Source organism: Sceloporus occidentalis, unplaced genomic scaffold, assembly GCF_023333645.1.
Source record: "Sceloporus occidentalis isolate IW3139 unplaced genomic scaffold, rSceOcc1.0.p SCAF_10, whole genome shotgun sequence".
Lineage (NCBI taxonomy): Eukaryota > Metazoa > Chordata > Lepidosauria > Squamata > Phrynosomatidae > Sceloporus > Sceloporus occidentalis.
The window spans coordinates 23,869,329-24,157,686 of NW_028316990.1; the positions used below are offsets into that span (position 1 = coordinate 23,869,329).

Below are 288,358 nucleotides of genomic sequence, written 5' to 3' on the forward strand. Positions count from 1 at the left end.
AAACCCTTCCTGTTCCACTGAATTTAGGAAACGGAAGAAATTTCCCTGGAAGTAAGCAGGCCTTGGATGGACATCTGTGTCGGTGCCGCCTGAAGCCTTTTATACGGATACAAAAAAGCTTCTGTAGAAAGCGCAAAGAGATGCTCCAGGATGATCTCCAATTAACTTCCCTGTCAGAAGACACAACCAAATATTTGGCACAGGACAAATTAGCTGTGTCCCGGCCCTCCCTGCAGACTGGTTGCCCTGCATTCCTCCTTTGGATGTTTGCGACGATCCAGAGATTGGGAGGTGGATGGAGCACCTGGCAAACCTGGGGCTGATTAAATTGCTCCATCTCTCCTCCCTCCTTGCAGAGCTTTTCTTCCTGCCCTTTCAGCTGGGATCAACCTTCTGTCCATACCTGGACTCCAAAAGGAAAACCTCCTAGGAAAAGAACATGCTCCTTGCTGACCTCTGGGATATCATAGGATCCAACCGGATGATGGAGTGAGCCAAGGAAAGAATGACCAGTTGCATCTGATCCTGGCCCATAGAGGTATGGTTGATATGAAGCTTCCTATTTATGGAAACAAAGGCAAGGAGGTTTCAAAAAGGTATCCGCATCAGTCCGTCAAAGTGGAAAAAGAATAAAAAGGAAGGAGGAAAAAGAATCTGGCAGCACCTTTAAGGCCAACTGATTTGAAGTTGAAGGTTTTCATGCCCAGCATCCATAGGTTTTTTTGTGGGTTTTTCAGGCTATGTGGCCATGTTCTTGAAGGGTTTGCTCCTGAGGTTTCAGGAACCGATTTATTTTAGCATGGGGAGCAATCCCTGTCTTCAGATGCGCTGGGAGTTGAAGTCCAAAACTATCCATAGGAGCAAAGTTTGGGAACCGCCACATCTTTAAAGTGGTTGGGGTAGAAAAAAGATATCTACAGCGCAGTGTAAATCTACAGTGCTATATAAATAAAATATAATATATTTATAGAGAATAATAATAATAATAATATGCAAAGGGTCTGCTGACATGTTTTTATTTAAAATAAAATATGCAAGATATATTAACACATTTTAGCTGTTTCGACTAGACCGGTGGGAGAATGCTTTTTGTATAACTTTTGGCGTTCGGCATGTGGCTCAATGCTTTTTGTATGCTTTGTATGTTAGCATCAGTGATGCTAACAAGGACTCTAAAACCCATTTTCCTGGCAGTAGAGGCTCAGCTCTCTACAAGGGACTTAAGGAATGGGATGAGAGTCTGGGTTGCCAGAGATGCTGACATCGCTCAGGATGTTTTCTGCGTTCAAGTTTCATAACAATTATTATCCATTATTATTATTATTATTATTATTATTATTAGTGATGTGGCTTGATATGGTCTTCTTTCTTATCTCAGTAGTTCTCACCTAGTGCAGATGTGAGAACTTCATATGGCCCTCCCGATCTCCAAAATAAGCCCCTTGCTTCCCTTCTCCAAGCCTCCAGTTCCAGAAAGACAAAAGCCCAGCCTATATAAAGATGTTCATCATGTCTCCAGATGCCTCCAGGGATTCTGGGCATCGTAGTCCTTTCCTTCCAACCCCCCACTATGCTTTGGATAACATGCTGGAAAGTCAAGAGCTGCATGAAATGTTTTAGTGTGCAATATAGAAGTAAGGTCCAGCAAAACTCATTCGTGCCAAATCCCACTCGCTAGCCTTGAAGGTCCCAGAGGTGTCCTTAGAAAGCGAAGAGGAATGGTTTGCATCTGCTGACTGATGCATGTCTTTCTCGGCCAGCGCACATAGAATGACTTCCAGAGGCTCATGAGAGAAGATTTAAGGCTTTTGCATTTGGAACATGGATTGGATCATGAGCAGGTAATACTTTGTCTAGCTGAATTTACAATGCCCATTTGGATCAGAACGGCTTAGTATCAGGATGGTGAAAATCAATCCACGGACCTTATTGGGCTCATGGGACCATATCTGGTGGCCGCCAAAGCTCCTCGCTGGGACCTTTGAAGCATCCATACATCCCAAAATGCAATCCATGGACCTCATGGGACCATATTTGATGGCCTCCAAAGCTCCCCAGTGCCCACCTGAGCCCCTTGAAGCTTCCATATATCCCAAAATTGAGGAAAATTGGCTGATAATTTCCCCTGAATTGTTCCCAAACCACATTCAAATGTGTTTTGAGGTCCCTTATCCCAAACTGCTCCCTAACATGCCCACAAAAACTTTTCAGGATAGTCATGTCTGGGCAAAATCCAGGAACCTGGCACACCAAGAGGGACGGGAAATGGCCACCAACGCTTCCACAACCATCCAGTTCTGATCTCTATGATCAGCAGCTATTGATCCAGATGAGTTATCAATATCTTTTGAGTGACTCTACTCTGACGAGATGCTCTCATTGAATTGCTTTCCTTGCTCATCTCAGTCCAAGATCTAGTGATGTTCTCTGCCCTTCTGCCAACCACTGTGAACCTCTGTGCTTTTCTTTTTCACGAAAGCACTACAGAAAGACATATTGGGGGCAAAATAGGAAGCAATGTCCTACTTTCTCCCTACTCCTGAGCAAATCCCTTTGTTACCTATTGAAAAAGGGCTGGCTTGCTTCTAGAAAGCAATGCCCACAGCTGTAGGAAACCCTTGGCCTGGATTCATCCATTATGAAGGCTGCATCTACACTGCAGCAATAATCCAAACTTTGCTCTGGTGCCACGACAAACTACAGTTCCCAAAATACCATCCCATCAAGCAGCAGCAGTTAAAGTGGCACCAAACCAGATTATTGCTGCAGTGCGGATGCAACCTATGATGTGGTTGGGATTTTCTAGGACATAGTCTGGCTTCCATGCGAGTGTCCGAGACTTAAGCCAAAACCTTGTTTGGAGAGACCATGCAACCTGGGTGATCCCAACATAGGTTAGGAAGCATGTTTCAGTCTAACGGTGCCCTCCTAAAATTCTTTGTTTATTTGCAAGGATTGAGGAGGTGGACATGCGTGGTTTCCATGCTCAGGCTCAGGAAGCCCCACTGTTAAGATACGCACCAACCATGCATTGCTCTAAACCATTTGCCTCCTATTTCCCTAACAAAGGAGTCACTCAAAAGCATGGCTTAGGCAGCATTGATACCCATATGATCTTTGTTGTATCTCACACCCATCTGAAAGGATTAAGTCTTCAGTTCTTGAGGACACTCCCTTGGCTTTCTTTGGAGTGTGCGCCACCATCCAAAACAACGATATACTAATATTCTTTTGCAGTGCTGCAAGGATCTAGTTTGGGTTGAGTTTCCCGTATCCGGAATTCCAAAATCCAAAATTGTCTGAGATCGTGACACCTTTGCATTCTGTTTCATGCACAGAATGAGTACAAATATTGCATATAAAGATCACCTTTGGGTTATGTGCATACAAAATCTACAAAACAACAGTACCTTTATGGGGCCAACCAAAAGGCACACATACATAATGCAAGCTTTCGAAGCTCCACTGCCTTCTTCATCATGGGTTAAAATTCAAATAGGAGAATGAAAGAAGTCCCAGGCCTCCATTTTGTCAAGATGTTGTTTCTAGACATTTGTAGGTCCTCCAGCGCAAACCTATGGTCAACTTCCAGCAGATGATGACCATAGAATTGCGCTGGAGGACTTAGAGATTGCTAGAGAGGTCTTCTCTCAGGTAAAAAAATTAAATAGTGGGGTTTTATTTGCATTTTCCCCACTTTCACGGGAACCATGCAGCCTTAACCCCAGCGAATCTGGGGGTCCCACTTTACTTTGAATGTTATTCCAAACTTTAAAGGAAGTATCCAAGGTCTTGGATACTGCCTCCATAAGTTCAGCAATAGTTACATAGTTATTTAAAAGTTTAGACTAAAATACATCAACGCGGAAACAGGGTGACCAGAGGTCCTCCTTTTCCAGGACCTGTCCTACATTTCAACCTTCTGCCCAAAAGGAATTCCGAAAGGTCCTCCATTTTGAGCCCGACTAAGATGCACACTTGATCTTAGCTCAAAGGCCGAGAAGCGATATGCATGTATATCTCTATGAATGTTCTTAGCTTTTATTTGGTCTTGCCCTCCATTCTTTCCTTGAATGCCCTCCATTTTATGGTGCCTTGTTCTCCTTTGCAGTTTGTGGTCAAACCTGCGTGAAAACTACCCCTAATGTAGCCCATCTTGGAGGGTGCACTGTATGTACTTATATGTATGGCTCAAATTTTGGGACCCAAACCCTGCTCCTAAGATCTTAGAGCATTTGTCTCAGGAACCTGTAGAACAAACGTCTCATTTAGGAAAAATCGGGACGTTTTGGCAGCCGAGCGAGTGATCCACACCCATCCACCCACCCGCCTCCGAATCTTTTCCGCCAAACGAAGAGTGAATAAACAAGGACGTTTTGTACATGGAGTAGTTGGACTCCGATGGAAATCAGGGCGGGTGAGCAAGTGCACAGAAAGGCTGTCGCAAAGCTCAGTCAAGGCCAATAATTAGGGAAAGGTTTCCATCTCATTAATTTGCATGGATTAATTCTGATATCAGCGGCACGTGGGAACCATTAAGTCACAGTAAGCAATTAAACTTGGGTAAGACACTCCAGCTCATGGCAGACTCACCAACTGACACCATGTTTGCCTTCTTAGGGAGCGATCATAGAACGGAGCACGCCAAATGCAAGATACGGAGCTTAGGAAAAGCACACACATATGATTTTCATGTTTCTTTTAAATAGCAGTAAGGATATTGGCTCGTTTGACCCATTGGCTCATTGACCAATGATGTTGCAATTTGAACTATCATGCCATTAAGGCAGTAAAAGAGTTTATTATTTATGTATTACGAACAGTTTCTCAGTCTATCAGACAGGACCAAATGGAGTCGTGGACTGTCAGAAATTTGAATTGTGTCCAAAAATCTGGGCATCGGGCATCACTGGACAATGTGGCATCTTCCAAGCAGTGTCACTTTTTGCAATCGTGTGTTTGGGGACCTGTGTATGGCAATTTCATTCAGATATTTTGCCCCTCGATTTGGAATTGGAAACCCTCTGGTTGTTTTCCTTCCCCAGAAAGTCTAAATCTCCATTTGGAGGTCTCAATAGTCTGTATTGATTGCTGCATCTATCATTCAAACTTCAACAACTTTTTCAAGCTTATGTTGTTGTTGTGCGCCTTCAAGTCATTTCTGACTTATGGCAACCACAAGGCGAACCTCTCGTCTCATGGTTTTGTTTGGTAAGATTTACCATTGTCTTCCCAAGGCTGAGAGAGTGTGAGTTTCCATGGCCAGGCAGGGATTTGAACCCTGGTCTCTAGGAGTCCTAATCCGATACTCAAGCACTGTACCACATTGGTTCATTTTAGCTTTATAACTAGTCCAGCATACAAAAAGCAAACGAATGGGGTTTATAGTCTCTGTTTTGTTCATGCAGCAAAAAGACTTGTTCATGGCTGCTTCCTTACCTTTGCTGTGTATATCATTTTGCAGACTGACCGGAAAGATGGAACAACAGTCAAGGAAAGAGGTTTCCATCCCGATGACCACCCTTGATCCCCGTCCAGCGCCTTACGCACCTAGTTATCCATCATCCTACCCACCGCAATCCTACGGCCCAGAAAAATATACACCGGATTCCTACTTACCGCAACCTTGTTCAGGAGAGCCTTACACTCCAACAGGTACGCAGCTGTGTGAATGTCTCCCAATGGCAAAATGTGGGGACACACATACAGGCTTGGATCACTTAGAGCCACAGCTGGGTTAATCTGGATTGCATTACTTAAAGTGGATCCTGTTGCACTTTGCAGACGAAGAAAATTTAAGCTAGAAACTTCTTTCTCTCACTTAGTTTCAAAGATGCTACAAGGTCCCTTTGCAAACCTGGATTATGTTACTGTAAGTCAGTGGTTTGCAAACTTTGGTCCTCCAGGTATTTTGGGCTTTAGCTTCCAGAATGCCTGACTTTTGGCCCAGCTGGCTGGCATTTCTGGGAGTTGAAGTCCAAAACACCTGGAGAACAAAGCTTGTGTTTGCTCTAGATTAACCAGGAATGCTATATTACTATAGAAATAATGCAGTTTGACACCACTTTAATTGCCATTAAAAATCCAGGGATCTGTCTTTTTGTGAGGCTCCAGCAAAGGCTAAAGACCCTGCAAAAGTACAAATCCCAGGATTGCATAGGATGGAGCTACAGCATTTAAAGTGGTGTCAAACTGCATTATTTCTGCCCTTTAGAAGCATGGTCATACACATATTAGGTCCATCATTCATCACATCAATAGGCACAGAAAGTTTGGGAGGAAAGATATGAGCTTCCATAAGTGACTCCTAATGTAATTAATACTTGGAATTGCATGGTGCAAGTTTTGGAGGTTCATTTGTATTGCGCAGGGCTGTAGTGGCTTCCATGCTCTTATAAGAAGCACCGATAGTCCAAAACATACACTATTTAGGTTTACTCTTCTGCAATAACTTGTCTTCCGCATATCAAGCACCTGTAAGATGTCATTTTGGGGGTTAAAAATAAACTAGAAAAACAGTTTGCCTCGGCTAAAACTGCAACCCTATCATTATTTTTTCCTCTATCCTCCCTGTTTTTCTTCTCTCTTGGTTCAGATGGCTGTTGTGGGGAGTGTCCTTCTCCCCCGCCATATTCCTGTGAAGATGTTCCCTGCGACCGAGTGGGACCAGGTATGCGCCAGAGACTTTCGTATCTGTGACCTCAGAGCCAATCCGTGTATTGCACAGATGCAGTTATATATTATCTTTTATCAGGAAGTCTTTATCTTGCAGACTCATGCTCCTTCTAACCTAGCGCTGGGTATTTTGCAGCAGTTTCGTGGAAGCAGGTGGGGGAAGTGCAGTTCATGGGATGCATGTGGTCTCCAGGGCTGAATCTGTGGCCTCCCAATGCCTCCTAAGAGATGTGTTGGGCAGCTTTAGGTCACTACTTGTGGGGAAAAAAGACCTGTCCTGGGCCTAAAATGCACCAGAGAGGGTCGAAAAGGTGGCAAAACTGTCCACCAACATCCCATAGGATGTGTTTGGGGTATATGGGGTCAAAGAAATACATTTGAGCCCTTGGGGATGGAGGAGCTATTCCTTAAAGTTACCCTGGAGCTGGGCCAAAGCAACCCCAACCATCCTCCCTGTTCTATAGCAATTTCCCCAATAGAGACTATTGTGTTGATTTAAAATAATGTCCAGATGTTTTCACCCAAGAATGGGACTTTTGCAAAGGTAATAGGTCTTGCCTACGAATCTTAGCAAGACGACGCCACGTTAGGTTCATTTTAGGGTTGGCATAAGTCATGAATGACCAAAAGGCACACAACAACAACAACAGTATGTAGAGAGATCTTGTAGCGCCTTTGATACTAACTGAAAGAAAGAAGTTGGCTCAACGGTGGTACAAGATCTCTCTACATACTGATCCTACAGACAAACACAGCTTTGAATTTAACCGTAACAACAACAGGTGAGGATGAAGGGTTGCGGGAGAGAACCTCACCCCCATTTCTAATTCCTTAGTTTGCATGACTAACAACCCGCCGGTTGTGGTTGCCGGGATCTTCTCAAGCAAACCGGCGTCTACCATTTGCCCCTGCTGCCGCCAGATCATCACTACGGAGGTGGTCTACCGGGTGGGATCCCTGACGTACGCCGTCTGCACCGGGATGTGCATGATGGGGTGAGTACTCTTTCCTGTGCCATCGTCTCCCCAGTCGACCCACGATATCATGGCGTCCTCTAGAGGACAGGCTGCTTTCCAAGAACCACGTCGGGTGGCTCCTTCCTACCTGCCAGGAGTGTTAGCAAATCTAAAATACACTTAAGTATATTTTGCAAATTGCTGCTGTTTGTTTTGCAAATTTGCATTTCCGCTTAACGGTCATCACTTTCCTGTTCAAATCTGCACCTATCCGTCCTCCTTTTGCTGAAAACGCACAGCCATGTGAATCCATGCAAAGCTCAATAATATGCGAATCCACACAAAGTTCAATAACATGCATTCTTGCAGATATTCCAGTAAAAACTGCACATCCCTTTTCGGCTGCATTTTTAGCACACATTCAGCAAAAAGCCCAAATTCCTCTAAATCACAAGTGGCTGGATTGCAGGGTATTCGATTCGAAAGAGGACTATTTTAATCATGTAGACAACAAGCCCATTGAGAGCAGCGGTGGAAGTGGAGGCTGGACAGGTCCAGGCCTACAAAAATTACTTTTAAAAATGCTTATATTAGTACCCCAACAATTATGTTGTTGTTTTTTAAAGTAATGCTATTTCCAAATGTGAATCAAAGCCACTAAACCCATCCTTTTGGTCAGAACTGGGAGACCTGGGGCCATCTGATGCTGTGTCCAGACCATAAGTTAGCAGAGAGAAGTGGTATTTTTCATTCTTGAATGATTTAAGGCTGAGGATTGCATGCTAAGGACCCACTTGTGAATCCATTTTCCACCTGGACACTATAGAATTGTCATCTTTTGGGCAGCCACCCTTGCAGCCCTTTTCCTACAATGAAGGGTGGACTATTCCTTCCTTCCCATTAATGCATGCACTCCTTGCCAACATCCCTGGTGCCAAGTCTGCCGTGTTGGCATTGGGCTGGCACTGCAACATTAAGCAGAAAGGAGATCCTATTCAAGTCTTTCCTTTTCCTACAGCTGCTGCCTTGGCTGTTGCCTCCTGCCCTTCATGACCAATTGCTTCAAAGATGTTGACCATTATTGTCCTCACTGCCGGTACCACATCTACCGATACAAGAGGCTCTAGGCCCCAGGAGGAAAAGCATCTCCAAGCAACTCAGAAGGGGAAAAACCAACTGGGAGTAAACCAAATGTCCTTTCTTCCATGGATTCCTCCATCCTATTCCAGCCAAATCTTTATTTCTCTGTAGTCCCCACTTTGTGGCCTTCAGCTGTGGTCCCTTGGCCACCTAAACCACCAGAAAAACGCAAGGACAGAATGGACTGCATCTACTCGGACCTTCTTGGTTGGACCTTTCTTGGTGTTCAAGTCAAGCAGCTTGAGGGTTTAATGTCTCGTCCTTGTATTTCTCTTCAATGCCTTGCATCCCTGTCATGTCCAAGCCGGTGTGGTTTCTTGGTTTGGATCCTTCCCCAATTTTGAACTAACAATGTCACTAGTGTAGAGCCAATGTGGACTTCCATGTTGGACCAAGGCTGCTGCCACACTGCAGAATGAATGCAGTTTCACACCACTTTAACTGCCTTGGCTCCATCCCAGGGAATCTTAGGATTTGTAGTTTGTTGTGCCACAAAAGCTCTCGGATAGGCACGCGACAAAAAATAGGGAGGGGTAGAAGGAGAGATGGGAAGGTGGCCATCCTGGTTGCGGCAGCAAGTGTAAGACTGCTTCTGCCCAAGGATGCTGGCTGTTTCAAGTAGCGAGGGTCTTTCAGCATTTTGGGGGGTTTCAGAAGCTTGGAGAGGAACATTTTGGGATCTGGTGGGTTGCATGCAGCCCATTCCTTCTGAATCAGGTAGTTCAGGAGATATGTCTGCAAAGAATAGAACCCAAGGGCTGAAAAGGGGCTTCTTACTCTAGTCAAGACTAACAATAAGGTTAACATCTAGGGGTAGCCATGTTGGCCATATGGCAAATCCAATAACATCCAAACAATGATACCTTAACTGGACCAACCAAAGTGCACAATTACATGTTGCAAGCATAAGATGAATAGGTTGTTTTCCTTTTTCCTCCCAAGGTGGGGGTACATGGTTCAAATCCTCCACTTTTATCCTCATGAAAATCCTTAGAGATAGGCCAGGCTGAGCCAAGTCAAGCAAGACTCAGAAAGAACTTGATCTCCCAAGTTCCAGTCCAATGCTCTAGCCCTCGCCCCACGCTTCCATCCATCTCCCATGTTTAAAAGAACTCTGAATATGTTCACTGTGTGCAAATGTTGACCAGGGAGAAAAACATAGTCCAAATGCCTGAATAGGCTGATGTGTTTATACCAGCCAGCAATCCTTCTCAAATCTGCCAGTCTGGAGCATTTCCGAAACATACATCTCTACCACAAATGCTCCCATCAGCTGAAATTATCATTACACTACCATCTAGTGGTGACCTCCAAAGCTTTTGATTTCGGAAGCCCATCTGAGATCCTCAGCACATACGTAACACACTTTTACATCAGCTGAACTCGTGAAATAAATATTTCATGAATTATCAACATTATTGTGGTTCAGTCCCAAATACAGTAGACCCACTGAACACATGGAAGAAAATCTTCTAGAACATGGCCACATAGCCCGAAAAACCCACAAAAAACATGGGGTTTAGATAGGATGTTGACTCAACACTCAACAAATGATGCAATGCATCTGCAATAGATGTGGCTAACCAAACAGATCCCAAGTCTGTACCTTTTAGCAATTTCCAAATAACTATTCTGTCTATCATGCCCAAATATCCAAGGATCCATTTGGGAGGAGAGAGGTAGGTTGGAAGATGCCATCTTGTTTAGGACTGTCTACGTGACCCACAGTGGCTCTCCAAGGCTACAGAAAAGGGTCGTCTTCTTTTTCTTTATTATTCTATTATTATTATTATTATTATTATTATTAGTCCCACTTGGGAATGCAAGAGACTAAACCATAATTTGAATATATTTGAGAATTACAGTACTGTATTTCTTTCTAGCCTGATGTTCAAGTTTTGACACTGGTTTGATGCTGGTTTTGCCAGCAGAGTTAATAAATGCAAGTTGGGCTACTGTTGCATTAAACTTCCACTGCTTTAGAGGAAAATTCTATCTGCAAAGACTAAACCGATCAGAAAATGTTTGAATGCACTGTCACTGAATGCACACACTCACACAACATCTGGGGGAGTAAAAGCTAGGTGTTGCCAGAATGGTGTTTGTTTGGAAAGAAGTGTTTTCAAGCGACTCGACTCCCACTCGCAGCAGGAGAGGAGGAAATTCATTAAAATGGGAACACTAAGCAGGTTGCCATAAATTATGCATGATGCTGAGATGCTCTTCTATGACAGTGAGCAAAAATGGCCAACGTTTCTGGAAAGGTTATTGAAAGATACACCCCGCTCTTACTCCTAGAGTAGCAGCCACAAATGCATATTCACCAATGCTGAAATATCGGCACTGTTTTGGCATCTGGGAAGTCCAGTTCTGGTTTTGAAAATGGTCATTTTCCTGCATTAAAACAGCACTGGAAGCTTGATAACCTGTTGTTGTCGTCATTTTAACCTGGACGTTTCCAGAAGCAATTCATTTTATTTTGGCTGGCAAAAAAAAGGACATTCTAGGGAGACCTTTCAAGGGCTAGAAAAGCCTCAGATCTGCACCTTGTCCTCCCCAATTTTAGAAGCTTGCACATTTCGAGTCTACTTGTTATGAAAAACTTAATTTGAATCCATGCCTTTGGGGGTCACTAAGCTATCTCAGGAGACTAAATTCTAAACCAATACACGCTCCCCTTCTGCTTGCATGAGCATGTTACCAATTGCGCATACACTGCAGAAAACGGCATTGTTGGTTGCAGATTATGCCAAGGACTTGGCTAAGGAGAGCCCAGGATGCCACTCCAAACCCTTCAATCTGCAAAGGTGGGCAATGCTTGGCTCTCAAGGGCTGTTTTTAGCCCCCCAGGGGTCAATTCTTTTACCCTAAATGCCCCTGGAGGGGAGAAGGGGGGCATTGTTGTCTTGCCATTTTAGGTCCAGGTTAGGTCTTTTTAAAATGGGATGTAACCTGGAAGTGACATTAGGCCACTTTCTGCTTTGAAAAAAGCCTCTCTACTGGGCATCCAATAGTCTAGGGGTTCCTTAAATACAAAGAAAAAAGTCCCTTCTTTATTAGGGAGCAATTTGTGTGTGTGTGTATGTGGTGGGATGTGTAGCACTCCTTGTGCCTCCCAGTTGCCCATCCTGAAGGGTTGAAATACATTTGTCGTGACTGAACAGCTTGTCACAAATCTATGATTTTCAAACAATGCATCCCCTATTTGTATTTCTAAGACAACGCCGAGTTAGTCTGGAAAATCAGCATGCAAAGGGATCTTGCAGCACTTTTACAAAGAACCTGGTGGCCTGAGCTTTCGTAGACTTGAGCCAATGTCTTCAGATGCATGTCTCTTTGTAGATGGTTCCCTTCCCAATGGTTTTGTTGCTAACTGGACCTCAGTTGAAGGATTCTCAATGCTAGAGGTGTGAATTTGCATCAACCGAAGCATTGAGTTGCTTCAGAGTGGTTTGATTTCCTATCCAAGTGAACCAAGGCATCCATCAAAATGCTCACACTTACATCTGCTTCGGGGAGACTGCGGACTCATGGCTTGACAGCCACAGACGATTAAAACTGACTCTTGTTTCTCCGGCCAAGTTCCCCATCAAACGAAAAAGCAGGCTGTCATCTTGTAACTTCCCACAAGGGAATAACTTTCTTAGGGAAATCCTTTTATTTCCAATCGCAGAGCTTTTGGGAAAAGGCTGAGGAAGGAACAATGTGCTCATAAGTGCCAACAGTGCAGAAAACAGTACAAAAAGGTTCGGTTCGTCGTGCGTCACAGCTTCAAGCGATCCTTTTCAGATTTTATAGGAAAACTAACCAGAGACGCCTTGAAGAAATATGATTTTCACCCCAACAGCAACAGAACAATTGGGATGGGGAGAACAAAAGGAATTTTTATCAAGACTCAACTTGTCCAGAAAGATGCAACTTCTCCATTTGAAATGCTGCGGATTGCTTATCTGGGGCACTCCTGAAATATATGAAAGGCCTGCAAAACAGGAATGAATAAATTCCTCTTCCTACCAAGATGCTCTTGCACACCCACCAGGACACCTGTCTGAATGAAGCTGGTAAATACCCGCCTGAGAAAACGGTGACTCTGCTTGCAAACCAGAGGTGCAACATTTTTCCGTGGAAAATTATCCGTGCCACGGAGTTTCCAGGCTTGCAATCTTATTTTTGTGATCAAATGTAGATAGTACAAGAAGTCATCTGCATACGTGGGCAAAATAGCCATGGACCTGAGCGCACACTTCAAGAACCATAAGTCTGCAATCCTAACCAAGAAGCCGGAACAACCATTTCAACTCAGAACATCGCAGCCTCATTTCGGAGGTGCCTTCTCCTTCAGGCATTTTGGACAAAAGGGAGGTTTTTTGGATCTATTGACTCAAGGCCTCAAGCTTATAGCAGAAGAATGCTAGAAACAGAGCGCTTTAAAAGGCCACCTTGCATAAACCTGACAGATTATAACTTCAGAACCTATTCTAGCATAGAACTTCCATCAAAATCAGGGTTTAGGGAGTAGCACCTAACTGGAACCAGATATATTTGGAGAGATGGGATACAACCCAATATAAATTTTAATCTTTCTTCACACTGGAACAATGCAAAAAAGTAACAGCAAAGGGGGAAAAACAGCAGAAAGTGTACATCACGATTCTGTGTTCTATGTGAAACCAGTTAAAGGGATTTTACGGTTTTCCATAACAGTATCTGTTTCATGCTGCAGACACAGTTCTGCATATCATTCTTATTTTAGTCTATCCAGATACAGCAACATCTATAGCAGATGACACTTACCCTTGTCCCTAAATCAAAACCCAATTTCAAAAACTGAATGGTGGCCACTTTGTTTTTTAAAAACCCACCTCTTCCTCAATTCCAACTTCAGAAAACTGCGCTTGCGAGGCAAGTCGAAGCCCTCCTCAGCGTCCAGGCCATCACTCACCGAGGTTAAAATTTTATAGAAAACTTTTATTCAACATACAACATTTTTTTTCCAGCAAAAAAAGGCAATATACAGGAAGAATCATTGCACAGGGAGCTACAGAAACAAAATAAAGGACTGAGGGGGGGAAGAGGAGGAAGAGAAGAAGATGAAGAATGTGAACGCTCTCTTTTTTGGAAATAAAATAAAAAGAAGAAGAAACGAAGAAGGGGAGTGTAAACTGCAGAGTCTATAGTTTTTTTTACCGCACCCAAAGAAAATAAAAACTTATATAGACACATGGGCTGTTGTTCGCTCCAAACTAAAAACAAAAAAAGCCGCCTGGGGACCGAAATAAAAACTACACACAATGAATATGAATATTGACATCTGTGAAATTCACTCGCAGACCTGCCCTCCCGCCCCGATCCCCCCCAAAAAGTCACTTCCGAGTGTCCAATTGTACACATCCTTTGTTAAATATACAATTTCAATCTCTGCGCCCTCCCAAGCCCCCTGGCTCCATTTTATTTCATTTTTGTACAAAGTCAACAGCTTACTAAACACTAGTGAACATGCCTTCAGTGCTAAAAGGCCTATTTTGTATTTTCCTTTCCTTCAGGTTAGCTAATCTCAGTATGAAGCAAATCCTCTGTATTTACCCTCATTCGTCTTTATTATAACCAAGGGCTTTTAGGCTCAGCCAGAAAAGGAAAATTCGAAGACGCTGGATCTTCCGCTTTGCGGCTTCTGGCTCCCCTTCTTGGCGAAAGGTGAGTTTTATTTTAAAATAATAATAATACTATTATAATAATAATATTTTTGTTTGTTTGTTTAAAAAAAGGAGAAATCCTAGGCTGGTTGGAAGAGACCCAAACGAAACAAAATGTCCCGAATAAGTGCCAACAGTGTACACAATGAAGTAGATTGCTATTTATTGATGACGTGAGTTTCTCTTTGCATTTACAAATGCACAAAAAAATGGTCATATTTAAAGTAGATAACTGAAGGAAACAAATGGGACGTGAGCCTAACCCTAGTGCCAGCGAGCTGCAGTGATGGCAGGTGCCAGGCATTTGGGGGGTTTGGGGAAAGGGACGGAGGGGGCAAGGAAGGGCCGGAGGCAGCTCAAGCTGTCCCCATTCAATGTACTACAGACAAATATTTTTGCCAATGTCAAGTGTTCTACTCAATCCTTCCCTTGTTAGGCTGACAACCTTGCCTTGTTTTAAAGTTCCCATAAAAACTCTCATTGGCACCCAAAGCTTTTTTTATATAAAACACCTTCATTTTTTGCTCAAAAAAAAAAAGGGCAGTCAATAATAGATACAGAGAAGCCAAACTGAACAGCCTCGAAATAAAATTAATAAATCAGCAGCAAATCCTCTTGCTGGAGACGTCTGATCGAGTGCACGTGTACCAAAAGTCCTACGGTTGTTAAAAAGGTGCGCGCGCACACACACACACACAAACACACACACTCTTATTGTTGCCCCTTTTTTTCGTCTCGAACAAACTGGAGAGGGTAAGTCAGTTATGGATTTTAATAGCTTTTTCAAGGTACGTGTAGCGACTTCTCTTTGGGGCTTTGTTGAAATGGTCAAGCCCTAGCCATGGCCTTGGATGAGACATGTTGCCTAGAAAGGAATGAGAGAGAGAGAGAGAGAGAGAGGGAAAAAAGAATGAACATACACGTTTGCTTAAGATGTAAGATGTGAGGAACTACTCTATGTTCAGAGAATTCCTAAGGGTTGGACCTAAACCCAGCCCAAATTCATCGAAAGCAAGGAGGGGAATCATGCGGCCTCTTCAAGGGTCCTTTACAAGCTTTGGAAACCCTCCCTCCCAAAAGAGTAACTGCTCCACCAGAAAACTGAGCCTGAAATACAACCAGAAATGGTATGCCGCTATCTATGGTTGTCGAAATGGGAGCCATGAGGATGCAGCGCACTCCTCTGGACATCTGGAGGAACCCAATGGACTCCTGAGTGTGCTCCCCCTTGAACTAAGCACTGGGTAGCATCATAAACCCACAGTTCTTCCTATAACAAGTTTTGGCCATGCAAAACAAGGCCCCCCACCTTGGAAACCAATCCCTCTGATTTTGAAAGAACAAAACCAAGAGTAAAAAAATGGACACTCACCGGGTTGGGGCTCAAAATCTTTCAAGTTCACTTCATATTCATCTTCATTTAGATACTGGTGTCGACCCATCATTACAATGGCAAATTTAAACTTCAAGGAGAAGAAATATATATACACATTTTAAAAAAAGAACCAGAGCTCAAATGTGCATTATCAAGGAATTAAGTACCACTAGCAAAATTATTACTGAGGGCTTCAAAAACCCTCCAGAACTAGCGTTCCCTTGCTTTTTCTCTTTCATCCCACAGCCTGGGAAATGGCCTCTTGCTGCTATTAGGTGTATTATCTGTTGTCACTATTGCTGGCATAGTGAGCTTTCCTCTCCTCTTGCAATATGACCTGGGTCCCCTTCTGATGTTCTTGCATTTAACAAAAGCAAGGCAAGCCAGTTGCATTTCAGGTAATGAGCTGACTTGGTCTGCGCTGATCTAGGACAGGCCAGTGCCCAAGGGGCAAATATAACTTTGAACACTTGAATACATCCTTGTTAAATAAGTCTACAGACCATTTCAAGTAAAATAAAAACACACAAAATAAAAAAATGAAAAACATACATAGTTAAAACTTACATTAAAAAACATCTCTATAAAATTTAAAATATTTGGATCTGATTACATCCCTCTTGTAATTTGCACAACAGTCTATCTAAGGCCCTTTTTCTACCTCGCTTCTGTAAAATAGCTGCTTTTACTGCAAACAAGACAACCCTAAGAGTTATAAAAGGCTCTATTCCTTGCAATGGCAGAGACAGCTTGCTTTCATCATCCCTTTCCCAGAAATTTCTGAGGATGGGAGCTAGATATTGCTCTCTAATACCATTAACAAATATAACCATCAATGCAGGGAGAAAAAACTGGGCACATTGTTTCCTATTCTCTCCAAAGAATAAGAAACTTGTGGAGAGTTACAGCTTCCTCGTCCTTAGCTTCAATTCTACCATGCATTTAAAGGGTCCCAGGTGGCTGCTTCATTTGAGGCTACAAAGAGCTTGCTTAGTGGCAATCTGGGTAGTGGTGCGGGGACATGGCACACAGGCACATAAGGTGTCCATGCCAGGGGCCAGCAGTGGCTACCTGTGCCAACTGGATGAGGACTGGTGTGTGCTGCAACAAACCAAAGCTCTGGGAAATCCCATCTCCGAGTCACAGAATATTGGAATACAAGTGAGTGGGGCTGCTTCCAGTGGAAGACAGGGGATGGAGGCAGAAAAAGCAGGTTTTGTAGTACCACAGGAAACACACTCATTGGGAGTGGCAACCTGAAGGCAAAACAAACATATCATTCCCCCACCACCATCACTAGGCCACTCTTGTGCCTTCTCAAAAGAAGGCAATTCCAAAACTATGTTCTGCTGCATGTGACAGGTATTCTTGCTTCAGATCCTCACCTTTTCAAATTCCTTCTCCTGGATGTCCAGCACTGCCTGAATCCTCTTCATTACCTCTCTAAAATGTTCGCCCTAGAAAAAGGAGAGAACATCAGTCGTGCTGGAAATTATCGTCCAGACAGCCGTGAACATACAAAGTCAAAGGCTGACAGTGAGCCCTTGTTCTACTGATTTATGCTGTTCACTGAAATCATGGGGATATAAGGAGGAGACGCGTGTGACAAATGGCACTATCCTTTTCATGTAATCCAAGATTACAACAACAATACCAGCAACATCAGCAGTATTATTTACTATGGTCACATCCTAAGAAATATACTACAAAAGTTCAAAAGGAACAAACAGCAAGAATAATTAACAATTACATGCTTAACAATCCAAGATTACAGGTCTCAATGCAACATAGTTCCCCTTGCAATAATATATACAGAATGCAACAATAACAACAACAACAATTCTGGGGTGCACCAAGACTCACCTGGTGTATCCTTAGCAAGAAAGGAGTGCCAAATGTCCCAAAAACCTCTTTCTGAAAGTGAGCCACTGTAATAAGCATTTCGTTTTCCTTATCTAGGTCTACCTGGTCCAGAGGGATTTCCTGCAACCAAAGACAGCAACGCAGATATATGAGCAACATTAAGAGGCAGAAAGACATGGACAGAAATGGTGTGTTGGAAAACAAACTTATAATATATGAAAGCGTATATGGCAAACTTATAATAATATATTACGTATATTTTGAATTATCACATTTCATGGGGTTGCCCAGTAACTTCACCAGGATCCATGAAACGACTGTTCAAAATACTGATGCAATCCACTTACCTCTATTCGAAACGTCCGACTTGTTGCTGGCGATAAACACTCTAACAATTCATCTTCCTGATGGACACCGATTATTTTGTAACTTACAATTTCTAGCAGCCTTAACAAGAGAAGAGAAAGAGACAGTGTAAAAATATTTAGCTTTACAAAAGCTAACTATTCACTCTCTCAGCACAAGCAAGAGTAGGAGATGGTCCTGACAAATAGTTAACTTCACTCATGTGTAACTTCCTTTTGTTTGAGTGTGGCTTATCCTATGAAAGCCAGCGTGGTGTAAAGGTTTGAGTGTTGTATAAGGGTTCTGGGAGTCCAGGCAACATCACACTCTTTCAGCGTCAGAGGAAAGCCATGGAAAACCTCTTCAGAATAATAAATCTCCCTCACACAAATAAAACCACTAGGAGAGGGTTGCCATAATTCTGAGTAGACTTGAAGGCACATGACAACAAATGCTGGCAAAGTTCCTGTCTTAAAATACTTTCTTAGTCCACCTTTTTCCCCCTAATGAATTGCACAGAAGTTCATAAATGCAATGAAATATTTCTAGTCAGCAACTTACTGAATAATCTGGAATTACACCTCTTTTTAGTGGACCTCAGAAATGCTATACATCTAAATAAGCAATAAATAAATAATCACACACACTTACCTTAATTTCCCTGAACCTCTCTCAGCAAGTTCTACAGCTTTTTTACATTCATCTAATAAATCCCGTACGCATCCATGCTTGTCTGGATATAGTGTTATTTCCTGAGCCAGGGGAAAGGGGAAGACAGTCAAAACAAGGAAAACGCAATGGAGCATTGGCACAAGCCAATGGAGCATAGAATGCACAGATTCTTGTTACACTCATAGCCTGGAATGTGCCATGTATACCCTTGCCCTCCCATGTGCAAGCACCACCAAAGTGGGTACACTGGGCATGAGAAAAAAACCCCTGTAACTTAATAATGTAGTAACAAGAAATGTCATTAATTAATAAAAAAAGATTCATAACTGTCTCACTTATCTCAGCATTTGAATATTTTGCCTGAGCAACGGGAGGGATACTGACCTGTGAAAATCTGATTTAAAGGCAACTTACCTCTTCCCTAAATTGGCTGTTTAACCATATGCACTTAAAACTTCTCCTGTTTTCGAAGTCTGTGATTTTCATTTTAAGCTACAGAGATGATGGGGGGAGGAGAGAAAGAGAGATTCCATTTAGTCACTCTGCAAACAAACCAAAGGCGCTTCCTCTCTCTTCATAGATAAGGAAGTCACTTACCTGCTGATAGTAAAGTTTCTTAGGTTGCCTAGGCTTGAAGAACTGCAGGAGATCTCTTAAAGTTCCATCGTAATTATGTCTAAGAGGGTTGCCTGGGCCATCTCTGTAACTGAACAAGAAAAAACGTAAGGAAGAAATCTCATTCTAAAATCTGGTCTACACACCTTTCTTTAAAATACCACGTTAGCTCTGTGATCACAATCTGCAAGGTTTGAACTAAGCGGGGAATCTCCGCTGTTCAATACTGATTACAATAATTCTGCATCAGGAATAATCAGTGCAGATCCCCATTTTCCAAAAATGAATGGTAAAACAGCTTGCCATCCTTGATTCAGCAGCGAGAGCAGTAAAGATCAGTGTTCTCAGGTGAATACACATCAACCGTCAGGGGACTCACTCACCTTCTGGGTGTTAGCAACCAACCTGTCTTGACTTGCTAACGCTGTATTAACATCACCTAAGGAGATGCTAAAGGTTTTATTTTGACGAATGTCTCTTACCCTTGTGACTTGAAAAACTGTAGTAGCATAGGATCTGTATTAAGCCTTTGGGCAACTGTCTTTGCAACCTAGGAAATAAAAATGGGGGGGAAAACCAACGCTAGAAAATCAGAAAAGAAAGCAGCTCACATTTTTGCAAAGAATTAGTTTGTATGTCAACCTCGTAACTCCATGCTTAAAATGGAGCAGCTTAAAATGGTCCAAACGTTCCATTTTTATTCATTTGTTTTAGAGGAAAACTACTTTCCCACTTATAGAAAAGTGAATCCTCTCCCCTTAATTACATATACACAGGGTTTGGGAAAGTTATTTTTTTGAAATGATAGCAAACAAATGAGACAGAAACGGCATGCAGGGATACTTCAACTAAGTGCTAGATGAAAATTCCTAATTGTTAAGCAGAGGATGAACAGTCCTGATGTCCTCCACATTTGTTTTCAAGAGAGAGGACATACCTGAAAATAATTCATTCTGTTGGATAACGTGACAACAAAACCAGGGTCATTTGGGATTGTTTTGTCACAGAAGATGACATCAACTCGGTGATATAGGTCTCTGAAGTACTCTTTTGCTGTCGGTAGTTCACTGTTATCATTCTCAGGGTCATCCCTGTTAAAAGAAAATAACACAGAGATGTTAGGTGGCTACAAAGGAGCTGTTAAAAAGGTGAAAAAGATGACAGGGAGTCTTTAAAATCTTTGGGCTGCTTTTGGAAATAACCCAAGCTGCACAGGTAAGTATGACCTGGAAAGGAGATACCAAACAACAATACACATCTTACACATTAGAATAAGTTCTGTATCAGTGTGTGAGAGAGTAAGAAAGAGATGGAGGAAAGAGAAAGATGAAGAGAAGAAAGGAAAAATACGCTTTTAGTATGCAAGAGCATCCTAAATCAATAGTTTATGATGGAAATTAGCCAGCCTTATGTGACAGATGAATAAACAGCAACAATTAGAGTTTAAATCCAGGAGATGAGGAAGTTGTGACCCTCCAGATGCTGTAGGACTCAACAATCATCAGCCCCAGCCAACATACACAAAGGTGGTATCACATGGAGAGCCACAGATTCCTCGCCCCCAGCTGCAGCTATCAAACAGCCCAAGGATTTTGGCAAGGCCTAGATAAATTGCTTACTTTTGAAACACAATGATGTCCCCATCCATGAGTTCATCCAGAGCTTTGTCGAGGGAAACGTCATAGTCTTGAATTCGCTCTGTTAAATTCGGTTTAACTTCCTGAATCCAAAAGGAAAAGGAGGGGAGTGGAGATCAGAAGGAACATACCATTTAACAGGAATAGTTTGTTTTCAATCTAATATATAAATAGTTATGTAGTTATCATTTAGACAGGTATTTACAGGGCCATAGTGGGATTTGGACTAGCACTCCATGTGGGGTTTGAATCCCCACTTGGCCATGGAAACCCACTGAGTAACCTTGGCCAAATCACACTCTTTCAGCAGCTAGAAGGAAGGAAATCCCTGCCTTGAAGAAATCTGGCCAAGAAAATCCCATGAGAGTTTCACCTGACGGTCACTCTAAGCAGGAAATGACATGAAGAAACACAACAGAGTTGTGTCTGACTATCCTACTTCGTATCCCAGCAAACATCCCCAAAGACTATGGCTATGGTCATTACAAAGACTATCAAATGCACTGCAACAGAAGCTTTCATGGGCAAAACCAACTTGCATTTCATGAACATTACAAATTCATTTATTAGCTTTTAAGGTGCCACAGAATCAGAATGTGTGACCGACAGATAGATCCAGGTCTCAGTTTAGGACTGCCTACTGAATAACTGTCTTTTCTGAACTTTAGGCTTGTACTCCCCTGCCTTCAAAATACACATCTTTTTTTGTATGGGATGGGAAAAAATATTTTGAAGGTTCTCCAAATTACTGAAGTCCCATACAATGCATGAAGTCAGCAGTTTACAGAGGCAGAAAAATCCCTGTGGCCCACATGCAACGCATGAGCAATAGGACGAAGCTGTCCTTGACTGAGGTTGCTGATTCTGAACATGATTCCACAAGCCAGAATGAATGGAACTTTCTATGCCTTCCCCATGCAAATCTCATAGTGCACAGCACAGCAAAGCAGCAGGACTCCACGGTTTAACAATCCATGAATTCCACTTAGACTTCATCTTTTTTTTACTTCTATTAAGATGCTATTAAAGTACTGGTAATTGAGTCCAACAAGTCCAGACTATAAGCACACAAATTTTCATTTCCAGACTTAAGGCTTCTTCTCACAGCCCCTTCAATCTGTTATGGATTCAGTTCCATGAATGTTTTTGTTTCTCTCCTTCTAAAAAACATTTCTTTCATCAAATATTTCTCTCCCTATCGAACCTCAAAGGCATGCAAAACAATTTATTTCAAAAAGAAAAGGCCTGCATCCATTCAAATTCATGGTGTCGCAGAAGAAATTATGCCTACGGTACGTTTAATTTGGGACTGCCTTGGGCATATCTTGCAGTAAAGATTTTCTAGTGTATTTGACATCACTTAAGCAATTTTCTTCCAGGACACTTTGCTAAATGAATGCCTGAAACAGAGAGATCTAGCTTTTTTCTTCTATTTCTAACTTTGTCTTTATTTCCATTACATATATTCCTTAATTTATAGATACCTTATAACACTCAGTTTCCTCTCTCTTTTCTTTCCTCCCTCCAATCTTAATTAATAAGTCAAATATATAGCACTATACATCTAACATATCTTCATAAGAATAACAATTGGGTTATGTATAACTAATAATATGTAAAATACATTTTTCCAAATAAAGTATGATCAGATGGTAAATTAATCCAGAGTTTGCAAGAGGAACCTAATAGAGAGAGATCTGCCTTAAAGAACAAAAAGTAATTCATACCTCATAGAGGATAAGATTAGATTCTTGGGGAAATCCTGCTCTTTCACACATAACTGGCAGCAAGTCACCTTTGAAGAAAGAACAGAGACACATATTATAGTAAGATACATATTACTTGTTTTGACCCCAGACCACTGTTTCTAGACTTAAGATTCCTATAAATCTTTCCAAACATTAGATCCTGATATAAATTGCAAAATTAAATAATCAAACTGTCCAATTATCAGAATTTTGGGTGGCAGGAAGGGAAGAAGTACTAGACTAATGCACATGTAAAACAGTGTACTCTTTTCCTAATGTACTTGCTCTTATCCCTTTCACAAATACTATAATGCACAAATCCTGCCTCTTCCAAAATCCAGATTCAGCACCGCATGCCACCCCAACCGATCTGGGTTAAAATGAGTCCAGGAAGATTTCTAAAACACACGTTTGAGAGCTACAAAACTATCTGCGACAAACTCTGTAATGACGCTGATCTTATGAACTTACGTATTTTACAGGATATAGGTGTGTAGATATGTCCACAGTAATTCAAACTCCGTGTCTTTGGATCATACATCTTCAAGAACAGCATTACATCATCTAAAATAGTTCAGAAACAAGGTATTTTTACTACAGCAGAAGGAACACTACATTTGTGTTCAAGTGACTTTCTTGCAGGTGAAATAGGTCTTGTTTTATATAACAAGTAAGTGATCAGGGATGGACAGCTGTCAGTCACACTGGTAACCCAAGGGATGCTAGAGGGATGTACTCCCCTGGCGGGGCAAATCTTTCTGGGGGCTACATATAGCCTTCAGGCTGCATTCCTGCCCCCCACTCCACCCCAGACCTTCAGAGTCCAGGTTACATTTGGAGTAGGATAAACCTCCATGGAACATTTGCCTTTTTATTTGAATATGAGTCCCAATATCACATTGAGCAGAGCTTGTGAATCCTCCTATCCTTTTCAAAACAGGTTTGCCAAATAGTACACAAAGCTGTGTGACTTGAGGGAAGCCAATCCCTAAATTTCTTGCCTGTAAAGAGCTAGTCGCCAAGTTCTGTGGACCCACTTCTCTTTCAGTGCACACTTACGGTCTTTGTCGAACTTGGGTAACGTTGCTCCTGTAGCAGCCATTTCTGGGTCCACTGTTTCCAGGAATATTGTCCATGGATTTTCATTGTCACTGAGTTCAATCATCTGTATGGCAAAGAAGGAGACCCACATAATACAGCTAATTCCAAACAGGTTCACACTAACTGATTAGTTAATATCCCACTTTCTCTTAGCATGGGATTCAAGGATGCTCACAACCATTTAAAACAAAGCACAATGAAAAACACATTTCAAGCACAATAATATAGAAAGACAACACCTCCCATTAAAAGCTCTGTTTGATACAACAAATAAAAAACCAAATGGCTGCCTAAATAAAAAGGCCCTTTGCTTGCCAGTATGAAGTTATCAGGGAGTGGGTCAATGGGACCTCTGCTGGAAGGCAGTTCCATAAATTGGGATCAGCCACCCAGAAGGCCTTACTCCCTGATAATATATATTATATATGAATATATATTACCTGATATATATATTTTGGGTGAATGAAATGTCACTGTGGAGTACATGGGGGGGGGGGGTGTGTGTGAAATTAATGATAAAAACTAGGCTCTTGCTATCCCCACAAGTAGCCACCACTAGCTTGAGAACACTGATCACTTTGGGATAGTTGGCCAAGCTACTCTGAAATGTACTGTAAGGAATTCTCTGCAACTTGTAGTGGAAAAAGAGGAATCCAAAAGACTGGCAGCAGAGACCACGGCAACAGAGCATCTGTAGACCAAGGACTGGTTGCCATGAGCTGTTTTGCAATCGCTTGTTCGAGGCAGCGTCAAAAATTACATATTGCAAGCCTGAGTCATGCAGAAAAAAAAACCCAGTTCATTCTCACCTTCATCTATCAGCTCTCAAGTGGAAAGAAATGAAATAAATTACTTAAAAAGGTGGCAAAAGAAAAGAAAGGGTAGAGGTTGGTTACCCTTTCCTCCAATATGTTCTTGTGGGGATGTGTTACTTTAAGTGCTTATATTTAGGTGTTACTTTATGTTGTTATTGCTAGTTTTGTGACTTCGAGTAGTATTCAGTTTATATTCCACCTCCTCTCTCATGTTCACAAGTCTACCAGGTGTTACTGACTGGTGTTTACCACTACTACTAACAACAAACTGCTTTTCTCCCAGCCCTGGGATGAAGGACTTTGTACGTTTTGTGTGTCTGAATTGTAAGAAACCTTGTAATAGATTCTTATTCTGAACCTACTACTACTAGATTAACCATGTTGCCTGTCTTCAATGGGAGTTTTCCACTTCCCACGTGCTAAAATGGGTGTGTGTGTGGGAGGACAGTGGTCCCAGACCTGCAAAAGTTGCCCCGATGCACAATCAGACATTTTCAAGAAATTTCTGTTTCTGGCAGGAGAACAGCAATCTCACCCACCTCTCTATATAAGACAACCCGTAACACTGCACTCCTTTCTACCGAATTCTTAGGAAGGCTGCCCTCTTTCTGACAGGATACAAGAGGATTAATCACATTTTGGGGTGGAGGAAAGGGAGGAGAATCCAAATTACAATACAATTATTATTACTATTATTATTATTTTGTTAAATATCTTTATTAAATATTTCATCAATATCTATATCAATACAAACCAAAAAAAAAGCCAAACATAGAATTGAATGCAAACTAGAAGCATGACGACGCAATACCAGAATAGAACAAGAAGAGGCTCAACTGAAATGAGGCAAGCAGATATCGGTGCTATAATTTTACAAGAACTGAGGGAATTTAAAAAGAATGTTAAGAAAGAGATACGAGAGGAGCTGAAGGATAATAGGAATGAGATAAGGGAAGATATGCAGAAAGAGATAGATGTCCTAGCAAAAAAATTTGATAATATAACTAAAGAGATTTCAGGAGTTAAAGTGGAGGTAGAAGAAGTGGTAGAGAGAACGGAAAGTTTAGGGAAAAAACCTGAAGTACTGGAAAAGGCACAAAAGAGAGAGCAACAGAGTAATCTTTTGCAAGAGGCGAGGTATAGGGAGAGGGCAATTAAAATAAGGGGAATTAGAGAAGAACAAGATGAACAAATATATGATAAGATTCTCCCAATGCTGGCCAAATATATAGGAATTGATGATGACTTGATGGAAGCTCAGATTGATAAAATTTTTAGAGTTAGCTCCAAGATAGCCAAGGAAAAGAAACTGGATAGAGACATGACTGTCTGTTTTACAAGTTCTAGGATGAGAGAAAGGATTTTGTAGAACTATGAAGAAAATTTAATTGTTGATGACAGTGATTGAGATTTATAAAGACTTACCACTACAAATAATCAGGAAGAGACAAGAATGTAAGTTTTTGATGACACTACTACAAAGAAATGAAATATTATACAGATTGGATAAGATAGAAGGAGTAGTGTTTAATTATAACCAAAAGGGGTACAAAATAAATTCCATAGAACAAGCAAGATTATTTTATGAAAGGCTAAATAGAAAAAACAGAGAACAAGAGGAAAGAAATAGAGAGAGGGATAGCAGAGACAACAGAAGTCCGTCTAGGCAAAGGGAAGAAGGCTTCCAGAGAAAAGAACAGGGGGAGAACGTCAAGGAGATGGAGAAAGGGGCTAGCAGTTCAGGGACCAGCAAAACAGGAGAAGAAACCCTGGATGAGGACAAAGGAGACCCTCTAAAAGGAATTTAAAGATAGAAAGGACTCCAGGGGAAGATTCAACCATGGGGCTCAAAACAGCCTTGTGGAATGTAAAAGGGATAAATCTAGAGAGAAAGAGAAAGCAGATGATGCAATATTGGGGGAAAAATAATTTCGATTTGGTGTGTTTACAGGAAATAAAAATAAGAGATGGAGACAAATTACAATACAATTAAACTGAAAGTCTGTTTCAACATTTTATGCAAGCACAACCTCATTGAAATCTACAGTGAGAAATGTCACTTAAGCAGGCCCAAAATGGGGACCCTAAATTGAGCCATTAAAATCGAAAATGGAAAGACATTATTTCACAGGCACATTTTTACTGCTGAGTGCATAAGTACTGCATTAAAGTTTTAGAGTTAATACTCCCCCTAAAGCATACTCACAGTTTTATTGCCATCGGCTTCATTGTCTAACATGGCCGGCCGCTTTGTCCCATTACTTCGCGCCTGCATGGGCCACAACCGTATCTGGTCTTGTGGAAAGCCCTACAAAAAGAGAAAACACAATATACTAGGAAAAAGCCCAGCCATTACAGTGTTCACTGAATGCACCTAAAGGACAGGAAAGAAACTGCCCCATGTAAAGGGCACACAACATAAAGGTGGGACCACACAGAAAGCATACCATTGTTTGAGAAAGGTTCTGAACAAATTCTGCAAGCGTTGAATTTTTCAAGACTTTGAACACAGTGTATTTTACTTTTTCTTCATCGTACATGTCGTTGCCTTGATGGCCACAGAACTGGTCCTCTGTTACTATCTGAAAGAAGATGTTCATTTTGTTAATGGGATGGCTAGAGAATGAACATTTGTTCACAACTGGAGTTATAGCCCATCTTTCTCAAGATACTCTATCTTACAGAGAGATACTCTGCTACCTAGTTTTTAAAATCTGTCACAGGGATTAAAGCCAGTGCTAAGCGCCAGTACCTAGTCAGGGCAGTCAGCATGGTGTATAGCTTGAATACTGAACTAGGATGCCAAGGGACCAGGGTTCAAATCCCCACTCAGCTCTAGAAACCCATACCTATGTAACATGAGCTATCCTATACTTTGTAGAGAAAGGATAGGATAACCTTTAAAGCCGCCACCAAGGGCCCAGAGGAAGCGACACGTATTTGGAAAACAGAAAATCCCTGAGCTGCTCTTTGCCAAAACTGACCTGCACTTGCATATAGAGATGAGCTTCTTGCCGCTCCTTTCTCTTTTGAGCCTCTATTCTCTTCTCTTCCTGAAGCCGTTCCACTAGTTGCTGAGGGATATCATGGTCCGTGACTGCTTGCAAAACCTCACCTAGAAGGTACAAACAGTATTTTTATGTCATTGTTATTAAAAATGGTGTCTGAAACTCTTTTAAACTACTACAATTCTCATAAAAACACATATATGACCCAAAACAGGTCATGCCCAAAAGAGTTTGAAACTTTAGGTTAGCATTGCTTCAGTTTCAGCTTTCATTGGTAAGGCAGCTGCGATGTATCAGTTTTAACCATCTTTATGATCGAAGAATTTGAACGTGTGCAGAACATGCTAGACTTACTGGTTACAAAATGAAAATTTCTTCACAGCAGTCAGTATAATTCATACCCACACCCTTGTTTTACCCCCATTTTAACATTAGAGTTTTCCATGTAAACACTGGTTAACAGAAAGTATGATGCATCTACTAAACAAGCATACAGTATAACTGCTCAAACCACTTTTGCTGACACAGGGAACCTCCACTAGGATGGAGGCTTTACATTTTGAATGACAAGCTGTCTTGTTACAACAAGTATATACGTACTTAATTTTGACTCCCTGATATAAACCAACATATACGCATTAGTACAGTGCCGTACAGATAAGTCATCATCATGGCCTCCGTAGTTATGTTCAATTGCTTCTTCTTTTGTACATCGAGATACAACGTCATCATCAAATTTACACCACTGTGGGGGAAAAAAAATTCACAACATTTGTGAATGTTGGCAAGATTTGTTCAGAGGTTTCCCATTGCCGTAACTTCCTAGAAATACAACAGTCAGGAGCTATACTTGTTCTCCTCTCCACCAACACTCTTAAATGCTGCCAGCACATAGCCCTAGCATCTAGAGGTTCAGTTCAAATTTATTTTCACACCAGCCACAGTTTATAATAGAATGCAAAATACAGTATGGAATTATTGAAGAGGCATGGAACTAATTCACATTTATACATTTAATAATAATCACGGCTTTCTCTCTCTCAAGGAACTACCTTTCTCCACAAAAGAAGACATGTGGGTCTCTAGAAATACGTTCTATGAAATGAGAGGTGCTACCACCAGAAACAAAAAAGCCAGCCATCTTTCTTGTGCCCATTGTTCCTGTGTGCGTGGATAGAGAACATAGTTGACTCTCCTACGCAACAGAAACCTAAAGCTTAGGTTGCACAGTTGGCTCCATTCAAGGATGTTCAGCAGGCATTTAAAAGGATCCCAACAACACAGGTCCGTAAGTAGCTGCAAGGTCAACTCTTTTTCCATTACTTACTTTTCCATCCCCTTTAGGGTTCAAGTAAACGACATAATGTCCACCGTGGTTATCTCCACTGTGTACTAGCACTGCATGAAGAATGTAGTTTGCAGCATCTTTAGGATCTGTTTTTTGCAAGAACTCATCAAGAGGCAACTGATCTGGAAATTCAAACCTAAAAGGAAAAAAATAAAGGAAGTAAAATGAAAGAAAAGGCTTACATGAGGTAAGAGAGAATTGGTTACATCGGGTTAAACTTCTCATTTCTTCAGAAGAAAACGTGAAATGACCTCAGCTAGAATTGTGGCCATAAGTTAGCATTTTGAAATATCTCAGCTTTGGCTTCAACACCACACAGTATTTATTTACCTGTCATTTATCTTGATGTTCTGGTCAGTCTGGGGGTCGTACATGAACCGCATGAGTTGTAGATGCAGCACTGGCGGCAATGTTATGAACTTCACACCTTTCTCAGCTTCCTGAATGTTACAGAAACAAAACCCAGACAAGCATCGACAGCTGGACTTCCATTACCAACCAAAACAAAGTATTTCACCCTCAAAGCAGGGATGAGCAATGTGCCATTTAGCAAGATCTAGGCTGGGAGTTTCTCCTGTCACATAGAGTTGGAATGAGGCCATGCATACCTGCAAACCATGTTCTCCTGCGTCATATTTATTATCCCCATCCAGCTGTTCCACTGCAACGTAATCAATGAAAGACTCAAATACTGAAAAAGAAAGAGAAAAAAGAGGTTTACACACAGACTCCACCACAGAAAGTGTCTACAGAATAACCACCGAAGATGGGAGATCTAAAGAGACTAGGGAGGAGAATCAGGTGATCCTTAGCAATGGCTATTCTGAGCCTTAATTTTGGGAGTGTGGATGGACTGGGGAGTTAATGCTAGTGGGGAAAAGATACATCGCTGCTACAGGGCTGTAGGAAAGGCTGAGAATTTTCTGATTAGATTATGCTATACTTACTATTTTTCTTTCCCTTTATACTTAGTTGGATGTCATAATAATCTTCTATTCGTTCAGACCGATAGTCTACATGTTTGCACTGGATATAAGACTGCAAATAAAAACAGGACACTGAGGCATCATTCTATACCAACAGAAGCCCCTCAACACCCACAAAACAGCTTAGAAAGAAAATACATACCACCATTTTCCCCCTGAATAATTTTGGAATCGTGCCTTCTACACAGGTGCCTTTCATTTTATTTTCAACATTATCCAACAACTGAAAGAGAAGAAAAAACTTACATTAGTTAGGCAGATTTACGTTATGCATCTATCCTGCTGTTTCCCCTAGAAAGCTCAGAGCATGGAGAATCCAGTAAGCTCCCATTAAGAGAAAGTTATTTTAAGAGATCATCATGGGGCTGCATGACTCCCAAAGAGGTCATGGGTAAAGCAGCCAGGTAGGTAGGTAGGTAGGCAGGCAGACACTGTAGAATTAAAGTGTTTGTAGCTAGGAGGTTTTGCCTGCCTTCCCTTGCCACTGCTGTGTGACTCTGAAGAACATGCACAACTCACATACTACACCAACAGCATCCCAGCTCATGTCCTCAGGCTGTGAAGCCCAGCTCAGGATCCCAAAATGAGGAACAATTGAACTATGCCTCCCCAGAACTAGTGGAACAACACTTTTTTGAGCATGCAGAGAAACTCGTGACTACATACATCCCAGAGCTAAGACTAACAATCAGCACAAACTCTAAAGCTGAACACTGGGTCAAACTGAACCTGGAGTATCTGTAACAATGAGCCAGGGCACAAGGCAGCTGGAAGCAACTCTGCACAACCCCATGGAATTGAACAGGAGCTCCTTCTGTCATTTCAATGCTTTACAGAAGGGATCTTCCTCTGGATTAATCTATTACTGAAAGTAAATGCAGAACTGCAGTCATATCTGGACATAAATCCCAAAGAGAACAAGTGGAAATAATACATACCACTCGACAAAGTTCTTGAACGTCATGTTGCATGAAGCTGTCTAGTGTCTCCCACCTGTTATTAAAAAGTGGGGGAGAGGGGAAATGCCACATCTGTAATTGACTAATCAGTTCGATTCAAGAGTTTTAAGCAACTTTTAATCAGTGAGGAAAGTTAATGTAAGTGCTTACACAAATATTGCAGGAGAAAGGCACAATCTTAAAACTGGAATTCCTCCTCTTTCACACAGGGGAGGAATTGCTTCTATGTACCTGGTATGGTATATGCTGGCCTTTTAAACTGTTTAATTTATTTTTAGCGATGATTTTAATGGTTCTATTATTCAATTTCTTTTTAGTGTTGGTGATAGCTGCCTTGAGTCTTATTCCTGCAGTGCTAATGTTTTTTTAATGGAAAGGCAGGATAAGATGAAATAGGATAAATCCACAAACAAAATGTATATAATTTACTCAGAAATGGGTTGTGCCTATACAAACGTTTAATTGACTAACACGCACAGAATAGTCATTAAGAAGTGGTTGCAGCACTTATTCATGGTGAAATGTGAAGTATATACACAACAGACTTCATCTTTAAATGTACAGTGGACCCTTGTTATATGCTGGGGTTTGGTTCCAAGATCCCCCGTGCATAACAAAATCCGTGTATGCTCAAGTCCCATTAAATATAATGACACAGTAAAATGGTGTCCCTTATAAATAATGGAAAATCCAGGTTTGATATTTGAAATTTATACTTTTTTGGAACATGTTCAAACCGTGGATGCTTGAATCTGTGTATAAGAAGGGCCGACTGTATTAGACACAAAAGCCAGTTTTAAGAAGTCACACAATCTTAAGGTTAAACAGCTGCTCAGCCAGGAAGAACTATCCACTATCTTGCCAGCACTTACCCAAAAGACTTGGTTAGTTTCTTGGTTCCTACTGGCTTGTCGCTGTGCTGAAGTTCATAGAACACCCTTTGCAATGCTAAAGGAACACTTTTTGATGAATCATCACCTTCTGTGGGCATCATATACACAGCCTTAAAAAACAATTAGTTTAATTAGGATGGAAAAGCATTCTATATCTTAATTCATTCCACCTTGGATCAAAGTAATTGCTACACAGACCAACATCAGTTAAACACTTGGGAATAATCTACCAAAGATTCTTTTGGAGTTGGATGGAAACACCTTGAAAAAAATATTAATTACAACGAAGAGTTGCGTATATACAGTACTGAGATTATTTTTAATATTTAGGGTGACAAAGCATGAGATAGTGGTTGGAGCAATGGACTACAACTCTGGATACCAGGGCTCAAATCCCCACTCGGGCATTAAAAAAACCCCACACTCACATGCCAATATATACAGTACACCTGTGTCATACGCGGCTTCCAGCATATGCTGGAAGCCGTGCCAGAAAAAAGCCTTGCGCACCCCAGAAAAAGTAATGGGGCGTGCACCCAGTGGGCACGAGCCTCATTACTTCTAATGGGGCTTGAGTTTATGCATTTTTTCTTTTATGCAGGGGGGGGAATGGATCCCCTGTATAAGAGAAGGCTGCACTGTACATATATATTGGTGTAAACATGGCTGCATATAGCAGTCTTCTGCAAACTGCTGTTCAACTATAATGATAATGAGTGAGAGATGATGGGAGATGCATTCTAGCTAGTCTGGTTGGGGAAGGCTAGATTATTTAAGTACTAAGGATGAGATTCTATGAAGGAAGAATTTGGTGAGATATTAAGTCATTAAACCATCCTGTAGCCAAATGTTGGGAATGGTTAAGAAAACGCTGGCTGCCCTGAGAGGCTGGGTTACAAGATAAACCAGACGTGGGGGCAAGTAGAGTTTCTCAGGGATTCCGCATTGAGCAGGAGGTTGGACTCAATGGCCCATGGGGACACTTTCGCCTTTATGATTCTAACTGTTCGCTCAGAAGTGTCTTCTCTCACATGCATAAAGCTAGAGGCGACTGTCACCAGCGAACCATTAAAGTGAAAAACCACATCTCTCTCATTCATTCACTTGCTTGGCATCTCCATCATCTCCTCTACTGTCAACACCTGTCTCCCAGCACCTGAACAGCCCTGCATGGGATCTTCCCCATGCATGTGCTTTTAGCGCAGGTCCACAGCAGCTATACACAACCATGCTCACAGCCAAAGGGAAGCACAGAGTGACAGCAGCTAAAACAGAAAGCATCATTTTGACAATAGGTCATAGTGGAAGAAAGAGGACAAGCAAACTTGCAGAAGAATTTGCAAACTTGCATTGCTGATCAAGATATCACCTCCTTACACAGGTATCACCTATACACTTTTGCACAAGGCCAGCCCCAAAAAATGAAGGTAAAGAATTGCTGAAACGGTTCAAGAGTATACTGATAATGACAAGGAAGCCATAAAACCCTTTTGTTTACCTTCCGTAGCTGGTTTGTGAAAAACAGAGTCTGTAATAAACTGTTCATATAGCAAGTTGCTCCCTGGTTCTTGAGCCCCACATATCCTGTATGTTTCTTGGAGTCCCACCTATAACAACCATGGAATCAGGTTACAATAACTGCAGTTACACAAATTCAAACATACTTCCAGTTTCCAACAACGGAATTCACCCACAAGCCTCCAAGCAGAGTCTAGGGGTGGGAGGTGGAGCTGAACCTAAAAGCCGCTGGCTGTCTTTGTATACCAGGGTCAAAAGTGTTGTGCAAACAGGTACATAGTTGCCAGCCACAGATAATGGTAAAACGTCAGCAATAAACTCTTCTGTAACATGGCCACATAGCCTGAAAAACTCACCCAAAAATTATGAATGCCGGCCGTGAAAGCCTTCGACTTTATAAATAGGTACATGATACCTCCCTGTGCAATGTCTTTAAAAGCACTTGCACTGGAATAACTGGGGTTATGGCCAGCACAGGCCACAAACAGGATTCTGCCCAAAGCATCCGTCACAGAACAGCTACATTATCATTACACATATTTATAATAGCACTTACGCAGTTTTGAGAGTTCTGTCAGAAATTTTCTGGAAAGTAAAGTCGAAGGCTTTCATGGCCGGCATCCATAGTTGTTTGTGGGTTTTACAGGCTATGTGGCAAACTTCTCTGGAACATGGCCACATAGCCTGAAAAACCCACAATTTCTGGAAAGTGTTAGTGAGACAGACAGACTGACTTCCAAATGAAAATTCAGGTAAATGGTTCAACTATCCATAAAGTGATTTGCACAGCAATGAATTGCATTCTTAAAACAGCAAATCATGTTGGGTTTGTAGTGGTCATCCTAAATTGTAACGAAAGCTGATTACTGCCCCATAGACTAACCAGTTGAATTTAAATAAATAAATAAATAAATAAATAAATAAATAAATAAATAGGACCAAGATACAGGCTACACAAAAATGAGAGCAGGGTCTTCCAAGCTACAGTGGCAACAGTCACCTTATCTGTTTTGGACCTACAATTCCAACTCCCTTCTCATGCCATCACTGCTGCTTTCTGCGTTCTTTGGACAAAGACCTATGAGTGCGGCCAAAGCGTTCTGGTGATGGTTCAAGCGAGTGGAGTCTTGGCCATGGCCAGCTATTCCTTAGATGGGGCAGCATTTATGGGGAAAATGTCATTACCCAGTTAGCTAGCTTCGGTCTCCAAGAACTGTTGAAATGGAATAACTCTCCCCCTCCCAATCTTCTGAAGAATCAAGGGGAAGAGTTGGGCTGGCTTCATCAGTTTGTGAACTGTGTCACTGCCAAGCAGGAAGATAAATTCCAACAGAACTAAAAGGTGTCATACAAGACAATTGGGAGGGTATTTTCTCCTTTGCTGCTCTTCCATGATTGTAGGCAAAGGTACCAGCCATTCGGAGATAGTACATAATTTTTTTAACAAAACAAAAAGAGTCATTTCAACTAAAACTTAACACTGAAGTCATACAGGAAAGAAGGTATATAGAAAGCAGATTTATTTTTATAAAAGCATATGCTACTTACGCCACGCCATGTGGAGCGTCAGCTTGAACATACACTTCAAAAGTTACTTTATCATCTTCTATGTAGCCTTTATCAGGATCAGTAACCTCCTACAAAAGAAAAGAGAAAGGTTGGCCACCAAGAGTGTTCCAATCAAATGCAAGACAATCATTTGGATTCTGTTTGCAAATTAAGGCCAACCAGAATGGAAAGACTTTTTTTGAAGGCCCTCTTCTAAGCCTCAAGAAAGAAATTTAAAAACTGTCTTAAGTTGTCACCAGAGGATCATTGGAAACTATTTCTCCTTCACCACTATCTGAGCATAACACTGTTTAAACATAAGGAGGAGGGGAGAGAGACATAAATCTGCTTTCCCTGATAATCATCATATTGGAATAACTTCCCTTTTTCTCACGCTAATAATATAACTGTGAAACTGATATAATAGTGGGCATGCACACATGCAAAGGCCGTATTCTCCCATATAACCTTGCTTAAGGGGTTAAAATACATGTGCTGGACATCTTCATATCTTGCTGCTTTTTAAACACCAATGTGATGTTTTTCAGTCATTTAAACTGGAGTTCTAATAGTATAATTAATTTAATTTATATCAAAACATTTAAAATTATGCCAGAGGCTGCTTTGCATCCCAACTCTGTGAGACCAGAGGGATATAATTCAAATAAATAAATTATTCATTGCTACTAGCAGTAGAACCAGCCGGCATCTGACAGCTTAACAGGAGTCTCATAATATACCATATTTATTTATGTATTTTATCTTGAACTCCCCCCAATGAACGCAGAGTAGTGCCCTGTTTTTCACACCCATTTTATCTTCACAACAACCCTGCAAGGTAGGTTAGGCTGAAGAATGGGGAGCTTCATGTCTGACTGAGGCCTGAACCCGTCCTTTTCCCTTTTAAAAAGGTTTCCTCCATCTGCTATGCCACACAGGCCCTCATGCTGCCCAACGCTGTTACTTACACTCCACGACATGAAGTTGGAAAAGCCCCAGTCATTTTCCTTATGAAAGAACAAGTGGCTGATGCGGCGACTGAAAGATTTCTCATCGTCCTTGTAATTTATTATCTTGAGCACTGCTTGCGCATGACAAGACCATGACCTGCAACAATTAGAGAGATAACACTTGACATGTGGAGTGGCAGAGGATACCCTCATAAACTGTGCTTTGCCCAACGTGCCTCCTTTACTTCTTGTCAGCCCTTGGATTTAAAACTCTGCCTCAGCACTCCCGGGGGCATCAGTAATTATTAATATGGCTGAAGCCATTTGTGAAGAGGCTCTGCCTCTCACTGAGCTGTTCTTATGTATTGCTTCCCACAGAAATTTTCCGCTCCACTGGATTGTTTCCTCCTAGAGAGGCCAGAGAAGATTGCGGCTCCTCTAAAGCAGCCCTAAAGCACTGTGAATACTCTGAGCAAAGCTTAGGATCTATGTGTGTGAGCCTTTTTAAAGAGTTAAAATCTGCTTAAAGTTTGTTTGTTCACACAAACCAAAAGGCTGCAAAACTTCTTCCGTTATCAAGGCTCCTGGCAACAAATGAAAAGCATGAAAAGTGCACTCTAATGTTACGCCAGCTCAGGCCCCATCCTCCAGTGCCCAGCAAAAGAGAAACAAATGGGAAGCATGACTGGAACCTTTTGCCAGAATGTCCCTGCCTCTCTAAAACCATATCTGGCCTAGTATCTCTGCAAGCTTTATTACGTTCAAACTCATAAATCAATCACAAATAAGGCTTTAAAAAAATAAACACATCCCTGCATGTATTTCCTTCACTAGCGCCAAAGGACACTTCATTCTGAGGTTTTGATATTACAATATAGTCTAAATTTGCCAACGGATCAAAGAAAAAGCAGATGGTTAAACCAGTTCTTTAAATCAATTGACAGCTCCTGCTTTGAACCCATGAGAGGCCTTTCTACATTTAATCGTTGTTTTGGCCAAAATATAACAGCAGCCAGACAAGCCAACATGCTTAGATCATTTTGCACAAAAGCACAAGTGTGTTCACACAACCCCACTACATGGGGACTCCTAGGTCGGTACACCAGAAACCTGGCTAAACTGTACAAAAATCAGACTACTAGCTATTTTCATGTCATGGTTCTGATAACAGAAGGATAGGTTTGTCAGAAGCGTTGTCATTATTCAAAGTGAGGCCACATAAATGTATATATTTACACATTGCTAAATATTGGAATTCCAAAACGGGAAGCTATCTGCGGTCCACTTGGCAGAGGACCACAGATACCCGCTGGCAATGGCTCTCCAGAGTATGAGTCAGGATGTTTTTCAACTTGACTTGCAGCTGCCAGTGGCTGGACCTGGGCAAAGCACATTCGCTGCCACTCAGCCGCAGCCACTCTGTGTGGTGCTGATACACAAAAATGGGAGCCTGGATTGTTCCCACTCTCTGCATTCTCATGTGAGCCATGTCTCTGGTGATCAATAGGCTAAATGATTTCTATGTAGCTGACAATTAGCTACCAATCCTTTCTTCCTCATTAAAAGCGCTGACAGCTTCAAGACATGGTATTTCTGCACCAGTCTGGAATAATAACATTAATGTTTTGAATGTTATTCTCCAGGACTGCAACAATTCTCTACATCCAATTTACAACTGTCAGCAAGTAAACAGACTACGTCAAGCCTGCCAGGTCTTTCCATAGGTCCTCACAACTCTACTTCTATCCCCATCTTCAATATCTGCACACATTCCATGGCCCCCATACCATTTCTGCCTGAAGACACTCCAGTCCATGGTGGTATGCATAAATCTTAAGAAAATGCAGAACAGAGGTGCTATAAATATATTTTTTAAAAGTCACAAATTGATCTGAAGGGTCTTACGTGGAATCAGACTCAGCATTGCACTGAAGAAAGAATCCTACACTTTTTTGATGCGGCCTGTCTGGATAAAGCCGTGGCATCACCATGATCTTCCATGGCAGGTTTCGGACAAAGCAAGGAGGGCTCAGGACTGATTCACTCAGCCGGTTGAAACGTTCAACTGTGAACTGAAACGTCGCTTCTGACCGCCAGCTTGTGTCTGTTAAAATGTAAGAAGAATAATTAAGCAGCCTGATCTGCTATAAGCACAAACCCCTTGCCCCAACGTGGTGTTGCCCCATACATTAAAACAACCCAAAGATGTATGGTAGGCGTCAGGTGTCAAAACAGCAAGAGAGTGTCAGAGCATAGCTCTGAGAAGCCAGACCTGGAAGTAGGCATCCAATCCATCCTAGATGTTACCCTACTCTAGTACATGTACCCAACCTATGGCAAAATCATGGCTTGCTTTTTGGATTTTTAAAAAAATATTTTCAAGCCATGGATGGTGGAATCCATGGAATCAAATCCATGGATACAGAGGGCTGACTACATTATTTCGAGAGTGTGAAGCTCTTTCACGTTTTTATGTGAGGCTGCCTTTCAAGAGTTTTTGAAGAACTGCAATGCCAGCGTGTCAGGCAACCTTAAGGGACCCGTTCTTCAGTTCACATTACTTCAATTATGCCCACATTATATCAATCTGGCTCAATCTGCATCCTCTTCTCATCCAAAATCCAGAGTCCTAGTTATCATCTTTAAAGCTCTACTCCAGGAGAGGGAATCCTTTTTGTTGGGAATCTGTGGAAGAATGTTGGGTCTGCATGCCAACAATGGGCAGGTCCTCCCACATTGCTGGTGCACAAGCCACAACAGAGGTACACTTCCCATTCTGTCTGTCTACTTCTGTTTCTTTGTCACATGTACCCCATTCATATGTATTTGCACCTATCAACTATACAGCACTTGTCACTGCTGTACAGGGCATCCTTCTGCATTTCTCTCTCTCTCACCATACTGGGGAAGGCAGAAAAAGCACCAGCCTCTTTTGTTAGCATAATCCTATCAAATTTTGTTTGAAGTAGTTTTGAGTATGCTGACAGCTGCTTCCTGAGCTTTCCCTGACCCCCAAAATGGAACTGACATTTTATTGTAAGTTAGGCAAGTACCTGCATTTGGGCCAGGACCAACAATTTGGGTAACGCAACTCTAAATATTATGCCAGCCGAGCCAGATTCCCAAGGAAGGGTCTCCCCTCCATGTTCTATACTAAGAAGGCCATCTTCTTAATATGGAACCCACATTTTTAAACTCCCTGCCCCAGGACATTGACCAACAGCCCACGCCATTGCCAGGCCAGTCCTAATGGTGAAAATTATTTTCTTCCTATCATTTTATAGTCCTTGTTGGATTGTAGGACTATGTTTTACTTCTCCAAAATACTCTCCTCTCCACTTTTAAAATATTTTTCTTTTCTTTTTTAATAATGGAAAGTTGGGCTATACATGCTTTTAATGAAATACACATACAGTCCTATTTTACAGTTTGTAACAGATTAACAAAACCATTATAGAGCAGAACAATGTAAAAAATGGCAGCTAATATCTATAACTAGTAAGTATATAATTTTGGCTGCAAAGCAGCATAAATATTTAGGAAGCATAAGGCTTCCATTGCTTTGTAGCCAGACCTGTTAGTTGCTCTTGGGCAGAAAGATAATTATTTTAAATGTTTTAAAATAAATCCACCATAACTATTGCTAGATAAGTATGGCAGAGTTAGGGATGCTTTGTGACATAATACTGCCAAATGTATTCTTCTTAGAGGTAAAGCCTCCCCAAAAGCTGCGAGGGAGAAGGTGGCAATCTACAGTCAGCTTCACATCTAAAGTATCAAAAAGTCTCAGATCCCTTGAAAATAAGATTAAGACAGTTATCCTTTTAATGCAAACACTGATCCATTCTTAACAGTGAGTTGACTTTAGAGGTGAACTCAATGGCATTTCACTTTTAGGCTTTATTTTTATTTCAAGAAGGAGAAAATGCAATGAGCAACTACCAAGCAAAATCAATGTACATTTATGCATCTTCAACAGATAATGTGGCATATTGCTGTGATGTTTTGCTACAGGAAAGTAGAACAGTCCAAGAGGAAAAGATTTTCAAATGACCAGTTTTTGATTACAGAACAATTCTTTCACTCTTTCTCTGTCTTTTCCCCCACACTCACATATACAGAACCTCAAAAGAGTTTCCATTACGAGAGATTCAGTTATTTCTCCTGAATGGATCCCTATCTGTGAAATCAAAATCATCATGCAAAGAGCAAGCAGTCCTAAACATCTTCTGCAAGCAATCCTACCCTCAAGGATATCAAAATCATATGTCACATCTGTGATGTCTCTCCTGAGGAAAGACAACCTCTTAAAGTCTGTTTAATGTGCTATTGGCACCAAGTACTTGCTTCCAATATCCTGTTTTTTAAATGAAAACTTCTTGATGTTTACTGTACAATTTCTAAGCCATTAACATTTTTCCACAGTGCATTCACGCTAGCTTATAACATATTAAAACAAATAGTGACAACAAAAACATTCATTTAAAACCCTTGATAAGATGATGTTAAGCCTTTCCTCCCACCCATGTTATGCAGAAACATATAAGCAGCTTTTGAGATTTGTCACGCAAATTCATTAAACATTATGTAAAAACGAAAATAAAAAAGTAATAATTGGTGAAGAGCCTGAAATTCACAACATAGAAACAGCAGCAAAAGAGGAAACAAGTCAGATTGCCTTCTGATACCAGTCTATAGATCACAAGTCCATAGCATATGGACACCCTGAAGACTGTCTCTTGGTTATGTGTCACATAAGTCCATTGGATGTAGCCTCTTCCTAACTGCTGTCTGGTATTTATTTAATTATATTAAAAACATATATAAACTGCTTGTCTGCTCACCATGGCTCTTAAACCAATGTGTAAAATTGCAGTATAGAAACAAAAGGGCCTGTACAGACAGGCCAAAATAAAGCTGCTTCAGGCCACTTTGGAGGTATGCTGTTTACATGATGCATGCGTCCTAAGAGTCCAAAAGCTATGCCAAAGCCATGCTCCAGGCCTAAGGACTGGAGTGCAGCTTTGGCACAGCTTCTGGCCCCTTAAGATGTGTGTATTGTTTAAACAGCATATCTCCAAAGTGACCCGAAGCAGCTTTATTTTGGCCTGTCTGTATGGGCCCAAAAGATTCTTTTAAACAGATTAACAACCCCAGCCCCAGAAAAACCTGACAATAAATCCATGCTTTCGTTGTCATCTTTAAAAGCATCATGTTCGACCAATGACCTTCCAAAAAACGCACAATGACGGTGCCAGGACCAGAAAGCCCTTCCCTCTCATTTCTACAAATATATATCTGGTTCCTTTATGGAGGCACCACGAATTTCATAGAATCATAGTTGGAAGAGACCGCACGGGCCATCCAGTCCAACCCCCTGCCATGCAGGAAATCCAAATCAAAGCATCCCCAACAGATGGCCATCCAGCCTCTGCTTAAAGACCTCCAAGGAAGGAGACTCCACCACACTCCGAGGAAGGAGTGTGTTCCACTGTCGAACAGCCCTTACTGGCAGGAAGTTCTTCCTAATGTTGAGCTGGAATCTCATTTCCTGTAGCTTGCATCCATTGTTCCGGGTCCTGTTCTCTGGAGCAGCAGAAAACAAGCTTGTTCCCTCCTCAATATGACATCCTTTCAAATATTTAAACAGGGCTATCATATCACCTCTTAACCTTCTCTTCTCCAGGCTAAACATCCCCAGCTCCCTGAGTCGTTCCTCATAGGGCAAGGTTTCCAGACCTTTCACCATTTTAGTCGCCCTCCTCTGGACACATGGCTCCAGTTTCTCAATGTCCGTTTTGAATTGTGGTGCCCAGAACTGGACACAATATTCCAGGTGGGGCCTGACCAGAGCAGAATATAGTGGCACTATTACTTCTCTTGATTTAGACACTATACTTTTATTGATGCAGCCTAAAATTGCATTGGCCTTTTTAGCTGCCGCATCGCACTGTTGACTCATGTTCAACTTATCGTCTACTTGGACTCCTAGATCCCTTTCACATTTACTTTCATTCAGCCATGTGTCTCCCATCCTATATCTGTGCATTTCATTTTTCCGCCCTAAGTGCAGTATCTTACATTTCTCTGTGTTGAATTTCATTTTGTTAGCTTTGGCCCAGCTTTCTAGTCTATTCAGATCATTTTGAATGTTGATCCTGTCCTCTGGAGTATTAGCTATTCCTCCTAATTTGGTGTCATCTGCAAATTTGATAAGTATGCTCCCAATTCTGTCATCCAGGTCATTGATAAAGATGTTGAATAACACTGGGCACAGGACATAGCCCTGTGGGACCCCACTGGTCACTTCTCTCCAGGCTGAAAAAGAGCCATTGTTGAGCACCCTTTGAAATTTGAAAGGTTTATCTTAGGTAACAATCCTCAGAGGCGTTTTTGCCAGTTCCTTCCTCGGAAATATAGTCAACAACACTTGAAGTTAATATACTTTTTCTTCTGCCATGATTTTGCCTTAGCCCTTGTAATCTTATCTACACTGGAAGCCATTGCCACATCCTATGAAGCAGATTTCCAACCAATTAAGTATGGTTTGCATGAAGAAGTCCTTTCCACTGTCCTGAATCAACTGACAATGTTACCAGATGAACCAGTGTTATGAAAGAGGAGTATAAACAGCCTCTATCCCTTTCCTCCACATTGTTCAGCATTTTGTAACCGTTTCTTACCTCCCTTGATTGCCTTGAAGAAAAAGTCTCCCGTATATAAAAGAGTTTACAAAATGCCTTCAGCCCCAATGTAGGGCTCGCTGCAGGGCAAACAAAGGGGCAGCTTCCTATGACTCACCATCCTCCATGTCTTCTTCTGTGTTGTTGTGACCGTCAGCCATCGCCACATTCCCATTGATGACCGGATTTTGAGTAATTCTTGGTGGATCGTCAGCATCTCCAGCTTATGAGAATAAGGAGAATAGATCATCAGTTTGGGTCTTGACAGTAGGACAGAATGGCAAGTCAGATTCAAAACACAATTGTTTACAAATGGCATTAAAAGAAGCAGCCTCAAACTAAGATCAGCACTCAACATTCACTTTAAAGAGGTACTCTGCCTCTTCACCTCACACAATAAAACATGACTTTTTGAATGCCAAACCAATTTACAGGTTAATGTTGTTATTTGTTTTTAAAAAGATGCTGAACATCAGATTTGTTCTAACAGTGTAAGTCAGAATTGTACTTTATGTCCCCCATTTCTCTTTTCTCATTGAATTGCCAGAACCAGCCTTGAACAAGCTGCCATTCCTCTTTTTTTGCTTCTACCGGGCCAATAAAGCTGTTTACATTTATGCAAACTATTCATCTGCAGTTCATCAAGAATCACTGAAGACATCAAGATAATATCCAGTTGTATACCTACACAACTTTCCCTTCAAGCAATGTGATCTAGCCGCTGATGTAAAGCAAGCTCTTTCTAAAGCTTGTCTTTTCCCACTTTATGTTTAAAAAATATGCCATTCAAAAGCTATTCAGCACCCAGAACAGGGCTTTAGCCACGGTCCACATAGCGAGTTCAGAAGTGACCACTAGTCTACAGTACACTGGTGATGCTAACATTGGGCTAATACAGACTAAGACCAATTGGATAAAGCGTCCAGAGAAAATGAAGGATGATATTATGCAATTTCTTAAGTTACAGAACCAAACTACACAGTGGCCTGAATCCTGTTAACTCATACAACTGAACATGGATGGTGGCCAGCAGTACCCTTGAGACCAGCTACCTTTTTCTCTGATAATTGTGGGCCCCACATCATATTTATGCCTTAACCTTTCCCACCACAGCAGCCCATATGATAACTTTATCCATCAAGTGAAACGGTATCATGGTTATATTGTTGACAAACATGGTAGAAAAGGAATAAAAGCATCAGTCTATGGAGGTTTTTAAAACGTATTTTTGGTAAACAAATCTTGCTCTTATATCTGTACTAAGATAGAAGAAGCACCCTGATTGGCCAAAGTTCCTCCGGCCGTCTGAAAAACGCCTCATTCTGCAAAGCTAAGCAGGCTATTTAGATCTCACCTGAGTTGAAGACATAGAGTTCAAGTAGGCTCATGCTGATTTAAGAGATGGCAAGTGGAGATCATTCCTACCAGTGCAGAAATGAAGTGGTAAGTAATGGCCTAACATCTGTCTATTGTGTCCAACCAGCTTGATGATCAGCTACATCACCTAAAGAGTTGTAAGAAAAGTGATTAACCCACCCAGGTAACGTCCATGCTTCTCAAGATACAAAACAAGGCTCCCAAAGAAGGCAGATTCCTTCTCAGCATTCACCAGTCAGGCTGGAGGGGTGTGTGTCAAACAATTCTTTCTAAATCAGTGCTACTCAAAGTGATGGTCTGTGGACTGATGCTGGTCCATGAGCCATTGGTGCCTGTCTGTAGACCATGTTTCCAGCAAGAAACAGTGGTAGCCCATAGGGACCAATGTGCTGTTGGTTCTTGGCACACGGGGGGGTGGGGGGTGGGAGGAGGAGGAAGGAAGCCAACCAGTTGGTCCGCCACATCTGGTAACATAAGAAGCACCGTTCTAGGTATTTTAAAAGGTCAACCATACCATGAAAGCTTCAGCCTGGGATCTATTTGTCCCCCTTTTATTCTAAGTGTTACAGATTCTTAAACTCTCAATGAGTGGAGGCAGGAAGAAATGCAGCTCCCATGGCATTAAACTTAGGGAAGTGACTCTCATTCTCTTTCCTACCAACAGCAGCCAGCAGCTGCTGCGCTATGGCCATCTTGTTTCAAATGTCTGCGCATGCTCCTCTATCGCCATAGCCATTGATATGTTCTCGGTGCCTGGAAGTATTGCTAACAGCTTCAGTAACAAGGGAAGTGATAAATCCTACGGCTGCTCTACAAGACAGAAGACGTTGATTTTCAGAACTGGCCAACAGCAAGGAAAATGCTTCATTAATTTAAAACAAGAAGGGAAGGAGGATTATACATTACTCAAGAAGAATTTAAGACTACTGTTGGCTCTTTCTTTAAAAAAAGGGAGACACAGCTTTATTGTTTCCAACAGTCCCAGAGGTTCATCTCATATACTTCCATGATTTGTAAGCAAATGAAGAACACAATTACGGAAGGAGGCAGCAACCGGCCTGTAACAGGAAATCTAATTACCAAATTTGGAAATAGTTCATTACAAAAGAGCTTCCGTACAACTCTGGACGTGTCAAACAACTCCCTCAATGAGAGGCACGAGGGAAAAGCCAAGCATGTCTAAAAGGCTGGAGATCATGGAAGTCTTACTGCAACCACAACTATCAAGCCAGTCTTTCATGAGATGACTATGATGGCGAAAGAACAAGGGGAGGGCCAAACCATGGCTCACTTTCTCAAAGGCTGCTACACGCTCTGGTTCAAGTGAAGTCGAGTAGATTTAATAAGCTCTGTAACTAACCACGAAGTTCAATCGCTCTGTGAGGAGCAGCTGTTTTTCTCAAGGAAGGGATGGCTGAGGAAGATTGCTGGACCTGAGGGTTCCATGGCAGTTGCTGTTCTCAGATCAACCAGTGGCTGTCGACTGGGTTTGAAAACGCTCTCATTGTCCACACCCACACAGTACTAAAGCAGCAGATGCAGAAAAGAAGCGCCCACCACAAATCAAAGCAAAAATCCACATGAGAACAATAATCCAAATTACCATCTCATGTTTGCCATCCATCTTCCACAATTAATAGATTAATGCATATATTAGCCATGACCCTGAATTCTTTGTCTGTACAGGTGTGCTAGGCTGCTATTGCCAGCCATGAGGAAAATAGCTTCCCATAGTCATTTAGTGGCTGGGAAGACACAAGGTAAATGGGCAGCATTTGGCTACAGGTTTGTAGTCAGAAGAAAACAGCAGAGAATAGACTGGAATCCAGGATGACAACTGTTATTATTTCCTCCCGAGGCACCTTACAAGCTTCTCTGGCTCCTTAATGGCTGGCCCCAGCTTCTCCAAGATACCAAATCAATGAAGGGAGTACAGCTGCCCAGCAAAGCAGACTGAAGGGAGGGCTAGAGACTTCCATATGTAATGTCCTCTGAAAGGCACCTATGTACATAACCTCAGGTCCCAACAAGATCCTGACCATTATTTCCTTTCTAGGTGAGAATGTAACTAAAAACCTGACTGCATCAGACAGAAAAGAAAAAGTATGCTTGTGCCCAAGTAAGTAATGAGCAATGCAATCCTCTAAATAGCTACTCAGAAGTTTAAGTTCCACCCAGTTACTGGGTACAGGGCTCCAGCCTGAAAGAAGAGTGCCACTTGCTGCATACAGATGTTCCCCCAAGGCCTTGCATTTAACTGGATGAATGACAACTGGACCCAGTGAATTAAAGCAAATGACCAAAGGACTACCAAATAATAATAATAATAAGCAGTAGTAGTAGCAGCAGCTGGTAGCTGTTGTTGTTTTTGGAGTTTTGGAAAACTAGTACACATTGAAATGGCTTTTATTTTGCTGTGAACTAATTAAAAAACAAAACAGTGGCCTGTTACAGACAGCCAAAATAAAGCTGCTTCGAGTCACAGTGGAGGTATGGTGTTTGAATGATACATGTGTCCTAAGAGTCCAGAAGTTGCACCAAAGCCATGCTCCAGCCCTAAGGACTGGAGCATGGCTTTGGTGTGGCTTCTGGACTCTTAGGACGCATCATTGAAACACCATACTTCCGCTGTGACTCGAAGCAGCTTTATTTTGGCTGTCTGTAACAGGCCAGAGTTTGCGAAGCCTACAAACATGTCTACGGGACTTAATGTAACATATTTCCTATGAAAATACCCTAGTCACCTTTCTATATGCATTAATTGGAATGAGTTTTTAGTGTGGAAGTGTATGCAATGGAGGTTCCTTCTGAGTTACCAACTGGTCTCTATATGTCCTGCCCTGAGAACAGCCAGCCAGAAAGCTCCCTTCAACGAAGAAAGGCTGTGGTTGATACTGGCAATGAATGTCTGAGGTGCTCTCTGTATCAAAACCACTATTCCCAACTGGAGGGAAGGGCTGTGACTTACTACCACTGGCCTTCCAAGCACCTCACCCACAGCACAGACTATGAATTCCAAAATAAGTAATGGACACAATTAATGTGTGTGCATGGGATATCTATCAATTCAAAACAGAAAGTAAAGGAAGTTACATATATGCCAAGTTCCATAATGGCATCCTCTTGTATTCAGTGATTGGAATATGCTGGAAAAATGGGTACAGCTTGACATCTATATATTGATCAGGCATCCCAAAATGAGGAATATAAAGTGATAAAGAACCTTCTCCTTTGCTACAAGGAAGGGCGAGAAAGCCATTCCAACATGCGCAGAGAAACTGGAATAGAGAACCACCCACTTCTTATGTCAGACATAGTTCCATTCTGCAAAAGAGGCAGGAGCTAAATATTTATTATTGTTCCTTATCTAAAAGTAGGATTCGTCCTTTTTGCCCTGTATTTTTATGAGTGTGTAGGAGTGGGAAAGGTGAGCAGCAGCTACAGTGGCGCAATGTGTGCGAAAAAAGGGAAGTGCCACTTCACACTGCTCTAGGGAAAAGCATCAAAACACAAGGGACTTCACGTGTTACTAGAATCCAGTCCGACTGAAGGGGGAAATGAGTCACATTTGATGTTGATAATGTGAAGGATCTATAGCCTGGAGAAGGTGGTGAGGTGGGAGAAGCTACAGTACAGACTAAAGACTGCCAGTTTTAATCTCACAAGACATAAGATCAAGATGTTTGGGTGTCCCCACGTAATAAGAGACAACCGTAATTTCCAATGGAACATTTTCTCGAGGGCCAGAGACACCAAGCATGAATTAGCAGTTTAAGCCTCACGTACGGAAAAGTCTTGTGACCTATATCATGGTCATTATCCCTGCATGTATCTCCTTGAAAGTCATTCACAGGCAGGAGCTGAGCTGCTCCAACCTGTTCTAGATCCTGCCAACAGAGATTCTTCAGATAAAAGTCATGCTAGGGTGGCATTCAACACAGCCCAGGCAAAATAAGATGCCATACATTAATTGTCCCGCCTATGGAGCTAAAACCTCCAGGGACAAAATGTGCCATCAGTGAACAAAAATTATAGCCTTATACTCCCAGAATGACTAATTGAGAAGAAGTCACCATCCATTAGATATTTAGTCCTAACACCCAACTTGAGTTTAAGAATCCCCAGTTCATCCAAAAAGATGTTTGAGACGACATGAATTGTTTTGGAGGGGAGGGAAAACCCTGTATCAAAGCAGTGTCAGTTTTGCAATAATTGCAGACCCTGAACTTGCTGTAAAATACATCACTATCATATACGTATACAGAAAAGCAATACTCATACCATGTATCATATTCTGATACCTGTCTCCCTGCCTCTAATGAACTATTTCTGTGTAAATTCACCTGCTACATTTAGAAGAGACACTACTATTATGTTGCACTCTCTTGACAGTACGAAAAACCCTGAACCATTTGTGGAACTACCTGAGCATCCTACCAACTCTTTCATACCTCAGTCATGACAATGCCAGCCAGACCAATGCTGTGGCTCACTTTCACGTAAGCAGGCCTGTCACGAACTTAACTAATGCCTGACTAGCTTTTAAAAAGACAGAGCAATGCCAACTACCCAGTAAAGGAAGCGAATGCAATAATCATGGGGCAAATATATTACCTGCCCCTGGCACTTTGGGGGGCACATGCCAGTCTGCCACTCCAGATAGCTTTTGTAGCAATAGCCCAGCAGATAAAACTGTTGAGTTTGGGTGGGCCCAAATCTAATTCCCGTCTTTGCTGTGTATTATTCAGTGAAACGAGCAAGTCATTGTCTCTGTATCCTAATGGTCTCTGGAATGTCTAAATAGGGATTCTCCGTAACCTACCATATAGGCTTAGTGTCAGACTCTGCAGCAGATCATCAGAGGACACTAATCCTGTGAAGAACTACCAAATGCATCCCAATACATTTTAATGGAGCTAAGTGGACTCAGTAATTCAAAATAATTAGCTGTGTTCTGACCAGATAACTGCTTTGCATCTAGTACTAGGCTTCTAATGATGGCTCTCATTCACTGCTTGCCATCGGTACCCTCAGAAAGGAAAATAAGAACGCATTAAAAGTGTCATTTTACTTCCATGACAGGGTAGATTTGGGGCAAGGAGGAGAACAGAGAGAATATTTAGGATAGAAGTTGTCTTTCATCTCAGTTTCCACAAGGAAGACATTTTTAATTCCTAAAAGAAAAACCTGTAGTCTGGCACAACGACGAATCCCTCATAATTCAGATAAAAAAGAATGTGTGCAAACTAGAGCTAGTGTTTTGATAGTGAATGGAAATGCACATACTTTAAGGGGGGCTTAAACCGTAGATGATCATTGATCAATGTTCAAAGATCACTGAACAGGTAAATCAATTTCCAACACACTTCATAACCTTTCAAATGAGTGAACATTTTATTCATTAATCCTATCTCCCCCTGTCGGCACACCGATACATTTGGATAAAAAAAATACATCCAAATCTGTTAGAACATCATGACTGCAAACTCAACTGGTCATACTATGTAAACTCCCAGCAAAAATGGACAAATAGAAAGAGCATTACAATGTGACGCGTGGTCATTGTAATAATAAAGACTTTTGAGGGAACAGATCTATAGCTCAGTGGTCAGCCCTATAGTTTGAATGCAAACAGTTCCCAGGTTCTATTCCAGGTGTTTCTAGAGGGTCTTGTCTGAAATCCCATAGAGCAACTATCAGCAAATACAGGTCAGGATGGACAAAGTGAGGCCCACAAGCCCTATTTTTTTGCAGCACTCCAGTATTATGAGTGATTACTGTGTTGCAAACCATGCATACATTTATAAGTCCTTATAAACCAAGAGACTAATCATCAATTAGAAACTATGGAAATATAGGGAAACTTGATTTAAAAAACAACAGTCACGTGGTGGTACTATTGCTTGTTATATATGCCTATCCATCATCGTCAGTTTGCCTGTATCTCTACAGATACTTCTGCTATGTGTTTTTCACCACAGTCATCCATTTTGCTTTTAACCCCACAACTGCGACACAGTATTCCCCCCATTACTGATTGTACATATTTGAGTTTGTTTCCCATTGTTTGCCATGTACAGATCAACCAAGTCAGGATTTTAACCTCTAGCTAAATCATAAATAGAAGCAGGCTGCAAATTAGGTAAAAGAGAAACCTCTGGAGGCCTGGCTCCCATCTGAGTCCTATTCTATTCTTAGCTGGCAAGCAGGCTTTTAACTGGTTAACTGCACCAATTAATTGATTACTGCATTAATTCCAAATGAGATTATGTTTGAAGGCCTGGACTCCATGCTGACAAAGGGGGAGGCAGAGAAGGATGCGTTTCAAAAGAGGCTAATTCACTAATGATTTTTCATGGTGATTCTGGATGTCCAATGATCCCAGTGGATGGCTCTAATCTTCAGGCATCTATTGGTACTACCAAGATGTCTGAAAAATATATTCTTTGCTAAACACATGTTGCTAATACCCCTGAGCACAGGATCAAACTTCAGAATGACCTTAATAGATTAGAAAGCTGGGCCAAACATAACAAAATGAATTGCAACACAGAGAAATGTGAGGTACTGCATTTAGGGTGGAAAAATAAAATGCACAGATATAGGATTATGGGGGACACCTGGCTGAACGAGAATTTTACCTGTGAAAGGTATCTAGGAGTCCAAGTAGACCACAAGTTGAATGTGAGTCAACAGTGCGAAGTGGCAGCTAACAAGGCCAATGCAATTTTAGGCTGCATCAATAGAAGTATAGTGTCTAGGTCAAGGGAAGTAATAGTGCCACTGTATTCTGCTTTGGTCAGGCCCCACCTGGAATATAGTGTCCAGTTCTGGGCACCACAATTCAAAAAGGACATTGAGAAACTGGAGCGTGTCCAGAGGAGGGCGACTAAAATGGTGAAAGGTCTGGAAAACATGTCCTATGAGGAAAGATTGAGGGAGCTGGGGATGTTTAGCCTGGAGAAGAGAAGGTTAAGAGGTGATATGATAGTCCTGTTTTAATACTTGAAGGGATGCCATACGGAGGAGGGAACAAGCTTGTTTTCTGCTGCTCCAGAGAACAGGACCCGGAACAATGGATGCAAGCTCCAGGAAAAGAGATTCCACCTCAACATTAGGAGGAACTTCCTGACAGTAAGGGCTGTTCAACAGTGGAACACACTCCTTCCTTGGAGGTCTTTAAACAGAGGCTGGATGGCCATCTGTCGGGGATGTTTTGATTGAGATTTCCTGCATGGCAGGGGGTTGGACTAGATGGCCCTTGCAGTCTCTTCTAACTCTATGATTCTGTGTTACAACGCGGGTTGGTGGTTGTTCCCAGGATATTATCTTTTCATAATAATTCAGGATTCTTCAGAATCCTGGCTTACTGTTGTGTCTGAACATTTGTTGTTTTTTGCTGTGTGCCTTCAAGTCAACACACAAGGGAAGGAAATGAGTTGTTGTTCCTGCTTTACAAGCAATCATGATCCTACTAGTTAGGATGCTGGTTGATACCAACAAGGAGTGCATTCAGAACATCAATGTCTGCCTGTAACATAATCTGAGTCTGTAAGAGTAATTGCTCATGAGCTAGATTCAAGCTGGGCACACAAACTGTTCAAAGCACCATGCTTACTTTATGAGTGTACAAGCATGCATGTACAATCCAGATCCAAAAATGTCAAAGGTGCATGCATAAAACACTATACAATATATAAAGGTAAAGCTAGTCCCTTGATATGAATGTTCAGTTCAGTGGTGGCGAACCTACGGCACATGTAGAGTTCGTTACTAGAAAACCAGAGGAACGTGACACTTTGCCATAAATAAGTGGGTTATGGGTTGCAGTTTGGGCACTCGGTCTCTAAAAGGTTTGCCATCACCGGTCTAGTTGTAACCAACTGTATGGGGTGGTACACATCTCCATTGCTAAGCCAAAGAGACAGCATTATCCAAAGACTTCTCTGGTGGCCATGTGGCCAGCATGACTCCACCAAACGGTGTTACCTTCCCACTGAAATGGTATTTATCTATGTACTTGCATTTGCATGCTTTCGAACTGTTAGGTTGGCAGAAGCTGGGATTTGTGACAGGCGCTCAACCCATCATGCAGCGCTTGGGTCTCGAAGTGCCAACCTTCCCATCTTCCTGTCATCAGTATTGGCATCTTAACCATTAAGCCACCGCATATACAGCACACAAATGTCTGCCTAAAGTGGCGCTCAAGACCACTGACATAATTTCAAACAAAATATTTTGAACACAAAAACAAAGCCATTAACACACAATAAAAAACACAGCACCCAAACATCTACCCTTCCCTTCAGCAAGTTGGTTTCCACTATATAATTACAGGTAATTTCATTCAGAATAAAGCTGGCTCAGAAAAATCTGAAGTAACCCAAACGTTGTGTACGTTAGAAAAGCCAAGACATGGCTTTTTTTTAAACTTCTGGAGCTTAATTCATTTTAACTGTACACACACATAGTTTAACAGCCTTTTAAGCGCATTCTTGTATTTAATGTGTTTTATTCTTCTCTGGCTATATTCCTGTTCTAGTTTGGAACTATTTTAAGTTGTTGATTTGTTTTATTTGTAAGCCACTGTGCAATCCCAAGATAAAGGCGGGAAATATAATTAAATTTATTATTATTATTATTATTATTATTATTGAGGGCGGGATGTTTTAAATATTTTAAAAATAACCAACCAAACAAAAACAAGACCAAGAAGCCTGCTTTAGAAAGGAAGCAACCTTGTGTTCCTTTCCATCCTATGAGCTTGTTCTATAAGGAACCGTCCACATTCACATTACAAACTGCAGGACCCCAGCGCTGTCAATATCCCCCTTTTTTTCTAATCATCATCCATGTTAATGTTTTTAAACTCTTTTTTCAGAGTCAGGACAAGTTGGAGCTCATTGCCAGTATCCTCCTGCCTCTGCTGCAACTTCCAAATATCCTGCTGTGTCACTGAAGCAGTACTGGCTAAACTGGCTCAACTACTGCAATTCTGAGAGAGGCAGCATAGGTTTACTGGGATGAGAACCTTTAAAAAAGCCATGCTGCATCAAGCCAAGGGCCAAACTAGGCCAATGGCCCATCAGTTGCCTTTGGGATGGCCACAAACAACATGAATGCAACTGAAACTGGGAACAACACACAGTCATTGTGACTAGTACCAATGAGAACCTTATCCTGCATGAATCAGTCTAATCCTCTTAAAGCCATCCAAGCTGGTGACCAACCCTACTTTTGGAAGAAGAAAATTCCACAGTTCAACTATGCACTGTATGAAGCATGACTTTTCCCCCTCTTTCAAAAGTGGCCACTTCTCTGCTCACCACTGTTTGTAGATCATTTATGAACAAGATAAAAAAAAAGACCCATCAGTTCCAATGGAAGTCCTTTTTCTTCCTCAGCTGCAAGAACAGTCCATGTATGGAGCCACGCATCACCTAGTGATATACTTCTCTCAGAACTTACCCTATTTTCTTCTGCAACTAGTTTAAGCATCCTGAGCAAGACGTCTGTCAGCTGTGAACAGCACATACTCCTCATAGGAATGTACTGGGCTAGACCAGCCTTTCCCATCCTTTCTAGCCCAGAAAGGGATGCTTTCTGGGGTGATGGGAGCTGTAGGCCAAAATCTCTGGCAGAACTGAGACTGGGGTGGGCAGCCTGCAGCTCCTGGCCTAATTTCATGGGGCCCTCAGTCTTATTTTAAAAGCTCTCTGCAAGCAATCAGATCAGTCCTCTGGCAAAAGCCATCTGTTCCTGGCAACCATCTGAGTAGAAAAGAAAATACTGAGGCAGAAAGGAGACAGAGAGAGAAAGAAAAGGGGGTGCGTGCACACTTGGTCACTTCTGGCTTTTGCCTTGTCTGCCACTAGGCTAAGCCCCACCATCTGTCAGGATGTGGCCCCTGAAAGGCAATGTGGACCTAAACAGGAAACAAAGCAGGGTTATTTTTCATGCTAGGACCTGGAATTTCTTGGAAACCTATCGATGATTCTTCAAAGACCAGAACGTAGAGAGAGATCTTGTAGCACCTTTGAGACTAACCGAAAGAAAGAAACTGGCAGCATGAGCTTTCCTAGACTTCAGTCTACTTCCTCAGATGCAATGGAGGAAAAGTGAAATAAGTCTGATTTCAAAGATATGCAGATGGGAGTCCAAAACACACTGGAGAAATAATCCAGTTGGAGGCCACTTTCACTGTCCTGGCTCAGGGCTAGGGAACTCTGGGAACTGTAGTTTATTGTGACACCAGGGCTGTCTGACAGAGAAGGATAAATGTGTCACAAAATGACAGTTCCCAGAATCCCTTAGCATTGAGCCAGGGCAGTTAAAGCGTTCTCAAACTGGATTATTTCTGCAGCGTGTTTTGGATCTAAGTTTCAACTATCCAGAGAAGAGAGGGTTATAGCAGAAGGCTCATTCTGACAGATGGGATATGGCATTTAAAAAGGCAAGTTTAATTTAGGTAAGGTACACGCACACAAAAATGTGTGTTTTCCTTGTGAAGGAAGGATTCTGTCCTCTCCTGTATTACCTGCTATGAAAATGCAATAAAACAATGCTACAGAGGGGAAAAAACCACAAGGTATTTGAATGCCATTGAGGAGGACTACATCAACAGAATATTCATACTCTGCAGTGATTTCTCCTTAAAGGAAAAGGTGGAAAGCCCTAACCTACGAAAGGGAAGGAATTCCTGATACTTTAAATAATGAACAGAAAGAGAAGATGTTACTCACAATGGTCTAACTCACTGTCACCAGACCCAGAAGAAAAGATATGCAAAGGCATTTATGAGAATTCACTGGTCTCGACATGAAGCCCACTAAGTCGGGCAGCTTTTTAAAACGATTAGACAAATTCATGGCAGATTATTATTGCTATTTACTGAAACCTCCATGTTCTGAAGCTGTAAGTCTGAATATTGGCGCTGAAGACAATTGGCATGTAGTGACTATACACTTCATTTCAAGCTGCAAGCTCCAAGGACCCAAAGACTCCAGGACCTGGCCATGGTTGGAGACCAAATGATGAATGAACCGAGCCTTGACAGCACCCCAGAAAATACCATTTTGTTATTATAAGCAATAGCTTATATAATGTGCTTTGCTTCCTAAATATACCCCTTTTTTTCTTTATAAGAAAAACATAATGCAAATTGAAGACATCGAGCTTCTTATGCAATAAAACAAGTAAGTAGAATATACAAGAAACGTAACGTTAGTTTGGCGGTGGGAGGGGGTTTCTTTAAGTACAGGTGTATAAGGAGATGGGAAGCAACTCTTGGTAGTTTACTGTACTAGTCAGACAGGTATTTTATTGGCAGAACGGAGAGGACACAGGACCTGGAAACACGAGGCAAGATCAGAGTATTAGGCTTGATGCTCCAAGATGCTCTGAACCCTTTTTGAGCTATCAGGGTGTTAACCAGATCTCTGCAATCCAATACACTCAACCCTTAGGTCCAGGAAAAGGAAAGGAAAGGAAGAATAACCCACTAAGGGTCCAGCCATTTCTCTGGATAATGTAGGGAACTAGATTGCATAAGCTGATTCTGTGCTGTCACACTGTAAAAGCATGCATGACAACATGCTTCATACACATGTCTTAATGTGCTGTGAAGCAGCACAAGCCTAATTCTCACCTGATACAGGCAAACTTGTCTCAGGGCTGAATCATTTCAGAGAGCAGGTGGTAACTCATACAACAACAGAATGCTCTTCCACATAGAGCCCACTCCACACAGAGACAACTGAGATACTTCTGCCTCACACCATAGTTTTCTATCTGGAAACTGCTTTGTTTTAATGGGAGAACATTCTCAGAATTGAGCCTACTCCCATCCTTCCAAATGGAACCACCCAGGTAGAAGGGTCTTTTTTTAATTACAGTAAAAAACACCAGTTCTTATTATTATGAAAAACCTCTTACATGTGAGACTTACACATGTTCAAATCCATACTTTATTAATAATGAAGATGGTGATTGTATTATTCTAACTGACAAAGAACTGAGTTAAGATACATACAAAGGGTCATCAGCATGGAAAAATCTCACACTGACAGAGCATCCTAATTCTTACAGATAAAGGGCAAACGTGAAGAACATCCGAGTTCTCCATTAGTCAGCCACCCTGCAATTTGTGTAGCTTCAATTTGCTTAACTACCGTAACCGCACCAAAAAGAATAACCTAGATATAATTCTTAAAGACAACCACTGCTAACCTATTGCCTTTACGCAGGGATGCTTTTGATTTTCTGATCCCCCCAAGTCTATAATCTTGTTACTAGACAACACAGATGAAACACAGGAGCTGGTTTAAAGACCTGGCCGTATTTGAGGTAGCAGAGGACACCTTTCTTGGTAGGAAAAGAAAACAAACACATAAAACTGTTTAGCCCGCTGGCTTCCGGTAGTAAGTCCGGTTGTAAAAGGCCAGTGGTGGGGAAAGGGCTGTGAGGTCCGGGCACATTTTGGGGGGAGGGTTTCCCCTCCTGGCCAGGATGACTGCGCAGGGTCAGTGCCCTGGTGACTATTTAAGAGCATTACACACCGCTAGGCTTCAGCCCACACTGCCAGCCCTCCTTCTTCCCCTCCTCCTCCTCCATAGGCCTCATGCCTTTTCTGTAAATAACCCTGAGTGCGAGGAGGAGGAGGAGGAGGAGGAGGAGGCAGAGCAGCAGCGCAGTGCCCCAATTAAAAATGGCGAGAGCATCTCTGCCTGGCCGCCTGCCTCCCTGCCTGCCTCCCTGCCTGCCAGAAGATACAATGGGAACAGGAGGCTGGAGGCTTTAAAAACAAAAACAGCATTTTCAAAACTGCTGAGTGGCTGCTGGAGTCAAGAGGAGGGACAGAGAGGCAGCATTCCTGAGCCTCACACACCCCTCCAAGCAAAGGCACTGCAAGAGACAATGCTTTGCAACCACCACCCTCCACACAACATTATTACAAATGCAGGGCAGGGAACCAGGGGTCCCCCACGCTGCCCCATCGGTCCCCCTTCCCCTCAAGCTGCTCCACCACTTCCAAGCTTTCTGCTATGGAAGTGAATTAGTCCCAACTTTTAAGAGAGAGAGAGGATTTGCTAACACACTGCTATTCAAGGGGTGGTCCTGGCTCTTATGCCACTGCCTGTCCCTGGTTTGTGGCAATTTTTCAAGAAAGGCAACCATTGCAGCCAATGGGGGCAAATATGGTAGCTGCCCCTTGCACACTGGGGGGAAATCATTTCCAGCCCCTGCGTTAGATAAGCCTGATCTGTGTCTGTGTGTGCAACAAACACTGCCTTTTCTCCTCTATGGAGATACACCTCTCCCCACTATTTATGAAGTCTCTAGGACATTGGCCTGTTACAGACTGCCAAAATAAAGCTGCTTCGGGTCTCTTTGGAGGTATGCTGTTTAAATGATGCATGGGTCCTAAGAGTCTGGAGGTCGCGCCAAAGCCACACTCCATTCCTAAGCACTGGAGTGCAGCTTTGGTGCAGCTTCTGGATTCTTAAGATGCATGCATCATTTAAACAGTGTACCTCCAAAGAGACCCGAAGCAGCTTTATTTTGGCAGTCTGTAATAGGCCATTGATTCCCAAACTCTGGTGCTCCAGATGCTTTGGACTTCAACTTCCAGAAACCTCAACCATCTTGGCCAATAGCCTGGGATTCTGGGAGCTGAAGTCCAAATCACCTGGAAGGACATCACCCTGCCCTTTCCTCCCAGCCACAGAGGACCAGAAGCCACTCACAAAACCCCAGGCAAACCTCCTCCCAGGCATCCACCAGCCCTGGCCTGGAAAAGAAGAGAAGGGTCATCCTCTTCCCTCTCCCCAAACCTTTTTTCCAAGCTTGGCTTCACTGCAAAGAAGAAGGAGAGCCAAATAAAAGTGATGCTCCTCTGGGAGGTAAATAATAATAATAATAATAATAATAATAATAATAATAAGCTGCGGGTTTCCCAAAAGGTCCTTCAAACCAGCAAGCAAACAAAATGACAGGAAGGATGTAACTGAAGGCTAAATCCAATTTGGATTCCAACCCAGGCAGGCCCATTGCAATCCATGGGGCTTAAGCAGGTGGGGATTAACAAATTCCCAATGATTTCAATGGGTCTGTGATAGCTGGGATTAAAATTGGATTTAGTTTTCTGGGGCGAGGCCCACTCTTGCTTTTGCAAACAAAAATCATACATGGCAGTGGGTTTATTTTTCAAAGGGGGGGGGGGGAGTGGAAAGGATGCTCTAATCTGAAGCTCTAGAGAAAAAAGGGGAGAGGTGAAGTGAAGATGCCGGCTTCCTTGATTCATCTGCCCCAGACAGGCCAGCAAAACTGACTGCTGGGCTGTAAGTACTTGGGTTAGGTTTACAAGGAAGGTAAGAGGAGGGAGGATGCTGAAGGGATTGCAGGGAAGGGTCAGTGCAGAACTGGAGCGGTTAAAGATCCAATGCTGCAATGGAATAGAAGAGTTGCCAATATAATGAAAACTGAGAGGGTTAGAAAAGGGGCCTGGAAGTTCAAAATTGGGGAGACGGGGAGTTCATTATCCCATGAGAAAACCCACTGGGTGACCTTGGGCAAGTCACCGTCGCTCCGGCTAAGAGGAAAGCAATGGCAAAACCGCCTCTAAATAAATCATGCCAAGAAAAACCTCCGAGAGAGGATCACTGTAAGTCAGAGGCGCATAACAGCAACAAAATAGGGATCTAGCCTCACTGGATATATAAACAGAGGGCAAGACTGATAACATAAGCTATGTTATTCACCAAGGTAGGTAAGTAAGAGGTGGAAGTGACCACAGGGATCAGGCCCAGGGCTGAGCAGAGAGGGATCATAGAGCTGGAAGAGACACCTCAAGGGCCATCCAGTCCAACCCCATTCTGCCATGCAGGAACTCATGATCAAAGCATCCCCAAAAGATCTGGGCCATCCAGCCTCTTTGAAACCACAGAACAGAGCTATGGGAGGATTACTGGGACGGGCACAGTTATTTTAGAAGGGTGAAGGGAGACACAGAGTGTGCCTAAAATGCTTGCAAGGTGGAGCTGGTGGCAGAAGAGAGGAAGGAATGGGCCTACAGAGTTGGGAAGAGGGGCAGGGTTGGCAAAGTTACTATCAGGTGAGCCCAGGGGGTGAGGATGGGAGGAGGAAAGGCAAGGACTGCAAAGTGGGAGGGGGCTGGGAAAGCTCTTTCAGGTGGTCATCTTGAGGAGGAGAAATCAAGGTGTTTGCATAATCACAAGACAGAAGGAGATGCCTGGAGGCTGGGACTCAGGGGGAAGCCTCAGAAAGCATGGCCCCTAAAATGCAGGACATGATGGAACAGGGGAGGGGAGGTTTGCAAGGGAGCTCCATCAAGTTCAGAGCAGAAGTAAAAGAAGCACAGTCTTAAGTTATAAAGGGGGCTGGGGGGGGGGTGTTGCCAACTGGGGGAGAGGGCTGCAAATGAAAGCCAAAAGGGAGAGTTGGTGGCCACTGTTGTGTTGGGAAGAAGAGTGAAGCTGCAGTCTCAATGAGAGTTAAGGCAAGGGGGGGGGGGACCTAAGGGCCTGCAAAAAAAGAGCCTGGAAATTGGGAAAGGGGGCAGGAATCTGGGGGGAAAGAGGGATAAGATGGGGGGGGATGTAGGGTGAGTGGGTGCTGCAATACTTTACAGAGGGAGCTGTAAAGAAAAGAGTTGGCAGCCTTCAGTGGGGGTGGGGGTGGGGGTAGAAACCCTAGCAAAGGAGGAAATCCAGGACTGGGGGGCTGAGGAAAAGATGCTGGGAAGTGGAGATGTGGGGAGGGAAGGAGGGGCAAAATTGGGGGCAGGGAGGGAAAAACTTCAGGTTTGAATTAGTGGGAAACCCAGGGATGGGAGAAAAGGGGTTGGGGAAAGAGGCTGGGGCCTGGAAATTGGGGGGGAGCAGCTGAAGGAGGGCATGGAATTGGGGGGCCAGTAAGGAAAAGGGGGGTCAGGGAGGGAAAACCCAGGGCTGGGAGAAAAGTGCAAAAGGCTGGGAAGAAGATCCTGGGGACTGGAAGTTGTTTGGGGGGGCAGAGGGGGGAAAGGAGCCAAAAGAAGGCAGGGAATTGGGGGGTGCAGAGAAGGACAAGGGGGGCATACAATGAATCAGTAGCAATGAATTAGTGGAAAATCCAGGAATGGCGGGGGGGGGGGATGTAAGAAGAAAAGATACTGGGGAGTGAAATTGGGGGTACAGGGAGGGAAGGGGGTCCCAGGGAGTGTAAGAGAGTGGGAAATGAGGCTGGGGACTGGAAATGAAGGGGGCCAAGGGGCTGAAGGAGAGTGGGAAATTGGGGGCAGGGGAGGGAAGGGGTCTCAGGGAGGTTAGAAACTATAGCAAAGGATTAGACTAGAGGGACTTTCAGGAATATTGGGGGGGGGGCGCTGGATGTAACAAGGAAAGGTATTGGGAATTGGGGGAGAAGGAGCCAAAGGGGGCATGGAATTGGGGGTTGGGAGGGAAAGGGGGTGGGCGCAAAGTGGGGATAAATCCCGGAATGGGGGGATGTAAGAAGAAAAGATGGTGGGGATTAGGACCTGGGGGGGGCAGGAGTGGAATTGGGGGTGAGGGGAGGGAAAAGGGGGTGCAAAGAGGGGATAAAATGTAGAAATAGATTAGAGAAAAATCCAGGAATGTGAGGAGGGGGAGGTAAGAAGCCAAGATATTGGGAACTGGGGGGGCAAGGGACCAAAGAAGGGCAGAAACTGGGGGCGCAGGGAGGGAAAAGGGGGTGCGAAGAGGGGGCAGACTGTAGCAATGGACCAGAGGGAAGGCCAGGAATATGGGGAGGGGGCTGTAAGGAGAGATTATGGGGGGGGCAAGGAGCCCAAGGAGGGGAAGACAGAAATTGGGGGGGGGGTGGAAGAAGGAAAGATGGTTAGGAATTGGGGGGCAGGGAGTACAATTGGGGGGAATGGGGTGCATTTGGGTGGAAAGCTAAGAGTGGGAGCAAAGCCTAAGGCTGGGAGAGATATTGGGGGGCTGGGGGTGGCGGGGGTCTTGGGGGTGTCAAGGGGCTGCCAGTCTCCCCCCATCCATCCATGGCTCCCCCGAAGCCCCGCAGACCTTCCATCTCCATGTCCTCGGGTTCGCTCAGCTGCTGCTCGCCGGGCTTCTGGGGCGGCGGCGGGGGCTGCTGCTGGGGCTGCTGAGGCTGCTGCTGCTGCTGCGGGGGATGATGGTGGTGGTGGTTCATGTCGGGCCCCGGAGGAGGAGGCGGCGGCGGGAGGGCAGGGGCCTGGAGGGCGGCGGCGGCGGGCGGCCTGAGCCCCAGGAGGGAGCGGGGCGGCGGGGGCGGCGGAGGAGTGCCGGGGCCCGGGGCCTGGCGCTGCTGGGGCTCCGAGGCGGGCGGCGGCGGCGGAGGAGGGAGCGCGACGCGGACGTATCTGCTGGCTATGCGCCCAATGGCAGCGGCGGAGGCCCTGGGAGGCCGCGGGGCCTAGTGCAGCCTCCTGGGGAAAGAAGGAAGGGAGGGAAGGAGGGAGGAAGGGCCTGTGTTTTGCTCCCGAAGCCAGGCCTAGCGCCGCCTCCGCCGTCCCAAAATGGCCGACGCAGAAGTGTCACATCCGCATGGAGCCACAGAGAGAGAGAGAGGGAGAGGGAGAAGCGGCCTGGGCCTCCTCCTCCTCCTCCTGGGCCTCCCTCGCAGGGGCCTGTCGTCGTCGTCGTCGCGGCCGAGGCCTAGTCTTCAGGCCCGGATCCAGAGCAAGGAGCGAGAGAGAGAGAACAGCCGAGGAGCGACGTCGCAGCGCCGCGGCCGCCCCGGGAACAGCAACCGCGGCGGCGCTAGCTCTGAGGCGGAGGCTCCTCCTGTCTCTCCTGCTGCTGCGGCCTCCGGAGCCCAGAAGAGGAGGAGGAGGAGCCTCCGGCCCCGACTCAGGCCCAGGCCCCGCTCGCTCGCTCGCTCCTCCCGACCAGGCCTCGAGCCAGCCAGGCTCCCCTTCGGGGCTTCCTCCCTCCCAGAGGGACCGGGCCTCCATTTGGAAGGAAGGGGGCCTTGCCTGAAGAAGGCACCGCGGCCATTAGTTCCAGGGGAAGGGGTCCAGAGGGGGGCCTGGGGACCATGAAGGCCTCTGAGGAGAGGAGGTTAAGACTCTATTCTCTGGAGCAGCAGAAAACAAGCTCGCTGCCTCCTGAATATGGCCTCCCTTCAAGTGTTTAAAGAGGGCCCTCTATTCTCTGGAGCAGCAGAAAACAAGCTCGCTGCCTCCTGAATATGGCCTCCCTTCAAGTGTTTAAAGAGGGCTCTCTATTCTCTGGAGCAGCAGAAAACAAGCTCGCTGCCTCCTGAATATGGCCTCCCTTCAAGTGTTTAAAGAGGGCTCTCTATTCTCTGGAGCAGCAGAAAACAAGCTCGCTGCCTCCTGAATATGGCCTCCCTTCAAGTGTTTAAAGAGGGCTCTCTATTCTCTGGAGCAGCAGAAAACAAGCTCGCTGCCTCCTGAATATGGCCTCCCTTCAAGTGTTTAAAGAGGGCTCTCTATTCTCTGGAGCAGCAGAAAACAAGCTCGCTGCCTCCTGAATATGGCCTCCCTTCAAGTGTTTAAAGAGGGCTCTCCAAGCCCTCTTTAAACACTTGAAAGGAGGTCATATTCAGGAGGCAGCGAGCTTGTTTTCTGCTGCTCCAGAGAACAGGACCCAGTGGAGCAATGGAGATCCCAGCTCAACATCAGGAGTAACCTCCTGACAGACACTCAATGGTGGACTATACTGCCTTGGAGATGATGGAGTCTACTTTAATGCGAGGCTGGATGGCCATCTTTCAGGGATGCTTTGATGGGGAGTTCCTGCATGGCAGAAGGGGGTTGGTCTGGGTGGCCCTTTTGGGGGTCTCTTCCAACTCTATTCCTCTTCTATGAATACCCCTAAAAGCACAATCCTGGACATGTCTACCCACAAGTAACACCCACCGAATCCAATGAGTATCCAAGATCCTACTTCACGTTTGCCTATCTACGCTCACATCGTTTCATTGCCCTCCTGCTGAAGACCCACATTGCCACAATCCCAGCGCTTCAAGTGAACACCAAAAGCGCCGATCAGTAGTTAATGCAGCATCCAAGAACATACAACTGTGTGCAATATGGCCATGCTTGCAGAATCCTGCTTCCGCAGATGTGAACTGGATACGGACATTAGGCCATGGCTGCAAAAAGAACAACCTCATGCAGAAGGCAACTTCTACATCCATAGAATGCCAATAGGATGCTACTCAGTGTTGCCTCGAAGTAAGTCTGAGTAGACACAAGGAAGTGTAGGACAACCGTAGCCCACCATCCTCCATGGACAACTTACACAGTTCCACTCAACTCCTTGGAACAAACAAAGGCCTGTTACAGACTGCCAAAATAAAGCTGCTTCGGGTCTCTTTGGAGATATGCTGTTTAAATGATGCATACATCCTAAGAATCTGGAAGCTGCACCAAAGCAGCACTCCAGTGCTTAGGAATGGAGTGTGGCTTTGGCGCGACCTCCGGACTCTTAGGACCCATGCATCATTTAAATAGCATACCTCCAAAGAGACCCCAAGCAGCTTTATTTTGGCAGTCTGTAACAGGTGAAGGAACAGAAGGAGAAGAAAGGTACAGAGACTCTCATTGGGAAACTGCAGACTGGGCTGAACTAAAAGCAAAGGTTCCAAACAACTTGACAATTTTTGGCTTTGAACATCCAAAATAGAAAGGAGTACAAAGAAGAACAGTTTTTATCCCCGTCCCCGTTGTAATTGTAAGGTCTGCTAGACACTGCAGCAGAAAGAGATAACCAATAAATATATACCTGAGCATCACTTAGTTCTCAGGTTTCCTATTTTCAAAGGTGTGGGAATCATAGCGCCCTTCAGATATTGTTGGACTACAGCTCCCAGTGTTCCTCATCCTTGCCGATCTGACAAGGGCTGCTGGGAGCTGCATGCGCCACTAATATATTTCATAGGCCCCATACAGACAGGCCAAAATAAAGCTGCTTTGGGTCCCTTTGGAGATATACTGTTTAAATGATGCATGCATCCTAAGGGTCTGGAAGCTGCGCCAAAACTGCAGTCCAATCCTTAGGACTGGATCGGGGCTTTGGTGCAGCTTTTGGACTCTTGGGATGCATGCATCATTCAAACAGCATACTTCCAAAGTGACCCGAAGCAGCTTTATTTTGGCCCATCTGTATGGGGCCTTATTTACAAAGCAAGATTGCTGAACTGTATTTAGTGACCCTGCCTGTCAGGAGCAAAATTACATTATTTCTATGTTGCTTCCCATTTGCAGAAATTCAAAAGTGGTGCACAATGTCACAGTAAAACAGAATGCAGAAGAACGCAGTCATAAAGTGCATGAGAAAGTTCAAAATAGATTGTGGTCAAGGTAAAAAAAAGAAAGACATTGGTCCAAAACGCACTGCAGAAATAACTCAGTTTGAGACCGCTTTAACTGCCCTGGCTCAATGCTAGGGAAGTCTTAAGAACCAGTTTTGGGAGACATTTGGTCTCTCTCTGTCAGAGAGCTCTGGGGCCAAAATAAACTACAATTCCCAGGATTCCCTAGCACTGAGCCATGGCAGTTAAAGCAGTTGCAAACTGGATTATTTCTGCAGTGTGTTTTGGAGCTTTACTTCCTAAAACAGACCAGCATTGAGACCTGATGGAATTATTGATCGATTCCTCAGCAAAGAAGAAAGCCTTCCAAGAGTTGGCACCATCACAAAGAAGGACCTGTCTCTGGGTTGCTAAAGGAAATCCATAGTCCGCAGTGCAGAAAACGACGTCTCCCTTGAAGGTTGTAGTGACCTGAAACACTGGATTGTGGGGAGACATTTCATGAAGTTCAAGCTGAGCCTTGCTTATCTGAAATATGCCCAAATCCGGATGGCCCACATGTGTGGCTGAGAGAGCAAGATCTTTGCTTTCGGATGGTTTGGGGTACATAAACTTTGTTTCATCCACAAAACTATGGCGGGATACATACCGCCATTTAGTACGTCTTCTATACGTACTAGGGTTAGGAAGGGGCGGTGCTTCCGCACCCCCCTAACCCTAGTACGTATTCTATACGTACAAGATGGTGGCGCCCCTTCCACATGGGCGCCGCCATCTTTGCGTATCGGACGCTGAGCGTCCGTACGCGTCGCGCCGCTTGTGACGTAGCGAGCGCGCCCCTGGCGCCTCGCTACGTCGCAAACGCGACGGTAAAAGAAGCTCCATTTTGGAGCTTCTTTTCCGGTCCGCGCGGGAGTCGGGCCGTCTGAAGGCTCCGGCTCCCCCGCGGACCTACTGGCGGCGGCGGCAGACCGCCGCAAAGCGGCGGTATGTACCCCGCCTATGGAAAACGTTGTGTGTAAAATTACCTGCATAGGAACCATAATTTAATGTTTAGTCTTGGGCCCCATTTTAAAGATATCTGATGATGCATATGCAAATATTTCAAACTCTGAAAAACTCTTCAATCCAAAATGCTAGTCCCAACCGTTTCAGATAAGGGAGACTCAACCTGCACAGGTAAATCTCAGGTAACAAAATGGATGCGTTCCATGGCATTACAGAGGCAGAAATAACGTGGAAATAGGAGCAATTCCACGTATTTCAGCAACCTTTGTATTCAGAATTAACAACCTGTGTGTGTGACACAAAAACCTTGCATGAGTATATGAAAACGTTTTCAACTTTCTAGTAACCGTTTGACCAGTCTCTGCTTTCTTTGCAGTTTTCAGTTTGGTGGCCAAACTCACACAACAGCAAAGGGGCACAGTCCGTATTGAAAGGGACCATCTGAACTGGGGCCCTGAGAAAGTCGCCCAAGGCTGGTGACGCATTGCAGGAATAAAGCAGTTTGACACCATTTTATCTTTCGTGGTTCGGTGGCGTGGAATTCTGGGGTTTGTAGTTTCTTACACAAAAGCCGAATAATTGCAAAGGAAGGCTGCAAAGACTGCAAACATTAAGCATTCATGGTATAAACCACACTAGCAGAAAATAACCTCCACCTTTACCTCTCCAATCTTGGTTTCTCACTGGTGGGCAAGCTGCCTCCTTTAGAGAAGCTTGCCATGGTCTGTCAATGGCTGAGGAATTCATGATAAACTAAAGGGACTCCCAGACCATAGTTTAGAAAACAGGTTTCCAACAAAGCTGGTTGCAATGAGGCGCTAAATGGCCACTTCCCCATCTCCTTTCTCAAAGAGCATTGTTATGTTCATGGCCTCAGTGGCCTACTTTTTCATTTAAAGGAACAAAACCTGACTCAAGGAATGCAAAAAGATTGTGAAAGTCTGGTTGTGCAATTCAGGGAGATGCACCTCCCCTGTTTTCTTTATGAATAAACCCAGAAATGGCCACAGTGTCTCTAGGACTATCTAAAGGCTTGTGAAGATCTGCTGCATTCCAGATCTGAGTTTGTTTCTGTCTTCAGGGACTATCCATAAATAATCCCGTTCATGAGTTTTCCAGCCATATATGAAGCCAGCACCGGATCTCACATTTATTCTGCATCAACTCAGTTTTTAATCTGCTAATTGAAGTTCACAAACCACTTTTGTGTCTCCTTATTTTAGGGCTGTTGCTGTTGCCAGTTGTTGCCAATTTACGACAACACTCTCCAAGGCTTTTCTTGGCAAAGTTTATTCAGAGGAGGTTTTGCCACTGTCTTTCTCCGAGGCTGAGAGAGCATGCCTTGCCCAAGGTCAACCAGTGAGTTTCTATGGCTGAACAGGGATTTGAACCCCGGTCCCTTCCCTTGGAGTAGTTTGAGCATTGGACTATGACTCTGGAGGTCAGGGTTCGATTTGGCCATGGAACCCAATGGGTGACCTTTGGCAAGTCGCATAGTCTCAGCCTCGGAAGAAGGCAATGGCAACCCTCCTCTGAACAAATCTTGCCAAGGAAACTCTACTATGATAGGGTTGTCATAAATTGGAAACGACTTGAAGGCCCACAACACCCTTGGAGTCCTGATCCACCACTCAAACCATGTGCCACACTTGCTCTCAATGATTATGCCTATCTTAACTTGTGCATTTTCCCTCGTCACTAAATTTTGCCCTCTTGACTATGCTCTGATGCTGCTTGGCCATATATCTCCATAGGTAGGCATATCTGGAGATCATTTCTCCCATCTGAAAGAAACTTACTTGATAGTACGTTCTTAATGTCCCAGTCATCTGCAGAGAGGGCTGTGTGGATTATCTTCCCGAACATGGATGCGAATCACCTTGTCATCTGGGAGAAAAGATTTCCTGCAAGGTTAAAGAGACAACTAAATGCAAGGCTTAGTAGGCTGCATTGGAAGAGTGCACTAAGCAAGTCTAAGGCTGCATCTGCACTGCAGAAAAATGCAGCTTGACACTGCTGCCACGACTCAGTGCTATGGAATCCTGGGATTTGTAGTTTGTTGTAGCTTCAGAGCTCTCTGTCAGAGAAGGCTAAATCTCTCACAAAACTACAAATCTCAAAATCCCGTAGCATTGAGCCATAGCAATTAAGGCAGTGGTCATCCTGCATTATTTTTGCAGTGCAGCTGCAGCCAAAGTATCTAAACTACAGATCCCAAGGATGTAGAGTCATGGCAGTGAAAGCAGGATCAGACTCCTATAATTGTGTCGTGTGGATGCATCCATATTCCTTTTTATTGTCCTTGGGGCTTTCTAAGGGGCGCCCAAGGCACCTTTGGACAGTAAAGAATAACCTGACCACAAAAGTATCCACCTAAAACCTACCGAGCAACACCTGAAATCCCAGCGACAGAGGAAGGCAAGTTCCAGCAGCCGACTGAAACAAATTAAAACAGGTTTAATGCGGCAACAGCTGTGATTTAATCCCTGATTCATGGCCAGAGTTCTGAAAAAGCCAAAGGGAATAAGACGTCAGAGTTCCCTAAAAGGAGCCCGAGGCCAGAATCTTTCATGCTGTCGTCGTATTTCCAGTTTCTACGCATAGTTTTGAAAGTTGGACAATGAAGAAAGCAAACCGGGAGAAAACAAGTTCACCTGGAAAAGAGGTTGGTGGATACTATGGATGGCCAAAATGAATTGCTTGGAGAGAAAAGGAGGCCCACGAGTGTGGAAAAACCGCAAATAAAAACATTAGTTTTACCTAAGGGGACTCCTCTCTAGGAATCTCCAAGTCCTCCAGTGCAGCTCTATGGTCCACATCGGCCAGATGTTGACCATAGACTCATGCCGGAGGACCTACAAACGCCTAGAGAAGTGTTTTCTCTAGGCTTTTCTAGGTTCTCCGGCACAACTCTATGCCCAACTTCCAGCAGAGTTGCACTGGAGGACCTAGAGATTCCTAGAGAGGATATACTAATCAAAACCGCAAATACTCAAATCCACAAAAGTCAAAGCTGCAAACATGGAGGGCCAACTTGTAATTATGTTGTACTTTACACAGTGCTTTGTAGACATCATGAGAAGATGCGATTCATTCGAAAAGACATTAACACTTGCTACAGTTGGCCCTCCGCATCCATGGATTTGGCAACCAGAGTTATCGAACCACGGTTCAGAAATATGGACACATGGACAAAACCTCCAAGAAAACCCCATCGTTGCCATAAGTTGGACATGACTTGAAGGCACACAACAACAACTACTACTAAAAGACAAACCGGTCACAGGGTTTTCTTGGCAAGTTTGTCCAGAGGGGGTTTGCCATTGCCATCCTCTGCAGCTGAGAGAGTGTGACTTGCCCAAGGCCAACCAAGGGTTTCCATAACATAAAGGCTATTGTAAATTAGGGAAGATGCTGGAAAGGAGAGATCCAAGTGCACCACCTTGAGCTCCTTTGAGGAAATGCAAGGTATTTCTATATTCATTTCCATGAAATAGGACTTTTAAAGGATCCGTAATATCTCAGGGTTTGATGCCCGACTTGGACATGGAAACCCAATGGGGAGCCCCATTAAATGCAATGGCATAGCGGAACGGTGTCCCTTATATAAAATGGCAAAATGAAGCTCTACCCTTTTGGGAATTTATATATATTTAAATATGCTTGAATCTGTGGACGATAAACCCGTTGTTGCTGTGTGCCTTCAAGTCTTAGCGCAACCCTATCATGGGTTTTTCTTGGCCATCCTCTGAGGCTGAGAGAGTGTGACTTCTTGCCCAAGGATGGACTCGGTGGGGAATCCTGGGAACTGACGTTTATTGTGGCCCCAGAGCTCTTTTGCAGAGAAGGCTCAATGTCTCAAAGCTGCAGTTCCCAGAAATCAATAGCACTGACCCAGGACAGTTAAAGCGGTCTCAAACTGGATTATTTCTGCAGTGCGTTTTGGACCTCAGTGACTCTGGCCAAGCCAGTCTCAAGGCAAGTCCCCATCCCTCAGCCTAAGAGAAAGCCTAATGCAAACCCAAAAGCAGCCACATGTTCTAGTGGTTAGAGAGAAAGGAATTCAGAAGCCCAGGTTTGAATCCGAACTCAGCCCTGGAAACCCTTTTCGCCAAACGACTCTCTCAGCCTCAGGAAAGCAATGGTGAACCATCTTCTGGATAAATCTTTCCAAGAAAACTCTTAGATAGCCCCAAAAGTTGGAGTCAGCTTATTGGCCCATAACAACAAGCCCCAAAGGTGAATTATTGGCAGTTTAAGAGCTTTAAGCTACAACTAGCTTGTTTTGCCTTTGGAATTCAAAGCTCGATTCAGATGAAATTCAGTTTCAAATGCATCTGAGGAAGTGGACCTTAGTCTAGGAAAGCTCATGCTGCCAACTTCTCCCTTTCAGGTGCTGCAAGATCTCTCTACATCTGAATTTCTCCAAAACTGAAGCCAGCCCTCAAGCTATATTTAGGCATTTAAGCCTTCAAGATCAGATAGTGGTGGGATATGTGGGTCTCTTGACCATATGACAATCCCATGAATTTTCAAGGGTTTTCTTAGGGAAGGAAGCCTCAGAGGTGGTTTTGGCAATCCCTTCCTCTGAAACAGAGCCTATGACACCTGGGATTCATTGGTGGTCTCTCATCCAAGAACTAACCAGGGCTGACCCAGCTTGGCTTCCAAGATCACATGGGAATTTGGTGCCTTTAGGGTATTTAGGCCTGCCCTAAATAGGGTTTTCTTAGGCAACTAATCCTCAGAGCTGTTTTTGCCAATTCCTTCCTCTGAAATAGAACCAGAAGCATCTATTTGTTGATGGTCTCCCATCCAAGGACTAACCAGGGCTGACTCTGCTTGGCTTCCAAGGTTATATGGGAATCTGGTGCCTTTAGGGTATTTAGGGCTGGCCTAAATAGGGTTTCTTTAAGCAACCCATCTTCAGAGTTGGTTTTGCCAATTCCTTCCTCTGAAATAGAACCGAGAGCATCTATTTGTTGAGGGTCTCCCTTCCAAGGACTAACCAGGGCTGACCCAACTTGGCATCCAAGCTCAGATGGGAATCTGGTGCCTGTTTAGGGGATTTAGGCTGCGCTGGGACAAGACCTGGCCTACTTGCTAGGCGCACCTGAAGCCAGCCACACGGGGACCCTGCCTGGGAAGGGGACCCTCCGTTCTTCACAGCCACAGTCCTAGAAGAGGCGCCTGGAAAAGCAAGGAGCCAGAGTTCCGACTGAAGAATCCGCGACAAGATGGCGGAACCTTTGGGGCCCAGTTCTGCGCAATGATTGGCTGGGGCCAGCTCAGAAAGGAACGGAACACCAACCCCGGCAACCAGAGCAAAAAAAAAAAACACCTCAAGAAGGGCAACTGGGTTTGCATTCGCACTGCGGGAATAATCCGGGTTGACCCCACTTTTACTGCCATAGCTCAATGCCATGAAATTTGGGGAAATGTAGTCTTGTGGGATATTTAGCCTTCTCTGCCAGAGAGCTCTGGTGCCACAACAAAGTCTGTTTCCCTGCATTACATAGCATGAGGCCTTGGCACAGGGACGTAGCCAAGGGGGGGGGGGGTTCTTGGGGTCCGGACCCCCCCCTCCATTTGAAAAATGAATGGTGTGTGCTGCTGTGCCGCCGCACTCAAGCCCCATTATAATGGTGGCACTTAGTCTGGACCCCCCCCTTCCCAAAATCCTAGCTACTTCCCTGCTTGGCAGTTAAAGTGGCGTCAAACTGGATTATTTCTGCTGTGTAAACACTGCCTCTGTTTGCTTTTTCTTTCCCTCCTAGCCATGCAGTTACTTGCAGCAGACCCCAATTTTTCTCCTTCCAACAACTATGTATTTCATTGCAACAAAAGTTTCCTCATCAATGAAAGCACCAGTGAGGTTTCGGAGCAAAACGATGCCTGAAATATACACCAAAATTTGGGTAGCGCCTGGTGGGAATCGGAGGTTTAAACAGCGATCATCCCATGCGAAACACAATATCGCAATTAAGATTTTCACATGGCGTCGCTATTAAACAGGCAATAAAACTGCAACAAACCATTCATGGGGAAATCCCACAAATGATTTGTTGCTGTTTCTGTTTAATAGCGATGTGTGTGAAAATCTTAATTGCATTTTGCATGGGATAATCGCTGTTTAAATCCCCCGATTTTCCCAGTGTGATAAGGTCTGTAGTCTCCTTAAGCCAGGTGTCCCCCATCCTATATCTATGCATTTCATGCCACTCATTATTAAAATTCCCCTATAAACATATTACGTTGTGGGTGCCTTAAAGCAAACTCCCTCCCTGCAATTTGGGTAACAATAACACAACGAGCCTTATCACATGGAAGTTTTTGAGGCTTTTTGCAGCTGAGATCCGATGTGACTGCGGGCCCAACAATGCGAATTCACGTTAAAACCTGAATGTGTTATCATACACGATTCCTTTCTATGGGGGCTCCTTCTGTGGCGCTTCTGCAGGGAATCCAAAGTGACCCCTCATTTTGGCGAAATCGGTAACAAGTGAATTCACAGAAATCACTTCCAAGCTCAGAAACGTACAAGGTCCGGATGCATTCAGACCCTCACTGAGCATGCGCAAGGGTGCCAATTCGAATCGTTGAATCCGCATGGTATGCACCGGTGTGGTAATACAATGTGCACTCACTCCGCTTTGCATGACTCCACATCACGTGACTTGCCTTGGATTCGATTCCCCCTCGATTCGGAAGGGCAACGGAACCAGGTATGATAAAACATCCACGTTATAATGTGAATTCACATAGCTGAACCAGGAGTCACCCCGGATCTGAGTTCAAAAACCTCCGTGTGATAAACTCCAAGGAAAGATTTTAGGGACACTCCCCCCCCCCCCCCCCCCCGCTACAGTCTTCAGGTTGCAGATCTTGACTAAAAACCTCCAACACTCAGAATTAAATCTGGATTATCACATTTTTGTTGTTGTTTCTGCCTTTGGGATATAAATGTCAAACCGCTGGCAAGTACAATGAGTTGCACTAAACAAGGCAATGAGTTGCAAAGAAAGGGTCCATTGTCTTCTCTTCGTCGCCCGACGGCTACTTTATTCCTCTCTTATGACCGAACTGTTTAAAAATAAATAACCCGGGCAAAATAAAGATACAATAAATAAATAGAGGTGGATGGTTTAGAAAAACCAGGTCTCTTGTAATGATGTGCTTTATTCGCTTCTGATGACCGATGTGCAGTGGGCCCTCCACATTTGCTGGGGTTCGGGCACAGGACCCCCATAAAAGTGGGGGGAAATGCAAGTTAAAATTTGTTTTTACCCAAGTAAACACCTCTCTAAGAATCTCTAGGTCCTCCAGCACAACTCTGTGGTCCATACACCAAAGACTGAGCATAACGTTGTGCTGGATGACCTAAAATGCCTAGATTTTTAACAGTGTGATGTTTTGTTCTGTTGTAATCCGCTTTGATTCTTATAATATAAATACATCATCATCATCATCATCATCATTATTATTATTAGAGAAGTCTTCTCTCTAGGAATCTTTCGCTTTGCCGGTGTGACTTGTGGCGGAGATGGACCACAGAGTCACACTGGAGGACCTAGGGATTCCTAGAGAGGACGCATGAATCAAACCCGCGCATAACCAAATCCGGAAAAGTCAAAGCCGCAAACGCGGAGCGCAGACTGGGATTCCCCCCCCCCCCCCCTAGTTTTCTTTTCAAAGGAAGCAGTGAAGAACGGTAGGACTTTTCTTTTTCGGTAACCCTAAAGGTGACCTTTTCACAGGATTTTCTTGGCAAGGTTTGTTCTTGGCCAGTTTTTGCCTTCCACCAAGGCTGAGAGAGTGTGACTTGCCCAAAGGGATTTAAACTCAATTGCCTTAATATCAGATAAATCTAAGGATCAATGCACTTGGGATTGTAAGGCTGCCCTCTGGTGACAAACATAGAAAATGGTTTGCAATTTTCATCCAGGGCTTTGGGAAAGTGGTCTTCTATCTTTCTTCATGGACGGATCTGGCTCCAGATGCAACCATTCCAAAACTTTGACCCTCCAAATATTTTGGACTTCATCTCCCAGAATTCCTGACTGCTGACCGAACTGGCTAGGGATCCTGGGAGCTGAAGTGCAAAGCACTGGATAGCATCTCAGTGGTCCCCAAACATTGCTCCTCCAGATGTTTGGGACTTAAATAGTAAATAATAAATACAACTTTATTTTCATCCCGCTTTTCTGGGACGAGAAAATCCAAGTGGCTCGCAACGCATTAAAATACCCACGTTCAATATTCTCTCCTAGAATTTCTTGGCTGGGGCTTTTGGGAGTTGAAGTCCAAAACATCTGGAGGTCCAAAGTTTAGGAATCACTGTCAAAGTTTGGGAATCAGAGAGGGTTGCAAGGCTGGCCATTGATCAGACTCAGTTTGATGCTGTGGGTCATAAATAACCCAATAAAAAATGGAGCTAGCATGAGTCCTTCCAGAGGTCAAAAGCCGACGAAGTCAGTCCTGGAGAAACAAACCAGGCGAATGGAGATGCAGAAGGTGAGTACAGAGGAGCTGTTACCTGAAGGATCAAGACCAATGGGTCCGTGCTGGGAGAAATGTCTTCTGCAAGCGGCGCCTGATGTTGCTTCCATCTGAACAATGTGATGTGGCAGCTAAAAAGGCCAATGCGATTTTAGGCTGCATCACTAGAAGTATAGTGTCTAGATCAAGAGAAATAATAGTGCCACTCTATTCTGCTTTGGTCAGGCCCCACCTGGAATATTGTGTCCAGTTCTGGGCACCACAATTCAAATAGGACATTAAGACACTGGAGCCATGTGTCCAAAGGAGGGAGACCAAAATGGTGAAGGGTCTGGAAACTATAAAGCCCTATGAGGAGAGACTTAGGGAGCTGGAGATGTTTAGCCTGGAGAAGAGAAGGTTAAGGATATGATGGTCTTGTTTAAATACTTGAAGGGATGCCATACTGAGGAGGGAGCAAGCTTGTTTTCTGCTGCTCCAGAGAATAGGAGACAATGGAGCAATGGATGCAAACTAGAGAAAAAGAGATTCCACCTCAACATTAGGAGAAACTTCCTGACAGAAAGGGCTGTTCGACAGAGGAACACACTCCTTCCTCGGAGATTATGGTGGAGTCTCCTTCCTTGGAGGTCCTTAAACAGAGGTTGGATGGCCATCTGTCGGTGATGCTTTGACTGAGAGTTCCTGCATGGCAGAAGAATGGGGGTGGACTGGATCAAGGCCCTTGCGGTCTCTTCCAACGCTAGGATTCTATGATTCTATGAATTGTGGCAGAGAGCAATGGCATCCCTAGATCTGGGGCAGGATGACCACACATGTCCTCCTTTTCCAGGGCATGTCCTCCATTTCAGCCTTTGGTCCAAGAAGTACATTCCAGAATGCCCTCCATTTTGAGCATGACAAAGAAGCATGAATTTGTATTTCTTTTTTCTTTCTTTCTTTTAAACACACTTTATTAATATATATATATATATATATATATATATAAAACAAACACATCACAAATAATCAAAACTTACATTCCTAACATCCACTCCCACAAACCACCCTCCATCCACCTTTCCTTAAAAACATTATACATATATAACATACTACTTCCTTACTATGCAAATACTATATATATATATATATATATATATATATAAATAATATTTTACTCCTTATAAGTAAATCAGGTTTTTAAATACTTTCCCTACCTAATCAATAAACCACATACATTTATCATCTTTCATGTGCTCTGATGTGTATCACCATCTCATATCTCTATTTACATTTTACTTCTTTATCTTTCAGTCCAGACCAATATCCCCATTTTGTCCCTCTTTTTCAAATATTGAATCAAAGGATTCCAGTCCTTTTTAAATCTATTGATCTTTTCTGTATTAGTTGCGTCAGTTTGTCCATTTCCATATAATCCGTTCTTTTTCTAATCCACTCTTTTATTTCAGGTGCCTTCTTCTCTTTCCATTTAGTCGCATATAGTAGCCTCACCGCCGTTGTCAAATAAAATAAGTCTTCCGTAATTTTTTTCTCTTTCTTCCTCTTGATTTATGCTCCATAAATACCTTTTTGGGTCTTTACTTAATATTTCCTCTATCGTTTCATGTATTCTATCCCAATATTTTTTTGCATATTTACATTCCCACCACAAACGGTAGCAGTTATCCGTTTATATTTCTATGGGGTGCAACAGACAGGCAAAATGGAGAGGTTTCCAGCCGTCAAGTCGGAGGCTTTCATGGCTGGCATCCATAGTTTTTTGTGTGTTTTTCGGAATATGTGGTCATGTTCTAGAAGAGTTTATTCCTGACGTTTCGCCCGCATCTGTGGTTGGCACCTTCACAGACAGATGTTTTGCAACAAGGAGCCTTATCACACGGAGGTTTTTGCAGCTTTTTGCAGCTCAGATCCGGGGCGACTGTGGCTCCAACGATGCGAATTCACGCAATTACGTGATGTGTTATCAGACGTGATTCCTTTCTATGGGGGCTCCTTCCGTGGGGCTTCCGCAGTGATTCCAAAGTGACCTCTCATTTTGGCGACATTGGTAACAAGCGAATTCACAGAAATCGCTTCCTAGCTCCCTTCGATTTCACTCCGAATTGGTCTGGTGTGGATAGGGTTAAGTCAGGACCTCCAAACCGGGACAAATGTAGGACAAATGCAGGACACATTTTTAAAAATGGAGGACATGTGAAAAAATTGAAGCTTTTTTAGAAATGTTAATATAAATGTATGTTTCTTAGGCATGATCAAAATGGAGGACATTTTGACATTATTCGTACACAGATTGCAGAAATGGACTTCCCTTTCTGGCCACCCCCCTCTCCCCATTCCAAACAGCCCATTTGGGCATTGAACATGGCTTTATTTTAACATTGCCTCTTGCATATTTCAGAGGCTTATTCCACAACCAAACCCTTTGGGTTTAACACTGAACATGGGTTAACGTGGCTATGCATATAGAACATGCTCAAGGGACTTTGGTTTTTCTTCATTTTGGCTTGTTTTGTCTGTATTCCTCCCCACTAAATAAAGAAGACATGAAATGGAGTTAATGGGTACAAGTTGTTCAACAAAAAAGTCTTGTGAGACTCTGTAGGCAAGAGGTGTACCATGTTAAGAACTGCATTAAGCACACTTAGGCTGCTGCCACACTGCTTTCACTCTCATCACTCCATACTATGGAATCCTGGGATTTGTAGTCTGCTGTGGTGCCAGGGCTGGGCTTTGAAATCTCAGGCATAAGAGAGGCAAAAGGCTTGGGCTGCATCTACACTGGAGAAATAATCTGGTTTGAGACCACTTTAACTGTCTTGGCTGAATGCTATGGAATTCTGGGAATGGTGGTCTGTTCCAGCACCACGGCAGAATGGCAGTTAACCCCTGGAAAGCTCTCTGACCAAAGTGACCAATGCCCTCACCCCAAAATGTAGGGCACCCAAGCAAAAAATGTAGGACATGGCCAAAAATAAAAGCTAAAAACACCCATGTAATTATAAATCCATGCTTCTTAGCCATGATCCAAATGGAGGACCTTTTGAAATTTGACAGAAGAGGACATGTCCTGGAAAAGGAGGAGGATGCCTGGTCACCTTGTCTCTGGTCCAAAACACACTGCAGAAATAAAACAATGCTGGACTGAAATGCCCAGAGTTCCTCACCAAAGCTGCATCCACACTGAGGAAATAATCCAGTTCGAGAGTGACTTAACTGTCCTGGGTTAGTGCTGGGGAATGCTGGGAATTGTAGTACATTGTGGCCCCAGAGCTATCTCTGACAGGGAGTCCCATAACCCTGCAAATGTAGTTGAACTGCAGTGCCCAGGATTCCTCACCAGGTGCATCCACACTGAGGAAATGGTCCAGTTTGAGACTGCTCAGTGCTGGGGAATCCTGGGAATTGTAGTCTATTGTGGTCTCAGAGCCATCTCTGACAGAGTAGTCTCAACGTCTCCCAAACACTAGCATTCCCAGGATTCCCTAGCACTGAGTTAAAGCAGTCTCAAAGTGGGTTATTATGCCTGCAGTGTGTGTGAGAGATATAAAAGCTAGGGACTGGATTCATTTGGAGGATCTCTGTGTCCAAAACACACTGCTTGGACTGCCAGGGCTCAGTGCTATGGAATCCTGGGAATTGTAGTCTATTGTGGCACCAGAGCTCTCTGACAGAGAAGGCCAAATGCCTCACAGACCCCAGAATTCCAGAGCATTGAGCTTTGGCAGTTAAAGGGGTCTCAAAGTGCAGGGGGGGGGAGACAAGCCAGGGAGTGTGAATGAGCTCTGAGAGGAGGAGGAGGAGGAGGGAGGGAGCCAAGGGAAGTGGCCAGGACCATCAGCCTCCTCTCTTCCACTGAAGACTGCTGGCAGGAGGCTCTGCCCCCAGCCAACGCCTCCTCTGTGGACCATTCAGCTTCCTTTTGTCAAAAGAGCTCTGGTGCCACAAGAAACTACAATTCCCAGAATCCCATAGCACTGAGCCATGGATGTTTAAGGGGGGGGGGTCAAACTATTTCTGCAGCCTTTTGCTACCCCAAAGCCTTCTATTATTTGCCAGCAACTTGCAAGGCAAAATCTCTTCCTTCCAAGCCCTTGAAAACCAACCCAAGGGGAGGGCTGATTGCTTCTTTCCCATTGGTCAGCTTCGGGAGAAATTTGCATATTACAAGTAAAGGTGTTTAGGGCCTCAAAAACGATCCTGTGATAAAGAATTACAACAATACTGACACGGTATACATTTAAAAGATGAGGCATTTAGACTCCCAGGGAAACATGGAACGATTTATGGCCTTTTTTTTTCTCACTGTAACCTGGAAAGTAATGCCTCTTGCAAGACATATATATACCAAGTGGGCTGGCAAAAGCTCTGAGTGGCAGGTCTCCTGAAGACCTGCTGTCTAGGCTGAGCCAGGCAGGGAGGGTGGGACACAGCCATGGGGAGGGGTGGAGCTGCCTCCAGGGCCTTGCTGGGGGAGGGGAGTCCTGGGGGTGGGGCCAAACCGGGGCAGAACCGTGTGGCCCCGCCCCAAACGGGGAAAGTCCCGCCCCCAGGTGGGATATGGCAACCCTATGTGTTGAATGCAACTTTGCTTCTGCAAACCCCCCGGTTGCAAATTTCCCATGATGCAGCATTGCAATTTGCCCCATTTCTTTTCGGTGGTCCTTTCACTTTCAGGGCAACTCATTTTTTGGGAATATATATATGTGTGTGTGTGTGTGTGCATGAATGTGAATATACATATATGTATGTCTATCTATCTATCTGTGTGTTGAAATTGCTGAAATGGAAAGGAAAATAAAAAAGTGACATGAAGAAGACACAGAAAGACTCAAGAGGCAAATATTCACGCAATCACGCAATTGCGTGAAACAGGGAACAAGAACTTGCGCCCCTCTTCACCCCGGAAACGTACATGGTCATAATGCGTTCAGACCTCTACTGAGCATATGCAAGGGTCTCAATTCGAATAGTTGAATCCACATGGTATGCACCGGTGTGGTAATACAATGTGCACTCACTCCGCTTTGTGTGAATTCGCATCACGTGACTTGCCTTGGGTTTGATTCCCCCTCGATTCGGAAAGGAAACGGAAGGGCAACCAGGTGTGATAAAACACTCATGTTACAACGTGAATTCGCAGAGCTGAACTAGGAATCACCCCGGATCTGAGCTGCAAAAACCTGCCATGTCAGGAACAATCTCTTCTAGAGCATGGCCACCGAGCCCAAAAACCCACCAAAAAACTATAGGTTTCCAACCGCTTTGAAGAGAGAGTGTTTAGATGACATACACCTCCAAAGCGGGTGGAAACCGGACAGAAGCCACGCTCTGGGGCTAAAAACCAGAGCAAACAGAACCAGGGATAGTCCGACTCAAGGCAGAAGATGTGCATCTTTGTGCCTGTATATAAACGCCCCGATGCTGCGAGTGCAATGCTGCAGCAAAGCAAAGAAAGCGCAACAACTCCAATGGAGCCAACAACAAAACAACCACCCAATGCGATTGTGCTTGATGACACAAATGGTGTGTTCTTGCAGCGGAACTCTGTGGTCAACATCCAGCATAGAGTTGCGCTAGAGGACCTACAAATGCCTAGAAAAGTGTTCTCTCTAGGAATTGTTCAGTTCTCCAGTGTGACTTTTGGTGGAGACTGGCCATAGAGTTGCGCTGGAGGACCCACAGATAACTATGGCCTGTTACAGACTGCCAAAATAAAGCTGCTTCGGGTCTCTTTGGAGGTTTGCTGCTTAAATGATGCATGCATCCTAAGAATCCAGAAACTGCACCAAAGCTGCACTCCAGTGCTTAGGAATGGAGTGTGGCTTTGGCGCAACCTCCGGACTCGTAGGACCCATGCATCATTTAAACAGCATACCTCCAAAGAGACCCGAAGCAGCTTTATTTTGGCAGTCTGTAACAGGCCACAGTGTGAAAGGGATCTGGGAGTCCAAGTAGAACATAAGTTGAACATGAGTGAACAGTGTGATGTGGCAGCTAAAAAGGCCAATGCGATTCTAGGCTGCATCAATAAAAGTCTAGTGTCTAGATCAAGATAAGTAATAGTGCCACTCTATTCTTCTTTGTTCAGGCCCCACCAGGAATATTGTGTCCAGTTCTGGGCAAAACAGTTCAAAAAGGACGTTGAGAAACTGGAGCCATGTGTCCAAAGCAGGGCGACTAAAATGGTGAAGGGTCTGGAAACCATGAAGCCCTATGAGGAAAGACCTAGGGAGGTGGGGATGTTTAGCCTGGAGAAGAGAAGGTTAAGAGCTGATACGATAGCCCTGTTGAGGAGGGAGCAAGCTTGTTTTCTGCTGCTCCAGAGAATAGGACCCAATGGAGCAATGGAGGCAAGCTCCAGGAAAAGAGATTCCAACTCAACATTAGGAGCAATGTCCTGAGAGTAAGGTCTGTTCAACAGAGGAACACACTCCTTCCTCGGAGTGTAGTGGAGTCTCCTTCCTTGGAGGTCTTTAAGCAGAGGCTGGATGGCCATCTGTAAGGGATGCTTTGATTGAGAGTTCCTGCATGGCAGAAGAATGGGGCTGGACTGGATCAGGGCCCTTCTTGGGGTCTCTTCCAACTCTGATTCTATGATGCTAGAGAGAACGTATTAATCAAATCATGAATATTTGGATCCACAAAAGCCAAAGCCGCAAACGCAGAGGGCCGGCCGCAGCAAAAGGGACGGACGACATTTAAGACTCGCAGCCGGGAACAAGCTTGCGTACTCCATAAATACCAAACGGAAGTCTAGGTTGACGTTAAGCCAAAGGTGCATTTCTCTGGACAATGGGCCTATGGTCCACATCCATCGATTAAAGGGTTTCCCTTGGTTTCCGTCTCTCTCTGCCTTGGGTCCCTATATTGGGAGAAAGCGGGATAGAAGATAATCAGATAAATAATAAAGGATGCAGACAGAAATGTGAGCATCCTTTATTATTCATCATCATCATCATCATCATCATTATTATTATTATTATTATTATTATTATTAATGTCTTTGTGAAGAGTGCAAAATATGGGATTTAATTCGTCCTGGATGAAAGGAAGACCTCTGCAGTCTCCAGAGAAGGGCCTCTCTTCCAATAAATGAGGGGCACCAGAGAGTCCTACAAGGGACACATTCTCTGGCTCTCAAGGGAGGGACCTATGTAAACCCTGGGATTTGTAGTTTGGGGAAGCACTGAAAACCCTCTTCCAGAGAAAGAGCCACCAAACTGCAAAGCTCAGGGTTTTAGGACTCGGAGCAGAGGCAGTTAAAAGGGTATCAAACTGCAATAACTGTGGAGTGCGGATGCACCCCTTAATGCCCTTGGTTTCCTCCATCTGAAAGTGTGGCATGGATTTAAAGGGCTGGGAGGGCTTCCTTTTGGCCCCCTTGCCTTGCTCTCTCCCCTTTCCTTGCAACAGGACCATCTCTTTTAATGGCTGCAAAAAGAGTGGAAGCAACAGAGCCCTGTGCAATGAATGGCTCAAGGAGGAAGGGGGCCTGGATCTGAAGATGCTGGGTTGCAAAACACTATCCTCCCGCCTCAGTTTCTGAAAACAAGATCTTGCAGGGAAAAAAGAAAGGATGCAAAGAAAAAAGCTGGAGCAACAGAGGGGTGGCAGAAAAGCGACTGCGCATGCGCGGGGGAACGCAGCCCACTCCTCCCCCTCCCTTCCGCCCGCGCGTGCGCAAACCGCCCTCTCCGCTCCCCTCCTTTTCTCTTCCTCCCCTTCCGCGCAACCGACCTTGCTTTGAGAAAATGGGGGCGGGGAAAACATAATACAAAAAACACACACTCAAGGTCTCCGCCTCCTTTGTGACATTGATGGGCGCGTCAGTCGTCCAATAGGCGCTCAGGAGCTTCGGGAGGGCCGCTCCTCAGTGGCTTAGCGCGGCGGAAAGAGGCGGGACGAGAAGCTAAGCTAGGTTGCTGGGGCTTTTGGGTGGCTGTGGGCGGCGTCTCCGGCTCAGTGTGGTGCGAGGCGTCGGAGAGGGCGGACGCCCCGGAGAACGGAGCCCGCGCGGCTGTTGTTGTTGTTGTTATGCGGAGCCAGCGGCGGCGGCTGATGGCGTCGCCGGGGAGCGGCGGCGGACGGAGGTAGCCGCCAAGGAGGAGGAGGAGGAGGAGGAGAACCGGCGCCGAGGAGATGGAGGACAAGGCTTCGAAGGAGGAGGGCGAGTCGGAGATCCAGGAGCTGCACGGCCCGGAGCACTGGTTCAGCAAGTGGGAGCGGCAGTGCCTGGCCGAGGCCGAGCAGGACGACGGGGCGCTGCTCCTGCCGCCGGAGCTCCAGGACGACGAGGAGGAGGAGGAGGAGGCCGCCGCCGCCGCCGCTGTCGCCGCCGCCCCGCAGCCCGAGCACAAGCAGCAGAAGCTCTGGCACCTCTTCCAGAACTCGGCCACCGCCGTCGCCCAGCTCTACAAGGGTGAGGCCCGGAGCGAGGAGAAGGAAGGGAAGGAGGAGGAGGAGGCGGCCTCCGCCCCACAAGATGGCTGGCCCTGGGCGGCCCAGGGAGGAGGGAGGGAGGCGGGGCGGAGCGACGCGGCAGAATGCCTGCCTGCCTGCCTCCGAAGGAAGGGCCTTCCTCCCTCCGGGGCCTCGGGGCTCCCTCGGAAGGAAAGGCGGCTGCAGGGAGGGAGGGAGGCAGGGAGCCAGCCTTCCTCCCTTCTTTCCTCCCTCCCTTCCTTCCTTCCTTCCTTCCTCCCTTCCTTCCTCCCTTCCTCCCTTCTTTCTTTCCTCCCTTCCTTCCTTCCTCCTTCCCTTTACTCCCCCCTCCTTTCTTTCTCTTAGTCACGACCTTCCCTTCCTCCTGCCCTCTTTCCCTCCCTTCCTCCTTTCTTCCCTTTCTCTTCCTCCCTCCCTCCTTCCTTTCCTCCTCCCTTCTTCCTCCTCTGCCTTCCCTCCCTCCCTTCTCTCTCTGCCTTTTGTGCCTCCGAAGGGCCTTCTCCCTCCTTCCTCGGGTCTGGATGCGGCGGAGGGGGCCCCCTGCAGACGTCTCCCTGCCCCTCTCAGCCCCCGGCCTCCCGCATCGGCCTCGGCTCTTTCGGGGGAGAAAGAAGCCTTCCTTTTTTCCTTAGGAAATGGCGCCTGGAGACGGAGGGGGTTGGGCTCCTTTTCCGCGTGTCGGAGCCGCTTCACACAAGGCTTGACACGCGTCTCCTCTGCGGCGGGGAAGGGAAGGGAAGGGAAAGGAAGGCCGTGGGCCAGCAGGCGGCCCTCCTTCCTCGGGCGGCGGAGGAGCCTCGCAGGCACCGGCACAAAATGGCGTTGTCCGCCGCCGCCGCCGCCGGGCGGGGCCCCCTCTTTCTCCTCCTCCTCCTTCTCCCGACGAAACGGACGGGGCTCTTTCAATGTGCTTCAAGGGGGAAGGAGAGCGGCCCAGGCCTCTATACCCACCCGCCCCCGTTAGTTCTTTCCTCCCTTTGGGGAGGGGTCCCTCTCCGCCTTCTCCTCCGGCCCTCCCTTCTCCCTCCCTCCCTCCCACAAAATGGCGGAAGGGATATGGATCTATATAGACACACACGTATATACTGCCATGTGTGTCTATGTGTCTGTACATACACACACATACATGCACACACATGCTTCTACATATATAGGGAGGTATATATATATATGTGTGTGTGTGTGTGTGTGTATATATATATATATGTATATATATGGCTTCTCCCACCCCAAACAGAGAAGGACAACATCGGGGGCAAACACATACACCCCCAGCATACACACACACAGAAAGAGAGAGAAATATATATATGTGTGTGTGTGTGTGTGTATATATATATATATATATATACACACACACTCACACACACACACGAAGAGAGAGAGAGAAGTGTGTGTGTGTGTATAAAACCTTCTCTCACCCAAAAGAAAGAAGGCCAGCTTTGCAGGGGCACACACATATACACCCCCGACATTGTGTGCGCGCATGTGTGTGTATATGTACAAACGCACAGAACTGTGTGTGTGTGTTGGGTTTTCGTCTCCACGGATCTTTCCCACAGGCCCAAGCATCCATGCCTTGAACATATATGTGTGTGTGTGTGTACATTTCCAAAAGCAAAGCTTGATTTAGGCATTTTGTGTAAGGGACACCCTTCTACTCTGCCGTTGTGTTGAGTGGGACTTGAGTCTTCACAGATTTTGATATCTGGGGGGGGGGGGGGGAGGGAAGGAGTCCTGGAACTAAACCCCAGTGGACACCAAGGGCTCACTGTGTACGTGTGTGTAACTGTGTATGTGTATGTATATGTACACACACACATGTGTATATATAGCGTGGGGTCTTTAGATGCAGTTCTTTGGGATGTGCCTTAAATGGCGTCTCCCTTTTTCTCCACCATCTTACTCTCCCCTTGCTTCTCCTTATCTGCCCCCCTCCATCCAGTTGAGGGAGGCCTTGGGTGGCTGCTTCCGCTTGGCTCTCATCCCTTCCCCTTGAAGACTTGGTTGGGTCCAGGGGGGATTCGTACCCCGCTTGCCTCCCCCTCCGGCTTCTCGCTTTGCAAAGGCTCCCATTTCCTGCCCTGGCCTCCTCCGTCCCAAACAAAATGGCGAAGCCCAATATGGCCGAGGAAGGGAAGAGACAGGGACAGGCTGGGAGAAGCGGAGAGAGGGCCAGGCTGGGAGCTGTAAGGGGAAGGAAGACAGGTCAGTTTCCCCATATTCCCACCCCTGGTTTTTCTTCCTTTTCGCCCGGTCTCTCCTCCTAACCCCTCCTTTCTTTCCCTTTTGCACAGACCGCGTTTGCCAGCAGCCGGGACTCTCGCTCTGGGTTCCTTTTCAGAATGCTGCCACCGCTGTCACCAACCTCTACAAAGGTATTGGGGGGGTTTCTTATGGTTGGAGGGCCCCCAGAAAGTGTCGTGGGGGAGGAGGGAGAGTTTAAAGAGGGATTAAAGGCCGAACGAAGGGTGCAGAAGTGCCTCCGGGGGTCGGGGAAAAGGTCTTTGAAAGTCGCGTCCTTCCTTCTCTTACCAGCTACAAATCCTTTTAGGGAGAAACTCAACACTGTATAATGGGGTTTAAGGTGTGTTGGCATGCATGTGTGTGTCTGTCTTGGGGGCTGTTCTGGTGGAGGGCGTGGGGTGTGTGTTTGTTTTTTGCAGTTGCATATTGCAGTGACCTGAATTTAGTTACAATATCTGTATGGTTTTTAGTGCGGTGCACTCCAGCTGAAAAATGTGTGTGTTTCAGAATGGCTTTTTGAGGTCAGATTGGTTCAGCAACTGCCCCCACCCCTTTGTGGCTGTTTTCCCGTAGTCTAGGTGCACATCATGCTAAACACAGAAGTGAAGGGACAGGGAACTTGAAGAAACCAAAGACATCTGGCTTATGGTAATCCCATAAATTTCATAGACTTTTTGCGCAGGATTTATTCTGTTTACCATTGCCTTCATCAGAATATCATTTATAGCTGTGCTTTTTAGGCTGACTGATCCAGGGAACTGGCGCTTAATATTTTTTTCTAGTCTGCCAAGGACTGGCACCTTTGGCCACAGGTGTTTCTTTCCTGGAAGTTCACCAGGGACCAATGGCTCACACACCAGCACCTTTCCAGGGACCACTCTTTAGAGTTGCACTTTGAGTAGACCTCCAGCATTTAATCTTCACTGGGAGGCCCCCATCCAAGCTGTAACCAACCCTGAGGCTGCTTAGGTTCCCAGATCAAATGGGATCTGGTGGCATTAAGATGTTTAGGCAGTACTTGCAGATAGCTTATTTTGAATAGGGTATGGATTCGTATGCATGAAAGTAAGGGTCAGCAGCAGTAAGGTGGTGTTTAAGTCTAGAACAGTATCCTTTCAGTCTTGGACCTTCCTATCTTTTGGCCCTCAGATCCCAGAATTGATTAAGCTGGCTGAGGCTATTGGAAGGTGAAGCACAAAGACCTTAAGTTTGAGAACTTTGAGAACTACTGATGGGGATAGGGACCAAATTGGGGAACATCAGCATGCTGAAAAGGAGGGGAGGGCAAATGTATAGGTGAGCAGTTTAAGAATGTGTAGGTCTGGAAATGGATATCCATTGAAGTATCATTTCTAGAATATCTCTGTGCTTTAGAGGGAAATAGGTTTCCGCTATGGAAAAGAGAAAGCTTCTGGAATGTGGGAGCATGGCATTGCTGAATGTGGCGGTGATCTTTATCTTCCAGTGTCTGTTCCCCATAAAACGTGAACTGTCCTGAGGAGCTCCAGCAGAACAATCCCATGTCTTTCCCTTTCACTCACAGGGGGATATAAATTTATTCATTTATGTCTTCACTGATGGTGGGGATCCATTACTAGCCTTGAATGGCATTGGAAGGGTAGCAATTCTAGTTTCTCCTTCTGAGGAGTGCTCTGTGCAAATTTTAGCAGGAAGGAGCACTGTGACGCAGAGTCAGATACGTTCATCTGAAGCATTATGGAAGTCTTGATGGGGATTGAATCAATAGAGTTATTTCAGTATTGAGCGGTCACTTCCGCTCTGGTTTTAGCATTAGCTCTCCATATGCTCAGCAGTCATTGGCTTCTTTTGCCAGTAGTCTGGCAACCCCACCTCAGTTGTAGCCCTGTTTGGATCAGTCACTCTGATATATCAGGGGCACTTGTTACAGGTAGGTTTTCCAAATACAGTTGACCCTTCCTATTTGAAGCTTTGGCAGATTTGGTTATTTGCGGAATTGATTAATATGTTCTCTCTGGGAATCTAGGTCCTTCCTCTCTAGTGCAACACTATGGCCAACTTTCACCAGATGTTGTGCTGGGGGATATAGAGTTTCCTGGAGAGATCACTTCTCTAGGCATTTGTATTTCCTCCAGAACAATTATTTGGGCAGATTCCTGGATATTTTGAGTCTGGGGGTGGTGCTGAGACATTGTAGCTCATTGTCTTGAGGCCTCCATCATTCCAGGCTGGTGTTCTTGATCATGAAATGTCCACAGTCCTACATGGATGTCGTCTACACATGGCTTCTGCAATCTCAGGAGCAAGATGTCTAAAATTTGGGGTACTGACACCCTAGAATGGTCTGGCTTCAAAAGGGAACAGTTTGCTTAGGTTTCCTAGAGAGCCAAGTGGCCTCTAAGCCTTCATGCTTTCCCTGTGTGCAGGCTGCCATGGGACGGAAGGAGTTGCATGAGGCTATTTATATTGACTTCTAAAAAACCATTGGTCTTCATGACACCTGATGAACTAGAAACCAGTTGGTATCTAGATTGTAGATGACAAAGCATCTAGTTATTTCTGGCTGTAGGAGGGACGGAACATATGAGAAAGGGCAGAGTTTGTTCTGGTGTTGGGGTGCTGAGTGAGGCTTCTAGACATTAGGAGATCGCTTTGTGTTTGGCTTGTCCTGCACTTAGAAGAAAAGGGCAGGCACACAGCTATAATTTTCCGTTAGAACAAAATCTGTGTTTGGCTGTTTCATTATGGATAGGGAAGGAAAAAGTAGTCTTTTGGTTGAGCTTAACCTTTCCTGCAATCACGTGAGTAACGTTGCGTAGAGCATTAGGTGTGATAGTAATTATTCTTGTGTGTAGTCGCTGGAATGGAATGCAGGGCTGAAAACAGCAAGCCCTTAGTCATCAAGGGAGGTCTTTGCCAGCTCAGCCAATAGACTGAGTCAGTACTGTTTTCCTCATTAGGGCAGCTGCCATTTTGCTTGCTTATCACTGGAAGAGGAAGCTGCCCTGAGAAAGCCCTGAATGGCTGCAGGCATGTGCTTACTGGTGAACAATATGGATCCGGTTTGTAGCGAACAAATTGGAGAGTCCCCAGGGCCTTGCACGGGGCTAGCCTTGGCAACTGCATTTTGTGTGCAAAGTGAAAAGTGGGTGGTCTCTTCCAGTGCGCAGCGTAACATGGAGCGGCGTGAGTGCTTTGTACACTCCTGTAGATAAGAAGCTGGAATTGGGATGGCCGAATGTCGAGCAGAGCAGTGAACTGTGGCATGATAAATCTTTTCTAAACAAGAGGAAACAATTGATCGAGGAAATTAATGAATGTCAGTGCAGTATTATAGCAGGATTGACAGTGGGAAGCTCTCTTGAGCCAGCACATCATTCATATATTCTTAAGCATCACTTAGATGGGTTCTAGTTGTTTTCAGGTTACTACTTTTCAGGTGATTATCCCAAAGAGGCACAAGTCTGTTTCTGTACTGTACTGATTTCGAAATGAAGGTCACAGATACACACAGTAATGTAAACCAGTATCAAGTTAGGGACTCACCTTTTGCCTGTGCAGGTCAAAAGAAATGACTTTTGTTTCATGTTCAACAAAAGTGAACTTAGGAACCTTTTATGATCGCAACACCTCTTGTGAGTCTTTTACCACAACTTCACCATTGGTTTTCCACTTCTGGATGTGTGTAAGATTTACAAGACAAAAATGCAGATGGTCTAATGTTCCCCATGAGCGCACTAAGGCTCAGCCTCCTGCCCAACTATCTGAATCCATGTCTCCCAGTTCTAGTTTGACATGATGGCAAGTATATCAGATATATTTTAGTTCAAATACTGTCGTATCGGATGTCGTGCCATTAAAAGTTATGTATAGTAAATATGTCATACATTTATAAATATGGTTTTTATATATATGTTTATAAAAATGCAGGGTTGAAAGCAGTTAATATTTGGTCAAACATGCTAACTCTGATCACACTTGATTCCTGGAAAGCAACAATTCCTAATATTTCCTGGAAACCCATCACTGGAGTCCTCCTAGATTATAACGTTCACAGTTTTTCTTCATTAAAAAAGATCCTGCTCCGTTCACCTGGTGAATGGTGAGAGAGGCACATTGCAGCATTAAACTGCCCAATTCACTGCCTCAGATAACATTAGTACCACTTGAATGCTTAGAGACTAGAATTAACTACATTAGCCCTGTCAACTAAGGGCCAAAAGTACTTGGGAAAGTGGTTCTGATTAAATTGCAGTGTCTTTTTAAATATTCTTCCTTCCACTCTTCCTTTGTGAGTAGAAAACATTATTTTAACTAGGTAGATAACTCATTCTTTGTATACAGAACATGCATACTGAATACACTGTCATATAACTACAGTTAGAAATTCAGTCAGTATGTGTTACTCATAAACTCATTGCTATTCTCTGCATTTTTCATATAGAAAACAGACAGCAGTTGAGCAAGTGTCTGGAGCTTTTCAAGACTTGCTTGGGTTGCCTTGTGCCCTGAGATGACTCCAGTAATGAGTTCTAATTGCTCAGTAGGAGGCTGGTCTAGTAACCCATATCGACAGCAAGGTTTTTCATCATGAGCCATAGTGCTTTTCATGATCATGGCGCCAGTTGAGATAGCAAGATGTGTGCGTGTAAGAAATGGCAGTCTAATAATACAATACAGCAGTTTTCTACTATCATTCGTGAGCCTTCATGTGAGTTATAGATTGTCAGGCAACAAGTAGTATATATACATCCTACCCCAGTAAAGATAAAACTGAAAACATAAAACTTGTAGAATCACAAGGACTGATTCCCACCTGCTAAAAAGATGCATAATAGGAACGCTGCAAAGGCATTTCTGATAAACAGGCCTGTGGTGGCCAAACCATGCCAAGTTAGCCAGTTTATTTGTGGCTGGATATGGTCAGTGAAAGGGAAGGTATAACTTTATTTCTTGGTGGTGGAAAGAGTGCTCATGTGTTGAAATATCCCAGATGGGTCCTGTGGAAAACAAAGTTGGAGACTTGTTTTCCGTTGCTTCCGCTTGAAAGGACATGTGACTCCTTGGTTGGTGTTCAGAGCATACGCTTTCCTTGTCATTAGGGCTGTGGAATGTGGTGTGTCATACAGCCCCTGAGTGCGTCTGCTCTGAGAGCTTGCTTTTCTTCGCTTCAGAAAGCTGAGGTTGCATGTCAGTGGTGTGCACAAATGCAGACAGTTGTCAGTGCTCAACAATATGAAGCACGAGTTGAGCAGCTTAATTGAGTTGTAGCTTTGGCAAATGGTGCCCTGCTTGAGCCTTACGAGTTGCTTCTGTTACTTAAAGCTAGCTTGGTATGTTAATGTCCAGCACAAATAACTGGAACTGACAGCACTAGCATATTGACAGAGGGATCAAGTTATTGTTTTCCAGGCAGTTATTGGGTAGTGGGAACATCTTTAACACATTAAAATTGGTTACCAATACAGTGTTGATGTGTAGGGACTTCCTGTCTTGGCTGGAGACGTTATAGGGAGTTGCAGCCACTTTCCATGCCTGCAAACTGAGAACCATCTGCACTGGCATCTGTCACCCACATTGCAACTTCAGAGCCTTGGTTGAATCTGATGGGTAGGTTCCTTTATCTGCTTCAGATTGGAAGCAAATGGACATAATTATGCAGTGCCTGCTGAGCTGCACTACAATTCACTGTCATCTTGACAGTTGGCTCTGTTCCTTGCAGCAGATGAGAGCCATAGTCCCAAGACACTGGTTGAGGACCTTCTTTCTTTCAATGGGGCATTCTTCAGATTTTTGCCTACTGAGGCCTTTTCCGGCTCTACTTGATCATCTTGTATTAGTACCACCTACACTCTTGAAACTAAGCTCACTGTTCACCAGATACTTTGTTCCCCCATCCAATCCCTTGTCTCCAGCTGCCTCTTGAGATTTCTGCCTGGTTACTACCTCATTGCCTCAAAGATCTATCTGTCAAAGACCCATCTTCTTACCTTTCTTTCCAGCCCCTCACCTCCTGGTTTGCTCATGTTAACCATTGAAGGCATCACCACCTTCCCAGGCACAAACCCTTGGTTTTCGCTCTTAATTCATTGGAGATGTGGTGCAGGAGAAGAGTGCTGAGGATACCATGGATGGCCAAAAAGGCAAACAAATGGGTCCTAGAACAGATAAGCTTGAATTCTCCCTGGAAGCCAAGACGATGAAATTGAGGCTGTCGCACTTGGCCACATTATGAGAAGGCACTACTCATTAGAAAAGGTGGTGGTGATGCAAAAGATAGAAAGCAGTAGAAAGAGAGGATGTCTGCATGACAGATGGATAGATGCAATCAGGGAGACCACGGGGCTGAGCCTACAGGACCTGAGCAGAGAGGTGGAGGATATGTGGGCTTTGAGATGTTGAATTCCCAGGGCCATCATGAGTCGAGAAGGCAGTTAACAAGAAGTGGTGTGAGTGTTGGACCAGGACTCAGGAGGCACTTTGAATCCCTGCTCACTTGTTCATCCACAAAGAGTGTGGAAGAAAGCAGTGACAAACCTGGGGGGGGGGGGGGATGGCCAACAAGCCCAGCCCAGGGAGAAGGTTTCCAAAATCTGATCCCACTTACAGGCATATAAGAATGCCACCATGTATCTTACTGTAACTAAGCCATCATTTGTGTAACCAGAAATCTTCTGCTTATCTGTGCTTCCAGTTCCCTGTTTCTCTCTCTGCATTAGATTGGAAGCCTTTGGAGGCAGGGACCTGCTACACCCTTTCTTTGTAAAGCACCCTGAACACAGCAGTGTATGCATAAGGAAGCGCTCAGATGTTCTTAGGAGGTAGCCCAGGCACTGGTCCTAAAAGATGTAATCATGTCTGCTCTTCCCATTCAACTCAGTGGCTGTCTTGCAAAAGGATCTTGCAAGAATGCCTTTTACAGTGGTATGTTATCAAAACCGTATTATGGCTTAATGTTCAAAGGCGCAGTGTGGTGTTTGCTTGGGGCAGATAACAGTAGCCATTCTTCCAAAGCATGGAGGTGACAAGCAGGTTACACCTGTTTGCTGCTTACCAGCCATTCATCCTCACTCATCCCTGCTGCTGGTGTGACACCTCTAAAGCTGGGACTTAACTTTGCCTATGATCTGGCTATGACAGGCCACTCAGCTGCTTAGGTGGAACTACAAAGGGAGACGTCTGTGAGAGTTTCTTTGACCATTGAGTGAATTTGTTACTTGAAGTATCTATATCCTGCTTTTCTTTATAATTCAAGATAACCATTGACAGGCATGTTAAATAAATTTAAAGTGTTTATCAGTTGAGTGTACAGCTTGAAGAAAGAGGAAATGCATTAGGAGCTATTAGTGGATAAGATGCGCTTGCACTTTTGCCATGTACTTGAGATGCCTCATTTTTAGATATCTGCTGGGTTGGGAATTCCTGTAATTCCTGTAAATTACTTTGAACTTGCCGTCGACACTTGACACCAAACTGCCATTGGCTTTGATGAAGCCCTGTCACTTTGGGGTATAGCCTACAGTGACAGTTTACTGCTGATTTGTTAGAACCCATAGAAGTAATTTTGTGCCTGCGTTTGGACTATTTTGACAAACTGAGGGCAGGCAAGAAACAGAGCTATATAAATGCTCCCAAGTGGCAGAAAAAACAGTGTGAGATATATGTGGAAAACTCCCATCCTTGTAAAACATGGTACAGATACATCTGAAATTGGCAATGCCCCTCATATCTGTGCATGCCAGCAGTGAAGATAAAATTATGCAAAGTTGTGTGCGCAGAATCACTTCTTACCTCTAGAAGCCAGTCGATGGATGTGTCCCTGATGGGTCTGTTTCTTGCCGCCTTAACGCTGTGTTCTCTCTCCTTCCAGAAAGCGTGGATGCCCATCAGCGGAGTTTCGATGTAGGAATACACATTGGCTATCAGCGTCGCAACAAGGACGTGTTGGCTTGGGTTAAAAAGCGCAGAAGAACTATTCGCCGAGAAGACTTAATCAGCTTCCTCTGTGGGAAAGCTCCTCCTCCACGAAACTCTAGAGCTCCCCCAAGACTGACTGTAGTATCCCCTAACCGAGCTGCTTCGACAGAAACTAGCTCCTCGGTAGAGACGGACTTGCAGCCTTTCAGAGAAGCCATAGCTCTCCATGGTAATGGTCCTCCCTCTTTCACTCTTTTCTTCTGCAGGGATGGGTGCTGGAGAGATGCATGCTTCTACAGTCCAAACTCCCTTCCTAGCCATGACAGGTTGGGGCCGCTGAGAGAGGGATGCAGGACAAAAAGAAGGGAGGAAGGGGAAAAACAAGGAATATAGCAGTACCTGGTTTTTATTTTAGAATGAGCTTTTGTGGATATAAACCCACTTTTACAGATGCTGTACAGCGTGATATTAAAGCCTTAGATAAAAAAACGTATTTATACAGTTGTGGGAGTGAGTTTATAGAATCCAGAAGGATGCAAATCATGCCCCTTGCCTTACATTTTCAAAGGGCTAGGTGAGGTGATAAAGTGGTCAGTTAGTGTGGATGTGTGAAAGCAATGAATCTGCTTACCATTGTGTTTGATCGTACCTCTGCTAATGCAGAAGTTTCTCAACCAGTGTTCCCGAAAGTTGCTAGGGACTCTATGAGAGATTATTAAAAAACAAAACTGCTTTTATGCTGTAGATATAACATTTTTTAATGCAAGGGTTCCCTGAGACCTGAAAATTATTTTAAGGATTCCTTCAGGGTTAAAGGACTGGAGTAATGGAAAAGGATCACTTAGTCTCAAAGGTGCTACAAGGTCCTTTCCCATTACTCCATCCTTTTTACCTTGAATTTTATGTTCTGTTGCAAATGCAGTAACAAGTTCTTGAACTGAAGGAACTCCCAAACTCTTGTTTTGCCAGTTTGAAAAGCAGGCAATCTCTTCCCCAAATTAAAGCAGAAGAAACCATTAATATCAGTGGAAGAGAAAATCACTCTTGTCTCCATAATGCCAAGCAGGCATAATACACTCATTCATCACATAGGTTGAGAGGAAATCAAAGCTAGGAATTGTAATGTTTGGGTCCTGTGCATACTCCTGCATGAAAGTCATCATTTTACAAAGTTAAATATGTGAATGCTTTATCATAGACATTTTATTCATATATCTGAGAGAAAATATTCACCATCCATTCCCCCCACCAAAAAAAAAAAGGCTTTGGGAAAAAATACCCACAGCTTCCCCCCCTTCATTTTCTCTCCCCCCCCCCCCCCCTTGTGCCTTGAAGTTGGCATTCTTAGTAGGACAGGCTCGCTTGGATGGGTTTAAGCCCATCCCGGAAGTATTCCCACAAAGATAATGCAGGTTTGGGATGTTGTCTAAGCATAACTTGTAGGCAGATAACTTCAGCTTCTTGGACATTTGGTAATAGTGGCTGGTGACTTGTGTAGCATTGAAATGAGCCTCTTCTCCTGTGCTCTATTAGCTGATGTAGAACCTGATTCTTCGTGGCTAAGCTTCCATGAATTTGGGATCTGGAGTTGGCTGGCAGCCAAATAAATTTGTCCTCTTGCTTTGAAAGCCTTTTTGGGTGAAGGAGGAATTGAAACCCTGTGCCAACTTCTGGGAGCATCTTGAATTTCATTATTTACTAAGAAAGCTCCCTCCCTCAAAATGCTGTTTGTCCCTGGCTTGTTCCAAAATGCAGAATTGATACTTCAATGGCACACTATGAAAAGGTCCTAGTGGTTCTGATATGTTCAGTTTGGAAGTGTAGAATGGGTCTACACACAAAACCAATGGGAATCATTTACATTTGTGGACCGGTGGAAGAAAATACTTTCAGTCTGCCCTATAGAATGACCCTCGTTTTTTAAATTATTATTAATAGATTAGCTTGAGGTGCAAGTTGACGATCAGGTTTGAACATAGACCTATGCATTTCAACAATAAATGTTGTTGAACTGTTTGGACAGGTTATCCTTTCCTGCTGAGTGGAGCTTATCATGTAAGCTCTTGCATTTGTATCTGCTTCTATCTTGTGTGGCTTAGAAATAACATAAACTAGAACCTCAGCATAGACTCACCTCCCAAATTCTCTAAAAATGTAGAGTAGAAACAACCTCTGCTTGTGTGATAGTGCCTGTAATGCTGTGTTAGCGTTTTCTTTCTTGAGATGCATTCTTGGTTTCAAACCATAACTCATATTCACGTGAGAAGAGACTGACTAGTACATATCTCACATAGATGCTGCTTCTCCTTTTACTTGATCTAAGCCTCTGGTTCTGTGGCCCACGTCTGTTGGTTAGTGCCAGCTAGAACAGCCCTGTTGAATCAATGGAACCTAAGTGCTTACTTATGTTCTGATTGATTTGTTAGATCTACTGTTGTTGGGACTCACAGGAGCAGTTGTGTGTGCATTTGAAGACAGGGTAAGAGGAGCATATCTTTCTGGAAGCTCCTCTTATGCCTCCACTCCCAGTCTTGATCAAATGAGAATGGGAAGTGTTTCTGCTTAGGACTGCAAAGCTGAACCTTCTTTGGGAGGTGGAAATGGCAAATACATTAGAGTTGTAAGAAATGTCCCTAACAAACCTGGACACTTGAATCCCCCACAAGCCAATGAAAGCTGCTGAGAAAATGCTTGCCCCTACTCCTGGGTGTGTGTTTGGTATCTGTTGGGGCATCTCTTTGGATCTGTTGAAAAACAGTGATGGAACTTGCAATCCACCCAAGAAGAAACAGTAAAGCTTTCCTCATCTCCAGTTAAAGGATTTTTGGAGCAAGTTTTGGACTCTGCCAGTCAGTAGATAGTACTGGGCTCCTAAAGAGATATACAGTGATGTGACTCAGAAGAAGGTAGGTTGGTTTCAGGTTTTGCAGGTTTGTCTGGGTCATTAGTGACGTTACTCGGTTTTTTGCAGAAGGCTAAAAAAAACAACTGCTGGTATAACTTGAGCTTTGGAAACAGAATTGAAGTGGCCAACATTCTCTGCATGAATAGAGGAGCATTATGCTAAATATGCATCTCTGTAGTGACAAAATCCCTGCCAATTGGAGGAGTAGTCAGTCTTCACTTTGAGACCTAGATGAAACCCCACAGAAGGCTGGCCCTACAGTGGGATCCTCTTGGTTTTGAGTTCTGGGGTGTGTCTAGGCTCTTCATGAGTCACTTGGTTCTTGGTGCAATGCTTCCGGGGAAAATGGGCACAAACCAGGGGCCATTTCAGGTGACTTGCAGGAGGCTCTAGTGTGATGGGAAGTCAGGCCTGCAAGGCCAGAAGGAAGGCATTTCTGTTTGTCGCCGGCTTTATCAGAGGGAGTTCTTTCAGATCACTGAGCCTGGAGACTAGATACATCCATAGGAAAACATTGCAGTGGAAAATAGTCAAACTGGCAGATAGCTAGCCTTGCCTCTTTCCCTTCCATTCCCTGTTTTGTTTTTCTTCTAGCAGAAATCTTAGAACAGTCATTTTTCATCTGCTTCTATTCAGGTCCCCCCCCCCCCCCCCCCAATTATACTTACGCATTTCTGCAAATGTGATGCCCCAAGCCTTCTGCCATCTCCCTCATGTGGGTAACTGATGCCATTTTAACTGAATTAAGGGATCTCTCTTGGTAAATGAGCTTACTGTTAGTATATAAAAGGAGTGGGCAACTGCGGCTTTCCAGAAGTTCTTGGACTGGTGTTGTCACTTCCCATTGGCTATGCTGGCTAGAGATTATAGGATTTCCAGTTTCACAACAGCTTTGATCTTCCTGGATTCTTCTGCCATAGCTACTATGTAACAGGCCACATTCTTTGATATATATCTTGCAAATTGACACCATATAATCTTTACTAATCTAAACCATAAACCATTGAAACAGTGGCTGTCTGAAGGAATTCTGTGGCTCTTGTAAATTTTGTTAAAGCTGTGCAAACACAGGGCTACATGACTAGTGTTGTTCAGGGACTACACAAAATAGCTATCTTTTGTATCGTCACGGCTTTCTTTGGCTGATTCAGCCCTTCGGATATGGGTTGCCTGGCATTGGTGGTCAAAGCTGTGCTTGCCTTCTGGGCTTCTTTCTCACTTGTGTTCTTAAAAAACGTGGCGCTAAAATCCCTGGATGGGATGGGCCACCTGATGATGGTCTTGGTCATCTAGGCAAAGCTCTTGTGTGATTGCCTCTTGACTGCCTTTATACCTCAAGTGAGAAAAAACAGGGAGCTGAGTTTGAAAGAACTCCTTTATGAGCAGGTCCTCACATCTCAAATGCTGTCTTCTCAGCCGTCCACTTCTGTTGCAAGAGCTCTGAAGTCTTGTGGATTAAATAGAATATTCAAACAGTCAAAGCTTTATGTGAAAAATAACTGGTTCAGCAGCTTTAGTGCTATAAAGTGGCTTCATATGACACATCTTGAATGAGTGAAAATTTGCTTAAAGATGCCACCCACCATAATAATGCTTCAGGTGTCTTCCCTCTCTGTCCTCTAAATAAATTTTCTCTTTGGAAAACTGAACAAATGGTGTGGGGCACGTGGAACACAGCTCTCACATTTTCCTTGGCTTCTACGTTTCCAGTTGCAAACAAGTGTCCTCTGCAGCTTCCAGGGTGCATTGGGTGACTGAAAATGTGAGTGTATTGGGCACCTTTCCAAGAAAAATACTTATCACATGAGCTTTTGTGGGCAGCCCTCCCTTAGGTGCCTCTCTGGATACATAGCTTTCCAGTGGCTTAGGTTTCGTTATTCGAAGATGTTCATTTTGCTACACTTTTGGATTCAGACCTGGCACAGGTCTCTGGGTGTTTTGGTTCTGCCTTTAATTGCTGGCTTGCAGGAATCTTATAAGCCAGCTACTGTTGGCAAGCGTTCAGTGTCATTGTGGCAGCCGTTAGACAGAACAATCCAACTGTTTAATTAAGCAAGGATTGGAAAGATCCACAATGCATGCTGACGCGACATCATTTCATCACAGTGTTATTGAACCAGGGGCAATACTGAATTTCTTGTCAGAGCTTTGCCCTTTAGCTTTTACTGAACTGCGTCTCCTATCATCCTTGTTGACCATTGGCCGTGCTGGCCAGGGCTGAGGGAAGTTGTAGACCCAACATCAAGTGGAGGGCCAGCAAGTTACCCACTCCTCTGTTTCCACTATAAAAGCTTGAAGTAGCACAGTCAGACCTCATGGTGTTTCAGGTGATAAACCTCTTTTGCCTGTGGCTGGCAATACATGTACCCATGTATCCCTAGCTCTCTTGACTTGTAAGCAGAGTTTCTTCAGAATCCTTGAAATCAAGTGATCTTCTGTGGTCTTCCCCCTTCCAAGATTCTTTGCTGGCCCATTGAGATGCAGGAGGTGACAAGAGAATGGTTCAAGGGCCTCGGTTATTCCTCTCCTCTCGCTTGAGTAGTTCTCTTGTGACTGAATACAACTCCAGCAGAAGAAAGAGTGAGTAGGTAAAAAAAAACTATAGGTTTTTATTTACACATAACCCCATTATATGGAATGAATTGAAATTTACCATCAGTTAATGTACCCTTAATTTGCTGCAATATTATACTAGTTTGCCTCTTAAGGGTGCCTTTTCCTTGCTACCTGTCCCTATGTGTTTGTTGTTCTGTGGCTTCAAGTCCTTTCTGACTTATGGCCACCCTAAGGCGAAGCTGTTGTGGGATTTTCTTGGCAAGATGTGTTCCGAGGAGGTTGGCCATTGCCTTCCCCTGAGGATGAGAGAGAGTGACCTGCCAAAGGTCACCCAATGGGTTTTATGGCCAAGCTAGGAATAAGACTCTGATTTCCAGAGTCTAGTGGCCCAAACCACTCTGGTACGCTGGCTCTTGCCCTATATGTTGCACAAATTCAAAAACAAAGGAGAGATCTCAGTAGCAGAATGTGTCAATTTCAGTGAGGCCTGAATTACTTCTGTGTTTGTTTTTCTTAAAAGCATAGGCTTGTGTCTTTATCCTGGCCTTTTGCATTGCTGACCTGTACTCCATGTATCTACATCCCTTTTAGCTGTGTGGCAGCAAGGACCTACCCTCCAAAGTACACCTCCTCCTCGGTTCCCAACCATTGACAAAAGCTGTACATGGAGCTAGCCTGTTCTTTAACCATGAGGCTGGTATGTTGAGGAAAACACATCAGCAACCGAGACCAGTCAGCTGCCTAGAACTAGGAAGCCAGTAGTCTGGAGGACAGAGCTTGAGCTGTAATCGCCTGGGAAGGCTTAAATTTTCGTGGTGTTCTGGCAGCAAATAAGACTGTGGAGCTAGTTACGCAAGCTGTTTGTGCAGGGTGCCTCAAAAAAGGGGCCGCTGGTTTTGATCATGTCCTTTCTTTTGCTAAACCAGCGCCAAGCGTTCATAGAAAAGGGTGGCACTGAGTCCTTTGGGCAGGTCAGACAATTGGTGTCGCAGGCTTTTCTTTGCTTGATTATCTGGCATTCTTGTTGAAGACGCGTCGCACGGTTTGAAAGAAGACCAGGTTCTAGAAAGAGATGGCTTTCTTTGTGTGTTTTTGCTAATATGGGGGGTGAATGGGGGTGGAAAGAAGGCAGTAGCAGATAACTGTTTCCACAGAAAAGTCACCCTTTTATCTTTTGGAGGAAGTTGCTGCCTTCATGTACATGTAAAGGTCTAGGGAGTACTCTGGCTTTGTGGATGGGCATGCTGTGCATCTTAGAAATGGCTTGTCTAACCTCTGGTGTAGCACAGAAGTTTATGTCTAGGAAACTCAAAGGTCTAGATCAGTCTTAGCCTTGCATTGGCCCTCTGAATAAACCCATATGCAGATGGCACAAAAGGTATGGTAAGGGTGCCCCTCACTCTCCTCTTCCCAGTTGTTATGGGCCCAGTTTGTGTAAACAGAACAACCCAGGTGGCTTAAGCAAGTGACCAAAATACAGAGTTGGAGAAATATTTTAAATTCCCCAACTCTTTGCATAACATTGTGGGTCACCAAGGCAACCAAGAACCTGGCTGTATTCCCAGAGCTTCCTGAATGAGGGTCTAAAATGGGAAAGCAAAAAAGTACTCTGGAAAGGATGCCATCCATCAGATACCGACTGAAGCAAAGTCCACCCAAGCAGTGGCCAGTTCGCATTGAAGGATTGGGCTGTTGGGCTTGAGTGCCTATTAAATATATGTGGAGGTGTAGAGGCTTGCAACCTTCCCTTCCAAAGTGCTCTGACCCTTCACATCTTTACACAGGTTGCTTGTTTATTGAGTTCACACTACAGACTTAAAGAGTGCAGGATGTTAGGACCCTTGTCTGCTGGAAATGAACGTATCACGGGTAACTACCAACATTCGTTTCTGCTTCATCTGTCATGGCTGCATCCAGAAGAATGTGGGGGCTTGTAGTTCTGTTAGGCACTAGAGCTCTCCAAATGCGTCTCTTTAAACTGCAGATCCATAGGATGGAACCATGTCAGTTAAAGTATAATCACACAACTATAATTATGATCTGTTTAAATGGTTTTATGTGTTGTACACTGCCTGGAGCACTGGGGAGAGGCAGGTAAGGAATAAAATATTATTATTACTTACTATGAAAGAGTCCTGAGTAGGAGGAAGCGACCAGCGTCTGAGTGCAAGACAATTTTTGAACTGTTGCTGTCTTTCCCTACTAATGTTTGCTTTTTCTTCCCCTTTCCTTTTAGGTCTTAGTGGTGCAATGGCTAGTATAAGTGTTCGCTCGAGTACCCCGGGCTCGCCCACTCACGTGAGCAGCGGCTCCAATGGCAGTCGAAGGAGAAATGGACTCCATGACGTTGACTTGAACACTTTCATATCCGAAGAAATGGCACTCCACTTGGACAATGGTGGAACTAGAAAGCGTACCTCAGCCCAGTGCGGTGATGGCATTACGGACTCCCCAACCCATAAACGCAATCGTATGATCTAAATGGCAAAATCTTCTAACCCCCCCTTGCCCTCCCTCACCCCGCCATGCTGCTTGAAAGCCACGTGATTCTCAGCAACCTGCTGGGAAAACAAACCTGAGGCTCTCTCCTCCCAAGTCATTAAAAAAAAAGAGAGAAATCAATAATTGCCATAAAGGAAAGCTTACATACTGACAGTAGATTCTTCTTGTAACTACAGCTTTCTTCAAATTAGATTCTTTAGCAGAGGACTTCCAATGTTGTGTAGTAGCTAGCAAGTTCATCGCAGGCAGAACATGCATCTGTTCCAAGGCTAAAAGTGACCTTACTTGTACTCTTAAAGGGAAAAAAGGAAATATCAGACATTTATTTGGATATAGAAATGCTTTTTTGTCCTTTATTTCTTGCTGTGTTTAAATATTTGCTTCAACAGTATTGCCATTTTGACAACTGTGTCAAAAAACATGACTTGGCATGTCAGAACCTGCAGGCTTCCTTTTGAGAATATGTATGTCTATATATACATATATATCTATATATAGATACATGTTTTCATTAGTTCATTCATTCTCTTAAAAGCTCTACTGGGCACATGATTTCTATATAGTAAGTGTGCAAGTTATAATAAGTATTGGCCTGTACCCTCTTCTAATTTTCAGAAGCAGTTGACGGCAGATGTGTGTAAAGAGGTTCTGTGATGGTTATGCAATGGATACTAAATCAGTACTGAAAGGCTCTTTGTTGGATTTGTTTTGTGTGTGGTAACTCTGAAGTAGCTGCACCGGTTTCTTCTCTCCCTCCCCACTCCTGCTGCACCCTTCCTCCCTCCTCCCTAAGACTTTTTAATTAGAAGTTATTTTCAGTTGATAGTCTATCATCATTTGAACATTATCTTATAAGCGGACACCAGAATTCTGCACTAATGCCAGAGAGAGAAGCCTGTTCTGTAGTGGCTTAGTTGCGGCAGGTACGTATTGTACACTTTTGATACAAAGAAAAGTGAATTTGTGCAGGACGAGTGGAAGGGAAATGGCTGGGTTGGATGTTGTGTTTTTCCATTATGATGAGGTATCATGTCTTTCAGGTGCTTAAAGAAGTTTCCACAATGATGCTTGTGTGGCATAGCTTTCTCTCACGATTGGGGTGAGAGGTCTGGGGCCTTTGGGGCTCCATGAGTGAAACTTCATGTACATTCGTATCGGGTAGCTTCAGTGGGAGGTGTCCCAAAGGCAGGTTAAGTACCTCCCTCAAAAAAAAGGGCTTTGCGTTTAAGCTGGTGAAGAAATGAAATATGAAGAAAAGGCAAAGTTCTCTTGGCCCTGTCATGCTCCCTCTGGTGCTCTTGGTAAAGCAGTTTTCTCAGCCTCCATTCTCATAAAGTCAGACACCTGGCACATCTGTCACTTAAACAAGCCACAAAGAATGCTTGAGGGGAGCCTTGGAGGAGGCCAGGGCATAAGGGCTTAAATTGTGCGCCTGTGGGAAAAGAATCCAGTGAGAGTAGTTGGTGGCAGAAGGCTCCAGACATGTTTGGTCCTCAAAATTTGTCTTCCCTTAAATCCCAGGTGAACAGTCTCCCAACCCGTTCCCTACTGCTTAAGGTGTTTTAGGGATTCCAGCTGGTTTTGCACAGCTTGAGCAGCAAGTCATTCAGTCTGCTCAGCCCAACCATGCCAGGAACCTTTGGCTGGATCTTCTTTGAGTGCTATTTAGTCAGATGCAAACACAGTTGGGTGTCCGTTGCCTATGGTGTCTTCCCCACTTTGCTTAAGATTGCCTGAACAAAAGCTGTTCCATTTTGGGGTGGGGAGAAGAGTACCGAGGAGGTCTGAGTTTCAGGAACACAGACAGGTACTGGAGGCAGAGCTGGATTTGGGGGTGCGAGTAGATCCCCCAGGTGAGTGGCTTTTTGAGTTTGCTGCCTGCAGCCTTGTAGTCTGCTTGCAAGCGTAGAAATCCTTGTCGTTATCATTTGAGAAGTTTCAGTTGAAGCATAAGAGGTGGCCATCCACCTTCTGAAGCCACACAGATGCACTGCAATAAGCACGTTTCTTTCCCCCCTTGACTTTATACAGCTTTTTAAAGTTTTCCTAACAACAAGCTTTTGGGGAAGTTTCTAAAATAAACCGTGGTGCTGTGGCTAAAGGTTTAGCACTTAGTGAGAACCGTAAAACACGCTCTACCTTGAGTCTTGTCTTGCATTGTCTCTGGCACACTTTCTAAAGATAGACAAGATAGGGCCAGCTAGTTAAATAATGTTGGCCTTAAGCGCTGGGGGGGGGGGGCAATCCCATAAGGTGTCTGTGCGACATTTGCAGTTCCTTTGCAGGCTTCCATCTCCAAATTTTGCACTTATGGGCCGTTGTGTGCAGTAGTGACTAAGGCAGTGGTGTGCGCACATGCAAAAGTCACTCATTCTGCCAAGAATGGCAGAAAGAACTTCCAGGAGGCTAGAAAGATGATGTCTTAACTGAGGAAACGGAGCGATGGACAACGCAGCTTGAAGTTTTGGTAGCAATCAGCCTGGAATGGACAGATAAGTTGCTTGCTTTCCTCTTCTGCCTCAACGCTTCACTCGAGTTAGTTCCTAGGTGTACAGAATGAGTAGGATGTGGGTTTCTTGGAACTTCACTAAAGACTCAGGAGGGTTTTATTTTTGGATCCGTGGTAGATTTACTCCACTGTAGTTAAGCGGGGCCTGGCCCGTAATGCTAGGTGGAATGCGATAAGGTTACTTATGATCATTTTCGAAATAAGTAGATCTTGATGCTTGGAGTTCTTCTCCCTCAGACCCTCCCAAATAGAATATAATAATTCCTGTGTTCATTAATGGCTTTTGAAGCTTTGCTTTCAGTCTGGCTCCTCTGAACAAAATTTTTGTCGAGCATTTTTATATTTTTGGTGCCATTTTTTTTCCTGTTTGTAAAGAGAAAACTAGGCTTGGATCTACACTCATTGTGTGTGCGTGTGTGTGCTTGTAAGTCTTCAAGTACTTTCATTTTACTGCTTTTTTTTAAAAAAAAGAACAATAACAACCCAGTTATATGCTTTCAGAAGCGATCAGCCTCCTGCCAAATCCATCTAGACTGCATGACGGTCTCGTCTCGGAAATGGACGCATAGCAGTTTTCTGTAAAGCTCAGATGTGGCACATTTCCTTGGGTCCCCCACTAGTTTTTGACTTCCGGAAGAATACACTCTCTCTGTTGTAAAACCAACGTGTTTAGTGCTAGGGTATGGTTTGGGGGTGAGTAGTCTGCAGTTCTGCTATTATTATTTTTAACAAAACCTGACTCGATTGAATGAAATGCCTTCTGGTGATCCTTGTCTCATCTCTTTCCCCCATGTAAACCAAACTTAACATGAATGTGGGGCAGATTTTTACATAATAGTGTATCCTGCATTGAAGCTGATCTTGGCTTGCATATTACTAAAATTCAATTTAAATATTAAAAACACTTGAAGCTATAGTGAAGTAATGCAAAGCTGATTTCCCCCCCTTCCTTTGTCTGAAACTGAACTCCTGCAATCCTCAAATGTGACTTACCCTGCTGGAGAAATAGATACCTTTTTAAATCCCCAATAAAATGAAATAAAATAAACCAACCTCTTGCTTGCTTGTTTTAATTCCCCCCCCCTCCTTGTCTTGTTCTAAGCTTTCATCATGTCACCCGAAAAAGGAGTTGGAAAGTTAGCTCAAAAGTTTCATGAAGGCAAGCATAGCATATTTAAAATCTCACATTTGTAGATGATCCTACTTTTAAGCAAAAATTAGAGGAAGTATTAGTTTAGTCTTGGTGTCATGAAAGATGACTCAGTGTTGATACAATACCAGAGCTGTGTTTTAAATGATCTGGTTGTGGCTTGTGTAGAATGAAGGGTAATGTGTAGTAGACTCATTGGCCATAATGGCTAGAGTTGATGGGAAGTCATAGATTCATAGAGTTGGAAGGGAGCCGCAAGGGACATCTATTCCAACTCCCTGCCATACCGAAATACACAGCTAAAGCAATCCCAAAAGATGGTCATTCAGCACTCTTTGAAGACCTCAAGATGGAGAGTCCACCACCCTCTGAGGCAGTCAATTCTACTATTGAACATCTTTTATCATCAGGAAAGTCCTTCATAGTGTTCAGGTAGACTCTCCTTTGTTGCACTTGGAATCCATTGGTTCATATCCTAGTCTCTAGATCAGGAATTCCGAAACTCTGGGCTTCCAAGTGTTTTGGACTTCCGTTCCTAGAATCCCAGACCATGTGCCAAGATAGCTGAGGCTTCTGGAAGCTGAAGTCCAAAATACCAAGAGGACCAGAGTTTAGGAATCACTGCTCTTGAGCAATAGAAAAGGTTGTGCCCTCTTCCACATGACATTCTTTAGGTATTTCGAGATAGCTTTCACATTGCTTCTTGGTCTTCTCCAAGCTAAATCTTAAGCCTGATATACCCAAACGTTAGTTCTCCAAGTATTTTGGACTTAGGCTCCCAGAAGCTACCATAGTCAATGTCCAGGACTCCTGGGAATTGAAGTCCAAAATGCCTGGAGGATCAAAGTTTGGGAATTGCTGCATCTAAGCTGTTCCTCATAAGACTGCTTTCAGAAGCCCGCACAACTGTTTTGGGCAACGTAGACCCCCTTCTCTTTAGCCAATGCATGGTGCCAGGTGGGTACTCCTAAGCCACAAAATTCTTCCTGGGAGATCAGGGCTGGAATCTCTCAGTGACACAAGTGTGAATCTACCCTATGTCTGCAGGTGTCTTTCCCCCCATTTTGGTCATTGTGGAGACTGGTGGTCTTTCTCTCTCCCTGCAGTTACTAAAGCCCTCTGCCTCAGTTTTGCTGCAATGGTTTTCCTTCCACAGCAATTCAGTGGCTGATGGAGAGCAGGGGATCGATGAAGTGTTTGACTCTGCCCCAGTAGCCAGAGAAAAGACCAGTGGCATCACCCACTAAGACCAATGCGCCTGGCTGTGAGGATGTAGCCAGATGCTTCTTCAGTCTCCCCTACTCTCCATCAGCTACTGTATGGCTATGGAGAGGACATGGTGATGGAAGGAGAGCCATAATATAATTCTGCCTTCAGATTTTTTTCTGTTAACACTTGGTGATGCTGGCTTTTGGCCAAGGTTTGCAGTAGTCAGGATGGGGAAAGAGTCTGCAGGCCTCTAGGAATTATGGGAGTGCAGATCCCAGTGTTCCTCACCATTGGCTATTCTGCGTAAGGGTGATAGCTATGTCCATAGACTGAAAACATCAGGAGGGCTGCATGTTTCACACGCCCTGCAACTTCATTTCAAAGATTTGTAATTTGAATCGACATCCTCACATACCAATGGCATATATATGTCTGTCCCTGGTTTCCACTCCACCAAATGCATCTGAGGAAGTAGACGGAAGTCTATGGAAGCTCCTGCTGCCAATTTCTTTCTTTCAGTGAGTCTCAAAGGTGCTACAAGATCTCTCTGCGTACTGGTTCTGCAGACTAACACGGCTATATCTTTGTATTCTGCCCCTGCTTTAGGACATCCGTTTAAGGTTGGTTTACACCCTATAATAGGGATCAGTGAAACTGTTAAGGGGGATTTATTTTTGACCAAATTGGCCAATACTACAGATACTTTCATTGCACAGAAGGAATATTCCTACATTGTACAGGAAAATTGGACCCTGGGCCTGCTGCCCATCTCTGCCTTAAAGGGATTGGTGTCAACAATCCAACATGGGGAATAAATGAACATAGTTAAAGGAATTGGGAGACTGAGACCCAACAGAATATGCAAGATGGCTGGATATTTGTGTCTCAGAGAGGCTTGGTATAAAATGTTATATAAATGTTTTATGTACAAAAGAATTGCATAATTGGATAAGATGTTTGTATGAATACACAATTGTGCAAGGGGACAGCTTTCCCCATCCCTGATACCCCTGCAGCTCACATTCCAACATAGCAGAAATAGGTCTGGCACCATGGATACAGAGTGGAGACGGCTCAACTTGCATTTTGGGCTGAAAATGGCTTCAGGGACAGTTGCAATTAGTGCCTACACTTAAAAATTTTATAGAAACAATGCAGTTTGACACCACTTTTAACTCCCACGACTCCATCTTGCTGAATCTTGGGATTTGTAGTTTGGTGAGGCCCCAAGGGATGTCAAACTGCATTATTTCTACAGTGTAGATGCACTCTCAGGGTAAATAAACCCGTGTGAAGGACTTTGTATGAACTGAGAACAGGAATCCTCTGTTCCTGGGAGCAACAGAACAATAAACAAGATGCACAGAGGGAATTTTCCTAGTTGGGGTTATTTTGGTTGCTGGAGGGCAGTCCTGCTCTGTGAATCCCCATTGTCCCCACCATTTTCCTGGGCAACAAAAGGGAGACAGGTGTCAGCCACTTCCCACGGCTCATTGACTCCAAGAGTTGCTGTGGCAACAAAAGAACATGTCCCCTTGGCTACCGTTTCCGTTGTTGCGCAGCCTCAACTGACATGCTCCCTTGGCTAAGGCACACTGTCCGCAGCAACGGGAAGACGCTGGTTGGAGAAAGCAGCATCGTGTAGGCCTCAGACCAAGCCAAGGGCTTTCTAGTCCGGTGGGTCTCTTTGCTGGGGGCCAGGTGGTGCAGATCGGAGCCATGTCTCACCCTGGGGTGCTCCTGACCAAGGAGCCTGCTCCGCAGACCATCCCAGTCTCCGAGCTGCCCATGAAAGTTTACGAGCCGGCCCTCAACACTGGCCCTGATTCCTCCTCCGGCTTGGCAACGGCAGGCTTCCGCACGGCCAAATACCTGCTCGAGGAATGGCACCAGCACAACTACGGTGTGTACCACGAGGCCTTCGCCGACCGCGACCACTCTGAGCGATGCCGCCATGAGTCCAAGCACTTGGCGGCCTTTACGGCCGAGCTGGCGCAACGCACCCAGCAGGATTCAACGACCAAGGTGGGCGAACGGCTGCAAGACATCCACTTCTGGAAGTCAGAGCTCCAGCGGGAGATTGAGGACCTCGTGGCCGAGACGGGCCTCTTGGCGGCCCAGAAGTTGAGGCTAGAGCGGGCCTTGGATGCCACCTCAATCTTCTACAGCATTGCCATGGACAACCTGCAATGCCGGGAACGGAGGCAGTCGCCCGACCTGGTGAGGGACCAGGTGGAGGTCGAATTGCTCAAGGTGAGGACGCTTTGCTTGCTCTTCGTCTCACATTCCCACAGTAGGACCACGCATCCAGGGTCCTCCGAATGAGAGGACCAAGGTGACGGCATCACCTTGAAAACGGCATGTGAACAGCCAGCCTTCCTCATCCACAGGCTTCCTACCTACAGATTCAAGCATTTATGGCTTGAAATTGTTTCCCAAAAATATAAATTCTAAGAAGCAAAGCGGGAGTTTGCCATTTTATGTCAGGAACACCATTTTACTCTACCCTTGCATTTAATGGGACTTGAGCATCCACGGGTTTTGGTATCCATGAGGGGTTCTGGAGCCAAACCCCAGCAGATACCAATAATAATAATAATAATAATAATAATAATAATACCCAGTTGTATATAATGGGACTTGAGCATCCATGGATTTTGTATCCATGGTGGTCTTGGAACCAAACCCCAGCAGATACCAAGGGCTCACTGTATTACACTAATGTATGTACTCATGTATAGGTCTAGAAACTTTAGCCAAAATATGGACCCCAGAAACCTGGTTTGCCTTATCAATGTAGGTACTGTACTTTAACTTATTTTAAAAATGAACTATCCTCTGGTGAAAGGCAAGAGCATAATCTTTCCTGGAAGCACTGATCTTTCTCTGTTTTCTCATCCATCCATCCTTTGGTGTGATCACAAACACTTATCCACACATTCTTTATCCACAGATATAATCATCCTCAGCTTTAAAAAAATAAAAATCCCTAAAAGCACACCTTTATAAGGGACACCATTTTGCTATCCCATTGCATATAATGGGACTTCAGCATCCATGGATGTTGGTATCCACCAGGGTCCTGGACCCAAACCCAGCAGATGCCAAGGGCCCACTGTATTATGATTTCAGGTGGCATGGAATACAAGGAAGCCATTTTCCAGCCCTCATCGTTGAGATGATATCCTTGAGAGAATATCCGCTCAATGATGAGGGCTAGAAATTGGCTTCCTTGCATTTTGAAAACAAAAGCAAAAGGTTCCTTGTGTTTTGAAAACTTCCTTTTTTCAAAGGATGTTGCATTGGTGTAACACTTGCATTTTCTGGGTTTCTTTTTACCAGGATTTGCACCCTGTTGTTATAAAGTGCGTCTCTCCTTTCCAACCGGCACACGCTTCCCGCTACTAACATCTCTGCCATTTTTATCTAGGAAGCTGAGCTGATCAGAAATATACAAGAGCTCCTGAAAAGAACTGTGAAGCAAGTGGTTAACCAGATGCAGTAAGATCTCCTTTTGCCCTTCGTAAATGGCCAGCTTTTGGCATAACTCTGAGCCTGGTGCAATTCTAAAGAACAAGTGATGGAAGGGGAAGGAATCACTGTGCAGAGAGACTCAAAGGAACGGATCTCTTGCAAACGGGATTCGTAGCATCATGGAGCATAGCTGCGTTCTTGGAGGTTGTGACCACATCTATGGAGTTTATCACACTGGATCCTGTGCAGAAACTAAATTTATGCTGCATTTGTGGGTTGTTTTTCAGACAATGTTTGGGGTTAACCCCAACAGAAAGTTGGAAGAAACCCGCATTTGCGAGATGTTTTTCAGACGACGTTTGCGTGAAAGAGAAACAACGCAAAAACAACCCGAATGCGAAGTCGTCAAAACCAGCTCCTTTTTAACTTTCGTTAAATTCCGAAAGTATAAAGGAGCTTTCCGTTCAGATTATTTTCGCATTATTTCTCTTTCACGCCAAGTATTATTATTATGGTTTATTGATATAGCCCTGTAGATTTACACAGCACTGTACATACAAATAGTAAAACCAATAATAAAACCGATAATAAAAGTGTCTGACAAGCAACACCCGGATTTTAAAATCCCAATTCTGCACAGGATTTTCCCAATCCGCCAGCCGTGGGATAAACTCCTGTGGGACCTTATGGAAAGGCTACCCTACTTTGAAATGAAATGAAATAAAACCAGTCTACTTTTCCTTTGTCGGTGGTTGCCACCAGATGGTGGTATTGACTAAGAAACTAGAGAACTTCAACATATGGTGTATAGTACAATAACATCCAAACTCTGTAAAACAGTGATCCAAAACATACTGCAGAAATAATCCAGTTTGGGACTGCTTTAACTGCCCTGGCTCAATGCTAGGGAATCCTAGGAACTGTAGTTTTTGTGAGACATTGAGCCTTCTGTGTCAGAAAGCTCTGGGGACACAAGAAACGACAACCTCTATATGCACAGCTTTAAAAGAAAAAGTTGTATTTTTCCAATCAGAATACCCTGCAGAACCCTTTGCAGCATTTTGTGGAAACCTAGGGCTGCAGGGAACCCTAAAAACCCTGTAAGAGTGGATTTCACTCCTGGATATTTGGTATTTATTCAGAGATTACATCTGCTCCTGCATCCGCACTGGAGAAATAACCCGGTTTGGCACCACTTTAATTGCCTCTGCTCTGGACCCCATAACAAATTCCAACTCCCAGAATTCCATAGCCTTGAGCTAAGGCAATAACAGTGGTGCCAAACCAGGTTATTTCTTCAGCATGGATGACCCTGAGAGGCTCTCAGTGTCATTATATTGCCCAAGTTTAAAATGTGAGCTTCCTTTGTGCATCACTCCAGATCCCCAGCAGGTGTCATGTGGAAACAGGATTGAAAATTCCTGCTCCTATTTTGCATTCCTTTGGAAAGCCAGAATCCAAATGTATAATAGTATTTAGCGATGTTTGGTGTTCTCCATGGAAGGGGACCCGGGGACTGGGTTTTGGGCACTGGATTTTCAAAGTAAATCAGCAGTGGTGGTTTGGGTATTAGACTGGGATACCGAGAGACCAGGGTTCAAATCCCCACTCAGCCGTGGAGACCCACTGGGTTATCTTGGGCAAGTCATTCTTTCTCAGCCTCAGAGGAAGGCCATGGCAAACCCCCCTCTGAAGAAATCTTGCCAAGAAATCCCCGCGAAAGGTTCACCTTGGGATTGCCATGAATTGGAATTGGCTTACAAGGCATGCCACAATTTTTGCCTCTTGAATCCGTGTGAATGGCTATGCTTTGAAAGCTGTCTTCGCCGAGTGAGACCTGTTGTGACTTGTGCCTCCAGGTTAAACCGAGATCAGAAGCAGATTTGCGAAATGGATTGGTCTGACAAGCTTGATACGTACAACATTGACGAGAAGTGCGGGAGGTACAACAACCAAAGCACCAACATCCAGTTCCACCCGACCTCAGCCATGTTTGAGGACAGGTGAGACCTTCTGGGTTATCTTTACCGGTTTATCAAAGCGAGCAAAGGCAAGTGGAAACTGCCGCAAAACGTTGTGGCATTGAGTCTGGATGCTCCATTAACCCTGCCACTGCTGTGCTCTTGAGACCCATTTGATGCTTTAAGCCCTGAGCATTGTTGCATTTCCAACAGAGGTTCCCCACCGTCACAGTTAAAAATGTTTTCTACTTCTGTACACCTTGGAGTTGCTCTGGGTTGATCCTGTCTTGCATCGTGTCCTGAGTTTGGCTACTATGAAACCAGCATTTGGAGAACTGAGTTCTAGGTCTCAGTTGCTATGTGTGGTGATCTTATTAAATCATACATCCATAAGTAACATGGGCTGAAATCTCCCAAATGGGGTGGTATGCTGGCCCTGACTCCAAAACTCCCAAATCTTCCCAACACATGCAAAAAGGGCTGAAAATCAGCCAAAATGGTAGCCAGTAGTGGTGGCACAAAGAGCCAGCGTCATGCGGTGGTTTGAATGTTGGACTTTGACTCTGGAGACCAGGGTTTGAATCCCAGCTTGGCCATGCAAACCCCCTCTGAATAACTGTGCCATGAAAACCATGGAATAGTTTCCTCTTAGGGTTGCCATAAGTTGAAAATGACTTGAATTATTATTATTATTATTATTATTATTATTATTATTATTACCCACCCTTCTCCCAAGGCTGGGACTCAGGGTGGCTTACAATGTTAAAAAACACCAGACAGTTAAAAACATACAAGAATGTTATATTAAACTTGATTAAAATGCTTAAAAAAGATGAAAATGCTTAAAATACATTAAGACAATAAAACAACACTCCGTCGCATGCCTTAAAAACATTCTGTTTTAAAAGCCTGTCTAAACAAGTAGGTCTTAGCTTACTTGGAGGCACACAACAACAACAACAACAACAACAACAACAACACATGATGGTGCATCACTTTGGTTGTGCCAAAATGTGCTGACATACTCTGCTGGGTGGGCCCAAGGAAGAAACATGCCCCCTGCTCTGTGTGCCGTTCCCCATCCATGCATTAAATGCAATAGCACCCTTTCCCTTTTTTCTTCTGAAGCAAGGTGGGCAGAACAACATGCGGTGTCTTCCCTGTACCTGTTCCAGTGACATACTGGGCATAGTGGCATAGTGTTGCAATGCATTGACTATTTCCTTCCTGACTCGGTTCCCTTCTTTGCTGTGTCCACACTGCAGTGCTTCTACCCCAGAAACCTGGGCCAAGCACAGCCACGACAACATCTACCGGGCCGAGCGGGAGAAACTGGCCTCCATCAACCTCCGCGCCGTGATCGACAACATTCTCCATGACACGGCTGAGGACCTGCGCCTGCAGAGCGATGTGGCAAACGAGGCCTTCGCCACGCGTTGCGCAGAAATGGAGGATGCCAAGCACAAGCTGGAGCATCATCTGAAGAAGGTACGTGCTTTGGGCTCCATGCCTCCATGGCAGCGATTCCCAAACTTTGGTTCTCCAGATGTTTTAGACTTAAGCTCCCAGGGTTCCTGACTGTTGACCAAGCTGGCTGGGGATTATGGGAGTTGAAGTCCAAAACACCTGGAGGACCAATGTTTGGGGACCACTGCCTCATGGTGAGAGAGGCTCCTTGAACTCAGAGCATCCTGGACTTTCAGGCAAGGAACAAATGGCACTGGAGTATAACTGACATTGATTGACTGACTGACTCACTGACTGACTGACTGATTGATTGAATATACCCCACCTTTCTCCAAGGCAGTTTACAGTGGTTCCAGACAAGATCAAATTCAAATCTTATTTTACAAAAGTTTTTTTTAAAACAAATCGAATAACAGTTGTTGTTGTTGTTGTTGTTGTGTGTCTTCAAATTGTTTCCAAGTTATGATGACCCTATTTTTTTTTAAAAAAACCCTATAGTTAAAAACACGTTTAAAAATTTATGTCAAGTCCAGGGCAAGGCTCCATAGTTTTCTGGATGACAGCTCCTTTTGGGAGATGCAGTCCTTAAAAAGCTAGCATTGCCCAGCTCTAGTTCAGAGATGCAAACGACACTCAGACAGCAAAAGAAGAAAAGAGGCCAGAGATCCTTCTCAAGTTTCCTGAATACAGTTTAGTCTGGCATAGAATGTATACCATAGAATGTATACCTGCCTAGATCCTTCCGGAGAGGTAGGATATAAATAAAAATTATTATTATTATTATTATTATTATTATTATTATTATTATTTCAGTGTTGCATTTGATTTGGGGCAGGGGTTAGGTTCAGCCAGCATGGCCTAGTGGTTTGAGCGTTGGATGGTGACTCTGGAGGCCAGGGTTCAATTCCATGGAAACCCACCTTGGGAAAGTCACACTCTCTTGGCCCCGGAAAACCTTGTAATAGTTTCGCCTTAGGGCTGCCATAGGCCAGAAATGACTTGAAGGCACACAACAACAACAGCAACAACAAGATTCAACACCTTGATGGCCCTGCAAGAGGCATTTTGCCCCATGCAATAATGTTCCCCCAAATAACATGTTGGGAACCCCACCTTGGTGGCTGGTAGCTTTGCTCTCTCTCTCTGTTCATGAGTGAATCTGCACTGGGTTTTAATCCAAACTGTAAGAAGCTACCCAAAAGTGCTGAATCCTGTCCCCCCATGAAATGTTCTGCAGTCCTTTTATACAGTAGTTTGAACCCAAACCCAAGCTGGATTCACTCCCCTTTGATGGGAGACCCAGCTAGCCGCCCCTGTTTTGGAATATGTACCATGCATGCCTTCTTATGCGAGGCACTTTTCAAAGACTGATTCCCGGCTTAGAGAGTCAAAGATGGGAAACAGCAGGATTGATTTAGACGAGATGAAATTGCTTTCAAACACACAGAATTGAGCTGAGAGACTGCTATGCTACTCCAATTGAGCATTTTTGTACCGTCAAAAGGTTCCAGTGGTGTTTTTGCAGAAAAACACAACGGCATCTTATTACGTCCTTTATTCACGTATTCACTAAAGAGAAATTATTCCTATAGACCATCTCATTTGCACAACAGCAGACTGGGATGCCGGGTGAAGGGTTGGACTATATGACCATCATGGGACCATGCGATTCTCTGATGCTGCGATGGCTCTTTCACTTGGAGGCTGCCTTTGCCATTTCTATATCTTGACCCTGCAAGCGGAAATTGATGGATAAAGGACTTATCCAGCTGCGTACCTTTCTCAAAGCGTTCTAGAGTGTTTCTAATTTCCTCTCGAAATGCTTTTTCAACAGATCCTGAAGGAGATTGGAGATCAAGAGCACAACATTGCGGCTCTCAAGCAGGCGATTAAAGACAAAGAGACGCCGCTCAAAGTTGCCCAGACGAGACTCTATGATCGTTCTTTCAGGCCTAATATTGACCTCTGCAAGGACGCAGCCCAGTTCAGGTAAGCGCTTTCAACGTTGTCCAAATTGTAAATCAACTCCTGAAATTATAACCCTGAGCCATTGGTGGGATGAGGTGAGATTTGGGGTACGCAAAGCCGTTTGGTAGCCTTCCATCGCTGCTATATGAAATACTGTAATCAATACAGAAATTGGAATGTTGCTTATTGAAAAGAGTGAGTTATTTGGCTCATTACTTTCATTACCCAACTTGTGATGTCACTGCAGTCCAGAGAAGGAACTTGCTGACTTCCTTGTTACTTGCAAGTTACATTAGAGTTACTACTGTGCCATTGGAAAATAAGGAAAGTGCTCTCTGGTTCCCCCATGTATCCAGTTCAGATATGGCACCTTGGAAATTCAAGAAAACTGAACAACTTTGCAAAAGAGTCCTTCTTGGCTGCAGCACAAGTTCGTGCAAACTCCTGCTCCCAGAAAATAACAGTCCCATTTCACGGAAAGGTAGTGGATTGCAACCGGAGCTGTTACAGGTCAAATATGTGGAGTTGGTATCAAGGAGGACTGTTGGAGGACAGAGCTGTGTCCTATGCAGCTTGCTTTGCAGCCTCCAAATAAGTCTTGGTGAAACTTTGGATGCTCTTCCATTGTCAGTGTTGAAGAAAAGAGTCAGTTGCTTTCCAGTCAACTTTTCTATTTGATATGGCTGTGGTGCGCATGTGTTTATGAGAGAGAATATTCCTCTTTTCATTGACTTCAGGCACCAAATTCTTTCTGCAAAAGGAAAGCTGTAAGTGTTTGAATTTCTGGTCTAAAAACTTCCGCAGTCTTGACATTTAGCGGCTCTTGAGAAAAAGCTGCAAGACTTATCTATCAGCCAAAAGGCAATGAGCTTTTCATCTCATAAAGACCCCCTTCCAGCATCTTGAAACGTCTCTCCCTTTTCTTTTGTGGAGTCTCTTGGCTTCTGCCATAGCAAATTATTGCGCCCGACGTTAAGATGCCTTGAGCCTGTACTCTAATGTAATTTTATTTCTTCCAAAAATAAGGTGAGAAAAACTAATTGGATTGAGGATTTGGTGAGAAGGAAGAGGGAATGCCAACTTCCAGAATGGTTAATTTGCAAAATTGGATTTTTCTCTCATTCCCTCTGTGGCTGAAAACACCTCTTGATAGCTTATACATGCATATAAATATATATTGATGTAGTGTGTGAAGGGTTGGGTTTCCCTCTCCACAGTTGCCTCTAGAACCAAGAAATTATATTGGGAAATGAAGATGTTTAGTTTGGGGTTCAAGAAAGGAGATAAGAGGGCATTGAAGGCAGCAGTTTATTTAATGACGCAGCGCCAGTCCAGATGCCAGCCTTCGTCTGAGCAAACTGGCACTGAAGCAAACATGCACGTTACCATTTGCGGAAAAGAACACTTTTGGAAAAATCTACCTACTGACCAACAGCATAAAACAACATTTAACAAATCATAGGAAGATACTGGAACGGTGAAACAACAGTCATTAGTAAAGAGTAAAAACTAGAGCTCATAGCCGCATTGGTCTGGAAGGTCAGTCTGCAAAGGGATCTTGTAGCACCTTTGAGACAAACGGCGTGAAAGAAGTTGTGACATAAACTTTCATAGACTGCACCTGAAGAGGTAGACCAAGCCTCCGAAAGCCGACGCTACGACTTCTTTTTGCACCGTTTCAGTCTCAAAGGTGCCACAAGGTCCTTTGCATACAACTAAAAACTATTCTTATTGAAACTTTCCCCTAGATCCCCGCTTGTTTTTTGTTATTAGTAGAAAGCCCCAGTTAGCCAGTGATACAGTCTGAATGTTCTGGTGATGGTTAATCCTCTTTCCCTTGAGATTCTTAATAACCCTGCAGTTCCCAATGCTTTCTTTAATTCAGAATACCTTTCCTTTAGCATGGCTCTACCTTACTTTGTCTTTGGACCTTTCCTTCAAAAATCTAGCCACAGATTGGTACTATGAACATGGAGCTTGGCGCTCCACATTCGAGTCCAAAAGTGGTCCAGCTTGTTTCTAATGATTTATTGATGTCAGGGATGCCAATGAGATCTGAATGAGTTTCATGCCTAATTTTAAAAAAATGTAAGCCTCTCGGATAGCCTTTTGGCTGAAGAGCGGGGTATAAATAATACTAATACTAATACTAATACTACTACTAATAATAAATACCATCTATGGAGGTAGTTGTGCATTCAGAGCGCTCCTCTCTAAACTTGTGTACTGTTCCAAAGTTGCGCAGAACAGATGGCTCCCAAGTCGCAACAGAGAACAAGAATGTACCTTCACCCCAGGTCTAGTGGTCCCTTGTTTCAAATGGATTTCTGTCATTACCCCTGAAAGGTTATTAACTCGGAGTCCTGCTCCTGCGGATGTAATGAAGCAGGCATTGATCGTTCTGCAAACACACCCAGCGAGGGAAGATTATCAGCATCCAGCACCCGTCGCTAACACCTTTCTACAAATGCAAACACATGGAAAGGGGAAGGAAAAACTAGTGCTTTCCCCTCACTTTGCAGTCTTCCATTCCCATTAGAAATGCGAGTCCAAGAGGCACGAACCATTCCATGTTCTGGGCAATCAACACAAAAATTCAGTTGGTACACTAATGCTTCAGTGTTTCTTTCACCTTGTCTTACAGAAACCTCATTAGGCTACATGTTCCCAAAGAGAGAAACAGACTTGCGCTGTTCATAACATTCAACGTGCAATACTGACACTAGACTATACTGGCTTTTGAGACTCTGCTTTACTTTGTGCATGTGTATGTGCCTTGTTGACTTATGGTGACTTCATGAATTTCACTGGGTTTTCTTAGGCAAGAAATAAGCAGAGCAGTCCCTTCCTCTGAAATAGAGCCAGCATGGTCTCCCATGCAAGTATTAACCAGGGCTGACCCTGCTTAGCTTCCAGGATCTGACAGGATTTGGTGCATAGGCTCTCATATGGTATATACGTATACAATACGAGATGCACATATACAGTAGGGTATTTAGGCTCTCTGCCTTACTTTATCTTATAATTATATAACTCGACACACACAACTGGCTTCATGGTGCAATATGATGTGTGACCACCCCTGTTGCAGTGCATTCCTCCAAAATATGGGCTTCAGGGCCTTAAATTTTTGCAAAATATAGACCCAATATGGTGCCCAGACTGTAGCACTCTGTCCTCCTCCTCCTCTTCTTCCTCCCCATTGAAATGTAACCTCAGAATATAATATCTGATGGATAGTATTCTGTCCCCTTCTTATCCAGGTTGGTCAGCGAAGTTGGGGAGTTGACAGCATCCATTGAGGCTCTGAAGGAGAAGCTTGAGGGTTCGGAACAGGCCCTGGTGAACCTAGAAGCCACGCGGATGAATCTGGAGAAGGAGATTGCGGTCAAGGCTAACAGTATTTTCATCGACAGGCAGAAATGCATGGCCCATCGTGCCCGGTACCCAACAGTCCTGAAACTAGCTGGCTATCAATAGGGATGTCAGCTCAGCTGTAGGACTGCAAGCCAGTATTAATGTTAGAAGTGTTTTCTAATTTCACTTCTTTAGGTTAGTGAGGAATGTAGTTACACAGGAAGTTAAGCCTCAGTCTCTCTTCCCCGCTCCCCCAGTTCTTTGGTTTGAGATGAAATAAAATGCAGAAATGATGCCCTAAATAGTTGGCTTTTCTCGTCTGCAGGTGGTATCCTTTCATCTGGGAGGAGCAAATTGTGTAAATTAAGATTGGCAAAGTGTGGGCCCTCCAAGCCCCCATTTGTAAAAATGTTTTTTTTATAGGGGGACTAATTTTGGGCAATGTTTTGCCCCCAAACCAGCCAAAAGCATCCCCCAAATGCCCCCAAATGTTGCAGTTTGCCTGTGAGGTCAGATAATGCTGACCAGATAGGCCCTTACTTTCATCCTGAATATTCATATTTATTTAGCAAAACTGGTAACAGACCAGCAAAACTGGTCTGAACTTTAGGGGAGCTATCTCCCCGAATAGGCTTGGCACCTCAGATAACTCCTAGTTTAGACAAAAACACAGAGCGGATTTCATCATTTTACTGATGCGACGAGGACCAGAGGCTTGGGAACTATTGGCAAAGAAGTCATTATTATTAAGAAGTGGAATATGCGGATGTAAAAAGTAGTACAAGTGGAACAAAAAATCATAACTAACAGATACAGACAATGTGAAGTCAAAGGCTTTCACGGCTGGCATCCATCATTTTTTGTGTGTCTGAAGATGCCAGCCACAGATGCAGGTGAAAAGTCGGGAATCAATTCTTCCAGAACATGGCCATCCAGCCCAAAAGACTCACAAAAAACTATAGATACAGACAGACAGGTCTTTTTTAAATCAAAAGGCCAGGCTTACAAAGAGCTGCACCCGGAATCATGGTTGTTAATTCCCCCCATGAGCTCATAAGAGCTTCTTTGCAACTATCAGACTTTGCCTTAGTTGCTCGCACATTTCGGGCAATTGTTTCAGTTAAATCCCCAAATTCCATTGGAGGCCATTTTCTGTTTTAATTGTCAAGGAGCCTGAGGGGAGATTAAAGAGTTTATGAAATCTCATTTTTCATTTTTTGAACAGTTGCAGGGGAGATTCTTAGTTGCGTTGACACTTGAGAGATAAGATGGCATATCTATCTAGACAAACAGCATGAATAATCACCCAAAGAAATAAATGCGATTGGATGTGCTTTTAAAATGCCACATAATTATATGCTTTGCATACAAAACTGGCAGATTGCTTAGGTCACCCTTTGCCAACCTGGTGCCCTCTAGATGTTTTGGATGGCAACTTCCCATACCCACCTTCTCCTTCCTCTCCTCTCCTCCTCCATCTAAATGTGAAATACAGAAAAGCATATACAGTGGGATCTGCTTAGAGATCCTACTCATTGGTGGCCTCTGTGTCAGTAGGGCAGTGGATCCGGTTCCAGCTTTTTGCCCCAACCACTTTCCATCTTTGAAGGAGCTCTCCATTCTAGCCCCATAAGAGATTCAGCACCCTAGAGAGGTCCTTTGGACCTGATGTGAGTCCACCATCCTCACCAGTTGCCACTGGTCCTTATGGGTTCAGTGGGACAAATGTGTAGGATTTTAGCTCCCAACTTGCCAGAATCCCAGGGTTTGCAGTTTGGTGAGGTATCCAGGCTGATCTGTCAGAGAGCTCTGGTGCCTCACCGAACTATAGATCCTAGGATTCTGTAGGATAGAGTCATGGAAGTGGTGTCAAGCTGCTTTAATTCTACAGTGTGGCTACACCCCAAGTCTTGGGGAGACCCCCCAAAAGAACACATATGTGTGACAAAAGCCTCAAAGCATCCTTCTTCCCGCTCATTGTTGTCTGCCATCGTCTCTCTTCTGGGAACGGATTCTTTTTAGCATTCTTCTTTTCAGAATTCCTAATGCGTCAGGGTGTGTGGGCATGTAAGCGCATCGCTGCAGAGAAGGGCAGCATTTATTAAGCTTCATTCACATTCCACCAGTTGCTTTTTGCGCCGCAGTTCTGGGAGGAGGTGGCACATTTGGGTGGAAATACATGAAGCGTAGTAGTCGGTTCATGAGAAATTAAGCTGGAGTGAAACAAAACATGATATGCATACCCATCTGTTGAAACAAGCTATAAAGGGAGTCCATGAAGGTTGGTAACTTCCATACTCATCATTTCTGGCTTATGGCGACCCTATCATGGGGTTTTCTCAGCAATATTTGTTCAAGGGAGGTTTGCCATTGCCTCCCCTGAAGCTGAGAGACTGTGACTTACCCATGGTCTCACAGTGGGTTTCATAGCAAAGCGGGAATTGAACCCTGGTCCCCAGAGTTGTAGTCCAATGCTCAAACCACTATGCCACACTGGCTTTCAGGTGTGGTACATCTGTCCTGAGTTCTAGAGTGAACTTTTAGTGAGATGTCCAAGGTGTTGAACCTTATTCCCCTAACAAATTCAGCATCTTGGACCATTCTTTCAAGTTCACCTAGAGCAGATTCAGGGCCTCCACTGATATGGGAGCCATCAGCAGTAGTGCTGAAAGGAAGGATTCAGACGATGCTCACTGTCTTCTTTAGTATATACGGCATTTTGCAAAGTTCACCTGCCAGCATTTCTAACCTTCTTTATAAGATGGTCCTAGGCAGTCAGGTCTTTGTCACAGCTTGTGCAATAATCGATGCGTAACATCCCCCCACTAATATTGAAAAACAATGCTTGCATGTCATAGCCCCATGAATGTGAAAACAAGATCTCTGAAACTTGGCATGAATTCTAATGGGAACTTAGGTGGGTGGACCCTGTGGATTTTTTGTTTTCAAAGTGGATTAATTAGTTCTAATTAATAAAGATCAGACTGTAGCCTGCAGTGCTGTCTTCAGTCACTAGGTGGCAGTCTTACCTAACCATTCAAGAGTAAGCCGCTGTCAGACATCGGCTATTCATTGCCTTTAGGCCATTCCAGCTGATGCATCCCTCTGCAGAGAAGAACCAAAGGAGTCACAAAAGGCAAATGACACTGACATTGTTTGCTTCATCAATATACACTGGCATTGAATTTAAATCTGCAGTCCTATACAGCTTTTGAAGGAACTGGAATAAATGCCCTCAAATGAAGTGGGTTCTGCATAGACTCTTGCAGTGGTTTTAAGTTACAGGGGTGGAGGTTTTGCTCGGACTTTAGAAGGAATTTCTTGAAAGTAAGGGAGAAGTGGGTTCTCCGTTTCTTGATGTCTCGGAAGAACCTGTCAGTGACCTGCTGGGGATTTGGTTCAAGGTTTCCCAAACTTTGGTCCTCCAAGTGTTTTGGACTTCACCTCCCAGAAGCCCTATCCAGTTTGGCCAACAATCCAGAATTTGGGGATCTGAAGTCAAAAACATCTGGAGGACCAAAGTCTGAAAACCACTGGTCTAATTGGTGATTTTGAATCTATGTTTCTATGAGTGTCCAAAAAACCCCGAGAGGCTCACAGTTATCTGCACCGTGTTTTGCTCCTGGTCTTGGCACTAAGATGGGTGTTAAAAGCACCCATAGGATCTCAAGTCAGTGAGACGGTCCCTCTTGGCAATGAAATGAAATAAACACTGAATATTCCAGCTCCTGATGAACAAGAAACCCATTTCCCAAAGGGTAAGGAGCGTCACGCAGCCCCCGCTTCATCCAAGCAATCAGCTTCAGTGCCAGCCAGCGCCTGATGAGAAGAGACCATGATTTCCACCATAAAATGGGTAAATTCCATTTGATCATTCAGTGGTTGATCTATGCGGCTGTTTCTATAGTAACCCATCAAAGCATCTCTCTTGCAAAAGACTTTTTCCATCTCTGTACTTGGCTCTCCCTCTCATATACTGTCTCTGATTTTGGTGGATGATGGTTTTTCGAGTTGGCTGATCCACCCCAAAGAAGCACTGATGCGGTGGTGGAACATTGGTGCTCCTCACAACAGTTCTCCATAGTTAGTTTCCCCAAAATGTACCCAATAGCATTGATGATCCAGGGCCACAACTCAGTTTTCAGCAGGCCTTCTGTAAACCTAATGGCTCTTGATAAGCCAGCATGCAGGATTCTGGGATTTGTAGTGTGTGCCTTCAAGTCGTTCCTGACTTATGACGACCCTAAGGTGAACCTATCATGGGGTTTTCTGGGGCCAAGAGTGTGCTGAGCATTGAGCCATGGCCTTTAAAGTGGTGTTGGACTGGATTATTTCTGAAGTGCGGATGCAGCCTTTGTTAATTTACACCTGGAAAACAACGTAGTTACACCTTTCTTTGTGGGAAAAGGAATTAGTAACAAGTTATTATCATCCAACTCTATGATTCCGTGATTCTTGCAAACTGCCAGGGAGAAAAATTGCAATAAGTTGCTTGCAATAAGTTATTTGTATTTGTATTTAGACTTTTGCGAGAGAGCTGTTTTGCTAATGATGTAATTAGCCCTCTTAGGGAAGGGTTATGGATTTTGTTTGGTCGGTTGATGGGCGCCTCGTCGGTTTGTTTTAAAGGAACCGGATGCAGCCTCTAATGAATAGCTCCTGCTGGTGGCTTAATGAGATTTGTGGCAAATAAGGGAAAATCTTTCAGCATTAATGGGACAGCGTGCATAGAGCTACATCTGATCAGAACGCCTGGAACTACCACAAATCAAACCACGGATATTCTGCAACCCCTCCAGGCAAATTGGGTTACATTCACAATGTGCTAATGACTGAAGTCATCATCGGATGTTAAGTGAAAGCCATAACAATTAGTACTATTTTTAAAACCCGTTGGCATCGTCAATAACATAAAACAGGGATGGGCAACTGCTGGGAACTGCCAGGGGCACATTGGCTTCACCCCAATGTAAGAAATGTCATTTTTATGCACTTAAATGACTCCTGTAGTACCATCACCATCCTTTATTTGGAAGTCTTCAAGACAGGCTAGACTTTCATCTTTCAGGAGTGCTTCAGTTGTGTATTTCTGCATGGCAGAAGGACCCTTCCAACTTTAGGATCTTATGAGACTCCATAATCTCTGGGGGGCATAGGGGCATTTTCACCATGTTTTGCTTCTTGGGCATTTTTTGGTTTCAGAGAGGCCTATTTTTAATATAATGAGAAGTGATCATTCTTTAAAGGTCTCTCTGTGGTCTAAAAATGGCCCAGAAGATGGCCATCACATGGCAAAAATACATCCTATATTTTGGGGAGTTATATCTCTTGACCATTGGGGATTTGTAGGAGTCCCAAAAATGGTCCTAGGGAGTAGCATTTCATCCATCTATGATACACAAAGTATGATACTGCTGGGTTTCAGTTGTGTTGTATGGAAGCCACAGTTTGACCATCTTGGTTTCCAGGGAGAGTTCTGGCTTGACTTTTTCAAGGGCCCATTTTGTTTGCCTTCTGGGCCATTCATGGTATCCTCAGCACTCTCCTCCAGCCCCACATCTCAGATGAACTGATCCTCTTCTTATCCACTTTTGCCACTATTCAAGTCTTGCATCAACTGCACTGGCGAATATGATGACTTGAATGATCCTAACTTTGCCATTTAATCTACCATACAGGAATGCACAAAATATCCATGGAATCTCTGTTTAAAGGTCTCTTGCTTAAAGACCTTCAAAGAAGGTCAGTCCATTCCATTGTTGAACACCTCTTACAGTAAAGAAGGTCTTCTTAATGTTTAGGTGGAATGTTGAATCTCTTGGTCTGTGTCCTAGTCCCTGGACAAGAAGAAAACAAGCTTGCTCCATGCTCCATATGTTGTTGTTGTTGTGTGCCTTCAAGTTGTTTCTGACTTGTGGTGACCCAAAGGCAGATCCATCATGGGGTTTTGTTGCCAAGAATTGCTCAGAGGAGGTTTTGCCATTGCCTTCCCCTGAGACTGAGAGCATGTAATGTGCTCAAAGTCACCATGAGTTTCTATGGTTGAGCAGGGAATCGAACCCTGGTCTTCAGAGTTGTATTCCAACACTCAAACCACTATGCAATGCTGACTTTAGACATCTATATGATGTCTCTTCAGACACTTAAACAAGGCTGTCATGTTCCCCCTTAACCTTCTCTTCTCGAAGTGAAACATACCCAGATCCCTCAGCCTCTCCCCATAGGGCTTGGTGGTTTCCAGACCTTTTACCATTTTGGTCTCCCTCTTCTGGACATGCTCCATCTTGTGTGTGTGTGACCACTGTTGGTTGCTGTGCTTCAAGCAGCAAAATGTTTTGGGCCAGCCTTGTGGAGCAAGACCTCTCCAACAACAGTTTCTGCGTAGATCTTGAAAGATGCTTTCTCCTTGAAAAGCAAACGGGGGAAAGACTGTTGACAGACAAGGCAATGGCTGTTTGTGCGGCTGCTCCGTAATTATCCTGCTGCAAAATGCAGTCTCTTTGAAAGCATTTTCTCCAAGAAATAGACAGCACAAACAGGGAGTGCGGCTGGAGAGCCGGCAATGGAAGAAATCCTTGGCGTGTGTCATTTGCAAAGCGTGCCAGACTTGAATGGACCACAAAAAGTGCAAGTGAGGGGGCTTGTTTCCCTCCCCAGGACTAGATTATTAGGACTGACGTTTCCCAGCATGATCGGGAAAAACTGGAGCACCAAGAACTGCAAGTTGCTGAGCATTATCCACAGACATTATCAATCAGGAGTATATGAAATGATCAAGATTGAAGACGGTGGTTGCCAGTGAGCTCTCACAGGAATAATAGGCGGCCTGCAATCTGAATGCAATCTGAAGTCCCTGCAGACTTTCTTGCTGAAGTGGAGGGGGACATGCTAAAAAGCATGTACATGCTTTGGGCTGGGTAATAATGAACCCACTTTGGGTTTCAGTCCGAAATTTAAAGAGCCATGAGGTACTGACCAATTTTTGGGTATTGGGTCCAACCCCCTTGAATTATTTTCTGCACCGAAATGTTATTTTCTGTGCATGAAGCTTGTTTTCTTTACAGGAAACTTGCTTTCTGGGCCGTTGTTTCCACACAATGGGACCACGTATATTTTTGTGCAGAGTAAAACCCAAACTATAAATATTCTGACCCTTCTGAGATTCTTCTCCATAGCCTTTGCTGATATTCAAGAAACCTGTTTCTTGACCATTTGCTTGGAATATTTTCACACATTCACTCCATCCCTGCTGTAAAGCTGCATGCTTATTCTCAGCTAGCTTTGAGTCCCCATTTTGGGAGAAAGGCAGGATAGAATTAAATGGAGTAGTAGTAGTAGTAGTAGTAGTAGTAGTAATTTTCCTGTTTGCAGGACCTCCTCAGTCCCCTAAATCCGGCCATCATCCTTCTCTTGCTTGGCACCACACATTGCCAACCTGTGTCTCCCAAATGGGAATTTGGCCCTTGAAAAAAAGGCAAAGCCGTTCACTCACCCTGATCTAGTACTTGGGTAGCAAAACATTGCTGTAGGATGAAGATTTTCTCATTCTTGCAGGTTTTAATTTGGCACGGTCAGATGAGCTGTGTCCAAGAACGGCACAGATCAGCTGGGTAAGAATTCTAATAAAGCAATTTTCATGGAGATATTAATTGCCCAGTCGTAACACAAAACCCAAATGTCCTTCAGTGGCATAATGGTGAAGCATCCTCCAGGCGTGAAGAAGCAGAAACTGTGCCGAACATGGAGTTGGGCAGGGATTAGGGGAATAACAAGCCAACAAACAGGGAGAAATGTCGGACTTGATGCCGCTGGGAGGTTTTTGTTACTGGAGAAGCAGTTGTACGGAGGGTGGACTTAAGAGCTAAGGGCAGAGGTGATCCCTCATGCCTGTTTTCTTCCTTAAACAAGCTCAGCTCCCGGTCTGAATAAAATCAGCTTTGCCAGGTCAGGATGAACTCAGATAAAGCGCTGAGGATGTCCAAGTTCTGTTCTGCCTCCGCTCCTCCTTCATTCGCAGCTGACGGCACGTACTGCCAGCCTTTCCTTCAAAAATGGGAGTCTTTGGCATGAGCAGCTGGTGGCTCTTATGTTGCTTGGGGTGAGAAACCAGTTTGAACATTAAAGGAAACAAACAAGTACTGAATAGGGTTGGACTGCAGTGCCGTCAGCAACATACCCAACATAGGCAGTGGTAAGCAACCCACTCTGGGTTTTAGTCCAGAAAGAAGCTTAAGAAAGCTATCCAAGGAGCTATTTTGAGGAAAGACATCAGCACGTTGGCCTAACTCCTAGAATGGATTCATTGCCCCATTGACATGGGCCCAGTTTCCAGTTGCACCCCATCCATTCCAACCCTCTGCCACAAAGGAAGACACCATCAAAGCACCCCGACAGATGGCCATCCAGCCTCTGTTTAAAAACCTCCAAAGAAGGAGACTCCATCACTCTCCAAGGAACAGTCTTCCACTGTTGAACCACTCTTACCATCAGGAAGTTCTTCCTAATGTTTTGGTGGACTCTCTTTTCCTGCAGCTTGAATCCATTGCTCAGTGTCTTGTTCTCTGGAGCAGCAGAAAACAAGCTTGCTCCCTCCTCACCATGACATCCCTTCCAATATCTAAACAGGGCTATCATGTCCCCTATTCACCGTCTCTTCTCCAGGTTAAACACACCCAGCTCGCTAAACTGCTCCTTGGAGGCTTTGGTGGTTTCCAGACCTTGCACCTGGATATTTTCCATCTTTGCAGCATCCTTCTTGAATTGTGATGCCCAGAACTGGACACAATATTCCAGGTGAGACCTGACCGAAGCAGAATAGAGTAGCATTATTACTTCCCTCGGTCTAGGCACCACATTTCTATTGATGCAGCCTAGGATCATATTGGCTTTGTCAGCTGCTGCATCGCACTGTTGCACTCAAGCTTAGGTAGCCACAGAGCTCTTGACTGCTGGTCATGATGTAGTTTGGATGGAATTCATGGACCAAACACCCTGTTTTGACACCTGCTTTTGCAGATGCTGCCAACCCATCAGTTAAAAGACTCTATTGCCTCTGCTACTGTAGGTCACCTGCTTCCAGGTACCACCAATAAAGCATACCTTATAGCAGTGACAGGTGTCAGTTTTCACTACCAAAGTCATAGTGAAGTCTGGGGCTGCAACCAGCTCCAGCTCAGACCAAGCTCCTTTAAACTTCGGACTAATTCCTACATCATTGGCACAAAAGCTACCATATGCCACTATTATCTCCTTTGAAACTTAGATCTCCAGACATCCTGGGAAAGGAGCTGGATCGCATAAGGAATGACTGTGAGTTCTTGACATTGAGCATTTTAACACACCATCCATAGAAGAAAAAAGGAAAGAACAAGGGGCAAAGGAGGCATGATTTGCCAGCAAGAAGGAACAGAGAGCAGGGACTCGGAGCTCACAAAGCCAAGGGCTATGGAGCCAAGGAAGATGGAAGACACTCTTCCCCAAGTTGTCTCTGTACCCGAGTTTCTCCTTTCGGCCAAACCAGATCTAATCACAGTTGAAACATGACAAACAGAAAAGAATATGGGAGCAAAGAGCGGAGAACATATGAGCTCATTTGTCAATCTACATGTAAACCCCAGCAGACCCTTAGGATCGTAATCCTGTCCCCGAACCGAATGCTCCATTTGTTTTCTACCCAGGAATAAATGGGTTAGGGAGACAGGGCCTTACTTGGGATGCTAATAACATTTCTCCCTTCCATTTTAAAAGGCTTTTGGCCTTATTCTGAGCAGAAGCAGGCAGAGAAACAGATTGAGAATGCAGCAGTGAATGGGTTGGGATGATAAGGCTTATAGGCGTCGGAAGCGTATCCTATTTGGATTTTCCCTAGCAAGTTGTTAAGGTTAAGTTATGGATTCAATGCTGAGCTTGGAAGTGTCCACATTTAGGGTCTACAGCTCCTCAAGTTCCCCATCCAGCATGCAGGATTCTGGGATTTGTAGTCAGATTATATCCCCTAACACTCAATTCCATAAGAGAAAACACGTCTTCACTTGCTTATTGATAGTTGTATTTTTTCCCCTTTAAAAAAGGTTTTGCGATCTTCTTGTTTCATAATGAGCCCATAATAAACTATTGTGGTTGTGTGCCAATAATAATAATAATAATAATAATAATAATAATAATTTATATTCCATTTAATCTCTAGGAATCCAAGCGGATTACAACAGTAAAGCAAAACACAGTTCAAAGAGAATACATTAAAAATTCCAAGAGCCCCATCCCTCCTTCAGTCATAAAAACACGATTAAATGCTAAAAGGAGATTAAACCAAGAAAAGAAGTTAAAAACATTAATATACAATAACGATTAAAATTTCTGACTTATAGCAACCCCAAGGTGACACTATTATGGGGTTTTCTTGACAGGATTTGCCCAGAGGAGGTTTGCCATTGCCTTCCCCTGAGGCTGAGAGTATGTGACTTGCCCAAAGTCACCCAGTGGGTTTCATGGCCGAGCAGAGAATCGAACTCAGGACTCCAGAGTCATAGTCTAACACTCAAACCACTACACCATGCTGGCTCTCAATAAAGGATTGCATTGCGCAAAGTCAACAACAGGATGCCAGCCTCTCTGTTTCGATGAATTTTCCTTCTATTGATGGCATGGATATGAATTTGTTGGCGGGCTTGACTTGGGGATGCGGAAAGGAGTTGACATTTCCCGTGGCACTTCTTCCGAGGTTGAGTTGTGCCCGCAGCCTTCGAAAAGACTGGTCCTCCTTGCTTTGAGTAAACAAGCCCTAATGGTCTCTCTTGGACCATGGCAACTGCTTCGGTTGGCATGGGCAATTTGCCCATAAATGCAAACAGTCCATTTTCTCTCTCGGTTACAGTTCAAGCTGGAGTCACCAGGGGGTCATGACGCCGCGGCACTTTTGCAAATGGGCCCGGCAGACACCGACAAGTGACTCACCGTCTGCTTTACTAATTGTTTCCCTTCCCGATGGGGCTCTTTTCTGATGGTTCTGCTCCGTCTCAACTCCTTCATGGAAAATAGGCCCTGATGCGATTAAGAGGCTTGCTAGGCAGCTACCGAACAACAAAATGCACCGAAAGGGTGTGCGAAAAGCTCAACGGAAATAGCAGAAAGGAGATTTTAACAAAAGAGAGAGAAAAGAGAGCACTTGGAGAAGAGGATGGAAGGAAGCGGGGATGGTTGGTTTCTGCTTAATGTAATAGAGCTATCTCTCTGGAGAGGATGGAGTCAACAAGTGTCGCAGCCAGCGTTTAGTATTCCGACAAGGCTTGGAGAGATCTAGATAACCTTTTCAAATGTATAAGCTGGTTTAAATGTCGCCTGTGGCTCCGGGGAAGTTTCTTGCTGCCGGATTCCTGCACACACACACTTCTCCATGAATTTCCCTGACTCTACACATATTATAACATTGGACGCTCTTGGCCAGTTTGTAGCATCTCCTTTCTGGCTCCCAGCCTCCACAGAGAGCATTCCCAAATTCCGTACACCATTCATGCGCCCATGCGCCCATCCTGGCCTTAAGCAACATCTTTCCTCCTGCCTTTATGCTTCAGTGGTTTAAGCTGGTCACCTTACTACCAGACCCACATGTTTTGCATTTCTATGGCTATATAATCACATTATAAAGGTCCTTCCTGGACACCAGTTCACTCCATGCATTTGCAGAAGTAGATCAAGAATCTATCTATCTATCTATCTAGGAGGAAAATGAATGGCAGCCAATTACTTTTGGGGTGCTGTGTAATAAGTTACAGAAGGAACAGCCATCCTTTTCTAAAAAAACCAGCTCTCCGAATTCTGGCTATGACTTTCTTGGAGTTTGTTATGTAACGCTGCCTTTTTTCAGGACACTGTAAAAGTTTGGGTGGAAGTTTATAGCTTCTGGCCAAGAGCTGACGTTGGTAGCGGTTCTTCCAAAACAGCTGGATGAGCCATCCTTGAAAAATAAATACAGACACCGCAAACCCTGGAGAAACATTCCTCTTTTTCTGAGTTGCTGAGCAGCCTTGCAAAAGAAGAGCCCATCCACACTGCAGGATTAATTCAGTTTGACACCGCTTTCAGCGCCATGGGTCAGTGCTATGGGATTCTGGGATTGCAACGTGAGATATTTAGCCTTCTCTAGCAGAGAACTCTGGTGACACAACGAACTACAAATCCCAGGATTCCATGGAATGGAGCCATGGCAGTTAAAGAGGTGTCCAACTGCATTCATTCTGCAGTGTAAATTATTCTGGGTCGTTCTGATTTTATCCAATTTGGTTGGCATTATTTTAAATGGATTTCAACCGGTTTTAAACAACATGATTTCATATATTTTTAGTGTGTTAAAATGACTGTTGTGGTTATTTGTTGCTCTGAAATTGATTTTATTGTGTGCGACCCTAAGATCTCTGGATATAGGAAAGGATATGGATATTTTAATAAGAAATAAGTAGCAGATAGACGGTTGGAGAGTTAGATAGATAGTTACAAACAGTGTCCTAAACCCGATTGTTAGTTTCTGCTGGAGCGCATCCATTAAATCTCCAAAAATATTGACTTTCTAAGTTCTCATTAAATTAATAGTTTTGCTCTAACTGAGGCTAAGAATTGGATTTAGGGCAATCGGAAACTTGTAATTGGTTCCTCTGTCCAACAGTGAATGTACAATACTTCACATTATGATTGCAACATTGCATTAAGTTTGCAAATTATCATAGGGTAACATTGTTCTACTCATGGTGTAATTGTAACTTCTGGCTCGACCTTCAGCCTGGTGATGGCTTCATGGGAACGCGCAGGTTGTGGGTCCATGCGCTCCACTTTTGTGCTCCCCAAAAGCACACTCTGAGCGAGTTTGGAGGGGACTTCCTTAACCTGGTACTTTCCTGATATGCTGCTCTACAATTCCCATCATCCCCAGACAGCATGCCCAAGCTTAATGGGGACAATGGGGGTTTACAGTTTACCTTATGTGGAGATGGGAAAATACCGTATATACTCGACTCTGTCGACCTCATGTATAAGTCGAGGGCAGGTTTTGGGGCCAAATTACAGATTTTGGTATGACCTGTGGATAAGTCATGGGTAAAACTTAGGGGTGTGTATACAAAATCCCAGCAGATATAACTGTTTGCTCTCACACTAAAGGATGGATGGATGGATGGATGGATGGATGGATGGATGGATGGATGAGGGAGCAGAGAGGGGTCAGTGCTCCCAGGACAGATAATAATAATGCTTTTATTTCTATCCCGACACTTTTGCCTTTGAGCAAGGGATGGTTCCTTTTTTTATAAGAGTCAAAGTACAGTACTTACATTGACCCATGGATAAGTCGACTCAGGTTTTTGGGGTTAATTTGTTGACTAAAATCTCTAGATTTATGCATGAGTACATACAGTATGAGTATATACAGTATTTCTAGACTTAGACATGAGTATATACAGTAGGCAGTAAGAGGTCCTATTAGGCAACAGAGCTTAGGGAATGGTAATTCTTTTGGAATACAGCTCCCCAAATCCCCTCGAACTCTTAGCCGATGGGAGTTGCAGTCCGAAAAGAGCTCTGGTTCGGGAGCCTGTTGCTTCCAGTTACCTAGGAAAGAGGTGAGCTTAGCACAACAAGCTGCTTTGGTCAGGCAAGCTTGCCAGCTCTCTATGTATATTCATTTTAGCATTTATTTTATTTTCAGAAAGCAAACGGATGATCTGTAAGAGAGAGAGGGAGAGAGGCAGTGTGTCCCAAGGCAGAGTCCCTGCTGCCTTCCAGCTCCCAAGGTGAAAAGCCAAGCTTTGTAAATCAGCAGAGCAGACGGCAACTGTTCCTTTCCTTGAATGCGGCGATTATTTAAAGATCCCTGGCTTCTCTTGCCATGCAGCCTGAGCCCTGCCAGGGCTGTTTAATTTGGAAGGTGAAGGGCTGCTGACAGGCACCAGTTGCTATGGCATTTCTCTTTCTTTTTTTCCCTCTTTGCAAAAGGCAGAGAAGAGAAAGACAGTGTGCTTACTAACCGGAGCCTGAAGGAAGAGAAGAAACCTTTTGGAACCACAACTCCCAGGGCCACAGAATGCTGGTTTTGCAAGAACGGCACTGGCTCCCACTTTGCTTCAGAGCTCAATTCAAGGTGGTGGTGTCAACACGCAAAGCCCTAACCGGCTTGGGGCCAAGATCTGAAAGAATGCCTGCCAGAGATTGGAGATCTTCAGAAGAGACCCTATTGGGTGCCCCAACACCTTGTGGAGTTGGGTTGGTGGATACACAAAACAAGGCCTTCTCTGAAGCAGCGTCTCAATTGTGGACCTCTTCTGATGAGCATCAGGCACTTCTGATGGGCACTGGGCACTTTGGACACATATGGGCACTTCTGTGTTTGCATCAGGCACTTCTGAGGAGCACTTGGCACTTCTGATACATATCAGACACTTGTGAGGTACATTGGGCCCGTCTGATGTGCATTGGGCATTCCTGTTGCACTCTGGCACATCCTAGACAGTGTTCAGATGTGCATCAGACTGCCACATCAGTGCCCATTATACATCGAGGCTATTGCACACCACATCATTTAGCTTCTTCTTCTTCTTGTTAACTATCCTCAAGTTGTCCCCAACTCATGGTGACCCTGTGGATGAAATACCTCCAAGACTCCCTATCGTCCACTGCTCCGCTTTTGTCCTTTAACTTCATGCCCATGTCTTTCTCAGTTGAGCCCATCCATCTGGTGTGTGGCCTCCCTCTCTTTCTACCGCCTTTTGTTGTTACTAGCATTATTGTCTTTTCCATTGATTGATGCCTTCTCATGATGTGGCCAAAGCACAACAGCCTCAGTTTGATCATCTTGGCTTCCAGGGAGATTTCAGGCTTGATCTATTCAAAGACCCATTTGTTTGTCTTCTTGGCCATCCACGGGATCCTCAGAACCACCTCTCAAATGATTTTCTGTGAAGTTGAAGGCTTTCATGGCTGGCATCCATAGTTTTTTTGGTGGATTTTCCCGGCTGTGTGGCCACATTCTAGTTGATTTGCTTCTTATCCGCTTTCTTCACTGTCCAGATCTTGCATCCAAACAGTGATTTGTGAAATGGCTGCCCAAACCTTGCAATTTCATGGCAGCCCCTGAGCGAATATGGACATTGAGTAACTACCCAGTTCTATTCACCACATGTATAAGTCCACTTACAGATGTTAGACCTATGCTCAATTCCAACTCCGTTTCTCAAAATGTTAGCTGATTGCTTTTGATTTAGTTTAAAATGATGAAAGCTGGTGTGGCACAGAAAACACTCTCCTTGCATCTACCTTCTCATCTACCGACACAGGAATGTGAGCCAGTCCTCAGACCATGTAATCTTCCTCCTCCTCTTGCCACTGTAAAAAGGAACTGTAAAGTTACTATAACCCCCTGGAAGCAGTGAAGTTGCCCCTTGTTGAGTTACGATTGTGATGCAACTTACTTGGACCTTTGTTCTGGAGAGGAGGAAACCCTTCACAAGTACTAGTAGTTACTTCCCAAATAGTTGTTCTCCGTTGGTTGAGTTTTTGGAGTTCCGGTTGACCCAGCGCTAACCTTTCTGTTGCTCTGCTATCTCTCCTCCTTTGTTGCAAAGTTCGCTTCAAATTTCAGGTGGAACATGGATCAATTTGTACCATCCAGAGAACAGCAGGAAGAAATGAATCACCAGAAAAAAAAAATAGAGAAGGCAGGCAGCAAAGTGTGACTGTTCTTTACCACCGAACGCTGCAAATCCTGCTCACTTTCTCTCCTGCTTTTTTAAAAAACCCAACAGACTGCAAACTCTGTGCCCACAAATAACCACCTTGTTCTCTTTGTTTTAGTCCGACAGGCCTCATCTTGGAGCTGTCACACCGGCTCGGGTGTTGTGCGATTCCTTAATGTGCTTTTCAAATGTAGCCTGTAAATAGCATGTCTAGGTTTCCAAAGTTGTGAAGGAATTGCAGGTGAATTTGAGAGCTTAGGTGGGAAGCTTGGTAGGGGGGTGCCAAGGTGCCAAGGTTATTATTGCCAACATCCCACTTGTTTTAAGAAGACTTTGTCAAGTCAGCTGCCTTTTGCAAATTGGTGACAATGTTCTTGCTTTGATGATCCTCCCCAAAAGTGCTCAATCTGCCATGTCTTTAGTTTGAACTTCAGTGAAATTACCCAAGATGCTCAATTTAGGCCTTCCTGGCTCAGAACAAATGTGTACTAAAGATTTGTTAGGCATCCCACCAAGGTATCAATGGAGCCATGACACTTTAGGTGGAATCAAACTGCTTTAATTGTGTAATGTGGAGATGGTCCTGGAGTGAAGAGAGATTGAACTGCCAGTCCAGGTTGCATCTACACTGCAGAAATAATGCAGTTCGACACCATTTTAACCACCATGGCTGCGTGCTATGGAATCTGTGGATTTGCAGTTTGTTGTTCCTTGATAGAGAAGGCTAAACATCTCCCAAACCTACAAATCCCATAATTTCATAGCATAGAGCCATGGCAGTTCAAGTGTTGTCAAACTGCATTATTAAGGTTAAAAAGACCACTTGCCCTCTCGACCCCTGCCCTTCATGGCTAGCCATTCAGGGAGGGGAGGCAACTAGGACTCTTTTAAGAGCTATAATCAATGCCTCCCTGGCTGTATTCCAGCCAGTCTAAAACTGGCTGGGGTCAAACCAATAAAAAGCCTTCCCTTGACCCCCTTGAAAGATCCAATTATCGGCCAGTATCGCTTCTACCATTTTTGGGTAAGGTGATTGAGAGGGCCGTTGCCAACCAACTCCAAGCAGTCTTGGATGACACCGATTATGTCGATCCATTTCAAACTGGCTTCAGGTCGGGATATGGAGACTGCCCTGGTCGCCTTGGTTGATGATCTCCGTCTGTGCATTGACAGGGGAAGTGTGGCCCTGTTGGTGCTCTTGGACCTCTCAGCGGCCTTCGATACCATACACCATGATATCCTTCTGGAACACCTAAGAGGGTTAGGAATTGGGGGCACTGTCGGGCAGATTCCAGGTGGTGTCACTTGGCGACAGTTGCTCGGTCAAGAGGGAGCTCAAATCGGGTGCCCATCAGGGCGCAATACTGTCGCCAATGCTCTTCAACATTTACATGAAGCCGCTGGGTGAAATCTTCTGGAGACATGGAGCGGGGTGTTATCAGTATGCTGATGACACCCAAATCTGCTTCTCCATATCTCGGACTGCTTCAGTGACCAAGGATGGCATCTCCCCTCTGAATGACTGTCTGCAGTTGGTAATGGATTGGATGATGGAAAATAGACTTAAATTGAATCCAAATAAAACGAAGGTACTCGCTATAGGCAATCCTAATCCGGGAATGGTGATAAGCTCTCCACTACTGGACAGGGTCACAGTTTCCCTAAAGGACTGTGTTCGTAGCTTGGGGATGCTCCTTGACTCATTGCTTCACCTGTCGTCCCAGGTTGACGCAACAGCCAGGAGTGCCTCGGCTGATACGCCAGTTATGCCCCTTCCTGGAACGGGAAAACCTTGAAACTGTTGTACATTCGTTGGTAACCTCTCGTCTCGATTTCTGCAATGCGCTCTACATGGGGCAACTCTTATCCCACGTTTGGAAGCTGCAACTGGTCCAAAACATGGCAGCCAGATTGGTGACTGGGAGTTCCAAGTCTGATTCTATCAGACCTATCTTAAAATCTCTACACTGGCTGCCTATTAGCTTCCAGGCACAGTATAAGGTGTTGGTTATTACCTATAAAGCCCTACATGGCCTGGGTCCAGCTTACCTGAAGGAACGCTTCCTCCCATATAAACCTTCCTGCTCTCTCAGGTCCTCAGGGAAGAACCTACTTTGGTCACAGAGAACTAGACTAGTAACTACCTACCAGAGGACATTTGCTTCTGTTGCTCCAAAAATCTGGAACGATCTGCTGGATGAGATCTGCCAACTAACATCTTTCGAGGCCTTTAAGAAGGCAATAAAAACAGATCTCTTCCGGAGGGCCTTCCCAAATTGATCCCCTAATTTCACTCTCCGCGTGCCTAAATTGTTTCTCTTCGGACCAATTCGAATACTTTTGATATTATTGTTTTCTCTTTTTTATGCTGTTACTCGCCTTGATCCAAAACAGGGAAAGGCGGGTTATAAAAAATACTACTACTACTACTACTACTACTACTACTACTACTATCTATGCAGTGCAGATCTAGCCCCATGGAAATCTTCTCCTTGGCTTCAGGTGGCCAAAGATCTTGGGTCAGCTCTGCCAGATTTTCCAAGAAAGAGAACAGCATTGTACAGCTGGAAAGATTACGGCCGAGGGAAAAAAGGAGGACATCTGCAGATCCCATTATTACATTCTTTTGGAATCGTTCACTCACAATGACCTATTACTGTACTGGGGAAAAGTATGGTTTTTGCCTTCAAGGGATCTTAGTTTCCAACAGGCAAAAATGAACTCCATCATCCATCGAGGAAGACGGTCCGGGGAGGACATGGGAGGTTTCTTTATGCCGCCTTCCTTCAAACCCAAAATGCCGGCAAATTCCAACTTGCTGCTTTGGATGTGAGCAAACAACTGAAGGGGGAAAAAAATAAACCCATGTGTGGTTGTGGGCTAGTTTCATAAGAAATTGGCTTGACATCTGGTGTTTCATTTGGACACTAGGAATGGAGCTGCATCAGCAGGAAAAAAAAAGAGGCTAAAGAAGAAGGAGGAAAAAAATCAAACCCAAGTCTGTCCCTTGAATGAAAGAAGGCAGAGCTCAGATCCCAAAAACTCATCCAAGGTGTGAAGGGAAGCAGAGGAGAAAGGAGTATTTTGCATCACAGGGTGAGTTTTCTCTTCCCCCGAATGCACTGAAATGGAAGGACTTACATTTAGGTAAAGTCACCAGCTTGGGATGGTATTTTTTTTGGCTATAGGTTTGCATTGCTTGTAAGAAAAATCACAGATTTTAGATTTGGGAGAGGTTTTGATCTAAAAGCAGTGGAATAAATGTACAGGTTGAGTCTCCCTTATCTAAAATGCTCAGGACCAGATGTGTTTGGGATTTCAGAGTTTTGGGGATTTGGGAATATTTGCCCATTCCTTGCAAAACTAGAAATCCTGGGAATGTTTTACCTTGGGGTAAGACACTTTGATGGATGGATGGAAGGACAAATGTTCTGCCTTTGGGAGACTCTGGGGACCACATGGACTGTCCAATATGCCAAATAACAGAATAATAACAACAAAAACACTAGTAGCCGAAAAGTCATTGTTGGTTTTGAAAAATAGGCATTTTTAGGTATTCATCTTCCCCAATTACTTGAGAAGTGAGGATTAAATCAGGCTGTCTTGGGAACTGTAATTCAGGGAACTCTTGAGCAGAGAATTCTGAGTCGTTCTTAAAACTATAAATCCCAGGGTACTTTAAGACAGGGCCATGGCAGTTCAAATGGCACCAAACCACTACAGCCACTGGGCCTCCCAATGTTGTTGGACTGCAAGGCATAGCAACCAAGGGTGAAGAATACCAGGAGATGGAGTCTGATAAATTCTGAAGAGTGGCATAGTTCTCACCTCTGCAATGTGGGCATGGCAGAAATAATGATGGCTCTCCTATGGAATCCTGGGATGTGTAGTTTGTTGTGGCCCCAGAGCTCCCAGAGAAGGCTAAACATCTCCCAAAACTGCACCTCCCAGGGTTCCATAGCACTGATCCGTGGCAGTTAAAGTGATGTCGAACTGCATTATTTCTGCAGTGCAGATGCAGCCATGGTGGGTAGTTGTTTCTGCTGTAATAGTTGTCAGTTGTTGTGTGCCTTCAAGTCGTTTCTGACTTATGGTGACCCTAAGGCGATTCTATCCTGGAGTTTTCTTGGCAAGATTTGTTCAGAGGAGGTTTGCCTTTGCCTTTCCTTAAACTTCTCTCTGGATTCCTCCCCGTTTCTCTGTAAGGCCAGAAATCCATTCTGGATCCATGAGGGGGATCTTCCGTGCCACAGACGCATCGGCAGAGTGTTCCTCTGTTGCTTCTGATCTCTTGCATCACTTTTGCTTTGCCGGTATCCTGCACACATCGGTTGCCTTTCTGTTCCTCTCAGCAAGCCTCCTTCCACTCCAGGAGGTGCATCGACTTTGAGGATCAATGCAATGCTAATGCAATTGGATGAAAATAGCAGGGAAGGAAGGGAGAGAAAGCGTGGGTTTTCTTGGCTGTCTTGAATTGTGAATGACAAGGAGGAAGGACCCCTGCTATCTGCCGTCCCCAAACCCAGGAGTAGAGAACACCATGTTGCTGATTCTGGAAGGAGTTCGGAGACTGCGATGGAGGGAGATTTCAATTTTTCTTATTTTTAACATTATGAAGGGGGCAGATGTCCAAGCTGACTCTGGCCTAGACGTGTGGGGTTATGCCGCTGTGCCAAAGCAAATAATGCCATGAAGTAATAACAAAAACAAATGACTTCCTAAGTCTGAGCAAAGTTGCTTTCCTTTAGCACAGAGTGACTCTTAAAGCGGTCAAGAGAGCCAACATGGTTTGAGTGTTGGGCTCTGAGAGATCAGGGTTCAAATCTGCACTCCAGTCTCAGAGGAAAGCAATGGCATTCCAACTTGGGAAAAAGTGGGATATAAAAACAACAACAACAACATATAATAATGACAAACTTTCCCTTGAATAAGCCCTTAAGTCATTTCTGACTTATGGAGACCCTATCACACGGTTTTCTTGGCCGAAGCTGTTCAGAGAACAGATCTGGTAGCACATTACAATTAATCATATTATTATTATTTATTGCAATTATTACAGTAATGCATCTGAGGAAGTGGACTGAAGTCTATGAAAGCTCATGTTGCCAAAGTCTTTCTTTTAGTGAGTCTCAATGGTGCTACAAGATCTCTCTTTGTACTGGTTCTACAGACTAATATGGCTATATCTTTGAATTGTTCAGAAGCGGTTTGCCATTGCCTCCCTCTGAGGATGAGAGAATATCACTTGCCGAAGGTCATCCAATGAGTTTCCGTGGCTGAGTAAGAATTCAAACCTTGGGGTGCATCTACATTGTAGAAATAAAAGGAGCTTGACACCACTTTGACTGCCATGGCTCCATCTTAGGGAATCCTAGGATTTGTAATTTGGTGAGGCACCGGCTCCTTTTGGCAGAGAAGGCCAAAGTCCTTGCAAAGCTACAAATCCCAGGATCCCAGAGGATGGAGCCGCAGCACTTAAAGTGGAGTCAAACTGCATTACACAACACACAGTAGTGCCTTCAACACTGTCTTTGGACCAATTGTTGTGTTTTTGGAAGGTCACAAAACCGACCTGCCTCATCTCCAGCTTATATCCAGTAAGCCTGCCATGTTTTGCATGGACCAGGTCAGGTACACCTTTTGCAGGGCAAATGGCATTTTCAGTGATCTAGGAAGCAAGGCCGCTGGATGTCATTTGAATGGAAGCTAATGGCAGGGAAATGATTGACTTAACAAGCCACGTCTCTGGATGAGCCACATCTCCCCCCAAGATGTCACTCTCTGCCGGGAGCTAAATTTAAACCTGTCTCCATGGCTAAGGCTGGGTCTCTATGTTCACAGGTAGACAATTGCCATTATAATTTGCAAGTAGGCAGAGTGTGTCCTTTCAGTTGATCACCCAATGAAACCAATTTGCGGTGGATTCAGGGCAGAGATAGCAAGAGCGTGGGAAATTTAACATTTCATTTTTTGGACTGATCTCATGTTAGTGGAGCAAGCAATCCGAACTTCCAGGGATTGAGGTCAGCACTTTGCACACTTCCTTATAAAGGCCAGTCTGAAACCTGGAGTGGATTTGCTGCCCCACTGACATGGAAGGTAACAGCTGATGCTGCTAAAATTTCCAGATTGCTGGTCACACCAATGGTGGGATTTGTAGTACAAAACTACCTTAAGATAGTACAGTACGTACTCCTCTCGCAGATCATTCAAAGTGCAGAATTTGTAGCCTTCTGTGAGGGATGTGAGGACAGCATTTCCTTTGTCAAAGATGGAACCAGTTAAAAAGCAGAGCTTTGGTGCCACAATTAACTAGAATTCCTATAATTCCATAGCACTGAGCGGTGGCAGTTAAAGTGGTGTCAAACTGGATTATTTCTGCAGTGCGGATGGGTCCTTTGACTCTGGAGACCAGGGTTCGAATCTCTGCTCGGCTATGGAAACCTACTGGGTGACTTTGGGCAAGTCGCACCTTCTCAGCCTCGGAGGAAGGCAAAGGCAATCCCCTTCTGAACAAAGCTTGCCAAGAAAACCCTGCAATGGGTTCACTTTAGGGCCTCCATTGGTTGGAATCGACTTGAAGGCACACAACAGCAGAGCAAAAGGACGAGAAAGTAATCTCAAAGAAAGAGAATGAATCAAAGGTTTCCCTGGCAGATGGCATGGAAGCCAAACTCTTTTCTTGCCAGGAACTTCACCGCAATGAAAAGGCCTCTGATTTTGGCTAGACAGGAATGGAAAAATAGCCTACAGCGAGACTGTGATTCAGCTTGGTTCTTCAGCCTTTGGCTGCCCATTCGGGTTGCCACCTTGTCTTCTTGGCATGCATCTGGTGCTGTCAGCATTTATATATCAGGTTGCATTTCAACTGATAATGTTTTCCTTCAGATGCAAGGCAAGAGAGCATGCTCTCTTTCTCGGGTTTCCTTGTATAGATACCAATAACTTTCAATAATAAAATACAGTGGCCCCTTGGTATCCTCTGGGGTTTGGTTCCAGGACCCTCCTGTGGATACCAAATCCATGGGTGCCCAACTCCCATTAAATACAATGGCGTAGTAAAATGGTGTCCTTATAGAAAATGGCAAAATCAAGGTTTGCTCTTTTGGAATTCATATATTTTTGAGTGTTTTTACGCCATGGATGCTTGAATCTGCGGATAAAGAATCTGTGGATACAGGGAACTGAGTGTATAGAACAGTTCTGTAGTTTCCAAACTTTGCTCCTCCAGATAATTTGGACTTCAGCTTCCAGAATTCCTAACTGTTGGTCAAACGGACTGGGGCTTCTGGGAGTTGAAATCCAAAACCTTGAGGACCAAAGTTTGGGAATCCCTGGTTTAGAGCAATAAACCAACCACTGTGTCTAATGGTACCGATAGCCTTGGACTACCTTCTGTTTTGGCTGCAAAGGTTGCAACAGAGATCTTGAAAACAGGGGACTTATCAGCAGAGTGTTCCAGAAAGTAGGAAAGAGTAAGGCAAGAGTTTCCAAACAATGTGGCTTTTTGTTGTTGTTGCTATACTTCTTTTTTGGGATCGATGCTCCCCTGTAACCATCTCTCAGCGCCGTCTTTTTTTCCTAGCTGTGAGAGAACCAAAGGCTCAGCATGTCTAGGAGAAATAACATGCGTCTCTCTGCTGCAGGTTGCAGTTGGTGAAGCAGCAAATCTTGCCACGGGAGGATCAGCAGGGAACCGTGAAGCCAAGAGAAAAGCCAAATTAAGTGGAAGGCTTTTTGATCTGCTCAATTGGGGGGCCAGAGACCCAGATCCTCCATTGCCCCACTTGATCCTAAGGAACAGATCTTCCAGCAAAGCCAGGTAATGCTAGCGCATATATCTCTTGCATTGATCGACTCCTGACTCTACTAGGAAGGTGCCTCAGGCAACAGATGTTGGGAGGTGGAAATAATAATAATAATAATAATAATAATAATAATAATATTCTTTTCCACCTCTCTTCAAGGCTCGAGGCAGGGTACAACATGTTAAAATACAAACCACAATTATAATGTGGCGTCGGAGTAGATATCTATGTGCTACAGGTAGGCTGCTGAATTAATGCACTTTGACGCTGCATTTACTGCCATGGATCAATGCAATGGGATCCTGGGATATGTCATTTTGGGAGACATTTAGCCTTCTCTGCTAGAGCGTTCCAGGGCCACAACAAACTACAGGTCCCAGGAGATAGATAGATAGATAGATAGATAGATAGATAGATAGATCACTACAAAGATAGACAGTTGAGGTTGCTGTACGTAGAGAGATCTTGTAGCACCTTGGAGACTCATTTAAAGAAAGAAATTAGCAGCATGCACTTTCGTAGACTTCAGTCTACTTCCTTGGATGCATCTGAGGAAGTACACTGAAGTCTAGGCTTAATGCTTAATGCTCATGTATTAATGTATCTGACAGGGATGTAGCCAGGATTTTAGGAAGGGGGAGCTCCAGACTAAGTGCCACCATTATAATGGGGCTTGGATGCGGTGGCGCAGCAGCACACACCATTCATTTTTCTAATGGAAGGGGGTGTCTGGACCCCAAGAACCCCCCCCCATGGCTACGTCCCTGTATCTGAGAAAGTAGACTGAAGCCTATGAAAGCACCTGCTGCCAATTTCCTTCTTTCAGTGAGTCTCCAATGTGCTACAAGATCTCTCTGCGTACTGATTCTACAGACTAACATGGCTATATCTTTGAATTTGAGCTTGCTGTTTGGGTGGATGAAAAACCTAGATAGAAACTGGCCCCTGGTTTTCCCTGGCCGGTGGTGAAGGATGATGGGATCTGCATTGAAATCCAAAGAGGGTCATATTTGAAACAGAAGTCCTCTCAATTTCTCTGGATGGCTCCTGGCAATAGTAGGAGGATGGCAAAGCTTTTGAGCCGTCAGTACCCTTGGTGGGGAAAAACCACCAAAACACCACTCCTTGTATGAGAAGGCGATAAGAAGAAGTAAATAAAATGGCTTGGCACTCCATCGCTGAAGGGTTCCCATTTGCATCTAATGGGGATAGAAGCAGAACAAGCCAAGATGCTATCTGCTCTGAGTAATGTTTATTCTGCTGGTGTGTGACCATGGAAGCATGTCCTTGGGCTGAAAACAGTTCTCCCAGGGACAGAAACGCTTGCCTTTTCATGAAACAAAGCAACACTGAGACCCATTTTAAAAACAGCCATGACCCCTGAAACAAAACCTTCAGGCTTCAGAGTCTAATGGAAGAAATATAAAACTGTTCCTTGAGCATATCTCGAATGCAAAGGAGGGAGAGATTGTAGAGTTGGAAGGCCTATGAGTCTGGATTTCTTGATCAGTTCTGATCCTAAGGATAGGATTCATCCTGTTTTCTTCCCCTTACACGCATCCAGCAAAATCACATTGGTACCTCTATGGTTGACATCACCCTGCATTGACATCTTTCTGTCCTATGCCCTAGGAATATTTTTGGTACTAATATTACTCATAAATCATATAGAGTGGGCCCTTGGTATCTACTGGATTTTGGTTCCAGGACCCTCCCCCTGAATATCACAATCTGTGGATGCTCAAGTCCCATTAAATACAATAGTAAAATGGTTTAATGTTATTGTGTGCCTTCAAGTTGTTTCTGACTGATGGTGGCCCCAAGGCAAAGCTAGCATAGGGTTTTCTTGGAAAGTTTCTTCAGAGGAAGGGTTTGCCTTTGCCATCCTCTGAGGCTGAGAGTGTGTGACTTGCCAAGGTTACCCAATGGGTTTCCATGGTCAAGCTGGGATTAGAACCCTGGTCTCCAGAATCATACTCCAACGTTCAAAGCACTATGCCATGTTGGGTCTCTAGTAAAATGGTACCCCTTGTATAATAATTGAAAAATCAAGCTTTGCTTTTTGGAATTCAAGCTGTGAATAGTTGAATCCGTGGATAAAGAATCCATCGATACAGAGGACCGACTGTATCACCAAAAGACAATAGTTGTTGCCTAAACAACCGGCCAAATTGAAATTATACCATTATGTTACAATATTGTACATACAGCCTAAATGTATTTACAGCCACATGTGGTTAAAGTGAAAAATTGGTATGCGGAGATGTTGTTAAAGACAATTTCAAAAGAGTGTGTGTGTGTGTAATTTTTTAATGTAATGGAGATCTGGGATACCTGTGCCATAACACTGTACTAGATGTTGTTTCCATGGCGAGTGGCTTGAGCATTGGATATGACTCTGGATCCAGGGTTCGAAACTCGGCTTGGCCATATAAACCCACTGGGTGATCCTGGGCAAATCACACTCTCTCAGCCTCAGGGGAAGGCAATGGCAAACCTCCTCTGAACAAATATTGGCAAGAAAACCCCATGATAGGTTTGGAAACAACTCGAAGGCACGCAACACAGAGATGCTGCTTCATTTCCTTGCTTCCGATGGGAAATCATTCTCAGCTGCTGCGCTTGAAGAGTTTCTCTTTCCCCAAACAGAGGGATATCTTTTATTTTCCTTAACAGCCTTAATAAATTCAGGATATGTCTGTCACACCAAGGGAGGCCTTGCTTCACTCACTTTTTCTTACCCTGCGAGAGGCAAGCAAATAGCGATTTGGAGAGCTTTTGCCACTCTCGCGCACCATGGGGCTGTAACTGTACATCATGTTGGATACTGGTGGTCTCAGCAGATAAATATCAGGCAGGAGGGATGGATGTTTTTTCCTGGCCATGGGGTTCATAATAGATTTGGTGCATTTTTTCTCAAGATCATCTTGAGCAAAAGTGATGAGAGGTGTCCATGAAGCAGAGCCTTCAGCAAAAATAAAAGCATGGCACGTCATTTGAGAAAATAAATGAGGAAATATCACTCTGTGTATCCACCTGTTCGGTCCGGTTCACTTCAGTCCAATGTATGTACCCACCACTGCTTTACAGAGTGAAGTTTATTGTCTTTCTCTACCAAGAGATCACTACCTCCGTCTATTTTATCCCAAATTCGGTAGGTGTTTTATTGATGTCCAAGTTTTCCCCACAGAAGCGTTTGGATATTAATATCATCCGAGGTAGTATTTCCATTTAAGGTTGCCGAAACAGACTTGTGCATGAGTTACAGTTGCGCACCCAGATTCAATGGATCTTCTCTAGACAGGAGTGACAATAGGATTTAGGACATCATTTTTAAAATAAAAATCCACTTCAACATTTGCATGGATTTCAATTTGGAGTTCGAAATGGATTCTCTCTCGAAAACGTGCTTATAGCACTCTGTAAAGGAACATGCACAGAAGAAGACATGTTTGCGAAAAGAAATAAAGGTCAATGGAGGTGGGGGTGAAATGGGTAATGGTCGCCCCATTCCTTCTTTGGTGGAAAGGGCATTATTATCATTATCATTATTATTATTCCTGGGAAAAGGACCTCTCATATCATTACTGGGTGGCTGGGGCACAGGGAAAAGGTTTTGCTGGTTGTTACTGCCAAATAAAGAGAACTAGGGGGCTGAATACCTTGAAGGCACAATCTCTCATCTGATTTTTGAAGTTAAGCAGGCGCCAACCTGGATTATACTTGGATGAGAAACCACCAAGGATTACTAGGTGCTGCAGGGTCCCTTTCAGAGGAAGGAACTGGCAAAACCAACGCTGCATATCCCTTGCCTAAAAAATCCCCTGGGAAATTCATGGGGTTTGCATAAGTCAACAGGCAACTTGAAGGCATATAAATTGCTAATGTATTCTTGTGCAACACATTACTGCCAAGAGAAGCTAAGTGGGAACGTTGCCCCCATGTCTTCCTCCTTTGAAATTCTGGTTCTTTCTCCTTTGGCTAGTCCAAGATGTGTGCCATCTTTCTGCTGCTCTTGGCATCTTCCCTTCCGGCCAGTAGCCCACATGGCCAAGAAGCCTCCTCCAAGAGAGACGGACGGAGGGTTACGTCCTGCGTCCGATGTTGTGGCCCGGCTGAACAACCAGCTTCCATCACTGCCTCCCGATACACCCGGATGAGCAGTGACTCCTTTTATTCCATGCCCAGGATCCGTCCCACTATCGACATCACCATCTTGAAAGGTAAGCGGCCATCTTTTGCCTTCCTTCCTCCCTAAAAGACTCAGTACAAACACACACCAGCTCTTCACTCGATGGGTGTGAGCTCTTGTGACAAAGCTCATATGGGCAAATGATCATTGGCAGAAGGTGGTCCCCATATCAGTGGGAATGGTGAATATGCATTGGGTTTTAGTCCAATATTTATAGGACCTGTGTTAGGGATAGGATATTTCATTGTGTTGTTGTTGCCACCAGAGTACAACACGAAAGTGGAAAACCTATGAATACAGGATGATATTATTTTTGCCCGAGAGGACACTTCTCTAAGCATCACTTTTTGTGTCTGCAGGAGAAAAGGGTGAAATGGGTGACCGAGGAGTCTCTGGTCCTGAAGGCAAAGAAGGTGAACCCGGTCCACGAGGCCAAAATGGCCGGAAAGGTCAAAAAGGTCAGGCTGGCCTACCAGGCAACTCCTGCAAACAACATTACGTTGCCTTTTCCGTCGGCCGGAGGAAACCTCTCCATAGTTCTGACTACTACCAGCACGTCACTTTTGACACGGAGTTTGTCAACCTCTACAAGCACTTCAACATGTTTACGGGGAAGTTCTTCTGTTATGTGCCGGGGATCTACTTCTTCATCCTCAATGTGCACACCTGGAACTACAAGGAGACCTACCTCCACATCATGAGGAACGACAACGAAGTGGCCATCCTCTACTCTCAGCCCAGCGAGAGGAGCATCATGCAGAGCCAAAGCCTCATGCTGGACCTCCAGGAAGGGGAGGAGGTTTGGGTGCGGATGTTCAAACGGGAAAGGGAGAACGCCATCTACAGCGAGGAATCGGACATTTACATCACCTTCAATGGACATTTAATTAAGCCGTCCGTTGAATGAACCAGACTAGGATTTGCAGAGGTTGCCCTGTTTGTGAGTTTCAGCAACAAAGCAGCTTCCCTTAACATGCTGTCCAAGAGAAAGTTGGTAGGATTACTCAGGAGTAGATGCTCTTTAGCTTGCAGCTTCCACTGGTGCCATGATAAGCCTACCTGAGAGGAGATCATTTAGTGCAATCCCAGATAGGTGCCTGCTTAGCCTTCCTAGAACTGTCTGTGAAAATTTGGGAAATGTGTCTTATAGAATTCTCCACTTCTCCACTTTTAAGAGGTCCTTGATAGTTATATGCCCATATCTGACCAAATAACACATATAGTACACATGATGAACAACACAGTCCCCGATTCTGGTGCAAACTGTCCTGATGACATACAGCCAGTTCAGCAATGAACCTGCATTATACCACCCTTAAAATGGTTTTAGAAATTCACAACTGCTCCAGATCTTCCCAGAGCAATGTGGGGCAGCTGTTTGCATGTGCATCCTGCTATGCTACCCGCTGCCATCAGTGCGAATCACTCTCTCTGATTTCACAATGAGGTGCCCAGCCATATGATCCACCTCATTTTCGGACTCAGAGGGAGTGACTTGTTCCGCTGCACAATGGGATGTCTATGCAAACAACTACCGGGTGTCACTCCAAAGAGTCCAGGTAAGGGGGACCTTGGGGCAGCTTTGGGGCCAAAACACTCTGGGCTGGTCCTGGAGTATTCTGGTCCATGCAAACATGGCCTATGAAAGGCATTTTGGAAATCCTTTCGTATACTGCACTCTCTGTTGGCTGGTCTCCCATCAAAATCCTACTCATGTAATATCTCACATGGTTGAGAGCATTTGCTTAATAATAAATGGATTTCAGAACCGCGTGTGTGTTCTGCTGAACTCCAGTGGGAGACGTACGGTTGAAAAATTCAGAAGACTGATGCGGGAGATGCTGAGTTCTTTAGATGCCTTCCTTTCTGAAGTTTGGAGGTTATGGATTAAAAGATAAAGAGCAAAGGTAAGAAACCAGAGGATCTCCATATCTTTTAGCTAACATATCCCATCATTCAAGGCCATTAGCCCTGTTGGCAAGTTTTGATGGGAATTGCAGTCCAACTATTGAGGGAGGCCACACCACGCTGGCTCTCACCACACAATTATAGCATTATTAATTTGATTTAACTGACATGGCAATGTCCTATGGAATCATGGGATATGCAGTTTAGGGACTGCTATTTAGAAATCTCAGGGAGAGCACTCCTTAGTGCAACGGTTCCCAAATTTCGGTCTTCCAAATGGTTTGGAGGTATATTTATTTAGCCTCTGTCATTTCAAGACAATCTTGGAAAGGTTTGCCAGCCCTGGCTCACTGCAAATGAGTTTCTTTATCAGGTGGCAGCCAGAGGCCCTTGCAAATTGATCGCGTCCACAGATACAGTTGGGAGAAACTCTGTTTGCTCTGGGCCAAAGTCAAATGCTGTGTGTAAGTGGGTGCCAAGCTGACATTACCTACAAATGCACAGATGCACAGGCAGAAAAGTAAATGGTGCTCCACATCTCAAGTCGAGGTTCCTACACTACCCATCGTTGGGTAGTGCCAGCGCCTCTCCCTTTCCTCTCTGGTAGTTAAAATGCAATCATAATAACCACTAAAAATGTGCTGCTTTTGCAGGGTTGCACCAAGTCTTTTCAGCCTGAGGCACTGTTTTGCTTTGCCAACAGCAGTTCCATTCTCAAATATATGAGATGAAAAGACTGGAATGTCTCTTTATGTTCAGCATGTTCACCAACACACAATGGACATTATATATATAGGAAAATGCACTGTTGAATCAAAGCAATCTAACCCAGGCTGTTCCCGAAAGTAAAAAGGTGTCGTTTTTGTCGACTTTCCGTTCACTTTATTTTTGCATTATTGCTGTTAGGAAGAAATGTCATCTGAAAAACATCCCATATTTGCAGGTTTTTTCTACTTTTAAATCCCATTTCTGAGTGATGTTTGTCTAGTGTGATAAGGTCTGGTTAGATTTTCCTGATTTGCTCTTGGACTCATTGATTTGTCTTTTTGGTAGAACTCTCTTCCAGCACCACATTTCAAGGGAGTTCATTTTCTTCCAGTCATCTTTCTTCATTTTTTAGCTTACTAGGGCATGGATGATTCTAACTTTTGGTATTCGTGACACTTGAGGATCATGTCTAGCTCTTTCATGGCTGCCTTTCCAAGTCATAGCCTTTTTTCTGATTTCTTAACTATAGTCTCCATTGAGATTAATGCCTGAGATGAGTCAACTATTTCAATGCCTTCACCATCCACTTTAACATTATTTAAATAAACCGTACCCTTTAGTCTCATAGAATGTTTCCTTTATGTTTAGTATTAAGCCTGCCTTTGCACTTTCATTTTTGACCTTCTCTGATCAGTGATGTCTTCCGCTAGTAGTATGGTGCCCTCTGCATATTTAAGATGGTTGACATGCCTTCTTCCTATCTTCTTCTGAGTCTAAACTGTCATGTCCCATGATGGGACATCAACAGCAACGGAGAACATTTCTGATGCGCAGCGCAATGATGTTAATGGGAGAGAGAGCAGGCATGGAGAACATTGGAGAGAAGTCCTTAGGATCCCAAACTGGGCTCAAGGAGTCCTTGGGTCCAGATTGAGATTGTTGGTCACCCCTTGCCTATTTCCTTCCATCTCATAAGTAAAAATACAACACTCGCTTGGCACATAAGAGGTTGGTTCCTATCCCTTTCTTTTGCCCTTGTCTCCAATCTGAATGATGAAAAGTGCGGCATTTAGGAATGAACAGTCCATCAATGTTTAACTTGTGTTGAAAGGATCGGACATGTTTGGCAGGCCTGGGAGGCAGAAGACAGGGCTCAGTACAACGTCAAAAGGGTTTTTTGCCTTGGCGTTGTTTGACTGTTTGATTTATCGATTTGTTTCCCCGCAGGAGGTTAATCTCACAAAGTGTTCCCAAACTGCTGAGAAGTGTTGGCTGTTGGTTCTCTGTCTCCTCTCTTCTTACAATTTCATTCATGTCGGTTGAAATATGTATCACAAGGAGGTCTTGTTCCCAGCCAGCGGGTGCTACTGAGATCATGCCCCTGAATGTGAAGAACGCAAAAGGAAGATCCTTCCCAAGCGCTGATGTCCCACAGCATGAAAAAAACCTGTATAGCAGAGCTTGGGGAAGTTACTTTTGAGGACTTCCAATTCCTAGAGATCCCAGGCACCATGGATAGTGCCAGTGTTGGCATTCTGGTCTTCCCCATGAATAGGTTTGCTAACTCACTCCAGAGTTTAGTGTGAACTTTTAGGGATAGGATTTAGCAATGGCTAGTAACGCTACTTTGGTGCTGCTTGTTACTTTTCTATTTCTTGTCTGCTACATTTTCCCCCCAAGGAAAAACACTCACACCTTGCAATGGATCGGAGATTGGCATAAAAAGTAACTTGAAAGAAACTAAAATGGTGAAAGGTCTGGAAACCATGCCCTATGAGGAACGACTTAGGGAGCTGGGGATGTTTAGCCTGGAGAAGAGAAGGTTAAGAGGTGATATGATAGCCCTGTTTAAATATTTGAAGGGATGTCATATTGAGGAGGGAGCAAGCTTGTTTTCTGCTGCTCCAGAGAACAGGACCCGGAGCAATGGATGCAAGCTGCAGGAAAAGAGATTCCAGCTCAACATTAGGAGGAGCTTCCTGACAGTAAGGGCTGTTCGACAGTGGAACAAACTCCCTCGAAGTGTAGTGGAGTCTCCTTCCTTAGAGGTCTTCAAACAGAGGCTGGATGGCCATCTGTCGGGGATGCTTTGATTGTGATTTCCTGCATGGCAGAATGGGGTTGGACTGGATGGCCCTTGTGGTCTCTTCCAACTCTATGATTCTATGATTCCTTGTTGCACCATTAAAGCAACTGCGCTCATGGCCTGCATCCACTCTGCATAAATAATACACTTTAACTGCCATGGTTCAATGCTATGGTATTCTGGGAATTGTTTTGTGTGACTTTTAAGCCTTCTATCAGAACACACTGGTGCCACAATAAACCTCAAATCCCAGAATTCCATGGCGGTTAAAGTGGTGCCAACCTGGATTATTTTTGCAGCGCAGAAGCAGCTTTGGTGATTACTTTTGACGTGTGCTTTTGTTCCAACCTAAGTATCTAGAAAAGGAACTAGTGTAAATCTACAGCACTATATCAATACAGTATAATAATAATAATAATAATAATAATAATAATAATATAACAGTCGTGAATGCAACTCCGCTCATTACTTTGATGACCTGGTCTCTGAACGATAGCAGAAATCCATCTCAAAGATGGACTCCTTTTATGCCATCCAAATGTTCAAGACAAAGATCCAAAGTTTGAGGATCCAAATTATACAACAAAGAGATATAAGACTAGTGGCAGTGGCTTCCATGTCAGCGTTTGTGGAAACAGTTCCATGTTTTGGTCCATACAGTCGGACATCCATACCCATGGATTCTGTACCAATGGATTCAACCATCCGTGGCTTGAAAATACAAAATAAATAAACAAACTCAATTCCACTGATCTGAATTATAAGGTTTGTATTTTAGTCACTGAAGATAACAAAATGTTTATTTCTACCCCAGACCTCTCTTTTGCCAAAATGGTGAGCGCATTGCTGATCTGGAAATGTCACCATTGCAACTCTCAGTCTCTGGCTCCCAGCGGTGCACAATTCTCTCCATTTCCTCGGATGCTGTAGAAGCGCTTGGCTTTTGTTTTTATCCTTCGCCTGCCAGCAATACGCATGGAATTTTTTCCTGTGGAGGTGGCATAGTGCCGGGCTGCTAATGAACCAGTAGCATGGGAAACATGAGATAAGTAAAAAGGCACACTTAATCTTCACTGTTATCATAAACAGATTGCCACAAATGCACCCCTGGTGAGATGCCATTCTCTCCAGGCATGAAAAGAGCAGCTCTTTTCTGACACCTGTTGCCCCGCATTATTTGCAAAAGGCGTTGCGGCTGAAAATATTAATGCATGTGGCTTTGGGGGTTGTGCAGGTTGTCTTTGCATTTTGCAAATGCATTTCCTTCTGAAGGAAACAGGGACAAAGAGAGGAGCAGAATCAAGCCAAGAAGCCAGAATTAGTACCCAAGTCCTTGATGTTTGGGAGACAACCTATGCGCTGGCCAAAAAAGAGGAGACATTTCACCATACAAAGAGGGCACACATTGGTGTAATCTCTGCACAAGTCTTTATTTTGGGGGCAGTCAACTCCATGGAGTCCAGAGGGCAATTCCTTCTCTAACTTGACCTCAGATCACATCCTAAAGCCCTGTATTTCTGCCTAATAACCCTGTTCTCTTTTGCAGTCCCTCTCAAAATGGTGATTTTTATATTTGGCATCTTCTGTGGTTTGTTAGGTATAAATGTAGAATATGAGCTGCCCTGATCTGCGGCACCTCAGAAACCCTTTGGTTTAGTTGTTCCCAGGCTGCAAAGATAGGTTTTTGGAATCATAGATTAGATGTAAATGACTGTAAATGTGAATCCCCAACAGTTATGGGATTGTACTTCTGGTTTGCGATCTCATAACTACTGTATAGGATGCCAGCGGATAGTTTTACCTTTCTGTTTGCAGTGTTGCAGAATATACAGCTGCTGAGTCTGACACTGAAAGAGCAAGATGGAAAAAAAGCAATTTTCAGCATTCAGCTTTTACAATCTCAAGCAGAATGAAAAGCAGGTGTTCTTCACAGTAAGTGAAAATCATCCTCTAGTAAAGCAAATTCTGATTTGATGACAAGTGGATGTAAACTCTGTTCCCATGTGCAGAACATGAGCAGATGAAGATTGGTTGGTTTGCACTTGGGAAAATGTTAAGATGGAAGGTTCCCTAATTGGTTCAGATGGTTTTGTGGGGTGATAACACACTTTTCAGTAATTGTTCACTCATTTCCCCAGCAAAGTGTAGCAAATATAAGTTATTGTGTTATTATGACATCTCAACCAGCCTGACTCTCTTTTCAGGCAATGCAGTAAAACCAACTGTTATTGAGCAGCCAAAGACTGTGCCGACTGCAACTCGCAACATGTTCCAAAGCCACAGGATTTGTAAAGGAGAAGATGGTGGAGTCCAGTGGTTTTCAGCTTCAGGTCCTCCAGATGTTTTGGACCTCCGTCTCCAGAAGCCCCTGATAACTTGGCCAATGGTCAGGAACTCTGAGAGCTGAAGTCTTAAATTTCTGGGGGTACAAGGATGGAGAACGACAGGTACATAGCTTACTCCTGAACTTTGGAACGAAATCAACATACAATCCTATAGAGGAGCTCACCCTTCATAGAATGGGACAAACTAGGGGCAACATGTTGTGGATCAAGTGCATCGTGCCTAGATGAGGATTGTGCATTGCACATGTATGCTTGTGAACATTTGGCTGGGCATGGTCTGTGGAGGCACATTTCACATCCTGCATTGCACAGGGATGTTCAAGAGCATTTTGGCTGCACATTGTGCATGGATGTGTATCATGCATTATGCACTGCATATGATGCTAATGCACATTTGGTTAGGTCTTCTGCATGGATTCTGCATTGCACAAGGATGCACATGTGCAATTTGGGCTGTGCATTGTGCGTAGATGAGAATTGCACATTGTGCACTGCTCATGTTCATGTGGTTGTGCATTCAGCTGTGCATGGGACGTCTTGGTTCAGTTGTGCAGTCTGATTTTATGAGCGCAATTTAGGTGTAATCCCACATTCAGAGACTTAGTCGGTGTAACCCTGTTGTAACGTCTCAGCCGCTGTGGTTGCTCCTGTCACTCCAGGAGTTTAATTGCTTCTCAAGTCATAGAAGAGAACTCCGCTCCGACATTCCTGTGACAAATCCTTTGGATATTTGAAGATGCCTCTCATGCTGGCTCTTAATCATCTCTTGTCTAAAGCTGAATATACCCATCTAACCTTGATTTCTCACCACTTTATTACTGTCTTGTCACTGAATGTCTGATGCGATTCCCCTGAAAAAAGCAGCCCATAGGAGGAGCGAGAGGAGATAAGATGAAATACCAAGCCCTGGCATTTGATCGCAATCAGGCATATTAGCCTGAAATTTATATTGTAATAAAGAGGAACATTAGCTGCTGAAATGCACTTTATATCCACCGATATGGCCTGGCTTGGCAAGAAAAATAAAGATACTGTTCTAAGAAACTTTTCTAATCTCCCGGGAAATGTATTAATTAGTTCTGGAATTAATCTCGCCCCAAATTACCAGATTGCCTTTGCAGAAAGCATAAAACATAGGTGCTGGCGGAAATGAGCAAACATTCATATGTAAAGAAAGGGAATGATTCGCCGAAGCCAGCTCTTCTGGGAGCCATTTGTCTCTTCCTAGCTGGCTTGTTGAATTGCAAGGGTTATTTCTCCTCCAATTAAATAGGAAATATGAGGACTCTTTGGGGTTTATGGTTCTGACCTTCTGGACCTCAGTATTGCTTGGGGCCAAATTCAATTGCTTAATACCAGCTAGAGAAGATCCATTAAAACCATTGCTGAATGGTAAGCCAGCATCTACACAAGTCCCATTGAGTCGATCGACTAGGTGCTGTAGCTGATATTTCAGAGGAAGGATCTGACAAAACCATTTCTGGGTATTCCCTGCTTAAGAAAACCCCATGAAATTCGTGGGGTCACCATAAGTCAACAGATGACTTGAAGGCGTAGACACATGCGTTGGATAGCTCTGAATTTCGGTCTAGATTTCTGAATGGCTTTAATGCCCCACCAATATCGGAATCCCCAGCCTCCACTGAGGTCAGGAACTCTGGGAGCTGAAGGCCAAAATGTCTGGAGGACCAAAGATGGAGAACCACACGTGCGTAGCTTACTTCTTAACTTGGGAACAAAACCAAGGTACAAACCTGTAGAGGAGCTCAACCTTCATAGAATGGGAAAAACTAGGGCCAACATGTTCTGGATCAAGTGCATCATGCCTTGATGAGGATCACGCATTGTGCATTGCACATGTATGCATGTGAACTTTTGGCATGTTCACAGAATGTTCTGGAGCCAGTTCCTTATTTTCTATCTTTATAATGCTGGACTGCCTTGTCTCAGTGGAATCTGTGGCCAGCAGAAAGATTTCCCTTGACCTCAAAATTCAAGGAGATATTCTGTATATGCATCTATAAAAATCTGTCCTGCACCCTACTGTCAGTTTCCAAACAATCCTCAAGTATAGCCCTATGTTTTGTAGTAGTCTTATTGGGAAGTTTCTGGAATACATAGTACTGATTTTATATATCTTCATCTACAGGAGTACAAGGGTTGTCAACATACCCTAAAGGCACCAGATCCTGTCTGATCTTGAAAGGAGGGACTTCCGGTGGTATGGCGGCGCTTTGATCACCTTTGCAGGACATCTCTGCAGGGGTGATTGCGGCTTGGCGGCGACGGGAGCGGCGGGGTGAGGTACCGCCGACTCAAAAGTATCCCCTTGGATTAGGGGAGGCAGAGGGGCTCACCAGAAGGTCCAGTGCTGCAGATTATTGGGCTAAATTCTCCAAACAAACAGAGAGAAAAAGGAGCAGAGGAGCGGTGCGGACCGTGAGCAACCACGACCGCGAAGAGCAGTCACGGGCTAAAGCCCAGTGCCGATTGCTCCGCCACCACTTTTTAAAGGGGTTTGTGTTCTAGCTTTTTGAATTTTTTTTTACTTTGAGCTGCCAACATAATAACTTTCTACACTAACGGGTCACTTTCAATATAACAAGAAGAGAATGGTAGAGACAGTGATGGATGTATGTTAAGAACGATAGAGAGAGAGAAAGAAAGAAACTTCTATGGTGTGAAGGGCTGCAGTTTTCGCGGAAGAAATTAAAGAGACAAGACATCAAGTATCAAATTTCAAATTAGAACGGAAGAGAAAACCACTCATCTATTACACTTTTTGGGACTTGCTGATTGAGAAACTCCTCGTGGACCCCTTTTGTTTTCTACCTTTTGCTCTTTGTTGGAGCTTTGTTGAAGCTGATGGTTGGCTGATCAGGCGAGGAGGATCGGAGCAGTTTGGAGCAGTTTGGAGGACATCGGCGGCGCGGTGAGAAGCGAGAGGCAGAGAGGCAAGAGGGATCCCCTTAAGATTGCCTGTTGTGGAAGATTGGATTAGCGGCGTGAGGGTCTGCGGATTGCTCCTGGACACTACTACTTGGGATTATAAAAGACTATTAAAGTTCTGGATTCAGAGTGGATGTAGGTGCTACAGTGTGGATATTTAGTAAGACTTTGAGCAAGGTTGGAGGACTGGGAAACAGAATCGACTTTGCAATTCTTGTCTTGGTATTTGGCCTTTTTTGTTTCTGATTTTGGATCTGATCTTTTCCCTTGGTTGCAAAATATATAAAAAGTTATAGGGTAGAGGGGGTTTGCATCCTCCTTTTCCTGCTCATATTCGTCTATGTATGTTCTTTTAGAGGAATAGAGCTAAACCAATTACATTTGATTAGCTAACAACAACTCCAGCTGTGCAAGTTATCTGGTGTGTCTTAGCGAGACGGTAATTGTAACAGGTGTTGTTAATACTACTGAAGGCCAAAAGAGATGAAAAGATAAGAAAGAGGGGAGAGTACAAGGAAATAGAAAGGCAAATTATCTCTTCTCTGCTTCTTCATTTCTTTAGGTCTGACGTCCTCATTTATTTGTAAATTGTATCTAAGGCAAAGCTACTCTGTCTTGTTACTGCTTCCCTTTTCATAACTATATTTCTTCTTCGTGGTCCCTGCGAATCATACAAATGGGTTTTACTGCGCCTGCGCAGTGCTGTTCGGAAACTTCCAGAATCACTGGGCAAAGTACACTTTGCAACATATTGAAACTTTTTGGTGGTAGCTCCGCCCCCCCTCCTATAAAGCCCCGGTTCCTGCTCTTTTCCCCAGTTCCATTTTTCCGCCGCGCTTGGCTGCTGTTTGGAACTTCGCTCTCGTAGCTTGTTTGTTGAATCACTGTTTTGGCTTTTGACTTGGACTGTTTTTGGACTTCGCTTCTTTTGACTTCCCCCATGTGTTTGACCAACCGGACTGTTGACCTCGTGTTTGGATTCCGTTTTGGCCTGTCGTCTTTGGTGTGATGTCGCCACTCTTCAAGAAGTGTGACGTCTGTGGGGGAAAGGTCCCCGTCCAAGACCCTCATTTGTCCTGCCTTCTCTGCCTAGGAAGAGACCATGATGCCAAGGCTTGCCAGTTGTGTAAGTCCATGTCCTCCCAGGCCAGGAAGAATCGGGAGTCCCGCCTGACCTCCGCGATTGCCCAGGGGAAAATCCGGGAGGGGGACCCCCGTCCTTCGTCGGCTCTGTCTGCGTCCGCCGCGGCCCCCTTGCCTCCAGCTCAGGCTAGTCCGGCTAGCGCTCCACCAGCCCTGGTTTCTGTGACCCAGGATCTCGGGTGGACCGACCAGGCCCCCGCTGTGGCCCGTGGTTCCTCGAAACCCAGTGCCACCTCCAAGCCTGCCCATCTGCCTCACAAGTCGGATGCTGGGGCACCCCTGACTCCGTCAACCTCGGTCCGGGAGGAGGCGACGACTTCTAAGCGGGTGGCCACTGGTCATAAGTCCCGCGGGGCAGCTACAGCGTCGGATGCAAGCCCCAGCAGGCTTAAGGGCGGTAATAAACCCTCCAAGGAGGGCAAGATGCCCAAGGAGTGCTCATCGATCACCAAGACGGATGGCTCCGGGTCGTCCACTGTGAAGGCTGGTACCGGCGGCCAAGTCAAGACCGGCGCAAGGGTTGCCAAGAGCCCGATCCCGTTCTTCCCGCCTGACGCGCCACGGGATTCGGCTTCCTCCAAAAAGAGGGCTCCGTCCACGATCAGTTCCACTCCAGAGGTCCCAGCGGCAAAGAAGGCTAAGTCCCGGGATCACGCCAAGTCCCGTTCCGAAGCCGGGACCGACAAGGAGGGCTCTCGAGGCCTCCCGCGCTCCCGATCTCGTTCCCCGCTATCCAAGGACCGCCGGCCGGTGTCCTCCGACCGACGACGCGCCACTAAGGTCCGCTCCCCCCATAAGAAGCCCGCCGCTGTGGACGTTCCAGCTGTTGGGGTGAGTCATCATCCAATCGCGGAGCCGTCAGCCTGTACGACCACTTTGGATATAGACCTGGACGAGGAAGGGGTCCGTTCTCACAGGAGGAGGTTGCCAACGCCCTCACCAGTGCGGGACTTAGATGCCGATGACTACTTCTACGACTCGGAGTCTAACAGATTTTACATGGCCGTTCCCAGGGACGTGGCTATGTTGAAGTTTCCTCCTAGGAACGATCGGTACTGAGAGGACGTGACATCTCGTACCTTGGCGCGCCCTCACTCTCCTCTCCGCCGCGGGACAGTTCAGGCCAGAGCGGGAACGGTGGTGCATGCTATCCCTTCCGACTCGGAGCCGGATCTTCCCCCCGAATCCGAGGTGCCTTCGGACGATGATGACCGTGCGGGTGACTTTTCCTTGGGCCTCCACCAACCAGAGCCTGCTTCGCCGACCGATGACGTGCGCTCCTTTAGCGAGCACGTTATTAAAAGGTCCCGCGCTTTGGACATTGAGTTGGCCTATCCTGAGGAGGCAGCCAAGGATCTGATTGAGCGACGGGTGCAAGGCCGGGTGCAGACACCACCGTCGATACCGTTCCTTCCCTTGCTGGAGTCCCTTGTCAAACGCTCCTGGGACGCTCCCACTTCTGTTTTGGGACCGCCGCGCAAGATAGAGTCCCTCAATAGGGTCTCATCTCCCAGTGCCCCCCGGGCTGGCTTCCCACCCTTGCCTGAACTCCGCAATTGTTGAGGTGGCTCAGCGCACCTCCTCCCAACGGCAATCCTCACTCCCCCTGGACAAGGAAGCCAAGAAGATTGACGCCCTCGCGAGGAAGGCATACACGGCGTCGGCATTGACGGTCAAGGCTGTAAATTACACTGCCTGTATGGGGACCTATGTCCAGACCCTCATGGAGGGAATCTCCCCGATCATTCCGGATGTCCCTGATGAGGCGCAGCGCACCTTGGCGGAGATCAGGGACGAGGCTCACTCAATCGGAAGCTGGCTGATTACCGCGTCCAGGAATATGGCGGAGTGCACCGGTAGAGCCATGGCAGCCTCCATCGCGCTTCGACGTCATACCTGGCTCCGTGGGTCGGACCTCAACCAAGGCGTCCGGTCCGCAATCGAGGAGATGCCCATTGATGACTCGGGGCTCTTCCACGCCGACACGGACGACAAGCTAAACAGAAAGTTTAGAATGAAGGCGGCGTCTAGGAAGCATGGCATGTCTGCCCCAGGCACTCCTCTGTTCCGCAAGCGACTCCGTCCCTGGCATCACCAACAAGGTCAGTCCCAGAGACCATTCTATCAGGATCGCCAGTTCAATCAACAGGGCTCCCAACGGCAGAGGTACCCATCCCAGTCCTCTTCTTCTTCTGGTCGTCGGCCTTACCCTCCTAAATATCGCAAGGCTCGAAGGCAGGATACTGACCAGCCTAAAAAGGGGGCATAAAGCCCCCCTGCGCACTTCGTTTTGCCTAGCCCCTATTTTTTGAACGTTCTTCGGCCCTATGCCACCGTGTGGGCCTCCATCACTTCCGACTCTTGGGTCTTGACCATCGTCCAAAGGGGCTACACCCTCGAGTTCAAAGAGCTCCCTCCCACCGGAGCGTTTATTGCCACTGCCCCTTCGGACACCCTTCTCGACAAAGTGCGCTCTCTCCTTCAAAAAGGGGCCATATCAGCCTTGCTGCCAGAACTACTGTCCAGGGCCTTTTTTCCCAGGTACTTCACGGTACCGAAGTCAGATGGTGGAATCAGACCCATATTGGACTTAAGGGGACTTAATTACTTTTTACGATACCGACGTTTCCGTATGGTGACTTTAGCTTCCATTTTGCCTTTGCTTCACCAGGACCTCTGGATCGCGACAGTGGACTTGAAAGATGCTTACTTTCATATGGGAATTCAGGAGCCTCACTGGAGATTCCTCGCCTTCGCCGTTGGCTCCATCGCATACCAGTACAACGTCCTCCCGTTTGGCCTGGCCACAGCTCCAAGTGCATGGCCCCGGTGGTGGCTTATCTTCACCAAAAGGGCTTCAGGGTCTTCCCATACCTGGATGACTGGCTGTCTGCAGCCCCCTCGCGAGAAGAGCTGCAGAGCGTCATCCACTTCACGCTGCATCTCCTGTCGGACTTGGGGCTGGTTGTCAACCTGGAGAAGTGTCACCTGGTCCCAGCCAAGCAAGTCCGGTTCATCGGCTCCATTCTCGACTCCGAAGAATGCACCGCATATCTCCCTCAGGACCGTTTCCAAACCTTGTCGGTCGCGGTGCAGGTCGTTCGGGCCCACAGGAGAGTGAGGGCCAGGGACGTCCAGGTTGCCCTGGGACACATGGCGTCCACTACGTTCGTCACCCCATGGGCAAGGTTACGGCTGAGGCCTCTTCAGTTGTGGTTCCTGTCGGTCTTCGACCCCATGTCAGACCCTCCAGACAGATGGCTCACCGTACCGAGGCCTGTCGCTGCTTCCCTGTTGTGGTGGCTAGACTCCCGCAACGTTTGCATCGGCATGCCCTTCGTCCAGCCCCAACCGCAGTTGACCCTAACGACGGATGCGTCAATGGAAGGCTGGGGCGCTCATCTTTTGGTCCTTTGTGTGAAGGAGAGGTGGTCTCGGCAGGAGGGTGCCCTCCACATCAACGCATTGGAAGTGCTGGCTGTGGAGAAAGCTCTCAAGGCCTTCGAATCCAGCGTCACGGTCAAGGTGATCCTTCTCAGAACGGACAACACAACCGTGATGTACTATGTCAACAAACAAGGAGGTAGCAAGTTGAGGACCCTCCTGGACATCATCTTGAGAATCTGGGACTGGTGTATCCCGAGGGGCATCCTTCTCTAGGCGATTCACCTGCCGGGAGATGAAAACACCTTGGCAGATCGCCTCAGCAGGACCGCCTCAACCTGCCACGAGTGGAGGCTTCATCCAGAGATGGTCAACGACCTGTTTTGTTGGTGGGGAACCCCTCGAATCGACCTATTTGCAACGGCCTCCAACAGCCATTGTCCCCAGTTCTGTTCCCGAATGCGATTCGAGAGATCCCTCGGAGATGCGTTCGCCTTTGATTGGTCCAGGGAGATGCTCTACGCCTTTCCCACGTTCCCTCTGCTCACCAGGGTGGTCTCGAAGATGTTGAGAGACCACGTCAATGTGATCCTCATCACGCCGTGGTGGCCGAGACAGCCGTGGTTCCCGTCGCTTCTTCACCTCTCCAACGACGAGTTTCTTCGGCTGGAACTGCGACCAGACTTTCTTACTCTCCAAGACGGGAGAGTCCGACACCCGGACATTGACATGCTACCAATGGTGGCATGGAGGCTCCGCTGACATCGCTCCCACCGTTGGTACAGAGGGTGATCCGGGCCGCGCAGAAACTGGCGACCCAGAGGTCCTACGCCTCCAAGTGGAGAAGGTTTCTTCACTTCCTTGATGAAAAGCACCTGCCACCACACCGCGTTACGGTACCGGTGGTGCTGGAGTTCCTGATGTCGTTAGTGGACACGGGCTTGTCCCTCACGTCCGTGAAATGTTATCTTTCTGCCATTTGTTCTTATTTTCAATATGATGGTTTGCCTTCTTTTTTCAGGGACCCCCTTGTCAAAAACTTTCTAAAAGGTTGTAATAACCTTCACCCACAGGTTTCGGCCCCTGCCCCGGCGTGGAGCTTGGACGTTGTGCTGTCTGCCCTCCAGTCCAAACCCTTTGAACCCTTGGCCACAACAGACTTAAAGCTGCTGACTTGGAAGACTGCCTTCCTTGTGGCCATCACTTCTGCCCGTTGGGCTGGAGAACTTTGTGCCTTACGGAGGGATGAACCCTTCCTTCGGTTCCACAAAGACAAAGTGGTGTTCCGAACCGACATCACCTTCCTCCCTAAGGTAGTTTAATTTTTCCACGTGTGTCAGGACATTGTTTTGCCTTCCCTGGCTTCGAACCCGTCCACTGCTGAGGAGCGCAGTGTGCATATGCTGGACGTTCGCAGGGCTTTGGTGTTCTATCTGGACAGAACTTCGGGTTCGAGCCGTTCCGAAAGACTTTTTCAATGTTATTCGGAACCTAGGAAGGGACTGCCAGTGTCGGCTCAGAGACTGTCCAAATGGGTGGCAAATACCATCCATCTCGGCTATGAACTGTCGGGCAAATCAACTCCGGCCAGGGTGCGCTCGCATGTGACCAGGGCGGTAGCTGTATCCTCTGCCTTCCTTGCAGGAATCTTCTTAGAGGACGTATGTAAGGCTGCTGTCCGGTCCCAGCCCTTGACCTTTCTTAAGCATTACAGGCTGGACACCAGGTCCAAGAGGGATGCAGCCTTTGGGAGGGCAGTGTTGGATACAGGATGGCATTGACTGCATTGTTATGCATTTTTGCATTGATTGCATGGTTCTACTATGCTGTGTTTACAGTTGAATTCCTTTGGATATGTCGTTTACTGACAATGATTGCTGGTTTTCTGGATTTATGTACCTCGGTTTCTGCCTCTTGGTACTGTAATCACCTGTGTTGTTACCATGGTTGCCCTAATTTACACTGTTCAGGTATTCCTCAGGTAACAAAGAGCGACTGACTCAAGTTTGACTGTTTACAAGGTTTATTGTGAAAATAAAAACAGTTGTTTACCTAGCTTGGTTTCAGGACACTCCCTCCGCCGTTACCTAAGCTTGTCAGTCTAAACCCATTTGTATGATTCGCAGAGACCACGAAGAAGAAGGACAGGTTACTCACCTGTAACAGTATTTCTTTGAGTGGTCATCTGCGAATACATACAAATCCCGCCCATCCTCCCCTCTGTGTCCTGCTCTTATTGGCTCATTCTCATGTCGCTCACACGGCAAAAAATTTCGGAACTGGGGAAAGAGCGGGAAAGCAGAGGCTTTATAAGGGGTGGGCGTAGTTACCACCAAAAAGTTTCTCTATGTTGCAAAGTATACTTTGCCCAGTGATTCTGGAAGTTTCCGAACAGCACTGCGCAGGCACAGTAAAACCCATTTGTATGTATTCGCAGATGACCACTCAAAGAAATACTGTTACAGGTGAGTAACCTGTCCTTCTTCTCCCCTTTTCAGTAGAAATAGTGTAATCTTTTACCCTTGAGAAAGCGACATAGCTGTGTTTGGTCGGAACGACATAGATTTTGACCAATTTGGTTGGAGTAAGTTTTATTTAAACCCTCAAATCTTGTTCACCTGTTTGCTTTGCTTTACTCTTTTCCTTTCCTTTCCTTTCCTTTCTTTTTCTTTTTCTTTTTCTTTTTCCCCTTTCCCTTTTTCTTTTTTCAAATACCTCTTATTAGGCTGTTTGTGTATACTGTATAACATTTGGTATTTCCAATTACTGATACTCATTACGTTAATATAGGCCTCACTGGAAAATTAACTTAAGTAGCAAAAATAGTATTGGGTGTTTAAGTGGGCTTGATTGGGGGAAAATAGTAAAGTAATATTGCTGTTACCTATTGGTTTGTCCTAAGAATATAAGATATTGATTGAGATAACTAATTCTGTAGGTATAAAGCTATTGGAAAATCAGTCAAAGAAAAGAATCCTCTTAGAACAACAGGCTTCATTCAACCAATTTAGTAAGTTTTAAAAGTTTGCGTAAGATATTGTCATACAACGATCCAACCTTTCATCCTTCCCCTTTCACCATTTGTTCCTCCTCGGTTCACTACTTTGGGCTCCTGACTTTGGTTTGCCAATTTTAGCTGACCCATCTCCATTGTTAAAGTTATTAGTGAAGGGGTGCGCTAACTCCAGTATTGCTCTTCATAAAATCATTTACCTTACTTCTTCTTCTTTTACCATTCATTTAAGATGATGAATACAAGGAAAAATACATATGCAGCACAACCTGGCAACGCAAGACGAACTTCCGTAGAAACAGAACATAACAAACTATTGATAGAAGAAATGAGAAGGTTGCAGCAGGAAACAAATAATCAAATTCTAGCATCTAAGGACGAAATGAAATATGAATTGAAAACGGAAATAAAAGAACTGACCTCAAGACTAGACAAGATAGAGAGTGAAGTAGGGAAAATCAATGGGAAAAATAATAATTTGGAGAGTGAAGTGAGGAAAGTGGAAAATAAACTAGAGGTATTGGACAAAGATAGAACAGAAGATCAAGAATCAATTTTAAGAATTTTAGTAAAACAAAGATAAAACTGCCTAAAATTAAGGGGTCTGAAAGAAAGCGTCAATGAAAACTTATACACATTACTATGTCCAGCACTGGCAAAATTCATTAACGAATCTGAAGAGACCTTCCCATGGGAGGTGGACCACACATACAGAATTAATTCAAGGATTGCAAAGATAAAAAATTTGCCAAGAGACGTAGTTGTGTATTTCGTTAGAAAGCAAACTAGAGACCTGATACTAAACCAAAGCTACTCGTCGAAATTATCCATTGAGGAACAACAGATTACAATTTTGAAAGATGTGCCGGGAAAAATTTTAAAGCGTCGTAAAGAGTACAGTTTCTTGACGGAAGTCTTGAAAGCCAAAAGAATTACCTTTAGAGGGGAGGAAATCGAAGGTTTGACAGTATTGTGGAAGCAGAAGAAAATTCGCTTGAATTCCATGGAAAAGGCTAGGGAGGGACAGGAGGGGTGTAAGTCACATAGTTGATACCAGATATAAATGACAATTTACATGTTTCTCTTTTGATCAGCAAACTAATTTTTCTTTTTTTTTTCTTTTCATATTAATAAACCTTTGTCTAAAGTAATTTCTCTAGTCTGTTTGTGGTTATTTACTTCTTGAACTGAGATTTCACATCATGAAGATACTCTCGTTGAACGTAAAAGGAATGAATTCCCCACAGAAAAGAAAAAAAAAAGTCTTTCTATATTTGGAAAGAAATTCTTCTGATATAGTCTGCTTACAAGAAACCCGAATCAGATCAAAGGACTTAAGACTGATTAAGAATCCAAAAATTGGTAAAGATTTTACTTCTTAAATTGATAAGAGTAAGAGAGGAGTTGTAATTTATGTCAAAAATCATTTGGAATCTAAATTGTTGCTTAGTGATACAAAAGGGCATTATGTAGGAGTGGAGATCTTCTGGAGTGGGAAAAAGGTTCTCCTAATAGGGGTCTATAGCCCTCAAGACAATAAGGGAGCTTTTTATGCGAAACTACAAAGGAAGATCTTAGAATATGAATATGAGAATGTTATCATGATGGGGGATTTTAATGGAGCAATAGACCCCAAATTAGATAGAAAATCAGAAAAAAATTAAACCAAATCAAGGCAAATTACCTCAGAAATTCTTTGATATGTTGAAAAATGTATCCTTGATAGAAATATGGCGTCATTTATATAACAACAGTAGCTGTTATACCTTCTTCTCAGACAGACATAAATCACTGGCCAGGATTGATTTATGCTTAGTATCGAACTCCCTGATTAGGGAGGTGACCTGGATGGATATTTTAAACAGAGAAATTTCCGATCACAACCCATTGGTGGTAAAAATAAAAGAAACAAGAAAGGATTTCTCCTGGTCCTTTAATGAATACTTATTAAAAGATAAATCAATTGTTACAAAAGGAAAGGATTGGCTACTTTCCTTTTTTAAAGAAAATCTGAATGGGGAAGTCAAAACGAATATAGTATGGGATGCATGCAAGGCCTCAATAAGAGGTTTCTTCACTCAACAAAATATAATTTGGCATGGAAATAAAAACAAGGTCAGAAATTTATTGAACAAATCCCTTAAAGAGAAGGAGGAAGATTTAAAAAGGAACCCTAAGAATGAACAAACTCAAAAAGAGATTAGGATTCTGCAAAAACAAATTGATATGGAAATGTCTCTGGAACTAGAGAAGAGATTGAAAATGGTGAAGCAAAAAAACTTTGAACTAGCAAATAAAACGGGAAAATGGTTGTCATATAAATTAAAACGAGTCAGGGAAAAAAGAGCAATCAATAAAATTAAAAAAGGTGAAAAAATACTTACCCAACAGGAAGAAATCAAGGAGACATTTCGAGCATTTTATGAAAACCTATATAAGAAAAGAGAAGGAGAATTAGATAAGGTGGAAAAATATATAGACAAATTAAACTTAACACCTATTTCGGACAATTGGCGGGAAGAACTAAACAAACCAATAACGAGAACTGAAATTTGGGATGCAATTAGGCAAGCGAAATTGGGAAAACCTCCGGGTAATGATGGTATACCAAACATATTTTATAAAATCTTCATTGAAGAAATTACACTTCCTCTTCAAAGAGTTATGAATGAAGCTATAACGGAGGATATCCCGGCTTCGTGGAAACAAGCAGATATTACTGTTATACCAAAAGAAGGAAAAGATATAGAAGACCTGAGTAATTACAGACCTATATTGCTTTTAAATAACGATTATAAACTCTTTGCCTATATTCTAGCTAAAAGATTGAAAAAATATTTGGTGGAAATATTAGAGACAATATTCGGACAATTATTAATATATTGGAATATGGGGAGAATCACAACGAAAAGAAAATTGGATTATATTTTTTGGACTTCGAGAAAGCTTTTGATTCGGTTAATTGGGGTACACTAATGGAAATTTTACAAAAAATAAAGGTAGGAAATAATTTTCTAAATTGGATCCAAAAAATTTATAGTAACCAATCGGCGCAAATTAAGATTAATAATGATAAATCGAGGAAAATTCAAATTCCAAAGAGGTACTCGTCAGGGTTGCCCGCTTTCCCCCCTATTATTTTTACTAATTATAGAATTATTAATTAAAACCATCAGAGAGGAGCCAGAAATTCAAGGGGTTAAAGTAAAAAGAACTAATATAAAGATACGTGCTTTCGCTGATGATGTGGTACTAATAATAGATGATCCTATAAAAAATATGCAAAGAGTGATGACGCTGTTGGAAGAATTTGGGGATATAACAGGCTGTAAGATTAACAAAAATAAAACTAACATAGGCGGGTTACACACCGCCATTTAGTACGTATTCTATACGTACTAGGGTTAGGAAGGGGTGGTGCTTCCGCACCCCCCTAACCCTAGTACGTATAGAATACATACAAGATGGCGGCGCCCTGTTCATACGGGCGCCGCCATCTTTACGTATCGGACGCTGTGTGTCCGGACGTCGCGCGGCGCCTATGACGTCGCGAGTCCACCCCAGGTGCCTCGTGACATCATAGAGGCGCCGCAAAAAGAAGCTCCAAAATGGAGCTTCTTTTTTGCTCCGCACGGGAGCTGTGCGGTGTGGCTGCTGCGGCTCCCTCACGGAGCAAATGGCGCCGGCGGGAGACAGCCGCAAAGCAGCGGTCTATAACCCGCCTTACCAAAAATTTGAATAAAGGAGAAGAAAAGGAATTAAGCAAACTAACGAGGTATAATATAACAAATAAAGTCAAGTATTTGGGGATCACAATCTCGAAAAAAACAATAGATCTTTTTGAGGATAACTTCAAGAGGGTATGGAAAGAAATAAAAAATGACCTGGTGATATGGAATAAATTGGGTATCTCATTATTAGGTAGAATCTCCACTATCAAAATGAATATCTTACCGAGAATGTTGTTTCTTTTCCAAACGATCCCAATTATAACAATGGAAAAAGTATTTAAGATTTGGAACCAAGAGGAAAGAAACCCAGGATTAAATTAAAAAATCTTCAAGACTCCACCAAAAGGATAGGTCTAGGATTACCATCACCGCCGTCGCCCTTCTCCACCTGGGCAGGGGCGGCCCAGAGGACTTTGCCCGCCGCCGCCGCGGCGTTTCTCCAGGGGGCGGGGCCGGTGGGAGCGGCCCCTACAAAAGCCGGCCCGCCGGCTCCCCCTGAAGAGGACGCCGCCGTCGCCCTTCTCCATCTGGGCAGGAACGGCCTAGGGGACACTGTCCGCCGCTTATACCATCAGGGCGGAGTGCCAAGGACTGTTACCTGGTCCTGCTGTTGGGGACTCTTTAGAGGGAGGGAGATAGAGAGGGGCTTAGTTATTTTTTTCTCATTAGGGATTGACTGGGACACGTCCTGTCTTTTTCTCGCTGCTGTATACCATCTAATGCATTTTTATATTGCTTTATTATTTGATTGTATAGGATGGATTTATTGCTGTACTGTAGTACATGCTTTTTATGCTGCTTGTAAATTGTATTGTATTGTGTTTTACCTGTTGTAAACCGCTGTGATCATAGGAACGGCGGTATATAAATAAAATTTCATTTCATTTCATTTCATTTCATTTTCATTTCATTAAAATTGTATTTTGAAGCATGCGCCCTATTATGGATTAAAGATTGGGTGACATTGGAAAATAGACCTCTATTAGATTTGGAAGGAGAAGATCTAAATATGGGGTGGCATTCCTATTTGATATACGAAAAAAGTGGCCAAACTAAATTATTCTGTAATCATATTTTTTAGGAGATCGTTATTTAGAATATGGAAAAAATACAAAAGGCATATTCTCCCTAAGATATTTGGTTGGGTATCCCCACACAAGGCTATACATAGAAAAGAAACAAATGAAGTAATATCTTGGCTCAGATATGAAGATTTATGGAAAATAGTACAAGGGAAAATTTCAATGAAATCGAGAGAAGAACTAATTAAAGAAGGGGGAGATGGCTACAACTTAAATTGGTTTACGTACAGACAGATCTATGAAAAATTTAAGATAGACAAGAAGACATTCGAATTTGAACCCGATATCAAAAAATCGGAATTGAGTAGAATTTTGCATACTGAAAAAGACAAATTAATAGGTAAATTTTATACAGCACTGCTATTGCTTGATATGGAAGAAGAATCTGTGAAGGAACAAATGGTGAAATGGGCAAGATGTGTAGGTCACTCAATTACACTTGATCAGAGGGAAAAGGTTTGGAAAGATACAAAAAAACTGACTCTTTCCCAATCTATAAGAGAAAACTGTTATAAAACTGTTTTATTTTTGGCATCTATCGCCCTATAAACTGGCAAAAATATACAAAACTAATAAGGAAATGTGCTGGAAGTGCAAGAAAGAGAAAGGAACCTTTTACCACTGCTGGTGGGAGTGTGATAAAGCCAAATTATATTGGAATATGATTAATAGTTCAATAAATTTGATTATGGGGACTAATTTAATTCAAAAACCAGAACTTTATTTACTAGGAATAATGGGTGGGGACATTAAAAAAGAAGAAAGAAAAGTGATCTTTTATATGATCTCTTTGGCAAGGATCTGTTTTGCCCAAAACTGGAAAAATGAACAGACCCCAACTAAAGAGGATTGGCTATTAAAATTATTGGAAGGAATGGAGATGGACATCTTAACAGATGCGTTGAGGAATGAGTTTAACAATAAAGCGTCAGAAGATTGGAGTAAACTACTAAAGTATTTGGATTTAGAATGGGGAAAATCAAATCAGACAACTCTTTATCTCTTTGCCATTTGTAATATATAAAGGAAAAGTGGCTCCAGGTGAAACAATGTCCTGTTACAGACTGCCAAAATAAAGCTGCTTCGGGTCTCTTTGGAGGTATGTTATTTAAATGACGCATGGGTCCTAAGAGTCCGGAGGTCGCGCCAAAGCCACACTCCGTTCCTAAGCACTGGAGTGCAGCTTTGGTGCAGCTTCCGGATTCTTAAGATGCATGCATCATTTAAACAGCATACCTCCAAAGAGACCCGAAGCAGCTTTATTTTGGCAGTCTGTAACAGGCCAATATCTATTTTGGAATATTAATTGGGGTAAAAGGGTAATGTCAGCAAATATATGAAAGTCGAGTAATAACAATAATAGTCGATAGTTGGCAGCTAGGAAGTCAAGGTTTGTTGGTTGTATGTATGTTAGCATGTATTGTTAGGGGTTAGGAAGGGAGGGAAGGGGTGATTTAGGATGAGTGTAAATAGTAGACGTGTATAGTCTATGTTTGTTATTTATGTAATATGTTGTCGGTATTTTTATTATGCTGAGGATGATGTTCACATATTTGTTGTATTTTTTTGTTTTTTTTTAAATAAATAAATAAATATTATAAAAAAAAGAAATGAAAGAAAGGTAAGCCAGATCAGCTCTGGTTAGTACTTGGATGGGAGACCACCAACAAATACCATGTGCTAGAGGTTATATTTCAGAGGAAGGAATTGGCAAAGCCACTTCTGAGTATTCCTTGCCCGAGAAAACCATCGCAAATTCATGGGGTGGTGAGATCGAGAGAAAGCTCTCCCCTGAAGGACTTAAAACTTGAACTGGCTTGAAAATACCAAGGCTATCTATTGTGCCATTGGCTCAAGATATTTGGTATGGGGCTGATGTTAGATTCTCCAACACTCCTTTGCGGATAGAGGAGCCAAAGCTGATGGTAGTCTTTTAAGCTTGTTGTAGTTGGTTAGCATACGAGGGACAGCACTGAATTGCAAACTGCCAATTTACGTGTGGCTGGATCGCATGGCAGCATAAATCTTCTGGTTAATTTGATTTACTCCAAGCCCTGGTCTGTGCCCCTTTTAGGTTGGCAGTGACCGCTAGGTTTTGATGCCAAAGGAAAAAAAATGTATCCCCTTCCCAGCCCTGGAGGAAATGGAGAGAAAACGGAGAGGATGGAGGGATGGACAGATGGATAGAAAGCTCACCCCACCGCCCCTGTTTTGTGACACCGATGGCAGCAGTATAGAAGGAGTCACAGGTTTTCATGCTGATGTGCCATGCACAAGGCTTGGTGGTATTTCTGACAGCGTGTGGGAAGGTGGCTGATGGAAAGAGAATTGCTTGCAGAGAGGCACGGAGCAAACAGCCCAAAGTAGCAAGGAGGAAGAAGGAAAAACCCATCCAGTAGGCTGTGCCCATGACTTTGGTTTTATTGTAAGCCGCTCTGAGATCTTCTAATAATGGGCAAGATATGGGTGAGGTACCTAAAGGAAGCAAAGAAGAAAAGCACTGAGTTTATGGAGAGAACCAGAGACCAAACTGGAGAGGGAAAGTGGAGGGTAGCTGGCTTGAAGCTGCAGCCATCTCATAGCAACAGGGCTGGATTTTAATGCAAACATTCATGGGATGCAGTACCCAGATGTCATGCCACAAAGCACCAAAGGGAAAACAAATTAATATGGAGATCTCTGCTCAAGACTCTTGAGGTAACTGAGCCTGTGGGTAGCAATGTCCCCTCTTGCTCTTGCACCGGTCATAGCATCGCCTGTGAGCATCATGTGCAAATTTTAAAAAGGCCTTTTGGGACCCATGCATGCTACAGAACCATCACACTACTATTTAAGTGCCTTGCTTGTTGACCTGCGGAATCCTGGGATTTGTAGTTTGCAGTGCTGGAGCACTGGCTGAGAATGCTAAAAAATAACCTTCCCATAACTGTCATAATTGCAGGATTCCATTGGATGGGACCATGGCAGTTAAAGCGGAATGACAGTATTTTAATTCCATAGAACGAATGACCCTTCTAGTCTATACATGCCAAAGAACTAGGTTTTCCAGATCTCAGGGTCTGGATCCCCTCCTGTGGTCTTTGGAGTAATGGGAGGAATCTTAGTGCAAGATCATGGTCTTGGAAAGTGTATATGTTTGTGCGTACACCGTTTCCAAATTTGCTAGACTCAGGCTGGTGTCCTGAACATGTTTGATGTAAGCATAAGTTCCTTTATGCATGAAGTTGTACTGCATGTGGATCCACTTTAGGCCATAGCATGAAATTTAAAGGAGCTTTCCGACATGCTGAACCTATTTTGGGGAGAGCCCTGAGAAAATTCGACAAAATCCTAAAGAGAAAAGACATATAAATGAACACTAAAGTTAGAATCACCCAAGCCATGGTGTTCCCCATAACCATGTACAGTTGTGAGAGCCACACAGTGAAGAAAGTGGATAGAAAGAAAACCAACTCATTTGAAATGCCTGCCGGTGATACCTTCATTGGCCAACCGAAATGCACAAATACTTGTTGCATGCTTTCGAAGCTCCATGGTTGCAACGAGTATATTGTGCATTTCAGTTGGCCAACAAAGGTATCACCAATGGATTTTGGTTTGGATTTGTGAAATGGCCAACACAGCTACTACTGCATGGTTTCTCATTTGAAATGTGGTGCTGGAGAAGAGTTCGGAGAATATCATGGATGGGCAACAAGACAAACAAATGGGTCCCTGGACAGACCGAGCCTGGAGTCTCCCTGGAAGCCAAGATGACTAAATGGAGGCTGTCTTACTTTGGCTACATCATGAGAAGGCATGAATCAGGGGAAAGAATATAATGCTGGGAAAGATAGAAGGTAGTAGAAGGATGGTTTGATTCTATCAAGGTTGGATTCATATCAAGGTATGCATTTGCAGGACTTAAGCAAAACAATGGAGGAAAGGGAGCCTTGGAGATGTCTCATCCAAACGGTTGCAATGGTTTGAGGTTGACTTGAAGGCAGTTAACTAGAACAACAAAAAGACCCCAGAGCAGATTTACTCCAATGCTGGCATGGAAGCCACCCAACTCTATAGGAATTCTTAGAAGGGTCCCTTTCTCCCAAGGTCAACCTGTCTTGTTATTTTCCAGACTAATATTTTCTCTCCATTTCGGAGCTCATCCTGTTGCTGTGCGTCTCAAAGTGAACCCACTTAGAATTCATCCCTCGTTCTTTCTGAGCAGATCGACGTGAATTGGGTGTTCTTTCCTCGTCGCAAGTAGATTTCCACATTCTGCTCCTGTTCTGAGTAGAATGTGATATCCTACTTATGTCCTGAAAGATAACTCCTCCTGCCTGAAGATATGAGCGAACTAAAATTAAGATCGACATATTTCTCAAGTGAAGGATTAGAGGCTCTTGGAGAGACAAGTCGGTTTTTTGCAAAGGAATGGGTTCTTGCTCCTGGAGAGATAAGTCTTTCTTGCAAAGGAATGGCTTGGGTTACTGGATTTAATTAAACAGAAATTACCAACTTTGTAAAGAAAAAAAAAGGTTAAAAAAAGGATGAAAATATATCCAGGTTTCATAAGAATGCATGCTGAATCTAATGAAATGTTTAGGGAGTTGGAACATGTGTCTGTTTTTAAAGACATGGATAGCCTGGGTCCATCCGAGTCCAGGCTTTAATCTCTTGACCTCCAAAACTTGAATCCACCCTCATTTGAATCCCTGCAGAAAGCACTGACCTGTGTATATGTGTATGCACTGAATTTCCAAAGTTTGTCTGGGCGAGAGAAGAATAATTGTTTGTTCTGGTGGACTTCACCGAAAGAAATGTGTGGATTGGAATTAGGCCTCCTGGGTTTGAGTTAGAAACCATCGTCCATAACTTCTGCCCTGCTGTTAGCTTGCTATTCTCAAATGTGCTGGAAGACATGCTTCCATTGCCGGTGCTGCATCCAATTTCCATCCCAGCCTATTTCCATACATGCCAGATGGGCAATTGCGATGCAGATGTCAGTCACTTTTCAGATGGTCCCAATGCTCAAGGGCTACATAGAATCATAGAATCCTAGCATTGGAAGAGACCACAAGGGCCATCCAGTCCAACCCTATTCTGCCATGCAGGAACTCTCAATCAAAGCATCCCTGACAGGTGGCCATCCAGCTCTGTTTAAAGACCTCCAAAGAAGGAGACTCCACCATAATCTCAGAAGAAGGAGTGTGTTTCACTGTCAAACAGCCCTTTCTGTCAGGAAGTTCCTCCAAATGTTGATCTGGAATCTCTTTTCCTGGAGCTTGCATTCATTGCTCCATTGTGTCCTATTCTCTGGAGCAGCAGAAAACAAGCTTGATCCCTCCTCAATATGACATCCATTCAAATATTTAAACAGGGCTATCATATCCCCTCTTAACCTCCTCTTCTCCAGGCTAAACATCACCAGCTCCCTAAGTCGTTCCTCATAGGGATTCATGGTTTCCAGACCCTTCACCATTTTAGTCGCCCTCCTTTGGACACATGGCTCCAGTTTCTCAATGTCCTTTTTGAATTGTGGTGCCCAGAACTGGACACAATATTCCAGGTGGGGCATGAACAAAGCAGAATACAGTGGCACTATTACTTTCCTTGATCTAGACCCTATACTTCTATTGATGCAGCCTAAAATCGCATTGGCTTTTTTAGCTGCCGCGTCACACTGTTGACTCATGTTCAACTTGTGGTCTACTTGGACTCCCAGATCCCTTTCACAGCTTAGCCTTTCCTATGATGGGGGCTCAGAAGTGAAAATGCCCCCTGACCCCATGCAATGGTCCATCCATGTTTTCGGCTGTGGTCTTTCTTTGGGATGCATCCATGAGAAACCTAAAGTTGGGAAATGCTATAAAAATATGGAATGCTGCACAAAGCAATGGTTTTCTCCTCAGTCTCGTAGCCAGGAGCCGAGGGCCACATATTAAAGAAATGGTTCCCAAAAGCCAGGACATCCCAGCACTTTGGTCCCCTCTCTTTGCACCCATTGCTTGCCATGTTTAAATCAAACCTTCATCAGATCCTGCAAGGGGCCTTTCTTGGCTCTCCAAGCTCATGATGCTCACATCTCCGTGGTGATTACTGTAATACATCAAATTTAATTAGCCATTTTAGGAAAGCTTTCAATGCATCAATTACCACCAAAGACAAGCAGCAACCTTTCATGGCGGTAACTGTCTGAGATATATATATATATAGATATAGATATATGGAGAGAGAGAGAGAGAGAGAATGGTAGCGGAGATGAACAGCAGGATATGTATTATGTAGGGAGGGGAGGTAATCCTCATGTCTCCATCAACATCAGTTGACCTCAGAGAGGGTCATCTTTTTCTGAGATATGGGATTTTTCCTCCAATTCAGTTGCTGAATTTTCCCTTGAAGAATAACTTAAGGGTTGTCTTTGCTTTTGCTGGTAGATTCTCTTCTCTTAGAATCGTAGAGTTATGGTTTGAATCCCTGCACAGCCACAGAAACTCACTGGGTGCACTTGGGCAAAGGCACACTTTCTCGGTCTCAGAGGAAGCCGATGGCAAACCTCAGAATAAAATCTGAGAGCCAATATAATAATAATGATGATGATGATGATGATGTATTTATACCCTGCCTCTCCAATGAGATCGAGTGTAGTGCTGCAATGTAGTGAATATGGTGTAGTGATGTGAGCGGTGCACTTAGACACTGGGAGACCAGGGTTCAAATCTTGCTCAGCCATGGAAACCCACTTGGTTATTACTTTGGGCAACACGCAGTCTCTCATTGTCAAAGGAAAACCATGGTGAACCAGGGAGAAAGCCATTTGTGGTCTGAATGTTGGTCTAAGTGTCCGGGAGACCAGGGTTCGACTTCCTCTTCCACCATGGTTCTGACAAAATCCATGAGACTGATATTTGCATGGTGGTATAGTGCTTTGAGCACTGGATTATGACCCTTGAGATCAGGGTTCGAATCCCAGCTTGGCCATAGAGACCTTAGATGAGGCAAACTCGCTCAGTCTCAAGGGATGGCAAACCTGAGAAACGTGTCAAGAAAACTCTGTGATAGCTTCGCCTTTGGATCGCCATACGTCGGAAATGACTTGAAGGCACACAATAGCAATACATGACCCAGCATGGTGTAGTGGTTTGAGCATTGGACTATGCCTGTGGAGAGCAGGGTTTGAATCCCCGCTCAGCCATGGAAATCCACCGGATAACCTTGGGTGAGTTACACACTCTCAGCCTCTCGGAATAAATTTTGCCAAGAAAACCCGTAAGTCAGAGTCAACTTGCAACAACTACAGTCCTAATGAATGCTAGCCCTATGAGGATGGAAAGGTGGTTTGTGAACTTTGATTCACGGATTAAAAATGGAGTGAGTCAATACAGAATAACAATAAGGCTAAAGCAAACCCTCTCGGAATAAATGTTGCCAAGAAAACCTTGTGATGGGGCCGCCATAAATTGGAGAGGACTTGAAGGCGCACAAGAACAACAGCGGCAAACCTGGACCGCTCCATCTGTCCATCCCTGGAGAAGACCCTGGAAGAAGACATGCTGAATGCAAGGAAGTTTTTCTTAGAGGGAGAATACAGGGGGATTTTTTCCTCCTCCTTCTTTTTAAAAGAGAATATATTCTCAACAGTTGCCAAGACCGAAGAAGCCTCCTAGCTTGTCCGCAGTCGGGATAATAGTACATTCTGTTCCTGTACCTAGCAGCTCTAGATATATTTGGAATTGACTCCTCTCCGGCTGGAATATATGATAATCCCCTTTTCTCTCTCAGTTTCAGGTTCCTGGCTTTGAAGGTAAATATTAGCACTTCAAATTTGGCTTAGAAGCAAAGCAGCGGCCAGTGAGGCTCCCAAGACATGAGATCCGCAGAGCTTGCGAGGAACTGGTCATGCATGACTAGTTAACTAGTTACTTGTAGCTAGTTATTGGTAATCAGTCCCTCTTAACCAATAAAGACGTTATAGCTGCATTGTGTTACCAATGTAGTTTAGGGGGCATATAAAGGAAATTACTACAATGTAGACTTTGGAGGGAAGGAATTGTTGATAATGGCCAGGGGCATTGGATCTTGCAAAGAGACAGAGGAAGGAAAAGGAAACGGAAAAGGAAAAAGGCGGTGGCATTAATCTGTTTCCCTTTAAAATGCTTTAAGAGATGGTGAGAGTGGAGTGAAACTCAATGGGAGGAAAAGGAGAGGCCCTCCAAAAATTTATAAAATTTCAAATTTCAAATTTTAAAATTTTAATATTTTTTACAAAAAATTGAAATTTTGAATTTAAAAAATTCTTTTAAGATTTTCCTTTAAAAAAAATAATTACATCTTGACCAAATCTTCACTACGCAGGTTTAGGTTGTGCATACGATACTGTAACTTGAAGATATAATTTTGCTAGTTGTTGCAACTATTAGCATGACGTTCAGTGGCGCATGGGAATTACGATTTGTGATAGATGATAGATAGATAGATAGATAGATAGATAGATAGATAGATAGATAGATAGATTGATTGATTGATTGATTTTATTTGGTCAATGACCAGCAAGGATTTGTGAGTAACATTCGTGGGGGGAGTAGGGGAAGGATTGCTAAGGATTCTGTATGGTGTGATATGGGAGGAGGTCAGTGCGGGGGGTGACACTCTGAGTGACCGCACCGGGTGACACCAACCCTAGGGATGCCACTAGGAAAAGGAAAAGGAAGGACCAACTCTCTTCTGTTCTTGTGTGATGGGGAGGCACAAGTATTGATGCCTGGTGGCTTCTGTGTTGGGACAGTGAATTTGGCTGAATGAGACGACATGTGAAAGGGATCGGGGAGTCCAAGTAGACCACAAGTTGAACATGAGTCAACAGTGTGATGCGGCAGCTAACAAGGCCACTGCGATTTTAGGCTGCATCAATAAAAGTATAGTGTCTAGATCAAGGAAAGTAATAGTCCCACTCTATTCTGCTTTGGTCAGGCCCCACCTGGAATATTGCGTCCAGTTCTGGGCACCACAATTCAAAAAGTATGTTGAGAAACAGGAGCGTGTCCAAAGGAGGGCGACTAAAATGGTGAAGGGTCTGGAAACCATGAAGCCCTGTGAGGAACGACTTAGGGAGCTTGGGGTGTTTAGCCTGGAGAAGAGAAGGTTAAGAGGTGATATGATAGCCCTGTTTAAATATTTGAAGGGATGTCATGTTGAGGAGGGAGCAAGCTTGTTTTCTGCTGCTCCAGAGAACAGGACCCAATGGAGCAATGCATGCAACCTTCAGGAAAAGTGATTCCAGCTCAACATTAGGAGGAACATCCTGACAATAAGGGCTGTTCGACAGTGGAACAAACTCCCTCAGAGTGTAATGGAGTCTCCTTCCTTGGAGGTCTTTAAGCAGAGGCTGGATGGCCATCTGTTGGGGATGCTTTGATGGAGAGTTCCTGCATGGCAGATTGGGGTTGGACTGGATGGCCCTTGAGGTCTCTTCCAACTCTACGATTCTATGATTCTTTATAGCCCTCTATGAATTTGTTTTGTGTTTTAATTGAACACCTCAGATAACTCCAGAACCTTAGTTCCTCCGAAGCTAAAACTCCACCTGGATTACCTGCCCTGTTGACCCCACCATTGAGCGTGAAATACACAGAAACCTCAGAATAATATCTCCAGTTGGTGGAAGAATCATCAATGGGCATCAACCATTGAGATGACGCTACAATTCCCCTGCTCCTGATGTTTGCTTAAAGGTCTTTCCAGAGCCATAAAATGTCTCTCCTGACTTCTGTGCACATTGCACTTACTCAGGGGCTCAAATGTTTGTGCAGATTAGACCTTTATTGCTCGCTGCCCACGCGATACCCGTCTGCCGATACTAACTGGCTCCTGCAAGCAAACCTTTACGGCCTCTTTTCCATTTCGGTCTTTTGGCTGAGGCAAAAGCACCTGGTGATCTCCAGAACATCATATTTGATGTACGTATCGGACGTGATAACGGCTCTCTGAAAGCGATCAGATTTCTGATAGACACTTGCCAGCCTTTTTCGGCTCAGGCAGCAGCAGCCACCAAGTCATCTATTGTCCAAAGTGCTAAACCCTGTTCCCAAATAAGTTTCATCACTTTGGAGAACTCACTTCAGATTCTGGCCCAAGTGGATTCACTGGCCAATTAATATGGATTACTGATGATTATGCTTTTGTTCCATTTAGATTATTGCTCTCCTTTACTTAGAATCCAGGGCTTTGGAGTATCTCTGTCTCTAGTGCCGCGACTGAACTGCAAATGTGTTCTCTTTCCCTTGGGTGACCCTTACTTGCAGAAGTGTCCCTGGTTTCATTCATGAGATGGAGTTTCTATCAGCAATGGCTGCGTTTCACCTGTTTTCTTCCTAGCAAAAAATCCAAAACCAACTTTTGAAACGTTTGGATGGAGACTGTCCAAGCAGGTTGGGAACAACACCCTCCAGAAAAGTACAAACGGTCTGTCTCTGTGTGTTTCTCCTCCCCAGCTAAACGTTTTATTATAAAATGGCTAGCTTGAGGTCTTGCAACAGTTGCATTAAAAGTCCTTCCCTGTGTTATTTATTTGCTAACCGTTAGCCGTCCGCAACCAATAAAGTCAGAGGACACTATTTAGATAAGAGCCAATAATCTAAAAAGCATTGATGGTACTCACGCCGGGACTTGGTCCCTGTCTGCCTCAGAAAACCTTGCTGTCAAGATAACTGTGACAGATGCTGTTTTTATACCTTCTCCTTTCCTCCTGTCCCCTGATTTTCTGCATTTGTTCCAAAGAGTTTTCCCAGATTGCTAGATAGCGTTGTCTGGAGGGGAAATGAAGGTGGGGAGTAAAGGAGGAGAAAAGAAACTTGCCTTCATAGGAGATCAATTCTGATTCTCAAGGAATCGTAGAGCTGGAAGAGATGACAAGGGCCATCCAGTCCAACTTTTCTGCCATGCATCAACACACAAAAGGCAACGCTCCTAGGCTGCACCCGTACTACAGAAATAATCCATTTTGACACCACTTTAACTGCTGTGGCTCCATCCTACGAGATTCTGCGAAGCATAGTTTGTTGTGGCACCAAAGCTCCCAGAAAAAGAAGGCTAAATGTCTCACAAAACTCCAGTTCCCAGAATTCCATAGCATGGAGCCATGGCATTTAAGGCAGTTTCAGAGTGGATTATTTCTGCAGCACGGATGCAGCCCTAGTTTGTGTTTCGGAACAAGGCTGAGTTCTCTTTCTTCAAAGAAATATGTAAGCATGTACTAAGCATCCCTCTGTGTTACTGAAGCATCCCTTGACCCAGTATCCCTGGACTACAGTTCCCAGAAACCTCAGCCAGCATGGCTACCATCCCTTCCTGAACATACCCACTCTCATTTGCTTCTAGAAGTGAAGCATGGTCAGCCTTGGTTAATGCTTGGATGGGTGACCACCATGGATCTTGCCTGAAAGCCTAGAGAGCCACTTCTGCCAGTCAGATCTGGAAATACCAACCTAGTTAGATCCCAACATTGCGATTCAGAATAGTACACCTTCCTCTGTTCCTAGGTATATGGACAGGCATGGTAGCTGAATGCCTCTTGATGCTTCTTCCATCTACTTGGGTATGTTTACAGTGCAATGTGCAAGCATTAGCTCATCCCACAGCCATCTTTTATTGGGACGATTAATTATTAGCATTACTCCTTGCATGCTTATTTGTCAACATAAATTCCATTTTTTAATTAAACCGCTGGCGGAGGGGAAGGGATGCTTGTTACTCAAGGGGCACCGTTTGGTTGATTGAAAGTGTATTGACTAATGCGTTCATGAGTTGCAACCCTGAGATGGCTGCAACCTCCTTTTCATGTTCTAGAGTAAATCACTCATGGAAGGAGATGGAAATAATAATAATAATGATGATAATAATAATAATTTATACCCCGCTCTTCAGCCAAAAGGCTAACAGAGTGGCTTATACCCATCAGCTGCTTCTTAATCGACAAGGAACTGTTCCCTGTCACTTGTAGTAGCTGCAGCCCAGTAAATGTGGATGGGGATTTGGGTTTGGGCCAGGAGACACTATGTGACTAGGAAAGTTATATAGCTAAGTTATGGATAGAGTATTTCACCTGGTATATTTTTGTAAAAATAAAAAAGAGCTGAACACTGCAACCTCTTAACACTTTGGCCCCATCTGGAGAAGGTCAATGTCCAACGGAGGGAACTCATGCGCAAACAAGGATTTTGCCACTCGCCGCGTGTCCCAGACTTTCCTTCCACCACCATTAAGGGGGGGGGGGGGGGAAAGATAAATGCCTGGTTTTAATTTCCTATATATCTGGCAATGTGTCTTCCTTTAAGCACATAGGCGCGATTATCATGTCGGTGTGGCAACTGGCCAGAGGTCTTCATTGAGTGGGATTAAGTGATGAGAGTTGGCTTGGCTTGGAAACAGGGATGCTTTGCCAGGCGTCTACTTATATTTTGCCATCAGGTCAAGATGGCCATTTTCTGACCTTGAAAATAAATGGTTACGAGTTGGCGGTCATTGTAGCAAGGGCAATACAGAAACATAAAAAAGGCTGTGATAGTTCCATATTCTTTGAAAGTAAAGGAGGGTATTCTTCTCTGATCTTCCATCTATGTCAGGGGTTCTCAAGCTTTCCAATGCTGCGACCCACAGGATGAGAACCACAAAGGAGTCGTGACCCACAGGTTGAGGACTGCTGCATTAGAGTATTATAGATTATGGTGCCAACCCTGGGTCTTAGGCAACCCCTGGGAAAGGGTCATTCGACCCCTGAAAGGGTCGTGAACCACAGGTAGAGAACCGCTGATCTATGTGGAAATTACAGCGGGGAGGATAGGAAGACAGCTCAGACAATGAAGATATGTTTGGCCTTGGCTCCAAGGGGAAGGAAAATAATAGTAAAATGGGAATGCACCTCATTTCTTTTCCCCTCTGAGCTGAGACCAGTTCAAACAGTGAAGATATGGTTGGCCTTGGCTCCAAGGGGAAGTAAAATGATAGTAAAATGGGAGTGTGCCTCAATTCTGTTTCCCTCTGAGCTGAGATCACTTGCTTCTTTCTCATCTGAATTGTCTCTCTTTTCCTTTCCCTCTCCACCAATAAGTAGCAGCTCTAACAGCCCTTGGAAACTGATAGGGCTAATAATAATAATAGTAACAGGGAAGAGACAGATCTGCTTGGGCAGGTGGTCATTCAATGTCCACTTGGCCTAAATATGTCTAGGATGCTGCCTTCTATTGGGGACAGAAACAGTAACACGTTTAGTGTTATGTTCTGTCCCTTGATATGGATTCTCAGCCCATGGCCAATGTCAAGGAGAATGGAGCATCAGTTTACGAACTCAAAAGTTGCATGCGAGTTGTGCAATTCACTTATGAGTCGCTACTTTGCACAGTTGAATGTGCATCTCCACACGCCATTTGAAACATCACTACATGTGAAATAGCCTTTCACTTCACTTCTGCAACCTTAGGTTCTGCATTGGAGGAAAAAGATCCATCCAATTCCACAGACAAGGCAAAGCTTGGAGTAATTTGACAGATCAGCAGTGAGGCATGGCAGGGCTTGGGACGCACTGATTTTTTCAATGTGAATTCATTGGCAAAAGATGTCTTCCAAGTGGAGTGTTATAATGCTGGTTGGGAAGTGGCCCCTGCTGTGGCTTTTATTGCAAAGGGACAAGCTTGAGACTTGGTCTTCTCACTCCGTTCTTTCAGTTGTAAGAGAGAGCCAAATTATTACCCAAGATTGCCGTCACACAGCGGTGTGCTTATGCAAATATCACACTGACATTTAGGTGTTGAATAAGGGCTTAACTAATTCCCCCCAAGAAAACGGAGAAAAAGCCCAAGTGACGGTTGCATCAGTCCTAGCTAACAAACGTTCAGAAAGAGAGACTCATATGGACATTATTCATCCAGTGCGTTGGAATAAAGAAGACACAAAGAAAAGTAGAGATCTGCAAGAAAGGAAAAATGGAATAATGTGTGGGATTTTTTTTATTTGAATTGTTGTTGGTCTGATATATGTATTACTCAAATATGGAGGTTGCAGTTTGGATCTTCTCCAAGTTTTCCAAGTAAAATTGACTCCTCTCTAGTACTTGATTCTTGGTACAAGAAATGCATATGCAGGAAGAGGTAATGAAGGCATTGCCCCTATAAATAATGTCCCCCCCCATGACTATAAAGTGAAAAATATTTAGTCCTCAAATCTGTAGCATTGCAGTTAACGTAAAACTCCAGATGAGAATTTAGAAATATAATTCAAAAATGCAAAGAAAAGGGTCAGGCAAATAGAGGCTCTTTGTTATCTCCAGGTTTTCTCAAGATCTCCCTAACATCCCTGTGCCTCTACATTTAAAAAATAAGACTGGGATGGGATTATCTTTGACCCCAAACAGCCTCAAAGGCCAGGAGAACGACCAAACGCTGCTCCGGGACATTGGCTTTGGGTATTATGGTGCAGTGATTTGGATTTTGGACTATGACTCTGGAGGCCAGGGTTTGAATCACTACTTGGCCAGGGAAACCCATTGAGTGACTTTGGATGGATCATATTCTCTCTGCCTCAGAAGAAGGCAATGGCAAACCCAGTCTGAAGAAACTGCCAAGAAAACCCTGTGATAGGTTTAATTTAGGGTCACCATAAGTCAGGAACAAGTTGAAATCACAGTAGTTATGTTCATTGACTTGAACAAGTGGGGTAGGAATTGTCAATTGCTTCATTTGCTCAGAAGTCCATCCTCTTGGGAATGACCCTGAGTATGTTGGAAGCAGCCCCGAGGTGAGATTTATCATGCTTTCTATGTGGGCCTTATCTATATCACCAAGGGTCCTCTTCCAAGAGCCCAGAGCTTGAGGAGCCAGCTGGGCTCAGATCCAATAACACCAGTGGTAAAGCATGGTTTTGCGGCAGTATAACTATGTTGGTGCTCCAGGGATGATGACTTCTTCTCCTTCCCCAAATGTACAAAGGCAGTTGGAGGTCCCTGGCGCATTGTCCCCATCCTGGACATTGTCTGGCTTTAAGAGATGTCCTCAAGAGCCATCCAGTGTCTATATCATATGGGGAAGAAGAAGCAGCCATCACCCACTTGTCCCATAGTCCTACTTTCTGAACAGAAAGCTTGGGATGAGTTTAAACAGTGACCGCTCATGAAAGAAGAATCAATAGTCTGTCTGTGCAACATGTTTCTTTTTTCTCTGAAGCTTTTCATAGAAGCAAGAATGACTGAATTACAACATCTTTAACCAGGGAGGGGGGAAACGCCAACGTTTTGTACACTGAGGATTGGTGGATATCCTTTTCATCACAGGTGCATTGGTGGGGTTTGCTGTTACCATGTCTTTCCATCAAGGAAACGTTCTCTGGCAGGTCATGGGCCCTGTCTACACCTTACTAGTCTGCATGTTCCCATTGGATTCGACGCTTCTCTGTGGAAGCATGCCGTCCTGCAAGCGACTGCTCTTCTCCTGCCGCTGTTCGGTTGGGTCTCCATCTTCAATGCCGTTGCCTGCGTGGAGACACAAGACCTTCTGAAAGCTCTGCTTGAAGTTTTCAGAAAGGAAGGCATAGAGTATGGGGTTGGCACAGCTGTTGGCATAAGAAAGGATCACCACGAAGGAGAAAACCCCCACCCCCATTGGCTCCTCCGGTAAGATGAATATCAAATTGACAATGTTCACAATGTAGAAGGGAAGCCAACACAAGACAAACACGACGACGATGATGACCACCATCCGGGTCACTTTCCTTTCAGACCGCCGACGCCTTGTGGATCCAACTCGGATCCCAGATGACTTGACTTTGATGACGATGAGTAAGTAGCAGAGACAGATCACCAGCAGAGGTCCGAAGAACCCCAAAACGGACATGTAAATGATGAATACAGCAGACCATATCTCAATTGGGTCGGGCCAAGACATGTTGCAGGTAAGATAGGGCTCCTGGACATCAGCAAAGATGATCATAGGGAGGACCACCAAGAAGGAGAAAGTCCATACTGCCAGGCTGGTCAATTTGGCTACCCTCGGCCGGCGCCATTTGGTTGACTTGATGGGATGGACGACGGCGAGATAGCGGTCGAGACTCATGACAGTTAAGCAAAAGATGCTGGTGAACTGGTTGATGCCATCGACAGCAGTAACTAGCCTACACATAAAGGTCCCAAAAGACCAATAGGAGATGGCATACTGGACAGCCAGGAATGGTAAACCAAGCATGAAAAGAACATCAGCGATGGCTAAATTTAAAATGTAAATGTTGGTCACTGTCTTCATCTTGGCATAACGCAGAACCACGTAAATGACCAAGGTATTCCCGCTAAGTCCGATGGCACAAACCAGGAGGTATATGATCGGGATGTAGCTGGAACGGATGTCAGAAGAAGCAGGGAAACCTGCGAGGGTTTCATTATCTGTCGCATTTGCCGACAAGGAGACATTGCCATCATGCAGAAAAAGGGTGGAGAAATACAACGGATCCATGCTCTTTGTCCCAGTGTGACTTCAAGAAAGGGAAAAGGGACTATTCCCAAACATCTTCTTTCTGCAGAAGGGAGAGAAAGAAGCAGCCGTGAATTTGGGCACAACTTATATATTTATCAAAAGATGTTGTTGGTAGACCAAATCCAGAAATTCTTTTTTAACGCATTAAGCAGCTGCCTTGTTTGCGATGCACCATGATGCATCAAGATCATTAGCAAGCCGGATTGGCAATTATTTATGTATTAAGCAGATGTTTTCTTTTCACCCAGCCATCGTCTCCTACAAATTAAAGGAAATAAAGGAAAATGGGAACAAAAATGGGATCTTCTCAAAAGCCATAGGGGTTTTAGGATGCTCACAAGAGTTAATCTAGCAACAAGAACAGAGAAATCGAGTGTGTGCTTTCGTTTCATGCCAGGATAATATCTATTCATAAGTCTGTTCTGTTTCTGAATTACCTTTTTGCCAAATCTAACAAATGATAATTTTGCATTAAAAATACACATCATTGTATGCCTTTTAGACTAAAAGAGGGAAGTTGCATACCCTTCGACATTTCATGGATAAATACCAGGACACCTGTGGCTGAGCAACATCAGATTGTAGTCAAGATGGCAAAAGCTGTCAATGAGGAAGAACACATAAATCATAAACTGGGAGAACCAAAAGTCTGGAACTGCTTACAGACTGCAATAAGTAAACCAAAGCCCCAAACTTGGGAAAACACCATTTAACTGCTTCTTCCAGAATCCCCTTGCCAGCATGGCCATTGACTATGCTGAGATAGTAGTGATTGTGTAAGTTATAGTCCCTCCAATGTAACTTTTCTAAGATCTGCCCAAGGATCGTTGCCAAAAGATGCACCTTTTTACCCACTGCTGAAATAAAGATTCATTCCACCACCTTTCTTAACTTGATCCGCAATCTCATGTCTCCACTGGTTTTTGAAGCAAGAGGATATCTGTCCCACTGGTTAAAGACATATTGAGGAAAAAGCCTGGCGTTGCGGTTTGAGCCTTGGACCAGGACTCTGGAAGACCAAGGTTCGAATCCCCACTCAGTCATGAAACCCACTGGGTGATCTAGAGAAAGTCACACTCTCTCAGCCTCAGAGGAAAGGAAGGGCAAATGTTCTCTTAACAAATCCTGCCAAGAAACCCCCATGGTAAGTTCACCTTAGGGTCACTATAAGCCAGAAATTATGGATGTGATAGGCTTGGCATTGTGAGATGCATTGTTCATGCTTGTGCATTGGTTTGCAGGTGCACTAAAGAGGTGTCACTTTGGGTCTCGAACTTGGAGGGATCCTCTGAGTCAATGACCATTGATGGTTACTGGCTACAATAGAGGGATGGAGCATCCCTGTTAAGGCGCAGCTATCTGAGAGTAGCAGATTCTCTTGAAGGGAACCACCAGGGAAAAACTTATTTTTTATTATTATTATTATTATTATTATTATTATTATTATTATTATTATTATTTTATTCATTTATTTCCCACCCTTGCTCCAAAAATGGGACTCAGGCTGGCTTACAATATTTAAAACAAAACAGTATGTAGACAGATCTTGTCACACCTTGGAGACTAAAATGAAAGAAAGAAGTTGGCAGACTTCGGCACAATTGCAAGCATACAAAAATAGTACATTAAAATGGAATTAACCTTGCTTGCCTGGTCCTGGCTCTGGTTTTTCCCTTTTTCTTCTTCTTCCTGGAGAGGTTAAAAAACCCAACCCTTGTCTTTTTCCCAAGCCTTTTGGGAATCCCTCCCATGCCAGCTTGACTCGCTGTCCGTCCGTCCATCCATCCACCCATCCGTCCAGCCTTCCATCCCTATGGCCAAGGTCAAAGGACCTTCACACAGGTCTTCTGTTTCTCCAGGTTCCTTCCTTACCTGCACATCTCCTGAGGGTTTAAGCATCAATCCCTCTCCTTTCCAGGGCAAATGCAGGAATAAAATACCCAAAGGAATAAGGGATCTTTTAAAACCAGTACTGGGGAGGAGGGAGAGCTGAGAAGGTAGGGAGGACGATGAGAGATGAGCTGGATGTCCTTTAGAGGCTCTGATCAGTGGGCTGCACTACCACTTACAGCTCATGCCTCCCTTTGGCAAGAAGAGCATCTCCTTTTAGAGGCATGTACTTTTACAGACCCAGAGAGTCGGTGGAGTGGGTTTAAAAGGGACCCCATGGAGGAGCACTCACTGAACCTTGCTGCTTTTTTGAGAAGCACAGAAGCAAAGGAAAAAGCACCAGGCATTATGTGTAAATGCATCAGTTTAAAGGGCTCCCCAGGGGTCATCTAGTTCAACCCCTCGCCGGTGTGGGAAACCTATGGCTTAAGCATCCAACAAACAGACCAAAAAACACAGCCCCGAGTTCAGGAACCATGTATCATTATTTAATTGGTGATTGCTCTCATCATTGGCTACATCATGGCTCTTTATGATCTTTATAGTGGCCACATCATGGCTCTGAAGACAGGGACAGTGTACCCCAATCCTTACTATTTAAGTCACGATTGCTATTATTGGCTGCACATCGCAATGCATCCTTATCCTTTCGCTTATTATTGTCCTTAGCATTGGCTGCATCATCGTTCTGAATACAGAACAATGGATCATTATTTAACTTATTATTGTTGTTATTATCGGTTGCACATTGCAAAGCATCCTTATCCTTATCATTTAAGTTATTCTTGATATTATTGGGTACACACGGCAATGCATCCTTATTCTTATCATTTAACTTATTATCGTTGATATTATTGGCTGCACATTGCAATGCATCCTTATCTTTACTATTTAACTTAATATTATAATTATTATTGACTGCACATTGCAATACATCCTTATCCTTATTATTTATTATTGGTGTTATTATTGACTACACATTGCAATGCATCCTTATCCTTACCATTTAAGTTATTCTTGATATTATTGGCTGCACACTGCAATGCATCCTTATCCTTATCATTTAAGTTATGATTGTTGTTATTCTTGGCTGCAGTCAGAACAATGCCGGAACAACTGAAGACAGAACAATGCATCCCTATCCTTATTATTAAATTCTTCTTCTTTTTCAGGATGCCTTGGACTCCACAGATAAAACCAAGATTAAGAAAGCCTTTATCTCGGTGCTTTTGGACAGCTCAGGATGCAAGCTTCCAGGTCACACAGCACTACTGCAACAGGCATCTTTAAGGAATGGGAAAGAACCCAGGAAAGGTTTGCAAAGCCAATTCCTTCCAGAAGCAGAACATTCTTTCTCTCTCTGACCTCCTTTCCCTCCTTCCCTCCATCTCCAAAATTTTAAAAAGGACAAAACACAAACCAAACCTTTGCAGAAGGAATAATATTGAAGCTCCAGAGTCTCCAGCCACAAGCCATTCCCACCCAATGCTAGCTCCTTTGCAATGTTTTTTTTTTTGGTGTGGCTTCACTTTTAACCCGCTTTCGACCCGCAACAAACCCCTTTACCTGCTGGAGGTGCCAACCAGAAGCCTAGTCTCCAGGTGCTTTTGCAGGGGCTCCATCCCCTCGCTCTGCTTCCCTGCAATTCTTAAGGCTGAGTGCAAGAGCAAGCCGGAAAGCCACCGGTTGTGTGTGTGTCTGTGTGTGTGTGTGTGTGTTGCATGGTGGGAGGGGCTTGCAATTAAGGGGGCGGGGCTTACAAACAGGGCCGCGGGAGCGCGCACAGAGGAAAGTGATGCTGCATCCTCTGGAGTCACTTTTGCAAAGAGAGCTCCAATGGGTCCACAAGTCATTTTGCAGCATTGAAATGCTAGACAGGCAAAGATGGCTTTTCGTCCCCCCCCCCCCCCCCCTAGATTCATGGTGAAGATTCAGGAGCACAAGCAAGCTTGAAAGTCACACAGATCTCTGTGTCTCTTGATCATTCCTCTTAGATGTTCTGGGTTTCCTTTTTCTTTGGGCAAAAAGTGCAAAAGGGGATCAGTCAGGAGAGAGATCTTGGAGCACCTTTGAGACTCACCGAAAGAAAACATTCAGTGGTAGCTGTGTTTAACATCAATTTGCCATTTAACAAATCCAAAATCCATTAGCGATGCCTTTATTGGCCGACCGAAATGCGCAATGGACTTGTTGCAAGCTTTCGAAGCTTTGGCAGCTTTCCTAGACTTCAGTTTACTTCCTCAGATGCATATGGGTTTCTATATGAGTCTCAGGCCTGTTACAGACTGCCAAAATAAAGCTGCTTCGGGTCTCTTTGGAGGTATGCTATTTAAATGATGCCTGGGTCCTAAGAGTCCGGAGGTCGCACCAAAGCCACACTCCATTCCTAAGCACTGGAGTTCACCTTTGGTGCAGTTCCGGATTCTTAGGATGCATGCATCATTTAAACAGCATACCTCCAAAGAGACCCGAAGCAGCTTTATTTTGGCAGTCTAACAGGCCAAAGTTTTGGGAAAAGAGCAGGATACAAACACACATATAATATACACAGTATATATCATGCTGCCAACTTCTTTCTTTCACTGAGTCTCAAATATTTTTGTTGTTTTCCTAGTTGCTAGGTTTTTCTCCTCCTGCCATTTTAAACCAAAACAGTTTATTCTATGTGCTTTTTTACTTTTATGTTGTGTGTATTATTTTACCATTGACTTGCTGGTCATCGACCGTAATAATAATAATATTAATATTAATATTTATATCTCGCTCTTCAGCCAAAAGGCTATCAGAGCGGCTTACAAATGGCTAATTTGACATTTCCCTGCCGTCAGGTTTACCGCAATAAAGTTATTTATTCATTCGATCTCTGTACAGACTGATTCTACAGACTAACAGGGCTATATCTAGGGAATTAGTATTTTAAAATAGGTTGCAAGACTTTTTAAAAAGTTTTCAAAATCATATGTGGTTTAAGTGTCGGACTATGACTCTGGATGGATTTTCTTGGTTGGTTTATAGATTGTCTGGAGGTTGTGTTTCCTCATCAGTTTCCCTATTCTGTCTGTGACCCTTTTGACGTATGGCAAAAATACCTTCCCTTTGGGTGGTTTGTCTTCACTGTTATGGGTTTTTCTCTTCTGGAACATGGCCACGTAGCCCGAAAACCCCACAAATCACTTCAAAAGTGTATACAGTTTACCAACTGTTTGTTCGTCATTCGAGCGCAATTGCATTTCAAATTCGAACCGACCAGCTTCCAGTACTTTGTCCTGGGTGGGTGATGGATATTATTGGAAGGATGGGTTTTGAAAGTGCCAACTTCCTGCACTTTCAAAATACATTGATCAAGGAATAACCAACACCCGCCCAGTATAAATCCCTTTCAGATGCCCTGGGTCCAATTGAGTCCAAAGGTCTTTGCAAGATGGCATCTCTGACTCAGGAGTTCAGGTCTGGTCATGGTACTTTTTTTTTTTTATCACTCAAGGCCTTCATTCGGAGCAAAGGAGCTCCCTTGGGATGAAGCCTACAAATAAAATATGTGCATTGTGTGTCTCGCAGCTTGTTGGGCTGCTTGGCAATTGGGAACATCTACCCATTTGGCTTGTTCTTGTGTTCCTCTTTACATTTTGCTTTTCTTTCTAAAGCTAGAGAGCTTTCCATTTCCAAGAAAGGAGCAAACGTGTGGATTTTGGGAAGTGCTTATGAAAAGCCAAGAGAAGTAACACTTAGGGCCCATACAGATAGGCCAAAATAAAGCTGCTTCGGGTCACTTTGGAGGTATGCTGTTTCAAGGATGCATGCGACTTAAGAGGCCAGAAGTTGCACCAAAGTTGCACTTAGGACTGGAGCATGGCTTTGGCGTGGCTTCCGGCCTCTTAGGACATATGAATCATTCAAATAGCATACCTCCAAAGTGATCCAAAGCAGCTTTATTTTGGCCTGTCTTTATGGGCTCTTAGTCTCAAAGGTGCTACAAGATCTCTCTGCAAACAGTTTAAGCACTATAGCTCCCTCCTATAAAATCCTGGGATTTGTGGTTTTGCAAGCGTACTTCCAAAGTGACCTTCTCTGCCAAAGAGCGCAGGTTCCTCCCCAAACTACAAATCCTAGGATTCTGTAGGACGGAGCCGCAGCAGTTAAAGTGGTGTCAAAGTGCATTATTTCTACAGTGTGGATGTTGTAGGTAACAGATCTCTTGCGATGCCAGGTCATTCCACAGGTGTATCTCAATACTCATCCATCCATTTCTCTTTGCACACGAACCTTACCATGTTGTGTTGTTGGGCCAAGGATAAACGCAAAAGTTTCACCCGGCCCTCTTTGCATTTGAAGAGGCAGGAAAAAAGTATATGCCTGTGTATAGTTCTGTATGGCTCTGGTTGTTCTGCGCTCTGTCTTTCCTTCATCAAGATGCGCCATGTGTTGTACTTCCCACATGAAGTTAATTTACTGTTACGGCTTTGCAATTAAAGCTGCCGAACTGGGTCAGCATTTGTGTGTTTGCTTGAAAGATTGCAAGAGATATGTGCAAATGCCTCGGCTCTTGAACTGTTGTCTTCTAATTCAATTTGGGAGATTAAATTCCGCTCGTGTTTTGGGTGGCCCTTGTTGATGGAAGCGACGGCAAAGTAAAACAAAGAGAGTCACTGAGTGGGAGATAGATATGTCAATTGCAACCTTCAAATGTATACCAACCAGAGGCATGATATCAGACATATAAGTCACACCATTACATAGGTGCATGGAAAAAGAGTCAGATGCGCCATGAAGCGCAATGCGATGTCTACAAGAATTTCAGCGTGCTTCTTCTAAAATGCAAGCTGCAATGGCTCCTTTTGAAGAACATGAACAAACGCTGCAGAAATGTTGTTGGTCCAAGGATGTGTGCATGTGTGTTGAGTGCTTTAAAGTCACTTCCACCTTCTGGTGACCTTAAGGTGAATCTATCCTGGTTTTTCCTTGGAAAGATTTGTTTAGAGGAGGTTTGCCATGGTCTTCCCCTGAGGCTGAGAGAGTGTGACTTGCCTAAGGTTTTATTACACCTTCCCTTCTCCTCAAAGCTAGGATACAAGGCGCCTTCTCAGAGAAAAATAAATGCAAGTTAAGAAAAGCAAGATACCGCAAGCAAAAACGTGTTGAGAAAAGTAACTTTGCTTTCCTTACATCCCGCTATTCAGAGTGGATGATGATTCAAAGAATCCAAAGTAGCTCAAATTGGGAAAGGGAAGAAGGGGAGAGAGATTCCAAGAGAGAGATAAATCTTCTGAGCCGCGGCCATTACATTTCGAAAACAGAGAATTAGTGTCAATGCGTGAAGGATGAGGCGCACTCCTCCACTGCGCGACCTCTGATGGATACTACTTATGACTGGTGGCACTTAGTATGAAATATGGGCACGCGGGGCAGGCAGAGCAGTGGCAGGAGGTTGAAGGGAAGGAAACCGCAAACATTGCTCCTGCCCATCAAATCTTTTGCGCTGGAGGAACCAAATGTCAGTGCACAAGTGAGCCGCACATCTGCTTGTTTCAGGAAGGCGCCTTGTGGGAAACTTTTCACCGAGAGCCCTTGCAGCCCAGTCAAAGAGAGAAGCAACAATCCGGCAAACTGAAGTTAAATAGTCAAAGGTTTTCCTGGCTGGCATCCATGGTTTTTTGTGGGTTTTTGGGCTATGTGGCCATGTTCTAAAAGAGTTTATTTCTGACGTTTCGCCGGCATCTGTGGCTGGCATTTTCAGAGCCTCATCTCTGGAGTTGCCAGTCACAGACGCTGGTGAAAAGTTAGAAATAAACTCTTCTAGAATATGGCCACATAGATCGAAAAACCCACAAAAAACTATGAAGTGAAATACTTTCCCATCCTGCAGTTTTTTGACCGGAAGAGATTTAGGTTGCATCTGTGCTGCAGAATTAATGCAGTTTGAGAATGCTTTAACTTCCATGGTTCCATGCTATGTAATCCTGGGACTGATAGTTTGTTGTGGAGAGAAGGCTAAATATCTCATAAAACTACAGATCTCAGCATTGAAGCATGGCAGTTAAAGTGGTGTTAAACTGCATTCCTTCTGCAGTGCAGATGCAGATGCAGCCCATGTTTCTTGGCCTGCTTGCTTAGGCTTTCCAAGAAGGCCTTGTGGAGTTTTTTTGGTGGGTGAAGGAGTGGATTTTGCTACACCTGGTGGCTCTCGTGGCAGCAAAGCTGTCAATCCGCTCTGGCTTTTAGTCCAAACTTTAAAGGACTTAGTCAAGGTATCTGATCCAGCCTGCTGAAATGGTCTGAATGTTGGACTAGGTCTTCCAGAGACCAAGGTTTGAATTTTTAATACCATTCCCATAACATTCTTTGGTGGATTCCAGAGTCAGCCATTGCTTCTTGTGGGTTGTGCATTAATTTCAACCTCCTCGTCTATTAAATTTGCCTGCTCTGCTCAGCCATGGAAACCCACTGGCTGAGCTTGGTCAAGCCACACTCTCTCAGCCTTAAGATGAAAGCAATGGCACCCACTCTTGAACAAATCTTGCCTAGAAAACTCCGTCATAGCGTTGCCTTTGGGTCATGATGAAGTTAGAAATGACTTGAAGGCACACGCCGACAACAACAACGGGCTCTGGAACGCAGAAGGTATATTTAGATGCGCTTCAGTATTTATGTACCTGCATTAGTCATTGCTGGCACCTGGCGTATGCGCGAAGGTGCCCATTCATCCTTGGTGCCAGTCGGCAATCGTCAAGGGAGCAAATTAAGGAGAAGCAAATGGTAGGGATGGATGATGGTGATTGATCTGTTTACGTATTCCTCTCTAAGGATGAGCTCCTCTGTCACCAGGCTTCGCTTTTCTGTTCGCAAATGAAATGATAATCACATCTTTTTGGGGGGGATAATGATCCCAATTAAAGATACAAAATTAAAACAAGCCACTTTTCGCTGTCGCTCTCCTTTCCTCACATGCTAATCGCCTCATTCCTTTTGACAGCGCAAGCTGGAGACTCTGAAGTCAACGAAGCATCGCATCCGCTCCAGAATCCAGTGAGAACTTTAAAAGATCTATCCGATGGAAGAAGGAAAATGAGTGAATGGGATCTACAAGGAACCAAGGGTGGCAGCCAGCTCCCAAGTCAGTATGATGGCACCTCTAAAGGAGATGCCCAAAGGGCTGAACTTATTGAATTTACAGGCCCTGGATAGCTCCCTTCAAATACAGTCGGCTCTCTGTATCCATGGATTGATTTTTTTTGTCCATGGATTCAAGCATCCATGGCTTGAAAGTATTCAGAAATATATATAAATTCCATAAAGCCAACCTTGATTTTGCTATTTTCTATATGGGGATGCCATTTTATTTAATGGGACTTGAGCAACCAGGGAGTTTGGTATCCATGGGGGTCCTGAAACCCCCGGCGGATACCATGGGCTAATAATAATAATAATAATAATAATAATAATAATAATATCCAATTGTATGTAATGGGACTTGAGCATCCCTGGGTTTTGGTATTCATGGGGGTCCTGGAACTAAACTACCATGGGCTCATTGAAATAATAATAATAATAATAATAATAATAATAATAATAATATCCCATTGTATTTAATGGGACTTGAGCATCCATGGGTTTTGGTATCGATGGAGATCCTGGAACCAAACCCCAGCAGACACCAAGGAGCCACTATAGTAGTAATGATGATGATGATAATGATAGCAACAACCCATTGAATATAATGGGACCTGAGCATCCATAGATTTAGGCATCCGGGGGGATCCTGGAACCAAACCCCAGCAGATACCAAGGAGCCACTGCAGCCTAAAGAAATATTGAGGGATTGAGAAGGCTTTGAAGAACTGGTGGAGACTTCGGAGGACACAAATGAGTCTGCAATACGCCTTTAGGCTGTGATATGCCTACCCTTGTTGTATACACACAAACAGACAGAGACATATTCAAAGCTGGCTGATGGAGCACAACAACCATTGCCATTTAGAAACAAGAAAGATCATTTCCTAGCTCTTGCCAAATCCTCAGAGCCGAAATTACAATCTGTAACAATTGCAATTAAAACAGGCGGGCGAGTAACCGAGCTTGCGAAATTTCCATTTGCAATAAGCTCTGGAGGAGAGGGCCTTGTTTCTCCCCCTCTCTTTCCCCTTTTGTGTTTTATATGGCAAAGCAGCAGAGGCAAGCGATTACAGCCGGAAAGAGGTTCAGAATGCTCTCTACCGTTTGGTGGGCGAGGAACTATTGGTATTATTTTGCTACGTGTCGACTCTGGATGCTGCAATAACAATTCAAGCAAACCAGTTCTGAGGACTTCTAAGAGAGAATGACACACACTAAAGAGCCGGGTAATTGGTACGAAGTGAGCGCTTTGAGCATCTGTTGGTTAAGCTCATACTGCTTGAATGCAGAACAACAGGCAGAAGAAAAGGAAGGAATGTGCTGAATTATTTCAGAGCCAAAATTGCAATGGCTAGTCAATGGACCCTCTTTGGCAAATATCCCATTGTAAAGTGGATTCACTGTGCCATTTCATACTGGAAAGGCGGACTTCGGCGTGGACAAGTCTTTACACCGAGAATTAATTGTCTATATGCAATTTTATGAAAAGGAGACATTTTTCAATCATTATTCCGGCCAAGATTTGCCATCCCAGTTGCATTGTGTAAATGCGCACTTACAAAGTTCCATGGCGGTTGTGATGCATTACTCTTCTGCTGAATATTGGCATTGGCTGGCATTCTTTTAGTGACATGCCCATTGTGCATTGGGCACTTTGCTGGCTCCGCGACAGACGTTAAACAAATGCCCAGTTCTAATTCCTTCAAATGCACGTCCACTTAGTATAATAGGATATTTGCAGTTATTCATTCCCAGGTGGAAAAAAACAGGTTTCTGGAGAGTCAGGAGATCCTGAGCAGACAGAGGATGGATCAGAAAGAATTTTGCTCCAGGTTGCAGAGGGATTATTCTGCAGAGTCAGAAGAGATCCCAAGGGTCCATCCGGTTCAACCCCATTCTGCCATGCAGGAATACCTATGAAGAAATATCTTCCATACAGGATTCTGGACAGTGTGTCTTTTTGCGTGTCTGTGCATTAAAAAAACATTTTCTAAACAGTAAACTGGATTTTTTCACCAAAAAGTCCCTCAGAATAATCCCTGTGGGACCCGGAGCAAAAATTCTTTCTGATCCATTCTCTGTCTGGACAGGGTCACCCAGCTCTCACGAAACCTATTTTTCCGCCTGGGAATGAAGAATTGCAGATATTATTTCCCTTGTCTAGTGTTGCAAGGCCGTGAAAATAGCAATAAAAGATGGTCGAAATTCATGATATGCAAGATCGATAATGAGGCAGTAGCCTATGAACAAGTTTGTGTTATTCTCAAATACCAGATGAAAAGTATTGATATCAATTGAGCTAACCAAGTGTTTCTCTGTAAAATTAACATGTTGCCCACATCCATAAATCACACGATGCACAGTTTTCTGTCTTTAGAAAGGGCCCACACCCCTAAAATAACAGGATTTTTTGGGGGGGTGTCCTGTTCAGTATATATAAAAGAAGAAGCTTCCTAACCTTCAGTTCAGGGACATTCCTTATAATAGGTCTACCTTATGGATGTCTTATGCATGCCTATGTTCCCCTATGGAAGTGGTTGGACATTTTTGTCTGATGTAGAATATCTGCATTCAGTTCAAGGACAGAGAAGCCAAGTTGTGGGTCATGCAATTGTACATACACATCACACATGGACATACATTGTGCATAGATGCATGAATGCACCTGTGCATTTGGTTGTGCATGCCCTTGGGCATTTGGTTCTCTTGGTTCAGTTGCGCAATGCTGCCATCCAACCCAAGGTTTGTGCAGCCCCATTAATGCACAACCATGCAACAATTAATGCACAACTATCTTCCCTTACGGAAGTGGTTGGACATTTTTGTCTAACGTAGAATATCTACATTCAGTTGAAGGTCACAGAAGCCAAGTTGTGGGTCATGTGATTACATTACACATGGACATACATTGTGCATAGATGCATGAATGTACACGTGTATTTGGTTGTCCATTCCCTTGGGCATTTGGTCTCTTGGTTCAGTTGGGCAACGTTGCCCTTCAACCCAAGGTTTGTGCACCCTATTAATGCACAACCATGCAACAAGTAATGCATAGCTGTGCATGCAGCAATGTGCAGGGTGTGAAATGGATGTGGGATGTTGGCCTTATTCCATTTTTCTATCATTCATATTTATCCCAGTTCTCATGTTCCCGCTGGCTTCTACCTGCCCCTGTGTGAAACATCTTCCAAGTGAATTGTGAATATGTTTTTCTCTCAGTCCATTTAATTTTCAGTTCGGCGCATGATCAAGCCACAGAATCAAATGGTTTATCACCAGAGGCAACCAATTATGCCCAGGCCATTATGGTTGGTTGAGGGTGAGGCGTTCATATTTATGAAGCACACACTGGTATAAATATAGAAAAAGCATTTATGGTAATGCATTTCACAGAAATTTGCTCCGGCTGTAAAGCTGGAGCTTTATCAATGAGTTACGATCGCCACATAATCAATAAGAAGCTATTGCTTTTTATAACCCAAGGATGACAAGAATGGGAGAATTAAATGGGTTCATAGTTTGCGTGCCCTTGGAGGGATATATGACTTTTCCTTGTTCCAACCTAAATCCATTGGCTTTGACATCCCCCCCCCCCCCAAATTTCCCCAGTTTTGGCTGGTTGCACTTGCATGGCAGGGATGGTTGGCAGAGGGAATCTACTCCGGGTTTTAGTCCGAATTTTAAAGGGTCTATCCAAGGTACAGAAACCTCCGTCTCAGATGGATTCAGTGCCTTGGATGGCTCCTATGTACTAAATATGTTCTGCTTTAAATGTTTAGAATTGTTCGCAGACTTGGATGCTAAATGCAGCGACTGCTGATGGCTGAAAAGGGAAGCTGCTTTGAGTTTGGATCTGAACTTTTAAGGATGTTTTCAAGCTGAACTTGTTGGGGTAACATGGTTCAGTACCTTGGACACCTTTTTAAAGCTTCAAACCAAAACCCAGAGTAAAAGTTTTCATAGCTAGAACTACGCACACAGAGAGGATATATGTGTGTGTATATGCGTATGTGATATATATATATATATATATATATATATATATATATATATATATGTGACCAAGGCTGGAAACCTGCCTGGAGGGTTGAAATTGTTTGCCATCTGCAACCAGAAATAATTCGCCATCTGTTTAGTTAGTTTCTCAATTCCAGACAACATTCTGGAAATAAAGTTTGCTTTCTCAAAGTTTGAGATATTACACATTTGCTCCCCTGGAAACAATGTTTTGATCTTCCCCCTTTCTCTTTTCTTTTCCTTTTTGAATGGTCATGACAATTGATAGTAGGTCAAAGTTAGTCCCATGGACGCAGGAGATACAAAGCTTTCTAGAAAAGCCGTGACAACTCAGGTAGCCCTTAGCAAACCGAATCTTTGAGAAGCAACAGTGGGACAGTGTCTCAGTTAGGACTAATTGAAATGTCCTAAAATAGTCCAACACGACGCCACTGTAGGACCTCTTTTCCTACTACTTCCCAGTTTTCCTAGCATTACCATCTTTTCCCATTGAGTTAGAAAGCACAATATCCTCAAGGCAAACTCAGGGGCCAAGGTTTCCGTAATTGAACCAATCCACTTGTAGTATGATCTCTCTCGTTTCCTACTGCTTTCCACTTTGTTGCTTGTTGTTGTGTGCCTTCAAGTTATTTCCGACTTACGGCGGCCCTATCATGGGATTTTCTTGGCAGGTTTCTTCAGAGGGGGTTTGCCATTACCTTCCTCTGAGGCTGAGAGAGTGTGACTTGCCCAAGGCCTCCCATGGAATGGACCTATTAAACCCATTTCCATGGCTGAGCCAGGACTCAAACGCTGGTCTCTGGAGTCATAGTCCAATGCTCAAACCACTACGCCATGTTGGCCCTCATGTGTTCCACATTATCTTTTCCAATGAGTCACATTATCTCACGATACGTCTAAAGTATAACCGCTTCATTTCATTTGCAGCTTCTAGGAAGAGGTTTGTCTTTGTGTCTTTAAGGTCCTCTTCTTGGAGACAGTGTACCTTCAAATGTGAAAGACTATGACATGGATGACCCCCTCAGAGAGCATTTGAAGGGAACATGGTCCCAAATATTCAGATCTGCTTTCATAGGCCCATTCTCATAACCTGAATAGAACAAGGCATTTTCACCAAGCTTCTCACAAACTCTGAGCAACAGATAGTCCTAAAATGGCTGCCAGGTGCCTCAGTCATTGATTTCCAGGCCACTGGCAGGTCTTTCTCCAGAAAGCATTTTTATGACGACCGCTTACAGCTTCTTCTTCTTCTTTTTTAAAAAAGGAGAGATGAGAAATGCCACATTCTTTTTGCAGAATGAAGAACCATTCACTATCCCTTGTAAGTTATTTTCCAATTTAACAAGAAGAGGTGAGTCAGGAGAAAGTAACTTATTGCCAAAATGTCCTGCTGGAATGTGAAGCGCACCCAAGTCATTTCGAGAATGGCTTCTGGACAATTTATTTCTCGCCTCGGCCGAGTCGGGCGGCTGCTTCCAAGCCTCAGCCATGCCAGCAAATCCCATTTTTTAAGGTTATCTTTCTTCAAGAAAGCAAAGCGGTTAGAAATCAGTTCACAAAATAATACCTTCTGTCTTTTTTAATGGGAAAGTGTGGTGGGTACGGAGTGGAGAGGACATTGATCAAGACCAACCAGGGACAGTTGGTGACATCCATGTCAGCGAAGTGAATGAACTAGCTCTGGGTTTTGGTTTGACTTTTAAAAGAGCAATTTCAGCTTGAACTTTTCTCCATGGTGATGAACCTATTTTGAGGGACAGACCTTGGAAAGATCCATTGCAGCTTGGACCAACCCTCAGAATAGAAGCAGAAGCCATTGGTGGCTTCGGTGAATGCTCAGGGTTGTCACCTCTCCCAAAAAAGCAAACAAGGACCGAGTAGAAGCTAGCAGGAACATTGGAACTGGGATAAATATGAATGATACCAAAATGGAATAAGGCCAACTTCCCACATCCATTTTACACCCTGAAAATTGATGCATGCACAGCTGTGCATTATTTGTTGTATGGCTGTGCATTGGTTGCAGAAACTTAGGGCTGAATGGCAACATTGCACCACTGAACCAAGAGACCAACTGCCCAAGGGAATGCACAACCAAATGCACATGTACATTTGTGCATCTATGCACAATGTATGTCCATGTGTAATGTAATTGCATGACCCACAACTTGGCTTCTGTGACCTTCAACTGAATGTAGATATTCTACATGAGACAAAAATGTCCAACCACTTCCATAGGGGAACATAGCCATGCATAAGACACCTATAAGGTAGCCCTATTATAAAGAGGAGCAGAGGAAAAACTAGCCGTGACACGACTGTCTTGCAATTTGCTTCTGAGTGAGCAATTAGGCACATCTTGGCATGGATAAGATGGCATGGAACGCCTCTCCAAATCTCTGCCCTGTGTGCCAAGCATGACTCACCAAAGGGAGCTGTGTCATCTGAGCACCCTTCACTGTGCGAGAATCATCGGTGGATCCCTCTTTGCTTAGCAACAGCTCATTGGAGTGGCCCCGCCAAAGAAAAACCACCCCCACGCCAAGCTTCATCTCCAGCCTTTTGCAGACTTGCCAGATATGTCACTGTTGGGGCTTATTTTTATTTTGTTTTTTTACCCACGTATTTTAAATCTGGCTGGCCATGCCCACCAGGAGCATCTGTGATGCTGAACAGATTGATGGGACACAGTGAAATGAAGAAGAGGGAGCTCAGTGTGCCATGGAAAATGAAACCATTGTGATGGGACCAAGGACCATTTCATGGCCATCAAAGACCAGGAGGAACTTAGATCCCGCTCTTTGTTGATGTTGCTGTGTTCCTTGAAGCCGTTTCCGACTTATGGCAATCCTAAAGTGAACCTATCCTGGGGTTTTCTTGGCAAGGTTTGTTCAGAGGAGGTTTGCCATTGAGAGCATGCGGCATGGCCAAAGTCACCCAGTGGGTTTCATGGTCAAGCAGGGAATCAAACCCTGGTCTCAAGCGTTGTAGCGCAACACTCAAACCACTACACCGCACTGACTTCTAGATCCCTCTCTAACCTTCCCTATCCATTCGCAGGTATGTGGGCCAGTGGTGTCTGGTGGCTTCCATGTCGGTGGGGTGGTGAATCTGCTTTGAGATGTAGTGCCAATTTTAATAGAACTCTCTGAGCTGCCAAACCCATTCCCAGCAAATACCTTGGAAAGCTCTTTTAATGCAGAGTGGGTGCATTGTCTCATTAACAGAAAAGCCACAGCTGTCACTGATGTGGGTTTTGCTACCCACATTGTTCTCCGCACAGGCTAGCCTTGGCAGTGTTCTAAAAAAAATCACACTTCTTACTCATTGCTGGAGGCAGGATTTTTTCCTAACAAGATCCCCTTTGACTCTAGATTTGTGGATATAAATCCAGGATATCAGGATATATACAGTGGGTCCTTGTTATTCGCTGGGGTTTGGTTCCAGGACCCTCTGTGGATAACAAAATCCGTGGATGCTGAAGTCCTATTAAATACAGTGGTCTAGCAGAATGGTGTTCCTTATATAAAATGGAAAATCAAGGGTTGCTATTTGGAATTTATACTTACTAAAAATATTTTCAAGCCGTGGATGTTTGAATCCATGGATAAAAAAATCCGTGGATAAGAAGGGCTGACTGTATATATAGTTGGCAAGGGTTAAACCATTAATCTGTTATTGGCATTCCATAATAAAATAATCATAATTTGTATGCTGGGGGGAAAAAACCCCAGCTTCCAGTTAAGTCATACATGTCAGACTTTTTTGGGTTGCAATTCATTAATAAGAAATATGCATGTTCTGGTCTCACTTCCCTTCCTCGCTCTCCTACACATTCGGATGAGCACAAACCAAGGAATGCTAAGGTTTCATGTCTCCTCCTCCAGTTTGAAAGGGAAGGACAGTTTCGAACGAGGTATGCAAGAATACCAAGCAACCCTTCGCGGTTCAGATGATGATGACTTATTGAGAAGGAAGGGTTGACGTACCACTTCGCTGAGCCACTGTTTCAGTCGGCGATGCGCATCTATCCTCTGTTGATTTTTTTTTTTTTTTTGAAAAGTGCAAACCCAATTCAGTACCTCTTTATGCTAAGGAACAAATCAGTCACGAAATTGCCTCCAACTGACACTGATGAAATTGTGTTTACACGCCAGGCTTGCGCGTCTGCGCTGGGTGGCGAGTTTCATTTGCATGCTAACAAACTTGAGCTCTGCTCTGCTGGGATGGAGAGATGATTCCTGCAATGGTTCGCCGCAGAGAAAGGCTGTTGCAAGATGGTCCCCCATTCCCTGTAGTGTATACAGATGAGGCAAGGGAGACAGTTTCCACGTTAGGGGTGCTGTGTATCCATGGTGGGATATATTCCACCTTGATAAAGGAGCTAAAGGTGCTAAATTCTACCTCCAATATCGATTCAGAACTTGGGTAGTTCATTCAAAGGCTGGAATAAATCCAACAGTAGATTCGCCGCACCTCTGCAGAGATCTGGCTGGGGTGAGCAAAATATGTGGCTGGGGTGAGCCTTACCCCAAACAAGAGAGCCAGTGTTGTGTAGTGGTTTGAGTGTTGGACTAAGACTCTGTAAACCAGGATTTGATTTACAGCTCGGCCATGAAACCCACTAGGTGGCATTGTGCCAGTCACATGCTCTCAGCCCCAGGGGAATCATAGGCCTGTTACAGACAGCCAAAATAAAGCTGCTTCGAGTCACAGTGGAGGTTTGGTGTTTCAATGATGCATGCATCCTAAGAGTCCAGAAGTCGCACCAAAGCCACGCTCCAGCCCTAAGGACTGGAGTGTGGCTTTGGTGTGGCTTCTGGACTCTTAGGACGCATGCATCATTGAAACACCATAACTCCACTGTGACTCGAAGCAGCTTTATTTTGGCTGTCTGTAACAGGCCATAGAATCATAGAGCTGGAAAAGACTGCAAGGGCCATACAGTTTAACCCCCTGCCATGCAGGAACTCTCAATCAAAGCACACCCAACTGATGGCCATCCAGGCTCTGTTTAAAGACCTCCAAAGAGGGAGACTCCATCAAACTCCGAGGGAGCATCTTCCACTATCAAACTGCTCTTACTATCAAGACGTTCTTCCAAATGTTGAGGTTGGATCTCTTTTCCTGTAGCTTGCATCCATTGCTCTGGGTCTTATTGTCTGGAGCAGCCGAAAACAATCTTGCTCCCTCCTCAATATGACATCCTTTCAAATATTTAAACAGGGCTATCATATCACCTTTTAACTGTCTCTTTTCCAGGCTAATGGCAAACCTCCTCTGAACAACTCTTCCCAAGAAAACTCCATGATAGGCTCACCTTAGGATCGCCGTATGTCAGAAATGACTTGATGGGCACACAGCAACAACAACAACCCCCAATAATAATTCTGCCCCACCATGAAATTTTCTTCCAGCCACCAAATTTCTAGCAATGCAGAGTGAGTGGATTTAAAATGGAAGCATCTCTTTCTGTTGCATGTTAATCTAAACCCATGTTAACTCAAATCACCATACCATTTTTAAAAGACTCTTTAAATTAAGTTTCCAACTTGTTTTCAGGATATATTCTGCATCTTGGACAGCTCCTTTAGAGTTTGCACTAAAACCCAGAGCAGGTCTGTTCTGGCTCTCTGACGTAGAAGCCGCTGGCCATATGCAGACATTCAGAATTAAATTACCCTCGTCCTCATGGATTATGTAGGACATGTAAGAAGTATTTGTGGCAGAAGGCAATGCAGAAACAAGGAACACGGAGGAAGCTAGTGTCGCCAGTGCACCGAAGCCTTTATGTCGCCAAATGTTTCAACAGATCTTTTGAACCAGAAATGATGACCTCAACCACACACAAAAACAGAAATTTGGCATAATCTAGTTTGTTCTGCGAAGGAAACAAGTGGCTCTGCTGAAAAACCAAAGCGCTTTTGTCAATAGTAATGACTTTACTTGGCATAACACCACTCTCTGCAGGAGAAGAAAGAGAACAGTAAATGACTTGCCGTACCACTGCCCCTTATTTGGTTTTTAAAAATAACTATAATTAAGAAATGAAAAGACTCTCCTGAAGAGCCTGTCTTTCATTCCTTGGCCATGTGTATTTCGACCCTTGGAGACCCCATGAATTTCATAGAGTTTTCTTAGACAAGGAACACTTGCCAGTCCTTTCCTCCGAAATACAGCCAACAGTAACTGGTATTCATTGGTGGATTTCCATCCAAGTCTTAACCAGGGCTGAGCCTGCTTAGCTTCCAAGACTGAACAGGATCTGGGGTCTTAAGGCTATTTAGGAATCTCTAGGTCCTCCAGCATGAGTCTACTGGAAAATGACCATAGAGTTACAATGGAGGACCTAGAGGTTCCTACAGAAAACACTCCTCTGGGCATTTGTAGGTCCTCCAGTATGTTTCTATGGTCAGTGTCTGGTAATGTTGACATCAGTTGCACTGGAGGACCTAGAGATTCCCAGATACTGTTGTTTTTTATTTGTGTTTTCCCTACTTTCATGGGGTCCTGTGCCCCTAACCCAAGCAAATGTGGAGAGCCCACTGTACTGCCTTCCTACTCAATCCTTTCCAGATTTGTTGGACTACACCTCCCATCACCCACTGCTGCCTGGAGATTATATGAACCGTAGCATCATCCATTTCGAAAGTGCCAGGCTGCGGAGGCCGAGGCAGTGCAACCATCTTGCGCTGGCTGAGCAGAGCATCGACCCTTCACACGAACCCTCCAGATGGCCCTGAGTAAGCCATGCTCTGTTGTTTTTCTTGGCAGGGTAACTCTGGCACAGGGTGCCTTTCGGTGTCAATGTCGTGCGGTGCCTCTTTCATTTCAATGCACAATCCGAATCCAAGATTGTGCACAATTTATCAGAACTCTGTAGATTGGAGTGTTCTCAACACGATGCCAGACAATATCTTGATTGACGCTGGAACATGCTGCTCCCCATCTCATCTTTGCTTCTCAGACCCCATGGTTTCTTTGTCAGTTGGGATCCTTTGCCACCCGCTTCTCGGCTGTCTCTTTTTCTTGTTAACGATTTATTACTCATCTGTCTAAATCCTGGCCACATGCGGAGGAAGCAACAGGGGTTCCATGATGATTGCGGTCTTTCAGCTTGGTCCAAAGAGGACCAATCCATCAGCGGAAGGTCATTTCGACACATAAATGCCCTGAACTGCAGATGGAAAAGATGGAGAGGGGATGGAACGATCCTTGGATCTAACAGGACACAAGACTTTCACTCAAGGACCATTCACACTATATAGTTACAGTGGTACGATTCCACTTTAACTGCTATGGTTCAATCCATGATTCTGGAGTCCAGGGTTCAAATCTGCACTCAGGAATGAAAACCCACTTGGTGACCTTTGGCAAGTTACCTTCTCTCAGCTTTAGAGGAAGGCAAAGGTAAACCCTTTAAACAAAACATTACCCCCATAGGGTTGCCATCAGATGAAGACTTGAAGGCACACAACAACAACAACAACAGGAATTTGGCCTGCAGGGAGCACCTGAGGTTGAAAATTGGCCCTTGTCAAGTTGCCCATTCCTGCATTAGGATAAACTGGGATTACACCAACGCTGCTAACTTTTTCTGATGGAGTGTAAGGAGGTATCCAATACCTACCTGTGCAACATTTCCCCCAAAGTGTACAATGTCTGCTGCACCGTTCCAGGTGTAGCTCCATCTCCTGCTTTGCACCAGCCCTCCTCCTGATTTTGGTCTGTGCACTACTCTGAATTTTGCGATGCTATTTCTCAGATCAAAAGGTGCATATCCAGTGGGGCAAGTTTCCTGCAAAACAAAACAAAACATGCATACTAGAGAAAATTGCATTTCTTTGGTGAAATAAATGCTTATAATGGCTTTGAAAAAAACACCACGGCCTAGTAAAGAAACTTGGCACAAATTTACAACATGTGAAACTGTTATGGACCGAAAAGACTCACTCCTAACTTTTCATCCACTCCTAACTTTAATACTTCACACGCAGTCCTTACATCCCACCTCTCTTTTTTTGCCACTTTCCATGCCTGCCACTAAGTCGAATAAACTCCAAGTGCTTTAAGTCTCTGCATTTGTTCTTTAAAAAAACTTCTTTTTCCTTACAATAATGGCATTCCTTGATGCGTGCCAAATCCAAAATCTCCAACTGGATGCGGCAATCCTTGCACAGCAAATGGTTGGTATGAAGTTTCTGGAGAGAACACAAGGCAAATAAATGGTCTTCTCTGACCTCTCCAAAAAGGGACTTACACAAGCTAAGTTGCAAACAGCCTTTGCTTGATACCTTTTATGTGACCCTCAGAGCCATTAAAATAGTCCTTGCCAATTACCTCTCCGCTGAACTTTTCAGAATACGTCCATACCTTTTGCTGTTGCCACGGGAGATGCCTTCCTTGCCAGCAATTACAGACACGTCCTTCGCTCTCCGCAATTATGGTATTACCAGGACTGGCAAGCGATGCAATGTCAAGGGCTGTAGAGTCTGAAGGTTTCAAGTGGCAACTTGGCTGCTGGGATTGGCAAGATGTGGAGGGTCGGCTAATAAGCAACGCCAGGCGAAATGGCACCTGGGAACATCCAAAGAATGTAAGAACCGCGTCACAGTTTCTGAACAAATTTTCCTTGCAGAGTCTAGTGGCTCTCCATATATTACTGTAGACATACAGCCCTCACCATTGGGCACTCCAAGCTGGGGCTGATGGGAGTTGGAGTCTGAGAGTGTGTGTGACTAGCCCAAGGTCCCCCAGTGAGTTTACATGGCCAAGACGGGATTTGAACCCTGGTTTCTAGACTTGTAGTCCAATGCACAAACCACTACACCACAGTGGGTTTTAGACAGTTTCGTCTAAAAGCCAGAGCAGATGGATCGCACGCAGTAACATGGACACACCAGTCAGTGCCACTGTTTATAGTTTCCAGTGTGAATATTGCAGAGTGGAAAACCTCTCTGCAAGTGTCTCACTGGGGCTGCCTAGTGGAGTAAAATGCAGCTGCACTTAAGTTCTTGGGCATTGCTTCTTGCATAGAAAATTTGGTACCACCAGTGGAAGAAAAGGAAGAAGTTCTTGCACCACAAAAAAAGAAAAAGAAAAAAAAAGGTCAGTATTTCAGCATGTTCCAAAAATTTATTTTTCAAAACCAACAATATGTGCACGTGAAACGCAGCCACTGGGGTGCATCTTTGTTGCTGCCTTCAAGTCTTTCCAACTTATGGTCACCCTAAGGCCAAGCTATCATGGAGTTTTCTTGGCATGATTTGTTCAGAGGTCATGGGGTTTTCTTGGAAAGATTTGTTTTGAGGCGGTTTGCCATTGCCTTTCTTGGAAGCTGAGAGCATGCGACGTGCCTAAAGTCATCCAGTGGTTTTACATGGCCAAGCACGGATTTGAACCCTGGTCTCCAGAGTCATTGTCCAATGCTCAGAGCATTAAGCCATGCTGTCTCAGTCTAGATGCATGCAGGGTGCATCTACATTGTGGAAATAATGCAGTATTGACACCACATTAATTACCAGGGCTCTATCTTACAGAATCCTGGGATTTGTAGTTAGGCGAGGGACCGGCACTCTTTGATAGATTTATTTAATTCACTTATTTCAAGGATTTATATCCCGCCTTTCTCCCACAATGGGATTCAAGAAGGCTAAAGACCATGTATTCTGTTGGATGGAGCCCTGGCAGTTAAAGTGGTATCAAATTGCATCATAACTACAGTGTGGATGCACTCCAGGTCAGGTCAGCATAGCATAAGTATACGGACAAATGTTGAACCTTAAATTATCAGTTATTAAAACAAATGCAGTAGGATTCACCTAAAATAAAAGCCCATTCTGTTGCAGCTTAGGTGATATTGCATTATTTATTGCAGGCACATTATTGCAGCCTGACTCCAAAAGTCTGCATTTTTCCAGTCTTCCCAGTGCCAAGACTGCTAAAAGATATCTAGCTAGACAGAGGATGAGGAGGAAAAGGGGGTAGGGAAATAAAAAGCCTTTGAAGAAGAAGAAAAAGAGCTTCTCTGTCAGAGGCGTTGTCAACTGAGTTATGGCTCTTAAGTCGCCATGTGGTGACATTAACCCACCCGAACGACTCCAGTGCAAAGTAACATTTGAAATTTAGTGCCCATATGGGACTGGGAGCAATCCATATGTTTGAACATTACCTTGACATTTATTTACAGCTTCTTGAATTCCTACACTCTTATCACTTAGGCTTAGCAATTTTAGCAGACAAATGCAAGGCACAGAAGACATTTTGCATTGCACCACAAGAGGTCACTCTTGGAACAATCTATTTTGGAAAGGAAACTCCAAACTGAATTTATATGTAAGATCTTTCCCTCACTGTTAAGGGAAGACAGTGGTAATAATGGAGGATCTGCTTCATCCCTTCCTTTGCCTCACTGTTTTAGCTATCCTCTGAGGCTGAGAGTCAGTGGATTGCCCAAGGTCTCCCAGTGGGTTTTCATGGTGGAACTGGGAATTGAACTTCAATGCTCCAATGCTCAAACCTTGCTTAGCGTAAATCGACATCATGTAGCAAAGCGGTGTTCTGCTATGCCACCTTTTCCCCAAATACTGACTTTGTGTGGGGCTGGAAAGAACATTTACAATAAAATGGTATCTTTGCAATTCGAGATTTATTCTTCGCACAATTCTCGTGTGTTCGTTCTGCACAGAAAACAGCATCTTCGCAGCAGGAATTAGCATTCGCTGCGTGGAAAATGCAGCCAGCCTGGCTCTACTGAACTGTTACACTGTGGCAAATAAAACTACAAACACATGTATAAGGGGACTTTGTTCCTTTCTGTCCAGTCGGCTTCAACTTATGGCCATCCTATGAATCTCCAAGAGATTTGTTAATAGCCAGATTCAGGTCTTGAAAACTGTGGCTTTCTTCTGCAATGTAGTCTGCATCTGCAAAGTAGTCTTTCCCCTTTCCTACTGACTTCCACTTTACCAAGCGTTCACATTTTGCCCCAAGGAGTACTTCAATCCCAAAATTGTGTTGTTGTTGCTGTGTGCCTTCAAGTAGTTTCTGCTCTATGGCGAACCTAAGGCGAAACTATCATGGGTTTTTCTTGGCAAGATTTGTTCAGAGGAGGTTTGCCTTTGCCATCCTCTGAGGCTGAGAGAGTGCGACTTGTTGCCCAAAGCCATCCACTGGGTTTTTGCAGCCGACTCATAGAGTCCCCCGTCCCAATCTTTTTCTTTGGCACCCAATGGTGCCACCCCCGACACACTCTCGTTCTGAGCGTTACGTGTGCCATCGTGTCCCCCTCGCCTCCAGCCCGGTTTCCAGGCCTAGTCTCCATGGCATTCTCTCGCAAAAGCAATGTTCCTGGTGCATTTTTTCTTCTTTAAAGGAAGGCTGTGAAATCACTGTCAGCTCCCCATCCCTGCTGCCATCAGATGGTTTGACACCCCCACAAAAGAAAGGTCAGCCCTAGACTGTGGTTGCTCCCCACTACTTGGCCAAATTCTTTGGGAGTGGGAAGGAACCATCTGAAGGAGGAAAAATCTTGTCTATTTTCACTCGGAGACTTTAGAACTCATCAGTTTCATTGACATAGCAAACTTTTTGGTTCGGCGATGATGACAAAATCTCGTCCCCAACCCCGCTTGGTCTGAGTTTGTGGCCAAAACCCTGTTTTCCAGCTTAATGTAGAAACAATGCAGTTTGACACCACTTTAAGTGCTGTAGCTGCATCCTATGGGAATCCTGGGTAGGGCCAGTGTGACATGATAGTGGTTTGAGTGTTGGACTATGATTTTGGAGACCAGGGTTCGATTCCCCACTTGGCCGTTAAACCCACTGAGTGACTTTGGGCTAGTCACACACTCTCAGCCTCAGATGAGGGCAATGACAACCCTCCTCTGAACAAATCTTGCCAAGAAAACCCCACAATTGTAGAATCCTAGAGGTGGAAAAGACCTCCAACCCTCTTCTGCCATATAAGAAGAGACCATCCAAGCCCTCCCTGTGACATATGGCCATCCAATTTTTTGCTTAAAAACTTCCAAAGAAGGAGACTCCACCACCTAATAATAATAATAATAATAATAATAATAATAATTTTAATTCTTTCTGAAGAGCGAGGTGTGTTACAATAAAAAGATAAAAATGCAATGCAATAAATCATAACAGAGTCTATTCCAGTGTTGAACAGCTCTTACACTTAGGAAGTTCTTCCTAATGTTGAGGCGGGATCTCTTTTCCTCGAATTCAGGGGTTCCCAACCCTTTTGATTCAACTTTTTTAGAATCAGTTTCTATGGCGGAGTCCCTAAGAGGCTTACTCTATATCTTACAAGATTTTTTTGTGTTTCTTATTGTTTAATTTCATTCAATTTTTATTTATTTCTTTTTCCTGGAGCGGCCACAAAGCAACCGGCTTAGTGCACACTGAGCCCTAAGGGAGCTGCAGATTGGGAACCCTTGCTCTGTGTCCTCTTTTCTGGAGCAGCAGAAAACAAGCTTGCTCCATCTACATGGAGGAGCTCCATCTTATCTCCATCTTAGATGCTTTTAAGAAAGCTGTCAAGACGGATCTCTTCCGGCAGGCCTTCCTCTTTAACCTGTGTAAAATAGCCCCATCCATCTCAAGGCTCCAACTCCCTGATTATGACTAGATAAGGAATTTTAACCTTTAATTCTGTCATTGTATTATGGGAGGGTTAATTTGGTTGGGTTTATTATTGCTGATTGGATTTGTATTGTGCTGCATTGCTGATTGTATTTTATCCGGCTGTACTAAAAATAATAATAAAAATAATACTTTTATTTATATCCTGCCTCTCTGTCGAGGACAATCGAGGGGCCATTGTTTTAGGGCAGTGATGTCCAAGCTCTGGCCCTCCAGGTGTTTTGGACTCCAGCTCCCAGAAGCCTCAGCTACCTTGGCCAATGGTCTGGGATGTTGGGAAATGAAGTCCAAAACACCTGGAGGGCCAGAGTTTGGACACCAGTGCTTTAGGAGACATCCAGGGCTTCCTTGGGTAACAGTGGTGCCTGATGGTGCATAGAATCATAGAGTTGGAAGAGACCATAAGGGCCATCCAGTCCAACCCCGTTCTGCCATGCAGGAAATCTCCATCAAAGCATCAGTGACAGATGGCCATCCAGCCTCTGTTTGAAGACCTCCAAGGAGGGGAGACTCCACTATAATCTTGGAGGAAGGAGTGTGTTTCACTGTTGAACAGCCCTTACTCTCAGGAAGTTCCTCCGAATGTTGAGCTGTAATCTCTTTTCCTGCAGCTTGCATCCATTGCTCCAGGTCCTAGTCTCTGGAGCAGCTGAAAACAAGCTTGCTCCCTCCTCAATATGACATCCCTTCAAATATTTAAACAGGGCTATCATATCACCTCTTAACCTTCTCTTCTCCAGGCTAAACATCCCCTGCTCCCTCAGTCATTCCTCATAGGGCTTCATGGTTTCCAGACCCTTCACCATTTTAGTCACCCTCCTTTGGACAAATGACTCCAGTTTCTCAGGCGGGTTACATACCACTGAGAAGCAGCGCTGTCCCGCCGCCGCTGCTTGCGGCGTCCGGGAGCCGCAGCTGCCACACCACGGAGCTCCCGGACGCTCAGAGGAAGGAGTGTGGAAATCGCGCTCCTTCTCGGGCCCCGGAAGAGGCGCCACAAGTGCCAAAGGGCGCACTCGCGACGTCACTTCCAGTGCGCCACGTGTGGACGCAGAGCGTCCGTTACGTCAATATGGCGGCGGCCGTGTGGAATGGCCACCGCCATATTGTACGTATTGAATAAGTATTAGGGTTAGGGGGGTGCGGAAGCACGGCCCCTTCCTAACCCTAATACGTATTCAATACATATTTTTTGGTGGTCTATAACCCGCCTCAATGTCCTTTTTGAATTGTTTTGTCCGGAACTGGACACAATATTCCAGGTGGGGCCTGAGCAAAGCAGAATAGAGTGGCACTATGACTTCCCTTGATCTAGACACTAGACTTCTATTGATGCAACAGGAGTCAAACAGTGCAACTCTGTTCCACACCCAAAGAGCCATGCATTGGTCACGGGGGTTCATAAGGGTGCGCCAGAGAAACTCCCTCACACTCCAAAGGCCTCTTTCACACCTTGTATCCAGAGCATAGTGGGTCTGAAATGTAAGTACATTTGATGGAACCTCATGCTCAGTGATTCTGGTTGATGGACACTTTCTCTCAGCCTAAGGGAAAGTGTTTCACCCCTGCATTAGGGTTGCATTGAGAAGGTTTATGTCCTGGTCTAGCTCAGCCATAGGAGTCCTGCAAGCCAGGCCTAGCTGGGGGGTGTCAAGGGCAGCTCATTAAGACAAGCATGTTGACTATATATATATATATATATATATATATATATATATATATAGTGGATTTATTAAGTGGAGACTTGAACGAGGGAAAGCTTCGGTCTGGAAACAATACTGCCCCCAAGCAGAAACATCTTATTGCGGTGTGAGAAATGCAACATATGGTTCTTTCGTTACCGGGACTTAATAAAAATCTTTTTCTTTCATGTAGTATTAAAATCGGGTCCAGAGTGGCTTTTAATAAAGGAAGGGAGCTTGGGGAAAAGAAGGAAAAGGAAAAGAAAAAACCCTTCAGTGGTGAAATGCCAATGAGGTCCAACGCGACTTCAATTTTCATGGTGAAATGATTACTTTTTAACAGGAACTTACATGGTTTTACGGGACAGGAGTCAAAGTGTCTCTCCTTGTCTGGAGGGTTACAGGGTAGATTGAAGCTGAATTAAAGGCAATAACCATTTTGGATTGGAACAGAATCTGAACCTGGATTTGAAAATCTGTGATGGATCTGAGTCAGAAATTAATGAGGGGAAAAATACATGAAGGATCTCCTTCAGAAGCTAAAACTATATGGAGAAATGTATTACTGGAATGACTCGGAAGTAGGTTGAATTAACATCTGGGCAAATTTATTCACGTTTTGGGTTTGTCTTGGCTTGTCTTCTATTCAAAGCTGGGGAACAGCAGACAGGATCAAGTGAAAAGTTAAAGGTGCCGTTGAATGGGGTATGTAATTGGATTAAAGTTAAAAACATGTTGCAAACTGAACAGCAGAATGGTTGAATCCTGTTCCTGATCCCAACTAGATCTCATTGACTCAGTGGGATTTATCTATATGTTGACTTCTACATGCAACAGGTAGTTAAAGGGGGCTACTCTAGTTGGGACTCATCAAGAGGGTTCAAACCCAGATGTTACAAATGGATGAAGAGCCCTATTGAAGTAGGTCAAGGTGGGTCCATCTACACCAGGATGTGGTTAATAGGATGCTTCTAGAATCACCAGATGAAGGGCAAAATAATGCTTCACTTTCACAGTGATCCACTCTCAACAACTGAAATCCATAAATATCCTCCATGTGAATATAGAAACCTTCCAGTTCCATTTTGCTCTATATATGTGTCCCACTTGCATTTTCCTCAAGTTTTGCATCAGTTTCTGAGGGATGCCTCCTCTTCCTCTTCCTCCTCCTCCTCCTCCTCCTCTTTCTCCTCTCCCACTTTCTTCTTCTTCTTCCATGCCGTCTCCCCCCAAAGTACCCTTAGCTCCCCTTTCTGCAATCTCCACAACATGAAAAATTTGGCACTAGTTTGCAAAACTAGACAAAAAGAAGCAGAAAGATGGTTTTCCCTTCCCTGTCCCTCTCCAGGCGATGCCCTTTCCATCCTGAACTGGCAGCTGGGAGATCTCCCAAGAAAAGATGGATGATCTGCTTGTGGCAAGTGACCTCTGCTTCTGAAGACAGTGGTTGCAATAGGGTTCCTTCCATTAAAGGCTGAAGAAGAAGAGCCCTCCCTCCGGTCCATCGGCCTTGGTCCAGGCCTGAGAGGGAGAGAAGAATGCTGGACCTGATTCCCTCCCCCCTCACCATTCCCTTCTCCTTTTGTGTCGTGACTTTAGATTGTAAGCCTGTGGGCAGGGAACTGTCTGTTATCCCCTCTGTTGTAAACCGCTCGGATTCCCAGTGATTGGGCGGTATATAAATAAAACCTATTATTATTATTATTATTATTATTATTATTATTATTAAAGGCTGGATGTAGGTTTGGGCAGATACATTGAGGAGTGAGTGATGGTGAAAATCCCAGGCAGAAAAAGAATGAGCATGGCGGTAGTGGTGACGGTGAGATGAGAACCAGCATCAGGTAGCGGTTTGAGTGTTAGCCCACAATTCTGGAGATCTGGGTTCGATTCTCTGCTCAGCCCTGGAAACCCATTGGCTGATCTTGGGTAAGTCACCTACTCTCAGCTCCAGAAAAGTCCATGATAGGCTCACCTTAAGTCAGAAATAATAATAATAATAATAATAATAATAACAAATATTTATTTCTATCCCGCCTCTTCAATAAGATCGAAGCAGCTTACATCAATAAAATATATAACACAATAAAATAAATCCCATTATCCCCCATTTCCCTCCATTGAGAAATGACTCGAAGACATACAACAACAACAAATGAAAGGGGAGGGGGAATGACAGATCTCCAAGATTTTTGGGGAGCTAATGCATCTCTCCCCAGCTTCTCACTATCGCCCGCTCCTGCCTTAAGCTCTACTGTACTTTCCTGGATTAATTCCTGCTTTGCTTTCCTTGCCTCCAGCCCAAGGAGATGCACCACCCCCTTTGGCATCCAGATCTGAGTGAAGGATGGTGATTCAGTGTCAGTCATCCCTATCCAATAAATGTTTCTCATCCCCAACCCTCCCTACGAATGCAGTTTTTAAAATGACGGTTTATTGAGTCCCCAGGAGCAGTGAGCATCTTGTGATTTTTATTTCAGTTGGCTGCATCCAGCCCCCGAATCTGCTTTTCCACTTAGTCCATGAGCATCCTTCACTTCAGGAGAGACTGAAATAGTCTGTGTTTATTTTCTCTCTCAATTCCCTGCCACTCCCTATGGAAGAGTTTAATCATTTAGCAGCCAATTTGAAGAAGAAGAAGAAGAAGAAGAAGAAGAAGAAGGGGGTAAAAACCCCCAAACCTCCACCTTCATATGGAGTTGTTGGGATCTGGCATAGAAAAAGTGGGGTCAGCTACCTGCTCCTGCATGCTTTCCACCAAATATGGTTCCATCCTGGAATCTCGCTTGAGCTCCCTGAAAAGTTGGTTTTGCAATTACGGACTTCATTCTTGCTATTAAATGGCTTTAACATTCCTTTGTCTCTTCCAAACAGTTGGGGAGCTTGCCATGGGTATGTTGCTCTCCTTGGGCTGCAAGGTATCCTGGTTCCTCCTGGTTTCCAAGAAAGCTTTGGAGACTTTGCACCCACCCGGCCTCCACTCGAACAACCCAATAAAGAGTGTTAGGTGACTTTGCGGCTGCCAAAAAAGGGCTCATCAACAAAACAAATCACAAAAATAGACCAAAAACGAGACAAGAGGAAAGAAGGGAATCCAGAATCCTATCCCCGGCTCACACAAGGTGGAAGTTTCCCTGCCAAAGCGGTTGGTCATTTTTATTTGATTCTATTTATATCCTGGTGGACTCCCAAAACAAGACACAACAAATTAAAACTAAGTATAGCTAGTAATCCATCAATGCAAAAATGGAAAAATATAATAATTAATTGAACAACTCTATTAAAACCCCAAAGGCTGCAGAATTAATGCAGCTTGATACCACTTGAATCTGTCATGGCTCCATCCTATGGAATCCTGGGATTTGTAGTTTGTCATGGCACTGGAGCACTCTGACAGAGAAGGCTACCTATCCCACAAAACTACAAATCCCAGAATGCCATAACATCAAGCCATGGCAGTTAAAGCAGTATCAAATTGGATTATTTCTGCAATGCAGATGCAGCTCAGATAATGAGCTGTTCCTTATCTTTTTCACATAGCATAAGACAGTGATGGTGAATCTTTTAGAGACCGAGTGCCCAAACTGCAACCCAAAACCCACTTATTTATTGCAAAGTGCCATGTCCCTCTGGCTTTTTAATAACAAACTCTGGCAAACTCTATGCTGGGGTGAAGGCACATGTGCCCACAGAGAGGGCTCTGAGTGCCACCTATGGCACGTGTGCCATAGGTTCGCCATCACTGGCATAAGAAGTAGTTAAAAGCACTTAAAAGCAGCACAGTTAAAACAGTACAATCCCCAAACAATTCTTTAAAGACTTTTAAAAGCCTAACCAATTATTATTATTATTAGTAGTAGTAGTAGTAGTAGTATTTCCCGCATCTCCTCATGGATCGAGGAGGGGAACAACAACAGATCAACACACAATACTTAACATCTATCTCAAAAACATAACATCGGTTAAAAACAGACAAACCAGTTTAAACACATCACATTAGTCTAAAGAAACAAATAAGACTGGGACATATCAATCAATCCACAGTTTAATATTTACAACTTAATATTCTTGATATACATATCAGTGATATTTACGTAACACAGACATAATAAAGTAGACAGTGTAGAATACCAATGAATATTATAATTATTATTATTTCTCAAAAATAGACATGTATATATAAAAAAAAGTCTGGGAATCTGCAAGGGTAAATCCAGAAAAAAGGCACTTAATCGTCATGCAAGATCTCCCCAAAAGCAGTTTGCAGACATATTAATCTTGCAGAGATTAAAAATGAAACACACTACAATCTAGTCTACCGACCCGAAATGAGAGGATTTCCAAGGTTTTCATTTCTCCCTGGAATGTAGAAGGAAGGTTTAAGTTGGAAACAGAACTCTGGATCTTTTACTGAAGACTCTCATTTTAACATGTGCATGCAAACACATACATTCCTCCAAGCTCCGTTCTTGCCTTTACACTTGTCTACATGCTATCTTCATGATTTTTATAACTCTGTCGCATCAGCTGCGCTAAGCCCATTAGAGAACATGGTGCAAACCTCTCCCCTTCTGCTCTGATGGGTCTGAAAAGACATTTCCCCTCCTGGAACAATCGCCATCCAGCGCTCCCTGCATTTGCCAAGCCCCGCGAAAACATAAGCTAATAATCCTCCAGACAACCCAGTGAGGTAGCTAAATATTTTCCCCCTCTTATTACTGAGGGCTAGGAACGGGGATGAAGCAAGCCAGTGAAGGAAATCTAAGACCCGAAAAATAAATAACATACAATAACGCAAGGCTTGGCCAAGGCCACACAAGAAGCCAATGGCGGAGGTCTTGCTAATCCTCTAGAGCACTTGGCTCCGAGTCCAGCAAATCTGTCTTAGATCAGGCTATCTCTTAGGAAGGTGGATGGAGCACAGTCCATTCCAGGTCAAAGCATGTCCTCTGGACATCCTGAGTGCAGAAAACCAGCTGGAGATGTCTTTCCTTGGTGGATTGGAGTTGCATAATGGGAGTCTTCAATGTGCCCCCTCCACACAGGTATGGGTTTTGTGATTCCTGGCCCCATCCCGATATCTGTGTTCCTCTGACCTCCTCATCCTTCCCATCCAAATTTTGAACATTGAGATCAGCAGCAGCAAAGGGTATGCATAATAAGAAGTCGAAGGCTTTCATGGCCGGCATCCATATTTTTTTGTGGGTTTTTTGGGCCTTGAGGCCGTGGTCGAGAAGAGTTTATAACTGACGTTTTGCCAGCATCTGTGGCTGGCATCTTTAGAGAATGCTGTCATGGAAGTGACACACACAGACACACACACATATATACACTGTGTGACTATATACTCCACTCTCTTTCATGGCAGCATTTTCTGAAGATGCCAGCCACAGAAGCTGGTGAAACATCAGGAATAAACTCTTCTAGAACATGGCCTCTTGGCCCGAAAAACCCACCAAAAACTATGGCATGCATAGTAGTTTCTCAGTGGCACAGTAACTCTATCGTAGGTGCTTCAATAAGAGCATCACTAATGCAGTTCAAGGGGTTTGAACCACACCAGGTGGCACCTTAAGGTGGGTGACACTGTTCCACCCCAAACATCTGCCTATGGGTGCTAAGGGGTTGTGGCATCCCTTTAAAATGTTGACGAGATGATGTGAGTGGGGTGAGCATTAACTTTCAAACCTTTTTACATTTTTCTTATTACTTTAAAATTTTAAAAAACATCACATCTTAAGAAATTTTTTATTTTAACCTCACAAAACTGTTGTCTCTGTTGTGTGCCTTCAAGTCGTATCCGACTTATGGTGATCCTAAGGTGACCCTATCATGGGGTTGTCTTGTAAAGTTTTGTTTGGAGGAGGTTTGCCATTGGCTTTCCTTGAGGCTGAGAGTGTGTGACTTGCCCAATGTTGTTGTGTACCTTCAGTCATTTCTGACTTATGGTCGCCCGAAGGTGAACCCATCATGGGTTTTCTTAGCAAGTTTTGTTCAGAGGGAGTTTGCCATTGCCTTCCGCTGAGGCTGAGAGAATGTAACTGCCCTAAGGTCACCCAGTGGGTTTCCGGGACCAGACTGGGATTTGGACCCTGGTCTCCAGATTCATAGTCCAACACTCAAAGCACTACACTGGTGTAGTGTATGCTACTAACCTCCAAATCACGAACAATTAGACCATAATATTCCAGGCATAAGAGCGATGGACAAAAAGAAAAGTTGGATTTTAGGTGTAGCCATCCGAGGGGACGGTGGAATTGAAGGGGAAATTATGAAATATTGAGACCTAGGCGCATTACAGACCGCCCATAAGGGGCGGTCTGCTGCCGCCATCATTTGCAGCACGGAGGAGCCCCAGCGTCCAAACCGCGTGGCTCCTCCACACTGCAAATAAGAAGCGCCAAAATGGTGCTTCTCTTTGCGGTGTGGATATGATGCCACGAGGCGCCAATGACATCATATGCACCGTGCGATATGCGGACGCAGTGCATCCGCTACGTAAAGATGGTGGCCCCCGTGTGGAACGGGCGCTGCCATTTTGTACAGGCTTGATCCGTATTAGGGTTGGGGTGTCTGGAAGGTACGCCCCTTTCTAACCCTAATACGGACCCAGTCCGTACTTTATGCCCGTCTATAACGGGCCCTAGAAACTGAGATTTAGCACCACTGGGGAAAAAAACCAAAGTGGTTCCAGTCATAATAGATGCTCAGGGAGCAATTCCAAACTGACCAACAAGACATTTCAATGAATTGGTGATAGAGCGAACCACAGCAGCACAATTATAAAAGGTGATACTACTTGGAACACACCACACAATCCGGGGATAAGTCAAAGATTCTTAGATTCTTGGATATAATCGGAATCAACGATGGTCCAAAACTGCAGTCGGTAACACCAAGGAAACTGTGAAAATGAGAAGAAGAAGGATCCCAAGCTAGCAAGTGATTTGAGTGCTGAGGAAGAAAGGCAGCCAGAGTTGTGGATGTGTGGGACCGCTGGGTTTTTAAGATGTCACTTCTGTATCACACCAGACTGCATCCTGTCTGCCTGGCAAATGCATGGATGCTGGAATGTCTGCGTGAAAGACGGGCGAAAGAAAACCATGTGCTTCATATTTCATCAGCCGTGTTCCCAGCCCTTGAATCATGCGCTGCGAGCAAAGGTATTGCGAATCATTAAAATAATGTTGTGTTTGAGATACTCCATGGCCTTTCCTCTTTTCAGCAAGTGGGCTCATAAAAATTAACCTCGAGTCTTGGCATTAGAGAGAGAGGGGGGAAAGCCCTTGGGAATTGTTTTATTTTATGCCTTTTTTTATTTCAACACGCAGCAGGTCCAAGGTAAGTTTCTGGTCCCCTTCTCTCTCGACTCACTCCTTTAAGGGCTTCTTCGGCTGCATGTGTGCGTTTGGAGAGACTTTGCTTTCCAGCAAAGCAACATGGAGGGAAATTCACTTTTCATGCCTCATTACGTTCGTCTCCAGCTCCAAGGATACAGACAGACTGCATTGCCAGACCGTGGAATGCAAAAGTTAGCTTTTAAAATAATCCATCTAGAGGCTTACCCAGCCTGATCCTGTGCTTCTTTACTCAATAGGAAACTCTACTAGGTCTTACGAAGCCAATGTGGTGCAGCAGTTTTTGAACCTTGGACCACGGCTCTGATTCAAATCACAGCTCGGTCATGTAAACTCACTGTGTGTTCTTGGGCAAGTCACACTCTCTCAGCCTCAGAGGATGGCAATGGCAAACCTGCCTCTGAAGAAACTTGCTAGAAAAACCCCACAATAGGGTAACCTTAGGGTTACAATAAGATGGAAATGACTTGAAGGCAGCGCACCTGGCAGCCAGTTCTTGGCCCTACCTCTGCTGCTGCCGTATGCCACTTTTAAGCCTCGGCTCATGTCCCTACTCTCCATAAGCCTCCCCTTGAGACTGCAAGGAGCTCATTCTTCCAGAAGAGCATTTTTCAGTGTGTATATAGTTTGCACAAGTCTTCCACTGCCCAGCGTCTTCTCAAATCCAGATGACCCCGTTCAAAGGATCTGGGCAAAGCATCTTCAAACTCCCCGATCTGGAAGCGTTGCATTTGAACACACTCAGTGTCTTAAGTATGAACATAACCAAGTGGAGGAAGCATAAGTTCCCTTCCCTCGGCCAATATCAATTTATCTTAAAGAATGGCATTTTGAGAAATCGCAGCTCGCTTGTAGGAGGAAGCTATTTAGCAAAGGGTTTATCTTGGGGTGAAGCAATTAGAAACAGAGCAAATGCCAAGGGGCAGCTCCATGCGTCTGATTTTAATAATCCTTTGGCATTTGCAGCTTTGCTGACACCTTAAGATAAGCAAGAAATATTGTGTATATTAAAATTGGTGTTGTGTTGAAAAGGAAGGGTTCCATCTTCCATCTGGCTTTCCAAGGAGGAAACGGGGTTAAAGGATAGTTAACCAAGAGGAGGACGCAAAGAGAAAGGCTATCTCTAGGGCTTATTCTCCAAAGGCTACCTCCGTTCCAACATCCTTAGCTCACCGGCCTTGAATTCCTGTCTTCATGTTTCTGTTGACTGTCATTGATTTGGTAACTAAGTGTAATGTGTCTCCTTGCTCACTAAGGATGGAGAATCACTACTTATTTCATTCTTGCTGGCAAACACGTTTAAACACGTTTCTTCACACTATCGGGAATATGGCGAAAGCTTCCATGATTCTCAAACCCATCCTCCCTCTATTTTAAATGTCAAAACACTTCTTATTCCCAACTTCTTCTCTCATCTAGGTTAAGGTCAATGTGTATTTACCTACAACTCACTCATTTCCTCTCCTCCAGTTAAAGTTCTTCAGAAATATGTCACTCGGCAATTGGACTTGCAAATTCAACCCATTGACTTTCCCTGATCACAAAACAAAGTAGGGTAAACGCAAAACATGTAAGTGAGGAAAACCACCTGCTGTAACAAATAGACAACTTTGACCACTTGGGGAACCACTTCTGCAAAAATAAAGATGCTAAACATATCGCCTGGTATGACTCTCAGCATCCTTGTTATTGTTGTTGCTAAATGCCATCAAGTCAACTTTGACTTATGGCGACCCTATGAATGAGAGACCTCCAGAATCTTCCACTTTTATTTAGGGGAAGAATTCCTGAGAGATAGATACCAATGAAAGAACCGCATACATTTGAAAGACATACAGAAAAGAGAGCAAAAGAGGAATTACAAACTGGAGCGTGTCCAGAGGAGGGTGACCAAAATAGTGAAGAGTCTAGAAACCATAACCTATGAGGAGTGACTTAGGGATTTGTTTAGCCTGGGGAAGAGAAGGTTAAGAGGGGACATGATGGCCATTTTAAATATTAGAAGGGACGTCATGTTGAGGATGGAGCAAGCTTGTCTTCTGCTGCTCCAGAGACTTGGCCACATTAAAGTACAGGAAAAGAGATTCCACCTAAGTGTTAGGAAGAACATCTTGATGATAGGAGTTGTTCAACAGTGGAATATGCTCCCTTGAAGTTGTCAGGATATGCAGGTCAGCATAGTAATTGGTGACTGGATGAAGGTGTAGCAAATGGCAGGTGTAACCAGGATATGGTAAGCCTGCAATTAGTAGTTAAGAGAGCAAAGGGCCAGGTGGCTATGATAGCCAATCTGCAGACAAGAATTGCTTTGGAAGTCTGCTGGGAGTATATTGGTATTGTGTGTTCTCTATGCTGGTGGGAGTATAGTGGCATTGTGTGCTCTCCATGCTGGTGCATAGTAGATTATATTTGCTCTCCATGTTTCTGGAGCATACAGGGATCTGGAGTGCTCTCCATGCTGGCTGGCTTTGTTCTCCATGATAGTACATGCTATTGGGACTCAGTATGCTGATGCACTAGAAGCTATGCTAGGTTTATTTTTGCTCTTTTGTACTGAGCCCTTCCACAATGTTTTTGCTTCAAGTATTTTATGACTCTGCTGAGTAAAGCTATTTTTTGTTAATGTACCCCCAAGAGTCTACCTCAACACAGATCCCAACAGAAGTGTGGCGGAGTCTCCTTCTTTGGAGCTTTTTAAGCAGAGGCTGGATGGCTTTGGTGGTATCTTCCTGCATTGCAGAAGAGGGTTGGACTGGATAACACTTGGAGCCGCTTCCAATTCTGTGATTCTATGAGTCTAGGACAACTTTGCGAACCTTTTAATAAAATCTGCAGGGCTCTGCTCCATCATCGGTTCCGCCTTGAGCTGTCAAGGCTCCTCTCCTGAAGGGGTTCTGAGCTGAGTTTGGTGAGCCATATATCACCAGTCCTCTGCCACAGTTATGTTACTCTCGCACGACTTCCCTCTATATAAAGAAAGCATTAATCACAATGAATGCACTCCAAACACACCGGTTTTCTTTTTCATTTCCCTTCCCACAACGTAGCCATGAATCAGTCTATCTAAACCCAGGTCGCTAAGCTTTGCTTAACCTTCCCTGTTCTCACCGGGATCTCTTCGCTTTCCCTGCTACACATAGGGAGAAGTGATTTAACAGGAAAATGAAACAGTAGGAGACATGTCTGGTAAGAGTAGGAACTGGTCAAGAGTGGAAGCGTCTGCCTCAATAGAGATTGGGGTGGTGGGTCTCTCCTTCATGGGAGGTATGTGAGCCGAAACAGAGCAAGGAGCTGAGCATGAGACTAAATGGCCTCCAGGATCCCTTCCCACTTTCTGATGCCATGATTCTATGGTTGCTCAGGTGTCCCATTGGTTTCAATGGGGGAACCCTACCTAGGATGGCAACTTTAATGAGGAGGTTAACTTTGATATGAGGAAGCTAAGCAGGATGTACAGTCCTCGTCTTAGCTGGGATTGGAAAAAGTACTCTCCTGGAGTTACAACCAGAGCTTGCAATTTTGCTATTTCAAAACAGTTTCTTGCTATGGTTTATACCCAATTGTCCGTGCCTGCAGTAAAAAATCGCTGGTGTAATGCTCTGACAAGATTTCTGGCTAAATCTACCTCTGTGGATTTATGTAATAATTAACAGTTATGGACATGTTTTTACAATACAAGTGAAAAGCACATTCCCTTCATCATCATCAGTCATCTTCATCATTGTTGTGTGCTTCCAACTCGGTCATGACTTATGGTGGCCCTAAAGCGAACCCATCACAACATTTTCTTGGCAAGATTTGTTCATATAAGGGGAGGTTGCCTTTGCCTACCTCTCAGGCTGAGCGAGTGTGAGCTGCCCAAGGGCACCCAGTGGGTTTCCATGGGTGAGCAGGGATTTGAGCCCTGGTCTCCAGAGTTGCAGCCCAACATTCAAACCACTACCCCATTCTGACTGTCATTGTCATCATCACAGTCCAATATTCAAATCACTACATCATGCTGACTGTCATCATCATCATCATCATCATCATCACAGTCCAATATTCAAATCACTACATCATGCTGACTGTCATCATCATCATCATCATCATCATCATCATCATCATCATCATCATCATCATCATCATCACAATCCCATAAGGTACGTTACTTTTTCTTAACTAAGGGGCTCTACAACCAAACCACATAGGCTCCTTCCGCTAAAAGTGGGGTTTTGGGTGTGCAGAGAACAGCCATCAGTGCGCCATTAGTGTACTGTGGCGCGTCAATGATGCAAGCACAACACAGCAACATATGGATGCTGTGCAGCGCTTGCACCATGAACGCACGGGGGACCGTGCAGTCATGGCGGCGCCCATACGTACTAGGGTTTGGGAGCATGCGGTTGTTGTGCACTCCTAAACCCTGGTATCGGCAGTGCCACACTGCTTTTGGCACGTCTGTACCAGGCCTAATTTAAGCAAATAAGTAAATAAATAATAACTTGGGATTTCTGCACCAAGGAGTTTACAGTTAGCTACAACAACTGCCATTACCTACAACAGAGGGAGAGAAAGACATGCGCCACAGGGCAGAGTTGGAAATCCTGCATTGCTCCAGTTATTCAGTTTCAATTCCCAGCATTCCCCATGGTTGACTATGCTCCATGGGGCTGCTGGGGCTTGTGGTCTAGCAACATCTGGAGTTGGCCTCATGAGCCTCATTCCCAATAGAGGGGATGACTGTGTATACATGCAGTCCCACATGCTCAGAGTTACCTTCCCTTTGGGTCAAGGACTTCTTCTAGGAAGCATTTTTGTGCTCAGATCGATGGGGGCCAGCCCAAGCTTTGCATGCACAGGTTTTGGAGGGGGCCTGAATCACCCCAATGGGCCAGCTGAGCATGACCAAAGCGCACCGCTGAAGGTCCCTGCACCTTAATCCGTATGGGATCAGGTGACTTATTTTCTAATTTCCTCGCACATGTGGCAGAGAACAGCTGTGGAACATGAGCCGAGTCTGCAAAGGAAGTCCTGAGATTTGCTCAGGCCCCGATGGATTATGAAAATCTGGAAACCGGACAGATAACACTCAAGTAACAGACTGGAAACATGCTGCAGGGAGAAGGAGGGAGAGAGAAAGAAAGGGAGTGAAAGAGTGGAGGAACCCTCCTCCCCGCAAAAATAGATTAAACCCGGCTGTTCCTGGTGATACATGGAAGGGCTTTCTCCAAGGCTTTGAACTACTGTGCTTAAAAGTTGCTTAGTAGCTGTTCTTACAAACGCGTGAGCTTCCTTTTTGAATAAAATCAAATTATTTTCCACCAGTCCAGCCTCGCATGCACATGGGCACAAATGGTTTCGGTAAAGCGGCAATAAAACAGTCCTTTAAAAAGCCTTGACCTGTTATATTCACTCTTTTTGGAAGTTCATTTGACACCTAGGCTGCAGAGAGGTTCCTTTAAATGCAGATGCATGTAGTTTTGCAAAATGACTCTTCATCCCACAGGGAGCATGTTTCATGTAAATCTCTCCTTTTCAATATAACTAGAGGCAGAATCCTATTAACGTCATGCAACTGGAGATAGAGGATGCATCTACACTGCAGAAATAAACCGGTTTGACACCACTTTAACTGCCATGGCTCACTGCTATGGACTAATGGGAACTGCAGTTTGCTGTGATACTAGAACTCTGAAGTGCCATGGCAGTTAAAGTGGTGTCAAACCGGATTATTTCTGCATTGTGGATGCAGCCATAAAGCCTTTATTATTTTATCTCAGCTTGCCAGGATGAATAATCCTTGTAGTTTACTCCCAAATGAGAAAGAAAATGTGAGCCGCCTTGGATCCCTTTCTGGGCGAAAGCCAGCATAAAGATGAAATAAATAAAATAAATAATAAATATAATAAATAAATTGATTTTTAAAAACCTCTTCAAATCAAATGTCCAAAATGACTGTGGAGCAGTTATTCCGAGGATATATTTTGCAACTGGTTGCTCAGTATTAGCAGTGATAGTACAGTTGTATGTTGCAGAGATAGTATAATGTGTTCTTAGGATGCATCCACACAGTAGAAATATTGCAGTTTGATACCACTTGAAATGCTGTAGCTCCACCGTATGGAATCCTGGGATCTGTAGTTTTGCAACCTTTATCTGCCACAGAGTGCCAGGGCCCCATCAAACTACAAATCCCAGTATTGTGAAGGATTGTGGAGCCATGGCAGTTAAAGTGGGCTCAAACTGCATTATTTCTACAGTGTTGATGCACATCCTAATTAATGAATGCAACTTGGTGTTTATCACGTTTTTATGTTCGCTGTCTGTACATTGATATGCTGATAACAGAAATGCCAAGGAATAACCAGCCAGATAGATAGCTAGATAGATAGGAGTTTATCACACTGAGGCTAATTTCGGCATTAAAGAGAGACTAAAGCACATTTAAAGCAAAAATGGCAAGTAATTGCACAAATGATTATCACATGCGATTGCGCTAATAAAGTGATATCGGAAATGCATTGTCGCTGAAATCCCAAAAGTAAAAAGATGCGTGTTAATGCTTCTTTGTGACCACTTTAATGGCAGGTTTTGTGCGACGTCGTGTGAAGTCATTTTGCGTAATTACGCAATTTCCCCAGGATATTTCATGGGACAAACTCCTGATCTCCTTCGTGTGATAAACTCCATAGACAGAAAAAAGACAAAAAGAGAGAGAGAGAACATAATCCTTACAGTTCCAGAGAGTTTGTTCTGCAGAGTTTCAGACGCTGGAAATCCAGATTTTCAAGTCCTTTGCAAAGTGAGAAATAGGAAGGGTAAAACCACACCACCAAGAGAGAATGAAAGATAGACTTTCCCAGGCCACAATCCTAAAGATACCAGACGAATTTATGAAGTGGTAGTTAGGCTAATGCGCTTGGAGTCCAAGATATACCATGGAATGAGCTTAATGCGCAAATGAGCTATGTTTTGGGTAGGAAATTATGCCCCATTTGGTCTAGCCTGGCTTCCAGCATTTCCCAAATCATATCTTGATCCATCTTCTCCCCTCCCTCCCTCCTTCCCCCTTTTTCTTTTCTTCATTTTGTGGTTTGAGAACAAAACCCATATTTGGACTTTTGCCGCAAAGCGTCCCAGAAAATACAGAGGAGCCTCATCAGCTGCTGAACATATGAACTTTGCAGATTCAGGATCGGCTGGAGATGGGATAATAATCCCGAGTGGAAAAACAGATCCGATACTTAATTGTTCGAAATATCGCACACATCTGTTCTCAAGAGAACAGCAGGCAGCTGAAAGCATATGCCAGCAATGGGAAGAAGAAGGACATCCCCGGTGTCGCATTTTGTTTAAGTGGCATTTTCTGTTCTCAACATCGGGTTTTCAGAAGGCAAAATTGGGGACAATTTTGTTTTGCATTCATTTTTGGGAAAATGTCAGTATGAAAAACAAAGTATGTGAGGAATGATTCAGGGATCTGGGTATGTTTAGCTTTGAGAAGAGAAAGGTGACACGATTGCCATCTTTAAATATCTGAAGGAATGCCATGTACGAGACAGAGCATGTTTGTTTTCCGATGCTCCAAAGACTGGAACATGAACCTATGGGTTCAAATTACAAAAAAAGTGTGATGACCCAAATATTTGGACCGCATCTACAATGCAGAATTAATGCAGTTTGACACTGCTTTAACTGCCATGGCTCAATGCAGTTGTAATTTTTGTGAGCTATTTAGCCTACTCCATCAGAAAGCTCTGGTGCCACAATAAACAACAAATCCCAAGATTCCATAGGATGGAGCCATGACAGTTAAAGGAGTGCCAAACTGCATCAATTCTGCAGTGTAGATGCAGCCTAGGAAGAACTTCTTCACTGTAAGAACTTTTCGACACGGAGGGTGTGGACTCTTTGCCAAATTCAATAGGGATAACCATTGCTAGCAGATGATGCTGTAACCTACCTGTCAAAAAGAGGGGTGGCTAGCAAATCACGCCTTAGTGGGCTAGGGAACCTGCCATGAGTTTTAGTTTGGAAGGAGTTGTCCAAGGTGCCAACCCTCTCCCTAAATTGCATTCAGTATTTTACACAGTTTGGGGATCCCTTCAATACCTGACATGGAAACCCCCAGTCCTGGTTGAGTTAGTGCGCTGAATATAGACAGGGCATCCCATCCAAAATCTCTCTTCTCAAGCCCCCCTCAAGTTGTTTCCAGCTTATGGTGACCCTAAGATGGTGAACCTATCATGGGGGTTTCTTGGCAAGTTTCTTCAGAGGGGTTTGCCCTTGCCATCCTGAGGCCCAGTGGGTTTCCATACAACGGAACCAGACTTCTAACCCTGGTCTCTACAGTCATAGCCCAAGGTTCAAACTACTACACTAGATTAAATGCCAAACCAGACATATGCCTGCCTAAAGCATGAGAGCCAGTTTGGTGCAGTGGTTCGAGCATGAGACTATGACTCTGGAGACCAGGGTTCGAATCCTTGTTCAGCCCTGGAAACCCACTGGGTGACCCTGGGCAAGTCCCACTCTCTCGACCTCAGAGGTTGGCAATGGCAAAACCGCTCTGAAGAAACCTGCCAAGAAAATCCTGCGATAGGGTCTCCATAAGTCGGAAATGACTTGAAGGCACATGACAAAAGTATGCAGGATTCCAGTTGACGTCTGAGAATGAAATTTGTATCGGCCTCCAGGCTTGGAATCAGAGTCGTGTCTCTCTGCTCACACAACATCTTCTTGCAATCCAAGAGCAAAATATGCAAAGGCAACCTCTCTGGAAGTATCTCCCACCATGTCGGGTTATTTTCCTCCTTGACGGTGCGGTTGAACACATGTATGGCGGGGCAGTTAGTGTGTCAAGAGCTTTGGCCTCCACCATCCAGCGGTTAGGTAAGGACAAATCCAAAAAGGCCTCTCAAATTACCGACGGGCGGCCAACATAAGTAGTGCAAGAAAACCTTACATCACAGGGCCAAGGTTAATCTATTTCACAACAGCTTACAAAAATCTTTTAACAGATTGTTCTGTTTTATTTTACAGGGGAGTTGTGGTGTGAGCCGTGGGGAGGGAGAGGTTCGGGACTTCAGAAGGGCTGAACATGTGTGCGTTTCTTTTTTTAAAAGAGAGGAGGGGAACGGAGAGATCATGTTGTTTTAAAGTTTACATCTCCGTTTGATCAGGATGTACACTTTTTCTGTTCTCCTTGTGAAAGGTCTCCATTAGGGCAAATCGATATGGCACGACGCTGCCTCTTACAAGAGCCTTGGCAGGTTTTTGGAACGCTCTCCTTTCTTTCCAGAATCACTTGCTCCTCAAAACAAAAGGTTTGAATTAATGATATTTTAATGTACAGGATATGTCAGAAATGAAATGCAGGAACAGTTGGCCGACACGCCGGGTTCTGAGTCAAAATAAGACTTGGCCGGGAGCCGATGAGGTCTCCTCTGGGAAGTGCAAGGGGGTGCGAACATTAACTCATACATCGGTGGCCCCGGCCATAGCAAAACTCCTATAAACAACTATTGCCATCAAGAGGAACCATATTTAGCCAACCTGGCCTAGGAAACCCCCCTGGGAGCAAAGGAACCCATTGATTTCCATTTGGAGACGGATATTTTTTTGGAACAGCATTTTAGACCAGGAGGAGGCAGAATCAGTGGCTATAGGTATGACATGTCCAATATTGTATTTATTTATTTATTTATTTCATTTGTATGCCACCTTTCTTTCATAAGGGAAGGGGTTTTTGGACACATTTGCACCAAAGAGTAATATCGCAAAAATAAAGTGAAGGGAAAGTCGACAAAAATGACACCTATTTTATTTTGGAAGTTCATGAAAGTAAAAAGGTGTCGTTTTTGTCGACTTTCCGTTCACTTTATTTTCCCATTATTACGCTTTGGAAGAAGCATTGTCTGAAAAATGTCCCGCATTTGTGGGTGTTTCCTACTTTTAAATCCCGTTTCTGCCCGGCATTCATCTAGTGTGATAAGGTCGCATATATCTTGAGGGGGACATCTTGTTTTTGGGGATGTAAGACTTAGCTGATTTAGTTTTTGAATGAAGCAACAAATAATTTTAATCATTTTCTTTATGTGCTGTAGCTCCATTTTATGTAATCCCAGGATTTATAGTTTCACAAGACCTTTAGCCTTCTCTTGCCAAAGAGTGCCGCACAAAACCACAAATCCCAGGATTCTATAGGCATGGCAGCTGAAATGGTGTCACACTGCATTATTTCTAATAGTGCAGATGCACCGATAAAGTACTTGGTTAGGGCCCAGATCCCATGGCAAAACTTTGGGGTGATTTTTTCACCTCCTTTAAAACAAGAAATTGCACCCCAATCTCCTTGCATCATCCATCTGGAGAGTTTGCAAACCCAACTGGGCCATCCCTCCACTTCTTCCCACACTTTGCCTCTGAAAATCTGTACCGACATCACTATGGAAACTGTTTGGGAGCCGGCCCTGTTGACTGAACACTGCAGAAACCAGCAGGGTTTCATTTTGTTGTGGCACCGAAAAAAAGAAAAACCCAAATACCCCCTTGTCTGAACTGGGAAGGTTGTGGCTTTTCTACAATTTTGGCAACGCAAGATTTCTGCATTCGTCACTCTCCCATTCAGTATCAGTCCTCAACAAATGGTCCTGGGAGCATTTGCAGATCCAGGGAAGCGTGATGAAGGCATCATTTCTCCCTTAATACTAATCCTGCCCTCCCCAGTGAAATTTTCATTCAGACCCCAAGTTTCTAGCATTGCAGCAAGTGAGACACAATTTGCACTGCAGAATCCATGCAGTTCACCACCACTTTAACTTGCCATGGCACCACACTATACAATTCTGGGATTTGTAGCTTTGGGAGATATTTAGCCTTCCCTTTTGAGAATTCTGGTCCCACAACAAACTACAAATCTCAGGCTTCCATAGGATGGGGCCATGGCACTTAAAGTGTGTCGAACGGCATTATTTCTGCATTGCAGATGCAGCCAATGAGACTGGAAATGGTTCTGATCTAGAATTCTCTTGTTTGATGTGTTTGCTTTCCAAAAAAGGGAACCTTGGTTTTGCCATTTTAAATAAGGGACACCATTTCACTACACCACTGTATATAATTTAAGCAACTTGAGCATCTACGGATTTTGGTATCCATGGGGGGGGGGGGGGGGAGAGGTCCTGGAACCAAACCTCCAACAGATACTGAAGGCACATTGTGTAGGATGCACAACCAAAATGCAAAGTATAGGGTGCACAATTGCAATGGAAAGTATAGGATGTACAACTGCAAAGCATAATCTCATTGCCATGTATTAGTGGGAGGCAAAACTAGCCAGGGATGCCCACCCAGAGAATATTAGCCCTTGCAATATTATGGCCTCCGGGACTCTATTGCCCAACTGTTTACCAGGGCGGGAGTCAGGTGGCACATGGGTTCATATAACCCCCAAAGTCTGGCATCACTGTTCAAGTTATTTCACTATACTACCAAAAAACCCCAAGAGAATTGTGCCTCCAGAAGTTTCCAAGGAGCCCAGTCTCCTCCAGCACTTTTGGTAGCAAAAAACAAAAACAGAATTAACTTTTCAGTTACTTCTGGTTTCACCAGAAGGGCCTAACATGCCATCCCCAGATTTCCGAAACTGAACACTGCTGCTCTAGACTCACACATTTAAAATGTCTATGAAAAATTACTTTGTAATTGGCTTTTCCCCTCCCTTTTTACCATTTTGGAGCCTGAGGTCTGATTCCACATGATCTGGCTAAAGACGCAGGGCATGAATCAACCGAGTCACACCTCCCCGGTCTGTCTAGATAACGCATTTGCAAGTGGCTGAGCAGAAGCCCTCTTGATTCCCTCCTTTTAAAGAAGGCTTAGGTCTTATCAGGCATCTGCCGCTTTTATTATCTGCAGCGATCCATCACTCCAGAATAGGAGGAATGAGGTCTGGGACTTGGCCAACTTGCAGTCCAACTCATTTCTCCAACCGTCGAAGAACAGTGGGAATAAGAAAAGAGGGGAAATTGCAAACTTTATTGAGAATTGAATTTGGGCATCTTACGGTCTGGTTTGGGCAGTTAAACCTCTACTGTCCCATCTTCCGGCTGCTTTTCAAATGTCCTAGCTTCTCTTTCTTCCTCCCACTTTACCTCTTTGTCTTCTTCTTGCTTCAGTTGCTGAAGACTGAGTTCAATATGCAAAAGGCATTTGAACTCACTTAACTTCTTAGAGTAGGCGAGGATGGGGCAGAATCTTGCCCTTCCTTGTGGACTCAGGCAATGGCAAACTGCTCCAATATATCCTGCCTTATGTTCCCCCTCATTTCTTGCCATCCTGACCATAGTCCAATGTTGCTGGGCCCATACTGTGGCTGTTTTTATCTGCCAAATGAAGGAGGGTATGATCCCACAGAATTTGCATTTGGACACACAAAACAATGTTTTGCTCAGAGAGTGCTCAGTAAGGACTGGGAAAAGTATTCAAGTTACAGATATCTGGCCATGATGGTTAAGTGGAATCCTCATTTACGGTAGCAGAGATTAGAAGCTAGAATTACAATGTCTCCTCTTTCTCAACCGAAAAGGAAGAAAACATACAGACAGGATAGGGACACTATTGCTCCCCCATCTTTGTCCCATCCATGACAGCAATCGCGCAAAAGCATTTCATAATGTAGTGCTGATCCTGTCATTGTTCTGTCATTGAAGCGGCATTTTGCATTAACAGAAGTTTGCTTTAATGCAATGCTGCTTCAATGGCAGGATAATGACAGGATCAGCACTACATTATGAAATGCTTTTGTAGCGATCGCTGTCATGGATGGGATAAAGATGGGGGAGCAATAGTGTCCCTATCCCGTCTGTATGTCTTCGTCACATGAAAGTCTTTTGCGCAATCGCTGTCACTTACGCTTTCCGGATGGGATAATGTTCAGATAAGCATGACGTCGTCTGAAAGTCCTTCCTGCAATTGCACGGGAAGGACGGGACAGGGATGGGACAGTGATGCCCCATCCACTATGTCATAATCTCTTTAGAGAAGGAATGGCATGCCAGTAATTTCCCAAGTTTGGCAATCATGAGTCTAAACCATGGAGAGATACAGCTGCCAGTCCGATTTGGTCAAAATGGCTAGATTCAATAAAAAGCCAGCTTCCCACGTTCCTGTGTTATCGTGCCAATGCCTCGAGCAACATGGGACTGAAATGCTCATTGCTCATGATGTCAATGAAGTGGTGACGCTGGGGGGCTTTTCACAGGAAATGTCGGCACCGACTCATTCACCACTAGGCCTTGGCTTAGTCTCCAGCTGCTGGGACATCCCTGCCTCCTGCCTCCATCCTCATTGTCTCAATATGTCAGAAGTCTTCATTTCCAAAGGCTCCAAGATCCCCCCAGCCACCCCACAACACCCACCCGCCGCCTGCCCTCTGGGAACCCAAACCTCCACCCTCACCAGCCTCAGACCAGCCCTCTGCTTCCCATCCGGAACCCGGGGGCACTGAGCAACATTGGCCTCCCAAGCTCCTTTCTGGAGCCTGAGGTTAGGGAGGGAGAGGGGAAGCCGCTCTTTTAATAATCAGTGTGCAAAATGGGAAGATTACATGCTGGAAAAGTTGGCAAATGGACATGGAGCCTGAAATAAATTATGCTGCAGCATGGGGGGCAGGGTTCTGGCTCAGCCAGCATGCTTCCTCTTCTCAATCTGCCCCTTCCTTCCTTCCTTCCTTCCTTCCTTCCTTCCTTCCTTCCTTCCTTCCTTCTTTTTTTCCTTCTCCTTCCTTCCCTCTCTTTCCTTTTCTTTCTAATCCTTCCTTCCCCACAATTTCCTTTTCTTCTCCCTCCCTCCCCCAGTTCCATTTTGTCCTTCATTCTTCCCTCCTTCTTTCTCTCCCTCTTACTCCTCTTTTCTTTTTATATCACCATCCCCTCCTTCTCCCTCCCTCTCTTTCTCTTCTCTTTCTCGCCCTTCCTTCCCAACAATTTCCTTTTCCTTCCCTCCCTTCTTCCTTCCTTCTTCTCAGTTTCATTTTGTTCATCTTTCCTTATTCTCCTTCTTTCTCTCCTTCCTTCCTTTTGTCTTTACCATACTCTCCTCTTCCTCTCCCTTTTCCTTCTCTTTCCTTCCTTTTCTCACCTTTCCCAACAATTGCCTTTTCTCCTTCCTTCCTTCCTTCCTTCCTTCCTTCCTTCCTTCCTTCCTTCCTAAAGTTTTAAGATGTGCAATGCTAAGCCCAGCCCAAGTTTGGAAACCTTCTCTTTGTGCCAGATTCTCTATCATGTAACAATACTCCTCTCAGCAGATGGCCATGGGTGTAACTGGCACAGACTCTCCCTTCTCTTGCACACAGGCATGTGCATGTGCGCGCACACAGATTTCCAGCAAGTTCATGGCTGTTCCCCACCCCCCATGAACAACCAACAGTGAAACCACCCAAACAGCTTGATCTGTCAGATGGGGAGGGTGAGCCGGGTGAGGAGTTCTCCCTCTTTCCTTTTGCCAAATTATTTTGTTGTCATGAGAGTAAATGAGGTAGCGGGTTCGGAAACAATGGGGCGGTGACAGAAAGCTGGAACGACAGAACGGGAGGCCTCGGCAGAGGTGGTGAGGCCGTGTTTTTTGGGAGCCTTGCTGGGATGGCACAGGCCGACTCCTTCTCCAGTTGAGGGTGGAGAAGTCTCCAGCCCATCTGCCTAGCCAACCTGTCAGGGAATTCAACTCCAAGTCTTCATGCTCTCTGGAGACAGTTGGAAAGATTTGGAGAAGTTGTTCAATAGCACAAATGAAGGGATACAGGAAATGTCAGAGAGAGAAAGAGAGAGACAGCCATTTCTTCTGTGAAGGGCTCCAACTCCCTGCAAAAATGTAGGCCATGCTCCAAAGCTTGACTTCAGTAGCCAACACAAGAGAGAATTGGAAGGCTCTTTGCTGTCACCCTCCTGTGCTGCAACCATCTGCCATGTCAAATAGTTGCTCTGGAAAGTTACCCAGCTTTCCAGAGTAGGTTTTGAGGGTGCATGATGGAGGGAAAAGAGGGAATGCAGTAGAAAGGGAGGATTGCCACGTCCGCCAGAAGAAGCAGGATCCAACAGAAGTACCCCATGGTCCCTGGCAAACGTCCTTCTGAATTTGAAATATGGGTTTATGTGGAGGGAGATTCTGGTCAATTTGGGTGCATTCATGAATGGGTAGATTAGCAAGGATTCTTACAGGCGTAGCAGCTGCCAAAGTTGATGGTAGGCCCACGGAGCAGAATCAGTACCATCCCTGTATATCCCATTCAGGGGTGGGCAACTGTCAGAGGCTGGGGCGAGTTCCAGTGTTACTCTGTTTCATTGACGGCTAATGGATCTCAAGTCCCCGGACTGGTGAGTCCACTCTGGGTTTTAACCGGGACTTTGAAAGAAGCATCCAAAGTACCGAAACCATTTTGTAGGGAGGCTTCGGCATTTTGGTTGCCCCATAAGTCAAAAATGATTTCAAGGCACACAGCAACAAAATGTGTTTCCAGCGAACAGGTGGATGCATTACAGAGCAGAGGGTGGACTCTGGCACTGCAGCGACTGGAAGGGAAGGAGGAAACTAAATACGTAGATCACCCTGGAGAGGCTTTGCAAACTGCAATAACAAATCCATTAAACTTTGGACAATTGTAGCAAGCTGCTCCCCTACTAGCTGAGCTGGAGTTTGGCATAGAGGCCTTTCCTCTTCTCTAGAACTGAGCGCCTCACCCAGAAAAAGGGAAAATGGGCACCATCATCTCCCACCATGAAAACTGGAGACTTAGAGCCAGGCTTATGTATCGCGATCTGGATTTATAGCCCTGAGTTTTGAAGCGTGACCACAAAACAGGCCTCGGGTGGTCATCTGGATTTTGTTTAAAATGGTAGGAAGGAGAAGAGAGGAGAAAACATGCAACATTGGCTTGTTTGGGTTGGCCTTCCCGTCTCCCTTTCTCATCCCATTCCATGTTCCCCCGAAGCAGCTGGCATGCGGCAGTTTCGACAGACGTATTATTCAGGGGCATGTTTGCAGCTGTGCCTAACCGACACGCTGGGCTGGATTTCAGATTTGCTAGATTGGCAAATTCCCTGGGAAGATTAGGGTCAATGGTGGTGGTTGAGGGGGGGATGGACAACCAGCAGGTGGTCCATTCGCAGTTCCCGCACCAAGGGTTTGCCTGTGTGCAGCGGCACTAATTGGAAGAAAATGGCCACGGCTCCTGCACTGGACAAGGAGGCATCCTCCCGGATGGTTTTGAGTAACCCCTGCATTTGTGGGGAAGGGGAGGGTTGGCCGCCTTCTGCCGCTGGATGTGTCCCCAGGAGGGAGGCTTTTGGCAGAAGGAGACAGTGCAAGGCACAGGTGGCGCCCCAGCTGCTGGTTTCTGGTTTCCTGCAACAGCAGCTCTTAGTCCTTCGAGGTGAGGAAAGAAGGCAGTTGGTGCCTTTGCAAAGGGCTCTTGCCAAGCATTCGCCACTCTTCCCGTGTTCAGAGCATCAGGTTCCCAGTTGCCAAAGGAAGAGCTCAGCTGGGGGCTCTGCGCCTTTAAGAGATGCACAAAACAGGGAGGAGCTAGATCAGGCAGAGGGTGCGCTGCACCTTAAAGAGACAGGATCCTCATTCTGAAAAAGAGCTTCTTCTGGTGTGCAAAACGCTGGCGTCCTATAAGACTTGTCATGCTACTTGATGATGTTACATATACTGAGATACATAGCGGAGGTGCTAAGAAAACCCTGTATTGGATTGCGAAGGTGTGTAATGGGGAACCAGTATTGCTGCTCATTGGATGCTGGTGTACATTGCACATTGCACACTGATGCAAATTATTATTATTATTATTATTATTATTATTATTATTATTATTATTTCTGTCCCACTTCTTCAATAAGATGGAGGTGGCTTACATCAATGAAACATACAGTACAATAAAAAAATCCCACTATCCCCTCCCTCCTTAAAACAATCCATAATACAACAAAACTATAATAAAATACTGCTAAAATATTTTGTGCATCAGGTACTGATGTGCATTGCATACCGATGTACATGGGGCACTTTTGCCAGCTCTGCAATGAAGAGATTTTAAGAATATTATTAGCCTTAAAAAACCGTACACGATGGAGGTTGGTTTTGGATTTAGACTGCCAAATTCCTACAAAACCATCATACATTCTTAAAAAAGGTTTTTACAACCCTCAGTTTTGGAGGCCTGTGTATTATGCAAAACCAAAAATCAATAAAAATCATAAGAGAAAAAAAATTGGGGGAAATAAATCACCAACCTCTAATCCATTGACTGCCCACAAAGACTTCAGTATCTTCCATTTGGGGTTGGACGCTAGCCTTCAGACCTAAATGGCCTGGCATTGTGAAAGTCCAATGGCTGCATATGGCCCTTCGGCTGAATAAACAAATCATCACCAAATATAAATGGATTCCATTCTTCCATTTCAAGAAGTCCCCTCCATTTTCTTGCAGACATTTCCTTTGCCCCCCCCCCCTCCTGTTTTACTGTTTCTGGCAAAGAGAGAACCATCCCACCCCCAATTAATTCCAATGAGCTAAAACACACAATCTGTTAAACTGTGGGATTAATTCCAGTGTTAATCAGGTCATCTATGGAGTTCAGCCATGTTAGGGGAAGCTAACAACCTAATAATTTCATGAGCCTATTAACCAATTCCCCCCCCCCCCCCAAAGTTCTGCAAATCTCTTATTGGTGGAATGGTTGTCTGACTATTTTGGTTAGCACAGCGAATCTGAGTTCAAATGAACTGTTGGGAGTATTAATTTTCGGACTATTTTCTTTCGTTTCTTAAAATCTGCTCTCTCTCTCTCTTTTTGGTCCTATGGGGATCTCTGCAATGATGTATTTGATTTAACAGTTTGTCCATGAGGGCTAGGTTCCAAACATGAGTCCATTACGGCGTGACACTAATTTCTCGATTTCCTTTCCAAAGTGTTACAATCTTCACATTAGCTGCCATTACTAGCAGCTGACGAAAGCGCATGCACCTTCACCCCCTTTTTTAAAAAATACCGTGAAAAGTTGTTCCCAAGAGGAAAGGGGGTGACATGAGGCTGTCATGGGGCCATTCAATCTGTGCAATGCACTGGTCATTTACTGGTTGCACTATCCTTGTGAGGTGAATTGTTAGCCATAGCACAACAGCAGTGTGCTATGTACGGCAGAGAAACAGAGTTGCATCTGCAACAATGTTGTGCATTGCAGCTCTGCATTATGCATGGCGTTTGGACATTGTGCAGTTTGTTGTGCAATGGATGCCCCTCATTGGCATGACTGTGCAGCATTATGTTGCTCTTCTGTGTAGGGCTGGGTAATGCTGGCATAGTGTATTTTCGAGTGCAAGTAGTTAAAGGGATGTTGGACCGCAGCCTAAATGTGGAGAGCACAACCAGTGAGAGCTTGATCATAAGTTTGGGATGAGCATCATGTAACTCTCTGGCTGTTAATGGACTGCAACTCCCATAAGCTGTAGCCAGCATAGCCAATGGTGAGGAGTGATGGGAGCTGCTCTTTAACTACATGTGGAAGGTGGTGTGCTCTCTACTTGGATCTAGATTTTGGCCTCAACTAGAGAAGACCCACTGGATCAATGAGAATGGGCTTAGCAAACCTTTAAAGACGTTCCATTGGTATAATGGGGCTATAATTGCATTTAGGCCGAGAACAGAATCATATGGCCCTACAGATGTTTTTGAACTGCAGCTCCCAACATCCTTCACCATCATCTATGGTGGCTTGGTCTGATGGGACTAGTTACAGTCCAACAAGATCTGGAGAGTGGAGTTAGGAGAGAGGGGATGATGTCAAAAGAAGGGAGGGAAGAAGAGAGAGAGAATGGGAATGATGGCTCAGGAGGGAAGGAAAAGCAGAATGATGGCTCAGAAAGAGGAGAGAAAAGGAAGGGGGAAGAGAGGGAATGATGGCTCAGGAAGAGAGAGCGAGAGAGAGCGAGAAGCCAGAGCCACACTGGAATTAAACCTGATCTCCAAGGGGAAGCCAAGGATGCTGCCAAGTGGAGATCCTACTCCCCCCCTCCATCTTTTACATTGCAAGGTTTAATCTTGCTCAGTCAGCAGTTTTGAACATATTCCAGGAAAGCTTTTAGGCTTGATAAAACTAGACGCTGTAGCATTTATTTAATTTTTTTGCGAGTGATATTCTAGCCATGAATGATACGCACCAGTTGTACTGTCATTGGGCTTAAAAGGGGAGGTAATTAAATTCTTCCTCGGAGTCCAGTTTCAATGTTGGGATGCGGGGCTGAGGAGAGGGAGAGGCATCGAAAAAGCAGGTGAACTTTGGAACAACTGCACATGACTGCTCCATTTAAAAAACAAATGGAGGAAAGGAGAGGAAAATACAAAAAGAATGGACAGTTCTTTGGCATAAAGTGGCATAAGATGTCCAGCATCGGATGAAGGATAAAAGCCACCAACGGTCTGGCAGCATCACAAGTCCACCATTTTTTGATTTCCAAAACTCAAGCATTCCTGCATGTATGTGTCTGTGTAGGCATGTTGCATTTACTATAAAGGCCCTCAAAGCAGAGCTTGGTTGCTGTTGTTGTGCGCCTTCACATTGTTTTCAACTTATGGTGACCCCATCATGAGGTCTTCATGACAAATTTCTTCAGAGGGAGTTTGCATTGCCATCCTCCAAGGCCAAGAGAATGTGACTTGCCCAAACAGTGGTTTTACATGGCCAAGCCAGGATTCAAACCCTGGTCTCCAGAGTCTTAGTCCAGTGCTCAAACCATTATACCATGCTGGCTGTCTTCAAAGCAGAGTACCTCTGATCATGCACTGAACAGCATTCTTTGTGAAAGAAACCATGTTTTGTCCCCATTCCTATAAATCAAAGGTTTCCCTGAGCATGTCCAGGATGGTCCTTTGCAGATTAGGAAGCATTAAAAAAACCAAACCTCTAACAGCAAAGTGTTTCTGAGCATGGACAGAGTCCAATCTTGGCCCCTGCTGAACATCAGTGGGACTTGTATTAGCATTGGCTGACAATTCCTATTCATTTCAGTGGGTCTGCTCTAGTTGGAGCTAAAATTAAATTGGGTGCTGTTTGGTCATAAACTCTGAGCACTGGAAAGAGATGGCTTCCTTGTCAGTGAGGTGGTGAATTGGGTTTTTTCATATGCACTTGAAAGAAGTTATCCAAGATGCTGAAGCTGAACCCCCAAATAAGTTCAACACCTTGGAAATAAGTGCCACCAGATGCTCCTTTAGAAGTGGACCCACCACTCCACTGGCATGGAAGCTCCCAGTTTCCAATGGTGAAAGGAAGCTACAAAGCCCTATACGGTTCATGTCCAAGTTATTTGAAGGACCCAATTCTCCTATATGACTCTGCCCATGGCCTGAGATCTACCAGGAGGCCCTTCTCTCTATCCTACCAGCCTCATAGGAGCATCTGGTGGCACTATCTTGGCAGCTGATCCCAGGCTCTGGATTAGAGAAATGAATTTAAAGAATTTTCTGTCCCAACAGGCATTTGATGGTTGACAATACGAGGCCCATTCCACCCAAATTATGTCCTGGATCATACGAATTGTTGTGCTGGTGTAAGTGCATGCACTTAATGATATATGCTTTAACTTAATTTTATTCTTTAATCTCATTTTAACTTTTCTTTTATGTGGGTTTTTAATGCTATGTTTTTAAAAAAATTATTGAATGTTGTTTTTACACTCGCTCACACACACTTTCAAGTTCTGGTCTTCTGCAACCCAGGAGGTGCGCCACCAACTCTACTGCCACAAACACACCACAATCCACACTTCAAAACTGACCAGAATTTGGTTGTGGAGGAATACACGCATCCGTTGTTGGGCCCACAGTGTTCTCTTTGCAACCTTGTCTCAAAGGGAGCAATAAACTTCCGGGTGTAGCTACAGCAGGAAGAATTGGAAAGAGTTACAGGCACAAAGGGATGGAAGGGACCAGGGCACTTTCGATCGTCTCTGGATATTTAACCACCAAATTTTGGGACGAGTTCAGTGCAAGTAAAGTTCAGCACGGCCCATTTTTGGAGACCATTTTTCAGAATGAACCTTGCTATTAAAGGGAGGGAAATGGGTGCAGGCACTTTAGAGCCACTTTAGAGCTCTTGAAATAGGCAAAAGAAACATCTGCTTATCCCAGCTTGAGCTTGCCACCAGCGAGTTGCAAATTGGCTTGCTTTTGCTTTGAGATCGGTCACTCGGAGGTAAACAGAGATTCTTTGGCAAGTTTAATCGCTCAGACCGGGAGCTTTGAAGCAACTGCAATGTTGTGGGAAGGATGCTGTGAAAGCTGGAGATGTGAGTTGATCCAAATGCGGCCATGAGACATCTGCTAACTTTCTTGCAACTTGGAAATCCTTTTTCGGAGTCTACCGGTCTAACTCTCCTTGGTAATTCTAACTAGAGTAGAACTATTGGATTAACACATGAATGGGAGGGCCAATGCTTAATGTAAATAACATTTTTCTTACGAGTCTACTCTAGTTGGAACTACTAATGGGATTTATTCTACCTTAAGTTGAAATGAAATGAAATCTTAAGAAAAGTGGTCACTGGCAAAAGGAAAAAAGTCACCCCTGGATACATTTTCAGAAGAAACCTTGGCCTCTGGAAGATTCAGGGTGTTTTTATCGGCTTGTGGAAGGCTTACCTGAACTGCTGCTTTTATTTCACATGTGAATATTGATACGTTTAAATAAAAAGTTTGCTGAAACATGTTCACCTAGGGGCTAGACAGATGAGCAACTGCATGCTGCGGCCTCCGCAGGGACCAAAAAGAAGAGGCAAAAAGGGGCTTTTTTTTAGCTCCCTGAAAGGGGCGTCATAGCTGCGATGGGGCAGCATGATGACACCTCTTCCGCACTGCGCCATTTGGGCACTTCACTGGAGTCGTGCCATGATGCTGCATATTGTTTAGAAGGGTGCATGGTGCCATGGTGTGATGGAGGTGGAGTCATGGTGTCTAGCATGAGGACGCTGTGCTGTGGCTCTGCCCACATGTTGGCACAAAGTGCCAGACTGTATTGGACGCTACTCCACTTTTTTTATGGTGCAATGGGCATTGGATTACTACCCTGGAGACTACTGTTCAATTCTCCGCTTGGCCAAGCTCTGTGATGCCCATCTCTTTGCTAGATAATAAAGAAAGTGCTTTCCTGGAGCCTCTAATTGGAAAAAGCCCAGCTCAGGATCAGAGTTTCTAATATAAGCTGTATAAAGAGCTGTTTTGGTTACGTCCCATCACCACCACCTTTGACAAATTAATAGAGCAAGATTTGCAGGAGGCGAATACTTTTTTCATCTTATTTTAGCAAAACTATGCCAAGAAATCTTGGCCTGGGATCTTCCAAAGTTGTTTTTTTGCAAGAACCCTCTTTCAGGGGGAGGCGAAGTGCTTCCGACAAGCTGAATGTAACAGCCTTGCGCATATATATATATATATATATATATATATATGGAAACTCTCCTTCCCTTGCCCTAGTTCATTTATACACCTCCTTCTTCTCTTTTCCATTGCTGTGGGAGAGCTCATCTTTTGTGGCGCTGTTGGGTTTCCATAGGGACTAGCCATTCTTTTCGCTTAAGGAAAGCCACTTGATGAATGAAGTTGGGTTTTTTAATTCAGGAATATCACAAGACCCAGTCTGCATGGCTAACTTTTCATTGCTGCTTTCACCTCTATACAATATTTTTTTTCCTATCAGATTCTGACATCCAAGCAGGAAAATGTAAGGAAATGGGCAAAAAACAAGGAAGGAAAGAATGAAGGGAAGGAGGGACAGAGTGAGTTACAGATAAAAAATACAGATTACAGATAAAATGCAGATTACAGATAAAAATATTTCCAATATTGCTTTTCAAAAATCCTTCCGCAGAATTATCTCAAAGTCACGGAGCCTCTTCTCAATTGCAGGGAACTGGTGGCAATGATGGGGCAAAGTCAACAATAAACCCTTCCTTTGCAAATTGCCTAGATAATTTCAGGTAATTCCATTCTGTTCTCTCAGAAGAAAGCTTGGCATTATTATATCTCCGTGTTTATCCTTTGCTTATTAAGGGGAAACCCAGGTAAGCCAAGGCCCAGGTGGGAATGGGGTGCTTGCCAAGTAAATTCCAAATGCATTGAAAACACACACACGAAAAAACAGGAAACGGATCCAAACCTACCATCGCTCTCATTCAACCACTTCTGCTCTAAGGATGGAAAGTACATTCTCGACAATATATGAACAATGGTGGAAAAATGCGTTTCTCGAGCGTTAGAAAAAACCTGATTGGGAGGATCCTGCAGTCGTCAGAAGTTCAGAAACTAAACAGAAAGGTTTCATGGTGCATCGTCTCTGCATTTAATTCCAGACTTTACAGAAGCTGTCCAAGGCACTGAATCCTATTCAAAATACCAGCCAACAGCTACTTTGGAAATGTTGCCATACATTTATTGAGTTTCTTACAACCTCGTCTCCATTCTGCCCTCCGGTTGGAAACTTGTAGTAAAAAAGTAACCTTTCCTACATTAAGCCTCAGGTAGTTTAACCTCTCCTGCCTTTCCAAAATCATTTTTGGACATGGATGCTTTGGACCATGAGCCAGGCCAGGTCGCCAAACAATTCTTGGTGTTTGCTGGAACAGAAGGGTGACCCAACTGACCCGTTCGTCCGGTTGGCTGGAATGGTGACCTCTTCTCACTGGATTGCACACCAGCTGGATTGCATTACAACATTTGAAAAGGGGAGGTGTGATGCTCCAACGTTTTCCATTTGGCCGATAAGGCAATGGCGCAGCCCTAAATGCAATAGGACTCCAACCCACCTCTTCCTGGAGAGATTTGCAAATTGCTGGGGTTTGGGGGGGTATGAGAGAGGAAAGGGTCATGGATCAAGCTCATTAGGATGAAAAGCATAGAAGATAATCAGAAAAGAAGGGCTGCTCCTGTTCCCCAGGGCTTTGCAGTAGGAACTGTGGGCTACCCCAGACATGGAGCTTGGCCCATTAAATATGCCTTTTGGGTGCTCCCTTCACATCAGTTCCCAACTGCTTCTTTCAAAGAGATAGCATTAGTCGCTATATGCCTCCAAGTTGCCTGTCGCCCTATGGGGAACCCATGGATTTACTAGGGTTTTCTTAGGCAAGGGATCCCCAAAGGTGGTTTGGCCAGTTCCTTCCTCTAAAATAGAGACGGCAGTAACTAGTGTTCATTGATGGTCTCCCATCCATCTTGCTTAGTTTCCAAGATCAGATGGGATCTGGTATCTTTAGGGTATCATTTTAGCATCAAATGAGGAAAGCAGGAATGGGGGGTAATGGGAAGAATCTAGCAGGACCTTTGAGACCTACTTTGATGGAATTTCTATCCAGAGTAGCCTTGCAGTCCCAGCCCTTGGACTTTTATCCCTCATTTTCCCCTTTTATCCTCATGAACCTTCCCTGGATATAATACTCAGGCTTCAAGGGCTGCATCTGCATTGCAGAAATAATCCAGTTTGACACCACTTTCACTGTCATGGCTCAGTGCTATGGAATTCTGAGAACTGTATTTTTGGGATATATTTGGCTTTCTCTGTCAGGGAGCTCTGATGCCACAACAAACTATAATTCCCAGAATTCCACAGCACTGAGCCATGACAGTTAAAGTGGTGTCAAACTGGATTATTTCTGTAGTGCGGATGCAGCCAAGGCTGTCAATTCTAACAATTATCCCTCCTTGCACTGATTCAGAGGTTTGCCAACTAGGACTATTTTTCTCTCTCTTTGCAATATAACTCAAACCAATACAACACACGCACACAATGCAGAGACATTTCCTCTGGGAGAGATCCCTGTAATGGGACTCAACACTTAGCCATGCATTCCTTTATAATATGGTTTTGTGCCTTTATTTGTACAAATCCTTAGGTAACACACACACACACAGACACAGACACACAAACGCAAGGAAGCAGCAGGAGCAGCTGCTGCTTTCCAGACTTGGAGCCCCGCAGCATAAAATTGAATAATTCAGCATGGAATGTGTATCTGCCTTGCTGCTCTTGGATTCCAGCAGGAAATGTAAGAGAGCTTCCACTTTCTTCCCTAGTTATGCGCCAGATTATCTCAACAGGGTCATTTTATCTGAGCAATCTCAGGAGACCCACCCTGTTGCATTTTTAAATTTTATTTCGCAGCAAATAAATGCGATCGGGGCAAATGTAGTGTGAACCTCACTCGGCTGCCGAACCGATCCATCGATTCAGTTTGCAAAGCGATTTATTTGTAAGTGGGAATGCGGCTGTAGATTGCAAGGTAGCATGGCAGTCCTTCCAAAACAGGGAAGGCAAAGCCAGCGGCCACTGGTTGCAAGTCTCTGGCGCCACTACCAAGCTCTTGATCCCCAGCCACCTTCTCAAGAAATTCTCTGTCCCTTTCCCTTCTGCTCATTCTTGCCTCCCCCCTTCCCAGCGATAAAGCTGCTTTCAAGAACTTGCCTGCCTCTCCGATTTGGGCACTAATCTCTCTGCTCTAATTGCCCTCCTTCTCTCCGGATCCCCAGGGCCTCTTCTGCCAGCCTTCGCCATGCGCGACTGCGCAGGTGGGTGGAAGCATAAAGGCATCTCTGTTTGGAACAGGCGGCTGGGGACCGGGGGCCTTCTTTTGATCTCCCAAGCCCTGCGATGTGATGTAATAATCTGCAGAATTATACAGTAACAAATAGAGATAATCCCATTAGCAACCGAAGATCAAGACAAGGATGCGGATCGCCACCCCGGTGGAGGGCTACGTTTTTTGGCAGCGCTGAGAAGTGCCGCCTTTAGCAGAACTTTCCTCCCATCTTCCTCTCTCTTCCTGGAAAGAAAATTGTTAATAAAAACCAAGCAACTAGAGAAAGCTTCCTCGTTGTTGTTATTTGCCGTCAAGAGGGCTATGATTCATGGTAACCCTACAAATGAGAGACCCTCAAAATGCCTTTAAACATCTGAAGGGATGCCATGAAGAAGATGGGATGAACTTGGTTGTCATGGTTGTTTTGGGCTGCTTTGGAGATTAAAGCACAAACCAATGGATTTAAATTACAAGAAAAGAGATTCCACCTAAATCTTAGGAAGAACTTTTTGGTGATAAGAACTGTTCAACAGTGCATTGCCTCAAAGTGTGGTGGATTCACCTTCTTTGGACAGAAGAGGTTGGAAAGATAGATTTCAGGAGTGCTTTAATTGTGCATTCCTGCCAGGCATGGTATGTTTCAGCAGTCGTGAAACAGCAAAGTGCAAAGACATACTGCTTGTTGCACAATTGGGTGTGTAACAACACTATTCAGTACTGGAGCACAGCTACATCAGTGTCATTTTTATGCTACACACCAGTGACTAGGATTTCAGGTTCAGAAGCTCCCTTTCCACAACCAGCATGGCTAGCAAAATTGGGGATTCTGGGATCTGCAGTCCAAAAAAGTAACATTTCCCGCGAGTCCCTGGCAAGTTTGATGTGGCATATGAGGGAACACAGACTTCACGGACTTGCGATGGAAGTGAGATTTGAATCCAAGACCTCCCTGACTGCAGGCCTCCCTTTCAACAGCACTATCACATATGGACACAGAAACACTCCGGCATCCATATGCCTGTGCTTTTGGATCCAAGGATCAGTACCCTTCTTCGAATGGCTTCCTTTCGCCAGCTTAGCACAACAGGCCACCCTTGACCCCCTTCCAAAGGCTTTTGTGAATTCGGTTTGCCCTTGGCTATCTTCCATCCTTAATCCTATTTTCGCCCATTCCTATCCAATTTAATACCGCTTCTGTAAGTCAAAATTAATTACGCTGGGCACTCGGTTGGTCACGAGGGAGAGGAAGGAGAGACGTTCTCGCTTGCTGTGAACAAGAAAGAGGAGGGAAAAACCAAACCATATATATATATATATATTATATCAAGACAGATCTCTTACAGGAAGGAGTTTAAGAGGGAAGAATGTGGCCAGAGATTAATCTCATGGCCCAGGCTTTCCCCTTCCAATTAAAAATGCACTCTCCCAGTCTTTCTTTCTTTCTTTCTCTCTCTCTCTCTCTCTCTCTCTCTTTCTCTCTCCCCTTGTTCCTTCCCAACAATACACTATGGCTGATATCCAGTTAGAGACACACTCAGGCATTGGCTGTGCCATACATGGTTGGCAGACAGAGAGGGTTTGCCAAAGGATGCTCTTCATCCAGGACAGAAGAAGTGATGGCTGGGGTGCAGGGACGTAGCCAGGATTTTAGGAAGGGGGGGAGGTCCAGACTAAGTGCCACCATTATAAAGGGGCTTGGGCGTGGCGGCACAGCAGCACGCACCATTCATTTTTCTAATGGAAGGGGGGGTCCGGACCCCCAGGACCCCCTCCCCCTTGGTTACGTCCCTGTGGGGTGTCTCTGGCATCTCTCTTGGGCCTGGTCTTGCTCAACATCATTATCAATAAATTGGATGATGGAATTGGGGGTATGCTTATCAAAATTGCAGATGACACCTTGTTAGGATGGGATTCCTCATACCCCAATGGGCAGGAACAGGATTGCAAATGACCTCCGTAGAGTGGGAAGAGACCTCAAGGGCCACCCCATTCTGCCATGCAGAAATACACTATCAAGCACCTCTTGGGACAGATAGCCATCCAGCGCCTCTTTAAAAACCTCCAAGGAAGGAGACAGTACCACACTTCACAGCAACCTATTCCACTGGCACATAGAGTTGGAAGAGACCCCAAGGGACATCCATTCCAACCCCATTGTGCCATTCAGGAAGACTCCATCTAAGCCTGCCTACGATAGATGACCATCTATCCATCTTTTGTTTAAGAAGGAGATTCTACCACACTCCGAGGCAGCATCTTCCACTGTCAAACAGCTCTTCCTAAGTGGTAGAATTCAAAGATACAGCAGTATTAGTCTATAGAATCAGTACCTAGAGAGATCTTGCAGCACCTTTGAGACTTGTCCAAGCTCACCGAGAAGGTTTCCATGGCTGAGTGTGGAACTGAACTTCCATCTCCAGCATCCTAGTCCTATGCTCAAACCACTGCACCAAGCTCCCTCTCCAGATCTTTAGAGGCATCCAATCTGGGTTAGCTTTTGTGAAAGCAGGAAGAAGACCCTGTAAATAATTCACTCCAGACAGTAAAAATTAAAAATGGGCAGATGTTTATGGACCCAGGCGGGAGTGGAAGGAGGCAGCTGTAAATGTGACAAATACGTTTGGGATGTTTGCTTAGCAGTTTGCAGTGGGAGGGAGGTAAGCGAGTGTCCCAAACTGCAATAAATCTGTCCTTCAAGGTTTACGTTGGGCAGCATTAAGCCAAGGAAAAATGTAGGCTCCTAGTGTACTGATCCCAGAGAGGATAGTCCCGTCATGAAGGAGGAGGCAACTGGGATTGTTTAAAATATTGCATCGCAGGAAGAGGAAAACCCAAATGCCACACTTTCCCCCATACACTGGAATGAAAATACAAGACTTTCTGAATGAGCGCAAAGGCTGCAAAACTTCATACTCCTTCCTAACATTTCACGGATGAAAACTGAGACATGTGTGTCCAAGCAACATGAGAGTGTAGCCAAGGTGGCAAAAGTTATGAATGAGGAAGAATACATCAGCTAAGAGAGGCTGCAGCAGTTTGCCTTTGCCTGAGCCTGCAGGGAAGGGCAAGATTCTGCCCAATTCTCCCTGCTGAGTTGAGTGCAAATGCCTTTTGCATCTTGAAGAAGCCATCCGCACTGCAGGGATCATCAAATTTCACACCACTTTGACTACCATGGCTCAGGGCTATGGTGCCTCTTCGAACTACAAATCCCACAATTCTCTAGGATAGCGTCATGGCAGTAAAAGTAAGGTCAAACTGCTTTACTCGGCCCCCAAAATTTGGAACACCCTTCCCGATGAGCTCCGTTCTATCACCTCCTTGGATCTCTTTAAAAAGAAACTTAAGACCTTTTTCTTCCATCAAGCTTTCCCCCATGTGCTCTGATATCATGTGGTTCCCCCCCATATGTATTTTGCATCATGGCTCATCAGCTCAGCTGGCTTTGATTTGGTTTAATAGTTTTTAAATTGTATTTGTAATTTTTATATAGTTTTATCGTTATGTATATATTGTATTCTTATTCTGTACTGCTGTATTGTTGTATTCTTTTGTTCTGTACACCGCTTTGATCAACGCGGAAAAGCGGTATAGAAATAAACTTCATTATTATTATTATTATTATTATTATTATTATTATTATTATTATTATTTCTGCAGTGCGGATACACCCTGCAGCATTAACTGACATATACCCATACTCTGTTGTAGCCTATAATCCACAACCAAATTTTCCCTGTTACTTTACCAGTGAACAAATCAAAGGAGCGTTTGGCATATCAAAATTCAAAATGTTTGAAGAGTAATTCCGGTAGCATTCAACTGAAACCAGTTTATAGTTTTTTGGGGGGGTTTCGGGCTCTGTGGCCATATTCTTGAAGAGTTTATTCCTGATGTTTCGCCAGCATCTGTGGCTGGCATCTTAATGCTTCCATGCCAGCATTCTCTGAAGTTGCCAGCCACAGATGCTGGCGAAACATCAGGAATAAACTCTTCTAGAGCATAGCCACATAGTCTGAAAAACCCACAAAAAACAATGGATGCCTGTCATGAAAGCCTTCCACTTCACATTGAAACCCTTTTCTTTGTCCCTTTAAGTTATATTCTCCATCTGTTGAAAGCAGGGTTTGGGGATATCTTGTGCTCTTTTCTTCTTCTTCCTTTTCCTCTTCTACTTCTACTCCTTTTCTTTTTTTGGCTTTCTCTTTTTTGCCAACCCAGACAAAGAGCTGTAGACACTATGCAAGTCCTGAAATATTCCGTCCGAGTTCCTCTTCCGAAGAGAAACACAATCCTTCAGAGGACCAGAGGGACCCAACACGTCATCCGTCCGCTCTGCGGACAAAGCAGACACCATGGGCTTGAGACGCCTCTCTGGCCAAGTCCTGGCTTACGCTCATAAAAAAGAAAATAATTCTGGATTTCAGAAGAAACTAAAAGGAACCCAATCTGGAGTGTTAATGCTGGCCTTCCTTTCTTTGCTTTGCCTCAAAAGACATTCAGGAGGTGAAGGTTTTCCAGCCATTCGCTGCCAGGCTGGGAAAAGCCTCACCTCACCAATGCCTTTATATCAGAATGTTCTGAAAAGTAGAGAGCTGTGAATTGAAGGATTTGGTAGGCCTTCGCAGGGGTGGCATCTGGATTTATATGTACAAGGTGACCAGATGTTCCTAACCACAAAGGTAGGACATTCAGAAATGTAGGGCATTACCAAATAAAAGCTAAAACTAATTTCGGCCTGGTACATACTGCCAATAAGCGGTGTACCAGGGCCGATACTAGGGTTAGGGACTGCGCGGCAACCGCATGGTCCCTAGCCCTAGTACGTATGGATGGCGTAACAATGGCTGCGCCTTGTGTACCTTGGCGCCGCCATTGTTACGAAAGCGCCGTGCGGCATTCGCACGTTGCCACGCGGCGCTTACATAATAAGTGAGCCAGTGGCGCACTTGTTATGCCACCCCTGCGGCTTTAAACGAACCCACTTTTTGCGGGTTCTTTTTCCTCCGCAGGGAAACCTTGCAGTTTGGTGGCTGCAGCTTCCCTCCAGAGGAAAAACAGGCGGCGTCAGGCCGCTGTTTTTCAGCAGTCTGTACTGCGCCATAAATATAAATTGATTTCATATGGTTTATTTACAACTATATTACATATATTGTATATCATCATCATCATCATCAACATCATCATCATCATCATCATCATCATCCTCATCCCAGGTGGTGAAGTGGATAAATGCCAGTACATGCAGCCACAAGATTGTGGGTTCAATCCCCGCAGGGCTCCAAGGTTGACTTATTCTTCTGTCCTTTTGTAGGTTGGTAAAATGAACACCCAGACTATTCATTTATAATAATTTATTGAAACAAACAACATGAGTTAAAAAGGCAGTTAAAACCCACATACATAAACTGTGTCAGCCAATTGGCTTACAGATTGCAAACTGCTTAGAGAGTGCTGAGTTCACTGAGTAGCGGTATGGAAATGCTATTACCATTATTATTATTCTATAATTGTCCTTTTAAATTGATGTGTGTTTTAACTGCCTTTTTAACTGGTGTTTGTTAATTGTTGCTGTTTCCCACCTAGATCTATGGACAGAGATGGGTAAGAAATAATAATGATGCTGATGCTGATAATAATAATACACTCAACTATATTTTTCTGATGAACTTATCTTCATTAAAATGCTTTGCAGGCTTGCAATATACTTCTGGAACTCTGAGGAAGACGGAAAGCTTGAAATTGGATTTTGCCAGCAACAAAGCCTTGACTGAATCTACATTTCAATTATTCCTTTTATTTGTTAATTGTGCTGAAATTAAGGTGTGTGTGTGTGTGTGTGTGTGTGTGTGTGTGTGTGAACCATTTCAGCATTTGCATTGTGTCCTCCAGCAGCCCATTGCCTAACATGTTTGCTGTCCTTTTCCACTCCGAGAAAGAAATGCACCCTGAGCTCCAGGTGTGAGCTTTGTCTGCTGCTGAACTTTGGAAGGATCCATCTTATCCCCCTATTTGCAGTGATGACAGACTTGGGGGCTTAAATATTTGCTATTTTGCATTTGCTTGTCAACGGCTAGGAGGTACTTGCTCTCTGCCTTGCTTGTTCGCCTCATTCTTCTGCACGGCTGAAGCAGCCTTTCTCTCCCAGCGGAGAATCTCTCCTTTGGAACTGGCGCCAGTCCTCCGAAATGCCAGTGACCTCTGGAACCACATAAGTTTTAGTGGTTACATCAGTTCAGCTCTAATGAGACTTTTGCAGAAACCGCTGGAGAAACCAAGTGGCCAATTCTTCCTTAACCCTTGCATTATCTCAACGAAAGGAGAGAAAGACCAGTCAAGTTTTTGGGAACGGTTACATCAGCTTGGAGAGGAGAAGGCTGAGGTTGCATCCGCAGTGCAGAAATAATCCAGTTTGGTACCACTTTAACTGTCATGGCTCAGTGCTATGGAATCCTAGGGAGATGTAGTTTTGTAAAATATTTCACCTACAGTCCCCAGACTTTCATAGCTTTGAGACACGGCAGTTAAAGCTGTGTCTAGCTGGATTATTTCTGCAGTGTGGATGCAATCTAGGAGGCGACATGACAGCTATCTTTAAATATCTGAAGGGATGCCATATCCAAGATGGATGGAATGGGCTTGCTTTCTGCTGCTCTGGAGACTAGAACACAAACCAATGGATTCAAATGACAAGAAAAGAGATTCCACCCTAAACATTAGGAAGAAATCCTTGAGTGTAAGAGCTGTTTGGACTAGACTGCTTTGGAGGGTGCTTTGGAGGGTGATGAACTCGCCTTTGTTGGAGGTCTTGAAACAGAGGTTGGATGGGCATTTTCCAGGAGTGCTTTGGTTGTGCATTCCTCCATGACAGGGACTTGGACTAGCTGACTTTTGTGGCCCCTTCCAACTCCAAGATTCTATAATTTTGTCAAATAAGTTTTGAAAAAGAATTATGTACAAAAGATATACTCTACATGTCTGATCAGACAAAGTGGAAAAAGCTATTTCATAACAAACCCGTGTCACGTCAGGGTCAATAAGTCTTTTGGGGTGTTTCTGGAGGATGTATGGAATGACACTTTAGAAGGGATGTCTCCAGGTGCGATTGTGAGAAATGATTGCTTTCCAGTGTGTACCACTTTGCTTCTCCAAAGGTAAACAACGACTCAGAAGACTGAAGATCCAGGGGAACCTGGGTTTACCCATCTGCAGGCAGAGATTGTTGAAACACTGTCAGCACACCATGGCGCAAACCTGGAGGTCATGTCCTTCACTGAAAAGTGCCTGGACCTCTTCGGGAGTTGCAAACAAGATGGGTGGACCGGAATAGCTTGGGACACAGATGGTCCCTTTGGGTGCCCTGGTCCACCAGCTATCGGCGGCAAATAAACTGGAGTCTTGGTCTTGTATAGCTGCTCAATCTACTCTTGCAAGACCATTGGACTGCTGGCTCCATGCAAAATTCAGAGACCCACTATGAGTTGCCATACTGGGGTCACCAACCCTAGAGATGCCACTGAGTCCTACAATGACACTAAATCATTCAACCTGCCATTTGCAAGGAACAGCTCTGGGTGGATGATAAATGAATTTAGGAGGAAAAGGAAAATGTCACCTTTTCCCAGTCGGTTGGCATCTAGCAATGGAAGTGTACCTTGTGAGTTGGCATCAGGCAGGGCCAGAGAGAAAAGAGGCCATCACCGAGAAGGAAATTTCAGCCGACGGTCAATCCAACCCATGGAGCAAACAGAAGCTCCCAGCTTCCAAAGCTGCCAAATTGTAAAGTTAATGAGGCAAAAGTGTGAGACTTTGGGAAGGAGGCTGGATTTGGGAGGAAATGCTTGCTCTTTCATTTCCTCTGGCCAGATGTGAATGAGGTAACAAAAAGTAAATGAGGTAACAAAAAGGTTCTGGCCAGATGAAGCCATATTGGATCACTCAGCTGACTGATAAACCCCACATGTTCCAGGGAACCGGAAATGTTGAGAAGCTTACGCACAGTCACAGCAAACCTGATCCAGGGATAATGTGGTGGAGTGGTTTTTTACAAACACCCTAAATAGTAAAATTCAGAGATCTAACCATGTTAGTCTGGAATATCCATATGCAAAGGGATCTTGCAGCACTTTTGAGACTGACTGTGCAAAAGAAGTTGGAAGCATGAGCTTTTGTAGACTTGGTCTACTTCCTCAGATGCATGAAGTGATCTTTATAATCCAAAAGTATTAGCCTTTGCCATTTCTGTACCTTGGTGGAGCTTTTGTTCCACCTTGCTTCAAAGATACTTTGCAAAGGCTAATGTGCTGTCCTGGGTGCAAATTCCACCCCAAGTTGCCTGCTACACTGGCCCTGCAAAGTGGATCAACCATTGCACACTGCCATCTGAGCGTTTTGAGCTGGAACGTCCTGACAACAGCTGAGCAGTTGTCTTGATCGCTACCCCTCACTCCCGTATCATGTTCCAGGAGCAAACATGCGCAATGGACAGAGGCCCAAAGGGAAGGCATGTGCAGCCAGCAATGGGGCAGATTGCGGACGAACAGCAATTTTACACCTAATTTAACATGAGCGAGCCTGCCCAGGCCTGTTTCTGAAGGCAATCCCCTTCCACCAGCCCGGCTCCTTTTGTTTCCTGTGAATGCTTTCCAAGGTCTTTGGTGCCCCAGGCTGGGCTGATGATTTTAACTCCTCCATTGCTGGAAGTGACTGGGCCATCAAGTTCCATACTGGTCCTTTGCTGGTTTCCTCCGGATGGCAAAATGCATGCTTTCGGCTGTCTGCGCTGCAGGAACTGAAATGGTAGATGCTTCCAGGTGCATTTATATCCTGCAATCATGTTGCCAATTGTGGCTGGTGACTTCCATATCAATTGGGGGTGTGAATTCATTCCAAGTTTCAGCCCATGCCAACCTTTCATCCATTTCCATCATGTGCTTGCAATCGCAGATAGAGGGCATCCCGCCATCAGGCCACGCCATTGCATTTCAGTAATATCATATCATGCTGATTATTATTTTGGTTGACTTTCGGGAGGTTGGAGGTGGGAGAGCCCTCACATTTGCAAAAACAAAATCACCTGAAAATGACCATGGGTTTTAAACAAAATAGGGATCTGGAGGCTTTGGGGGGCGCTTCAGAGGTCACTATTAGGGCCCCAGGGGATGCATGTGGCCCGGAATTCACACATTGCCCACCCTTGATTTACATGGACAATGTGTCATGTGATATATATATATATATATATATATATATGCTTATATTTTGATGCTGTTATCAAGCATTAATTAATAACAGATTAATTAAGCTCTTGTGCTTCTCCTAATATAGGATCCAAGATGATTCACATTGTTATCCCCTCTTAAATTGCCCCAAAGAGCTGTTATGAGCCGGTAGGAACTCAAGGAAAACAGCCACAAGATTGCAAACCAGCAGCTTGCACAAGGATTTAATTCAAGTAACATTTCTGGGCTATAATCATATTTCAATGTGAATTGACTGAATACACACTTCTGGAGCTAATATGCAGTGGCAGATGATGGTTTCCATATCCGCAGGGGATACGTTCTCAGACTTACCACGGTTAATGGTGAAACCTATATTTCCAGTGGTAATTGACCATAGAGTTCTGCTGGAGGACTTCCAGATGCCTAGAGAGACCTTTTCCCCTCAGGTACCTGAAACCACAGTTAATGGACCTGTGGATACAGGAGTCATATTATATACACATTTAAATAAATAAATAAATAAATAAATAAATAAATAAGCAAGCAAGCATATGGGTAGAAATATCATACAAAAAACATATTTCATTAGAGAACATGGCTTGCAAAATGTGTCTGTTTGGAAATCTGTATACAGAAATGGAACATTGGACATGAATGTACATGCACATTTGATTGTGCATTGATTGCACATTTACTCTCTTGGTGCACTTGAACCATGTTGCCATCCATTACAAGAAGTGTACAGCACAGCTAACATGCAACACTTTCTGCAACATTGACTTAGGATCTCAGCCATTATGTTCCAGCTTATTCTCTCTCTATATTTTTTAAAAGCACGTTTTAAACACTATTAAAATAACCTTAAAAAACCCCAAATGACCTCCAACACAATGTTTTAGGAATAACAAGTGAATGTTAATCAATATGGCAGTACTAGTCATTGTGTTACCTTTGAAAAATCGTATCATATCCATGACACCCCTCCACAAAATGACATTTTAACCAGTAGATTTGTTCTTTTTAACATGTTCCTTCCAAACTCGCCCCAACCTGATAAGCATTCCCCACCCTTATCAAAACCTTTATCAAACTCAATAAGGATTTTTGTTAAAACAAATTACTTTTACGTCCTTCAAAAGTCCGTAAGTCACACGGAACCGAGGAGAGTGAAAATTTCGCTTTTGAGTTCTGCTGGGGAGCAAAATTCAGCGATAACTCTCCATTCCCTCCCCTTCGACCTCCGCACATTGTTTGTGGGGAGAGTTTGGAGAAAAGAAAGATGGGGTGATGAGGGATGTGCTCGGCCCCCCGATCGCCATCTGGATCCTGAGATTACGCTCCAGATGTTGCTCGCTAAAAAACACGTAAGCGTTCTTCAAACACAGCGCTGCAGCTGGTCACCCCATTAATATGAACAATATTTGATGGAGGGCGTTTTAATTGAAACCAGCGCAGCAGAACATTCAACACAGAACCCTTTCGGTGTTTGTTTCTGGAAGGGTCGTTGGGTGTTATTGTTTTGGTTTTTGTTTTAAAATATCCAAATGCAATCTTGTTTCACCTTGCTTTCTCTTCCTACTCACCTCAATGGTTATTGCTCTGTGCCATCTGGTTTCACAGTTGTACGGACGCAGGGCGGATTTCCACCACGTCGCGCGCAGCTTGTTGACAAGCTAGAATTTTTTAATATGGGGGTTACTATCATCCAGACTTCCTCCGCCTCCTCATTTATGTGATGGATACCTCTAAATAGTCCCCAGGGCCCTCCATCTTCAATCCGCCAGCCCAGTTTTATTAGCTTCCATACAAGACACCTACGTGTCTGGGTTCTGGTTTCCCGCTCCTCCAAGACCTTAATGTAAGCGGGACCATGATATGGTCTGTTTGTTGTGGTGGGTTTCACTTGTTTCTCGCACTCCCCTCCCTTTTCTCAGAATGCCTTTTGTGAATGTAGGCCCAGTTGCTTAGAATAAATGGTCCTGAAGACAATCCTAGAGGCATGGAGTCTTACAAAGTGGAAGGTAACCCAAGGCCAACGAGTCCAACCATCTGGATCCTGAGATTATGCTCCATATTTTGCTTGCTAAAAATGCGTAAGTGTTCTTCCAACACAGCGGTGCACCATGAAAGCACTCCCAAGAGATGTCTACCCAGCTTCTCCTAAAGACCTCCAGTGAAGGATGGCCCATTGCCTTCTGTGGGAGTCTATTGCATTGTCAGAAGATCTTAGAACTGGAACAGATGAGTTCATGGATGCAAACCATCCCTCTACTCTGAATGCAGTTTGCAATAGCTGGAGCATGCTGAGGATGAAGGTGGAAAGTGAGAGAGGAGAGAGTAACCTTTATCAGTGATGGTCAGAAGTCTAAGAAATCTCATCCTAAAGCAATGCTGCATGGATGCATTCCCTTCATCCACACTAAACGCTACTGCTCCAAACTTAAAGGAGGAGGAATCGGGGAAGAAAAGAAGTGGAAAATAAAATTAACGGCTCGTTTTACAGGAGTATTTTCTTTATGTCTCAAATTTGCTGGCCGTTGGGAAAGAGAGTTTTTTTGCAATCACGTTGTTGCAAGGGACCTCGTTTTCAACTAGTTTTATACAGTCATTATTTAAAAAATGCAATATAAAACATGTTGCGAAGCTGTTTGTCCCTCCTTCTTCTCCTTTTTTAAAACAAATACTTAAGGGAGTTCCTTCTCCATGAAATATATCTGCCACTAACCGAGGAGGCTGTGTTGCAAAGCTGAAATGAACACAGTAAATTCTACGGAGGAATTTGTTTAACCTCTAACCTTCAAGTAATAAGCAGAGTGCTAAATGTTTTGGCACACGCTGATATATTTTTATAACACTTGGCAGGGTTGCTGGAGGACTACAAGGGTGTTGGGGGGAGATGGAGGAGGGGTAGACGAAAGGCGAAAAGAAATGGGATTTCTTGCAACCGCTGCTCCCAAAACATTTTGCAACGAGCCACTGAAACAACCCCAACGGCATGATGAGTCTGTGGAGATGATCATCAGGTGAATGTTCTGCATGTTGCAAATTTGCAGATTGCATATTGCATATTGCAAATTCAACCCAAGGGAAGCCAGCTAGAGAAACTCAACTGGTAGCCACTTCCAAGATACAGAGGAGAAGAAAAGTCTTAACATCATGCACAGTTAGCTGGTGGAAGTCACTAAACTGGTGCCACCACTTTGGAGGTTAGAGAAATGGAGGAGATCTACCTGTCACCATTACCAGCCTTTACTGGTAAAGGCCAAGCCCAGGGAAGTCCCAGAATCCCCTAGCCACCACGGCTAGTGGACTCTGGCCATTGCTATCCAAAAAAAGGTCGCTACCCAAGCTTTGTTGTTGTTAGTTGCCATCAAGTTGATGCTGACTTATGACAGCGCCATAAACAAGGCTGCATCTGCGCTGGAGAAATAGTGCCGTTTCATACCGCTTTAACCACCACAGCTCAATGCTACAGTATCCTGGGATTTGTCATTTTGTGAGATATTTGGCCTTCTCTGTCAGACAGCTCTGGTGCCATAACAAACTTCAAATCCCCAGATTCCTTAGCCGTGAGCCATGTTAGTTAAAGTGGTATCAAACTGCATTATTTCTGTAGTGCAGCTACAGCCTAAGAGAGCTCCAAGTCTCCCTGCTGCCCTTAGCCCTGTTTAAGTCTTGCAAGGGCAGGGCCGTGGCTTCCTTGATCAAGTCTATCCGTGTTGCATGTGGTCTTCCTCTTTTCCTACTTACTTCCACTTTGCAAGTGTTCCTGTCTTTCCTAGTGAGCCACGTCTTCCCATGATGTGTCCAAAGTACAATAGTCTCAGTACAGGCCATTTGGGGAGTGTTCAGACTCCTCATAGGAGCACGCAATCCCACCACCATGAAGTACCATGATAGGTCCAAAGCTTTAAGTAAATAGAACCGCTGTATTCAGAAATAGTATATCGTAGACATCACTTTTACTCAGACGCAGATTGCCTGTCCATTTAGCCACTGTTGGAAAGATCACACTGGAGCTTGGTCTAGCAGAGGACTTCTTACCTTCTCCTCCACACTATTCCCATTAGTCTCATCCTGCTCCATGCTCCGTCTCATCCAATGCTGCTTCCTTGGCCGAGGCACATGCATGCAAATTCAAGATCTTATCCCCTCCAGGTTTGCATACTGCGTTCCCAATGCAAATTTTGAGACAGGAAAAAGAATAACATGGAGTTCACTATTTTGATCCTCTCCTTGCAATCCAAAACCTCCCTTAAGGAAGGGACTGTAGCTCTACTGCTCTGCATTGCATACGATCTCAGCTTCAGTCTCAAGTATGTCCAGGTAAGGCATACATACATACATACATACATACATACATACATACAGTTCAATATTGTATTACCTATTTAAAACATCTAAAACCTGAGTGACCCTAACTCACATCTCTCACATGTAGCTCTCATTTTCATACAATTCATTTTACAAAGCAAGAAATAGATTCCCATCTATTGCCAAGTCTTTCTTTTTCTATTTACTGTATTTATTTACCTCCCTCCCTCCCTCCTCCCCTTCTTCTTTTTGAATTTTTGGAAGTCTGGGAGCCCTGTGGGCAAAAAATTGGTCACCAGACTTTATTGATAATTTCATTGTTGGGAATAGAAATTTATTGCAAGCAATTTGTTATTTATAATATAATGGGCCTGAACAGACAGGCCAAAATAAAGCTGCTTTGGGTCACTTTGGAGGTATGTTGTTTAAATGAAACACTCATCTTAAGAAGCCAGAAGCTGCACCAAAGCTATGCTCCAGTCCTTAAGACTGAAGCATGGCTTTGGAGCAGCTTCTGGCCTCTTAGGACGCATGCAGCATTTAAACAGCATACCTCCAAAGTGACCCAAAGCAGCTTTATTTTGGCCTGTCTGTCTGGGTCCAAGATTTCCACATGACAATGCGGTGCCAGATTGAGGCCAGTTCTTGCCCAAAAGAAATCCCCGCATTCTTTGTTCTTTTCCCTTCCAGCTTTTCTTCTCTTCCTGCCTTCCTCCTTTCGGTAGGCAGGTGGCCCAATCCACCAAGGGAAATTCCATGCGTGAAAGCAGTCTGGTCACATTCCTGAACAAAACTCTCAGCCTGGGTTTTCCCATCCACATCCAAGGCTTCTTTCATGCCCAGTGCCTACTGGTGCAAACCAGAACTCTGGTGCATCTCCCCATGCCATGGCATCACTACGTTCTATGATATCACACCACCACATATGTAGTGATGGGGAATTGCTGTTAACATTTTAAAATCAAAATGAGTAAGGAGAAAAAAAACATCAGGTTATGACAGTCATGATATGATCCACATGGAAGTTTATCCCATGAATATAGCAGAAAAATTGCATAATTATGCAAAACGAATTCACACAATGTCGCACAAAACCCACCATTAAAGTGGTCACAAAGAAGCATTAACGTGCATCTTCTTACTCTTGGGATTTCAGCAACAATGCATTTCTGACATCACTTTATTTGCGCAACTGTGTGTGATAATTTGTGCAATTACTTGCCATTTCCGCTTTATTTGTGGGATGCTTCAAATGCGCTTTAATCTCTCTTTAATGCCAACATTAGCCCCAGTGTGAAAAACTCCTCCGACTCTTATTTTGCACATGTTCTGCCACAAACATGGCACAATGTGTTTGACGCCTTCCCAAACTAGGCTTTTCTGGAATGGGAATAATGTGTCTCCAAGTACCCAGTGCCATCTCACTCCATTTGCGGCAACTGATTTCTCTTCCTTCTGCAAGGCTTTTTCTTTCTTTCAGGGAAGGGGAGGCGGATGGCTTGTCCCAGCACATTTTGTCCTCTTTGTTTGGCTGCGTTTTGCCTTTTTGCATTCTTGCTGCTAATTAAAAACCCATTTTGGAATGTTTACAGCCACCAAGAGAGCCAACAGTGGCCTTGGCTGGTTCCCGAGAAATGCCAAGCTTGGTGGTTTTTCATTTCCTGGGACAAAATGAAACCTTATTGAGTGAGGAGCTTTTAGGTTTGTCAAACGCCATGGCTCCCAATGGTCAGCGCACTCCAAGGGAGAGAAACGAGGATGCCTAAAAGACTAATAATGCAGTTTATAATTCAGCAGAAGTCTGGGGGAAGGTGTTAAAATAGCCGTAAAAAGGCATTGCATCCTAAACCCAGATAAAGCACACCTTCCAACTGTCTCAGTTTTGGTAGGGACAGTCCCAAATAATCCTCTTCCGTCCAAAATTTTCAGCTGCTATTCAAATGTCCCAGTTTCTCTCTCCAAATCCTAAGAGCTATAGCTAAAAGACTATAGACTAATGGACTGTGCAAAGTCAAGGATAGCCAGGTCTTCATGACTCTCTTAAACTTCAAATAGAGTTTATACACACACACACACACACACACACTGGACCCTTGCCTTATGCAGGGGATCCGTTCTGGACTGACCTCCTGCGTAAGGCAAATAACACGCATGCTCAAGCCCCATTGAATATAATGGGGCTCGGGTGTGGTGGTGTGGCGGCATGCGCACCATTCATTGTATTGTAGTGTGGCTTCAGTGTAAAGCCACGTATAGTGTGGCTGTGTATGGTGCAGACACACTGTAATATTAATTTCTACAAATGACTAGATCAATTTTCTTGCATGCCTAACAGCCGCTTGGCCTTTCTCTGGCGAAAAGGAGAGATGCAATTTTGCCATCCTGCCGATATCTCTGGAAATTGGCTCCTAGTTCTAGGAACGTGTTCCTGATTTGCAAATGAAATGGTATGCAAACGCTCTTCTCTATTCTTACAGCTGATAAAGCTCGCTTGCATCTGTTCTGGGTTTCAAACTTGGTATGGCATTTAGCTTGAGAATGCTAATTTACTCCGTAACCTAAATTATATAACCAACTCATTACCTAAAGAAAAGCAACAATAACCATTTAAAAATGGTGGGCACCAGTTTGCACGCAACAGACACTTTCTAAATCCGTGTACGTGCAAATTGGATCTTGTACACATCATATCGTAGCCATATTTTTACTATCCTGTACTCCATAAGAAAAATATCTGAATATTTGTCTTTAAAAGACCCCCCCCCCCCCGAATTTCTGATCAATGCCTAGAAAAATTGGTTTAAAAATTGTAACTAAGCTGGGACTGCAAAATATATTTATTTGAGGATTATTTTTTGGTTTGCAGTAACTTGAAGAAGCTATTTAAAACGGGTGGGAATCACGCAGTTCACGGATTACATTGCATGTGTCCATTTGTCTCCACTGAGTGTACAAAAGTCAGAACAGAGCGTCCATCCAGATACAAAATGATTACTTTTAAAACGCCTTGGTAGAACACTTCGGTTTGCTGCGTTTGCATTCCCTCTTGGCTTTCCTTTTTCCTTTGGATGCCTCAATTGTGTTTATAAATGCTCAACTGAAGTTTTGCCCTACTGCAAAGTCAGTAATTTGGGAACCAAAGGAAAGTGTCATTGGGGAGGACAGAATTCGTATTTGGGGGGCAATGTCTTTATTTGCCCCCCCCCCCCCAGTCCAATAAGCCACCCCACTAAAAGGATGCATGAACAGAAGTCATTATGTTCTATGCACAAAGTGATGCATAGGAAATCAGAACAAATGGGAGCATGGCTGGTGAGAGTTCTCCTCTTGTACTCCAAAGTCTCCTTGTTTTAAAGGTTTTTGCAGTTGGCTGTTAAACACTGGCAGCATAACTTGGTGCCAAATTTTAGGGCGGCAGGGTACGGGTACCTTTGCATTACTGCCCTTGTGCCAACAGGGTCAGAAATGGTCCCAGGACATGCTAAAATGGCCCACCTCTGGTTCGCACTGTCTTTTCCTCAGCTGATCTGCTTACGCAGCTCTGTTGTGCTTCGTGTACCTGGATGAGACTGTATCAATAATGCACCTGCCAACTTTTGGAAACCTAAACAAAAGCCCTTCAGATCCCTGCCACAGTTGCCAAGCTCCGAGCCGCTCTGAGTGTGCCAAGCCTGGCCGCAGGAGCCAAGACACAGAGCAGGAATGAGCCACCGCTTTGCTGGTTTTTGGGCGCCTTGTGGGCAGCATCAGATCCCAAAGGGGTCGGTGGGGCAAGGAATCCACCTTCCTTCTGACCCATTCATTTTGATAATAGGAAATCACAGCAGAGGCATTGTCCCAGAGGCCTCAAATCTCCCCATCATTCTTCCGTAAATCTTTTCCCACTCAGAGGAACACAGAAAGAGAACTTCAGGTTCTGTATTGTTGCCAAGCATGACGCCATCACAGATGGGAAGGCTGTATCAGTGGTAACTTCTTTGTTTGCATGAGATTATGGAGGATTAAAGTTCTTCTTCAGGGGGCCCTTTCACACTAAACACAGTGATTCGACTTGGACAGTCATAGCTGCATCCTATGGAATCCGGAGATGTGTAGTTTGGAGGGGAACTCCACCCCACTGACCTTAGAAGCACTAGCTCCCTCACCTTGTCTCCCTATGGTCCAGATCCAATGTCAGGGGTGCATAAATCAAATATGGAATTATGCACCAATGGTGATGCATGACCTTCATGTCGCATGGTAATATTCTGCAACCCGATGAGCAATCTTGGGGCCTTTCACATAACAAAGTTATAATGTTATGACTCCACTTTAACTGCCTTGGCCACATCCTATGGGGTCCTGGGATTTGGAGTCTGGTGAGGCCCTAGAGCTCTCTGGCTAAGAACCCTTCCCTAAACTACCCATCCTAGGATTACACAGGATACAATAAGGCAATTGAAGTGGAATCGTAGCACTATAATTATCCAGTGTGGAAGGACCCCTGATGTCGTCTGGCTACACATCTCCCACGTTTCATGCATGAAACATTGGACTTAACATAGTGCTATAGTCTGATTGTTGGATTATGACTTTGGAGACTAGGGTTTGAATCTCCACTCAGCCATGGTAAACCACTGGATGGCCTTGTTCAGGTCACATATTCTCAACCTCAGAGGGAGGCAGTCATGGCAAACCACCTCCGAACAAATCTTGCCATGAGAACCTGCGACAGGTTCGCCTTAGGATCGTCATCCGTTGGAAATGGCTTGAAGGCACACAACAAGGAATGCATTTGTTCTAAGTCCCATTGGTTTCAACATGTCTACTCTAGTTGGGACTCGCAACTGGATTCAGGCTATTCAATCCTCCTCTTCATTGAGTTTGCAAACCGTTAGCCGCAACAGTGTTCCAGGGAACGGAGGACGAATCCAGAAACCTCGGCACAAGCAAACCGTTTGGAATTCCACCTCCCACATGGCAACAGGATTCGGCATTCAGAACGCCTTAATTAGTTGTCAGTTCAGGAGCCTGCCATTTTTCTGTCCAATTAATTCTTTTATCTCGGACCGGATAAAAGGAGACAAAGGCCCGCCAGAGCCGTAATGAATCATTAACATTCAACAGCTCCTTTCCCCTCTCATTCCTATTCTCTCTCTTGGCTTATCACCAGAGGCTGGCCATGTCTTGCAGTTGTCCTATGCGTGTGGTGTTTCCACCGAACCTCAAACAACAACACACTTTTTAAACAAAAAGAAAGAAAGATGCAAAGAAGAAAATAAGAGGGTTTTTTTTCTTTACCTTTTTCTCCACCATTTTGGACCGTTGAGGACTTTGGGATGAGTTCAATACAGTAGGCCTTGTCTTCAGCATGGTCTCCATCCCACCATGATTCTGCGGGTTGACCCTTCAAAGGGTTTGGGGCTTTTGTAACAACCCACAGCCTTCTCAACCGTGAGAAGACACTACTGAGCAAATTCACACTCAATAATAAATGGGTTATTTAATCCTCATGACCCCGGACGGGACATTTTTAGGGTCCATGAGTCATGGGTTGTCGCAGAGCACCTTCAGAAGTAGACCTGCAATATAGGGTTGCTGTGGCATTGTTAACCAAAGGGTTGTAGACCAGGGATGGGGAAAACATGGCTTGTAGGCTTCATGTGACCTTTCGTTGTGTTGTTAACTGCCCTCACATTGACTTCAACCTCTGGCAACCCTGCGAATGAAGCATCTCCAAGACGCCTGATCATCAACAGCCCTGCTCAGTTCCTGGAGACTTAGGACCATGTCCTCTTTGACTGAATCTATCCATCTGGTCTTCCTTTCTTCCTACTGTTCTCTGTCTTTCCGAATATTGTCATCTTTTCTAATGAATAATAATAATAATAAAATTTATTTATATCCTGCCTCTCTGCACTCAGGCAACCTGAGCAGCTTACAACATTAGAAGTGTATATATCATATCATAATGTATCATGCTTACTCGTGATGTGGTCAAAATACGACAACCTAAATTTAGTCATCTTGGGTTCTAGGGAGAGCTGAGATCTGGTTTGTTCCAAGACCTGTTTGTCTTTTTAGCCATTTACGACATTCTCAGCATTCTTTTCTAGCAATACATGTCAAATGAGATGATTTTCTTTCTATCTGCCTTCTTCACCATCCACTTCTCACATCCATACACAGTGATGAGAAATACGATGGCACGAATAATCCTCCAAACCCTAATTTTGTCATCCTAAAGGCCCCTGAAGGTCCCCCAAAGGCACCAAGCTCTCCCCTCATTTTTTTTTTTGCTCCTGAAGACCACACCAAAATCCCCACAATGCACAACTGCATGCAAACCCCCCCCCACACACATAACCCAATGCTCTGCAGAAGTCACCACTTCCCAAAATACCTCTGGTTTTAACCATACACAGGCTGGAACGAGATTGCAACCATTTTGGCACATTTACAAACATTTTGCAATAGGGTTCGGTCTTTTGCACAAAAGCCACTGAATTTTGTGCAAGAACATTCGTTTGGCACAAGAATCGGTGGAGTTGCAATTCCAAATGCCAAACTTCCCCCTCTCCCAAAACCCCGCCTATGCTTTTAGCATGCAAAAATGAAGTAATCTTTGCACAGATGGCAGCATCGATCACTGTGCATGATTCACTGTGCATGATGATCACTGGGCCCGATTCCTGGTTGTGTGCAACTTAGATTCATAGCTGCATGACTATAGTTTGCGATTAGCCATTGTGTATCCATCGACGCCGAAGAAAACACAAGAACGAACTACAGACATTGAGAGCAGGCAAGTGGAGTGGAGTGGCATTAGTCACAAAGCCTGCTGGTGATAGTCAATGGGCTGGCCATGGTTTATGGATGCCTTGTTGCTGACCATTGTCTCAATTTATTAGCATTTAATCCTTAGACAATTCTCTAATATCGTCAATTACTGTCAACTTCACCAGGCAACTTGAATGATTAACAAAGAAGAGACAAAACGATAAGAGATCATTTAATGGGGTGTAACCTGTCATCTTCCTTTTATTTCACAACGCGGTCACTTTTCACAATGACACATTCTCACACAAGGCCAGAAACCTCCCCAAAAAACTGGACATACCAACTTGGATTCCTCTTTCTTCCATGGGACTCTATTATTTTGCTTGATACCTGGAAATTCAATGACACAGAAGTCTTTTATTCTAAGTTCTCCATTTCCTACAATGGAAGGTAAAATCTTAATAGGCGAGGTGGAAAGTATTAATGAAAAGCACTTTATTCATACTGGATGGGGCTTTTTCTATATCAGTAAAAAGATCTGAAGATCAGCTATAAAACAAGTTTCCTCTTTCTATCTGCGTGATTAAAACAATCTCTTTCTTTCTCTCTCAAAACAAAGAGGAAACGTCACCATCCTTTGCATTTTCACTCCTCTACTTACTGGAAGTTCATCCATCCAAGTTTTCTGGCTTGCTTGTTCTTGTTTTCCCCCCCATTAGAAATGAATAAATATATCAACAGTGGTTGAATAAAAGGCATTTTTTTTTAATTTTATCAAATGGATCTGTACAAAAGTTAGCATTACTTAGTCGGAAGCTAGTGAACAGAACAGATACACAGCTGACCAAACTTTATACAGAAAAATAGATTGCATAAAAAGGAATTTCCGTTCTCAACCCCCAAATTCCCCAAAGGCATCCCCCAGAAGAAAGATCATTTTAGGAAAACAAAATAAGCATACGAAACGTAGGGGGGGGAAAAGGATAAGATAGATAACCTCTGAAAGTTTAAAGATTTATAAAATTTTCTTTTTTTAAAGGCACAACATTACCATTAAAGTAGGTGGTTATTATATGCTCAGCATACAATGGAACAAATATCAATGAAATCATTAGTCTAGAGTCTAAAAACTAACCAAAAATATAGTGGAGAACGTTTATTTTCACAGCTTTGATCGATGACATCTGGTCCCTAAATTGGCAACATTAAAGTGAAACTTAATCCGTAACTTCATCTGCTTAAAATGCCTTTTCTTGAGACTAGCTGTGCCCTTAACCCTGTCCAAGAATTCAACAAACGGCTTCAGATCCAACTGAATCGGTTGAAAGTAGTTGGGGATCCATTGGTGTTTTCTTTTCACATTTACAACCAAGTAGCCTCACTGAAGAGAGGAAGGGAGTCCCTAAAATTCACATTTTGCTCGTCTCTACCAGTATTTCCTATATGAAGACGTCATGCGCATGAAACACAGTAGTGGGTTGGGACGCTGGAACTGCCAATGGTGTTTTTCCCCTGGAAAAAATCTATGGACATGATCCAGCAGGGATCTAGAACCCATCCTAAAAAATCTACACCATTTCAACAGGGCAGAGTTTGGCAATGTGCAAGAATATCTAAAGTATCCGGGAAATTGAAGGCTCATGTGAAAGCACTCAAAATGGCCACCGACAGCCAGGGCTCAGCAGAGAAGTGGAAAAACAAAATGAGCTTGTTCCATGAGTTTCAAGATGCTCACAGAGCCACACTCCTCAATTAGGGTCCACCCCAATCCATACAACCACATGGCAGCATATACTTGCAGAATAGTTCTAGTGGTTCTCCTTGCCACCAGGAGTATCTCTTTTGTAAATCTAGTGGGTCTAAAGGAGCCGGTGTGGCATAATGTTTCACTAATGGACTCGTGCCTAGATCAAGGGAAGTAATAGTGCCACTCTATTCTGCTCTGGTCAGGCCCCACCTGGAATATTGTGTCCAGTTCTGGGCACCACAATTCAAAAAGGATGTTGAGAAACTGGAGCCATGTGTCCAAAGGAGGGCGACTAAAATGGTGAAAGGTCTGGAAACCATGTCCTATGAGGAACAACATAAACTGCTGGGGATGTTTAGCCTGGAGAAGAGAAGGTTAAGAGGTGGTATGATAGCCCTGTTTAAATACTTGAAGGGATGTCATATTGAGGAGGGACCTGACTTGTTTTCTGCTGCTCCAGAAACTAGGAAACAAGGGAGCAATCGAGGCAAGCTCCAGGAAAAGAGATTCCAGCTCAACATTAGGAGGAACTTCCTGAGAGCAAGGGCTGTTCGACAGTGGAACAAACTCCTTCCTCGGAGTGTAGTGGAATCTCCTTCCTTAGGGGTCTTTAAGCAGAGACTGGATGGCCATCTGCCAGAGATGCTTTGACTGAGAGTTCCTGTATGGCAGAATGGGGTTGGACTGGATGGCCCTTGCGGTCTCTTCCAACTCTATGAATTCTAGGACTCCAGGTGACTAAGGTTCAAACCCCTGCTCAGCCATGGAAACCCACTGGGTGAACTCAGGCAAGGCAGACTGTCTTAGGGGCTGAACAGACCACCCCATCGGGCTGCAGCAACTACATGCTATGGCCCTGAAGTGGCCTTTCTACAGAGTAAAAAGCCCATCGCAGCCACGGAAAGAGCGCTATACTCACCGCTGGCTCTGCTTTTCTGCACTCCTTTGCCACTGTGTCATCTGGACACAGCAGCAGAGGAGCGCCATGATGCCGCCCACCGCATCATGCCGGCATGGGAGCAGAGTTGGGGCATGCGTCCCACAGACGCCACACCCCCATTCTGCCCTGATGCTGGTCTTTATGGCTGGTCTGTCGAGGCCCTCAGTCTCTGAGGAACGGAATGGCAAACCTGCTCTGAATACATCTGCCGTAAGACAGAGTCAACTCAAAAGCACATGACAACTACAGCCTATTTGAGATCAAGCCACCCCAAATAGTTTGCAGCACAATAGGGATGGCCAATACCACAACTATACTCTTACTGGGGGAGAAATCCATTTGGCCTCCAGCTCTAGTGAAGACTGCAGCTCAACTCACTGGGAATGCTGGTTTTGTGTGTGTGTGGCAAATCATGTCACAATCGCAGCCAACCAAAGATTGCCAGAACTTAGACCCTGCAAGCTCTGGATTCCCTATTCCACCATTGCCAAAGACCGGGAACGGAAAGGTCAAAACACATCCAGGAGTACTAGGCTCCAGCCTTAGAGGCACCGAGGGCAGGAGGGCATTGCCTGATTGCCCCTAAAATAAGCTACACTGCAACAGCCCCTTCCCCAAAAAGGCTGGGTTTAAATCAAGTTTTAAATCCTTTTATCAGCCACCACTTTTGTTAAGATTTTGTGGCTTATGATCAAGGCAAACCTCAATGTTAATTTTGTCCCTTCTCTCTGTGAAATCCGTCCAATGATCCATCACTTCTCCCCATCTTCCTTCAAGCCTTTACACTGCAATTTAATTTTTAGAAACATTTCAGATTTTTTTATCTTCTGAAGAGTGGAATGTCTTCCCCCCCCAGCGGTTTGGGAAAAAAATCATCACCTTGTCTCCACTAATTTATGCTTTTGCACCCCTTAAACATTTCTTTTTTTAAAAAGAAACCCCCTACTTCTTGCACAGAATTACTTCATTAATTAAAAAGACAAAATGACACAGAACATAAATACATATTTTAGAGATTTATCCCAAAACAATGACCCAAACAAAATCCAAAAAACACATTATTTTTCTGAGCTTAACATACTTATTGTTTGTTGGTAAGCTTCCAAACATAAATGTTAATTACAGCCAAACCTCGCTAAGAAGAAATCGCAACAAAAACGAAGAAAAGCTGGCATTAGTCGGCTGGTCCCAAAAGATTCATGAATGGTCCCCCGGTATTGTTAATTGAATGGTTAGGATTTTTTATGTTTTAACAATCAATATGGGTTCTTCTGTGCCCACCTTCAAATTGCAACAAACCCTTGAGCGTCAACGTTTCCTTCCAAATTCTGCACTGTCCTTCATCCAAAGCACCGGCTGCTCTTCCAAGTCCTCACAGAGGAGTTAGAATATCCCATCCTTCATTGATTCAAAAAAAGAGAAATATTGGTCCAGAATTATGACTTTTTTTGTCTCCCTCCATTACTCATTATTAATTATTATTATTAATAACAATAAAGAAAATAGAACTCTTGTCTTTGAAAATTTAAAGATTCTGGAAAGGGGACATCCAGTTGTTCAGAGAAGAAAAAAGGAAACAGGAGGCACTTGAGACAACCAAGAGATGCTCCACCATAGTTTTATTTTTTGCCTTCCTTGTCCCGTTTTACATGTTCGTTTGTGTAGTGCATACGTTGTGGACAGATGGGGAAGAGGAGATGTCAGGATCATAGTTCTCCTTTTTTGTCCTCTCTTAAGGCCTGGTCAAGGTTGTGTAGACGGGCTGGTCCCAGTTTGCAGTGGGGCTGTGCGAAGGAGGGATGGAGAGGCTGTTGAGGATTGGAGTTGCGTAGGGCCGGCGGGAAGAATGGAAGTAGGGGTACTGGTAGATACTGGAAGGGTATCCGGGGTATGGCTGGTAGTAGTTAGAGCTCTGGAGGTCTGTGTAGTCACACTGGGAGCTGGCGAAAGAGGCTGTGGCAGGAGCCGAGGACACCGTCGTGGCACACGCTTGGGCGCTGTAAGATCCGTAATCGGAGTGGGTCGGAGAGCTATGCGACTGGTCGCTGTAATGACTGGGGCTGAGTTGTTCCGTCTTGATGTGAGGCCTCTGCTGCCCAGCTTCGTTGGAGGATGGAGACGTGGAGCTAGAGCCTTTGTGAGTCCAAACCTGAGCCGCTCCACCGCTGCCTCCTCCACTACCGCCAGTGTTGGCTGGATGGGAGTAGGAAGGCCCATAAGACCCCGCTGTAGTGTTCTGCCCATGCTCCGCTGGGATGCCGGAATGACCATTGAGTGGCAAATACTGGTCGAACTCGTGGACGTCGAAGGTCTCCATGTTGTTGATCACCTCGCTGCTCAGCTCAGAGATGTCCACGTTGCTGAAGTCAATGTTCTGGCGGCCGCTCTCTACTTGGCGGCGCCCTTCATGTTTCAGCTCCTGCTTGCTGCCGTGGTGGAGGTCCGTTTTAGGGGTGGTTGGTGGGGTAGGGGGCCCGTGGGTCTGCCCTGGGGAGAAAGAGCATTTCAGAAGGTGTTACTTCTTAGAGACATAAATAACTTAGCAATCGTCTTTTAAGGGCGCCTGACCTTTAATCCTTGATCGGCCCTATAAACCCACTGAATGACCATGGGCAAGTCACACTCTCTCAGCTTCAGAGGGTGGCAATGGCAACCCCCCTCTGATGAAACTTGCCAAGAAAAACCCATTATAGGTTTGCCTTAGGGTCGCCATAAGTTGAAAATAACTTAAAGGCATACAGCAACAAAACAAAAATCTTTAATGCCCCCTGCACAAATGTGGAACGCAGAAGGGGCTCCTTTATAGCCACTGTGGACTATCTAGTATTGTCCACAAAACTGCCAATGGTGATGGATGATGGGAGTTACAGTCCTATGCAATACCTGGAGGGCCATATTCTGGAATGCAACCTATCCTTGCAAGCCTATCCAGTCCTCAAAAATGGAAGGTGTTATAAACAAGTATTTCAGATTTATTTTTCCTCCTGGAAAACTCCTCCAGAGTCCTGCACACAAAATCTACACCAAACTACAAAAGTAGTCATTTTACATCATTGTCACCTTAAGCGCCGTAAACACTGCCTACAAGTTTCAGACACTTGCCATATACAGATATATATAAACAGGGGAGAAAGTACTCACCCCCTGGACCAAGAAATTATTCGCACAAATCTGGTGATTTATGGGGTTTTCCTCCCTATTTTTTCAAAAATGCAAAACAAGGAATCCTGAGTGCTAATATTTCAACTCTGATGGATTTATATGTTTTGGCTCAGAGGGTTTAAATCTTGTGGAATACCCCCGATTCTGCACTTGCAAACTCTCCTGTGAACGTGAGACATTTTTATATCCTGGAAATACATGAGAATTCTCATTGGGGTAAAATATATATATATATATATATATATATATATATATACACACCATATTAAGGCACTCAAACGGAGGCTTATTTTCTATCTGTCTGGATGAAGGTCCGTAATTACAAGAGACATGATTTTGCAAATATGGTTCAGTGACAGAAGCAGATGTGTTCTTGGGCATTACAGTGCGCCCACATCATACACGGATGCACCATATACGGCTTTCAGCATACGCTGAAAACCGCTAGGCACCACCATGCCATGCACGAGCCCCATTATTTTCAATGGGGCTCGAGCATACGCTTTTTTTATGTGGGGGGTTCCGGAACGGATCCTCTGCATAAAAAAAGGGCACACTGTACTTCTTCTTAGGCAGGAGTTGGGCAGGACTCAACCCGGGACTTTGGTTGTACTAAGGTGGGCTTTGGCACTGAGATCTGGTGCCTCCCTCCTCTTACCTGCATGGTCACTGTGGTGATGGGTTTCACCCATGGATCCCAGTCCAGTGTCTGCTTTGTAGATCTGGTTCCCGCCATGATGGCTCAATTCCGCTCCAGAATCCGAATCGCTTTGGCCCGCTTTGACGCTTTTCCTCCGGCGGGGCTGGTATTTGTAATCGGGGTGGTCTTTCTTGTGCTGAACTCGGAGCCGCTCTGCTTCCTCCACAAAGGGACGCTTCTCGCTCTCGCTTAGCAAACTTGGAGAGAAAAGGGAAAGAAAAGAGAGTTAAATGATTTGTCCCCTTAGAAAATGGATTATTTAGTCTAATTTTTCTTAACCACAGATACCCACCAGTAGGAAAAATGCAAAAATTCTTACAGGAAAAATTTGACAGGTAGCAGATAATATTTTTAAAGGGTTCACGACTGAGGTTCTATGTCATGTTCTACATTGTTGTGCCCTTAGAAAATAAATTATTAGTCTAATGTGAAGTCGAAGGCTTTCACGGCAATGATTCATAGTTTTTTGGTGGAGTTTGGGGGCTCTGTGGCCTTTTCTGGAAGAGTTCATTCCTGACATGGCCGCATAGGCCAAAAACCCCACAAAAACTAATTATTAGTCTATTTTTTTCTTAGTCACAGATACCCTTCAATTGATTAAGCTGAGGCTGTCGTACTTTGGCCACATCATGAGAAGGCAGGACTCATTGGAAAAGACAATAATGCCAGGAAAGATGGAGGGATGGAGAAAGAGATGGAGACCACAAGCTAGATGGATGGACTCTATTAAGGGGTCACAGGTATGAATTTGCAGGACCAGGGGTCTTGGAGACGTCTCATCCACAGGGTTGTCATGAATCAGGATTGACTCGAAAGCGGTCAGCAAAAATATCAACAACAAACCCTTCAGTATGAAAGTGCACCCCAAGTCTTACAAGATAGGTTTGACAGTTAGTAGAGCATATATTTTTAAAACAGATAATGGCTGAGATTCTATATCATGGTTTACGTTTCGCAAGTTTACAAACCCTTAGCTATGTTTGCAGAAATACGAGGAAGCCCTGTTAATGAATTGTGGAGATGCACATTCAGGCACTGAGAAGAGCAATTCATTGCACACTGGGTGCTTCTGATGTATACTGGGCACTTGAGTTGCACATCAAGGACTTGTGGCGGGTACTGGGCACACTTGTTGCACTCCCACACTTCCTTGCCAATGTCCAGATGCACACTGCACACTGGGAATGCCCCAATGCACATCAGGACCATGGTATGGCAGTCACTCCACCAGCTACCATTGCACAAGGGATGGCTTTATGTTGTGACAGGAGTCCTTAGGTGACATGTAGACATTGCAAAACTGTGTGTGTATGTTATGTGCCTTTAAGTCACCTGTTGACTTATGGTGACCCCATGAATTTCAGAGTTTTCTTAGGCAAGGAACACTTAGAGGTAGTTTTGGCAGTTCCTTCCTCTGAAATATAACCTCCGGCGCCTGGTATTCATTGGCAGTTTCCCATCCAAGTCACAACCGGGACTGAACCTGCTTAACTTCAAGATCAGACAGGATCTGGGGCCTTTAGGGTATTTAGGCCTTATTGCAACACTATTTAATCTTCTTTCCCACGCACCAAGTTTAAACGTTCCAAGTTTTAAAACGCTGAATGTCGTCTAACATAAAGGCTTAAAGGGCATTTCAAAGTCAGTGTTTAGCTTCTGCACTGAACAGGTTTCAATGCATATTTATAATCATATGCATATATATATATATATATATATATACACACACACATACAGTCTGTAAATTTTGCATTTCATTCTCTCACTACACACAACCCTCCTCCCACCAATCTCTCCCGTTTCCAAAAAACGTCCAAATTGGGGTAATACTTCATGCATCCGATGCCTGCTCCTAAATCACAAAGGTTTACTGTACCGTAATAAATGCAGCTAGCCTTGAAAGTGCCATGAAATTCCCTATTCCTTTTGCAAAGGACTAACCCTCTGCAAACAAAGAACGTTTTAGAAACTGCAAGAACCCAGTCCAGCCCAGGAATAAAGTCAAGTGGAGATGTTTGAGGAAGCGCGGTTAAATCTTCCAGCAAAGTCAGTAGGCTTAAATTTGGCTAGACCCCTGTCTCCGTAGCCAGTATCATGTGGAGTGTGGAACAGGGCTTTGCTTGTTGTGTTACGTCTCCAGGAGACCAGGGTTCGAATCCCTGCCTGGCCACAGAAACCCACTGGGCGCCCTTGGGCAAGTCACACTCTCCTAGGCAACGGCAAATTCCTCTAAAGATATCCGGCCAATAAATCCCTATGTTTAGAGCCAGCGTGGTGTAATGGTTTGAATGACTGTCTAAGACTTTGCAAGACCAGGGTTCAAATCCTTGGCCACAGAAACCTGCTGGGTGAACTTGGGCAAATCACACTCTCTCAGACTCAAAGGAAAGCAACGGAGGCAAAACTGCCTCAGAAGAAGAAATCTTGCTAAGAAAACCCCATGATAAGATCGCCATAAGGCACCGCCGGCTTGAAGGCACACAACAAGAACAACCGCAAAGGGATGGTGTGCTTTTCTCCTCCAGTTTGCCATAAAGAAGTATTTGCTAACAATAATCCCTTCCGCTGCATGAACGTCACAAACCAGCTTTGTCATTCACATGACCTGCAAAAGCTAAACTTCCAAGTTTTTACTTCCAAACGGGTGTGATGAGATTTCAATATGTTTGCTACCAGATTCGGCATTAATTGTTCTTTCCCGTCTCCACTTAAAGAGTAACAACTGCAACAAATACCCTCTTCTTTGAAGAAACTACTCCTCTTTCCTTTCTTAGTTTTTCTCTTTTTAAAGCAAGACATGATTTTCTTCCCTGCAAACAAATGTCCAAATTGTCCAGAGAATTGGCTCGGTTGCAAGCGCAGAATAATGAAAGTGTCATCGCTATGCTTACTTAAAATTCAATGGATCTTACTTTTGAGTAGATACAAATAGGCCGGCACTGTAAGGCTATGTAATCCTTGGTCCACTTGTTTTGGAAGGAGTCCTGGAAACAAAGTGGGATTCAAGTCTAGGTAAACATAGGATAGCTTGCTAAAGAATACTTTTTCTTCAGAGACAGAAAGAGGGAGAAAGTTTTCAATTTGCAAATGCAAATTACAGCGAAATAATGCCTCGCCCCAAAGGTTTTCATCAACTGAAGTCAGAACAGCAGCGACAAAGCTACTAAATTCATTTTATCCAATATACTTTTTATCATTCTTGATATTATCCATCCTGGTCCCCATTTTCGCATGCGTGTCTGGGGGCCGGATGGGCTTTTGCAAGCTTGCAGCAAAATCACATTTGGAAAGGAAACCTACAATAAGCAACTCTCTGCTTCTGCATTTTGGGCTTGCAAAATTGGGTCCTTTCCAGCTTGAAACATTGGCATTAAATGACGTATCGATTTGACGATTCGGATGCGAATTTTTAGAACAAAATCTGCAGACCTCAGAGACCAGAGAACAGCCAGAGTTATTTCGAAAAGCCATTTGGCTTCCCTTCCTTTCCGACGGAGAAGGCAGATTTATGAACAGAGAAAAGGGCAAAGAAGTGGCCAAAATGTAGAGCATTTTCTAGGCGCCGTGGAAGATGAGAACAATAGAACTAATGCACCGGTTTCCATTCAGCTCCAAAAATGGACGGATTTAGGACACACGGTTTTAAACAGCCACAAACTACTTTTTTGCACTGGGTCCGTTCTATTTCTTGCATGTTTATCTTTTACTTTTTCTTCTTCATTCACTATTTTTAGAGCTTTTTCTGTTAGGTGGGAAAACCATCAGCAACCATCTGATGATCTAATAATAATAACCACAACTGCTACCTTCAGTACCAAAAACCTTACGGTCCAAATAATAGGCAACTTGAATAAACTATTATTATTACTATGTCCTTTCCACATCTGAGTAGATTTCTCCACTTGTGTTCCCCTTCACTTAAAATACATCTCCCTACCCCACACCTTATTCAGTTTTCAATGAGTGGAAATTGAGAAATAAGTGAAAATGTGGTCTCCCTGACCAACAAAACCTTCCCAGTATTACCCCACATGTGTCTACTCAGAAGTAAGCTCCACTGAATTCAATAGGACATACATTGAAAGAAGAGAAAAGAAAAACAATCTCACCACCAGCTTCTAAATGTCCAAAAATGCTTTGTGCATGCAATGTGCTGTTAATATGCATGTCTACTCAGGAGTAAACCTCACTGTGTTCAATGGGGCTTTGTGCCAAGTAAGTGGGTGGCAAGCTGCAGTTGAAAACAACAACCCTTTAAAGATTTATAATAATAATAATAATAATAATAATTATTATTATCATTATTTAAGGGATTTAGGTAACTGTTCCAGGAAATTTAGTTTGGAAAAAACCTATCGCTGGCAAATAAAAGACAAAACATCCCCATATGTGTTGTTTCTATGTGCTTTCGACTGGATAGTTCAGTTCACCGTTGTCTGCCTTCGAGTCTTTTGCGACTTATGTTGACCTTAAGGCAAACCTATCACAAGGTTTTCTTGGCAAGGTTGGTACAGAGGGGTTTGCCTTTGCCTTCCTCTGAGGCTGACGGAGTCGGACTTGTCCAAGGTTGCCCAGTGGATTCGAACCCTGGTCTCCAGAGTTGCAGTCCAATGCTCAAACCACTGCACTATGCTGGCTGTCATGGCTCAGTTTAAGCCAGAGGAAATTCATAGTCAAGCAAACAAAGCGACTGGCAAGGAAAATTCACCTGACAGGTTATTTTGGAAGTGCTAAAACTTTCCCAAACATCTGGAAAACATACCTACGCAAAAGGTAAACCTCCCTACACCCACAAAACATTCAGTGGTAGCTGGGTTGGCCATATAACAAATCCCAATATACATATTGCAACTTAGAGACTCTGGGGGTCTTCCTAAGCCTTTTATTCACTGCCAGCTTGTCATTAGTTTTATAGTTGGCCCTTTGTATCCACGGATTGAAAACATTCAAAAAAAATATATGAACTCCAAGAAGCAAGCCTTGAATTTTACCATTTTATACGAGGGACGCCAAGAAACCTGCCGAGAAAATCCCATGATAGGTTCACCTGAGGGTCACCATAAGTCGGAAACAACTTGAAGGTATGGAACAACAACAACAATTTACTGTATTTAATGGGACTTGAGCATCCACAGCCACAGTCAGGGGAGGATGGGGAGTGGAGTGAGGTTAGGCTTTGGTCAAAGTTCTTCTAAAAGCAATGTTTCCACTACTAGCCATAAAGCCAACCGTGAAATGCAAACCTTCTTTCTAAGCAATACAGCAAAAGTGACAAGATGGAGTGGAAGTTTCCAATTGCATGCCCTATTCCTTCCCAATTTTGGGAACCAAATTATGTCTTGGACATGCTTGCTTTTTAGAAGGAGTTTCCTTCCCGGTGTTCTGCTCTTTTTGCGGTAGCAGTGGGTTCAGCTGCATGGTAGTGTCCTCATATAACACCCATTGGTCCCTAGGAATTGACCATTCAGGAGTTCATGGCCAATAGATGTTGCACATTCCCAGGCTTTGTGACCAAACAGGCAAGGGAAGTAAAACACAACCCCAGCATTTCTGAAGATTTGGTCTACAGTTCTGAAAGATTCATTCGCATCCCTTGCAAACACAATTTTGCACACAGAAGAAACAAAGCACAAAAACCCATGTGCAGAAAAAGCTTCTTGCAACACCAGCAGTGGAAAACTCCAGTATCCTTAGCCTTAACACATTTAAGTTGGCTCTCCCCATTTTGTACCAGACCTTCCACCTTGGGCATCTGCCCATGGGATCACAACTTTGCACTGAGCCGGGAAAAGTTACTTTTGGAGAGCACTAAATCTCCCAGAATCTCCAGATAACATGGCCATAAACGTTTCCAGGATCTGACTGAGATCAGATGAAGGTCAAACACAGACCCAATTCATGGGGATGTGATGTAAACTGGCTTCAGTGAAAGAAACCAAATGATAAAGCCTTACTCAGTCCCTCGTCTACATTAGTCATAGCTTGGAAGGGGTAGGAGGTTTGTTGGACTACAGATCCCAGAATCCTTGCCAGCATTAGTGTATTTCCATAGAACATAACTCTAGCTTTACTGCCATCGCCTTGTCATAGCTGGTATGAGAGATTTTAATGCCAGAGGTAGAAGACACCAGCCAGTTCTGCACTCTTTACACATATATTAAGGAACTAAATGTGGGCCATAACCAGTTCTGCTCTTTTGGCATTAAAGAAGTGTGCTTTGAAAAAGCAGCATTCAAAGGCATTTTATTGTTGGATCTACTTGAGATTAAATTGCAAAGGCAAAGAAAAGAAGAGTTGAGTTTTAAGAGCATATCCTTGTTACATTTGTACTCACTTAGGAGAACTAAATGAACAAACTGCTCCAAAGGAATAATCCTAGATTGATTGAAATGGATCGGATCTGTCTCCCAGCCTTTACAATTCAACAGTCTTGAGGTGCCTTCATTTTAGGAGAAGGTTACAAGGAGCAGGTGACACATCCCTGTAAGGCCCCATACAGACAGGCCAAAATAAAACTGCTTCGGATCACTTTGGAGGTATGCTGTTTAAATGATGCAGGCGTCCTAAGAGTCCAGAAGCTATGCTAAAGCCACGCTCCAGTCCTAAGGACTGGAGCATGGCTTTGGTGCTTCTGGTCTCTTAGGACCCATACGTCATTTGAATAACATACTTCCAAAGTGACCCAAAGCAGCTTTATTTTGCCTGTCTGTAGGGCCCTAAGGCTCATTTCATTTCAATTCCATTTAACTGTTCCAGTCTTAAACTTTTTTAAAAAGGAATTTTTAAACACCCAGCTTTTGAGTTCACAATCATGATGAACCACAACATAAAAGACATTCTGCATTCCCATCTAAAAGTTTCCGTCAGCTGCCCCTGCTTCCAGATAGCAAACACCCAGAAAGCCCATGCCTGTTTTATTTGAATCATGCCAATAACGTCTGCAATTTTAACCAATGCAGCACATACCATAACCATCACCATCCTAAAATACTGACTCCATCGTAACACTGGTACTGAAAAAAAACACAACACGCTATAGATCAAAAACACATCTCTGATACTAAAACCAGAAAGAGTGGCACACTAATGTAGTTCAAAATGAAATTGAAAAGTCATGACTTGACCGTAACCCGTATTTTGATAGCAGCTGCTAAATTGTTTTGCCAGCTTTAGGGCAACGACAAGATCAGCGACAATGACAAGATCTTCAGTTGCTATAAAATAAAACAAATGCCTTTAAATCACCCTTATGGCAACTCCATGGATTTCATAGGGTCTGCTAAGGCAAGAAATACTCGGAGGTGGTTTTGCCATTGCCTGCCTCTGGATATAGCCATAAAATAGTCACAGTATCAATGCTCTTGTCTGTACACACATACACACCCAGAAGAAGTTTCAGGATTGTGCCAAGACTAGGACCTGGGCCATGACAAACACCAATTCCTTGCAAATCCGGTGTGTGCATGAGTATTTACATAGACGTACACTGATGTTCTGGGCAGCCAATGCCACTGAGACTCTATTTTGGTATGTCCAGTTTCACCTCGGCTTCCTTGGAAGAGCAGAGGGAGGGCGGATCTGGGTACACAAACACACCCAAGAGCTGGGTATGCTTATTTCTCCACGAAATAGATTTAGGCTGCTATCCATGAAGACTGGCAGGACTTTATTCTGAGCAAAGCCGCGGCTGACTTGAGTGGCACAGGTACCGTCCTGTACATTTTGTGGTTATCTGCCTTCGAGTTGGCTCTGACTGATGGTGACCTTGCCAATCTTCTTGGCAAGATTTATCCAGAGGAGGTTCACCCTGCATGCCCTTCCTCTGGCATTAAGAGAAGGTGCCTTGCCCAAGATCACTCAATGGATTCTTAGGTCTGGGTGAGGATTTGAACCCTGGACCCTTGGAGTCTTAGTCCAACATTCAACTCACTATGCTATGCTGGCTCTAGACACGGTTGAGCAGAAAGAGACCTTCCCTTTTGCCTTTTGTTGGATGACTTTTAGATAGGGGTGATTTGAGTTTCACAGAGAGGCCCTGCAACATCAGTTGTCGTTGTGTGCCTCCAGGTCATTTCTGACTAGGGCAAACCTATCAAGGGATTTTCTTGGCAAGGTCTGTTCGGAGTAGGTTTGCCATTGCTTTCCTCTGCGGCAGAGAGAGTATGACATGCCCAAGGTCATTCAGTGGGTTTCTATGGACCAGCAGGGATTCGAACCCTGTCCCCACCAGAGTCCAACATTCTCAACCTCTGGCTCTCCAGTGTTATGCGTCTTCAAACTGATTCCAATTTATGGCAACTATACCTTAGATTTCATTTCATTTCATTTATTACAGCACACAGCCAGCACAGTGATAAAATACAATACAATAATACAGTACAGTCATAAAAACTCTAACATGTGTCAACTTGCAGGGTATACCTTAGATTTTTCTTGGCAAGGTTTAATCTGAGGAGGTTTACCAATCCATGCCTGCCCTCCCGCCAGGGATGAGAGTCAGATTCGGCAAAGGTCACCCAGTCGGGATTCAATACCTCTTCTTGGGGAGTTCTAGTCCAACATCCAAGCTGCTATGCCCCATTGCTCTCCAATGCAGCTGGCAGCTAGAAGATATTTAAAAGGTTTTCCACTGTTGGATGCTCCCTGGGGAGACAATTCACCTTTTGTGGGGCTGGAAGAAAGGTGATTCAGGGAGTCAAGGGCCAGAGAAACAGCTTCAAGGGCCAAACTCTGTCCAACCCAGCTTCGAGCACAGGATACTATTAGATTTGGGGTGAGGAAGGGATGCAACCAATAATTGCACAACTTAGGAGAGCCAGTGTGGCACAGGGGTTTGGGCATTGGCCTAGGACTCTGGAGACCACGGTTTGAATCCCAGCTTGGCCATGAGAACCCATTGGGCAAGTCACACTCTCTCAGCCTCAGAGGATGGCACTGGCAAGCCCCCTCTGAGGAAACATGCCAAGAATACCCCTTGTATATGCTCGCCTTCGGGTCGCCATAAGTTGAAACGTCTTGAAGGCACGCAACAACAACAACCAAACACAACTTAGGTCTAGGATTCAGAGACGTTGGCTGCATCTGTGCTGCAGAAATAATGTAGTTTTGACACTGTTTTGGCTGCCATGGCTCCATGCTGTGGAAGCTTGGGATTTGTAGTTTGCAGTGGCACTAGAGCTCTCTTACAGGGAAGGCTAAATATGCTACCCATGGTTTTAGAACTTAGTTGGCTCATTCTCACATGCAGGTCGGCACTCCAGTGACTTGCACCTGAAGTGTGAGAAGTAACGTCCCACTTTCAAGGAGGCATGAATTTCCTTGAAACAGAGGAGGAGGGATTCGGTTTGACAAATGCTACAGATAAAGGACAGCTAGTTTTCCAAAAATGGATGTGGGCAACGGGACCCATGGTTTGCCCCACCTACCACTTTGCAGTTCACTCTTAGTCTTGCACCCAAGTCCAAGTCTTGGACTGCAATACTATATTGAGCTACCTGACTACTACAATAAACTGCACTACCTGGTTGGGAAAGTATGCAGGTTTCTGTGAGAATCCATACAACGTGCTGTGAAAGGGAGCTGCTATGGTGGTTAGAGTCTGTCTCTAGGACTCTGGGTTCAAATCCTTGCTCAGCCACAGAAACCAAGGCTGCAGAATTAATGCAGCTTGACAGCGCTTTATCTCTCACAGCTTCTTCCTATGGAATCCTGGGGTTTGTAGTTTGTTATGGCACCAGAACTTTAGTGCCAGAGTACACTAAATATCTCAAAAGAACCCTACAAAGCCCAGAACGTGGGAGAAAGACAGCATATAAATGAAGCAAATAAATAGTAAATAACTAAACAAATAAACTGACAACTCAGAGGCTGCGTGATCCATTCCAGTTGCGCTTACCAAGTCCCTCAAACTCCAAGCTGTAGCTTTTGAAGGACAGAAACCACCCTCTTCACCACTCTAAATACAACTTTGATCATAGCACTTATTTCATGCCAGCCTTCAGGTGTGGTTGGAGTGCATGCCCCAGCATCCCCTCCATTTTCTATGCAGGCTGATGGGATGTGCAATGCCACAACATCTGAGGGCCCCAGGATTCCCAACCTGTTTTAAGTCATGGGTGTCCTCCGTCATACGGTCGGCCTTAAGAGCAAAAAGAGAAGGTTGTGCATCATGGCGAACGGAGATGCAAGGGAAATGGAGTTGTAGTATATGAAAAAAAATCATGATAAATGTGGGTATTTAAAATGCCACAAGATCTTCTCGTCTTACACTCGGGCCACAAGTCAAGTGACAAATACTTGTGAGCTGGAAAGGTGCCCAAGCCAGACTCAATCCCTTGCACATGATTGTTCACACATTATAGACACTTGTGAAAACCTGCTTAGCATTTGGACATGCTCCTCCATACCACGTTATTATTGCTCCCATTAAAAACTAGTTTACACCAATAAGTGTAGTTACCAGGAACAATTATATTATTAGCATAATATAATTCCTGGTGAGCAAACCAATGGGAAGGTATCCGTTTTCTCTACTTTCGGCACACATTTTGTACAGAGTTCGGTTTAGTTTTTCCAAGCTTAAGAGACTCAGAAATGTCAAGTGTGTGAATCCCATTGCATTGAAATATATAAAACTCAATAAATGAAGCTGACACTCATAACTGGCAATAAAATGATGCCTATTTTAATTCAGGAGTTTCTGAAGCTCTTCCAAAGTTTCTTTTTTTTAATGGATTTCTGTCCCATTTTAGCATCAGCTTATTTCCCTTTGTTGCTGATTTTGATAAAATGCAACTTTAAAGTAACAACAAAACTTCCATCTTAGCTAAGAAAGAGAACCAGGCCAGGAAATCAGACCTCCAAATAACTTATTCCAATGTATTGCAAATATCCAATGTATTATGTATTCTACGATTCTATTAAGATGGTTGGTGAGTTTAAAAAATGAAGCAACAAGATCTTAACGCCAAGCTCTTATGCTTTAAACAGCCAACAACTGGTGCAGACTAAACTAACATTTTTAAAGAAGTACTTTTCAGGACAATGTCCGACTCCTCCCTGGTTTAAATGGATTTAATTTCTACAGCCTGGAAAGGTGACCTTTTTCAGGATTACAACTCCCAGAATCCCCAGGGCAGCACATAATACAAAAATTGTATGTCTTTTTTTGTGGTCCTATCAAAGAGTATTATAAGAACAATCTGTTTTCCTTCTCTTTTTTCTTGTGGATGACAGGACTGATTAGATTTTATAGAGAGGTTGGCTGGAGAATTGTGGGTGTTGTAGTACAAAAGGGAAGATGTGTTCCCCTTCCTCCCAACAAGCTCTGGAAATTTCCAAGCAATAGTTTTGCTTAAGATAGGAGTCTGTGGGTGTGTTTGCGTGTGCCTTCAAGCACCTTGCTGACTTACGGTGATGGATCTCATAGGGTTTTCTTCGGTAAGAACTACTCAGAGGTGGCTTTGCCAGTTCCTTCCTCTGAAATAAAAGCCTACCACATCTGTCGGTCTCCCATCCAAGGACTAACCAGGGCTGAGCCTGTGTAGTGTCCAAGATCAGGTAGGATCTGGTATCTTTGGGCACCTAGCAGCCTTCAATGGCCCTGACTATACCACATTGACAAGGCGGATCCACCAAACAGCTGAACTGAATCAACCCTTAGGAAAAACTTGCAAATTCGAAGGGACTACTCCCCACTTGGCCATGGAAAACCACTGGGTGACCTTGGGCAAGTCCCACTCTCTCAGCCTCAGAGAATGGCAATGGCAAAACCCTTCTGAGGCAACTGGCCACGAAAACCCCATGATACCTTAGAGTTGCCATTAATGCAAAAGGACTTGAAGGCACACAGCAAAAACAGCCAATCTAATAAAATACAACCCATGTAATAAAACTGCGGGAGCCAGCATGGCGTAGTGGTTTGAGCGTTGGGCTGCCACTCTGGAGACCAGGTTTCGAGGCCCAGCCCAGCCACAGAAACCCACTGGATGCCTTTGGGCAAGTCACACTCTCTAAGCCTCAGGGGAAAGCTGTAGCAACCCTTCTCTGAACAAATCTTGCCAAGAAATGACTTAAAGACACACAAGCGAACACACTCAGAGATATCTTATGCCTCCTGGCTTGGCCATGTATGCCCTTGGACAAGCCACAGTCCCTCAGCCTTAGAGGGACTACCTCTCTGAAGGCAACTTGCCAAGGAAACCCCAGGAAAAAGGACTCCAAGTCCCATCACCATCACCCCCTCCAGAGATACCTTATGCCTCCTGACTTGGCCTTGGGTTGCCCTTGAGCAAGTCATACTCTCTCAGGCTTCAATCCCCTTCTGAAGGCAACTTGCCAGCGAAACCCTAGGAAAAAGGACTCCAAGTCCCATCACTGCCACCCCCCCAGTGCTATCTTAGGGCTGCTGGCACTCTCTCAACCTCAGAGCAAGCGCCCTCTGAAGGCACCTTGCCAAGAAAACCCCAGGAAAAAGGACTCCAAGTCCTATCATCCCCACCCCAGAGCTATCCGATGCCTCCTGGCTTGGCCACAGAGGTGCCCTTGGGGCAGTCACACTCTCTCAGCCTCAGAGCACACCCTTTCTTAAGGCAAGGGTCCAAGAAACCCCCAGGGGCGAGGACTGGAAGGCCCATCATCCCCCTCCCTCGCCATCCCCCCGGAGCCCTCCGACTCACCGCCAGAGCTTGCCCAGGGTCTTGGAGAGCTCGGCGTTGTGGAGGTGGGGATACTGGTCGGCCAGCTTGCGCCGGGCAGCCTGGGCCCAGACCATGAAGGCGTTCATGGGCCTCTTGACGTGGGGCTTGGCCTTGAGGGCCCCGTGGCCCCGGACTGGCATGGGCACCAGGCTCCAGTCGTAGCCCTTCAGCACCTGGGACACCGCGTCGCGGATGCAAGCCGGGAACCTCTCGTCCGCTTCGCCTCCGGAGCCTTCGCCGCCTTTGCCTCGCTGGGATGCCAAGGGCGCCGTCGAGGGGGCTCCGCTGGGGGGTCCCGCCGAGCCAGGGGTCCCTTCCGAGCCGGTGGGCGACGAGGGAGCTTCGGAATCCGACTCCCCGCCGGGGGAGAGGGGCCCCACTGGGCTCCCCGGGGCCGCCCCGTCGAGGGCTTGGCCAGCCTCTTCGCTCATGTTCAGCATTGGAGCCGAGGGAAGGGGAAATGCTGGACTGCAGAGCCCACAATCCACAGCCTGAGCCGGATTGCCTTGCAGACCCCTCCGTCCAGGCCCCCCAAGTCCCAAAGAAGGCTCTCCCCTTCGAAAAACCCCTCCAAAAGGCGCCCTTCCCAGCCAAAGTCCGTGCGCAAAAGCCGTGCGTAAAAACGCACCGAGCGCCTCTGCCTTCTTCTCTCCTTCGTTCCTCGAGAAAAAGTCTCGAGGGGAAGCCCTAGTTTCTCTCTTTCGAAGGGACGGGGCGAGACGGCTCCGCCCCCTTGGATGCTTCTCATTGGCCCACAGCCCTGCTTCATCTGCATAAAAGGAGGAGCTCCCCGGAATTCTTTAAAAGCCTCCGCATTACCAGCCTAAACCTTGGAGAGGTTCGGTTTAGTGATGCTCTTTTGCTTTGTGCAGCCTCTTGGCTGTAGTTCAGTCCCAGCATTCGAACCCTGGGCTAAAAGTCCTAGACCAAGGTGTGAATGTTTGCCCAGAGAGGGCAGTAAGTCACACTCTTTCAGCCTCAGGGAAAGGCAAACCCTCTCTGAACAAGCTTTGCCAAGGTTAGATGCCCAGCTTGGTTTTGGAAAGCCATTGGGGGATTTGGGGCAAGTTACACACTCTCAACTTCAGCGAAAACAGCAGGTCTTGCCTGGGTTTGGTTTAAAGGTAGGTCATGAAAGCAATTGGGAGATTTTGGACAAGTCACACACTCTTAGCCTCAGAGGAAGGCAGCAACAAACCCCCTCTGAACAAGTCTTGCCAAGGTTAGATGCCCATTGGGCGATCTTGGGCAAGTTACACACACTCAGCTTCAGGAAAACTAACAGGTCTTGTTTGGGTCTGAGTTACAGGTAGGCCATACAAGCCATTGGAGGATCTTGGTTAAGTCACATTTTCTCAGCCTCGGAGGAAGGCAGAGGCAAGCCTCCTCTGAACAAGTCTTGCCAAGGTTAGATTCCCAGCTCAGTCATGGAAAGCCATTGGGGATCTTGGGCAAGTCACACTCTCTCAGCCTCAGGGAAAAGCACGGACAAACTTCCTCTGAATAAATCCTGCCAGCTCAATTCCCTGTTCAGTCATGAAACCCACTGGGTGATTTTGGGCAAGTCACACTCTCTCAGTCTCAGAGGAAGGCAGTGAAAAATCCCCTCTGAACAAATCTTGCCTGGGTTGGATTTTCAGCTCAGTCATAGAAGCCCCAAAGGAGATCTTGGGCAAGTCACACACACTCAGCCTCAGGAAGGCAGTGGCAAGAAGAAACAACAACCCAAGTCCACTCCGGATGATCAGTCAAATGTATATTTTAAAATGCTCTGGCACAAAGAAGATAGAAACTGCTCTTGGCATTAAACCTCTTGGAACCCCCCCTCCTTCCCAAAACAACCTTTATGGCAGCTGTTTGATAGTGGAATAGACTGCCTTGGAAGGTGACTATTTAAATAGATGTGAAGTCATAGGCTTTCACAGCCGGCACCCATCATTTTTTGTGGGGGTCTTTTGGGCTGTGTGGCCATGTTCTAGAAGAGTTCATTCCTGATGTTTCACTGGCATCTTCAGAGAATGCTGGCATGGAAGAGAGTAGGGTATATAGACACACAATATACTCCACTCACTTCTATGCCAGCATTCTCTGAAAATGCCAGCCGGCGAAACATCAGGAATAAACTCTTCTAGAACATGGCCACATAGCCTGAAAAACCCTCAAAAAACTTTTTATAGGGTTTGTATGGCCACCTGTCAGGGGGGTTTAATTGTAGTTTTTCTGCATTGGCATTATGGGGTTGGACTGGATGATCCTTGAGGTCCCTTCCAATCCTATGGTTCTGGTGAAAATACACTGGCTTGGGTTAAATGCATGTCGGGGGGAACAAGCTGCTCCAAAAGTACCAACAACCCAAAAGGCAACAATATTTGGTATTTAGCCATGGGTAGGTTGGAAACCAAAGGAAGCCGTGACATGGTTCAAGAACGCTTTGCAACGGAATAAAAACTGCACTTCCAGATAACACAGTACAACCCTTGGAGCATGAAATACCTTGGATCAGCCCCAAGCTGGCCTTCTCAGGATGCCAGGCCTCGCTTTTCCAGAATTATTGCTGCAACAGGAGTCCGTCACGAATCCTCGCACGCCCATGGGATGCGGAGTTTAGTTTTACAGAGGATAGGAGATAAAAATTCCTCTTTTAATATTTCCTTGCAGCTGTTCTGCCTGAGCCAGAGAAATCCTTTCCCCTATAGTTTTGCAAAAAATTTAGACACTGTCCACAGAGCCAGATGCCTTGAGAGAGGTTTGGCTGCCTGCCTAAAGCCGGAGAGCCCCAGAGAGGACTCCATTTAACCTGGAACCGGCCCCAGAGGCCTCAATTGAGGCTAAACCCAGTTTAAGGGAGGTTCATATTTGCACCAAGGCTGCAGCCTATCCTCCAGATTTAGTTCTACACCTAGCCTTGGGAAAATATGAAGCAAAAAAGCAGTGCCTCTGAGCACGTCTTGAGTTCTTTGCTCCCCATCATGCCCTAAATCAACCAGCCTCAGGTTTCGGTGGATAAATATGTATGTCTTGCCATAACTATTGTATGCAGTTGTAAACTTGGAGAAGGCACAGGGGTGTAGCTGCAAATGGGGGCAAAATGAGGGCATTCCCTTCCATCCAAATAAAAAACCCTGTCCTCTGAGTGGAATTTCCTTTCCATCTCCAAATTTCTAACATTGCAGAAAGTGAGACATTTTTAAAAAAAGCATTCCTAACTTTTCTTTTGCTCTATTCATGTTTCCTTACGGTCACTTTGCTTGCCTCTCTTTAGATTCTAGGACTGTATTTCTAAATGCTAAAAGGAAAGTGTATGACAGCGAGTGGAGTGGTTTGAGCAGTGAAGTATGACTCTGGGGACCAGGGTTCAAATCCCAACACGACTACATAAACCCACTGGGCGAGTCATGCTCTCTCAGCCACAGAGGAAAACAAAGGCAAACCTCCTCTGAAGAAGCTTGGTAAGAAAACCCTATGATAGGGTCACCGTAAGAATGACTTGGAGGCACACGCCAAACAAACTGTAAGTTACTGTAATGCAATAATAATAATAATAGTATTTCGTTTGTAAGCCACCTTTCTCCTTTGTTTTTGTTTAATTGCAACTATGGCTGGGGGATCCTGGGAATTGTGGTTCAATTTGGAGAACACTTTCCCAGGCTTAGGATTGGGATGCCCCCAGTTATCCTTGAGCTCTTAAACAATAAACCCGTTTGATTTAATACAATGCAATTTTCTGTTCTTTCTCTCCTCTACTTCAAAACCTAATATCCCCCCGCCTTTCTAATGTGGACAAAGGCAGCAGGAGGGAATGGGAAAATGCCAAAACAAAAGGGTAATTGAGGAGGAATGGCTTTTTAGCCCAAGAGGCCTGAATAATGTGACACCTAGCTTCAGATATGTTCCCTGGGGTTATTGATCTGGTGGGAACTAAACAGATTTGGCTCACTGGGCTGCCTGGGTTCAACTTTTTAAACTGCTAGGAGCTGCACAACAGTGTGCTTGTATGTATGGGAGAGAAGGCTGCATATTTTACTATGCTGTTGTTGCATGGGTTCAATATGGTGACCCTATCATAGGGTTTTCTCCGCAAGTTTCTTCAGAGGTCTACCATTGCCATCCTCTGAGGCTGAGAGAGTGTGACTTGCCCAAGGCTATGCAGTGGGTTTCCATGGCTGAGCTGGGATCCGAACCCTGGTTCCCAGAGTCCTAGTCCAACACCATGACACCACGTTGCCCCTCATCGTTGTGCCTTCAAGTTGCTTCTGACTTTGGGAGTCCCTATCCCAGGGTTTTCTTCCCAAGGTTCATCCCCAGAAGTTTTGCCCCTGCTGTCCTCTAAAGGCTGAGAGTGTGTGCCTTTCCCAAGTGGGATTCCAGGCCTGAGCAAGGGTTCAAACCCTGGTCTCCTGGAGTCTTTACGAGTGCATCAACACTGTAGAAATAACTGGGTTTAACCCTACTTTAACTGCCATGGGTCCATCCTACAGAATCCTGGGATTTGTGGTTTGCAGAGGCACCTGCACTCTTTTGGCAGAGAAGGCTAAAGACCTTATAAAACTACAAGCCCCCAAATTCCACCACATTGAGCCATGGCAGT

At 44.3% G+C, this 288,358-nt stretch overlaps 7 protein-coding genes across 14 annotated transcripts; 4 read left to right on the forward strand and 3 right to left on the reverse strand.

Moving 5' to 3' along the window:
• Window positions 1-5,477: 5,477 nt before the first annotated feature.
• On the forward strand, window positions 5,478-8,758 carry LOC149306219 (lipopolysaccharide-induced tumor necrosis factor-alpha factor homolog). The gene is made up of 4 exons (XM_089540866.1): window positions 5,478-5,655; window positions 6,596-6,670; window positions 7,511-7,670; window positions 8,650-8,758. The coding sequence occupies exons 1-4, from the start codon at window positions 5,478-5,480 to the stop codon at window positions 8,756-8,758; spliced, it is 522 nt and encodes a 173-aa protein (XP_089396992.1).
• A 4,960-nt stretch (window positions 8,759-13,718) lies between these two features.
• LOC149306220 (ubiquitin carboxyl-terminal hydrolase 7) lies at window positions 13,719-61,079 on the reverse strand. Of its 5 annotated transcripts, none has more exons than XM_089476802.1 (33): window positions 45,266-45,367; window positions 43,883-44,032; window positions 42,647-42,751; window positions 37,751-37,949; window positions 35,864-36,002; window positions 34,896-34,984; window positions 33,328-33,436; window positions 31,809-31,939; window positions 30,916-30,970; window positions 30,120-30,200; window positions 29,939-30,029; window positions 29,600-29,682; window positions 29,322-29,431; window positions 28,971-29,127; window positions 28,244-28,388; window positions 27,620-27,750; window positions 27,083-27,217; window positions 26,842-26,943; window positions 25,175-25,243; window positions 23,779-23,884; window positions 23,191-23,283; window positions 22,699-22,766; window positions 20,954-21,054; window positions 20,272-20,425; window positions 19,817-19,884; window positions 19,317-19,425; window positions 19,134-19,211; window positions 18,699-18,799; window positions 18,050-18,149; window positions 17,703-17,822; window positions 17,225-17,296; window positions 15,837-15,927; window positions 13,719-15,329 (listed from the first exon to the last, which is right to left on the reverse strand). In XM_089476802.1, exons 2-33 carry the CDS (start codon window positions 43,914-43,916, stop codon window positions 15,223-15,225), a joined length of 3,333 nt encoding a protein of 1,110 aa, XP_089332928.1. In that variant the 5' UTR covers window positions 43,917-44,032; window positions 45,266-45,367; the 3' UTR covers window positions 13,719-15,222. The 5 variants fall into 5 exon arrangements, with proteins under 5 accessions (XP_089332928.1, XP_089332929.1, XP_089332926.1 ...); XM_089476803.1 differs by lacking the exon at window positions 45,266-45,367 and adding an exon at window positions 45,197-45,252; XM_089476800.1 differs by lacking the exons at window positions 43,883-44,032; window positions 45,266-45,367 and adding an exon at window positions 60,972-61,079 and having other exon boundaries at window positions 19,317-19,419.
• Window positions 61,080-81,763: 20,684 nt separating this feature from the next.
• LOC149306221 (HUWE1-associated protein modifying stress responses 1-like) lies at window positions 81,764-103,825 on the forward strand. Its single transcript, XM_089540692.1, has 4 exons — window positions 81,764-82,138; window positions 84,456-84,536; window positions 92,255-92,530; window positions 99,999-103,825. The coding sequence occupies exons 1-4, from the start codon at window positions 81,859-81,861 to the stop codon at window positions 100,241-100,243; spliced, it is 882 nt and encodes a 293-aa protein (XP_089396818.1). The 5' UTR covers window positions 81,764-81,858; the 3' UTR covers window positions 100,244-103,825.
• A 97-nt stretch (window positions 103,826-103,922) lies between these two features.
• Window positions 103,923-117,661, forward strand: LOC149306222 (tektin-4-like). The gene is made up of 6 exons (XM_089540691.1): window positions 103,923-107,385; window positions 108,563-108,633; window positions 110,466-110,609; window positions 111,833-112,055; window positions 113,869-114,023; window positions 117,266-117,661. Exons 1-6 carry the CDS (start codon window positions 106,852-106,854, stop codon window positions 117,480-117,482), a joined length of 1,344 nt encoding a protein of 447 aa, XP_089396817.1. The 5' UTR covers window positions 103,923-106,851; the 3' UTR covers window positions 117,483-117,661.
• Window positions 117,662-121,071: 3,410 nt separating this feature from the next.
• On the forward strand, window positions 121,072-146,821 carry LOC149306223 (complement C1q tumor necrosis factor-related protein 1-like). Of its 2 annotated transcripts, none has more exons than XM_089540741.1 (4): window positions 121,072-121,215; window positions 140,722-140,897; window positions 144,869-145,106; window positions 145,435-146,821. In XM_089540741.1, exons 3-4 carry the CDS (start codon window positions 144,875-144,877, stop codon window positions 145,980-145,982), a joined length of 780 nt encoding a protein of 259 aa, XP_089396867.1. In that variant the 5' UTR covers window positions 121,072-121,215; window positions 140,722-140,897; window positions 144,869-144,874; the 3' UTR covers window positions 145,983-146,821. The 2 variants fall into 2 exon arrangements, with proteins under 2 accessions (XP_089396867.1, XP_089396866.1); XM_089540740.1 differs by lacking the exon at window positions 121,072-121,215 and adding an exon at window positions 135,550-136,171.
• A 34,580-nt stretch (window positions 146,822-181,401) lies between these two features.
• LOC149306224 (somatostatin receptor type 5-like) lies at window positions 181,402-204,617 on the reverse strand. Of its 3 annotated transcripts, none has more exons than XM_089539852.1 (2): window positions 204,562-204,617; window positions 181,402-183,954 (listed from the first exon to the last, which is right to left on the reverse strand). In XM_089539852.1, exon 2 carries the CDS (start codon window positions 183,891-183,893, stop codon window positions 182,796-182,798), a length of 1,098 nt encoding a protein of 365 aa, XP_089395978.1. In that variant the 5' UTR covers window positions 183,894-183,954; window positions 204,562-204,617; the 3' UTR covers window positions 181,402-182,795. The 3 variants fall into 3 exon arrangements, with proteins under 3 accessions (XP_089395978.1, XP_089395976.1, XP_089395977.1); XM_089539850.1 differs by lacking the exon at window positions 204,562-204,617 and adding an exon at window positions 187,371-187,499; XM_089539851.1 differs by lacking the exon at window positions 204,562-204,617 and adding an exon at window positions 185,556-185,586.
• A 60,694-nt stretch (window positions 204,618-265,311) lies between these two features.
• Window positions 265,312-284,417, reverse strand: LOC149306225 (transcription factor SOX-8-like). Its single transcript, XM_089540059.1, has 3 exons — window positions 283,750-284,417; window positions 271,031-271,269; window positions 265,312-269,697 (listed from the first exon to the last, which is right to left on the reverse strand). Exons 1-3 carry the CDS (start codon window positions 284,208-284,210, stop codon window positions 268,943-268,945), a joined length of 1,455 nt encoding a protein of 484 aa, XP_089396185.1. The 5' UTR covers window positions 284,211-284,417; the 3' UTR covers window positions 265,312-268,942.
• Window positions 284,418-288,358: the final 3,941 nt, after the last annotated feature.

What these genes read in the sequence shown, in the direction of transcription:
- LOC149306219 (XM_089540866.1), top strand. Translation starts at nt 5,478, where the DNA reads ATGGAACAACAGTCAAGGAAAGAGGTTTCCATCCCGATGACCACCCTT. An exon ending in AGAGCCTTACACTCCAACAG is followed by an intron (nt 5,656 to 6,595) that starts GTACGCAGCTGT and finishes CTCTTGGTTCAG; the next exon opens with ATGGCTGTTGTGGGGAGTGT. An exon ending in CTGCGACCGAGTGGGACCAG is followed by an intron (nt 6,671 to 7,510) that starts GTATGCGCCAGA and finishes CTAATTCCTTAG; the next exon opens with TTTGCATGACTAACAACCCG.
- LOC149306223 (XM_089540741.1), top strand. Translation starts at nt 144,875, where the DNA reads ATGTGTGCCATCTTTCTGCTGCTCTTGGCATCTTCCCTTCCGGCCAGT. An exon ending in CGACATCACCATCTTGAAAG is followed by an intron (nt 145,107 to 145,434) that starts GTAAGCGGCCAT and finishes TTGTGTCTGCAG; the next exon opens with GAGAAAAGGGTGAAATGGGT.
- LOC149306220 (XM_089476802.1), bottom strand. Translation starts at nt 43,916, where the DNA reads ATGAGCCTACTTGAACTCTATGTCTTCAACTCAG. An exon ending in TCACAAACCAGCTACGGAAG is followed by an intron (nt 31,940 to 33,327) that starts GTAAACAAAAGG and finishes TTGTTTTTTAAG; the next exon opens with GCTGTGTATATGATGCCCAC. An exon ending in ACCCAAGTTCGACAAAGACC is followed by an intron (nt 23,284 to 23,778) that starts GTAAGTGTGCAC and finishes GAACTATTTTAG; the next exon opens with ATGATGTAATGCTGTTCTTG.
- LOC149306221 (XM_089540692.1), top strand. Translation starts at nt 81,859, where the DNA reads ATGGAGGACAAGGCTTCGAAGGAGGAGGGCGAGTCGGAGATCCAGGAG. An exon ending in CGTCGCCCAGCTCTACAAGG is followed by an intron (nt 82,139 to 84,455) that starts GTGAGGCCCGGA and finishes CCTTTTGCACAG; the next exon opens with ACCGCGTTTGCCAGCAGCCG. An exon ending in AGAAGCCATAGCTCTCCATG is followed by an intron (nt 92,531 to 99,998) that starts GTAATGGTCCTC and finishes CTTTCCTTTTAG; the next exon opens with GTCTTAGTGGTGCAATGGCT.
- LOC149306224 (XM_089539852.1), bottom strand. Translation starts at nt 183,893, where the DNA reads ATGGATCCGTTGTATTTCTCCACCCTTTTTCTGCATGATGGCAATGTC.
- LOC149306222 (XM_089540691.1), top strand. Translation starts at nt 106,852, where the DNA reads ATGTCTCACCCTGGGGTGCTCCTGACCAAGGAGCCTGCTCCGCAGACC. An exon ending in CAAGTGGTTAACCAGATGCA is followed by an intron (nt 108,634 to 110,465) that starts GTAAGATCTCCT and finishes TTGTGCCTCCAG; the next exon opens with GTTAAACCGAGATCAGAAGC. An exon ending in TCAGCCATGTTTGAGGACAG is followed by an intron (nt 110,610 to 111,832) that starts GTGAGACCTTCT and finishes TCCACACTGCAG; the next exon opens with TGCTTCTACCCCAGAAACCT.
- LOC149306225 (XM_089540059.1), bottom strand. Translation starts at nt 284,210, where the DNA reads ATGCTGAACATGAGCGAAGAGGCTGGCCAAGCCCTCGACGGGGCGGCC. An exon ending in ACCCTGGGCAAGCTCTGGCG is followed by an intron (nt 271,270 to 283,749) that starts GTGAGTCGGAGG and finishes TTTCTCTCCAAG; the next exon opens with TTTGCTAAGCGAGAGCGAGA. An exon ending in TCACCACAGTGACCATGCAG is followed by an intron (nt 269,698 to 271,030) that starts GTAAGAGGAGGG and finishes CTTTCTCCCCAG; the next exon opens with GGCAGACCCACGGGCCCCCT.